The 288,358-nt window shown below is 35.1% G+C and overlaps 2 protein-coding genes and 1 long non-coding RNA gene across 9 annotated transcripts; 2 read left to right on the top strand and 1 right to left on the bottom strand.

Annotated features, from left to right (window-relative positions):
- The first annotated feature begins 8,072 nt into the window (after nucleotides 1-8,072).
- Nucleotides 8,073-47,713, top strand: LOC131800339 (LIM domain-binding protein 3-like). Of its 4 annotated transcripts, none has more exons than XM_059131826.1 (9): nucleotides 8,073-8,197; nucleotides 8,424-8,549; nucleotides 21,230-21,381; nucleotides 21,435-22,346; nucleotides 22,419-22,668; nucleotides 22,734-23,289; nucleotides 25,582-25,859; nucleotides 31,041-31,264; nucleotides 46,697-47,713. In XM_059131826.1, the coding sequence occupies exons 2-9, from the start codon at nucleotides 8,451-8,453 to the stop codon at nucleotides 46,863-46,865; spliced, it is 2,640 nt and encodes an 879-aa protein (XP_058987809.1). In that variant the 5' UTR covers nucleotides 8,073-8,197; nucleotides 8,424-8,450; the 3' UTR covers nucleotides 46,866-47,713. The 4 variants fall into 4 exon arrangements, with proteins under 4 accessions (XP_058987809.1, XP_058987807.1, XP_058987810.1 ...); XM_059131824.1 differs by having other exon boundaries at nucleotides 22,404-22,668; XM_059131825.1 differs by having other exon boundaries at nucleotides 8,111-8,205; nucleotides 22,404-22,668.
- A 110,393-nt stretch (nucleotides 47,714-158,106) lies between these two features.
- Nucleotides 158,107-287,216, bottom strand: LOC101895719 (anion exchange protein 3). 4 transcript variants are annotated; one of them, XM_059131904.1, is made up of 16 exons: nucleotides 287,075-287,216; nucleotides 280,775-280,858; nucleotides 231,977-232,132; nucleotides 199,517-199,670; nucleotides 191,256-191,404; nucleotides 191,055-191,179; nucleotides 190,763-190,889; nucleotides 185,106-185,270; nucleotides 184,802-185,044; nucleotides 182,557-182,697; nucleotides 178,408-178,590; nucleotides 173,520-173,711; nucleotides 171,738-173,443; nucleotides 171,471-171,665; nucleotides 170,797-171,025; nucleotides 158,107-166,824 (listed from the first exon to the last, which is right to left on the bottom strand). In XM_059131904.1, exons 3-16 carry the CDS (start codon nucleotides 232,052-232,054, stop codon nucleotides 166,753-166,755), a joined length of 3,759 nt encoding a protein of 1,252 aa, XP_058987887.1. In that variant the 5' UTR covers nucleotides 232,055-232,132; nucleotides 280,775-280,858; nucleotides 287,075-287,216; the 3' UTR covers nucleotides 158,107-166,752. The 4 variants fall into 4 exon arrangements, with proteins under 4 accessions (XP_058987887.1, XP_058987890.1, XP_058987888.1 ...); XM_059131907.1 differs by lacking the exon at nucleotides 178,408-178,590 and having other exon boundaries at nucleotides 287,075-287,215; XM_059131905.1 differs by lacking the exons at nucleotides 280,775-280,858; nucleotides 287,075-287,216 and adding an exon at nucleotides 240,987-241,456.
- On the top strand, nucleotides 187,748-188,541 carry LOC131806946 (uncharacterized). Its single transcript, XR_009344238.1, has 2 exons — nucleotides 187,748-188,055; nucleotides 188,118-188,541. It is a non-coding gene; the product is annotated as an uncharacterized LOC131806946 (long non-coding RNA).
- Nucleotides 287,217-288,358: the final 1,142 nt, after the last annotated feature.

The following is a 288,358-nucleotide window of genomic DNA, read 5'->3' as shown; positions in this document are numbered from 1 at the left end:
GTAGGTAGGTAGGGTATCATATATAAACGGGCCCACTCGGTTTTTGACCATTCCTTACTGGTTTCATTCTCATTTCATAAAATGTTATGCATGTTTATGTGCCGCTGTTTTGATTCGAATCCGCCATTTTCCTCATATTATTTGTGAATGTATTGAGCGCCGAAAGGTCAGCCGGCCATGAAAAACTATGAACTTTAAGTCTTATCCTATCGTTTTCAATTAAAAATATCTAAGCCTATTTATTCATGCCTACTATGAAAATGGTGTTATCCGATTAGAAAACAAACAAAAACAATTATATAAACTTTGAACAAATTAGGTTTAATTTTTATATGGAATTAAAAACATTAAAAGCGGAAAACAATTAACCCTTTACACAAAACCTCAGCATTCTCCCAAAGTAAAGCCTGTTTATTGAAAGGTGGCAGAGGTTAATATGCTGGATAATCTTAACTTGTAAATGTATATGTATATGATGGTATGCATGCTGTGTAACATAAGGGTGAGTAGAATGCAAAATCAATTGGAGTCAACATTATTAAAAATGTGTAACAAAGTTTATATGTATAGTGGAGGATATAAAAATAATAGGAGTCTTCCGGACCAGGTATTATCGTTTTTCAGAACCTTGGTTCATTTCCATTCCTCGACGGCCCGAAACCTAGGTTATTTCGTATTCAGCTCATTTAAACATAACTACATAGCCCAATCTTCGTTTACCGACCTACCCTAATACACATAATTATGCTCTTTGATGTAACAACCGAAATTTTTGTTGGCCTGCTCAACCGAAATGGTAATTAGTAACCTTTTGCATTAAAGCACAAATGTGAAGCCCCCAAATTAGACATTTGTACAATGTACATGTGTGCTTTCGGTGTATGTGTGTGTGATTTGGGATTTTATGTGGTTGAACTTTGTTCCCAAAATTGTTACGTTTTACGAGTGCATTAATTATACACCCTCATATCAAACAATTGAATATAGAAAACTTTTGTCGCAAATTTACTTTTCACCACATATGTATCTAAGTAGGTAGGAATGTGTGGGTGTGTTTGTGTGTGTGTATGCAGACTATCAACTACCCCCTTATTGTGGAGTCCACAACCACATATGATACTTATCTCCCAAAAGATATTTTCGTTGGTCTGAAACCAGAAGTTAATAAAATGCTCTTTTGTAATCCCGTTGTAGTGAATGCTTTGAAATAGAAAATATAGAAGATGTCATGTTAACTTTATAATATCTAATTTTGTGACATTAGTTTGTACCAAAAAAAAAAAAAATGTCTGCTATTGGTGAGTTATGTATACATGGGCATTTAGAAGACCTACCATAAAAAAAAATTTTGTTTCACAAAAAGACACCTCCAAACATAGAAGACTTTCCTTAAATAACAAATCATGAATGTCAAATAGAAAATTTTCTATAGTACAGTGTGAAGTTTTCTACAATTTCGGAACTGGAAAGGCCAACATATTGGGAAATTAAAACCAAAAAACCAGTAAGTAAATGTCAAAAGTCGGACGGGGCCGACTATATGATACCCCTACACCACTATGCGTATTTAGTAGAAGTAGTTCATACCAACTATGAACCAAATAACATTTGGGCTGATATTTGGTGTACAATAAACGTAAAATTGGTCGAAGTATATATGAGAGCTATATCGAAATCTGAACCGATCTTGATAAAATTTGAAAAAGGTATTGTAGATCTGTATCTGATATCTGGTACCAAATATCATTGTTGTGGGGTGCAAATTATGCATGTAAGGGACTTAAATAACAAATCGGATGAAAAATATATATGGGAGCTATCGTTATACCTGAATCGATTTTCACCAAATTTGAAGTACTTGTTTTTTTTTAGTATGAATTCCATCCCTTATGCATGTAAGGGACTTAAATAACAAATCGGATGAAAAATATATATGGGAGCTATCGTTATACCTGAATCGATTTTCACCAAATTTGAAGTACTTGTTTTTTTTTAGTATGAATTCCATCAGTCCATATGGGCTGATATTAGCCATTTGGTGCACAATGAACCTGATATGGGAAAAATATATATAAAATTAAGATAAAATAAATAATATGACAGAGGTATTTTTGAGCTGTATCTGATGGCCGGTATCAAATATCATTCTTGTGGAGTGCATATTACGCATGTGAGGCACTTAAAACCTCAAACATAGCTATATCTAAACCGATTTTCACCAAAAATTTCAAAAAATTGGTTCTAGGCCAAATTCCGTCGGAAGTGCCAAAATTTTGTCCAATTAAAAACTTTTATTTCAGAGCTGTATCTGATATCTTGTACCAAAAATCATTGTTGCAGAATGCATATTACGTATATGAGGGCTTAAAACCCCATATCTGATAAACTATACATCTATATGAATCGATTTTCACCAAATTTGAAGTACTTATTTCTAGACTCAATTCGGTCTGATGTGCCAAAATTCAGGTAATTTGAAATGATATTGGCGATTTGGTGCACAATTAACCCGGAACCGGTTGAAACATATATACGGCAGCTATAGCTATATTTAAACCGATTTTCGACAAAATTTGATGTACTTTCTTTTAGACTGAATTGTGTCGGATGTGCCAACCTTCAGGTCATTTCGATTCATAATGGCAATTTGGTGCACAATTAACCCGAAGTCGGTTAAAGATATATATGGGAGCTATATCTAAACATGAACCTATTCTCATCAATTTCAATAGGGCTCGTCCTTGGGCCAAACAAATATTGTGTGAAAATATTTTTCTCAATCGGCTAGTAAATACGACCTGCATTTTGTTCACAAAAATACATGGTCAAGCGGAGGGACAGACGGACTGACATGCAAAAATCATTTGTATGAAACTTGTTTGTAACAGGCAAAAGGAAACGAGATAGACCCATAGATCCTTTTGATGATCTACATAGAATCACATTTTGAGTCGATTTATGCATGTCCGTCCGTTCGACTGTCTAGTATTTTTGTAAGCAAAGTACAGTTCGCATTTATTGCTCGATCCAGATGAAATTTTGCACAAATCATTTGTTTGGCCCAAGACGAACCCTATTGAAATTGGAGATAATCGGTAAAAATTTAGATATCGTCCGATTTGGCTTTTATTGTGCACCAAACGTGTAATATCAGCCCGAATAGTATGGAATTTTGCACATACAACTAAATTAGACCTGAAAATAAGTATGCCAAATTTGATCGAAATCGGTTCAGATATAGGTATAGCTCCCATATATATTGTTTATCCGATTTGTTACCCACAGCCGTAATATGCACTCCGTAACAACGATATTCAGGGAAATATATTAAATACAACTCAGAAATATATTTGCCAAATTTTGTCGAAATCGGTTCAGATTTGGATAGAGCTCCCATATATATCTTTATATGATTTCAAATTAATTTTGCACCAAATGGACAATACGAATCCGAATTTAAAAGATACAAATGCTTCGACATATTTAGTCCTTTGAACTTTAAATTATAATTATTATCACAGCGTGTATACTTGAATTCTCCCATAAAAACTGTTAATTGTTATGCGCAGCTCAACTAAATTAGCAAAGTGGTGTAGGGTACCATAAAGTCGGCCCCGCCCGACATTAGGACTTTCTTCACTGGTTTCTTAATATAATCTTGGTTTGTAAAAAAAGAACTAAAGTTTTTGCAATTTTTGTTTTGTTCTCCAGAAAATTTGTAATTTTAGACATATGATGCTTCTTTTCAAATCTGGATATAGGACTGTAAATATATAGCGTTAATTATTGTTGAAATGCTGTGTACGATTATTTTTGGTAGATACATAAGTATTAAATTGCCCACATATTTTTCATTCAACGTATTTCAATGAATGTTACAAACATACAAGTAAAACAAAAAATTATTAATTATTTACGTTTTTTTTTTGCCCGAAAAATAAAAATTTCATTCGAAATTCGAGAGCATTGCAGATTTGCAAATTAAATATTAAACAAAAGCCAACCAATCATAAATGTGGCATTTAAGTTGGCGTAGGCTTAACTTTCAAAAGCCCACGTACTCTCAACAACAATGTAACATTTTTTGTGTCAGATACTAAAAATATAAATCTATATATGAAAACAAGTAAGTGTAGGCTATAGTCGTGCGGAGCTGACCATGTGATACCCTACAACACAAAAATATATCTGAAGTAACCTTCGGTCCATTGTGGTCTTTTTCGTTGTTGAAATAATATCATACAGTCCTGGTAACAAAATATACAAATCAAAATTGTAAATCACATATTAAACCAGTAAAGAACGTCTTAAAGACGGGCGGGGCCGACTTTATGATAGCCTACACCACTTTGCTAATTTAGTAGATCTCCACATAACAATTAAAAGATTTTATGGGAGAATTCAATCATAGACGCTATGATAATAGTTATAATTTCATGTTCAAAAGACTTAATATGCCGAAGCATTTGTATCTTTTAAATTCGAACTTGTATTGCTCATTTGATATTTATGGGAGCTATATCCAAATCTGAACTGACCTTGATAAAATTTGACAAAGATATTTCTGAGCTGTATTTCATATATTTCCCTGAATATCGTTGTTACGGAGTGCATATTACGGCTGTGGGTAACAAATATGACAAATCGGATGAACAATATGTATGGGAGCTATAGCTATATCTGAACCGATCTTCACCAAATTTGACATAATAGCTTCTAGACTCAATTCGGTCGTAATTGCCAAATTTCATCCCATTTGGGCAAATATTAGACATTTGGTGCACAATAAAAGGTAAATCGGACGAAGTTATATATGGGAGATACATCCAAACCCGAACCGATCTCGATAAAAATTATCAAAGGTATTTCTGAGCTGCATTTGATATATTTCCCCAAATATTATTGTTACAGAGTGCATATTACGGCTGCGGAGGACAAAAATAACAAATCGGATGAACAATATGTATGGGAGCTATAGCTATATCTGAACCGATTTCGATTAAATTTGGCATACTTATTTTCAGGTCCAATCTGATCGTACGTGCAAAATTCCATACTATTCGGGCTGAAATCGGACGAAGACATATATGGGAGCTATATCTAATTTTTTACCGATTATCTCCAATTTCAATAGGGTTCGTCCTTCGGCCAAACAAAGGATTTGTGCAAAATTTCATCTGGATCGGGTTTTTCATAGATTGTATCCTTTTCTGGCAAGATGCCACTCCAAATTGGCGAGAATTGTCAAAATCAATCAAGCGATTCTTGACTTATAACCATATTAACTATCATCAATTTATTCGACATAAAGATTTGCCTAGTTTTCTATGTACCCGATATCTTGGCTATCCGTATCACTGTCATGGTCAGAAGTGACATTTTAATGTATTAGCGATTTCACCGGGATTAAAAATATTCGAGGTTTAGTGGAAATTCTCGAATTATTGTACATAAAAGTTATGGTCCATTTTACCCGCTAAATATTGTCCGATGACCAAAATGTATTGCTTCTGCCCAGAATTCCCAAAATTCCGTCGATTGGTCTATACTTGCGACCTGTAGAGCAGCTGCAAAATCCGAATTTTTCTGCTTTTGATCCATTTCAACTCACAACCTAAATATTTTGCGATCATCCCCTAAAACAGTAGGCTTCTATTCTGACCCTAACTCTACTTCTACTCTCAATTTCCTGACGATCGGGCCATAATTGCGACCTGTAATGTGATTATAGTTTAAAATGGACAGACGGACGGACGGATATACATCGGTAAATCGACTGGAGATAGGAAGAGCCATATATAGTAGCCCATGTCGGGAATCAATATTTCGAGGTGTTACATAATGTGTGGCCCAATCAAACTTATTATACCCCCAACACAAAGTGTTGAATGTGTTGGTAATTGATGTTCTGTGGAATGTGTGAACCAAATTTGTTGTTGTAAATGTCATATGAAAGATGACATCAATGCCAAAGATTTTATGTAAATAGTTTCGTGGTATTGGTTTAGTATTAGCTAAATAAAAAAAACTGCAAAAAGGTCAAATGCCATAATTTGTATATTTTTTAAAACTTTATTGAATGAAAGCAAAAAATATCGAAGAATTACATCAAATTTTAGAATAAGTTTAGATTTTTTGAATGTGCACATTTTCAGCTGACCTCTTTGGCAAGTACACACGATCGTTTTGTTTGTTTACAAACTGCTGGGCAACAAATGTTTTCTCATCGGAGAAAACCTAATTCGGCAGTTCACCACTTTTGGCCGAACGCAGCAACTCTTTAGCTCTTTTGAGTCTATTTTCTTTCTGTTGCGGTGTAACTTCTTGCACTTTTTGAAATTTCAATGGCTTCACCCCGAGCTCATTTTTCAATATTTGCCGAATGGAATGTTGCGATATGTTCAGCTCACGAGCCATTTTTCGGCCACTGCGACGCGGGTTTCGATCAAGTCGCTTCTTTACTTTTCGAACCATTTCTGCTGATGTTTTCTTTCGTCCACTTGCTTGACGTCGGACCACGTTACCTACCAGTATCACGGTAACGAACGATGGTACGACACAAAAGCATTTAAATGCTGGAGTGCTCTAACGATAGCCATTTGTGGTTTTCCAGCCAAATATAAAGAAATCACACTATCTCGCTTGAATTCCATCACGAATATACATATATTTTTTTTCTGGAAAATTCGCACTAAAATGCTTATGTATGCTTGTAAACAATATAATGAGCTGTCACTGGATTAATTTTAACAGCTGTCTGCTTAGAAATGACAGCAGTCTGAAGTTGGTTGCATTTTTTTCATCTCACCTTGTATATATTTATGTATATCTTTTACGTCATATCTGTAATATTCGTCCACATAGAATTTTTTTCGACAAATCCGCGCGAATTCAGCCCAGTAGCAAGTACTTCAAATTTGGTGGAAATCGGTCCAGATCTAATCATACCTTCCATATATTTGCTTCATTTGATTTGGTGTTTCAATCCCTCATACTATATATGTGTTCTACAAAAATTATATTTGGTACCAGATATCAAATATGATCCAGAAACACCTCTCTCAAGTTTTATAAAGATCAGTTCAGATTTGGATGTTACTCCTATATATGTATATATTTTTATCCGATTTCAAGTTAATGTCCACCAAATGGTTATTATTCACCCAAAATGGAGTTAATTTTGACACTTCCGATCAAATTCAGCATAGAAGCAGTATTTTAAATTTAGTGAAAATCTGTTAAGACAGCTATAGATCCCATATATATGTTTCAGTCGCTCATTTCGTAATATGCATTCTACAATAATGATTTTTGGTAGCAGATATCGGATACAGTTCTAGCAATGTTGTTTTGTACGAGAGGTACAAATGCCTACGTCATATTTGATTAAAATGGATTCAGAGTTGCATATACCTGCTATATATTAGTTCCCTGTGATTTCAATTTATAACTGATCTAAAGCCATAATACACATTAATAAAGGTTCATAGTCGGTATGTGTTACTCCGCATAAATTCCCAATAAAAACATTTATATTTTGCGGGTAGTTTTACTAAATATGAATTGTTGTAGCATCCGCCAGACATAGATATGGCGATTTCAGGCAACTCTTGCTGGTACGAGCATTATTGCTCAGCATTTTTTTAAGCGGGAGCGATTTCCTAGTAAAACAATTTAAAGTAATACTCTCTTAAAAGTGCTTTAACCAGATTTTTCATTGCAAATGATTTGGAAACATTGTTCATGCATCTTCACATTTTATGTTTCACTTTTTTCACCTCAACAACATAATAACCAATTTATGGTTAAACAAAAAACCCCAACAACATCAATACAAATGTTTATTTCCCTTTCGAAATGGAAATGGAAACAAATTACTTAAATTTTAACCAACATAAATGTTGCAATGAATGCAAAATTAATTCATCTGTACATCAAACATAATTGTTTTCTGGTCATTTCGGTTTATTTGGCCAGTGGTTATGGCAGAAAACAACTGAAAACCACTCGCCCAACAAAAACTAAATAATCGATATCGAATCAAAGAAAACACCGAAAACAACTCGCATCGATATTCACCGAGAACTCAACAATAGCAATCGTCCAATATCAATCTGTCATTTACTTTGTTTTAGTCGGTTTGGTTACGTCGGAGGTTTTAGTACGAGTTTTTCATTGATTGCGGTCAATACGTTTGGTACGTCGGTCGGTGCATTTTCTAATTAAAAAGAAGAACAAAAAAAAAAAAATAAATTAAAAAATTCCCCCTCAACATTTGCAGATCGGCATTCGGAAAAAGCACTTTCAACATAGAACACTCACATACTTGCCTATTTACACACACACACACACGCATACACATACGCACCTAGATAGATTTCAAGTGAAAATAATCTCGTTCACCTTTTGCAAAATATTTACAGTGAATAGTTTTGAATCAATTCATCAAAATGGTGATTGATATTAAAATGTGCCGTTTCGAAAATGTGCCCTGGGGCTTTACTCTTGTCGGCGGTGCGGATTTCGAATATCCATTAACGGTGGTGAAGGTTAGAATTTGTCAGCAGAAATAAAAAAACCAACACACACACACACAAACCCATGCACACAAATACTACCACTCACCTTAATCAATTTATATGAAATTCATCCAAATAACCGTGAAGCACAATTGAGTGGCATCCATACTACACCACACACATACACACACAGAGACAGACAGACAGACAAACATCCACACCTTGCTTTACCCACCTTGCGTGTTATGTTTGTTAATGTTGTGGAAATGTGTCTCTGGATACATAGCTGCTGTGAAAATATTGATCGATCGAAAATGCATCTAATGCATTTTCAATGTTACGTAATTGAGAGATAGATTGAAGTGAATGTTTCGAAATCAAAAAAAAAAAAAAGGAAAAAAGAAAAAAAATGTGTACATATATTTATATTGCATTTCCTGGTCCACCATGTGATAACTTATTTATCCTGTGCAGTTTTAATATAATGCGGAAATGTATTTTCCGTTCACCTTTATATATGAGTTCAAGAGTTGATGGCGTTGGTGTTTTTATTCGGTATAGTTTCAGTCGTGGTATTTTTTTTTTTCTTTTTTAAATTTAATATGATTTATAACCTCACAAAATGAATTTATAATGTGAAAAAAAGACGAAACGAGAAAAGAGTGTTGGGGGACGAAAAGGAAAAGACAATAATTACTGCGTGTGATGAAAGTAAACAAATTAAAATTAAGTAAAAAATAAAAAGTTCTAAAAAAATTAAGTTTGTTTCTTTTTTTTTTTGTAATTTCAAAGGGTACTGACTGTTATATGCTAGATGCATTAGCAAAACAACAATTTTGTCGATATTTTCATAGACCCTTAAATTCCTCAAAAACACAAAATATCAATATCGGTGCAAAACACTTGAAATACAAAATATTGGCAGTCGCGGTTTTATGAGTCTAAAAAAAACAAGTAAAAAAGCAGCTAAGTTCGACCGGGCCGAACTTTTTTTACACTCCACCATTGGATGAAACTTGTAAAATTTCCAAAAAAAAATCCTTCGGAAAATACCGCTATACGAAGAAGTGGTCCTTCATAAGTTATAGGCTGTAGTAACTGGTCCGAACTTTATATACGAAATTTGAAACCATTTCAGTGAATAACGTCGCAAAAATCATCAAAATACTGAATATCGGAAGGTGCCTTTATATGGGAGATATACGATATCGTAGACCTTTATGCACAATATTCTTTCCGGGGGTAGTGTACTTTTGTGGATTTTAAGACAATTCCATTGACAAATTTAGCTGAAATTGTCAAAATATCGAATATCAGGGGGTACCGTTTTATGGGGGCTATACGATATCGTGGACTATATAGATAATTCTCTTTCAGGGAATAAAGTACTCACAAGGAACTCCTTGTGTGAAGTCTCAGACAATTCCGTCAAAATACCGAATATCGGGGTTACCGTTATATGGGGCTATACGATATCGTGGACCTATACAGGTAATTTTCTTTCGGGGGGTAAATTACTCATAAAGAACTCCTTGTGTAGAATTTCAGACAATTTCACTGAAAAATGTGGCTAATATCATCAAAATACCGATTAAGGGGGTGTGCCGTTATATGGGGGCTATACGATATTGGGGACCTATATAGGAAATTCCCTTTCAGGGGATAAAGTACTCACAAGGAACTCCTTGTGTGAATTTTCAGACAATTCCGTTGAAAAGTGTTGTTAAAATCTTCAAAATACCGATTATTGGGGGTACCATTATATGGGCGATATACTATATCGTGGACCTATATAGGTAATTCCCTTTCAGGGGATAAAGTACTCACAAGGAACTCCTTGTGTGAATTTTCAGACAATTCCGTTGAAAATGTGTCTGAAATCATCAAAATACTGAGTATCGGGTGGTAGCATTATATGGGCGCTATACGATATCGTGGACCGATATATCCCATCTTCGAACTTGGCCTGCCTGCAGACAAAAGACAGATCTGTGCAAAATTTTAGCTTTCTATCTTAATTCGTTTAGACTGTAGCATGACTACAACAGACGGACATACGAACGGACGGACAGTGCTAAATCGTCTTAGAATTTTACGCTGATCAAGAATATATATAGTTTGTTGGGTCTAAAACTATTATTTCGATGAGTTAAAACGGAATGTCGAGCTATCGGGTATATCCCTACATACTATGCTTGGTGGAGGTTATAAAAACATGGTCATGTTTAGATAATTTTCAGTGATATCTATTGTGACTAAGTCACCGACAGACTGACCGAGAATAAAGCCCAGACAAAACGGCTGAAGCTAGAATCATGACATTTTGCACGAAGGTCAGTCTTGGTGCGTAGGCGTGCGACTAGGCTGGGATTTTGTAAATTCTTACTAAAAGGATACGAAAAGCACTAAAATGTACCAAAAATTGTATTGGACAAACAGAGCTAGAACTATGATATTTGGAATGATAGTCACTGATAGAGTGCAGGATAGATGTTCCAAAGAGTTTTTGGTAACTCGAACCTTAATGTTACGAAAAGTTCTAAAATGGTACAAAATGATGAAGGGATTGAGCTAAAAACTTGAAATTTGTTATGAAAATCTAAATTGGGAAGTTAGTTTGATATATGAAAGTGGTTTTGGAAATGTGGTCTAAATGCATGAACTGTACTAAGGGTGAAGGGAAAGTTAATGTTTAGAATTCTGATGGTAACTGTGTATGATATTTGGTGGAGGTTTGGAAATGCGTCCCATATTTGTACGAGAAGTACTAAATGGTACTAAATTTGATATTGAATTCTGAAATTTTGATATTGAGGTCTCTCTTGGTATATGTAATTGAGATATGGAGGTGGGTTTGGAAATGTGTACTATAATTGTACAAAAAGTACTCAATAGAACTAAATTTGGTATTGAATGAAGGAATATCGCTGAAATCCTGAAAGTTGATATTTATGTTACTGTTGGTATCTGTGTTTAAAATATAGAGGTGGATTTGGAACTGTCAACTATAATTGTTCGAAAAGTATTAAGTGGTACCAAATTGGGTAAAGGAAATTTGAGTTAAGGTCACTATTGGTTTCTAGGGCTTACATATGCAGACGTTGAAATAGTTTTGGACAGAAAAAAAATCGATGTGGGTCCATTGTGATATGATCTTACTAATATCCTCACCGGTAAACCTCAAAATAAAAAACTTTGAAGACTTTTTTAGCATGAATGGTAAACATTTTCTCTGAAAAACGAAAAACTTAAATAATACATAAAAACTTGAAACTCTGAAAATTTAGTATGATGTATGAAGTTTTGATTAAAAAAAATCTTAAACTGAAAAAATTGTACTTTTTGAGTACTTAAATACAAATCTAAAAAAAAAATCTAAAATTTTAAGGTGGACTTTTCGCTGGCGAAGATGTGAGCACTTCTGAGTGTATTATATTAACCACTTTGTAATTTAACAAGTAAAAGAGATCTTATGTTCGACTAGGCCGAACACACGTTGTCATACATACCTTCTGCATTACCGGTTGGTCAAAAAAGAACGTGTTATTCCCATAAAAAGGTTGTAACGAAATTTTTGAATATTACAAATAAAAATAATGGTTAATTTCACTAAATTATTTTATAAAACTAGTAGCCTTTTGCCCTGGCCCATATAGCGACTACAAAATCAAGAAATCCCCAATAGTCTTCAATTCTGATCATAACATTACCTATTGAACGATTTCGTGAGGATTGAGCCTGTAGAGCCATAACAAACAAATAATAATAATAATAAATAATAGCTATATCCTAAATGGAAACGATCACCACAAAATTTGGAAAGCGTACTTCTATTCTGTAGCGCATATTACTGATTTTGGATTAAATTTGATTGTATTTACTAAAATTCATTTAATTTGGGAATATCTTTTCCGATTATCACCAGTTTTAATAGAGTTCGGCGGTAGGCCAAATAAATTAACGGTGCAAATATTAAATGTTAAATAAATGAATAAATGTGACCTGAACTTTGGACAGGGTATAAAAAAGGTTTGCAGACTCACATACAATTGGCAAAACCTTTAAAATACCTATAGTCGAGATGTATGGAACGCGATGTCGACTCGCCATTTGCAATATATAGTTATTAAAAAAAAAAATTAAATTGTATCAGTCGGTTTTGCCGACAGATGTACACCCCCAGTCTTTAATTATGATTATTCACACTGTTGACCCTTTATGATGAACGTTCCGAAGCAGTTGGCCAATATTGTCGAATTCGTATCTAACCTAAGTCTGATATAAATATTACAACGTGCCACAGGTTCAATTTTTTGGAAAATGTGGAAATATGCTCGAGAACCGGATGCTTATTTCGGATTTCATGATCGTTTTGGTTATTGACAATGTTGTCCCTTTGTGGGGGAGGTACGAGAAGAAATGGTCTGATCTCTACAATCCTTATAACAATTCTTGTGTTGATGGAAATACTGAGATGTAACAAGTCTGAATGGAATCGAGTGTTAATTTCGCATTTTATGAGCTTCATGGATATTCAAAATTTTAACCCTTTGTGGGGAAGATACCAGAAGGAGTGGACCGATATGTTCCATCTTAACACCAGATCTTGGGTTAATAAAAATATTGTAATATGAGTAATTTGAAGAAAACTAGACTCTTGAATCACATTTAATAAAAGTTATAATGGTTCAAAATTTTGACCCTTTGTATGGGGAGTACTTGATGGAGTAGACTGATATTGCCCATTTTCGCCCCTAACCTAGCATTGATGCAAATATCAGGATTTGCAAAGTTGGTGCAAAATCTGATTATCCATTCTCTTTTTGTGCAGTAAAATATATGTTTTTTAAATGTCGACCTTTTGTGGGGGAAGTACCAGTAGGAGTGAACCGATAATGCCCATCTCCGAACTCGATAATAATATTGCATAAAGTGTCCTCATTTCAATACGTAATATTTTAAATGTTTAATAAATTATTGAAATATTTGTGGCATATAAATTTCACTGTCTCTCAACAAAGCTTCAATACAAACAAATTGAATGATATGCACAATGCATTGACAAATACTTTCCTTGGCAACATGTTGTGCAGGATAAATATTTCAGTAGCCTACACTTTAAGGTTTAGCTTATGTTCAACATTCCGCAGTTTCGAATGATATTATATTAAATTTAAGTTACTCTAATTAAATGTTCTGTATATATTAGAAAAAAGCTACAAACTTTAAATTAGTTTTTAAAAATTGGGTAAATTTTCAAATTAAGTAAAATAGTATTTTATACCCATACTATGGAGGGTATATTAACTCCTCGAAATACTCATGTCATTCTTGATCAGCGTAAAATTCAAAGTCGATTTGTCAGTGTCCCTCTGACGGTCTGTGTAATCACGCTACCTCACGAAGGCAGGTTAAATTCGTAAATTGGGACATGTCAGTCCAGGTTTTCGTATAGCCCCATGTAACGGCATCTCTCAATATTCGGAATTTTGATGATTTTAGCGACATTATAGACCGGAATTGTATAACATTTCGTATTGGAAGATCTTAATGGGTACCACAACCTATGACAGAAAATGGTCCATGTAGGTTCACGTCTTCGTATAGCCCACGTATAACGGTACTTTTCAATATTCGGTATTTTGATGATATTAGCGACATTATTCAACGGAATTGTTTCAAATTTCGCATTTGAAAGTCCTAATGGGTACTACAGTCTTTTTTTAATTTTTCAATTCCATTCCAAATGGCGGATTATATTAAAAGTTCGCCCCTGGAAATATACATTATAGACCCTTCTATGTCGATTTAACGATGTCCGTCCGTCCGTCTGTGGAAATCACTCTAGCTTCAGAACAAATTGAAGCAGATTGATAAAATTTTTTGTTTTTATTTTACGATATGTGTTTGGACTTTTGGTATTGAAAATGAACTATATAGGTCAAGACCTCGTATAGCCCCCATATAACAGGACCTCCCTATATTCAGTATTTTGATTTTAGCGACATTATTCACCGGAATTGTTTTAAATTTTGATATTTTTCGACATTATTTACGGATTTTTTCAAGTTTTGTATTTGAATATTGTAAGGGCCTATGACAAAAATTTCTTATAGACTTATAGACCCCAATATAAGAGTAACTCCCTATATTTGGTATTTTTATTATTTTAACAGTATTTTTATTTGTACTCTCCACCATAAATTAATTTCGCCATTCCGTATGTAACTCATCGAAATAATAATTTTAGATCCAATAGAGTATTTATATTCTTGATCAGCGTAAAAGACGTTTTAGCCTTGTCCGTCCGTCTGTTGTAAGCACGCTACAGTCAAAGCGAATTAAGATAGAAAGCTCAAATTTTGCACAAATCTGTCTTTTGTCTGCAGGCAGGTATCGGTCCAATGGAATTGGTTGAATTGGAATTGGAATTGGTTGTCAATGGAATTGGCTAAAATCATACACTAGGTGTTCTTCTGAGTACTTTACCACGTAGATCCACGATATCGTATATACCCCATATAACGGCACCTCCGGATTTTTGTGACTTTATTCACCGGATTTGAGCTGTATTTTCTTTAATTTTTTCAAATTTCTTCCAAATGGTGGAGGGTATAAAAAGTTCGGCCCGACGGAACTTAACTGATTCTTTATTTATTTATTTATTTTATTTTTTTTTTTTGAAAATTTTCAAATTTCTTCCAAATGGTGGAGGGTATTCAAAGTCTGTCTCGGCCGAACTTACTGCTGTTTTATTTCTTTTTTTTAGTAGTCGGCACCTCTTCTCTATTGGCGACACAGCGGGATCCCAGACAGTTCTTTAATATTTGACAATAATCCGAATGATAATTTGTAAATTTTAACATAGTAAAGAGTTCTATACACCAATCGACAAGTCAAGACAATGCGGTCTTCATCTTAGCTTTTCCCTCGTAAATTACTGCTTAATTTTTGGTAATTGTAACTCAAAAAGAAAAACAGCAAAGTCAGGACATTGTGCACTCATTGCCATGCATTGTAGCATGACAACACGTAGCCACGGCAGCAACAACAAAACGCAACGTTATTTTTATTATCCCGCAAAATGTATTCATAGCAATTTAGCACGCGTTTCATTTAATTGTCATTTAAACGCTTACGCCACAAGATAAACACAAATGAAATCAGAAGACAATCGACCAGCCAGCCAGCCAGCTAGCCAGCGGGTCATGTTTTGATCCACAATAAAATTAAGCAAGAAAGAAAAACAAACCAAATCACAAAAATAGCAACAACAACAAAATCGGGAAAATCTCTTTCCCTCACTAAGAGAAAAGTACTTTTTGATTGTTTTGAATTTACATGGCAAATGTTTTGCGTTAGGCATTCCTCGTGTTGGCTGGCTATACTTAGGTGGAAACACACACATAAAAAACAAAAGCAAAGAAAAATGAAAGAGCAGAAACTATGCAAAAGAAACAAAATTCAGAGAAAAAGATTTAAATCTTTGGCAGAAATCATGAATATTATAATGTGAAGGCGGCAACTGACCTTTCAACAGCGGCGATTTTTTGTATTTCTTTTTTTTGAGCTTTTTTCCATTTTTCTTTTGCTCTTCTTATTTTATTCATACGCAAATTATACTTTGCGTTACATTTGTATTATGTGGGATATATTTAGTACCCTACAATAGATATTTAGGCAGTGTCATGTTAGTTGTATGTTGGTTTCGAAGCAGATATTGAGGAACTATCAATTTAATAGTCTTTCAAAACGAAGTTTTCAATTCAATAACAAATGTAACTTTAAATTGGAGCAAATGCATGTTTATACCCTACACCATGGCGATGATACGGCTCGTTTGTTTAGGCCCTTAAATTTTAAAAATACCAAAATTAAATGTAGAACACAAAATAATAACACAGAAAAATAATGCAGTAGGTTATCAAAGATGAGCTTAAAATAGGAGAAAAGTGTATCGACGTTTTGAAAGTTTACATTGCAAAGTATATATAATGGATAAAGAGATGTGTTTCTTACGATCCCGCTTAAGGAAGTAGGTTTTAAGAAAAATGTATATATTACTAGGGAAAATTATGGGTTTACGATAATTACAGCTAATTTAACACGATTCCATTCTAAGACAAAATCGCCCTCCATATTTAATTTTTGAGGAAAGTGTCAAAGAAAAAACAAGTAAAAAAGGTGTAAATTCGGCCGTACTTTGAATACCCTACACCATTAGCAACGGATTTTGCAATTTTTAAAAAAATAAAATCCGTTAAAAATGCTGTTAAAATCTTAAAATACCGTTAAAATACCATTACGAACTTCAAATACCAAATTTGAAACAATTTCAGTGAGTAATGTCGCTAAAATCATCAAAATATCTGGAGTTGTCTATGATATACTACATCATAGGATGTAGTATGCATTACGAACTTTATATATATGGATAATGTCACTAAAATCATCATAATATCGAATATCGGGAGGTACCGTTATATAGAAACTATACGAATATGTGGACCAGCACAGACAATTTTGTATCATAGGTTGTAATATCCATCACGAACTTCAAATGTTTCAAATGTAATTTGAAACAATTCCGGTAAATAATGTCGCTAAAATCATCAAAATACCAAATATCGGGAGGTGACGTTATTTGGTAGCTATACCAAAACGTGGACCTACATGGCCCATTTTCAATGCCAAAAGTTCCCACAGACGGATAGACGGACGGACTTCGCTAAATCGACATAGAATTTTATGCTGTTCAAGAATATATATATATTTTGCTGGGTCTAAAATGTGTATTTCAAGGTGTTACAAATGGAATGACAAACTTAATATACCCTCCATACTATGGTTGAGGGTATAAAAATATTCTGAATTCTACAATTTAGACGAAAATGTCTAAAATGGTACTAAACTTCTAAAATGGTACCGTGAAGTTTGGCTGGAAAGTAAGTTTGATATATGAAGGTGGTTTTGGAAAATGGATCTGGAACAGTTTAGTTTAGGGTGAACGTGCGAAGCTGGAATGTAATAATTCTATATTGGCGGTCCTGTTATTGTTAAGTTTGTGACAAGGAGGTGGTTTTGGAAATGTGTACTACAAGTGCACGAAATGTACTAAATAGTACTATATTTGATAAAATTTGGTATTTGGTGAAAATATAGAGCATGAAATCTGAAATTTGCTATTAGGGGCTGTTCTGGTCATGTGTAGACTGGATAAATTAGGTGGTTTCGGAAATCTAAAAATATACGAAAAGTATTAAATGTATCTAAATTTTGTATTGGGTGAAGAGTAGAGCTGGAATCCTCAATTTTGTTATTGAGGTCTCTGTTGGTTTTTGAGAATTGTGATATGGGGGGTGGTTTAATTTAGTTTACTAAACGGTACTAAATTTGGTATTGCGTGAAGGAATAGAGCTGAAATCCTCAAATTTGATACTGAGGTCTCTGTATGTAGCTGAGATTGAGATTCATGTTGCGTGAAGGAGAAGAGGTGAAATCCTGAAATTTCGATATTTCGATAACTGTTATTATCTGGGATTGATATTTGGAGGTGGGTTTGGAAATGCGTACAACAATGAACATTTCCCTATTATTCTTTCAAAAAAATAAACAAATAAATAAATAAATCTATATATATAAAAATCAATTGTTGTTCGTTTTTAATGGAATCAGTTGAGAACGGCTGAACAGATTTGCATATTTTTTTGTACAAACGTTCGTCATACCCCGAGTTAGGTTTTTAAAGAACAAAATAGTGACCACGCCTACTTTTACGCCCACTATTTCGATTTATCTTAAATCCTTATATTTGCCAAATAAGGAAGATATGGGTTTTAAAATTATTACATGACATACGGCAGACTTTCCCTCCAATCCTAAGTATTTATTTGGGGGCTGAGAAACTGACCACGCCTACTTTTTAATCTATATATAAACCAATTGTTGTTCGTTGGTAATTGAATCAGTTGAGACCGGCTGGGACTATTTGGATATTTTTTAAATGTTCGTAATGCCCCGATTTAGGTTTTACGCAAAGATAAAATAACCATGCCCAATTTCGCGCCCATTTTTTCGATTTATTGATAATCTTAATATTTGCCAAATTAATGAAGATATCTGTTCGACAGTTAGTAAACGTAATCTTGACCCCCACTCCCCCCAACCCTAGGTATCTGTTTGGGGTTAGAGGAACTGGCCACAACTACTTCTTTAAAATTATATGTAAAAAAAAAATATGAAAAAGTATAGTAAGACATCTGTTAAGAACGGCTGGGTCGATTTGACTCAAATTTTCTTTTGGTTATTTGTAATTACATAGAAACGTTGTCATGAAAGAAAATTTTGAGAAAAATCGCGGAAATGAAAAAATTGACCGTTATATTATGATATGAAATTTTGTGTAGAATTGTTTCAGAATTCCTTTTGGAATTGAGAAATCTTATTGAAAAGAAAAACCGAAAAAATCGAGAAAGTTTGCATACAATTTTTTTCAAATAATTATAAGTATAGAACCATGGTTCATTATAACTCTTATGTGAAGGTATCCGGTAATTTTAGCTATATTGGTCACATTTTTCAATTGATTTTGCACTTATTTAGCATCTAGCTTCTGGTAGAAGTCCTTTTCGCGGAAATTTTTCAATGTCAATGTTTCGAATTAGGGCTCATACAAAAGTACCTCCTGATTTTAACTTTTTCGAGGATGTTGATTATATTTTTTAATATATATGCTATATTATTTCTAATATATATGCTAACCTCTTACTGAAAAATAGGATCAGGTTTTTTGAAAGACGTATTTATTTATATTTAATTGAGTCACCATTTATAAAAAAAATTGTGCCATTTATGTGAGCCAGATTTGTGAATTATTATGCTTAAAAAACTATGCATTAACGACTAAAACTATGGGCCGGCAACGCGGACTGGGCCAGCTAGTAACAATATAAAAACTTAAAGGTCTGAAAAATTTTTGAATGATTAAATATATTTAATAACTTCCGTCCATCCCCGAAGAATAAAATATACAAATGTCCAGCCATATATATTGGAAAATACGGATCAAAATAATTGAAGTCAGGAGGTACTTATTTATGTATGGGTCTTTACTCCTGAATATGGACCTGAATTGCAGGTTTTTATATCCAATAATAACAAATGAAAGTTTTTAACCTTTTTTTTTTTTTTTTTGAGTTGTGTGTTTCCATTGAATGAACTTGGTTTTATCGCGGAGCAACGCGACCATGCACTCTGTGGGAATTAAAAAATAAAAATAGTAGAAATTTTAGTTGTATGTATATATTTTGCAATATATATGATATCTCATAATTTATGTTAACTACATCAACATCACTGTCAAGACCGGAAGGTGAATTACAAATCTTGTTACCATGTAGTTGTTTTTCTGTCCCTACAAGTCTATTAGCGGCCAAAGTCGGTAAATACCTTTTTTTTTATCGATTTTTAGGTGCCAAAAAATATTTACTTTATCATGGGACATGTCCTAGTTAAAATAATGAGTTGGTAACCAGATTTGAAAATGCGAAGGAACCGTTATTTGAGCGCTATAGGAAAACTTGGACCAAGATATTCAATGTTCCACCACCGGAGCTAGAGCCCATTATGAACTACAAATATCAATTCTTAGAGAAATCCGTGGAAAAATGTGGCAAAAATCATCAAAATACCGAATATCGGTACCTCCCGATATTGAGGTTATACGAAAACGTGGACCTATATAACTACAGTTCTTCCACAGAAGCTAGATTCCATTACGAACTACAAATACCATTTTTAGACAAATCCGTGAAAAAATGCGGCTAAAACCATCAAAACATCGTTATATGGAGGATATACGAAAACGTAGTCCTATATGTGCAATGTTCCGCCAATGGAGCTAGAACACATAACGAACTACAAATACCAAATTTTAGACAAATTGCTGGCTAAAACCATCAAAATACTGAATATCGGGAGCTACCGTTATTTGGGAGCTATTCCAAAAAAATACTATTCCAACCAACCGTCTAGATACAATACTGTGCCGAATTGTAAAGCTCTACGTCAAATAATGTGGGCTGTATCGCGATTTCAACAGTCAGACGGACATTGGCAAATCGACTTAGAAATTTATGCTTATCATGAATATATATACTTTTTGGGGTTTATGATGAATATTTCGAACATCCTTGCCAAGGTGGGGGGTATAAAAATACAATATCGTAACTATAAATTTCTGAAACATAATGTAAACATTGGATAGCAAGATAAAACTTAGACCTGCATTTTTCACCTGTGTGACCTTCTTAAATAGGATTTGATGTTCAAAGATTAGATAACTTCAAGAAGTGTTAAACATCTAAGCTAACATATAACAGACCATCTAAAGGATTCCATGCAGGAAACTTCATTAAATAGAAGGCTATCTAAATTCTGGTCATTCGGCATGGCAAATAAAAAAAAAAAAAATAAGATGCTATTTTCCCCAGAATTTGTTTTGAACTTTTTTATAGTTATAAGTTATTACATGGTCGACCATACCAAATAAATCTAAATATTATTACTGGTACATGCAATGCTTAAAGCTAACGTTGCTTTGATTTACTTATATTTCTCTCTCTATCTCTCTGTACGTGTATGTGTGTCATGAAATACTTCCCTTTTAATTGCATTTACATGATCCTCATTATAATTGTAAAATATTTCAGGTTACTGAGGGTAGCATTGCCCAGGAGGCTGGTCTTAAGGTCGGTGATGTGATTGTACGAATTAATGATACACCAACATCTCCATTAACGCACGAAGAATCGCACAAGGTGATAACGAAATGCGGTAATGTTTTCTTCCTGGGAATCAAAAGGCAAGTAAACCATTAAAGCAGTGACATTTGTGGTAATCTAGCTCTACCTTTAGGGAAAACGAGGAACAGCATGTGAAGCCGAATTACTTTCCAACGACCAACAAAGCTATACCCACAACTCCAACCAGTTTTCTCGAGGTAACCGAACAACCTCGACTTCCCACAAGTTTTGTAAATGTTCCTGCAGCTGCTCCTACTCCTGCAAAGCCGGCTGTGGCAGAAAGTTTACCCAGTGAACGACCACCGTCTCCCATACCACCACTCGGCACTGAACCATGTTTGGAGGCAAAATCACCGGTGCCACATTTATCGATTGAGAACTACACGGAAACTTTTGCAAGGGGAAGGTCACCCTCCCCTATTACACCAACCAGTTTTGTGGCCGTGGTGGCGGTACAATCAACCGTTAACATGCCAAAGGTTAGATCACCTTCTCCCATACCACCGCTTGGAACTGAACCATGCTTAGAAGCCAAATCTCCAGGACCATACCTTATGACGGAACAGGCCTCTGAATCATTGACAAGAGTAAGATCTCCATCCCCAATACCTGCAATCCGCACCGAACCCACTTGGGATTCAACCTCTTTGCTACCAACAACCAATGCAGAACAATCGTTGACCAATCGACGTTCACAATCCCCGTTTACTCGTCAAACTTTGGAATATCGTCCGTCGACTGTCTTTTTGCAAGATCCTTTGGAATTCCGGCCATCGCAATCTCCCATACCATTTTCTCCATACTTGGAAGCTGGCGAAACAAATGAATCTGCTGAAGACAATGAACAGCAAAACGACGGCACCCAAGAAGCGGGCAATGCTGACGATCAGTACGTAGGAGATCAGGACGATAGGCCCTGCTCGGTATTGTCCGAGGAAAGTGAACGCAAATTGGTAGAAGAAGAAATTGCTGCCGTTCTAGCAGATGCCTCGGAAATAGCTGCCAATGAGCTTAACCATCCAGGGTTTGTATAACCACCGTTTTTATTGCTCATATTCTAATGTTCTGACTTAAAAAATAGAATTAATATTTATAGGCTGTATCCGAAACCAGGCGTATGCATGAGCAGTCAAGTGTTGCGTACTCTCAGCGAAGAGGCATCCAAGACCAAACTTGAAAAGGAGAAGGAGAATCGTAGGTGGACCACGTTTTTGCAAAAACCAGATCGTCCCATACCGAAGAGTAAACAACAGCTGGAGGCTGAAAGGCGTGCTGCAAATGCTTACAAAGTGAAAATTGTAAAGGGTGCACCAAGGTCATCCCGTTCGGTGACACCAGTACCGCAGGTAAAATGCATGGATTCATATTTGGTTATTATGTGTGTGTGAAGAACAGTTTATTTCATTCAAAGCCAAAACCGGAACCTGATAAGGAACCGACGCCTCCACCTCCAGTTGAAGAACCCCAACCGGAACCAGAACCTGAACCCGAACCAGAGGCTCCAACCCCAGTTGATACCGAGGTACCCAATTTGGAAGAAACTATTTCCAAAGATGACATCGCAAATGCAGATGAGTCCTCAAGCAACCAGCCAGAGGAGGAGATTGAAAAATCCGACAAAGAAAAAGAGACCACTCCAGAAATGAAAGAAATGGAATGCCCACAGGAGGACAATAAAGCTAACGAGCCAGAAGCAGAAGAAGTAAGCAATGTTGCCGAAGTTGAAAAAACTGAAGAAGAATTAGCTTTGGAACGGCAATTGGTTGATGTTCAACGTCAATTGGCTGCCCTTTCCAACCTTCCCAGTACCATACAATCGACATTGGATACCGTGACACGTCAATTGGCAGATTTATTACCCTCATTTAAATTACAACAAGAAAAGCAAAAATCCCCGGAGGCACGTGAAATCAGCTTGGAAAGAAACGATGAACCACAGCAATTGACCAACGAAGAAGACAATGCAGGTAATTATTGTGGGCAATTCCATGCAATTGGATTGAGTGACTTTGGAGGGCGGTTGGGGAACAGAATTTTAATGAGAGATATTGCTACAGGAAGAGAACCGATTAGGCAGAAGTTTAGGAATATATCAGATGGGAGTGAGCGTAGAAATTATATCGAATTTCGATATTTGAGAAGTTTATTCCTTTTACAAGAAGGAAAAAACAGGGTCCACCTCTTAAGCATTCCCAAAATCGGTAGTCTTTCGTGTGCAAAAAAAAAAAAAGATGAATAAAGGGAGAGAGAGAGTGGTTGGGTTTTTTTACACCAGGGCCAGACAGAGATTCGCACATTGAAGACACAAGCGTTTCTTAATATGAGAACTTTCTCTGAAATTATTTGAATCAAATTATCCGACTCGGGTACAACTTCAAGCTAACAGTCTCTCTCTCTCTCTCGCTCTCTCTCTCTGAACTGTATTTATACCATTCACCATAGTATGGAAGGCATGCCAAATATGCCATGACCGCTCGAAATATCTATTTTAGATCCTACAAAGTATATCTATTCCTGATTAGCATAAAATTCTGTTTTATGCCATATCCGTCAATCTCTCTGTCCATTGTGGGAAATCACTCTAGCTACCATCTTAACTAAATGAAGTAGGTTGTGACGATTTCGGTCAGAATCCAAAAAAAAAAAAAGAAAAACATTGAAAAATTTAGAGGAAAATTAAGACATTCTGAAGGTTTTCGAAAATAAAACTCAGAATGAACGTTTTAAAAAAATTATCAAATCTCTTAAAAAGGCCAAATTGGGAAATTTCCCGAAAATTCCAAAATTTCTTGGGAAATTCGGAAATAGTTTTATAATTTCTGAAAATATTTGGACAAAGCAATTAAATATTACTCGAAGCTTTCTAAATTTTGGAATTAGTTAGAGAAGTTTCTTCGAAAACATTTTAAGAAAATTGTATATACAGATCTACATTGTATATATAGATCCACGTTTTGGTATAGCCGCCATATAACAGTACCTCTCGATATTCGGTATTTTGATGATTTTGCAACATTTTTGCACGGATTTGTCTAAAAATTGGTATTTGGCGAAACAGTGTACACAGGGTGAGATAAAAAAAAATCAACAAAGTCTAACGCCATAATTTTTACATTTTTTTTAAATCTTATTGAATGAAAGCAAAAAATGTCGGAAATAGCATCAAATTTTAGAATTAATTTAGACTTGTTCAAATTGGTCACCTTTGGTACGAATTATGGCCTTCAAACGGCCAATGAAACCGTGACACGCTGCCCGAATGTTTCTCTGCGGTATTTTGACCCATTACCTGCGAAGCGCTTGCTTGAGGTGAAAGACATTTCGGTATTTTTTTTCCAAAATACTCCAGACACAATAGTCCAACGGATTGGTATCCGGATATTTTGGTGGATTTTCTAAAGCAGGTGAAATTAACCTCAAATAAATTGCACAGGGTTCTGGCATACCACCATTATTTTGATCCGACATTTGGATCACTGAATTATTTAAAGTAAATCGATCCCTGAACCGAGATTTTTGAAATTTTTTTTTTGGATTTTAAACATATCAAAATATTTGTTTTTTTCTTTCAAGCGCGCTTGCAAATGTAGAAATGGAGTCATACATTAACTTATGTCAAAAATTGTGACTCCTCGAAATGATGGTCCTAGATCCACCAAACATTTCAATACGTTCATGGAACTTTTCTTCATAAGAGAAAATTACATATATATGTATTTCAGAGATAAATATTTAGTAGTTTATCATTTCTATCGGTTATGTTTCACTTATGTTGGGTTATGTTTTACTTATTTTAATTACCTTATTATGTAAAGGCTATTCATGATTGAATATGCTAATTTTAAAGAAAAATATTAAAAACAACTCATAATTTCATTATATAATACTCAAGAAATGGAATGTCCCAACATAATTGACAAATCTGTGCAAGTAACAGAAAATGACCACAGAAAAATGAAATAAAACGAAAATATATATAAGTGTAATATCTAACGGACAATTTCTCAGCGTTTGAAACACCGAAGGAAATTACAGCAAATGAATATGAACGTCATTTTTTTTCTTCATTATATTTCGCCTGAATTAAATCATTTTTGTGCTCCATGTCGTCGTTTTCGTCGTCGTCCCTTTTCGCAGCTTACCTAATATTTATTTTCTTCGTTATTTTTTTGTTTTCTTGCACACTTTTTTTATACTTTCCCTTGGCTTGGTTTCTTTCTGATGGTGTTCATCGCTTTTGCCTTTCTCACTTTGTGCAGATGGTAAAAATACGGATATTAAGGCGAATGACAACGAATCAGATAAATGTCATGAATCAGGAGAGAAGGATGATGGTAGCAACATCAATGCCCTCAGCCAACAGCAAGAGCAGGATAATAAAGCCAACGAACAAATTGCGAATGACACTAATGAAGCGCGTGATACAATTGACAAGAATCCAATTAACCAAAAGGAAGTGACTTCCACCTTCAGCTCCGGGACGGTTTCAGAGGAGACCCAACAGATGGAGGATGAACAGAAATTAAAAAAACAAAAGGTATGTTATTTAGCAAACAATACTGACAAACATTAGTGTATGTTGTTGTTGTTGTCGTCGTCGCTTACTATTTTCTCTTTCTTTCTGTCGCTTTGTAACAAATTTTTAGATTTTTATTGTATCTATCCTCAGCTTTTTGTGGTGATAAATTGTCCCCCTTTTCCATTTTTTTATTTTTGTTTGTTTTTCCGAGATTTCTCATACCGCCATGACGATGAGAAGCATCATTGAATGCAACCCCAATTAGATTTATACATTCGTCATGACAATTAACTTTAATATTTTAATCTTGACAGGTCAATGTGTCACCGAAAGACAGATAATTATTTAAATAATTTGATTAGGAATTTGTGCGATTGCATTTCAAATTAATTACAAAATAATTTGAACTCGATTTGAACAGCTTTGTTAATTCAAAGGAAAAGTGTTTGCTTTGTTAGTTAAGCTTTAATTGGAATGGTATTTGGCTATAGCATATTTCGAAATTTGATAGAATAGTGGGCAAGTTGTTGTCATATGTAAGGAGAAGTTCTTGTTTCAGCCAATACAAAAGGAGTTTAAATGTCTCAAAGTTGAGAATAAGTGGAAAGTTGGTGTTTATTATTTGTTGTTTGTTTTATTTTAAAATAGCTAATGGTTAACAAATCAAATAGCAAGCTTGAATCTTGCAGATTAAAAAAAATTAGAAAAAAAATTATGACCAGGGTTGCGGAGTTGGAGTAAGAAAATTTTGCTAGAGTCAGAGTCGGAAAATATTGCGTTTGTGTTGCTAAATTATCCTGACAAAATATATTATGTTTCCAGGTGGTTAAACCATCTTGAGATATACGGTAGGATTAAGAACTATTGGCAAATTTGTTTTTTTAAAAAAAAATCTGTTATCATAAAAAATCAACTGAAACCCCTTAAAATATAGTATTATTTAATTCTGTTTTTGGAAAATAAGAACGAAAACCTAATTTAAAACGAATACGAAATAAATTCAGTTTATGTTATTTTATAAGTTTCCTATTCTATTTCCGAAAAACAAATATCACCATTATTCCACCTTGGAAAGGAGGGTATGGTGGGCAAGTTGTTGTAAAAATTGCTAACCTTTGCGATTCCGTTTGTAGCATCCCTAAATATTCGTCGTAGACCCCATAAAGTATATATATTCATAATCGGCATAAAATTCTAAGTTGATTTAACGATGTCCGTCAGTCTGTTGAAATCACGATACAGCCCTCATTATCTGACGTAGAGCGTCAATATTTAGCAGAACTAATTGTATTGTAGATAGGATGGTTGGTATTGAAAATGAGATATATCGGTTCACGTTTTGGCATAGCCCCCATTTAACTGTACCTTTTGATATTCGGTATTTTGTTGATTTTTGCACATTTTGGACGGATTTGTCTAAAAATTGGTATTTGTAGGTCATGATGGGTTCTAGCTCGTATGGTGAAACATTGTATGTATAGGTTCACGTTTTGGTACAGCCCCCATATAACGGTACCTCCATTCAGTATTTTGATGATTTTTGCCACATTTTCCCATGGATTTATCTAAAAATTTGTATTTGTAGGGTACAATGGGTTCCCTCTTGTGGGAAAACATTGTATGTATAGGCCCACGTTTTGGCATAGCCCCCATATAACTGTACCTTTCGATATTCGGTATTTCGATGATTTTCGCCACATTTTTTCACGGATTTGTCTAAAAATTGGAATTTGTTGGTCATGATGGGTTCCAGCTCGTATGGCGAAACATTGTGTGTATAGCTTCACATTTCGGTGTAGCCTCCATATAACGATACCTGACGACATTCGATATTTTGATAAGAGTTGGCATTTTTAGTTCATAATGGGTTCTAGCCCTGTGGCAGAACGTTGAATATTTAGTTCCACATTTTCCTATAGCGCACTTATAACGATACCCACCGATATTCAGTATTTTGATAAACCTTATCACATTTACCAACATACTTGTTTCAAATTTTGTATTTTAGAATATTTGATACATGACAATCCTTGAAGTATAAAATATCTATAGAGGTTCCCATTTTGGTATGGCCCCATATAACGGCCTCACACACTTCACGGTTTTTAGATAAGTTTAACTGCAATATGCAACGGGTCTTACTGGTATATGACGTTTAAAGTGAAACACGCTTGAATTCAGATACTTTTATGTAAAAATGTTTCCTTTACCCTAAGGTGGAAGGTATTAAAAGTTCGGTCCGGCCGAACTTAATGGTTTTTTACTTGTACGCCAACCGGATTTAGATGTTCTTTTTGAATCTCCATTATAAGCACACAATTTTGGCGTGATTATGTAATAAAATCCATTTTTCTAAACGAGAGGTCTTTTCCTGTCTTTCTTCATTCGTTGTTGTACCCTCTACCACACATAGTATGGAGGGTATATGAAGTCCGCTTGTAACTCATGGAAATATTAATTTTAGACATAACAAAGTATGTATACTCTTGATTAGAATAAATCTCTAAGACGATTTAGCCCTGTCCGTCCGTCCGTTTGTCCGTCTGTTGTAATCACGATAGATTCAAAACGAATTAAAATTTGAAGCTAAATTGTTGCACAGATCAGTCTTTTGTCTGCAGTCAGGTCAAGTTCGAAGATGGGCTACATCGGTCCACTATATCGAATAGCTCCCATATAACGCTACCCCCGATATTTGGTATTTTGATGATTGTAGCCAAATTTTGCAATGAAATTGTCTGAAAATCCACAAAAGGAGTTCCTTCTGAGTACTTTACCCCCTGGACCATATTAACCGGAGTTGTTTCAAATTTCGCATTTAGAATTCGAAATGGGTACTACAGCCTATGACAAAAAATTGCACATGCAGGCCCACGTCTTAGAATAACCTCCATATAACGGTACCTCCCAATATTCGGTATTTTGATGATTTAAGCTACATTATTCACCGAAATTGTTTCATACTTCGTATTTAGAGTTCGTAATGGCCTATGCAAGAAAATTATCTATGTAGGTCCAGGTCTTCGTATAGGCCCCATATATTTGTAGGTACAATATTCACCGAAATTGTTTGAAATTTTGTATCTGAAGTTCCTAATGATTATTACAGCCTGTGACAGAAAGTTGTGTATGCAGGTTCAGGACTTCGTATGGGCCCCATATATCAGTACAATACAAATGTCGATTTTAGCTACATTATTTACCGGATTTTTTTTTCAAGTTTGGTATTTAAATATTGTAATGGCTTATGACAAAAGTTGCCTATGCAGGTCCACGTCTTCGTATAGACCCACATATAACGGTTATATTCGGTATTTTGAACAAATTTTTTTAATTTCCAAATTCGTTAAAAATTGTGGTGGGTGTTCAGATTTCGGTCCGGCCGAACTTACTGCTGTTTTATACCCTCCACAATACAAAGTATGGAGGGTATATTAAGTTCGACATTCCGCTTGTAAGTCATCGAAATAATAATTTTAGACCTAACAATGTGTATATATTCTTGATCAGCATAAAATTCTAAGGCGATTTAGCTCTATCGTCCATCGGTTGTAACCACGCTGGAGTCAAAACGAACTACGATAGGAAGCCACAATTTTTTTCCATTTTTGAATAGAATTGTCTCAAATGTTGATGGTTTTAGTGACATTTTTTACGGATTTGTCTTAAAATTGGTATTTGTAGTTTGTAATGGGTTTTAGCTCCAGTGGCGAAAGATTCTATATAAAAAGTTCCACGTTTTGGTGTAGCCGTCATATAACGGTACCTCCCGATATTCGGTATTTTGATTTTCGCCACATTTTTTCACGGATTTGTCTAAAAAATTGTGTTTGTAGTTCGTAATGGGTTTCAGCTCCGCTGGCGGTGCATTGTACATAAAGATCCAAGTTTTTGTATAGCCCCCGTGTAACGGACCTCTTGATATTGGGTAGTATGATGGTTTAAGTCACATTTTTTAGGAATTTCTCTAAAAAGTGACACTTGTTGTTCGTAATGAGTTCTAGCCCCCGTGACGAAACAATGTAATGTCAATGTATATAAAGGCCTACGTTTTCGTATATCTCCCATGCAATGGACCTTCCTATATTCGTAATTTGGTGATTTATGCCACATTAGATGACAATCCTTGAAGTATAAAATTGGCTGGAGGTTCCCAGAAGTTTACATTTGCGCTACCTTGTACATGCATATGTACTTGACAGACATTCCGATGTTTTTTCGGCCGTAAATAAGAGGCCAATAAAATGAGGAATCGAAAAATCTATAACATTTTTTGATAGGAGAATTACTTTTGCGCCACCTTGTATAACACTATAGGGAAGCATTTGTCAATTAGTTTTCCGCATTTGTTACAATGCTTTACTTCATCATTTTGTTTCTGATAATTATTAATAAAACAGCGTTCTATTCATTTCTATATAAAAATAATTTCAAATCACAAACTCTATAATTTTTTCTTGTGCTATCTAACCTTAATAATTATTTATCTCAAAGAAATACAAATCGAAGATTTTTCTTTAATTTTTACAGCACAGAGTACATTTCGAAATCTAAAGTACAAAAACATATAAAAATACAAAGACATAGGACGATTGAAAGCCTCATATAATCTCCACATCAATAACCAATTGTTAAAACATAACAACGGCTTTTGTAAAAAAAATAGAAAACTTTGTTGCAATCACAAAAACGATTTAATACTAGTTTGTTTTGTTTTAAATAAAATATTAAAAATTAAATAATAATTTGTTTAACTTTCTTTTTTGCCTCATTATTGATATTTTTCATTTTTTTTTTCCTTTTTTCTTTTGTTATTTTTATTTCATGCTAAACAAATAAAAATTAAACGAAATATTTTTTTTAATAAATACGCTTTATTCAATTCATTACTGTAATCGAAATAAAAAATCAACAAATATAACTAATTCCAATGAAAATTTGTTGCTTGGCTACTTTCATAATTGAACAAAAACACATGAAAATTTATAATAATTCCGCCATATTGAAAAATGTTAACTAATCAACTGAAAAAACATGAATGAAATTAAAAAAAAAAAAATAAATAAATTGGAATTCTGTCACTAAAAAAAAAAAATACAAAACAAAAACTAAAATCACAAAAAAAAATAATAAAAATAAAAAATATAATAAAACATGACACCTCGGCTACACAAACCCACCCCCTCACCAATTTAAAAGGACCACAAACACGAAGTCATTGGCGAGCTGGAGGAACATTTGGAGCGCAAGAGTAATCCTAAGCGGTCAAAACGAGCTTTTGGGCCCTTAACACCAGCCTCGGATCGTCCCTTGGTATTGCCCGGTGGTCGTCGCTGGTATCGTCCTAAGGATGCCTACAATGATGAATTCATTGCCGAGATATTAAGTGCTCAGGCAGAGCTTATTACCGGCTCCACTTTGGGGTAATTGTTTTTATTATTAATTCATATTTATCTTAAGAGCATCGGTATCTGTCTATCTCTCTGTCGGTCTGTCTGTCTGTCTTAACATCCACTTGTCATCTAAACATTGTAGCGTCCGTTAATTTAGCGAAGCATCTATTCCACGATTTCTTGGCATTTATAGTTGTGTCTGTCAGTCTGTCTCTGTGTGTGTATGTCGGCATTAATTTCTCCAAGGAAATTTCATTTAAAATTTCCCTCACAACTGAATGTAAATTGTTGTTGGTGCTGTTCACTGCTAGACACGGATGCTTGGAAAGGTGGCTAGTGTCATTCACCAGCGCAAGCGATTTTTGCCTTTTTCGCAAAGGCCAGTCATTAATATTACCCTCCGACCAGTGCCACAGGAGAGGAGAAATACAATTTCATCCAAGCTAAAACATGATGCCTCGCCCATGATAAACATCTCAGTTTTTCATTTCATTTATCTGCTGACGATGATGACGCCTTCCCCTCAGTCTGTGCAGCCTGCTCATATTTTCCATTTTTATCATTTCTAGCCGCCCTTCATTTATTTTCATTTTACCTTCATGCGTTTCATAAATCTTATTTCACTTTATAAAATAATAACACTCGGATAAATTACACAACACAAATTGTAAATGGTGTAAAGTTCTGGCGAGGATGAATCCAATGTACGGTGAAGATTGTGGAGGACAAACATTGGCACGATAGCGTGTTTTATGAATAAAAATTGCAAGGAAAAATGTCACCGAAATGAAAAAATATAATAAATTCGGGAAAAAGTAATAGTTCTAAAAAACGTTTCAAATAAACCACACAAGGAGCCGAACATTAAATCTCATCCACCATAGGGGAAACTTAAAATTTTGATAACAAGATTGAAAAATTTCAATAAATAGAGCAATAAAAAAGTATATTATGGAAGTAGAACTAAAGGTAGAAGACAAGAGTATTAGCATTTTTTAAGTTTATATCACGAGGTAATATAACCAGAGGGGCAAATCCCCCTCCATATCTTATTTGAATATTTTTTTTTTTTGAAAATTTCGGTTAAATAGTACTTTTTCATTTTAGACATATAAGAGCAAAATTGTAACCCCCAAACAAGTTACCAAAGAGGTCATTTTTGATCCTTTTTGAAAAATATGGATAAATACTCCCTTCATTAATTTTAAAATTTTCGGATTAATATTCCTTGAAATATTTGGATTTTACGAGCAGTTTCTTAAACGAAAATTGAAACCCCCAAACGAGTCACCAAATGGGTCTGTTTTGCTCTATTTTTAATTTAATTAAAAACTCCATTCAAATGGGTCAAATTCCCCCCCTTTTCAAGATTTTCGGATAAATATATCTTGGAATATTTGGATTTTACCAGCATTACGAGCCGTTTTTAAACGAACATTACAACCATCAAATGAATCATCATAGGGTTTTGGTCCTTTTTCTACATATGGTAAAATGTAAAGCAAGTACTTCAAATTTGGTAAAAAGAGGTCCAGATATAGCTGTAGCTCCCATGTATATATAAGTTTCATTCGATTTGGTGTTAAACTTCCTCAAATTCGTAATATGCGCTCCACAACAATAAAAAGTGGTGCCAAATATGGGATGCTTGCTTGAGCTGATCGACACTTTAGTATTTTTAGTGCCAATCTTGCTTTCCAAAATACTCCAGACACAATTTTCCAACGGATTGGTATCCGGAGATTTTGGTGACCATTGTGCTGGAAATGAGGCGAGGAACCTCATTTTGTGACCATTCTCGGGTGGTGCGTGCTGACTGCGGTGGTGCTGAGTCCTGTTGGAATGCCCAAGGTCTGCGGCCAAAATGTTTGCGTGCCCAAGGCTTTAATACACCCTTCAGAATATCTTCGCTATAATATTCGGCATTTATTCTAATGTCACGTTCGATTAATACGAGCGGAAAGCGACCATCGGCTGTAATGGCGGCCCACACCATCACCATAGCCGGCGCTTGAGTTCTGGTGGCCAACCGAAGGTGCACATTTTGAGCAGACCTCTTTGTCAAGTTAACATGATCATTGTTTACAAAATGCTGGACAACGAATGTTTTCTCATCGGAGAAAACCAAATTTGGCAGTTCACCACTTTTGGCGAAGCGAAACAACTCTTTAGCTCTTTTGAGTCTATTTTCTTGTTGTTGCGGTGTAAGTTTTTGCACTTTTTGGAATTTCAATGGCTTTACCCCGAGCTCATTTTTCAATATTTTCCGAATGGAATATTGCGATATGTTCAGCTAACGAAACATTTTCCGGCCACTGCGGCGCGGGTTTAGATCAATTCGCTCCTTTACTTTTCGAACCATTTCTGCTGATGTTACTGTTTTCTTCTTTTTTTTTCAGTTTTTGTCAATATTGCTTTACTTTTGCTAGGAATCACTACATCCAGACTCCCGGAAAAGCGTGGTATGGGAGGAAATTTGCTTCATTTCGAGGCCTTCTAAGCTTGAATTGGTACTACAATCGTAAATAGTGTAAAGTTTTCCAAAGGAAGTACCCTGTATAGCCCAAACTTGGCATATCGAAAAATCTTTACCAAATTAAGAAAAATACAAAAATGGATATGATAATCCAAAATTTGCTGTGTAAAGCATGATATGATATGATAGGGATCACATTAAAAATATTTATTCGAGCACTAGGACCGAGTTTCACCAAAGGGTGAAATTCGGTTGAATATGAAAAAATCTATTCAATTTGGGCTGATATTACATATATGGTGAGCAATTACCCTAAAATCGGATGAATATGTATATCGAAACTGTATCAAAATCTTAACCGATCTTGAAAAAATGTGGCAGAGGTATATTCGAGTTGTATCTGATGCCCAGTATCAAATATCACTGTTGTGGAGTGCATGTTACGCATGTGCGGAATTTAACATCAAATCGGATGAGAGCTATGAATTACATGTTTCAGTTCATTTGGGCTGATATTAGCCACTTGCTGAACAAAAAACCTGAAATCGGATAAAGATATATATGGGAACTATATCCATATCCAAACCGATCTTGTCCAAATTTTAAAAAAATATTTCTGGTCTGGTACCAAATATCATTCTTGTGGAGTACATATTACATATGTGAGGGACTTAAGCCCCAAATCGGTTGAAATATATATGCGAGCTATGGCTATATCTAAACCGTTTTTCACCAAATTTGAAGTACTTGGTTCTGGACTAATGTCGGTCGGATGTACCAAAATTCAGATCATTTGGGCTGATATTAACAAATTGGTGCACAATTAACCCGATATCGGTTGAAGATATATTATCATTCTCACCAATTTCAATAGTTCGTTCTTGGGCCAAACAAATATTATTTGGAAAATTTCATCTCGATCGGATAATAAATGCGACCTGATTTTTCTTCACAAAAGTATATGTGCATGCAAGTGATTCTATGAAGATCCTCAAAAGAAGCTATGGGTCACTTTATTCTCCATGTTACAAACAAATGCAAAAATACATAAACCCCTTACCACTATGTGGTGCAGGGTATAAAAAACACATTCAAATGTTTTTGACAATTGCTCTACCATTTACCTGAGGCATTACACGGAATGGCATATTTCAACATTTGGAGACTATGAGTAAGTTAGCCCAAAAATAATAAGTCTTTGTTTAAAAAAAATGAAATACTGCGCAAAAAGAATTAAATTCTTAAAAATTTTAAATTAAATTAAATAAAATATAAATAAACTCTAAAGCCATGAGTAGATGAAGCATAGACGAAATTATGTATAGACAGAGGAAAGTGCTATTTTCTCTTCCAAATAGAGGGCATAACAATAGTTACAAAAATGTTAATGGGTTTCATCAAGTTGAGCTTTACACTATTTTCTTCTCTCTTTCTCTATAATATTCGACTCCATATTTAAGTTTTCTGAGTGTCATTAACTAAAATGACAATCGTTTAAGCTTGTGGGTAATGGCATGGCAAAATTATTGACTTAAAAATGTAGTGTTCCTTGAAACGCAAGATAACTTTTGTATTTTATTAAATTGCCTTTGTCACAAGAGTACCCACAAGTTTATTGTTCGATTGACATTTGCAACAGAATCAACATTTACTTCACGCACTCATCAAATAATTATTTTCATTTTTCATTTGCATTTCTTTCGAAATATCTGTCATGGTTTCATTATTCAACCGACACTAAAAGGTGTTCGTCTGAAAGCTTCCATCACGATACAGACTCGAACAGGTACATTTAACATTTTTTTTGTTACATTTGATTTCGAAAGTATGTCTTAAATATGAAATTATAAAATTTTTTTGATTGAATTTTCTTGCATTTGAATTGTTTTGATGATTTTAATATTTTACAAGCATTTGCATAACTTGTTTTTCTTTATCTTAAATTTAACTTTAATTTCTTGTTCGTTAAAAATGTTTACAAATATCAAAGGTAAAGGTATTTTTATTACAACATAATTCATGTGCATCCAACAACCCATATCCGTTTTAACGCTTTGTATAAACTTCACACACACACACACACAGACATCCATATGCAGCGTATATGCCAGAATACGCTTTTGAGTAAAATTCTCATATATCTTTGTAATTAATTTCCAAAAGAGGAAAAACAACAAACAGTTCAATCCCTTAATTTTATTATTATTTACCATGTTTTCCCATGCGCCAAAAAAGCATCCTTACAATCACAACCTCTTGTGAACACGTATTTAATGCAGCAGTCAGTACTCTCGTGAAATATAATTATCTTATATAAGGTTTCAGATGAGCCGCCACAAGATAAATAGCAGGTAATGGAAATTCTTACGTTGTGTGTATAATATAGGCAAACATTTTTTTATTTTCTTTTATTCCTGGAAATTTAACTTTTATTTTAAAAATATAGGCTATATCATGTAATTAAAAATTACATTATATAATTATTATACATGCTTTTGAATTTTGTGTATATCCTGTAACTTTCAATGATTACAAAGAAAGAGAAAAAAAAAAAACATGAAAAAATAGCGTTAGGTTGGCCTATGCCTAAATTTAATACCCTCCAACATGAGGGAATAAAAATATTTTAAAATATGCACGGATATGCTCATTTGGAATTTTAATTACAAAACCTTTTTTTTGTTCATGAATGTCAATACGTTTGTTACTGTTTCCAAATATCGAGGACTTCTATCTAGACTTCTGCAAATACTGTACTGTAACATGGACCCGTAACAAAAACTTTGTGCTACGATGTTCAATATCCGTGAAGAAGTCGAAATTTTACATAAATGTGGATAAAAATAAAACGAAATCCCAAAAAATACTTAAATTTGGAGGAACGACCGTGGATTTCGATTTCGTGCGAAGTAAGTGTATCCATAAAAATAACTAAAATCGGGGAGAACCTTCATGGAAAACATGGATACGTTAGCAAAACCTTAAACCTATTTCATTATACACTGAGTTATACAGAGGGCATGTATCATTTGATCCCGCCAAAACGTGATTTATCGAAATAACAGTTTTAGACCTTAGGTCTCCTTGGACGAAATCCGTTTTGGAATATTTGGAGTCAATCTAGCCATGTTACTCTCTGTGCACGAGAATTCGATTTTGTCAAAACGCCAAAACGTGACTTATCGAAATAACAGTTTTAGACCTTAGGTCTCCTTGGACGAAATCCGTTTTGGGATATTTGGAGTCGATCCAGCCATATCACACTCTGTGCACGAGAATTTGATTTTGTCCAAACTCGGTACATCATAAGATCTTTGTCCAACCTTAGACGAGTATGGAGAGGGGAAATATCCGTCCACTTCTCCCGGTACTTTCCCCGAAAATGTTCGAAATTTTCAAAGAAAAGTATTTAGCGTATATGTGTATGTTTCAACCGATTTGGGATTTTAATTCGTAATATGCAATTCACAATAATGACATTGGGTACCAGATAACTTATAGAGCTCAAAAATACCTCTATCAAATTTGATCAAGATCGGATCAGATTAGGATATAGCTCCCATATATATATATCTTTATTCTATATCAAGTTTTTTTGCACCAAATAGCTAATATCAGCCCTAATGGCCGGAATTCTGGCAATTCCGACTGAATTCATCGTGGAAACACGTACGTCAATTTAGGTGTTTGTTTCATCCGATTGGGGGTTTTAAGTCCCTCACATGCGTAATAAGCACACAATAAGATATGTATTTGGTACCATATATCAGACACAGTTCCGAAACAAGTGCCTAAAATTTTGTCAAGATCGGTTCAGATTTAGACGTAGTTCCCATTATATCTTTACTCGTTTTCACGTTTTTCGTGCAACAAATGGCTAATATCAGGCCATATGGACTAAAGCTAGTGCTTCAAATTTGGCTCATATATACCTATAGCTGTCATATATATGTTTCATCCCATTTGTAGTTTCAAGTCCCTCACATACATAATATGAACTCTACAACATTAATATTTAATACCGGACATCAGATGCTGCTCGAAAATGCCTCTGCCAGCGGCCGAAAAATGGCTCGTGAGCTGAACATATCGCAATATCCCATTTGGCAAATATTGAAAAATTAGATGGGGGAATAGCCATTGAAATTCCAAAAAGTGCAAGAGCTTACACCGCAAAAAAGGAAATAGACTCAAAAAGTTGCTTCGCTTGGCCGAAAGGGGTGAACTCCCGAATTTAGTTTTCTCTGATGAGAAAACATACGTTGTCTAGCAGTTTGTAAACAAACGAAATTAAAGTGTTTACTTGCCAAAGAGGTCAGCTGAAAATGTGCACCTTCGGTTGACCACTAGAACTCAAGCGCCGGCCATGGTGAAAGTGTAGGCCGCCATAACAGCCGATGGTCGCTCTCCGTGGTAAACAAAGAAAATAATCGTGTTTACTTGCCAAAGAGGTCAGCTGAAAATGTGCACCTTCGATTGGCCACCAGAACTCAAGCGCCGGCCATGGTGAAGGTGTGGGCCGCCATAACAGCCGATGGTCGCTCTCCGTGGTAAACAAAGAAAATAATTGTATTTACTTGCCAAAGAGGTCAGCTGAAAATGTGCATCTTCGGTTGGCCACCAGAATTTAGGCGCCGGCCAAGATGATGGTATGGGCAGCCATAACAGCTAATGATCGCTCTCCGTGCCATCAGAGTAAATGCCGAATATTATCGCGAAAATATTCTGGAGGGTGTATTAAAGCCTTGGGCACGCAAACATTTTGGTCGCAGAACTTGGACATTCCAACAGGACTCAGCAAAATGAGGTTCCTCGCTTTATTTCCAGCGCACAATGGCCACCAAAATCTCCGGATGCCAGTCCTTTTTACTATTGCGTATGAAGTATTTTGGAAAGCAAGATTGGTACTAAAAAATACCAAAGTGCCGATTACCTCAAGCAAACGCTTCGCCGGGAATGGACCAAAATACCACAGAGCAACATTCGGGTAGAGTGTGACGGTTTCATTGGCCGTCTGAAGGCCATAATTCGTACCAAAGGTGACCAATTCGAACAAATCTAAACTTATTCTAAAATTTGCTTTCTGTGCTATGCTATTTCCGACATTTTTGCTTTCATTCAATAAGATTTAAAAAAATTGTAAAAATTATGGCGCTTGACTTTGTTGCAGCTATTTTATCTCACCCTGTATAGCAATGTTATTTGGTTCATAGTTGGTTTGATCTACTTCACATAAATTCCATGGTAAAATAATACATGTAGTCGCATCGAGACAGCTGAACTGTCTAACCAATTTTGCAATTGAATTTTTTTTATGAAAAATTATTCAAGTTTTTAAAAATTCTTAACAAATGCATATCATAGCAACCTCCGATTAGCGTTGTATAGGAAAACATATACAAATGTATTTATTTCTGAAAAATAATTTAAAAATTTTTGATGCATCTACCTGTATTGTTCTACTCTGATAAGTTCCCACTATAAACTTTTTTGTTACGTGACCTCTACTAAATACGCATAGTGGTGGAAGGTATCATACAGTCGGTCCCGCCCAACTTTCGACCTTTCCTTACTGGTTAATAAGTATTTTTTTGTGGGGTGACCCGATTATTATTGTAGCCCAAAAATCAAAGGTAGCCTTTATGTGGGAAATACTTTACAATCGGAAAAAACTGTTATATGGGGAAAGGCCAGAAAACGGACACCAAAATTATTTATATTTTTCCATGGCCTATGAAAAAACACACATCTGCGCCAATTATTGGCCATCCATCTCAATGGCTATAAATACTTGCTACTAAAAGACGCACAGAATTGACTATATCGCAATAAAATTGCTGTTTTATTGATTGTAAATTACTACTTGGATGCATTACGATGCCATATACATATACTATGGCGGAGTGTTAAAACGCTTTAAAATTGTCATTAACGTCTATATTTAACTTCAGATACGAGGTGTGTTCTGAAAGTTGTAAGAGATTCATAACATATTGTTGGCTGGCAATGTCTAATCATTTTAAATTTTTACTTAATTTTTGAATGATGAATATCATAGAAATCGATGGAGAAACGAGTAGTCGAAAAGGCACTTCGAAGGAATGATATTGGCGATAATTTAAGAGACGTGCAGAGTAAATGATGTTTAACGAGAACCAACTTTGTATACCGAGATTAGTTTTTGGCGAAAAATTACTGAGGAAATTCTATCTCAATTAGACAATAAAAGAGACCTGTACCTGTACTTACTAAAATATATAGAAATACGGTGGTGTGTTTTAACGCCAGAGAAGAAATCATAAAGGTATATGTTAAAAATAGTCTTTCTACAATTCACATAATAATTTCCCTTTAATTTGTGAGATTTGTCTTTTGTGTTCTTCTTCTTTATTTGGTTTTCCTTTGGTTTCCTAGTATACATCATGTATGTATGTGTTTGTTTGTTTGTTTGTATTTAATGTCTGCGTCTGTGTTTTTTCCTTTTTTCATTTCATTTTTATTGTAGATTGAACACTGGAATCGTTTTTTTAATGGTGAGAACAATACACGTTTGGCATTTCGGTACGTAAAATATACATATATACATTTTCTTCGTTGTTGTTTTTTTTGTGGTCTCATTCCCAACGCTGATACGGATTTCATTAGTCATTCATTGCAGAAAGATTTTTATTCATGTTTTTTTTTTCGTTTTTCATTTATTAAAATCATTTTTTTTATTGTAATGAACGTAATCGGGAGGCTAAAGGAGTGGTGACCTTTAAGAAAATCTTTATGAACTGATGCAAAGGTCAATAGACCTATGTTAAGTACTTATCGGGACAGACAGACAGACATTTATGTCTTGAGAATTATATGGAATTGAGACAAAAACCAATGTCATTACTATACAAAATAAATCAATCAATTATTTTTGTGTGGATTCTCGTCTTGAGCACCGTCATGAGGTGGTTTGTATGTACTTTTGTAAACATTTAGTCTTTGATTATTTTCTTCGAAACAAGATTTGTAACAAATTTTCTTTTGGGAAGAATCATTCAAGATGTTGGTTTCCAATATCACATTCAGTTTATTGAAGCTCTAATTTTCTTCGAAACAATTTTTACCCTGCCTAATGTGTTGGAAACTGCAACAGCCGAAAAAGCTATCACAAGGTAATATAAGCAAACTACGTTACCTATGCACACTGGTCGCTGCCATTGGCCAAAATTCAAAAAATGAAAATCAGATATTTATTAAGATTTTTGGAAAACATAATAACAATAATGGCTTCATTTTAACGGCTCACTTCGTGAAGAGAATAAAAAAGGGAAAATGTTAATTACATGAGGACTAAATATGCCGAAGCATTTGTATCTTTTAAATTCAGACTTGTATTGCCCATTAATTTGAAATCGGATAAAGATATATATGGGATCAATATCCAAATCTGAACCGATCTCGATAAAATTTGGCAAAAATATTTCTGAGCTGTATTTGATATATTTCTCTGAATATCGTAGTTACGGCGTGCATATTATGGCTGTGGGTAACAAATATAACAAATCGGATGAACAATATATATGGGAGCTATAGCTATATCTGAACCGATCTTCACCAAATTTGACATACTTGCTTCAATTCGGTCGTAAGTGCCAAATTCCATCCCATTTGGGCAAATATTGGACGTTTGGTGCACAATAAAATGTAAATCGGACGAAGTTATATACGGGAGCTATATCCAAATCTGAACCGATCTCGATAAAATTTAGCAAAGATATTTCTGAGCTGTATTTGATATATTTCCTCAAATATTGTTGTTACAGAGTGTATATTACGGCTGCGGAGGATAAAAATAACAAATCGAATGAACAATATATATGGGAACTATAGCTATATCTGAACCGATTTCGATCAAATTAGGCATACTTATTTTTAGGCCTAATTTGGTTGTATGTGCAAAATTCCATACTATTTGGGCTGATATTACACGTTTGGTGCACAATAAAGGGCAAATCGGACGAAGATATATATGGGAGCTATATCTAAATTTTGACCGATTATCTCCAATTTCAATAGGATTTGTCCTTGGGCCAAACAAATGGTTTGTGCAAAATTTCATCTGGATCGGGCAATAAATGCGAACTGTTCTTTGTTTACAAAAATACATAGATTGACGGACGGACGGACAGAGACGTCGACTCAGAAGGTGATTCTATGCAGATCATCAAAAGGAACTATGGGTCTATCTCGTTTCCTTTTGCTTGTTACACACAAATGCACAAAGACATAATACCCTGACCACCTTATTGTGTAGGGTATAAAAATCCAATTGAAATTTCGAGAAGAAATGGGCTTAATTGTATATAAGCCAAAAGTAGGAGGCAGTGGATCTTCAAAAGACGGGAATACTGCAAGAGGATATTTCAATAATGTCAGCCTATATGCAGGTGTTCTATATTGTTACAAGCAATATTAATCTCGAAAAATTAAAGCCCTTTGAACGAGAAACTGCTAAAAAGTTAACAAATAATTTTCAGTAAGATTATTCTTCAACTCTTTGGAACGTAAATGTCAAATAAAATGAAAATGTGACAAGAATTGGGCAAATATCTCTTTTTCAGGAGGTACATTGTAAGGGGGCCATGCCAAAACATGCACCGACCATATCCATTTTGTCACATATTTTTTTTTATCCCATCAAGGTACCATAACCAAAGATTCATATTGATATCTGCACTAAAAGTATTTTTGGCCGCTGTTCCCATACAACCTCGACCACTGTGCAATGGGGCCAATATAATAGTTTGTCCCTTAATGTAAAAAAACACATGTGCCCAACATTTTTATTACCATTAGAATTAAAATTGAATACTAGTTAGCAGCTTGTTAAGCATTGTAGCAATTCAGCTTAGTAGCTAGCGAAGGCATTATATGCGAATTTATGCTCCACATTGCTGAAGGCTCCCTCGGTGTCAAGAAAAGCCACCAGTGTGTAGTTCTTCTTCGCCATGTTTTCTTCAATGTAACTGATCACCTCATGAAAAGCTGTTTCAAAAGACTTTCCTTTTATATAGGCGTACAGAGAGCTGCTCACCAGTCAGTAATCTAGCTCCGAATCGTTATTTAGGTCGGGATAATTACAAACGTATTTGCAGGCTGAAAATATATTATTTTTCGCATTTCTAAGTCTGAATTTAAAAACAATACTAAATTTGAATTATGAACCACCGTAGTATTTCGCTGCAGACAATGCATCCATCGAGATATATATACATTTTTGCATACATATGTATGTGTATAATTCCACCCCATAATGTTAACAAATTAATTAAGATAATGCATCATAATCAGTTACACCTTCATCCATTCATTAGTCGTTTATTAAACATTTCAGCGAACATCGAAGAAGGTCTTTAGTCAAGCAGATAGAGGAGAGGAGGTATGTATGCACAATTTACATAAATTCGCATGTTTTGTATATTTGTATTATATATTTGAGATTTGTTATTTTTACATTTCTTTTTTTGCATTATTTGCATGAAATTGTATAATTTTTATTTCATCTAATCTATAAAGCAAACAAACCTTAAGTAATTCCCTGGAAATACAAATAATTGTTATCATAATACCCGTTTTTAATAAATTATTAAAATCAGTTTTCATACGTTGGTGTATTTTAACCTATATCCCTACAAACATATAATTATATCACAAAGTTATTGTGCATTAATTAAATACAAAAGAAAAACACGTCAGAGCAATATTCCAATGAAATAACTCGTGTGGCAAAATCAATTGATTCGTATCAGTCAGTCCGTTTTTAAACAATTTCCTTTATTTTTATGCCCTCTGCCTTAAAAAGGAGGGTATATTTTAATGGTGTTTCGTTTGTAACATCCCTAAATATTCGTCGTAGAACCTTGAAGTATATTTATTCATGATCATCATAAAATTCTAAGTCGATCTAACGATGTCCGTTAAATCTGTTGGAATCACGATACAGTCCACATTATTTAACGTAGAGCTTCAAAATTTGGTATCACAATTTGTATTGTAACTAGGATGGTTGGTACTGAAAATGAGAATTGTCGATTCATGTTTTGGTATAGCCGCCATATAACAGCACCACCTGATTTTCGGTATTTTGATTTGTCTAAAAATGGTATGTGTAGCTCATAAAAGGTTCTAGCTCTGGTGGCGGAATATTGTATGTATAAGTCATATAGCCCCATATAACGATACCATCCGATATTCTGTATTTTGATTATTATTGCCACAATTTTTTTCACGGATTTGTCTAAAAATTGGTATTTGTAGTTCATAATGGCTTCCGGCTTCGGTGTTAGAAAATTGAATATCTAGGTCCATGTTTTCCTATAGCGCACAAATAACGGTACCCACCGATAATCCTAGTCACATTTACCTACGAAATTGTTTCAAATTTGGTTTTTAAGACTCGCAATAGATAAAAATCCTTGTAGAATCTCAATTTCAGATAACAACAGAGACGTCAGTACACATTCCCACAACAACTTCCATATCTTAATCAGTGACACTAACATTGACATCATTATAAATTTTCAGGATTACATCTCTATTCGTTTACCCAACACCCATTTCAGTACCACTTAGTTATTTTCGATCAATTATATTTTCGATCTATCTCAATTCAAAAAAAAAACCAACACAGACCTCAATATCAAATTTTGGGATTCCAGCTCTATCCCTTCACCCTATACCAAATTTAGTACCATATTGTACTTTTTAGTACGTATTTCCAAAACCACCTTCAAATTGCAACCCTCCAAATTAACAGTGATTCTAATGCCAAATTTTAGATTTCAAGCTGTATCACTTCACGCAACAGCAAAGTTAGTACCCTTTAGCACCTTTCGTACTCTTACTGAAAGCATTTCCAAATACCCACCAGCAGAGACCACAATACCAATGTTTTGAATTGTATGGAATTTAGTACCATTTAGTACAATTGTTACACATACTACACATAACACCCCTCTTACACTATTTCACAAACTTAACTTTTATACCAAAAGTCAAGATTTTCGCTGTATCCGTTCACAAATACCAAAAGGTTCTAAAATTAGTGATTTTTAATCTAATCCGAATTTCCAAAAACCCAGCCTTGTTTCACCCCTACCCACCATAGATCACTTTCTGAGTCGATTTATGCATGTCACATACAGACGGACCCGTCCGTCCATCCGTCCGTTATTACCCGATTGAAATTAATTTTTTAAATAATATTTGTTTGTTCCAAGGATGAACCCTATTGAAGTTGGTGAGAATCGGCTCAAATTTAGATAGAGCCCACATATATATTTTCAACCGATTTTGGGTTAAATGTACACCAAATGGCCAATATCAGTCCAAATGACGTAAATTTTGACACATCTGACCAAATTCAGTCTAGAAGATATAGCTATATCTCTCATATATATATTTCATCCGATTTGTGGTTTTAAGTCCCTCTCATGTGTAATATGCACTTCATAAGAATGATATTTGGTACCCGATAATTCATTGAGCTCGAAAGTACCTCTGACACACATTATAGAGATCGGATCATATTAGAATATAGCTCCCATATATATCTTTATCCGATATCAGGTTTATTGTGCACCATATTGCTAATATCAGCCCAAATGTACTGAATTTTGGCAATTCTGACGGAAATTCATCCTAGAAACAAGTAATTCAAATTTGGTGAAAATCGGCTCAGATATAGCTACAACTCTCATACATATGTTTCATCCGATTTGGTGTTAAAGTATCTCATATGCGTAATATGCATTCCACAACAATGATCTTTGGTACCAGATATCAGATACAGCGTGAAAATACATCTGCCAAATTCTACCAAGATCGGTTCAGATTTTTATATAGCTTCGATATACATCTTCACCCGATTTGACGGTTATTGTCTCCGTCTGTGGAAATCGCTATAGCTTCCCCAACGAAATGAAGTAGGTTGATGACATTTTGCTCAAATGTATATTATGTCTGCAGGATTTTCGGCGTAGAAAATGGGTCATGTAGGTCTACGTCTTCGTATAGCATCCATATAATGGTACCTCCCTATATTCGGTATTTTGATGAATTTAGCGACATTATTTACCGGAACTATTTCAAATTTAGTATTTGAAGTTCGTAATGGATGCTACAGCCTATCACAGAAAATTGTCTGTGCAGATCACGTTTTGGTATAGCCTCCATATAATGGTACCTCCCGATATTCTGTATTTTTATGATTTTTGCCACATTATTCACCGAAGTCAAGTTTCACATTTCAATATTGTAATAGCTTATGACAAAAGATCGACGTCGTCGTCGTATAGACCCTAATACAACAGCTACATTCGGTATTTTTAAGATTTTAATATAATTTTTAACGGATTCTATTTTTTTAAAATTGCCAAATTCTTTCCAAATTGTGTGGGTATTCAAAGTTCGGACGGGCCGAACGTGCAGCTTTTTTATTTGTTTAATATAATTCTCATTGAAATCATCGAAGGCACAATACACCAATGTTATTTGGTTCATTTTTGAAATGATCTATTTCACTTTTTTTACGTATTGGGTATCATATAGTCGGCCCCGCCCGACTTTTGACCTTTCCTTACTGGTTCTATTTGGAGGATTTTTTTTTTTTTTTTTTTTTTTTGAAAATGTAATTCCCTAATCAAATGCTTTTGCCTTTACACCATGATTGCTCTGATTACTCAAATGATCGGCCCTGTCGATGATACATAACCATCTTTTTTCATTTGTTTTTATATGACTTCCATTAAACATATTTATTGCTCTCGTTATTAATCTGCTATTTTGCTCTCTGGTTTAATAATAAAACATTTTCATTATTTTTATTTTATTTCCAAATGTACAATGAAAATCAACCAACAACAACAAAAAAAAAAAAATAACCAAACATCTGGAACGCCAAATCGTCATTCGGCCCTCCTTCGACTGTACAAATACAATGATGGTAGAGTCAACTTTTTAAAGTATCAAAAGCCCGAAAAGAAAATCGACTTGAATAGAAGTGAAGTGTACAAAGTAGTACATCATTTGGACCGACAGCCTGTGCGCGGAATTGAAGTGCGGGCACCCGTCGTACCATCAGAAGCAGATATCAGAGCAGCAGCACAGTCTTCCTAGGAAGTTCTGTCCATTACAACATCAAATAAACATCAGCACACACACACACACATGCACACATTGGCATGCACATTTATTATATACACTGGGGTGTATCGTAGATACACAATTTCTGCAGCAAATATTAAATAGAGAATTACTATTGTACAACCAACCACACCCAGCTAAAATGGTGCACAACTTCAGCTCGCCTTGCCTTACAACCCAGATTGCATTCAGCTGTACTCCTGCATATTTGTGTTAGTGTGTCCTACTGATTGAACGTATGATATGAGTGTGCGTGTGTGTGTGTGTATAAAGTATATACTTAAACATGAACAAATGCTTGTGTGTATGTACATTAGATCAATTGCCTGGTAAGGCATTATGTGGTTAAAGGCACAGAAACAACTTGGCATGGAGAGACAGACGGATGTTTGGTCGTATGGTCTTGTACCAAAAGATGGACGTTCAACTGGATGGATGGATGGATAGATGGATTGGATTGCATTCGATTCAAACCCAAAAGTAAAGCCACAATTGCAAAGACTTGTCTTCGGCACACATTCGAACCAACATGCAAGCTGCATATGTATACATACATACATCACACATCAAACATTGAAGAGGAAACTTTACTGGATTTCTGTCGTCATACTTGTGCACTCAGCTGCTCTTGTGTTCGTTTTTACATTTCATTCTTTTCTCAATTCGATTGGAGTTTTCGTTTTTATTTTTGGTTGCCTTGGCAAAGATACAAATACTTAGGTCTCGTCCTGCTTCTCACACACATCAAATGTAAAGAAATTTGAAACATTTTTAAATATAAGTTTTGTCAAAAATAAAGCAGCATAAACCAACTACAACAACGATCCGCGTATATTTTATTCTTTTTTTGTGATGGCCTGCATTGTGTAGTGCTTGGAAATTAAATGGCTTTAACTTCATGCACAAAAGCACTGGCATACATATGCTCCAGCTGCCATTCGAAAAACTTGTCCAAAATCTCGCAGTGGATTTGTGGCTACCACGAGCATTTTAATACATCACATTGTTGACAGGGTTCAATTGGCTTTAGCATTATGAAAATAACTATGTATATGTGAGTAGTTATATTTTCTGACATACGCAAAGAGTTTTACAACCACCACGATTACTCTGTCTACCACCAACACTTTAATACATCACGTTCTTGACAGGGTTCAATTGGATGTTAAGAATGAATAAACGTTATTACTCTTTCACTACACGAACAACGAAAACAACTTACAATTGTTATTGGCACAGAGCTGGGGCAAGGTAAGTAAACTAGTCAAGGGATTAGTTATTAAGTGATTCATACTAAAAATTTTGCAATTAGTTGGATATCCTTTAAGCAAAATACCAAATAAAGTTCCGGAGAGGACGACGGCATGAGAAACCACACCTGAAGACTGCATCGAGTATGAATAATTTAATCATACTCGCTCTCGTACACAGTTTTTATTGATGCAATCGTTTGGTATGATCTGAAAGAAAAAAATCCAAAAATACCTTAATCCAATTTCAGATTTATTGTGCACCAAATGGCTAATATCAGCCCAAATGGAGCGGATTTTGGCACTTACTACCAAATTTAGTCTAAAAGCAAGCAGCAATTTAAATTTGGTGGAAATCGGTTCAGACGTAGCTCCCATATATATGTTTCATCTGATTTGGTTTTCAAGCCCTTCACATTGGCAATTCGCATTCCAAAACAATGAAATTTGGTACACAGAAATCAGATACAGCACAGAATCACCTTCGCCAAATGTTGTAAAGATCGATTTAGATTTGTATATAGCTTCCATACATGGTGAGATGAAAAAACGGCAACCAACTTCAGACTGCTGTCATTTCTAAGCCACTCGTCCAACAGCTGATTATTCCAGTGACAGCTCATTATATTGTTTACAAGCGCATAAAAGCATTTTGGTGAGAATTTTCCAGATAAAAAGTTAATCGTGATGGAACTCAAGCATGATAGTATGATTTCTTTATATTTGGCAGGAAAATCGTTAGAGCACTTCAGCATTTAAATGTGAATAAATTTTTTGTTTCTCGTATCATTGCTCGTTGCTGTGATACTGGTAGCTTAGCCCGACGTCAAGGATGTGGACGGATGAAAACAGCAACGTCTGCAGAAATGGTTCGAGAAGTAAAGAAGAATCTTGATCGAAACCCGCGTCGCAATGGCTCGTGAGCTGAACATATCGCAATATTCCATTCGGCAAATATAGAAAAATGAGCTCGGGGTAGAGCCATTGCAATTCCAAAAAGGGCAAGAAAATACACCGCAACAGAAAGAAAATAGACTCAAAAGAGCTAAAGAGTAGCTTCGCTTGGCCGAAAGTGGTGAACTGCCGAATTTGGTTTTCTCCGATGAGAAAACATTCGTTGTCCAGCAGTTTGTAATCAAACAAAATGAGCGTGTTTACTTGCCAAAGAGGTCAACTGAAAATGTGCACCTTCGGTTGGCCATCAGAACTCAAGCGCCGGCCATGGTGATGGTGTGGGCCGCCATAACAGCAGATGGTCGCTCTCCGCTCGTATTAATCGACCGTGGCATCAGAATAAATGCCGCGAAATATCGCGAAAATATTATGAAATATTATTAAAGCCTCGGGCACGCAAAAATTTTGGCCGCAGACCTTGGACATTCCAATAGGACCCAGCACCATCGCACTTAGCACGCGCCACCTAAGAATGGTTACAAAACGAGGTTCCTCGCTTCATTTCTCGCGCGCAATGGTCACCAAAATCTCCGGATGCCATTCCGTTGGACTATTGTGTCTGTAGTATTTTGGAAAGCAAGGTTGGCACTAAAAAATACCAAAGTGTCGATCAGCTCAAGCAAGCGCTTCAACGGGAATGGACTAAAATACCGTAGAGCAACATTCGGGCAGCTTGTGACCGTTCCATTGGCCAATTGATTGGTGATCAATTCGAACAAATCTAAAATTATTCTAAAATTTGATTCTGTTTTCGACATTTTTTTGCTTCCATTCAATAAAATAAAAAAAAGTAAAAATTATGGCATTTGGCTTTGTTGCAGTTTTTGCATCTCACCCTGTTTATGTAGGTCTAAGTTAGCCGTGTAGGCACCATATAACTACCTTTCACCAGAACTATTTCAATTTTAGAATTTGGAGTTCGCAGTGGACATTGCTTTCTACGTGAGAAAAGTGCCGATACAAATTCATGTCTACGTACAGGGCCCATATAACGGTACCTCCCATTTTTCGGTATTTTCCTTCTCAGGCAGAAATTGGCTTAAAAGGTCCGCGATTTCATATAGCCCCATATAACCGATACGAACTGATATTCGGAATTTTTAAATTTATAGTGCCATTTTTAAGCGGTTTTTTACATTTCTTCCAAGTTTCTTCCAAATGATGGAGGGTATAAAAAGTTCAGCCCGGCCGAAGTGATATTTGTGTGTGCAGTTTCGCATGAATGTTTTATCAAAATTGTCTATGAGCATTTCATATACTATCCTTAACAATTCAAAATTTCAAATGTAGACAACAAATATTTAAGTCATCTCCAAGGAATTGGAGATGTAAAATGTGAAATGAGTTTCACATTAGAACAGATAAAATGTGAATGAAACACTTGAGCATGACACCTGTGATATCTGTATTTAAATACACACATGTCAAGGTGCAAGTTCAATAGAATACCTAGATTTGTAGTTATCGTTAGAGGAAAATTTCTACAAATAAACTGTAAGTTTAGTAACAGGAAGCGGAAAAGTATGTAAGTTAAATGTGTACATTTCTGGGAAACCCTTATATTTGTAAATTCGTTACGTAGCAATTTTTTCTATCATTTCCTACAAATTATTTTTCAAAGGCTCTCGAAGTTGAATATTGAATAAACAATATTCTATTTGCAGAACGGTTAAATCTCTTTCTAAAAAGAATTTACATAACAAAGAGGAAGCGCACACGCTTCATTTGGTTCCAACTTTCAAAAGGAAACTAGATCGATACATATTTACTTATAAAGTATTATAGCTAAAATTAGCAAAATACCGAATATTCGGAGGTACCGTTATATAAGGGCTATACGAAGGCATGAATCTGTACAGGATATGATCTGTAATAGGAAATAGTACCAATAACGAGTTCCAAAGTTCAAGTACAGGGTGAGATAAAAGTCAAACGCCATAATTTTTACAGTTTCTTTTAAAATTTTATTGAATGAATGCAAAAAATGTCGGAAATAGCATCAAATTTTAGAATAAGTCTAGATTTGTTCGAATTGGTCACCTTTGGCACAAATTATGGCCTTCAAACGGCCAATGAAACCGTCACACGCTGCCCGAATGTTGCTCTGCGGTATTTTGACCCATTGCCGGCGAAGCGCTTGCTTGAGGTGATCGACACTTTGGTATTTTTTAGTGTCAACCTTGTTTTCCAAAATACTACAGACACAATAGTCCAACGGATTGGTATCCGGATATCTTGGTGGCCATTGTGCACTGGAAATGAAGCGAGGAACCTCATTTTGTAACCATTCTTGGGTGGCGGGTGCTGAGTGCGATGGTGCTGAGTCCTGTTGGAATGTCCAAGGTCTTCGGCCAAAATGTTTGCATGCCCAAGACTTTAATACACCCTCCAGAATATTTTCGCGATAATATTTGGTATGTATTTTGATGCCACGGTCGATGAATACGAGCGGAGAGCGACCATCGGCTGTTATGGCGGCCTACACCATCACCATGGCCGGCGCTTGAGTTCTGGTGGTCAACCGAAGGTGCACATTTTCAGCTGACCTCTTTGGCAAGTAACACGATCATTTTGTTTGTTTACCAACTGTTGGACAACGAATGTTTTCTCATCGGAGAAAACCAACTTCGGCAGTTCACCACTTTCTGCCAAGCGAAGCAACTCTTTAGCTCTTTTGAGTCTATTTTCTTTCGGTTGCGGTGTAAGTTCTTGCACTTTTTGGAATTTCAATGGCTTTACCCGAGCTCATTTTTCAATATTTGCCGAATGAAATATTGTGATATGTTCAGCTTCGGGCACTGCGATGCGGGTTTCGATCAAGTCGCTTCTTTACTTTTCGAACCATTTTTGCTAATGTTGCTGTTATCTTCCGTTCACTTCCTTGACGTGAGGCTACCAGTATCACTGTAACGAGCGATGGTACGAGACACAAAAGATTTATTCACATTTAAATGTGTGAGTGTTCTAACGATATCCACTTGTTGTTTTCCAGCTAAATATAAAGAAATAACACTATCATGCTTGAATTCCATCACGAATAACTTTTTTTCTGGAAAATTTTCAACAAAATGCTTTTGTACTCTTGGGGAGTGCATATTACGAATGTGAGCGGCTTAATTCCCAAATCGGAAGAAACATATATATGTGAGTTATAGACACCGAACCGATTTTCACTAAATTTGAAGAACTTGCTTCTAGTATAAATTCGATCGGATGTGCCAATATCCATCCTAGGAGGAGGAATATTGCACCCATGCCGCCAAATAAAATCGAAATTGGATAAAATTTGAATATATATGGGAGATATATATAAATATGAACCGATGTTCACCAAAATTTCCAGACATACATCTGGATTGAAATTGGCCGTCTGTGCTTAAATTAGTTTGATTTGCACAGATATTACGCATTTGGCGCACAATAAAGCTGAAATCGAACGACACTATAATGGGAGCTATATCCAAAGCGGATCCGATTATCACCAATTTTACTAGGGTTCGGCATTGGGCTAAAAAAATGATTTGTGACAAAATTCATTTCAATCAGACATAAAATGCGACCTGTACTTTGTTTACAAAAATACATGGACAGACGGAAAAATGGACTGACATGCAAAATCTACTCAGAGTGTGATTCTATGAAGATCATCAAAAGGAACTAAAGATTTATTTCGTTTCCCTCTGTATGCTACAAACAAGAACACAAAGAGATAATACCCTGTACAACATTGTGGGTGGGGTTTAAAAACTCCAGCCCCATACCTTTTCGGCTCACTTTTCATATAAATGTGGGCACAGTGCATCATTGATTTTTAAACTGTGCTAACTTTGTTGTGTCCTAAATCTGTTGCTGTTTCCACACAATCTTTATCCGTATTACGTACATGTAGGTATGTGCGTCCGTTTACAAACAAAAACTATTTGTAAAGTTCGCTTGTTAAAAAATAGCTAAAGGTTATAACAAAACAAGTACACTGTTCTCTTTTGGGGCACGAGAAAAAAAAATATTTTTTTTTTACTACTAGCTTACATATATTGCTACACATACACATAACAGGGTGCTGGGGGAATGGTTGTAATATCGGACGTATTTATATAATAAAAATATTTAGTCATATTCTGTGGAATTTGCGATAAAAGAGAATCATTGCATATGGAAAATATGTGTTTGGGTTTATGTAATATGAATTACAAGACGAATGGCTGAGAGTCTAGGAGGGTATCAAAAAGAACATCCAAATATAATTGCTGTGTGCATTGTTTTTTTTTTAGATGTTCTTTATAGGTATATACAGGGTGAGATGAAAAACTTCAACCAATTTCAAACTACTGTCATTTCAAAACCATTCGTCCGACAGCAGTTAAAATTATTCCAGTGACAGCTCATTATATTTTGTATAAGCGTACAAAAGCATTTTGGTGAGAATTTTCCAGAAAAAAAGTTATTCGTGATGGAATTCAAGCGTGATACTGTGATTTCTTTATATTTGGCTTGAAAACCACAAGTGCCTATCGTTAGAGCACTCCAGCATTTCAATGCGAATAAATCTTTTGTGTCTCGTACCATCGCCCGATACCGACACTGTGATACTGGTAGCGTAGCCCGACGTCAAGAAAGTGGACGGAAGAAAAGAGCAACATCAGAAGAAATGGTTCGAAAAGTAAAAAAGCGACTTGATCGAAAACCCGCGTCGCAGAGGCCGAAAAATGGCTCGTGAGCTGAACGATATTCCATTCGGCAAATATTAAAAAATGAGCTCGGGGTAAAGCCATTGAAATTCCAAAAAGTGGAAGAACTTACACCGCAACTGAAAGAAAATGGACTCAAAAGAGCTAAAGAGTTGCTTCGCTTGGCCGAAAGTGGTGAACTGCTGAATTTGGTTTTCTCCGATGAGAAAACATTCGTTGTCCAGCAGTTTGTAAACAAACAAAATGTCGTGTCTACTTGCCAAAGAGTTCACCTGAAAATGTGCACCTTCGGTTGGCCACCAGAACTCAAGCGCCGGCCATGGTGATGGTGTGGGCCGCCATAACAGCCGATGGTCGCTCTCCGCTCGTATTAATCGACCGTGGCATCAGAATAAATGCCGAATATTATCGCGAAAATATTCTGGAGGGTGAATTAGAGCCTTGGGCACGCAAACATTTTGGCCGCAGACCTTGAACATTCCAACAGGACTCAACACCATCGCACTCATCATCCATCCAGGAATGGTTACAAAATGAGGTTAATCGCTTCATTTCTAGCGCACAATGTCCACCAAAATCTCCGTATACCAATCCGTTGGACTATTGTGTCTGGAATATTTTGGAGAGCAAGATTGCCAGTAAAAAATACCAAGGTGTCGATCACCTCAAGCAAGCGCTTCGCCGGGAATGGGCCAAAATACCGCAGAGCAACATTCGGGCAGCGTGTGACGGTTTCATTGGCTGTTTGAGGGCCAAAACTCGTGCCAAATCTGACCAATTCGAACAAATCTAGACTTATTCTAAAATTTGATGCTATTTCCAACATTTTTTGCTTTCATTCAAAAAGATTTATAAAAAAATGTAAAAATTATGGTGTTTGTCTTTGTTGCAGTATTTTAGCTCACCCTGTATATATTTTTTACAAGTGCCTCAAAAGGAAAATATATTCATCCATGGCCTGACCTATTAATCAAGCAATTGACTTCCATCATTTGTTTGTAAATTTTTTTTGAATTCAGGAACTTTTTATCTATGTACTTCTATATAAGCAAAAATGTTGCTATTAACAAAGATTTTACGACCTTGTTTGCAATACAACCCCATCTCTTGCCTCATATTTGTAACCAACACAAAGTAGCAATTTAGTTACCCTATTGCGGCATACTGGTACCACACAGCACATCTCCAAGCATCGTTGTAAACCGGTTCTGGTGCACCATGGCTAAAGTTTTGGAAATATGCCACGAATAAAAGAGAAAAGCTTTTGTAAACATATCCCAGTATTAAACTATCAGACGGATGCATAAAACTTCAACTCTGTTGCAACTGTCGTAAATATGGTAGAACATGGATACACACTGATGCCTGGCTAAGTGTGTATGCGTGTATGTGTGTGTGAGTATGATGAAAGTGGCTATTTTAAATAGACCTTAGGATATTTACTTTATTTTTATTGTATTGCATAGCTTAAGTTCAAAGAGCAAAAGACAATCAAATATTTAAAAGATTTAATTACTCTACTTTGGGAAAGACGATTATTTTTTGATTTTTATTTTTTGTTTGCTTGTTTCAATTAAAAAGCTAAAGATGGAAAGTGTTCATTCTCCACACAATAAATTTAAAGACCGAATTTGTGCATCGTTAAATCAATTTAGGATTTTAGGGCAATGAAGAATATACCCAGCGAACCAAATGTCGGACGTCCGATACATCTGTTCAAGGTCTGAAGTTTTGTCCGACTCTAAATGAAGAGTTTCTACAGGGTTGCCCATATTCGACGGACCCATGTTTTTTTTGGGCCCATTCCAATCGACGAGGCTTGTCCGCAGGCAACATTCTTTGCGTCAATTGAATTTTGTATGGGAACAAATGCAAATCAATGGGGATAATCCGTTGTAAAGTGGACCGAGCCATGCCCAACTGCTGAGAACGGCGTTTTTGGGATGTTCTTGGGGACCTCTCAACACTGGTTCGTACGGCAGCGATATTCTCGGCAGATCGCCTTGGTCGACTTTTATATGGCCTCTTCGAAAATTTTTCATATAAACGTTTTAAAAGCACGTTGAGTTTTCAGAATTAACTTCTTGTAAATTTCAACTATTTCAGAGCGCTCGCGTGGCGTGCATGGGTTCATGGTAAAAATCTGTTTGGACTGACGCTTCAAACGCGGTATGTCATTGAGCGATGTGACATCTCTGTCAAAAGTTATGGCATTGCCAGATGGGTCCGTCGAATATGGACAACCCTGTATACCCTTCACCATACATAGTATGGAGGGTATATTAAGTTCATCATTCCGTTTGTAACTCATCGAAATAATTATTTTAGACCTAACAAAGTATACATATTCTCGGTCAGCGTAAAATTCTAAGCCGATTTAGCCCTCTCGATCCGTCCGTTTGTCCGTCTGTTTTAATCACACTAGAATCAAAACGAGTTAAGATATGATGTTAAAATCTTGCACAGATTAGCCTTTTGTCTGCAGTCAGCCCATGTTTGAAGATGGGCTATACCGAACCACGTTATCGTATAGCCCCCATATAACGGTACCCCTGATATTCGGTATTTTTTTCAGGAGTTTCTTCTGAGTTCTTGTCCTTATAGATCCACGATATCGTATATCTCCCATATAATGGTACTTATTTTTCAATGGGATTGTCTGAAAATCCACACAAGAGGTTTTTTATACCCTCCCCCATATTAAGTTCGTCATTCCGTTTGTAACTCATCGAAATAATCATTTTGGACCCAACAAAGTATATATATTCTTGATCAGCGTAAAATTTTAAGACGATTTAACCCTGTCCGTCCGTCTGTCCGTATGTTGTAATCACGCTACAGTCAAAACGAATTAAGATATGAAGCTAAAATTTTGAACAGATTTGTCTTCTGTCTGCAGGCAAGTCAAGTTCGAAGATGGGCTATATCGGTCCACGATATCGTATAGCCCCCATATAACGGTACCCCTGATATTCGATATTTTCATGATTTTAGCCACATTTTTCAATGGAATTGTCTGAAATTCTACACAAAGAGTTCTTTGTGAGTACCTTACCCCCTGACAGAGAATTGTCAATATAGGTCCATGATATCGTATATCCCCCAAATAACGGTACCCCCCGATCTTCTGTATTATAATGATTTCAGCACATTTTTCAATGGAATTGTCTCAAAATCCGCACCAGGAGTTCCTTCTGAGTATTTTACCCCCTTGAAGGAAATTGTCTATATAGGTCCATAATGTTGTATAGCCCCCATATAGCCAAAATTTTCAATGAAATTGTCCGAAAATCCACGCAGAAGTTCCTTTACCCCTGGAGGAAAATTGTGTATATAGGTCCATGATGTCGTATAACCCCCATATAACGGAACCGGTATTTTGATGATTTTAGCGGCATTTTTTGACGGAATTGTTTCAAATTTCGTATTTTAAGTTCGGAATCGGTATAACAGCCTATCACACAAAATTACTTAGGCACGTCGAGGTCTTCGTATAGCCCCCATATAATGGCTTTCATTTAAGCGATATTTTTCGACGGATTTTTTTTTTTTAATTCTTCAAGATCCTTCAAAATGGTGGAGGCTATTAAAAGTTCGGACGAACTTAGCAACTTTTTTACTTGTTCTTGTTATGTTTGTGTGGTAACTATTGTTGTAAAAAAGCTAAAAGGGAAAAAGCAGTGCGTTTCTCTCTTTGAGAGTTTTTTGTGCTTTAACTTTGTGGTTGAAATAAATGCGTAATTGTTGTCGGTAAAACAAAGCGTTCGTCAATTAGTGTTCAAAGATTGTTATAGGTGGTGCCATATTTTTTTTCTTTTGTCATTACATTATAACTGGTGTCCGGACAATGGTCCGAAAACTGTTAAAAAGTCTGTAAAAACATCAGAAATGCGCACGATTTTATTTCCGAGTTCGGCCCGATATCTGTTCGATTACTCTAATTTCTTATCAGAATTTCTCATGAATATCCTTGAGAATTCGGTTTGAAAGTCGGCTAAAACTTCAGACTTTCACGCCAAATTCAACTTTCGGTCAGAGGTCACACCGAGTACCCATGGGAAATTTGTCCCGACCTTCCGTTTGAAGTCGGACCGAACTCGGACAGTTTGGTTCGCTGGGTATGTATACTTGATGGGGATCTCCGACAGATAAATTTCGATGTAGAATGACGAATGATGGACGCTACAGTCAAAAAGTTGAAACAATCCTTACAAATGCCATGTTTTTTTCGAAAACATCACATTTCTTTGATGATCGACTTTTAAACACAGAAAAGCATCAACTTGGTTTCCTTTTGTTCCAATCAAATTAAATATAATGACGAAAAATAAAATACAATCCCCCTCCACCTCAAAATTTCAATAGTTTCCCTGAACGTTCCCAACTAGACGCAGACAATGACAATTTGATTTTTTTCGAACAAATGTCGTCGTCGTCATCGTTGTCGTCAAATAAATGTCGTCTTAAAGATGTCTGGATGGATAAGAAAAGTATTTGGTCTTTTGTTTATTTCCACATTTCTTGTTTTTTTTTTGTGGCAATAACTCTAATGTAAATAGTCATGTTGCACGCAAATGTTGTGTTCTTTGTGTGTGCCATTAGAGACACAATTTTGCACCCAATAACGTTATAAACATAACAGGGCATATTTAATGGGTCATAATTGTTGATAAAATAAGTTAACAATGAGAGAACAGGTGTAAACGATAACTTTCATATTGACTTAGTTATAAGAAAATAATAAATAAAAGTAAGGAATTGTCGAAGTTTAGTAGAACAACTTAATGGTACTGCTATGGGAAGCATATTTAATTTTTTATATTCTCCACATTAAATGCAAAGCAGACGTTTAATTGCCTTATTTATCCTCTTGACAATTCAATATCAAGCAATATCAATTACGTAGAAGAAGGCAATATCAATTACGTAGAAGAAGGACATTGGAAATTATTGCCAAACCATTAACTTTACTTTGGTTTTTATAACCTCCTCCAACTAAAAACTATTTAAACGTCTCTATATATAAACCCAAGAAACTACTCCCATATCTCAACATCAGATACCATGAGAGACCTCAAAATCAAATTTTGAGACTCCAGCTCTATACATTAAATTTAGTACTTTTCGCATAATTTTAGTACTCGTTTCCAACACCACCTCTATATCTCAATCCGTCTCAACCACAGACACCCACAGTGACATCCATTTCAAATTTCAGGATTTTAGCTCTTTAACATGCCCCATTACAGAATTTTGTTCAATTTAGTACTTTTCGAAGAACTATAGTATGCATTTCCAAACCCGCCTCTATACCTGAACCACAGATCCCAGTAGTGACATCTATATCAAATTTCAGAATTTCAGAGCTATTCCTTCACATAATACCAAATTAAGTACAATCGAGTACTTTTGGTGCAATTATAGTACATATTTCCACAACCACGTTCATATCTCAATCTCAGATACCTACAGAGACCTCAATATCAAATTTCTGGATTCAGGCTCTATTTCTTCAACCAAAAACTAATTTCTATTTTTTTTAACAATTACAGTACAATTTTTCAAAATAATCTCCATTTCTCAACCTCAGATACCAACAGTGACCTTAATATCAAGTTTCAGGATTTCAGCTCTGTAATTTCCCCCGTTACCAAATTTTGTACCATGCAGTACAATTTCAACACCAGATAGCAAGAGAGATACCTCAATAAAATATTTCGGGATTCCACCTGTATAGATTCATTCAACACTAATTACAGCCCCTATCAGTACTTTTCGTACAATTCCAGATACCAACAGAGACCTCAATATCAAATTAGAGGATTTCAGGATTTCGTGGACCTATATAGGTAATTCTCTTCCAGGGGATAAAGTACTAACAAAGAACTTCTTGTGAGGATTTTCAGAGAATTACATTGAAAAATGTGGCTAAAATCATCAAAATACCGAATATCGGGGGGTGCCGTTATATGGGGCTATACGATATCGTAGACCTATATAGACAAGTCTCTTCTAGAGGTCTCTTCACTCCTTGTATAGAATTTCAGACAATTCCATTGAAAAATGTGGCTTAATCATTAAAATCCCGAATATCGGTGGGTACCGCTATATGGGGGCTATACGATATCGTAAACCTATATAGATAATTCACTTGCAGGAGATACAGTACTCACAAGGAACTCCTTGTGTGAATTTTCAGACGATTTCGTTGAAAAATGTGGCTAAAATTATCAAAATACCGGCGGTACCGTTATAGTGGGCTATACGATATCGTATAGATAATTATCTCAGAAGAAATGGTCCGATCTCTACCATCTTTCTAACAGATCTTTTGTTGATGGAAATATTGAGATGTGCCAAATCGGAGTGGAATCGGATGTAAATTTCGCATTTCATGAGCTTCGTGGATATTAAAAATGTTGACACTTTGTGGGAAAGGTACCACAAAGAGTGGACCGATATATTCCATTTTCACAACAGATCTTTAGTAGAAGTAATGGGATGAGTGAAATATGAGGAGAACTGCATGCTTATTTCGGATTTGTTGATCGTTGTGGGGGAGGTACCCGAAAGAATTGTCCGATCACTACCATCTTTATAATACAACTAGTATTGATAGAAATATTGAGATATCCGAAGTTTGAATGATGTCGGATGTTAATTTCGCTTTTTATGAGCTTCATGGATATTCAAAATGTTGACCCATTGTGGGGGAGGTACCAGAAGGAGTAAACCGATATATTCCATCTTCACACCAGACCCTCGGTTAATACAAAGGTTGGGATGTGTATAATTTGAAGACAATCGGACTCGTACATCACCTTTTATAAGGGTTATAATTATTCAAAATGTTGACCCTTTGTTGATGTAGTGAACCGATTTTGTCCATTTTCTCAGCTGACTTAGCACAGACAAAAATATTGGGATTTGCAAAATTACAGCAAGATCGAATAATCTTTCCCATTTTATGAGTTAAATTATTTTCTTTGGAAATTTTGACCTTTTGTGGGTTCCAGAAGGAGCGGACCGATGTTGCCCTCCGAACTTGGCCTAAATTTGACAATTATATTACGATGTACCAAGCTTGGTACTTCGGATACTAAGTGTGGTGATTACAAATTCGAACTCTAATGTTATAAGAATAAAACGACTGCTCTTTTTATACCCTCCACCATAGTATGGAGGGTATATTAAGTTTGTCATTCCGTTTGTAATACCTCGAAATATACATTTTAGACCCCACAAAGTATATATGTTCTTGATCAGCATAAAATTCTATGTCGATTTAGCGATGTCCGTCCGTCTGTGGAAACCACTCTAGCTTCCGAACGAATTGAAGTAGATTGATAAAATTTTACTCAAATGTATATTATGTGTGCAGGACTTTTGGTATTGAAAACGGGTCATGCAGGTCCACATTTTGGTATAGCCCCCATACAACGGTACCTCCCGATATTAGGTATCTTGATGATTTTAGCGACATTATTCACCGGAAATCTGCACAAAAGGTTCACGTCTTCGTAGAGCCCCATATACCGGAACCTCCCGATATTCGGTATTTTAATGATTTTATGGACATTTTTTCACCAGAATTGTTACAAGTTTTGTATTTGAAGTTCGTAATGGATACCTGTGACAGAAAATTGTCCGTGCGGGTTCACGTCTTCGTATAGCCCCCATATAAGGGTACCTCCCGATATTGGGTATTTTGATGATTTTAGCGAATTTATTCACAGGAATTGTTGGTAATTTGGTATTTAAAGTTCGTAATGGATGCTATAGCCTAAGACAGAAAATTGTCTGTGCAGGTCCACCTCTTTGTAAAGCCGCCATATAACGATACCTCCCTATATTCGGTATTTTAATGATTTTAGGGGCATTTTTCACCAGAATTGTTTCAAATTTGATATTTGAAGTCCGTAATGGATACTATAGCCTACGACAGAAAATTGTCTGTGCAGGTCCGCGTCTTCGTATAGCCGCCATATAACGGTACCTCCCGATATTCGGTATTTTGATTTTATCGATTTTATATTGGATTTTTAAAGTTTCACATTTGAATATTGTAATGGCTTATGACAAATGTTACCTACGCAGGTTCATGTCGTCGTATAGACACTAATATAATAGCTACATTCGGTATTTTTAAATTTTAACAGATTTTATTGTTTTTGAGAATTGCCAAATTCGTTCCAAATGGTGGAGGGTATTCAAAGTTCGGCCCGGCCGAACTTATAGTTTTTTATTTGTTTAAATTAACTATCGACCCTTGGTGGAAGTTAGGTAAGTACTTATTTTCTCATGAGGTGTCCATATTAAAATAAGCGCTCAGGATGCTATTTGGTAAGTACTTTATAAACACATTATTTTGTAATGATAAAGAAAAGGCTATGAAAATATAAAGAGAAGATATGAAAAAAAGAAGTCCTTAAACAACAATTAATGTTCGCCACTGTATGTGGGCAAAAAAAATATTTTTCTCTAGCAACATTCTCTTCTCAAAATAATGGTTTGGTAAAGAGTATTTTTGCTGGCTCCTGAAATGATATTTATTGGCATTAAAGGAAACTTATCGAATTGTTGTTTGTGTTTCAAATGATAATGACAAAACCATTACATACAACAGATGCTCCCATCATCTCGTAATCACACATACATACATACACATATCCAATAATTTAAAATAAAAACTGAAGACAGTTATGTCCAGAGATAACATTACAATTTGAAAATGACATAGGATTTGCATTATCGTGAATGGGAATATTTTCATAAAGTCTAGTACATTGACATGGACATGTACAATAAATTTCCATTTCCATTTGTATTAAATTTGATGCATACATACAAGCATACGTACATACTTATAGACAAACCGACACACATTTACACAAAAGTTTGCAATTCTCTTTGCCGCAGCATATTCCTTTGCTGAATGACACTAGCATTAGTACTTACTGCTGCGATGTCATGTAGTTGTGGGTGATAGATATACGGTCACATGTCTGTGAATGTGTATACATATGTGTGTGTGTGTGTGTTGGGAAGAGCTTATGCATGTGTACAAGATAAAACTTATGGCATATTTTATTAATATTCGCACTCAAAGGAAACTTTATCCTATATTCGTTTCCTATTGCTGTAATCTAATAATGCACAGTACTGCATGGCAGAGTCGGCACCATTAAAGGTCATTTTAATGTGATTCTTCTTTTTTTTTGGTGGGTGGGATACACAAAATGCATAATACAATTTGTTTAATGGCAGATTTGTGACATCCATATTAAGATATGGACACGACTTCATTTCAATTATTTTAATTAAATTTAGTTCGTCGCACAACGAAGAGAGTATGCTGTTTGTTAGATTGCCTCTTTGAAGATATATATTTAAATGTATGAATTTTTGGGGATTTAGTACTTATAGAACTTTAACTGTGAGAATAGTGTTACTCGAAATAATGTGCTGGCATTATGATGGCGGAACTAGCTTCATTGTATATAAACATAGCTGTGTATTTTCTTCTTATTATTATTATTATTTTTATACCCTACACCACAAGCTGGTCAGGGTATTATGTCTTTGTGCATTTGTTTGTAACAGGCAAAAGGAAACGAGATAGACCCATAGTTCCTTTTGACGATCTGCATAGAATCACATTCTGAGTCGATTTATGCATGTCCGTCCGTCTGTCCGTCCGTCTGTCCATGTATTCTTGTGAACAAAATGCTGGTCGCATTTATTATCCGATTGAGATGAAATTTTCCCAACAACATTTGTTTGGCCCAAGGACGAACCCTATTGAAATTGGAGATAATCGGTAAAAAATTTAGATATAGCTCCCATAAATATCTTTGTCCGATTTGCCTTTTATTGTGCACCAAACGTGTAATATCAGCCCGAATAGTATGGAATTTTGCACATACAACCAAATTAGGCCTGAAAATAAGTATGCCAAATTTTACCGAAATCGGTTCAGATATAGCTATAGCTCCCATATATATTGTTCATCCGATTTGTTATTTTTGTCCTCCGTAGCCATAGTATGCACTCTGTAACAACAATATTTGGGAAAATATATCTAACGCAGCTCAGAAATACCTTTGCTAAATTTTATCGAGATTGGTTCAGATTTGGATATAGCTCCCATATATAACTTCGTCCGATTTACCATTTATTGTCCACCAAACGTCTAATATTTGCCCGAATGGGATGGAATTTAGCACATACGACCTAATTGAGTCTAGAAAGTAGTATGCCAATTTTGGTGAAGATCAGTTCAGATAGAGGTATACCTCCCATGTATATTGTTCATCCGATTTGTTGTAATTGTTACCCACAGCCGTAATATGCACTCCGTAACAACGATATTCAGGGAAATATATCAAATACAGCTCAGAAATATTTTTGCAAAATTTTATCGAGATCGGTTCAGATTTGGATATAGCTCCCATATATATCTTTATCTGATTTCAAATTAATTTTGCACCAAATGGGCAATACAAGTCCGAATTTAAAAGATACAAATGCTTCGGCATATTTAGTCCTTTGAACTTTAAATTATAATATAATCATAGCGTGTATGACTGAACTCTCCCATAAAAAACTTTTAATTGTTATATGGAGCTCTACTAAATTAGCAAAGTGGTGTAGGGTATCATAAAGCCGGCCCCGCCCGACTTTACGACTTTCTTTACTGGTTTTCTTTGTAATGGGTTTACCCTGATAATAAAACCAGTAAGGAAAAGTCAAAAGTTGGGCGGGGCCAACTATTTGATACCCTACACCACTATGAATATTTAGTAAAGCTCCCGTAACAAAAAAAATTATTTGAAGTAGATCATACCACCTGTCAACATTTGCTTTAGAGCAGTTATAGTTTGGTTTCAGAGAGAACTAATATGGGGGAGGTATATCCTATTCTGAATAGATTTTCAATAAAGTTCACGGATACACTTCAACCTTTTATACCAAATAACATTGCTATAGAGTGCATGATATCACTTCGAGAAAGATTATATTAAAAAAATATATACATACAGGGTGAGATGAAAAAACTGCAACCAACTTCAGACTGCTGTCATTTCAAAGCCACTCGTCCGACAGTTTTTAAAATTATTCCAGTGACAGCTCATTATATTGTTATTCGTGATGGAATTCAAGGAATTCAAAACCATAAGTGGCTATTGTCAGAGCACTCCAGCATTTAAATTTGGATAAATCTTTTGTGTCTCGTACCGTCGCTCGTTACCCTGATATTGATAGGGTAGCTCGACGTCAAGGAAGTGGACGGGAGAAAACAGCAACATCAGCAGAAATGGTTCGAAAAGTAAAGAAGCGACTTGAACGAAACCCGCGTCGCAGTGTCCGAAAAATGGTTCGTGAGCTGAACCTATCCCAATATTCCATTCTGAACATATTGAAAAAAGAGAATGGGGTACAGTTCCAAACAGTGCAAGAACTTACACCGCAAGAGAAAGAAAATAGACTCAAAAGAGCTAAAGAGTTGCATAGCATAACCGAAAGTAGTGAGCTGCCGAATTTAGTTTTCTCCGATGAGAAAACATTCGTTGTCCAGCAGTTTGTAAACAAACAAAATGATCACATTTACTTGCCAAAGAGGGCAGCTGAAAATGTGCACCTTCGGTTGGCCACCAGAACTCAAGCGCCACTTATTAATCGACCGTAGCATCAGAATAAATGCCGAATATTATCGCCAAAATATTCTGGAAGGTGTATTAAAGCCTTGGGAACGCAAACCTTTTGGCCGCAGACCTTATTCCAACAGGATACAGCACCATCGCACTTAGCACGCGTCACCCAAGAATGATTACAAAAAGAGGTTCCTCGCTTCATTTCCCGCGCACAATGGCCACCAAAATCTCCGGATACCGGTCCGTTGGACTATTGTGTCTGGAGTATTTTGGAAAAAAATACCAAAGTGTCGATCACCTCAAGCAAGCTCTTCGCAGGGAATGGGTCAAAATACCACAGAGCAAATTTCGGGCAGAGTGTGACAGTTTCATTGGCCGTTTAAAGCCGTAATTCGTGCCAAAGGTGACCAATTCCAACAAATCTAAACTTATCCTAAAATCTGATGCTATTTCCGACATCTTTTGCTTTCATTCAATAAAATTTAAAAAAAAATGTAAAAATTATGACGTTTGGCTTTGTTGCAGTTTTTTATCTCAACCTGTATATATAGGTCTAGATTTTTAGGTTTTTTACAGGTACATTCGCATCTTCGTTATTTTGACAATTTTAGCCACATTTTCTAACGAATTTGTCGTAAATTTGTTATTTGTTATAGCATTGCCCATTACCTATATTCGGTATTTTGATATTCCTGACTACATTTTTCCATGTTATTTTGAATTTGGTCTTTAAGGCGCGCAATATATAATAATCCTTGTAGTAGAAAATTGTTCCCGTTTGTTTTGCCTCCCATACTAACGGTTCAACACACTTTATTTTATTTCAGAATATTAACTGCAGTCCTCAGCCGATCTCACTTGTATTTGCAATTCCCCCACAAAAGGTCGCAATTTTGTAAAAACATATATTTTACTGAAGAGAGACAGAAAGGATAATCCAATTTTGCTTCAATTTTGTATATCGTAGTATTTGTATCAGTACCAGATCTGGTGCGAAAATTTACAATATTAGTCCACTCCATCAAGTACCTCCCACACAAAGGGTCAACATTTTGAACAATTATAACTGTTGTAAGATGTGATGTTATACTCCGATTGTTTTCAAATTACACATATCACAATATTTTTGTTAACCCAAGGCCTGGTATAAAGATGGAATATATCGGTTCACTCCTTCTGGTATCTACAACACAAAGGTTAAAATTTTGAATATCCATGAATCTCATAAAACGCGAAATTAAGACTTGGTACATATCAATATTTCCATCAACATAAATAAATAAAAAAAACATAAAAATGGTAGTGTTCGGTCTACTCCTTCTTGTACCAACCTCACAGTGGTCAAAGTTTTGAATAACCAAAACGATTAGAAAATCCGAAATAAGTATCCGGTTCTCTGCAAATTTCATACATGTCATTTCGCTCTCCTTCTGTTGGAAATGGAATTTGCACGAAAATTTACATGACTTCGTGGCTCCAGTAGAAAAAAAGATGACACTTTTGCACAACCAGATATAATTATTTTAAGAATAATATTGGCCATAATACTTGGAATGTTCTTCTAGCGATCGTAGTTGCCCGAAAAATATTTTTTTTGAGATCTATGAGGATTGTTCGAAGAGAGAGACAGACGAATAGGACTATATTGTCATAGGATTAAAGCATTTGAACATCTTTGAGGCCTCCTACAAGATGTTGCAAAATTAATTACCCTCTATCATGGTTCTCATAGTACATTCTGAAGTATCGCTAAAATCTGGCAACACTACACAAAAATATAAAAACCATGTAGGTATCTTCCGCAAGACAAAGAAAACCATGGTCTATTATGATCAAGGCACTCCAGCGACAAAAACCTCAGACGCGTACATGAAGTACCAAATGTATATATGTATAGCAGACAACCAGCTAACCACATTGTGTGCCACCTTGCCAACGGAAAACAAAAAAAAAACAACAACTACAGTTGTTGCAAAGTATGAACATAACTGTCAAAACTAGTTCAGTTCGTAGTAGTAGTTGCCAAGATGGGGTTTAATTTCGGTTTTGTAGGTTACTTGCTTACAAGCTGCACATACAGATACGTATGTATTACATTTATACATTTAGGATATGTATATATGTACACATATCCATATCCTAGGCACACACATATATAGGAATTTGACTTTCATTCTTCTGCATGAAGTGTGAGTGTGAAATCAGGCGAGAGCCACCGAATCCAATGATTGCATTAAAACTAAAATAAAATAAGGGCTGTGGATTTAAACCAAGTTTTTTTTCCTAGTAATTGTCGTCATTATCTTAGCGACTAACAGTAAAAAAGAAAATGAAAACCCCATCTCGAACATCACCACCCGTTGGCTCTCGTACAAAAATCATCATCATCACCACCACCACCAGCGGTATGGTGTTTGCGATGTTGCATGTTTTTGCGGTAGCCATCGCCATTCGTAAATCCCAATACCCTGACATGTTAAATTTAACAGGCGGCTTCCAAAAGCACAACTACACATACATATATACTACGTTGGATCTTCAGCTCCATGTGATAGTAGTCACCATGCACCGTCATTATTTCTTCCACATTTTCACCACGCTTGCGAAACGATGATGTTGACATTTAATATCAAAATAATGCGTGGCTGGCAACCGTCGTAATGTTAAAAATCTGGGTAAGTGGTTATTAAAAAAAGAAAAAAAAAAAAAAAACGAATATATATTCCACATATTTATGTACATTTTTGCAACGTCACTGTCGGAAGTGTTACGAAGGAAGGTACACTTGTTATGAAACAGACACATGTAAAATGTACCACTGCTGCACAACTACTACTGTGAGCCCTTTAGATACATAACATATAATGTTGTACTAGATAATCATGTTTCAAATCCAGAAGGGAGGTGGAACAAGGACTGCAACAAGGACAACGCAACCATGTTTAAAAAAGGATTGACTCACACACAGAAATAAAGCAATACTAAGCTTTTAATTGGGACATTGCACATTTTTTATAACAATTTAAAGACATTGGATTGGTCTTAGCTTAAACAAGAAACAATATTTGGCCGCGTAAGTAAAGAAATATAAAACATTTGTCGAGATCCAGTTCAGAGAGATTCAATTCCAATTAAACCGACAATTAAAGGTGATGTAAAATATCTCCGCTCCTTCGTATGCGGAATAAGGAATTTACATTAAGTGAATTTATGTTAAGAGAATTTTTAAACCAAATAGAATGCATTAGATAAAAGACCACAATTTATTTATATTTAGTTATAAATTGGATGACTAATTTCAGTACATATTATTTTTAGAATTTCTAGCTCAATTCCTTAACCAAATTTTATTCCATTCAGTAATTCTTTAGTATACAGGGTAAGATAAAAAACTTCAAAAAAGTCATAATTTTTACAATTTTTTTTTATTTCTAAATTTAATTGAATAAAAGCAAAAATAGCATCAAATTTTAGAATAAGTTTAGATTTGTTCGAATTGGTCACCTTTGGCACGAATTATGGCCTTTATTCTGATGCCATGGTCGGTTAATACAAGTGGAGATCGACCATTGGCTGTTATGGCGGCCCACACCATCACCATGGCCGGCGATTTAGTTCCGGTGGCCAACCGAAGGTGCACATTTTAAGCTGACCTCTTTGGCAAGTAAACACGATCATTTTGTTTGTTTACAAACTGCTGGACAACGATTGTTTTCTCCTCGGAGAAACCCAAATTCAGCAGTTCACCACTTTCGGCTAAGCGAAGAAACTCTTTAGCTCTTTGAGTCTATTTTCTTCCGTTCACTTCCTTGACGTCGGGCTGCGCTACCAGTATTATGGTAACGAGCGATTGTACGAGACCCAAAAGATTTATTCACATTTAAATGCTGGAATGATCCAACGATAGCCACTAGTAGTTTTTCAGCCAAATATAAAGAAATCACACTATCACGCTTGAATTCCATCACGAATAACTTTTTTTCGGGAAAATTCTCACCAAAATGCTTTTGTACGCTTGTAAACAATATAATGAGCAGTCACTGGAATAATTTTAATAGCTGTCGGACGAGTGGCTTAGAAATAACAGTAGTCTGAAGTTTGTTGCAGTTTTTTCATCTCGCCCTGTATATTTCCAAATCGACTTCCAAGCATCAAATTTTAGATTTCCAGCTCTACTTCTACCCAAAAATAACCCAATTTAGTACCATTTATTATACCCTCTACCTTGAAAAGGAAGGTATATTAACCTTGTCATTCCATTTGTAACATCCTTATTCGTCATATACCCCATAAAGTATTTGTATTCATGGTCAGCATAAAAATCTAAGTCGGATTAACTATGTCCGTCTGTCGATACAGCCCACATTATTTGGAATAGCTTCAAAATTTGGATGAACATTTTGTATTGTGTCTAGGATGGTTGGTATTGAAAATGAGATGCATCAGTTCACGTTTTGTTATAGTCGCCATATAACGGTACTTCCTGATATTCGGTATTATTATGATTTTATAGACATTTTTTCACGGATTTGTCTAAAAATTGATATTTGTAGGTCATAATGGGTTCTAGCACTGGTGGAGGAATATTGTACTTATAGATCTACGTTTTTGGATAGCCCCATACAAGGGTACCTCACGATATTCGGGATTTTGATGATTTTTGCCAGATTTTTTCAAAGTATTTGTCTAAAAATTGGTATTTGTATGTCATAATTTTTTCTAGCTCCAATGGCGGAACTTTGTATGTATAAGCCCACGTTTTCGTATAGCACCCATATAACGGCACCTCTCTATATTCTGTATTTGTATGATTTCTGCCACAGTTTTCCACGAATTTTTATTAGTTCTAAATGTAGTATTTTTAGTTCTAAATGGGATCTCGCTCCGTTGGCAGAACTTTGAATATCTAGGTCCATGTTTAACTATAGCGCACATATAACGGTATCCACCGATATTCGGTATTTTTATAATCCTAGTCACATTTACCCACGAAACCCTTCAGTTTGTCAATCCTACACAACATCGAGGATGCTCACTCCAATGGTGCTGAGTCCTGTTGGAATGTCCAAGGTATGCGGCTAAAATTTTTGCGTGCCCAAGGCTTTAAAACACCCTTCAGAATATTTTTGCAATAATATTCGGCATTTATTCTGATGCCACGGTCGATTAATATGAGCGGAGAGCGACCATCGGCTGTTATGGCGGCCCACACCATGGTCGCCGCTTGAGTTCTGGTGGCCAACCGAAGGTGAACATTTTCAGCTGACCTCTTTGGTAAGTAAACACGATCATTTTGTTTGTTTACAAACTGCTGGACAACGAATGTTTTCTCCTCGGAGAAAACCAAATACGGCACCTCTTCGCCCAAGCGAAGAAACTCTTTAGCTCTTTGGGTCTATTTTCTTTCTGTTGCAGTGTAAGTTCTTGCTCTTTGTGGAATTTCAATGGCTTTACACTGAGCTCATTTCTCAATATTTGTCAAATGGAATATTGCGATATGTTCAGCTTGTAAACAATATAATGAGCTGTCACTGGAATAATTTTAACAGCTGTTGGCTTTGAAATTACAGCAGTCTGAAGTTGGTTGCAGTTTTTATACCCTCCACCATACTATGGAGGGTATATTAATTTTGTCATTCCGTTTGTAACTCCTCGAAATACTCATGTCAGACCCAACAAAGTATATGTATTCTTGATCAGCGTAAAATTCTAAGACGATTTAGCCATGTCGGTCTGTGTGTCTGTCTGTCTGTCCGTCTGTCTGTCCGTCTGTCTGTCTGTTGTAATCACGCTATCTTTCGAACAAATTGAGATAGAAGGCTAACATTTTACACACATGTATGCAGGCATGTAGGCAGTTTAACTTCGTAAATGGGCCATGTAGGTCCAAGTTATCATATAGCCCCCATATAACAGTACCTCCCGATATTCGGTATTTTGATGATTTTTGCGACATTATTCGCCGGAATTTTTTCAAATTTGGCATTTGAAGTTCGTAATGGATACTACAGCCTAAGACAGAAAATTATCTGTGCAGATCTACGTCTTCGTGTAGCCCCCATATAACGGTACCCCCGATATTCGGTATTTTGATAATTTTAGCGACATTGTTTTCCGGAGTTTCAAATTTGGTATTTGAAGTTCGTAATGGATACTACATCCTAAGTCAAAAAATGTGCCATGTAGGTCCACGTCTTCATATAGCCCCCATATAACGGTACCCCCCGATATTCGGTATTTTGATGATTTTAGCTACATCATAAACAGATTTTTCTTCAAGTTTCGCATTTAAATATTGTAATAACTTATGACAAAAGTTGCCTATGCAGGCCCACGTTGTCGTATAAGCATTGGTATTTTTAAGATTTTAACATAATTTTTAACGGATTTTATTTTTTGGAAATTGCCAAATTTGTAACAAATGGTGGAGGGTATTAAAAGTCCGGCCCGGCCGAACTTACAGATTTTTTACTTGTTTTATCTCACCCCGTACATGGACAGACGGACGGATGGACATGCATAAAACAACTCAAAATGAGATTCCATGGAGGATAATCAAAACGAACTATGGGTCTATAGCGCATATTTCTCCATGTTACAAATAAAGACATAATACCCTGTACAGGGTCTTAAAAATAAAACAAATTTGGTTACTCTTTTCAAAATACGTAAAATTGAAATAAAATTTTAAATAAAATTTCAAAATACAAAAAAATTGATTGAAAATTGTTAATAAAACATTTGAAAATTTCAATTGTGACCATCTTCTGAAAAACAAAACTGAGCATTTATGTCGCAATTTCTGCTTAGCAAAATATTCCTTGGAATTGGATATTAAAAAAAATAAATCTATTGTAAGTTTTATGCTTGGAAAAGATCAACCATGGTTCTTCATTGATTCCATTTGAATGATTTGAATGGCACTTGCCAAAGAGAATAATTGTGGATGGGTATACAAGTTATTTATTTCGGACAAATGAAAATTGAAAAGCTACAGAGAGGATACAAACCAACAAGTTTAGGGATTGAACGACACAAATACAAGCAAATCGTATAGATTATTTCGAAAATTAGGACATCATAGCAAAACTGGACATATATAGACCATATTTAGCCACTTAACACCTCTTAGCATAGGAAACACATAGTTAATTTTAAAAAACCTGTAAAGAAAGATCAAAATTCGGGCGGAGCCATCAATATGATACCCTACAACACTATGCGTTTTCGTAGAGCTCCCATAACAAAAAAGTTTGTATTGAGAATATATGTGAAGTAGATCATAGTTGGTATGAACTTTTCTGGAATGGATATTATGGTTATAAAGCAAAAATAAGTTCGAATCAGTGGAACAAATATACCAGAGGTATATTCACCTTTAAATCGATTTCCACAAAATTTGACTGACGGAACCAATGCCGATAAAATTTTGAGAGAGGTATTTCTGGGCTATATGAAATGTCTGTACCAAATATCATTGTTGGGAATGTGAGGAACACCAAATCGGATGAAATATATATATATACGGGTGTTATAGCCATACCTTCACTTTAACACCAAATGAAATGAATCATAAATATGAGAGCTATAGCTATATCCGAACCAATTTTCACCAAATTTAATGTGCTTGCTTCTTGGCTGATCTCGGTCGGCTGTGCCGAAATAAATCCTATTTGGACGAATATTACACATATGGCGCACAATAAATTAGAAATCGGACGAATACAGAGTGAGATGGAAAAAACTGCAACCAACTTCAGACTGCTGTCATTTCTAAGCCATTTGTCCAACAGCTGTTAAAATTATTCCAGTGACAGCTCATTATATTGTTTTCAAGCGTACAAAAGCATTTTGGCGAGAAGTTTACAGAAAAAAAGTTATTCGTGATGGAATTCAAGCGTGATAGTGTGATTTCTGTATATTTGGCTGGAAAACAACAAGTGGCTATCGTTAGAGCACTTCAGCATTTAAATGTGAATAAAAATGGCTCGTGAGCTGAACATATCGCAGTATTTCATTCGGCAAATATTGAAAAATGACCTCAGGGTAAAGCCATTGAAATTCCAAAAAGTGCAAGAACTTACACCGCAACAGAATGAAAATAGACTCAAAAGAGCTAAAGAGTTGCTTCACTTGGCCGAAAGTGGTGAACTGCCGAATTTGGTTTTCTCCGATGAGAAAACATTCGTTGTTCAGCAGTTTGTAAAAAAAAAAAAAATGATCGCGTTTACTGGCCAAAGAGGTCAGCTGAAAATGTGCACCTTCGGTTGGCCACCAACCGAGCGCCGGCCAAGGTGATGGTGTGGGCCGACATAAAAGCCTTTTGTCGTTCTCCGCTCGTATTAATCGACCGTGCATTTTGGTGAGAATTTTGGAAAATTGGCTCGTGAGCTGAACATATCGCAATATTCCATTTGAAAAATATTGAGAAATGAGCTCGGTGTAAAGCCATTGAAATTCCACAAAGAGCACGAACTTACACCGCAACAGAAAGAAATTAGACTCAAAGAGCTAAAGAGTTTCTTCGCTTGGCCGAAGAGGTGAACTGCCATATTTGGTTTTCTCCGAGGAGAAAACATTCGTTGTCCAGCAGTTTGTAAACAAACAAAATGATCGTGTTTACTTCCCAAAGAGGTCAGCTGAAAATGTGCATCTTCGGTTGGCCACCAAAACTCAGGCGGCGGCCATGGTGTGGGCCGCCATAACAGCCGATGTTCGCTCTCCGCTCATATTAATCGACCGTGGCATCAGAATAAATGCCGAATATTATCGCGAAAATATTCTGAAGGGTGTATTAAAGCCTTGGACACGCAAACATTTTGGTCTGGAGTGTGTCTGGAGTATTTTGGAAAGCAAGCGCTTCTCCGGAATGGGCCAAATTACCGCAAAGCAACATTCGGGCAGCGTGTGACGGTTTTATTAGCCGTTTGAAGGCCATAATTCGTGCCAAAGGTGACAAATTCGAGCGAATCCGAACTTATTCTAAAATTTGATGGTATTTCCGACATTTTTTGCTTTTTATTCAATAAAATTAAAAAAAGGAAAAATTATGACGTTTGACTTTGTTGCAGTTGTTTATCTAAAAAATGCCTTTTTGGCCATTTTATTCAAATTCGGTGTCAAAGATATTGGATTTATATTTCATCTTCAATAAGACATTGGCAGATAGATAGACAGACGAAATGACCAGTAAATGAAACAGTAGACCCATTTTGTCTTCTCATCCGCATCTTACAAACAAATGCAAAAATAAAGTCTAACAATTTGTATCGTACACTCACATGACAATACATTTTTCACCCAATCATTATAAAATCTTACAAAAAAATAAATAAATAAATTTGGTTTAATTTTCTAATAAAAAAACTTACATTTTACATCAATTTGTAGCACTAGCTCATATACCTGAAAAGAAAAACAAGAAAAAAAGTAGTTAAAACCCAATTTCTTATGGAGAATTAAGAGAATTTTCTTTGTGCTCAATTTCACTTTTAACTCCTATAAAGTGTTTTTAGGGTTTCTTTTTGTATTTTGCTGTGTAGACTCAATAAATTAGGTCATTGATTAACAAGAATTGTCTCTGATGTAATATATATAAACAGAGAATTTTTACAAATTCTTAAAGAAAACACTTTTATTGGATTAAAGTATTTAACAGAGCAGAGATAATTTAATGTGGGCCGTCCAATGAACCATTACAACATAAACGGCATTAGGGAACAAAAGAGCGACATTTTACATAATTATATAATTAGCTACGCATTCATAGAGGTTGCTAAGTCCTATGGCCGCCAAAATGGTCACAAACAAATTCAATACTCTTGCCAACATCAAAGTGATTGATCTAACTAGAACGCAGAATTTCAAATAATTATATAAACAAAATCAAAAAAAAAAAAAACAGTAAGGAGAGCTCAAAAGTCGGGCGGGACCGACTATATGATACCCTACACTACTATGCATATTTAGTAGAGCTTCCGTAACAAAAGAATTTATTTGAAGTAGATCATACGACCTATCAACATTTAGCTTTAGTGCAGTTATAGTTTGCTATAGAGTGCATGACATCACTTGGAGAAGGATTATATAAAAAATATATTTCGGAGACGAGTTGCACAAAATGGAAACGTATGTCCGAAATTCACTCCATTTAGCCATTATTTACACAATAAACCTGAAATCGGATTAAGGATATATATGGGAGATTTATCCAAATCTTTGCCGTTCTCGATGAATGTATTGCCGAGCTTTATAAGATATCTGGTACCAAATATCATTGTTGTAGATTACATATTAAAATGTGAGAGATTTGAATACCAAATCGGATGAAACATATGTATGGGAGCTATAGGATTATCTGAACCGATTTTCTCCAAATTTGATGTACTTTCTTCTAGACCAAATTCAGTCGGAAGTGTCAAAATTCAGTCCATTTTTCCTGATATTAGCCATTTGTGCACAATAAATCTGAAATCGGTTAAAGATATATATGCGAGCTATATTCTAATCTGATCCGATCTCGATAAAATTTGTCAGAGGCATGTTTGAGCTTCATAACTCATCTGGTACCAAATATCATCCTTGTGGAGTACATATTAAGCATGTAAGAAAATTTAGACCCCAAATTGAATGAAACATAGGTATGCGAACTTTAGCTATAACTTTTCGATTTCCACCAAATTTAATGTACTTGCTTCTAGACTGAATTCAGTCTGATGTGACAAAATTCAGGTCATTTGGACTGATGTTGGCTATCTGGTGCACAATTAAACCGAAATCGGTTGAAGATATTTATGGGAGCTATATCTTATAATAATATAAAAAAAATATATATAATATAACCGATTATCACCAATTGGTTTGGTTCGTCCTTGGGCCAAATAAATGTTTGTTTGGAAAATTTCATCTAATTCGCATAATAAATGCGACCTGCATCTTGCTCACAAAAATACATGGACAGATGGACTCAGAAAATGATTCGATTCAAAAGTAACTAAGCGTCTATCGCATTTCCTTCTCCATGTTGGAAACAAATGCACAAAGACATAATTTCCTATATGATGTAGGGCATTAAAATGTGGCTAAAATCACCGAAATACCAAATATGCCAAGGTACCCCTATATGGGTGACATTCGAAATCAACTTTATGCAGCTACAGAAGACAGAAGCCAATACAAACTCTACAAGCCGAATTTTACACGATTCCCATGAAAAAATTGACTAAAATCATAGGATTAACAAATTTCGGGAGGCGCAGTTGGCGCAGGGCAGCAATGTTGCTCTGCGGTATTTTGGCACATTCCCGACGAAGCACTTGCTGGAGGTGATCGACACTTTGGTATTTTCTTAGTGCCAACCTTGCTTTCAAAAATATTCCAGACACAATAGTCCAATGGATTGCTATCTGGAGATTTTGGTGGCCATTGTGCGCTGGAAATGATTCGAGGAAGCTCATTTTGTAACCATTTTTGGGTGGCGCATGCTGAGTGGGATGGTGCTGAGTCCTGTTGGAATGTCCAAGGCCTGCGGTCAAAAATGTTTGCATGCCCAAGGCTTTAATACACCATCCAGAATAATATTCAGCATTTATTCTGATGCCACGGTCGATTAATAAGAGCGAGGAGCGACCACAGGCTGTTATGGCGGCCCACACCATCACCTTGGTCGGCGCTTGATTTCTGGTGGCCAACCGAAGATGCACATTTTCAGCTGACCTCTTTGGCAAGTAAACACAATAATTTTATTTGTTTACAAACTGCTGGACAACGAATGTTTTCTCATCGGAGAAACCAAATTCGGCAATTCACGACTTTCGGCCAAGCGAAGCAACTCTTTAGCTATTTTGTGTGTATTTCCCTTCTGTTGCGGTGTAAGTTCTTGCGCTTTTTGCTCATTTACAATATTTGCCGAATGGAATATAGCGATATGTTTAGCTCACGAACCATTTGTCGGCCATTGCGACACGGGTTTCAATCAAGTCGTTTCCTTACTTTTCGAACCATTTCTGCTGATGTTGTTGTTTTCTTCCGTCCACTTCCTTGACGTCGGGCTACGCTACCAGTATCACGGTAACGAACGATGGTACGAGTCACAAAAGATTAATTCACATTTAAATGCTGGAGTGCTCCAACGATAACCTCTTGTAGTTTTCCAACCAAATATAAAGAAATCTTTTTTTCTTGAAAACTCTCGCCAAAATGCTTTTGTACGCTTGTAAACAATATAATGAGCTGTCACTGGAATAATTTTAACTGCTGTCAGACGAGTGGCTTAGAAATGACAGCAGTCTGAAATTGGTTCCAGTTTTTTCATCTCATTCTCTATAGTTCCACGTTTTCGTATATCCCTTATATATGATGATTTTTGCCAAATTTTTCCACGGATTTGTCTAAAAATTTCTAATTGCAGTTCATAATGGTTTCTAGCTCCGGTGGCAGAACATTGAATATTTAGGTCGGATTTTTCGTATCGTATGTAACACGTTTGAATCCAGACACTTTGATATTAAAATGTGTTCTTTACTCAATGGTGGAGGGTAATTAAAAGCTCGGCGTGGCCGAAGTCAATGTTTTATAATTTTTTGTTTGATACAGGTAATAAAACTCATAAGTCCTAATAATCCGCATAATATAAGAGTTATTTTTACCATTATTCTGGAAATAATTTCTTCAATAAAGCCACGATAATAATCAATTTTAATAATAACATTTTGTTGTCCACATTCGAACATTAATCCTATTATCTGCAAATATTTTCGAATAGTGTTGTCTGCAATCAATTTGAAATATAAACTAGTACATTTAATTCTACTAATGAGTATTGGCTGCAAAGAAGCAGAAACACACAAAAGTAAATAAAATATAATTATTTGCAAATAATTAAATCCGCTTGACAAATACACTTAATACAACAAATAATTAAATTATGAAAATCTAGTTCATTTAAATAATATTTATTTGTGCCTGTAAGGTTCAATATATATCCTACCTTACACAGATGTGCGGGGCATTGCGTCAAATTACTATTTTAAGGACTGATAGTACATTTTCATCATTTTCATTGATCTGTACAGCCATTTTTGTAATCAAAGTACAAGCTGTATTTATTGTCCGACCTAAATGAAATTTTATTTGTTTTTATACCCTACACCACAAGGTGGTCAGGGTATTATGTCTTTGTGCATTTGTTTGTAACAGGCAGAAGGAAACGAGATAGACCCATAGTTCCTTTTTATGATCTGCATAGAATCACATTCTGAGTCGATTTATGCATGTCCGTCCGTCCGTCTGTCCATGTATTTTTGTAAACAAAGTACAGGTCGCATTTATTGCCCGATCCAGATGAAATTTTGCAAGGATCTTTTGTTTGGCCCAAGAACGAACCGTATTGAAATTGGATAATAAGATAAGATAAGATAAGATAATCGGTCAAAATTTAGATATAGCTCCCATATATATCTTCGTCCGATTTGACTTTTATTGTGCACCAAACGTGTAATAGCAGCCCGAATTGTATGCAATTTTGCATATACACCCAAATTAGGCCTGAAAATATGTATGCCAAGTTTGATCGAAATCGGTTCAGATATAGCTATAGCTCCCATATATATTGTTCATCCGATTTGTTATTTTTGTCCACCGCCGCCGTAATATGCACTATACAACAACAATATTTGGGGAAATATATCAAATACAGCTCAGAAATACATTTGCTAAATTTTATCGAGATCGGTTCAGATTTGGATATAGCTCCCATATATAACTTCGTCCGATTTACCTTTTATTGTGCACCAAACGTCTAATATTTGTCCAAATAGGATGGAATTCGGCACTTAGGACCAAATTTAGTCTAGAAGCTAGTATGTCAAATTTGGTGAAGATCGGTTCAGATATAGCTATAGCTTCCATATATATTATTCATCCGATTTGTTATATTTGTTACCCACAGCCGTAATAAGCACTCCGTAACAACGATATTCAGGGAAATATATCAAACACAGCTCAGAAATATCTTTGCCAAATTTTATCGAGATCGGTTCCGATTTGGATATAGCTCCCATATATATCTTTATCCGATTTCAAATTAATTGTGCACCAAATGGGCAATACAATTCCGAATTTAAAAGATACAAATGCTTCGGCATATTTAGTCCTTTGAACTTTAAATTATAATTATAATCATAGCGTATATGATTGAATTCTCCCATAAAAACTTTTAATTGTTATCTGGAGCTCTACTTAATTAGCAAAGTGCTGTAGGGTATCATAAAGTCGGCCCCGCCCGACTTTAAGACTTTCTTTACTGGTGTCTTTATCCAGCAACCAAATGTGGTCCTGATTGGACTTAAACATGGTTGAATGTAATCTGGAACTTGTAAACTTTTCGATTTCTCGAACGTAGTAATTATTTCAAAATTTAGAAAAAACCAATAAGGAAAGTTCAAAAGTTGGGCGGGGCCGACTATATGATACCCAACACCACTATGTATATTTAGTAGAGCTCTCGTAAAAGAAAGGTTTATATTGGGCAATTCTGAGCTCTATGATATATCTGGTACATTTGGTGCACAAGAAACCTAAAATCGGATGTGGGAGCTATATCCAAATGAAATGAACTGAACTTTGTACTATGAATTGCTAGGCTGTATCTGATATCTGGTGCTAAATATCAGCCTTGTGTAGTGCATATAACGAATGTAAGGGACTTAAACACCAAAAACGGATGAAACATGTATATGCGAGCTATAGCTATATCTGAACCGATTTTCACCAAATTTGAGGCACATGCTTGTAGGTTGAATTCGGTAAAAAAAAATTCACATCATTTGGACTGATACTAGCCATTTGGTGCACAAGAAACCTAAAATCGGATGAAGATATATATGCGAGCTATATCTAAATTTGGACCTACTTTTACCAATTTTTTGTCTTTGAGCCAAACAAATGTTATTCAGAAAATTTCATCTCAATTGAATAATAATATACATGGACAGACGGAGGGACGGACAGACATGCATAAATCGACTCAAAATGTGATTCTATGCTGATCACCAAAAGGAGCTATGGGTCTATCTCGTTTCCTTCTCCATGTTATAAACAAATGCACAAAGATATAATACCCTTACCACTATGTGGTGTAGGGTATAAATATACATTTCGTAAATATTTTTCTCTGATCCCTGCTTTGTGTCTCACGATTCTCAGCCATCGACACACTCGATTTACTTGCATTGTCACCCGTCAATGTGTTTTGGGTGTATTCAGGCCGTTTCCCTATTATTTATTCATTACACACAACGACAAAAGATGTGACACTTATAATTTACATATTTGCCATTAATCCATCAAAAGCACAACGAAAGGTTAATTATAATTTTAATCATCATCAAAGGAATACACGAACAAATAAATTAAATAAACAAACAAACAAACAAACAAACAAGATAATTAATAATCGCGTTAAAATATATAAGCATGTTAATGACACATAGTTTCAAAAGTAAGATTAATGAAGTGTCGAAAAGGTTTTTAAATTTTCTGGCACAACGAGTTCACAAATTATAAAATCATATATTCATTAGCAACATATAATGTAAAATTCTTTAGTTTTGGCGGTTTTAGTGGTAAGAATTTTCTGCACTCTCAGCCATATGGCAACAGGGGTTATTTATCATTTGATATGGCCAAAATGTTTTTCATCAGTTCTGTTCCTTTATAGCGTGAGACGATAGTGGATTTTGAGTTCAAGCGGTTTATACCACAATAATACTAAAAAGGAGTATATAATTTGATGTAAACCTGGCACATCCTAATATTTTCATCAAACATGGATGGAATTCAAGGATTAGCAAATTCGGCCAGCTCTTTCTAGTACTTTCCCCAAAAAAACAGTCAAAAAGGTTTAAAATATATATCCTCAGAAAAAAATGCAACCAAAATCAAGACTGCTGTCATTTCTAAGCCACTCGTCCGACAGCTGTTAAAATTATTCCAGTGTCATCTCGTTATATTGTTTACAAGCGCACAAAGACATTTTGGTGAGAATTTTCTATAAAAAAATTTATTCGTGATGGAATTAGTAGTCCGACATCATGGTAGTGGACAGAAGAAGAACCCGCGTCGCAGTGGCCGAAAAATGGCTCGTGAGCTGAACATATCGCAATATTCCATTCGGCAAATATTGAAAAATGAGATCGGGGTAAAGCCATTGAAATTCTAACAAGTAAGTAAGCTATAAGTTCGGCCGGGCCGAACTTTTAATACCCTCCACCATTTGGTACAAATTTGGCAATTTCCAAAAAAAAACATTAAAAATTCTGTTAAAATCTTAAAAATACCGAATGCTTATACGACGACGTGGGCCTGCATAGGCAACTTTTGTCATAAATTATTACAATAATTAAATGCGAAACTTGAAGAAAAATCTGTTTATAATGTAGCTAAAATCGTAAAAATACCGAATATGGGGAGTACCGTTATATGGGGGCTATACGAAGACGTGGACCTGCACAGACAATTTTCTGGCATAGGCTGAAGTATGCATTACGAACTTCACATACGAAATTTGAAACAATCCCTGTAAATAATGTCGCCAAAATCATTAAAATACCGAATATCTGGGGGTTCCGTTATATGGGGGCTATATGAAGACGTGGACCTACATGGCTCATTTTTTGACTTTGGAAGAAGTATCCATTACGAACTTCAAATACCAAATTTCAAACGATTCCGGTAAACAATGTCGCTAAAATCATCAAAATACCTAATATCGGGAGGTACCGTTATATGGGGGCTATATGATAACTTGGACCTACATAGCCCATTTACGAACTTAACCTGCCTACTGGGAAAATATACATGTGTGCAAAATTTTAGCCTTCTATCTCAATTTGTTCGAAAGATAGCGTGATTACAACAGACAGACAGACAGACGGGCATGGCTAAATCGTCTTAGAATTTTACGCTGATCAAGAATATATATACTTTGTTGGGTCTGACATGAATATTTCGAGGAGTTACAAACGGAATGACAAAATTAATATACCCTCCATAGTATGGTGGAGGGTATAAAAAGTGCAACAGAAAGAAAATAGACTCAAAAGAGCTAAAGAGTTGCTTCGCTTGGCCGAAAGTGTTGAACTGACGAACTTGGTTTTCTCCGATGAAGAAAGATTCGTTGTCCAGCAGTTTGTAAATAAACAAAATGATCGTGTTTACTTGCCAAAGAGGTCAGCTGAAAATGTGCACCTTCAGTTGACCACCAGAACTCAAACGCCGGCCATGGTGATGGTGTGGGCCGCCATAACACCCGATGGTCGCTCTCTGCTCGTATTAATCGGTCGTGGCATCAGAATAAATGCCAAATATTATCGCGAAAAGCGCTTCGCCGGGAATGGGCCAAAATACCACAGAGCAACATTCGGGCAGCGTGTGACGGTTTCATTGTCCGTTTGAAGGCCATAATTCGTGCCAAAGGTGATCAATTCGAACAAATCTAAACTTATTCTAAAATAAATAGAAATTATGGCGTTTGACTTTGTTGTTGCAGTTTTTTTCTCACCCTGTATATATGGGACCTATAGCTATATCTTAACCGATTTTCACCAAATTTGATACACTTTTTATACCCTACACCAGAAGGTGGTCAGGGTATTATGTCTTTGTGCATTTGTTTGTAACAGGCAAAAGGAAACGAGATAGACCCATAGTTCCTTTTGATGATCTGCATAGAATCACTTTCTGAGTTGATTTACGCATGTCAGTCCGTCTGTCCGTCCGTCCGTCTGTCCATGTATTTTTGTGAACAAAATGCAGGTCGTATTTATTATCCGATTGAGATGAAATTTTCCAAACAACATTTGTTTGGCCCAAGGACGAACCCTATTGAAATTGAAGATAATCGGTAAAATTTTAGATATAGCTCCCATATATATCTTCGTCCGTTTTGCCTTTTATTGTGCACCAAACGTGTAATATCAGCCGAAATAGTATGGAATTTTGCACATACAATCAAATTAGGCCTGAAAAAAGTATGCCAAATTTGATTGAAATCGGTTCAGATATAGCTATAGCTCCCAAATATATTGTTCAACCGATTTTTAATTTTTGTCCTCCGCAGCCGTAATATGCACTCTGTATCAACAATATTTGGAAAAATATATCAAATACAGCTCAGAAATAACTTTGCTAAATTTTATCGAGAGCGGGACAGATTTGGATATAGCTCCCATATATAACTTCATCCGATTTGCCTTTTATTGTGCACCAAACCTGTAATATTAGACCAAATGGGATGGAATTTGACATTTACGACCAGATATATTGTTTAAAATCGGTTCAGATATAGCTATAGCTCACATATATATTGTTTATCCGATGTGTTGAATTTGTCCTGCACACCCGTAATATGCACTCCATAGTAACTATATTTGGGGAAATATATCAAATATAGCTCAGAGATACATTTCCCAAATTTTATCGAGAGAGATCAGTTCCGATTTAAATACAGATCCTATATATATCTTTATACGATTTGAGGTTAATTGTGCACCAAAAGTGCAATACAAGCCCAAATTGAAAAGGCACAAATGTCTCGGCAAATTTAGTAGAAATCGGTTCAGAGGAGGATTATAACTATAATCATAGTTGGTTTAATTTAATTTTCACAAATTCCCCATAAAAAAATATATATTTGTTATGTGAAGCTCTACTAAATATGCAAAGTGTTGTAGGGTATCATAAAGTCGTCCCACCCGACATTAGGACTTTCTTCACTGGTTTGTATTAAAATAGTTTAACTATTGACAAAGAAAAATTTTCAAATCAAATTTAAGAGGTCTTAAATAATAGTCAGGAGCTGAAGATAGATTTTCATCAAATTCCACCTTCTTGCTCCTTCTGAAATCCGCCATATGTGCCAGAATCCTTTCAATTTAATCGGATGTCACACATTTGTTGGATAATAAAGGTCAATATGTTTGAAGATATACACGGGTTCTATATCTAAATTTGGATCAATTCTCAACATCGGGTTCGTCGGTGGGCAAAAAAAAAAAAAAAAAAAAAACAATTAATTGTGGAGAGTTTCATCTCAATTAGACAATAAATACGATCCTGTACTTACAAAAACGCATGTGCTTACAAAACCGCATGAACGCATGGATATAAGGACATGCATACATCGACTCAAAATTTGATTCTATGGAAATTATCAACGGGAAATATGGGTCAATCTTGTTTTCTTCTGCAGTTTACTAAAAATGGAACAATGAATGTGGTATAATATACAAATTATGCTGAACAAGAATTTTTCGCTAAATTACTTTTAAAAAATAACTATCCCAATTTGACCAAATAGTAGTATAGTCGTTACTTTCCGAAATTCTGTATTTAGATGTTCCCAATTAATACCACCTTCCCTGGCAGAAAATTGTCTATGCCAGTCCACGTTTCTGTATGGGCCTCGGTACGTACCGATTTTTGGTATTTTTATGATTTTTTAATTTTTTGTGGGTTATAAGGTCTTATTATTTCATATAATTGAAAGTTGAATTTATAGAGAAAAAAACACCATGAACTTAAAGTTGATGTCTTGTTTTGTGAAGCAAATATGCCTCATTTGTCAGTTTATTTATAATACTCTGTCATAATTTACGTCTAAAAGGGTTTAGATGTATATTATCGATAACTTTTAAATTAAGTTTTTTTCTTAGTTTCCAATATTTATGAGAAAATATATGAAAATTCTTAAAATTCTCTCTCTTTTCCCCTTTTTCAAAATTCCATTTATGTAATAGAATACCTCCGGGGGCTATGAACACATTTATCAAAGCCATTGTGTGTGTGGATGTGAGGCACCATTGAAGTTTACATGGTTTGATGTTATCTTGATTTAAAGAGTATCCTTTAGCTATACATGCCTGACACACATACACAGAGAACATGTTCTACAGACACACACACACGCATGTCTCATAATATATGACAACACCAAAGTCATTCTTCAATACTCAGTTTAATGACATTAAATATTTCTTGTTTGCCGTTGTGACTCAGGTTTTGAGGAACTTTCTCGAGCAATAACAAGGTCACATCCTGTCTATTTGTATTAAAAATCATTTTTTAAATCGCCTGGCTTTGTACAAAAAATAATACTAATAATAAAAAGCAAACGACGACAACGAGCCAACAACGTATAACAAGAATGAACGGTACAACAGCATCATTAATATTTCGCTATGAACAATGTATGTACGTATGTATGCCTGTATATGTGTACATATACATGTATCAATGTACGCCTGTAAGAATATATCATTAGAAAATGTTTGATTGATGACATGCAAAATGTAATAATGCCCCGCCAAGGGAAATTGTATTTGAAGGAAAAATAAAAAATGAGGAAAAAAGAACGAAGAAGAAAAACGGAGAACATGAGTGTTCCGCAATACTCAACACAGCACACTAACCTAGAAACAATGAAAGATACATTCTTTTTTAGCACCACAATTGTTGGTTTTCGTGTATTTTTTTTCATTCTTTTTTTATTTGCTTTCAAATATAACGTAACTACGCTTCAAGTCACACATACACACACGTATTTTAAATAAAACGAACATTACCTTAGACGAACAAGTGATAAATCCAAGTTGAATGATCGTACAGAAAAGTTAAAAAAAAACCAGTAAGGAAAGCTCAAAAGTCGGGCGGGCCCGACTATATGATACCCTACACCACAATGCATATTTAGTAGAGCTCTCGTAAAATGGTTTATACAAGGCATTTCAGAGCTCTATGAGATATTTGGTACAAAATCAAAATCTATCTAATTCTATCGTGCATTTTACGAACTATAGCTATCTCTGAACCGGGTTTCTCCACATTTTACGTATTAGCTTCTAGACTGAATTCGGTCTTATGTAAGAAAATTCAGGTGATTTGGGCTGATATTGACCATTTAGTGCACATTTAACCCGAAATCGGATGAAGATATATATGGGAGCTATATCCAAATCTGAACCGATTTCGATAAAATTTAAAACAGCTATTCCTGTGCTCCATCTAATACATGGTACCAAATATCACGGTTGTGGAGTGAATATTACGATTGTATGGGACTAAAACACTAAATCGGATGAAACATATATATGGTTGCTATATCTATATCTGAACCGATTTTCACTAAATTTGATATACTTGCTTCTAGGCTGAATTTGGTCCGATGTACTAAAATTCAGTCCATTTGGACTTATATCGGCCATTTGGTGCACAATTAACCCGAAATCGGATGAAGATATATATGGGAGCTATATCCAAATCTGAACCGCTTTCGATAAAATTACAAACAGCTATTTCTGGGCTGTATCTTATATCTGGTACCAAATATCATTCTTGTGGAGTGCATATTACGAATGTGAGAGGCTTAAACACCAAATCGGATAAAACATATATATGGGAGCTATAGCTGTTTCTGAACCGATTTTCTCCAAATTTGTTGTATTTGCTTTAAGGCTAATCTCGGTCACATGTGCCAAAATTCGTGCCATTTGGGCAGATATTGGCCATTTGGTGGTCAATTAACCCGAAATCGGATGAAGATATATATGGGAGCTATATCCAAATCTGAACCGATTTCGATAAAATTTAAAACAGCTATTTCTGTGCTCCATCTAATACCTGGTACCTGGAGTGCATAGTAGGAATGTGAGGGACTTAAAAATCAAATCGGATGAAAGATATATATGGGAGCTATAGCTATATCTGAACCGATTTTCTCCGAATTTGATATACTTGCTTCTAGGCCGAACTCGGTTGGGTGTGCCAAAATTCAGGTAATTTGGACTGATAGTGGACATTTGGTGCACATTTAACCCGAAATCGGATGAAGATATATATGGGAGCTATATCTAAATTTGATCCGATTCTCACCAATTTCAATAGGGTTCGTCCTTGGGCAAAAAAATATTGTTTGGAAAATTTCATCTCAATCGGATAATAAATGCGACCTGCATTTGTTCACAAGAATACATTGACAGACGGACGGACGGACGGACGGACGGACAGACGGACTGACATGCATAAATCGACTCAGAAAGTGATTCTATGAAGGTTCTCAAAAGTAACTATGGGTCTATCTCGTTTCCTTCTCCATGTTACAAACAAATGCACAAAGACATAATACCCTTACCACTATGTGGTGTAGGGTATAAAAATCGGCTCTATTTATAGAATTAACTGTGAATAAGAATTGGACCCAGAGTTGTGAAAATTTTGCTGAGCCAAAAATGTTGCTATCCTAGGTCAACAAATCCGCAGTTTCTTTGTATACTCATAAGTAATAGTAAAAAACATCTCGAAAATAATATATTTGTCCCAAAATTATCAAACTATTTTCGAACATATTAACATTGAATACTTTGTATTGGACAAACGGACTGAGCTGCAATTCTTAAATTTGGGTAGTTACTGATGGAGTGCAGGAAATGGTTTTCGAAATGTGTACTAAGTGTGCAAACTGTACTAAATAGTAAAAACTTCGGAACATTTTGACACCTGTTGGTGGTAGGTTTGAAAATTAAAGTTGGGTTTGGAAATGTATAAAAAATTACCAAGTGGTACACAATTTAGTACAATTTGGTATTAGGTAAAGGAATAGAGCTGAAATACTGAAATTCGATATTAAGGTCTCTGTTGGTAACTGGGATTGAGGTATGGAAGTGGTTTTCGAAATGTGTATTATAATTGTACGACAAGTACTAAATAGTACTATATTTGGTACATTTTGGTATTTTGTGAACAGATAGTGCCTGACATATGAAATTTAGATTTGATGAACAGCGATCATGTGTAGACTGGAAATATGTAGGTGATTTCGGAAATGTGTACAATAAATATACCAAAATAACTAAATGGTGCTAAATTTGGCATTAGTTCAAGGGATAGAGATAAATTTCTGAAATTTGATGGTATATGTATTTAGGATTTGACGGTAGTATGGAAGTGCATCCTATATTTGCACAAAAAGTACTAAATGGTACAAAATTTGGTACTGACTGAAGGGATAAGGTTGGAACACTTAAAATTAATATTAAAATCTCTGTTTTGTATCCGGTATTGAGATATGGAGTTTTTTATGGTAGTTTCTGAAATGCGTACTATGACAATATGAAAAGTACAAAATAAAACTAAATTTCATTTCACTAGTAGTCCAGTAAACAATCTTATTACCAAATAATAAGTTTATGAACTAGATTTTGGCAGCGGTAACTACCTAAACGACATCATTCTAACCCATTATTTCAATGTGGATAAGCGTTAAGTACTTACAAAACTGCCAACATATGTATAAGTTCAAACAAGTAAGTTCGGTCGGGCCGAGCTTTTAATACGCTCCACCATGAGCGAACAAAAGCATTTTCGTGAGAATTTTCCAGAAAAAAAGTTATTCTTGATGGAATTCAAGCGTGATACTGTGATTTCTTTATATTTGGCTGGAAAACCGCAAGTGACTATCGTTAGAGCACTACAGCTTTCAAATGTGAATAAATATTTGTGTCTCGTACCATCGCTCGTAGCATAACCCGACGTCAAGGAAGTGGACGGAAGAAAACAGCAACAGAAAAGGTTCGAAAAGTAAAGAAGTGACTTGATCGAAACTCGCGTCGCAGTGGCCGAAAAATGGCTCGTGAGCTGAACATATAGCAATAATCCATTCGGCAAATATTGAAAAATGAGCTCTGGGTGAACCATTAACATTCCAAAAAGTGTAAGAACAGAATGAAAATAGACTCAAAAAAGCTAAAGAGTTGCTTCGCTTGGCCGAAAGTGGTGAATTGCCGAATTTGGTTTTTTACGATGAGAAAACATTCGTTGTCCAGCAGTTTGTCAACAAACAAAATTATCGTGTTTACTTGCCAAAGAGGTTTGGTGAAAACGTGCACCTTCGGTTGGCCATCAGAACTCAACCGCCGCCATGGTGATGAAGTGGGCCACCATAACAGCCGACGGTCGCTCTCTGCTTGTATTAATCGACCGTAGCATCAGAATAAATGCCGAATATTATCGGGAAAATATTCTGGAGGGTGTATTAAAGCTTTCGGCACGCAAACATTTTGGCCACAGGCGTTGGACATTCCAACAGAACTCAGCACGCGCCACCCAAGAATGGTTACAAAATGAGGTTCCTCGCTTCATTTCCAGCGCGCAATGGCCACCAAAATATCCGGGTACCAATCCGTTGGACTATTGTGTCTGGAATATTTTAGAAATCAAGGTTGGCACCAAAAAATACCAAAGTGTCGATCACCTCAAGCAAGCGCTTCGCCGCGAATGGGCCAAAATACCGCAGCGCAACATTCGCGCAGCGTGCGACGGTTTCATTGGCCGTTTGAAGGTCATAATTCGTGCTAAAGGTGACCAATTCGAACAAATCTAAACTTATTCTAAAAATTGATGATATTTCCGACATTTTTTGCTTTCATTCAATAAAATTTAAAAAAATTTAAAAATTATGACATTTGACTTTGTTGCAGTTTATTTATCTCACCCTGTATTTTCAACCGAATTTGGATTAGTTGTGAACCAAATGGCCAATATAAGTCTAAATAAGCTGTATTTCGGTACATCTGTCCGAATTCAGTCTAGAAGCAAGTACATCCAATTTGGTTCAAATCGGTACAAATATAGCTATAGCTCCCATATATATGTTTCATCCGATTTGGGGTTTTAAGTCCCTCACATTCGTAATATGATATTTGGTACCGGACATCAGATACTGCTCGAAATACCTCTGTCAATTTTGATCGAGAACGGCTAAGATTTCCAAATATATCGTTAATACGATTTCGGGTTTATTGTACAAATAATGTTTGTCAATTTTTTGTACCTGAAGGGGTGGTATTTTGCATTTCATTGACTTCTATCGACTACGTTCAATTACTGATTTCATTTAAGCATAAATCAGACAAAATTCGATAATATTTCTATACCCTACAACACTATGTGTTGGGGGTATTATAAGTTTGGGCCAAAAATAATGCAAAACCTCGAAATATTGGTTTTCCACATAGGAAAGTATATATTGATCTTAATCTCTCGCCGAGCAGAGTCGATCTAGCTATGTATGTCCGTCTGTCCATGTTAATTTGTAATCACTCTACAGATCGCAATTATGGCCCGATCTTCATGAAATTGAGCATGGAGGTGTGGCTAGGGCCAGAATAGAAGCCTATTGCTTTTGGAGATGATCGCATAGTATTTATTTTCTGATTTTGTAATTGCTCTACAGGTCACAATTATAGACCAATCGACGCAGAAGTTATCATTGGGCTAGAGCTTATCCGGGCAGAAGTCTTCCAATTTTGATATATTTAGTAGTATTTAGTAGGTGAAATAGACCATAGCATTTGTTGTTAAATAAAAGTCAAATTTGCCATTAAACCGCAACTATTTTTAATCACGGCGAAATCAAAAATTGACGTACAGGTCAATTTTGACCGTTACGTAGATGCCGATAGTAAATATATCGGATATATATAGCGAAATATATACAAAGTGTATATACAAAGGAAAGGGATATTAGCTAGAATGTTTATATCTCAAGGATGGCTGGACCGATTTTGACAAATTTTGTCAATTCAGAATGCCCTCTTGGCATAAAAAAATAAAATCTAAAAAATGGCAAAAAAAGATGCCAATAATATGGATGCTAATATAGATCTTGTAGTATTTTGTGACATTTTTATTATTTTTCCCTTTTTTAATGGCATGTGATTTCTTCAATTTGACTTATAATATTGACCTTTTTTAATATTTTTTTCACCTTACAACACAGGTTGGAGTTATTATGTACAGATTAAAATTATGGTCCTATCCTCACGAAAACAAGGGGAGGGTTAGGCTCAGAAGGGCTAAGCCTATTGTTATCAAAGATGTCCGCAATATATTTAGGAGTTGTAATGGACCAAGAACCAAAAATGTTCCTGATTTTGCAACCGTTATAAAGGGCACAAATAGAAACCAGAGGACATGAAATTTCGCTTGAAATCAGAGTTTAGGACAGCGGGTTGAATGGACCACTACTTTTGTGTGAAAAAATACCAACATTTCCATTCTACCGAAACGCTGAAAATAACTTAGAGGCGATATACAAGATATTTAGGGTTCAAAATCAAAAACAGAAAACATTTCCTGATCACACAATTGAAGCCAATCGACACTCCTGAGAAGAGATTTAAGAACAGGGAAGATGACCATTGCATTATTAAGCTGTAAAATGAACAACTACAACTACCAACATGACGGAGTGCGTAAATATTGGGCAAATGACCCTGGTCAAAAAAACTAATGGTAATATCTGGGCAGTGCTCTATGACATCATTCCAAAAGCAAAATCTTCCAAAATGGATTTGAGAATAAGGGGGCTTCTAACATATTGTATTGTTGTAGGGTATCACATGTCGGCCCCGCACGACTATAGCCTTTGTTTACTTGTTTCTTTTTTTTTAATTTCGGCAACGTATCCTAGTAATTCTTGTTTCTCTGTTACTAAATTCTGTTTATTATACCCTCCACCATACATAGTACGGAGGGTATATTAAGTTCGTCATTCCGTTTGTAACTCATCGAAATAATCATTTCAGACCCAACAAAGTATATATATATTCTTGATCAGCGTAAAATTATAAGACGATTTAGCCTTGCCCGTCCGTCTGTTCGTCTGTTGTAATCACGCTACAGTCTAAACGAATTAAGATAGGAAGCTAAAATTTTCACAGATCTCTCTTTTGTGTGCAGGCAGGTCAAGTTCGAAGATGGGCTATATCGGTCCACGATATCGTATAGCCCCCATATAACGGAACCCCCCGATATTCGGTATTTTGATGACTTTACCCACATTTTCAACGGAATTGTCTGAAAATCCACACAAGGAGTTCCATTTGGGTAATTTATACCTAGGAGAAGAATTATCTATATAGGTCGACGATATCGTATATCGCCCATATAACGGTATCCTGATATTCCGTATTTTGATGATTTTAGCCACATTTTCTAATGGAATGGTCTGAAATTCCACACAAGGAGTCCCTTATGAGTATTTCACCCCCTGAAAGAGAATTGTCTATATATGTCCACGATATCGTATATCCCCCATACAACGGTACCCTCCGATATTCGGCATTTTGATAAATTTAGCCACATTTTTCAATTGAATTGTCTGAAATTCTACACAAGGAGTCCCTTATGAGTATTTCACCTCCTGAAAGAAAATTGTCTATATAGGTCCACGATATCGTATATCCCCCATTTAACCGTACCCCCGATATTCGGTATTTTGATGATTTTAGCCACATTTCTCAATGGAATTATCTGAAAATCAACACAAGGAGTTCCTTGTGAGTACTTTACCGCCAGATTGTCTATATAGGTCCACAATATCGTTTATCCCCCCATATATCGGCACCTTCCGATACTAGGTGTTTTAAAGATTTTAACAGTATTTTCAATGGATTTTATTTTTTTGAAAATTTTCTAATTCGTTCCAAGTGGTGGAGGTTATTCAAAGTTCGGCCCGGCCGAACTTACTGCTTTTTTTACTTGTTTCTTGATCTTTCTACATTTTATTCAATGTATAATTTAAGGCAACAAACTTTTCATCTCAAGCCTCTTATATTTATGAATGTAACACACACATTTATGTGGGTATAACAATTGTCATAACAACTTAGTTTGCATCTAAATGTTGTTGTATTAAATAAACATATTCATACATAAATTACTTCACGTATTCCCCTGTTCGTTGTAAGTTGCGAGATTCTTTAATTTTGTTTAAATAGAAAAAAGTAAAAAACACCCAATTTAGCTATTCCACTGCGAATGTCAATTTAAGAAAAAAGTTTTTACTATATAATGAAAAATCAAATAAAATAAGGCATTTGACACTCACATTTTTTGATTGTACTCAGCGGTGTTGTATGCTTCGAATATTTATGGCACTAAAAAGATGTTCTGGCAAGCCAAGCATCACTAACAAATTTAGCTGTGTTTGAAAGCCTATATGTGTGTGTGAGTGTACATTGTGGTGCTATTGCCACACACACATGCAAATAAAAAGCAAAAAAAAACATTTCCGTCCCAAATAAAAGAAAGAAGACGAAAAAACAGGACTAATATGACAACAAAACGACTGTTTGAGGGCAAAGAATACGTTTTGCATATAAATTATCTGCCAAATATGTATTTATAAATAAATGCCAAATATATACAGCCATATATACATACATGTGTGTGTGTGCGTGGCTTTAATACAAACGTCAGTTTGTCAAACAAGCGTTAGAACGAACAACAAAAAAATATATAGCAAGGAACACCCAACGTTTTCCAACAAAGTTAGACAAATGGTTTGATATATTGGAGTTATATTCTTCCAAGCATAAAAACATTTAATGGGTGTGTTTATTTGCCTATTTCCTGCGGTATCTCAAGAGTGTCTAAGTATGTGTTCTTAACATATATGCTTGTTTTTCTCTTTAGCACAAGTGCCAGTGGGATGGGTCAGTTCCCGTTGGCCTAGAGAGTCTAACTGAACGGCACGTTGATATGAAAACAAACAAACCCACCCCACAAAGAATCTCGATAACAAGGGGGGAGAAATTCAACAACCGCGAAAACCAAATCGAAAGTGAAATCTTGAAATAAATGATAAACGTTTGTTATCGGTATTTTTTTTGGAGAAGGTATGCTGTGATTTCTGTTGTTCAAAGGCACAAATTCCCGCACATATTTCAATGTAGATATATATTATACATATATTCGTTAAAGTTGATGGAAGAAAAACAAAACATTATTAAAATAGAAGGCTCCACACGAAATTGAATACCTGTCTACATACCAGTTACTCAAATAACAGTTTAACGAGAAAATATTTTTAATTTAATATGAGAACATTTTCAATTGAAATTGCCATGTGGTATGGTGAATAATTTATGTTACTAGTAATAACGATTTAATCGTAGTTGCTCCCAGAAAAAGTATATTTGTTTCTAGACTACATCCTAGTACTTCTGTAGATAACATTAGTAATTATATCAAGTCCAAAATTCAAAACGTTCTTGATAATGATTATAACATTTTGAAATTTAACTCATCTATACCACGTGATTTATCATCATTTAAAATAACGGTTCATTCTAAATTGTATGATCTAATGTTAAAAGATTCTTTTTGGCCAGACGGTACATTGGTAAAAGAATTTGAATTTAGAAAAAGGCGAAATTTTGTAAAACCAATAACGCTACCTTCTGATTCGAATGTCCCAAAAAACTAAATAAATCTATATCTTTGCTTTATCAACATGTTAGAGGCCTAAACACTAAACTTAAAAATACATATTTAAAGTCTTTTGAATCAGATCTTAAAATTCTCGTTTTTACAGAAACTTGGCTTAAACCGGATATCCGTGATACTGAAATCTTATCCGATCAATACCAACTTTTTAGAAATGATAGATTAAATAAAGTTGGTGGAGGGGTACTCATAGCAGTTCACAATTCCATTTCCTCTGAATGTGTTATGCTTACTGATAGTCAAGATGTTGAATTTGTATGTGTGAAATTATTGTAGAACCGCAAGTTGGTCTCATGAAGGTGACATTGAATTGCAAATTTCAAATTTTTATAGCGTACTTAAAAATGCGTTAACTATATCAGTTCCATTATTGAAGTTCTATCCTGACTCAGGACCAGTTTGGTTTACCCCACATCTTAGGCGCTTGCGCAACATAAAAAGTAGGTTATTTAAAAAATTTAAAGAATGTAATACCACTTTAAATTATACAAAATATTCACAAGCTCGAAGTAAATATAACATTGAAAGTTTAAAGTCTTATTCGATTTATTTAAGAAAAATGAAAAATAACTTTCAGAAGAGTCCTAAAAGCTTTTATAAATTTGTAAATTCAAAACGTAAAGTCCGCGAATTTCCTAGTAGCATGAAACTTGGTTGCAGGGAATCAGGGGACCACCTTGAAATAGCAAATTTGTTTGCTGACTTTTTTCAAAATACTTACTCTAAGCCTTCATCCAATCATAATGACAATTATGCTTATAATATTAGTAGATTAAATTATTTCCCCCAAATTATTCTGTCTGAGGAGGAGGTTTTAAATGGTCTTCTATCGTTAAAAAGTAGTAATTCCCCTGGTCCTGATGGAGTACCTGCTTACATTTTAAAGTCATGCGCATATGAGCTTTATTTACCTCTAACCACTATATTTAATTATTCTTTGACATCTGGTTATTTTCCTCAAGTATGGCGATCTAGTTTTATTATTCCTTTGCATAAAGCTGATAATAGAAGTGTCGTCGAAAATTATAGGGGTATTGCAAAATTAAGTGCAATACCGAAATTGTTTGAGTTTTTAGTCTCGCGTAGACTAACGCACTTTGTTTCGTGGATCACTTATTATTATTACATAAACTTGACAAAATGGGTTTCGCAACATTATTTTTATCATGGATATCATCTTATTTGCAAGGGCGTACACAGAGAGTTTCTTTCAATAATGTTCTTTCTAAACAGATAACTGTGTACTCTGGTGTCCCCCAGGGTAGCCATTTAGGTCCTCTACTTTTTGTATTGTATCTAAATGACCTTCCAACGGTTATACGTTACTCTAAGATCCTAATGTTTGCTGATGATGTCAAACTTTTTTGTAATATGGACTCTCACATTAGTTCCCTTAACTTGCAACATGATATCTACTGCCTTGTTAATTGGTGCAGTGCTAATGGTATGACGCTAAATCTCAAGAAATGTAAAAAACTGTCTTTGTTTAGAACACAAACTTTTAAAAGTGATTACCTTATTGGTTCTTACAAATTGGACAATGTAGACTCATTCGTTGATCTTGGTGTAATTTTAGACAATAAATTGCGTTTTAATTTGCATATTGATTCATGTGTAAATAAAGCCAAGTCATTGCTGGGTTTTATAAAAAGATGATCAAAAGAATTTGACGATCCTTATGTGACTAAACGTTTATTTATTAGTTTGGTTCGGCCCACTTTAGAATACGGTTGCGTATTGTGGAGTCCTTTTTACAAAACATATTCTGCTAAATTGGAATCAGTACAAACCCAATTTCTTTTATTTGCTCTCAGAGGATTAGGATGGGATATAAATGATACACTTCCACCATATGAGAATCGCCTAAAACTAATTGATCTTCCGACACTGGAAAAGAGACGTTTAATGTTAAGAGCTTTATTTATTATAAAATTTTGGGTGGCGAAATCGATTCACAGTTTTTAACCGGTGAATTAAACTTCAATATTCCTGCTCGTAATACTCGAAATTACATACCACTTAAACTTTGCTTGGCTAAATCCAATTATGAATCTTATAATCCTATGAGGTCTTTATGTGATATCTACAACAAATTATATAATGAGATATCATTGACAGACCCTTTGCATGTCATTAAACACACTATTTTACATCTTTAGTATTAAAGCAAGTAGTTGCCAGATTCTCTACTCTTATCTGTTATATGTTGTTTTATTTCCTGTGTGTTGTCTTTATTTGTGAATTTCAACAACCGGCTGATGTATAACTGTAGCTGGTTTCCCTAACGTACTAACCCTCCATAGTTCGGACTATGGGGTGTACGCGCTCCCTACGTAATTGGGAGGTGGCCCCCTCGGTCGGCAGGGGCGGGTGAGTGTGGCGTGGGACCGATCGAAAAAAAAAAATGTGACTAGGATTATCAAAATACCGAATATCGGTGGGAATCGTTATGTTTGCGCCATAGGAAAACGTGGAACTAAATACTCAATGTTCTGCCACCGGGCTAGAATCCGTTATGAACTATGGGGGCTATACCAAAACGTGGACCTATACATACAATGTTTCGCAACACGAGCTAGAACCCATCATGGCCCACAAATTCCAATTTTTACACAAACCCATGAAAAAATGTGACAAAAATCATCAAAATACCGAATATCGAGCGGTACCATTATATGGGGGCTACACCAAAACGTGTACCTATATATATATACAATGTTTCGCCACACAAGATAGAAGCCATTATGACCTACAAATTTATTTTCAATACTAACCATCCTAAGCACAATACAAATTGTTCTGCTAAATTTTGACGCAGACTTAGAATTTGATGCTGATTCTGAATATATATACTTTATGGGGTCTACGATGAATATTCAGGGATGTTACAAACGGAATGACAAGGTTAATATACCCACCTTTCCTAGGTGAAGAGAATAAAAATAGTCTTCGATGACGAGACCACAGGACTTTTATGAGGAGACCAACAGGTCTTATGTGAAAAGATTAACTGGTCTTATATGAGAAGACCACAGGACTTTTATGAGAAGACACTTGCCCTTTTTTGAAAGACGATGTGGTTTTCTATAAGAAAAGGAACTATCAGAAAACCAAATAATTTTCTTCTCTGGGAAGACAAACTTTTTTTTTCTTTTAAGGTCATCTGGTGTTCATATTATATTTTCCCATACTATTCTTCAATGAGGAAATCACCCAACCTTCTCTAAGAAGTTTAAGCCAGTCTATTATGAAACTCCCAACTGATCTTTAGAATTGTAAACGATCCTTTATGTGAAGATCCATTGCCCTTCTATTAAAAGCAGAGCAAAAATTTGCTCTTTTGCAATTGGGACTGAAACTTGCTTGCGAGTGGGATTGCTCGAAGACTGGGAGTTTTTTGCGGAGTTTACTCTTCACAATTTTAGTAGAACCTACTCTTTTTCGGACGAATTTTGCTCCCACTCTAAAATGAGCAAAACATAGTTATTCGAGCAAAACTGACAAAAAGAGTTCGTTCGTTTTGTTTTCATATCCTCCACAATAATATGGAGGGTAACACCTCGAAATATTCATTATATACCCAACCAAAAATATATAGATTCTTGATCAGAATCTGAAGGACTTTTGGTATTGCAAATGGGTTATGCAGGTCCACGTCTTCGTATAGCCCCCATATAACGATATCTCCCCAAAATTCGGTATTTTGATGGTTTTTGGATTATTATTCACCGGAATTGTTTCAACTTTAGTATTTGAATTTCGTAATATGTATTACAGTTTGCCACAGAAAATTGTATATGCAGGTCCACGTTCTCGTATAGACCAAATACCCCCCCTCCACCCCCCATAGAACTAACATACATATATTCGGTATTTCGATGATTTTATCGACATTACTCACCGGAATTGTTTCAAATTTTGTATTTGCAGTTCGTAATGAGTACTACAGCCTGTGTCAGAAAATTGTCTATGCAGGTTCCGTCCTTCGTATAGCCCCCATATAACGGTACCTGCCTATATTCGGTATTTTTATGATTTTTGCTTTATTATTCACCGGAGTTGTTTCTAGTTTCGTATTAGAATATTGTAATGGCCCATGACAAAAATTGTCTATACAGGTCCCCGTCTTCGTATAGACCACAATATAACGGAATCTCCTTATATAGGATATTATTTTTTTTACGAATTTAATTATTTTCTTTTATTTGCAGTTACAAACGGTGTAGGGTATTAAAAGTTCAGCCCGGCAGAGCATACTGTTTTTTACTTGTTTTTACTGCAAGGAGTGCCCACTCGACTTCGAGCGAGATTCAGTGTTTACTCGGATTCGACCGAATTTTTCGGAGGTCTGATAGGTAACGTAGTATTCGATTAGAAATCACCTAGTCTGGTAATAGGAAACCACGTAGCCTTTCATTAAAAGTCCAACTGACCATGTATGAGAAAACAAACAGATCTTCTGTGAAAATACCAAAAGGTCTTTTCTGAGAAGTTCAACTAATCGTACCGTTGTATGGGGGCTATACGATATCGTGGACCTATATAGACAATACTCTTGAGAGGGCAAAGTACTCAGAAGAATCACCTTGTGTGGATTTTCAGACAATTCCATTGAAAATGCGGCTAAAGACATCAAAATGTCATATATCCGGGGGGTACAATTATATGGGGGCTATACGATATCGTGGACCGATATAGCCCATCTTCGAACATGACCTGCCTGCAGACAAAATACTAATCTGTGTATCGTTAATTGCCGAAAATATCAGCATTTTAATTTTACCGATTTTTTTCGGTATCTCAAAAATAATTTAGAGAATCGCACCACTGAAGCGAACCTTTTTTGCAGAGAGAGAGAGAGAGAGAGAGAGAGAGAGAGAGAACTTTCCTACTAAAAACTTCAATTTTCAAGTTTCAGCTAATTTGATTGGAAATTGTGGCAGAAATTTCAAAATAACAAAATCAGGTGTTATATATACTTTTTGGGGTCTCCGACGAATATTTCGAGGTGTGGCAAACGATAAATTTAATATACCCTCCATTTTATGGTGGGGGTATAAAAATTCTACGAACCTTCAACACACCTAAGTAAAATTCTATCAACCTTATTCATATCGTTCGAAATCTAGAGGGATTTCCACAGACGGACGAACACAGCTAAATCGACATAGAATTTCATGCTGGGTCTAAAATGGATGTTGATGTTATGGTGGAGGGTATAAAAGGATATACTGTTATTCTTTGAGAAAACCAATTTTTCTTTAAGGGAAAGGTAAACTGATATTCTATAAGAACTTGTCTTCTATGACAAAACCTTGCCTTTAAAACAAGGGTAGCAACTCACTTTCTTAAAAAAACGAAAATTTTCTCTGTTGAACCTTATTTCCATTGTATCGGCGCTATTTACTGAGGAAATGAATTTGTATATTTTACGCAATTTTGTTTACAAATTTTTAAATTCAAATTCAAATTCATTTTTTTCATCTGGCAGATGTATGACTTTGTATTTTCTTTTCGAATAAATTATGTAGTAAAGAAATGTACTTTTTGCTCATATAAAATTCTCAATAATTGTCTGAAATATGTGCTTGGTTTAGTAATTGATACACACATACATACATGCATGACGTTAACTAAACAAACACGTGTACGCAATGTATACAATTACAAATAAAATCTAATGATCATTAATCTTATAAAAACGACCGAAAACGTCCTTGGAAATTGTTGGTATCGGAACAAAAGAAAAACACGCATATTTTAGTACTTCATAGGAATGTTGGGCGTATTGAGTTGTGTGGCAAAATAAATCGTTAATATTTTGTATATAGGAATTTATGTGTCCAAAAATATTTAAAATATGAGTAGTTTTTATGTACAAATATTTGTATATACATACATGCACATTTGTTACATATCTACAGAATTATCTTAATGCAAATGTATGCATTTGACTTAAGACTTAATATATGTTTTGTTTGCACAAATTTGGGGAGTGTTTGAGAGTATTAAATACAAGTGTAGATATGTCAGTATACTTAGACCTAAAACTTTAATAGGGAATTTCTTAAAAGGCCATTGAGCTAAACCACATCTATTTTTGGAAGCTACAAACAGGTATAATGCAGTGTAATAAGGGTCATTACACGCTTCACAATTATATTAAATGCTCATAATTTTTATTCGATTTTCGTTTGTTGATCAACGCTGAGAATGTTACACACAACCCTCGGTTTCGTAATAAATCGTTTGGAACATAGGGTCAAGATTCTTAAAATAAATTATATTACGAATATCCTCTATAAGGGCCCTACATGGATATACATTAGAATTTACTGCAAAAAAGTGTTCTAATCCCTAACAAATAGATTGGAAAATTTTACCATATAAAGGACCTGTACCAAAACTCGAAGATTTATTGCTAATTTGTTGAATGAATTTTTTTATCTAGAAAGAATGGGCCGAACTTTTACCATTGGGCAAAGATAAGCATTTAATATAAAATTATCTGGATTCAAACGTGTTTTACTTCAAACTACAAATAGACTGTTCGGATAATACAGTTAAACTTTTCAAATAACCATAAATTTGGTAAAGCCGTTATCCGTTGGAGGCATACCAAAACGGAAACCTATAAAGACAATTATATACGACAGGGATTGTTATCTATTGAGAGACTTAAATGCTAAATTTGAAAAAAAAATCGTGTGTAAATATGATTAGGATTATCTAAATACCGAATATCGGTGGGTAACGTAATATGTGAGCTATAGTTAAACGTGGTCCTAGACATATAAAGTTCTGCCTTGGAGCTACAACCCTTTAAGAACTACAAATACCAATTTTTAGATAAAATTGGCAAAAATCATCAAAATACCGAAGGGAGATACCGTTGTATGGGGCTTTACGAAAACGGGTACCTATACATACAATGTTCCGCCACCGGAGCTAGAACCCATTATGACTTACATATACCCATGTTTAGACAAATCCGTGCAAAAATCGTCAACATGCTCAATATCGGGGGGTACCGTTATATGGGGGCTATACGAAAACGTGGACCTATACATATAATATTCCGCCACAGGAGTTAGAACCCATTAAGAACAACAAATACTATTTTTAGACAAATCCGTGGAAAATGTGGCAAAATCATCAAAATACCGATTATCTGGAGATACCGTTATATGGAGGCTATAGGCAAACGTGAACTTATAAATACAATCTTCCGCCACCTGAGCTAGAACCCATTATGACCTACAAATATCAATTTTTATATAAATCCGTGAAAAAATGTGCCAACATACCGAATATCGAGAGGTACCGTTATATGGCTGCTATACCAAAAAGTGGACCAATATATATCATTTTCAATACCAACCATCCTAGACACAATACAAATTATTCTGCCAAATTTTGATTTCAACAGACAGACAGACGGGCGGGCATCTATAAATCGCCTTAGAATTTTATGCTGATCATAGATATATATACTTTATGGGGTCTACGATGAATATTAAGGGATGTTACAAACGGAATGACAATTTTAATATACCCTCCTTTACAAGGTGGAGGGTATAAAAACGTGACATAGAACAGTGTTGGTAGTCCTTAACTTATAAAAAGCGTTAGAAGTACTCGAATATGTTGTCAACCAAGCCACATGTTTGAGAGAACTACCCTCCGGCCAAGTTTGAAGTGTTGGATAATCAACTATATGTGTGAACTCCAATCGTATGTGGATTTCCGGAACAAGAAGTCCAAACCCCGTAGAATGATCAGGTTATTGCATAAGATGGGGTGATATCTCCGGGACTGTTTAACCTCCACCTTTCGGGAATTTCTCGTAAGGTATACGGATGATTGTATATTTTGGTGTCGGGCCTTGTTGTTGGTGACATATATGTAAAGTTGAACACCTGTCTTGCGGATTTTGCCGCCTACTAAATTCTACGTAATTTAGCAGTAGATTGCAAATGGCATGTGATAGTAAGCTAAAATATTACATGAAATAGTCCATTGTCTCATTCAGGTCAAGTTGGAAGATGAGGCATATCGGACCATTCGTTTAGTGCTATTTTGTACTTTTCGTACTTATAAGTACGCATTTCAAAATCCTACGCCAAGTATCAACCACGCCGAACAAAAGTTCATTCTAATGCCAAATTTTAGACTTCAACTTAACCAATCCCTTGAAACCCCAAATTTATTACCATTTAGTACTTTTTAGTATGTATTACCAAAACCACCTACAAATTTCAACCCTCATCACAATGCCAAATTTAAGATTTTAAACGGCATCAATTCACGCAATACCTAATTCAGTACCATTCAATACCTTACGTGCACATAAGTATAAATTTTCTAATATCAGCTACCAAATTTCAGGATATCATCTCTATTGGATTACCCAAATTGTACCAAATGGAATAGTAATCTTATTTCCAAATTTCAGCTTTATCGGTTCACCTAAATCGAAATTGTAACAAATGATGATTGAAAATAGTACCAAATATAGTACGTTCTGGTAATTTATTTATTTTTTTTTTTTATTTTTTTACACTTAATTAAAAATTTGAGCTAAATTTTTAAATACCCAAAATTCATCTTACCCTCCATCAGTGACCATCATCAGCATCAAATACAAAGGGTACCATATTTAGTACTTTATATACCGTTCTAGTGGGAATTTCCAAAAACCCAGCTTTATCTGGCACATTCGGACCAAAGTGACCCTCACCCAAAATTTCAAAATTCTAGATTTACCCGTTTCGTCTGGGCATTCATGAATCATTAAGTCAGTCAGTTACTCTACTCTTTTACTGATATGAATGTACGGATTTCAAGAAATCTTAATTCGAAAATTTCAAAAAAAATAGAGGAGATGGGATGTATTCCCTTTACTTTGATTGCTTGGTGATGTGAACTTTAAAACGCCGATATACGTGTCTCGTATTTTTAGCTCTTGTCTCACAATCTACAAGAGTTTCCTGTAATTATGGAAAAAAGCAAAATTTTGTCGCCAAGTGTTATCAACATCTTTCCAATAAATTTGTATTCCAGAAAATGATTACAAACTATACTCCCACATACATATGTATAAAATTATCTTAAATCAAAGTTAATGTGACATATGTACATACACTAGTAAATCAAGCAACAACATAGCCATAACATAACATGGAATAAGCCAATGTTGGAATATACATAAGTATGTATGATTTTCTAGTTATAGAAATGATTCCCAAAGATTTATGACCATTTCGAATTGTGGGTTGTTAAAGATTCTTAGGGCCTATTTCTGTATGCCGATACGTAACTATATGGCATAGAAGAACTCAAATACAAACGTGTTTTTCAAGTTTTTAATTTAATTTCATGGAATAAAATTATGAAACATTTGAAATTGTGTATTTCTTTGGCATACTCTTTTGCATAGACATAGAGAAGGAGGATCTTAAATTTGTGCCAGACTTTTGTTTCGGAGAATATTTACCTTTATTCCAACCGATCTCTCTATTAAACTAACTTAATTATCATATATAAAACTAATTTCTGACATTAGCTCCAATAAACAATTTGGATTTTGTACGGATTTATACTTGGTTCTTTGCTTTGGCTTGTGTTTGTATTTATGCCTTTATGCCACACAAATGTATATACTCGTACGTACGAACATGACATGAGAATACATTGAATGATTCATAGATATATGTATGTATGTACATTGTAAAAATACCACATCCATATGTGTATGTGTGTATGCGGTTACAACGAATAGTAGTTGGTTATTTGTGTGCTTAGGCAAAGGATTTCATTTCTGTTGCGTAGTTGTATGTATTTATGTGCTAGTGTATGTGTGTGTGTGTGCATGTGTATTTACAATGTGTTTACATTGCATGTGTGCGCAAACAAGGATGTCTGTTATTGGTATTTGTGACAGTTGTGTATTCCCTCTAAAGATTTATTAATGGTCGATTCATGCACGAAATGTATTTAATGAATGGAACACCTTAATAACCTCAATCCATCTTCAAGGCAGGCACTTTTGACTTTTACCTCGGCAACATGGCATTAAGAGTTTATTTGCTTTACTAATATTTTCATTCGACACAAATATTCGATATGACTGTTTGTTAAAATCATTTGTCTGTTGGTTTTTCGTTTCATGTGAACGAATGACATTGAGTTGGTTTTTATTTTTAATAAATTAGTGTTTTCATGTTATGCGTGGTAGATTTGGTTTCACTTTTTTTTTTTTTGGTGGAAAATTTAATTAGAAAACCAATATCACAAAATTGCTCACATGTGTTCCATAGTATACAGAGCGAAAAAAAAAAATAATGAAAATGTTGATATTTCCAAATAAAAAGGCTTAATTCAAGCGTTGTTTTCAATAACTGTTTAATAGAAGACAAGCAGTAAACAATAGCCCAAAGTCGGCCGTACCGGCTTTATGATATCCCACACCAATTTGCATATTTCATAGACAAATTAACGTTTTTATGGGAATTTATGATTGTTTTTTGAAAATATATAGGACGAAGAATCCTCCTTAATCGATTTTTACTAAATTTGACGGACTGAACCGATATCCATCAAAATCCATCTTATTTGGGCTGATATTGAATTTTTAGGCAGAATTAAGATATATATATATATGGGAGTCAGATCCAAATCTGAACAGATATCTATAAAATCTAGTAGAGGTATTTTGGTGATTTAAGCGACATCATTCACCGGAAATGTTTCAAATTTGATATTTGCAGTTAGTATTGGATGCTACAGCCTATGACAGAAAAGTGTCTGTGCAGGTCCACGTTATGGTATAGCTCCCATGGTAACTTCCTATATTCGATATTTTGATGATTTTAGCTACCTTATTCACCGATTTTTTCATGTTTCGCATTTAAGTACTGTAATAGCTTATGACAAAAGTTGCCTATGCAGGTCCACGTCGTCTTATAGACCCTAACATAACGGTTACATTCGGTATTTTTAAGATTTTAACAGAATTTGTAAGGGATTTTCTTTTTTGAAAGTTGTCAAATTCGTTCCATATGGTAGAGGATATTCAAAGTTCGGCCCGGGCGAACTTACAGCTTTTTTACTTGTTTTTACTCATTCTAAACCCTATTGGGTATTAATTCTTTGTACATTTGTTGTAACAGCAAAAGGAACAGGTTGAAATTTGGCGCCGCTCCTTCTATTTGGATAAAACTTCGCCTGAAATCATGACTGTTAGCAGACGTCCTGGGGTACTTTAGTTCCCGTTTCTAGAACCAGTTATCACCACATCGAAAAATTCCGTTGAATATGTTATTATAACCGTAAAATCGGATGAAGATGTTTATCGAAGGCATATAAAAAGGCACATGTTTCTGAGATGTCTTCGATATCTGGTACCAAAGATCATTGTTGTGGAGTGCATATTACGAATGTAAAGGACTTAAAACCCTAAATCGGGTGAAACATATATATGGTAGCTATAGCTTTATGTTAATCGATATTCACCAATTTAGATGCTTTTAGACTGAATTCGGTCGAATGTGCTAAAATACAGGCCATTTGGCGAATATTGGCCATATGGGGCACAATTACCCGAAATAGGTTAAAGATATATATAGGAGCTATATCTAAATTTGAACCGATTTTCACCAATTTCAATAGGGTTCGACCTTGGGTCTATCTCGCTTGCTTCTCCATGTTACAAACAAATGCTCAAAGACATAATACCCTGACCACTATATGGTTCTGTTTTTGGTCCATTTCCACCCCTTTAATATATTGCGATCATCTCCAAAAACAATAGACTTTTCTTCTTACCTTAATCCTTAATTCTTTTCACCTTAATCCAACCTTCATGCAAAATTTTGTGAGGATCGCGCCATAATTGCGGCCTGTAGCGTGATTATAAATCAACATGGACAGACAGAGCTAGATCGACTCAGATCATACAAAGCTAGATTGACTCAGATCCCATGTGCAGGACGAGTATTTCGAGGTGTTACATAATTTTTGGCCCAGTCAAACTTATAATACCCCCAAAACATAGTGTTGTAGGGAATTTAAATAATTTTGGGCATGATCCACATTAATTAAAGGAGTTATGATCGAAAAAATATATATTTCATATTTTTTGTCTGCAGCACGAAGAAGCTTTTGCCGTGTCACTCAAACCCCAATTATTTGTTTGGTATTTTGTGTTGAATTGGTGGATTTTTTTTTAACAGTTTTGCCGTAATTCAAGAACATTGCTAAAATTAGAATTCGAAAATTAATCTACACGTAATTTATTCATTAGGTCATTTGGGCTAATATTGGCAATTTGGGGCACAATTACCCGAAATCGCTTGAAGATATTATGGGAGCTATATCTAAAATTGAACCAATTCTCACCAATTTCAATTTGGTTCGTCCTTGGGCCACACAAATGATTTGTGGAAAATTTCATCTCAATCGGATAAAACAACAGACGAATATTTTGCGATCTCCAAAAACAATAGGCTTTTATTATATAAATCAAAAACAAAGAAAAAAAAAAAAAAAAAAAAAAAAATATATATATATATATATATATATATATATATATATATATATATATATATATATATATATATATATATATGTATATATATATATATATATATATATAAGTTAAAAAGTCAAAACAACTCTAATGACAAAGTTCTTGAGTTACTTGCCGTAACAGTCAAAAAAAAAAAAAAAAAAATATATATATATATATATATATATATATATATATATATATATATATATATATATATATTTATTTATTTATTTATATATTTATTTTTAATTTATATATATAGATATACATATATTTTTGACTTTTTTCCCGTAACTCAAGAACTTTGTCATTAGAGTTGTTTTGACTTTTTTACTTTTGTCTCTAATTGACTCATAAATTTCCCTAATTAAGGGAATTTAAATTTTGCTTTTTTTTTTTTTCACTAACTGGCATATGTCTGTCGTTAACTAATTACAGAGCCACATTAATAAATCAATTAATTACTATGTCCAAGAAATGTACAATATTATATTAATGAAATCCTATTCCAACTTGAATTAGTTACCTTTCAAATCAAATTTATTTATTTCCATTATTACAGATACAGGTGAAACAAAAAAGGCAAAAACCGGATATATCTAATACAATAACCGCTTCAATTCGTTTCATTCTTTCTAGCCTAAAATGAATACCAACACTATCCAAAATTAAGGCCAACACTGCTAAGCTTAGGAGTGGCAGTAAGCAATGTTCTCGTTTTTTTTTTTCGTTGTCGTACACATCGGTATCGAATCGAAAGGGTGGACATTTGTAGAGCATTAGTAAAATTAAATTTGTTTTTCGTTGTTCACTTTTCACAACTGTGTGTGTGATAGAATTAGTGAATTAGTAAACGAAAGAAAGTCTGCTCTGGCCTTGTGTCAGTTTCTGTGTGAGTTTAAGATTTAATTAATGATGTTACGTTATTGATTTATTCACCAGATAAGACCATTTCGTTTTCAAGACATTGCATAGCTTTTGGATGATTTAATGTACACTATATGTATGAAGAACGTAAATACGTTTGTGTGTATATTCTGCATTAATAGACAATATGTTGCTGGCGTCGGACTGCTGTGATTAATAACGTTTCACATTGCCCTAATAATTTATACAATACAATATTGAAATTTGTATGTGTTAATATGAATATTATTTATAAATATTTCTTTGGCAATAGACTAGCACAGTTGCGTCCGCGTAAGGGGAACGAAGAAAATTTAATGGAAGTAGAAACTATTTTAATCAAATGTCCGTTTTTTTGTCCAATTGTACCACTTTAACCACATACAAAATGAAATGTTTAAAATCTCTCTTTGCGAATTTCGAAATGCCGGATTGTACTGTAAACCATCGTATGACCTTTTTTCGAAAGCCTTCTTCTATTATGTATTTAATTTAGGAATTCTCAACTCCCTCCACTTTGATTCACCATGAAAAATGAATCGTATATTTTTATTTAATTTACCAACCCTTGCCGACGACATACACAATTGACAGGCTGGATAATCTTGATTTCGTAAAATTATAATAAATGAAATAGATAAATTATTGCTATGAGTGGCTAGACAGACCATTTCAACAAATATTATGAATAACGATTAATGGAATCATAAAAAAATCTATAAAGCCATACTAAATTATGTTGGCTATATTGAAGTTTATTGGCCAAATGAATTGTTAATATTTAATAATTTAGAATGAATAAAATTCCATATAAATCACACTGAAAACACAAAGGCGAACAATACAACAAAAAATATAGGAAGTATTGTACGTATTGAGGTTAAAACCATGTCAATACTAAAAGGGTCAAATGCCGGCAGTGCTGCAAATAATATCTTTGCCAAATACCTGTATTTTAAAGAATTTTCGGAAAATTAACAGAAGACAAATTATAAAAGTATGGTGAAAGAATATTATGTATTTCTTTGGAAAGTTATAAGGGTAGTTCTAAAAATAATAAGTAAGGAAAGATAAAAGTCGGGCAGAGCCGACGATATGATACCATACACTACTATACATATTTAGTAGACCTTAAGTAACAAAAAAAAACTTTGTATGGAGAATTTATATGAAGTGGATCATACCAACCATGAAACTTATTTGAATGAGTATTATGGTTCTGGAGAAGTTACAATTTGTGATAATATTAAAAACTATTTATTTTTAACAATAGATATGCCGGACCGAGTTTCACCAATTGGAAAAAATCGGTTGAAGATGAAAAAATCTATCCAATTCGGGTTGATATTACATATGTGTTGAACAATAAATTCGGATGAAGATGTATATCGAAGCTATGAAAAATCTGAACCGATCACAATAAAACTTAGCAGATGTATTCTCAAGCTATATCTGACGTCCAATATCAAATATCATTGTTGTGGAAAGCATATTACGCATGTGAGGGACTTAAAACCCACAAATCGGATGAAAATATATATGAGAGCTATAGCTATATCTGAACCGATTTTCACCAAAATTTAAAGTACCTATTTTTAGAATGAATTCACTTGGAATTGCCAAAATTCAGTCCATTTGGGCTGATATCAGCCATTTGGTTAACAGCAAACATGATATCGGTTAAAGATATGTATATATGCGAGTTATATCCAAATCTGATCCAATCTCGATAAATCCGATCCGATTTCGATTTTTCACCAAATTTGATGTACTTGTTTCTTGACTGAATTCGGTCGGATGTACTAAAAATCAGGTCATTTTGTGCACAATAAACCCGAAATCGGTTGAAGATATATATGGGAGCTATATGTAAATTTGAACCGATTCTCAAGTGTTCTATTCAAAAGTGTTCGTCGTTGGGCCAAACAAATATTGTTTGAAAAACTTTATCTCAATCGGACAATAAATGTGACCTACATTTTGTTTACAAATAAATTCACCCTATGTCAAATTGTGGTACAGGATATTATGTCTCTATGCATTTGTACAAAGCAGAAGGAAACGAAATAGACGCAAAGTTCCCAATCAAATCTTGATGACCTCCATACAATTCTGAGTCTGTCCATGTGTTTTTGTTTGTCCCAAAGACAAACCCTATTGAAATTGATGATAATCGTTCCAAATTTAGTTATAGCTTCCATATATATATTTGTCCTATTACTGTGTAGCCAAATTTTTCAATGACATTTTCTGAAAATATAACTGCAACTCCCTATATTCGGTATTTTGGTAGGATAGAACTTAGCGACATTACTCACCGGAGTTGATCCAAAATTCATATTTGAGTTCATAATGGGAACTAGAGTCTATGACAGAAAATTGTCTACGCAGTTCCAGGTATTCGTATAGGCCCCATTTTTCAGTACCTCCCTATATTCGGTATTTTGACGATTTTTAGTACAATATTCACCGAAATTGTTTTAAATTTCGTATTTGAAATTCCTAATAGGTACTACAGCCTGTGACAGAAAGTTGTCTATGCAGGTCCAGGTCTTCGTATAGCCACGATATAATGGTACTTCCCTATATTCCATATTTTGATGATTTTAGCTACACCGCATTTTTTCAAGTTTCGTATTTGAGTATTGTAATGGCTTGTGACAAAAGTTGCCTATGCAGGTCCACATCTTCGTATAGACCCCAATATAACGGCTATATTCGGTATTTTTAAGATTTAACAGATTTTTTTAACGGATTTTATTTTATTGAAAATATCCATGTCCATTCCTTCTTCATTAATAAATTCACACATGATTCACGCACATTTCAACATTTTCCAACATTCCAACATTTTCCACTCCTTGAAAACCTCACTCATACAGGGTCAACAGTGTTAATAATCGTAACGCAAGTCAAAATATATAAGCATTTGTATCTTTTAAATTTGGCCTTTTATTGTCCATTTGGTGCACAATTAATTTGAAATCGGATAAAGATATATATGGGAGCTATATCCCAATCGGAACCGATCTCGGTAAAATTTGACAAAGATATTTTGAGCTGCATTTGATATATTTCCCTGAATATCGTTGTTATGGTCTGCATATTACGGCTGTGAGTAACAAATATAACAAATCGGATGAACAGTATATATAAGAGCTATAGCTTTATCTCGACCGATCCTCACCAAATTTGACATACTGGCTTCCAGACTTAATTCGGTCGTAAATGCCAAATTTCATCCCATTTGGACAAATATTAGACGTTTGGTGCACAATAAAAGTAAATCGGACGAAGTTATATATGGGAGCGAAGTTATATATGGCAAATCGGACGAAGATATATATGAGAGCTATATCTAAATTTTCACCGATTATCTCCAATTTCAATAGGGTTCGTTCTTGGGCCAAACAAATATTATTTGCAAAATTTCATCTCAATTGGATAATAAATGCGACCTGCATTTTGTTCACAAGAATACATGGATAGACGGACTGATATGCATAAATCAACTCAGAAAGTGATTCTATGGAGATCCTCAAAAGTAACTATGGGTCTATCTCGTTTCCTTTTGCCTGTTACAAACAAATATACAAAGACACAATACCCTTACCACTATGTGGTGTAGGGTATAAAACTCATTGTAAAAAGTGACTAAAATTATGAAAATACCAGATATCGGATCCTGTAGCCATCATAAGCCATTCTGTTAAAAAATTGTCTAGAATCATAAAAATATATAATATTGGAAGGTACAACTTTATGGGGCTGGTAAACATTATGAAATTCAAATGCCAAATTTGAAATAATTCTTTGAAAATTCTGCCTAAAATCATTAAACTATCGAATATCGGAAGGTGCCGTTCTATGGAGGCTCTGCGGTAACGTGGGCCTGTGTGGACAATTTAATGTCAGAAAAGATGTTACCTATTTTCAAAACCAAATATAAATTTTAAAATAATTCTGATGAACAATGTGGCTAAAGTCAGGTCATCAAATATCAAAATTGAAACAAGTCCAGTGAAAATTGTAGTTATAGTCATGAAAATATCAAATATCGTGGGATATCGACGAAATAATAAATAAATATAATAAAATTTTTGTCATGGCAGCGAATTCTCCATTAGAAACAATAAATTTGAAACAATTCCGTATAAATGTGACACAAATCATCAACATACCGAACCAAAACGTGGACCTATATTGACAGTTCTTTGCAAGGATGTTCCGTACATACTGGGAACACAAGAGATTTCCACAGACGGATGTACATGGCTAAATCGACATAGAATTTAATTCTGATCAGGAACATATATGTACTTGATAGAACAGAACAGAATGATAATCTTCACATACCCTCCATGCTATGGTGGAGGGTATAAAAATTAAATAATTTAATATTTCTCATAGACTTTGGAGAGTCCAGGATGAATACACAATTGAGGCAATAGATTAATGAAAAAAAAAGACATAAGATTTTGTGAAATAATTGCTTCCGAAACTTCGCCTACTGTTCGACATTACCATATTGGCCTTGTAGCGAACATCATATTTTTTCTTTGTTTTAATTTTAATATATTCCATAGTAGAATAATTGTTCTTTCTAGTTTTGGAAACTAAAAAGTTTAAACAATTGTATGTAATAATAACAACTTTCAAGTAAATTTCTTTACAACTGTTTTCGAAGTTTTAAATTAGCTCAATTATCATAAGCATATGTATCAGAAATTACTCTTTTGAAGTGTTTATTTACCCACAGAAAATAGAGAAGTATTTTTTTAATTCAAAAAACTTTAACGAAATTGAACTTTTAATGTTAAAAGTCAAATATGTCAATAAATATACTTGTATGATTTAATTCGAATCAATTATTATTATTTTTTTTTTTTTGGTAAACTTTCAAATTCATTAAAATTTTACACTTCTCTCCCTAATCGTGCTGACGTTGTCTACTATTTTGGCGAACATGGAATAAGTAGAGTCATCATGGTCCACAACTCAAACCACACATGCAATACGAAATGTGATGACTTCACAACGGACCTTTACATTTTTAATGAATTCGTGTTTTTGCCATGGGGACCACATTTGTATTTTTGGCAATATAACGAACGAACGAACGTATAATCAAAGGACTCGTACTTTTTACCATATATTCAATTCTTCATTTTTTTGTTTTGTTTTTGGTGTAGGCTCACCACACAACTAACCCAACGGCCGCATTTTTTTTCTATGATAAAATCGTTTAGTCTACCTTTGTTGCTACACTTGCCGGGGTGGGAGGCAAATTTATTGGTCTTGGCTGAGTTATGTGTTTTATTATTGTTTCTGTTTTGTTTTTTCTTTATTATAGCTTGGTAAGCGCACTTTGCGGAGAATTGTGTAAAACTCACAGAAACAACTTGTCCTCAAAAGTACAGCAGAAGGTTAGACGTTTAGACTTGTACAACGAATGTTGTGCAAACCATCAAATATGTACGAGAGTCAAGTATCAAATTGCTAAGGGCCCCGTCCTACGAATGTAAGGAGATTTAAATATAATTTGAATTAAAATAATTTTGTAATATGCATATATTCATATGTATGCATATGTAAAAATTATTATTTCATTGAGTTGTATTTGGAAATAAAAAAATTAAATATTTTAAATATGTTAAAAAAAAAACAAGTAAGCAAAGGCTACAGTCAAGCGGGGCCGACCGTTGAATACCCTACAACACTATAATAAACCATACAGTTTATATAGGCGAGATACTCGAAAGAATTCCACAAGATATTGTGACAAATAATAAAAGAAAACCATCATGTTTCGTTCTCTAATTTTCGAATAATAGCAACTTAAACGAATTTGCTCATTTCCAATTTATTGGTATATGTTGCACGTAAATGGTCTTCCTAGATCTGGAACCAATATTTCCCAAAGACCCATAATCTCTCAGAAGTGGCAAAAGATTAACATTTATTATTGGTTTTGACTGAAACGCATCTATATGAGATACAGACATTTGACTATATTCTTCAACGAAATCAGCGTTAACGAAATAGTCAGAAGTGCGTCTTTCCTGCATTTGTGAATTCTCCAAAAAGTCGCTGGAATGGACATTTTCGTATTTAGTCTATTACTATTTCACACATTGAATATTTTTGGATGGCCATCCGAAACTGCTTGGCTTTTGCAATGTGCGGTAACCCCCATTCAAATGTGAGTGAGGATTGGGCGATAATTACGACCTGCTGACAATTTTGCAGTTTTTTGGTGCATTTCAACCCCTAAATATATTGCGATCATCTCCAAAAAGAGAAGGCATCTATTCTGACCCTCATCTTATCCCCATGCAAAATTTTGTTAGGATCGGGCCATAAATGCGATCTGTATATGATATCCTGATATCCTAACTGCTTAGTTTTGTTAGCTGTAGAAATATTACCAAATGTTTAATTCAAAATGAAAATATGCCAAAAATATGACAAAATTGAAAAAATATGAGAAAATTTTACAAATCCAATATTTTCATCTTTAGAGAGATATTTTTATGCGATTTTTTAGACGTTTTTTCTTTCCTAACAAGAGGCCATTCTGAATTAATGAGAACTGTCGAAATCAGTCCAGCCGTTCTCGACATATAAGAGATCTTTCAAGCATATCTTCTTTGATAGACATATGTATCGCACATATTTTGCTATATACCCGATTTGTTGGATGTTAACATCAATGTAAAGGTCAGAAGTAACCTTGTCATGGCTTTGTGATTTCGACGGGATTTAAAATATTCACGGTTTAATGAAAAATTTTGAATTTTTTCAACACAAAAGATATTATCCGATGACCCAAATTGGTATGCTTCTTCCCCGCAATAAACTCTAGCTACATGCGAAATTCCGCGTCGATTGGTCTATAATTGCGACCTGTATAGCTACTGCGAAATCCGACATTTTTTTAGTATTTGGTCCATTTCAACCCCTAAACATTTGGCAATCATCTCCAAAAGAAATAGGCTTTTATTCTGACCCTAACCCCACCTTTCGTAAGGATCGAGCCATAATTGCGACCTGTAGCGTGATTACAAATTAACATGGACAGACGGACAGACGGACGGACGGACATACATAGCTAGATCGACTCAGCTCGGTGAGCTAGGAAGATCCATATATACTTTCCGATATGGGAAACCAATATTTCGAGGTGTTACATAAATTCTGGTCCAATCAAACTTATAATACCCCCAACACATAGTGTTGTAGGGTATAAAAATAATTTAAATTCTACATATGCAAACTGCTAAAATTATTCAAAAATTAAGGGAGGTATTGTTATACGGGGGGCTATATCTATTAGTGGTCATTTTTGCAAGAAGAGAACAGACCTACCGATAACTCCATTTTTCAACTGACCTATAGAGAACCCCAATTGTCAAGATTCATCAAATTTGGTTGGACAATCTGGCAGAAGTCTTTAAAATGCCTAAAATCGGAGGGTACAGTTATAAGGGGTCTAAATCAATTAATGGACCTGAATCGAACTATTTTTGTAAGGAGTGAACAGACCTACTGAAATCTTCAATTGTCAAGTTTCAGTTAATTTGGTTGGAAATTGTGGCAGAAACCTTCAAAATTTCGTAAAGTGTAACGCTGATTACTTCGGGGTCTCCGACGAATATTTTGAGGTGTTGCAAACGGATTGACAAATTTGACCATTGAATGGTGTTTGTTATTATAAGTTAAATCTGTTGAAAATATTTAGGGAAGGTCCCCCAGAGGACGGCGTATATATTTCGGAATAGACCCCATATAACCGTACTCCAAATTCTAAGTGGAGTTTTTGATATTAGATCTGAATAGTAAAACTCCAAACGGGTTTTCAACTCCCAGTGCTTAGAACAATATCGAAATATATCATTTGTTGGTAGATGTTGAAGTGAAGTTATACCAATTTGGCAATTTTCAAAAAAAAAAAAAAAATAAATAAAATAAATAAATAAATCCGTTAAAAATTATCTTAAAATCTTAAAAATACCGAATATAGGAAGGTACCATTATATGGGAGCTATACCAAAACCTGGACCTGCACAAGCAATTTTCTGTCATAGGCTTTAGTATCCATTACGAACTTCAAATACCAAATTTGAAACATTTTCGGTGAATAATGTCGCTTTAATCACCAAAATACCTAAAACAGGGAGATACCATTAAATGGGGGCAATACGAAAACGCGGACCTACATCACCCATTTTAATAACAAAAGTCCTGCAGACATAATATACATTTGAGTAAAACTTTATCAACCTACTGCATCTCGTTCGGAAGCTAAAGTGATTTCCACAGACGGGAGGTGTTCTATTAATTGAGATTGTAAAGTATTAAATTACAGACACTTGGTTTGGAACCTTTAAACCAGTAAACATGTCGGTATCGATCGAGAAAACCAAAACCTCCAAAATTACAGTTTGACAACATTTTTTACGCAAAACTTCATACATCGTATGAACTTCAAATCCACATCCAAATCTAAATTTCCAAATATCAAATTTCAGAATTTTATCTCCCATCACCCTATGCCAATAATAGTACCATTTGGTACTTTTTGTACAATTAAAGTGCACATTTCCCGAACCACCGCCAGGCTGTTACCAAATCTCAGATTTCGAGCACATTTTGTTCATTCAGTACCAAAAATAATACCATTTACCAATTGTAGTATAATGTACCAAAATGTCGTTTCCTCGGAAATGTTTAGAGATATCGAAAAAATTTTAACGGAACAAATGAGCACAAACTGACTACATTTCATTATACCACAAGATGGTCAGGGTAGTGTCTTTGTGCATTTGTTTGTAACAGGCAAAAGGAAACGAGATAGATCCATAGCTGCATTTTAAGATCTGCATAGAATCACATTCTGAGTCGATTTATGCATGTCAGTCCGTCTGTCCGTCCATCCGTCTGTCCATGTATTTTTGTGAACAAAGTACAGTTCGCATTTATTACCCGATCCAGATGAAATTTTGCACAACTCAATTGTTTGGCCCAAGGACGAACCCTATTGAAATTGGAGATAATCGGTAAAAAATTAGATATAGCTCCCATATATATCTACGTCCGATTTGCCTTTTATTGTGCACCAAACGTGTAATATCAGCCCGAATAGTATGGAATTTTACACATACAGCCAAATTAGGCTTGAAAATAAGTATACTAAATTTGATCGAAATCGGTTCAGATATAGCTATAGCTCCAATAAATATTGTTCATCCGATTTGTTATTTTAGTCCTCCGCTGCCGTAATATGAACTCTGTAACAACAATATTTGGGGAAATGTATCAACTGCAGCTCAGAAATGCCTTTGCTAAATTTTATCGAGATCGGTTCAGATTTGGATGTAGCTCCCATATATAACTTCGTCCGATTTACCTTTTATTGTGCACCAAACGTCTAATATTTGCCCAAATGGGATAGAATTTGGCACTTACGACTGAATTGACCGATCGGTTCTGATATAGCTATAGCTCCCATATATATTGCTCATCCGATATTATATTTGTTATATTTGTTACCCACAGCCGTAATATGCACTCCGTAACAACGATATTCAGGGAAATATATGGAAAACAGCTCAGAAATATCTTTGCCAAAGTTTATCGAGATCGGTCCAGATTTGGATATAGCTCCCATATATATCTTTATCTGATTTCATATTAGTTTTGCGCTAAATGGGCAATACAAGTCCGAATTTAAAAGATACAACTGCTTCGACATATTTAGTCTTTTGGACTTTAAATTATAATTATAATCATAGCGTGTGTGATTGAATTCTCCCTAAAAAATTTTAATTGTTATGTGGAGCTCTACTAAATTAGCAAAGTGGTGTAGGGAACCATAAAGTCAGCCCCGCCCGACTTTAAGACTTTCTTTACTGGTTTAGATTTAACACTATTTGACGAATTAACGATACATTATCCGTATTTGCTCTCGATACTACGGCGTTTTTTATACCCTACAACACTTTGTGTTGGGGGTATTATAAGTTTGATTGGGCCAAAAATTATGCAACACCTCGAAATATTGATTTTCCACATAGGAAAGTATATATGGATCTTCCTATCTCGCCGAGCTGCGTCAATCCGTCCGTCTGTCCGCCTGTCCATGTTAATTTGTAATCACTCTACAGGTCGCAATTATGGCCCGATCTTCACGAAATTTAGATTGGAGGTGGGGATAAGGTCAGAATAGAACCCTTTTGGAGATGATCGCACAATATTTAGGGGTTGAAATGGACCAAAAACTGAAAAAAAATCCTGATTTTGCAGTTGCTCTACAGGTCGCAATTATGGACCAATCGACGCGGAAATTAGCATGGGACTAAATCTTCGGGCTGGGCTGAAGCCTTCCGATTTTGATGGTCATCGGGTAATATTTAGTGGGTGAAAAAGACTATAATATTTGTGATAAATAAAAGTCAAATTTCCATAATACCGCGAATATTTTTAGTCCCGGCGAAATCGTAAATAGACGAACAAGTCAATTCTGACCGTTACGTAGATGCCGATAGTAAATATATCCTATATGTATAGCGAAATATATACAATGTGTATTTACAAAGGAAAGGGATGTTAGCTAGAATGCTTATATCTCAAGAATGGGTGGACCGATTTTGACAAATTTTGTCAATTCAGAATGCCCTTTTGAAATTAAAGTAATAAATCTAAAAAAATCGCATAAAAATATGTCAAAAATCATATTAATATAGATTTTTTTAGTATTTTGTGACATTTTTTATTTTTTCATATTTTTTATCGCATGCGATTTTTTTAATTTGACTTATAATATTAAGGTGTACATTTTGTAATATTTTTCCACTTTACAACACAGGCTCAGAAGGGCTAGCCCTATTGTTTTCAAAGATGTCCGCAATATATTTAGGGGTTGAAATGGACCAACAACTAAAAATGTTCCTGATTTTGAAAGGTCATAAAGAGAGTTAAGGACAGCGTGTAGAATGGACCACTACTTTTGTCTGAAAAATACCAACATTACTTACAGGCGATAGCCGAAATACACAAAATGCGAACTTCTGCCCTTTTTGCTGATTTCTTTGACGAATATAGCCAAATATCGTAGACAAGAAGGTCGTATAGAAGAGTCGAAATTTGGAGATACAGAGGAGCCTCTTGCTTTTGGAGATGATCGCAAAATACGACGGAGTGCGTAAATATTGGGCAAAAGTCCCTGGTCAAAATGCTAAGGGTAATATCTGGGCAGTGCTCCGTCACATAATTTCAAAAGCGAAATATTCCAAAATGGATTTGGACATAAGGGGGCTTCTAACATATTGTAGTGTTGTAGGGTACCACATGGTCGGCCCCGCACGACTATAGCCTTTGCTTACTTGTTTGATAATATACTCTTTATTTCATTGGAGAAGGGTATAAAAAGATACATCTGTTTTGCAAAATTTTTGCAACATAGCAACATACTGCGAACAGGAAATTTAATGCAATGCTCAAATTACTCATAAATTTGAGTCTTTTTTAGGGGTTTTTTCTTTTACTGTAATTCATTAAAAAAAAAACCACCAAATTTTTACTTCGTGGAAAATAATAAAAACATTAATATTATTGAACATATTTAAGGGACATGTGGTGTTGGCTTTTTGTATGAAGTGTTTTTTCGTTTCTTTTTGGTCTAAATGCCAACATACTTTATTACTTAATTGAAAGTCATAATAAAAAATTAGACGATTTCCCGCTGTGTCACAAGCATACTTTTTTAAAATATCGAAAATTCTATGTGTTTTTTTTACGAAATGGCATAACCCAACAAGCTGTCACGCGGTATAAAAAAGGTATATAAAATTTTTCCCCCATTGGCATAAATATTTTTTCCAAGAATATTTCAAGGGATAATAATGAATGTACTGTAAACTTTTTAATTCTTAAATTGGAAATGCATTGCTAATAAAATTTTAATGGGTAATACAAAGATGGAATGTGTAATGTTTATGTTTCGTTGTAAACCGGGCAGAGATTGAGATGGATGAATGTGTTTGTTTGGGTGGGTGTGTGTGTGTTTACCGGCGGATGTCAAATCGCTGCTAAAGTTATAACCCCATGATTTAGGTATCAAGCTCGAGCATTAAAAATGGAATAAAAAAACGACTGTTGAGAGCAATTACCATGTAAAGACTTTAAGACTTTTTACATAGGGAATTTCGTATGAAATTGGCGAAAATTTAAATGTATGCTCTGTACTGCTGACCAAAGGAGTGGGCCAGTATTGTCCATTTCATATTTAGCCTAAGTCTGATATAAAAATGCAATGTTACAGATTGAATATGTGATATTTTTTATAAAATATTAAAATATGCTTGAGGTACCGTATATAGCGGACCGAAGTATTCCTCTTCATCAGATACTGATTAAAATATTGGTATTTGACAAAATTTTAAGAAAATCGAATATTTATTTACAATTTTATGCGAATAAATGATAATCAAAACAAAGAAATATGTATACCCCCAGCCTTCAGTTATGAACGTGACAGATTTGGACTATATCGACTACTTATTGTACTTTATATTAAATATGTGCACATTTTCGGAAATATGCGTCAGGTAACACTTATAGGCGAAGTATTTCATTTTCATAATTCATCTAATACAGATAACATATATTGGTATGTGCAAAAATTTTATGCGAAATCATAAATTCCGACAAATTATTTATATCAGAATACTGGTGAAGAGAAATATTTAGATATAGCAAGTTGTTAAGAATCACCGACTTGTTTCGCAAGTTATGACAATTATAAGTTGGCATGTCGGATGTTAATTTTGCGTTTTACGAGATTCATGGATACTAAAAATTTTGACACTTTGTGGGGGAGGACCCAGAAGGAGTGAACCGATGTATTCCATCTTGGCACCGGACCTTGGGTTAATAAAATTATTGGGATATGTGAAATTTGAAGACAATTGGTCTCTTACATCATCCAAGTCTAAGTAGAATCGGATGTTAATCTTGCGTTTTATAAGCTTCATGGATACTCAAAATTTTGACCTTATGTGGGGGAGGTACCAGAAGGAGTGGACCGATATATCCCATCTTCACACCAGATCTTGAATTAGTAGAAATAATGGGACGTGTGTAATATGAAGAGAACCGGATGTTTATTTCGGATTCTTTGCTCGTTTTGATTATTCAAAACTTAGGTTCTTTGTGTGGGAGGTACCAGAACGAATGGTCCGATATCTACCATCTTTATAAAAGATCTTGCATTTATAAAAATATTAAGACGTGCTAAGTCTGAATGGAATCGGATGTTCATTTAGTCTTTTAAGAGCTTAATGGATATTCAAAATTTCGAACTTTTGTGGGGGAGGTACTTGATGGAGTGGACCGATATTATCCATTTTTGAACCAGAGCTAGAACTGACGTAAATTTCAGGATTTGCAAAGATGGAACAAAATCGGATTATCGATTCTCTTTCTGTGCAGAAAATACATATTTTTTTTAAAAAAATCTCGATCATTTGTGTGGGAAGTACCAGAAGGAGTGGACCAATTTAGCAAATCTTTACACCAGACCTTAGGTTAACATAAATATTGGCATGTGTGAAATTTGAAGACAATCGGACTCTTACATAACATTTTATGAGAGTTTTAATTATTCAAAATTTTGACCATTTGTGGGGGAGGTACTTGATGGAGTAGACTGATATTGTCCATATTCACACTTGAGTTAGCACTGACGCAAATATTAAGATTTGCAAAGTTAGAGCAAAATCGGATTATCGTTTCTCTTTCTGTGCAAAAAATAATTTTTTTGAAAGTTTCGAACTTTTGTGGGGGATGTACCAGAAGGAGTGGACCGATATTGCCCATCTCCGAACTCGATCTGAGTTTGACAAAAATATTACGATGTACCAAGTTTGGACAATATCGGATACTCCCTTCGAGAGTTATCGTGCGCACCAGCCAGACAGACAGACGGACGGACGGACATCGCTAGATCGACTCCAAATGTTCAAAGAGACCTAGGGTTTAAAACCCTTATTTCGACTAGGCACGTTTTGACCGTATCAAATGATATATACCCTCTGTACCCATATGGCTGAGGGTATAATAATGAACATTTGTGGGGAAGAGACCAAAAGGAGAGGGCCTATAGATTCTATATTCACATCACTGACTTGCTTTGCAAGTTTGGATATATATCAAACGCCATACTTTTTACTTTTTTTTTTTTCAATTTTATTGAATGAAAGGAAAAATGTCGGAAATACCATTAAATTTTAGAATACGTTTAGATTTGTTAGAATTGGTAACATTTGGCACGAAGCGAGGAACCTTATTTTGTGTGGCGCGTGCTGGTCCTGAGTTCTGTTGGAATGTCCAAGGTCTGCGGCCAAAATGTTTGAGCACCATCACCATGACCGGCGCTTGAGTTTTGTTGGCCAACAGAAGGTGCACATTTTCAGCTGACCTGTTTGCTTGTTTACAAACTTCTGGACAACGAATGTTTTCTCATCGGAGAAAACCGCATTCGGCAGTTCACAACTTTCGGCCAAGCGAAGCAACTCTTTAGCTCTTTTGAGTCTATTTTATTTCTGTTGCGGTATAAGATTTTGCACTTTTTGGAATTTCAATGGCTTTACCCCGAGCTCATTTTGCAATATTTGTCGAATGAAATATTGCGATATGTTCAGCTCACGAGCCATTTTTCGGCCACTGCGATGCGGGTTTTCAAGTCGCTTCTTTAGTTTTCTGCTACACTTCCTTGACGTTTTTGTTTTCTAGCCAAATACAAAGAAATCACACCATCACGCTTGAATTCCATTACAAATAACTTGTTGTTCTGGAAAATTCTCACCAGAATGCTTTTGTGCGCTTGTAAACAATATAATGAGCTGTCACTGGAATAATTTTAACAGCTATCGGACAAGTGGCTTAGAAGTATTTTCATCTCACCCTATATTTCGCATTTTGATTATTCAAAATTGTAACTCCTTTTTGGGGGAGGTACCAAATGGTTACATTCCATCTTCAAGTAACAGGTAAAAAACATGTAATTTCGGCTGAACCTAAATTTGAATACCCCTTACCGTTTGGAACGAATTTGCCATTTAAAAAAATAAATTAATAAAATCCGTTAAAAATTCTGTTAAAATCTTAAAAATGCCGAATGTAGCTGTTATATTAGGGTCTATACGTCGATGTGGACCTGCACATGCAACTTTTGTCATAAGCCATTACAATATTTAAATGAGAAACATGAAAAAATCGGTGAATAAGGTAGCTAAAATCATCAAAATACCGAATATAGGAAGGTACCATTATATGGGGACTATACCAAAACGTGGATCTGCACAGACAATTTTCTGTTTTAGGCTGTAATCCATAACGAAACTCAAATACCAAATTTGAAACAATTCCTGTGAAAACTGGGAATGGAATAATAAAAATACGGAATATCTCGAGGTACAGTTATGTGTGGTCAATACCAAAATGCTATAGTGGTAGGTATAGAACCGGCGAAGCACATGTCCTCTCAATTTTGGTCTTATGTCATGTTTCGGTGTCAGAATATGGTTAATAATTAAAGTGTTGCCTATTTCCAAATAATTTGCAACTTTTCATCGAAGTTTTTGAGGCTATCGTAATAAATATATTTTCAAGTACCCTTTATTTTTTCATTTCGAACGTAACTCCTTCTAGCTCCTTATCAAATAATGTTTCCATGCTAAGGAAACTTCCGAATTTCCCATACAACCAGTCATTTTTCCAGTGAATTACCGCATTTTCCCCAAATCCGATTTATTTATGGACAGCACAGGTATCGTTCACACACTCCACATATTTATTTCTTTAGATGTGCATATTTTGTATAAATGTAATTTGTTGATGATTATTCACCAAGGAAACAATGTTTTCCTAGTATTAGTTATTCATATGAGATATTAAAATGTTGTAAACAGATTTGCATTTGTCATAGATAAACATGTTGGAAGATATATACATATATGTATGTGTGTGTGTGAAGATTGTTTGTTGATTATGTAGTTTGCATGCAAATATTAATTTGAGATAAACAATAAATTTGAATATCAACCTAGACGAAGAAATTCATACAAGAATGTACAGTGTATCTCAGCCACATAGATGTTGGTGTGGAAAAATTAGCGCACTTCTTAATTATACATTGAGTCGTATGGTTTTAAAATCTAATTAAATAAAACTCTTCAGAACTCCGAACCATTGAAAAATTGCATAACAGTGGAATATGTTCACTCTACCCCACTGTTACTACTTACTTGGTAAGGAGAATTTATATTTTATTATCCTACCAATGTAGAATACATTGGCTCACTGATTATGCAGAAGATTAGCAGTTTTCATTATTTTTGGTTTGCTGTTAATACCTGAAGCCATCAAATTTTTGCTGAATATGTGTCCTGTGATTTGGAGCTTTTACTTACAGAGGATGTTCACAGGAATAAGCTTAATTTTATCTCTAAGAAATTATTCTACCTTTAGCCATATGCAATTATAATCTTGGCCTAAAGTGTAATAAACACACACACGCACACACACTTATATACCCTTGCAAAATCACAACATACAACATCATATGTATGTGTGTATGATAATTTCTCACTGCAGTCATTTGGTTCATTCATGAGGAAAGAGATAATTCATATTATCTTCTCCCCTTAACAATGCTAGTTGTCATTCTAATTGTTTCGTAGTGTAATTAAACTTTCTACATCTTAAGAATTTTAATTTTATATGATTATATTTAGGCAATATCTTGTCATGTGTAAATACACGTAAAAGGATCGGCCATTTATTGTACGTTAGATAGGATTCAAGGATATTTGGATTTCGTAGCCTGTATTATTCTGTTTAAATTAAAGTCATTCTAAATGAAGTTGTGATTCAACAGTGGTTTTTGAAGCAGTCCGTGTAGAGTCATGGAAAATACATTTCCTTGTTCACATTTTTGACGGCATTATATTCTTATCTACATCAATGCATATTGATAGTATTGCAAGGAAGACTTGTTTCGAAAAATGTTTTGTGCTTTTAAATGTAAATGTATGTAGACATACACTTTGAATAATGAGATTATTGCTGTAAGAACATTATCAAGTCGAAAAAATAAAACAAAAAAAATTTCGACGTATATCTATTTAACTTACTAATGCAAAGGATACGAGAGTGATGCAAAAAACCACACATCATGCACGACTACTTTCAAACAAAACAAGTTAAAAAGTATCAGCCGATTTTGCCGACAGATGTATACCCTCATTCAATGTTCAATTATTAAAATATATTTTGACTTCTGTTATGATTAGTAAATTTTTGACACTCTAAGGAGCAGATTCCGAAGGAATGGGCCAAAATTGTCCATTTCTCATCGAATCTAAATAAATATAAAATAAATATTGCGACATTCTAGGTTTGGACCATATTAGTTACTTCCATCATTTTATATAACATTTTGTGATATTTTTAGAAAATTTTAAAAGTGTGCAGGAGGTACCAGATATAGGCGACCGAAGTATTTAATTTTCATACTTCATCTAATACAGATAAAACCAGTAAGGAAAGGTCAAAATTCATTTAGTAGAGTGGTAGATCATACCAACTATCAACATTTAGAGCAGTTATTGTTTGGTTTCAGAGGGAACTAATATTTGGGAGCATATCCAATTCTGAATCGATTTTCATAATATATATAACGAATTTGAGGTATTTAAACATCAAATCGAATGAAACATATATATGGGACTTATAGCTATATCTGAAACGATTTTCTCCAAATTTGATGTACCTGCTTCTAGACTGAAATCGATTGGATGTGTCACAATTCAGGTCATTTGGACTCACATTGGTCATTTGGTGCACATATAACCCGAAATCGGTTGAAGATATATGCGTCTATATCTAAATCTGATCCGATTATCACCATAGGATTCGTCCTTGGGCTAAACAAATATTGTTTGGAAAATTTTAATCGGATAATAAATGCGACCAGCACTTTGTTCACAAAAATACATGGACATGCGTGAATCAAATCAGAAAGTGATTCTATGAAGATCCTCAAAAGTAACCATAGGTCTTTTTCGCTTCCTTCTCCCTGTTACAAGCAAATGTACAAATACATAATACCCTTACCACTATCTCAGGTTTCTGGTTTAGAGAAATATTTAGATATATTAAGTTGTAAAGAATCGCTGACTTACTTCGTAATTTATGACGGATAAAAGTATTGCAAATTGTGACCCTTTGTGGGTGAGGTACCAGAAGGGCTTCGCAGATATATATCATCTCCACAACAAATCAAAAATGTGTGTGTGTGTGTATGTGAAATTTGAAGAGAGTTGCATGCTTATTTCGCTATCTTTACATCTTTTGTTTTTCCAAATCTGGAACCCTATGTGGGGGAGGTGCCAGAAAGGGTTCACATATATATATCATCTTCACAACATATCTTGTGTCCGCAACATTTTTTGTATGTTTGAAGTTTGCAGGGAATTGGATGCTTATTTCGCTTTCTTTGACCGTTATTTTTCAAAATCTTGAACCCTTTGTGCATGAAGTACCAGAAGAAATGGTCCGATCTCTGCAATCTTTATGACAGATCTTGTGTTGATGGAAATATTGATATGTAACAAGGCTGAATGAAATCGGATGTTAGTTTAGCGTTTTATGAGCATCATAGGTTTTCAAAATGTTTAATCTTTGTGGGGAAGGTACCAGAAAGTACCCTTGACCACTGTATGGGTGTTATAATAAGTTTGTCATTCCGTTTGTAACAATATTCATTTTAGACCCCGCAAAATATATATATTCTTGATCACGCTTTAATTCGGCCTCGATTTAGCGATGTCCATCCGTGTGTGGAAATCACTCTAGCCTCCCAAAGAAATAAATTAAGTTTATAAAATTTTACTCAGATGTACTTTACGTGAACATTTTTATATAGGTCCCTGTACCTCCAGAATTAAGGTGTTTTGGCGGTCTAAGGTATATTTCTGAACAAAATGATTGAATGATAATTTTTTCGACAAAATCGTTTCAAATTTGGTATTTTAAGTTTATAATGGGTATCACTTCCTATAACAGAAAGTACCTACAGTACAGGTGCACATCTTTGCCGATTAAGCCACAGAATTAACTTAAAATTAGTACTTGGGGTTCGCAATAGGCACAGTCTTTCCTGACACATAATTGGCTATAGAGGTACTATACCACCCGATATTAGGGTTTTAGATAATTTTAGTGGCATTTTTTAGCGGAATGTTTTGAAATTTTGTTCCTTCTAAATGGTGGAGTGTATTAAGGGTTAGATTTGGCTGAACTTGGCTGTTCAAACTAAATTCTGTATTGTGAAGATTTTGAAAAAAAACCTATTATTTAAAAAATGTACCGAAACACAACCAGTTTTGGTATAACTCTTACTATTTCAAAGTACGAATATATTTTAGATTCTTTGTGATTTTAGTTACATTTTATCGCAAAATCCACATTTCCCAAGTTGTAAAGTCGACCATTGTTAAGAGTAAGAGTACATTAGTAATAAATTTACGTTAATTCCAAGAAAACCGCCTACCCAAATTTTCCCTATTCATAGTATTCTCGTAAAATTTCAAAATGATTGGCCGTTTAAATGTTTAAATTTTCTAATTTCATTATTCAGCTTAATTTCTGTCAGCGAGCCCAATCATCATGTCTGGAAAAGTATGGATTTTCTCGTTGTCAACAGGGAAACTCATCTGATTGACAAAAATACCTTTTTGGTCATTTTACAAACAATGAATTGCTGTCAACAACAGTTATAAAGACATGATAACCCCGATTGTCTGCAACTTTGAAAAGTGATAATTGTTACATGTTGGGGGGGAGGAGACAATGATCGATTTAAAACGCATACTTTGAGTTGACTTTGACAAGGGAAACAAAACATTAAATTAATCAAATAGAATATAAATAAATTATATGCCAGCTACATGGTGCGGAGGAATACGATGTACACATAATTCGAATGATAACAAAAGGTAATATGTTCCAATTGGAACGCCTATTGTATTTGTATTTATATATTTTTTCGCTTTTCGTTTTGAATTACAAGTGGATTTTTATCACGACCAGAGATTTTTATCCTTTACAAATTACAAATGATCATGTAATATCCCACAATATTACAATATTTTGAAAGCCCTATAATAATCTATAATAAAGTCCTGCCCAGATGTTACCCTAAGCTTTTTGATCGGGGGCATTTGCCCAATATTTACACACTGCCTCGTGTTGTTAGGTATTCATTCGGAAAATGCTAAATAGTACTTAATTTGGTATTGGCTGAAGGGAAAGGGTCTCTGTTGGTATCTGTAATTGAGATAAGGAATTGATTTCGCAAATGTGTACTATAATTGTATGGAAAGTACAAAATATAACTAATTTTGGTATTGGGTGAAGGGATAGAGCTGAAATTCTGAAATTTGATACGGATGTCACTGTTGGTGTCTGTGGTTAAGATATGGAGGTGGTTTTGGAAATGTGTGCAATATTTGTACGAAATGTACTGGGTGAACGAATAGAGCTAGAATCCTTAATTTAGATATTGAAGTCTCTGTTGGTATCTGGAATTGAGATATCAAGGTGATTTTGGAAATGTGAACTATAATTGTACGAAAACTATAATTTGTACTAAATGTGGTAGTGTATTACTAATCTGAGTATTAATTGAAGGGTACAGCTGGAATCCTGAAATTTGATATTGAGGGTTTTGTTGGTATCTGTAGTTGAGATCTGATAGTGGTTTTGCAAATGCCTACTATAATTATTCGAAAAGTACCAAATGATATTTTTGGAGCACTGTTGATGCCTAGAAATTTTTTTTGGATATGCGACCTGCATGTTGCTAAATTTGGTATTGGTTGAAAGTATAGAGCTAAAATTCTGAATTTTTGATACTGAAGTTACTGCTGGTTTCTAGGGCTTACATATGGGGACGTTGAAATAGATTTGGAAAGAAAAATTGGATATGGGGCAATTGTGTAATGGTTTCACAAATATCCTCCTCGGTAAAGTCGACCGTGAAAGATTTTGAATAGTTTTTGGTGTAAAGGGTAAATATGTTCCTATTATTCTTTCTGAAAGATGAAAAACTTGAATAATACTCCAAACAACTTCAGACTGTTGTAATTTCTAAGCCACTCGTCTGACAACTGTTAAAATTATTCCAGTGACAGCTCATTATATTGTTTACAAGCTTACATAAGCATTTTGGTGAGAATTTTCCAGAAAAAAGTTATTTCTGCTGGAATTCAAGTGTGCTTTTTTAATATTTGGCTAGAGAACCACAAGTGGCTATCGTTAAAGCACTCCGACATTTAAATGTAATTAAATCTTTTGTGTCTCGTACCATCGCTCGTTACCGTGATACTGGTAGCGTAGCCCGACGTCAAGGAAGTGGACGGAAGAAAACAGCCAACATCAGCAGAAATGGTTCGAAAAGTAAAGAAGCGACTTGATCGAAACCCGCGTCGCAGCGGCCGAAAAATGGCTCGTGAGCTGAACATATCACAATATTCCATTCGGCAAATAATTAAAAATGAGCTCGGGGTAAAGCCATTGAAATTCCAAAAAATGCAAGAACTTACCGCCGCAACCGCAACAGAAAGAAAATAGACTCAAAAAAGCTAAAGAGTTGCTTTGCTTGGCCGAAAGTGGTGAACTGCCGAATTTGGTTTTCTCGTTGTCCAGCAGTTTGTAAGCAAACAAAATGATCGTGTTTACTTGCCAAAGAGGTCAGCTGAAAATGTGTACCTTCGGTTGGCTACCAGAACTCAAGCGCCGGCCATGGTGATGGCGTGGGGCGCCATAATAGCCGATATTCGCTCTCCGCTCGTATTTATCGACTCGTATTATCGACCTAAAAATGGTTACAAAATGAGGTTCCTCGCTTCATTTCCAGCGCACCATGGCCACCAAAATCTCCGGATAATAATCCGTTAGACTTTTGTACCTGGAGTATTTTGGAAAGCAAGGTTGGCACTGCAATATACCAAAGTTTCGATCACCTCAAGCAAGAGCTTCGCCGGGAATGGACTAAAATACCGTAGAGCAACATTCGGGCAGCGTGTGACGGTTTTATTGTCCGTTTGAAGGCCACAATTCGTGCCAAAGATGACCAATTCGAACAAATCTAAACTTATTCTAAAATTGGATGCTATTTTCGAATTTTTTTGCTTTTTTCAATAAATTTAAAAAAAGATGTAAAAATTATGGCATTTTTTATCTCACCCTGTATATAAAACCTTAAAAGTGTGAACAATTAGTATGATGTATGAAGTTTTTGTTAAACATTTTTTGACCTAACAAGAACTGTTCGAATGAATCTAAAATTTTTAAAATGGAATTTTCGATGACTCTGATGTATTGTTAATCAAATGTATAGCTCAAATAGGATGCTTTTGGCATAAAAAATCTTCCATTGGAAACCATACAAAATCCCTTTGCAATTGGACCCATTTTTAAACTGGATTATTTTACAAATCATCACTTTCAATGGTAAAAAAAATATAAACACCATTAAAATCATTGACATGAAAAATGCCAGACCATTTCCTGAGAATTTGGTTATTATCCCATCATTATGTAACAAAATCTCAGACGTCGCTGACATACCATGGGCACTGTGTCTTCTTATTTCATCACAAAAGAAAATTTCATACTCATCTTACTCCACAAAGAAATTGTATCTTTGTTTCTTTCTAAGTAATGAAAAAAAAAAATAAAACAAATTTCAAATTCTTTTTAAAAAATATATATGTGTATGTATGTAAAAGGCCTCCCCTCTCTTGCTATAGCAATTTAAAATATTCACAAAATCAAATATATATATTATTTTTGCCGTATAATAACTCTACTCCCTATCCATACAGTTTTCATTCTAAACACAGAGTGATGGCTTTCAAAATACAACATGACAAGTGGTTGCGGTGTAGGTGGTGGTATTTTGAAATTGAATGTCACAAAAAATAAAATTGGATAAGAATTGAAGCATGTCAGTATATATTTTGAATCTCTTCGCAAAAGCCAGTCAGAACACAACGTACAACGTAGTATTCAACAGGGAGCGTGATTGTACATATTTGTTGAGCCACGTTTACATTGTTCGGCACATACATATATTTTCACACAATGTTAGGTTTTCTTTGATATACATTTATACGTGCATATATACATACATACGTACATACGCACATAGTTATGTATGAATGGTGTAGTCATATATTGAGCAAAAACATGCTGACGTCTTGTGGCATAAAAACCAATATAATGGACATTAATCTTAAGTGTTTTAAGCTACTTTTGTATAAATCTGCCACCAGCAAAAAAACTATAGAAATTCAGACAAAATTCTTTAAAGACTTTAAAAGGAGTTATTTATACTTTTAATAAAATACAAGTAAGCAAAGGCTATAGTCATGCGGGGTCGATCATGTGATACCCTATAACACTACAATATGTTCGAAGTCACCTTATATCCAAATCCATTTTTGAAGATTTAGTTTTGGAAATAATGTCAAATAGCCCTGCCCAGGTGTTACCCTTAGGATTTTGACTCGGAGAATTTGGCCAATATTGACGCACTCCGTCGTGTTGCATTCAAAACAATTTCACACGAAAGTTGTGGTCAATTTTATAGTTAAATAAAATACAATAGTCATGTAAAATGCTACACTTCTGCCCTGTCCTTAACTCTCTTCTGATGCGAAATTCCGTGTCGATTAGTTTTCAATTGTGGCCTATAGATCGACTACAAAATTAGAAAAATTTAAATTTATTTCAGTCCATTTAAACGCCTAAATGTACATCTTACGAACAATAGGCTTTAATTCTGACCCTAACGGTACCCCATGCAATTTCGTCAGGATCGGACGATAATTGCGACATGCATATAATACCCTCAAAGCGTAGTGTTGAGGGGTGTAAAAATTTAAAAAAAAATTTAATTCAAAATTGTAAGTCAAATTGAAAAAATCGCATGCGATAAAAATATTTGACAAAAATTGAAAAAGAAAACCAGTAAAGAAAGTCCTAAAGTCGGGCGGGGCCGACTTCATGATACCCTACACCATTTTGCTAATTTAGTAGAGCTCCACATAACAATTAAAAGTTTTTATAGGAGAATTCAATCATACACGCTATGATTATAATTATAATTTAAAGTTTAAAGGACTAAATATGCCGAACATTTGTATCTTTTAAATTCGGACTTGTATTGCCCATTTGGTGCAAAATTAATTTGAAATCAGAAAAAATATACATGGGAGCTATATCCAAATCTGAACCGATCTCGATAAAATTTGGCAAAGATATTTCTGAGCTGTATTCGATATATTTCCCTGAATATCGTAGTTAAGGAGTGCATATTACGGCTGTGGGTAACAAATATGACAAATCGGATGAGCAATATATATACGGAAACTATAGCTATATCTGAAGCGATCTTCACCAAATTTGGTATACTACCTTCTAGACAAGATTCGATCGTATGTGCCAAATTTCATCCCATTTGGACAAATATTAGACAATAAAAGGTAAATCGGACGAAGTTATATATGGGACCTATATCCAAATCTGAACCGATCTCGATAAAATTTTGCAAAGGTATTTCTGAGCTGTATTTGGTATATTTCTCCAAATATTGTTGTTACAGAGTGCATATTACGGCTGCGGAGGACAATAATAACAAATCGGATGAACAATATATATGGGAGCTATAGGTATATCTGAACCGATTTCGATTAAATTTGGCATACTTATTTTCAGGCCTAATTTGGTTTTATGTGCAAAATTCCATACTATTCGGGCTAATATTACACGTTTGGTGCACAATAAAAGGCAAATCGGACGAAGATATATATGGGAGCTATATCTAAATTGTTACCGATTATCTCCAATTTCAATAGGGTTCGTTCTTGGGCCGAACAAATGTTGTCTGGAAAATTTCATCTCAATCGGATAATAAATGCAATTAATAATTTTTTTTCACAAGAATACATGGACAGACGGGCGGACGGACTGACATGCATAAATCAACTCAGAAGTGTGTGTGTGAAGAGTGATTCTATGGAGATCCTCAAAAGTAGCTATGGGTCTATCTCGCTTCCTTTTGCCTGTTACAAAAATGAAACAAAAGAATATCTTTTATTTTTTGATATATTTTTCCGCGAGTTTCTTAGATTTTATCCTTCTCTGGCCAGAGACCAATTTGAATTGATGGGAATTGTGAGAATCGGCCCAGCGGTTCTTGATTATAAGCAGAATAAATAAGATCGATTTCTTATACATATATATTGTTCCTATTTTCCTATACATCCGATTTCTTCGCTATCAGCATCACTTTAATAGTCAGGAACGACCTTTTAATGTATTTGTGATTTGGCTAGGGTTAAAATATTCGCGTGGAAATATTAGTGGAAATTTTCCTGTTTTCTTACATAAAAGTTAGGGTCTATTTTACCCGCTAAATATTGTCCGATGGCCGCCCAAACTGGTAAGCTTCGGCCCAGTTCTAAACTCTAACTCCATTTAAATTTCCACGTCGATTAGTTCATAAATGTGGCCTATAGAGCAACTGCGAAATCAGGAAAATGTTCGGTTTTTGGACCACTTCAACCCCTAAATATTTTGCAATCATCTCCAAAAACAATAGGGTTCTATTCTGACCCTAACCCCAACTCCATTTTCAATTTCGTGTGGATCGGGCCATAATTGCGACCTGTAGCTTGATTACAAATTGACATGGACGGACGGGCATACATAACTAGATCGACTCAGTTCGGCGAGATAGGATGATCCATATATACTTTCCTATGTTGGAAACCAATATTTTGAAGTGTTACATAATTTTTGGCCCAATCAAACTTATAATACGCCCCAAACATAGTGTTGTAGGGTATAAATGTGATAAATTTATGCAGATATACTTTCTGCAAAACAATTTCTTTGAGGATTGTAACTCTACATCTTTTCGAAAAAAAAACCAACAAATATACAGTCGCTAAAATTTTCCTTATGTCCTTGGTTTTTCACTTTTAGTGCACATTAGCCATTCCCAAAGGTACATATACACTGCTATTAATTGATGTATACGTTTTGATGAACGACCGGCATCATAAATCATTCTATTAATTAGCCAATCTCAAGGTTATTAGTTTTACTAAATACGACCTAATTTTGTCACTGACAAACATCATATGGTCAGTACAAACAAACAAAAATGTGAGTACTAATGAATTTTATGTCACGTACTATATATATATATGCCTGTGTATATACCACAAGATACTGTAAATATTAGAATTCGTGTCATTCATCAGAATATTGGGCAAAAATTTGCCTTTTTGATTATCGTATAGCAAAATATGTTTCATGGACAATGCCAAGAATTGAGGAAGAGCTATTTTAAAAGCATGACATTTCCAAATGATTAATCAAAAGTTCAATATTTTTGCATAATAGGTGCGTAAACTATATTTAATAATATTTCTGGTATTTTCATGGTGGGCAGAAGCCTTAGTATATTGAGAGTTAACAGAAAAGTACTCCACACTTCGGTTTAGGTATTGTGCAAAAATGAAAGATCAAAGCAAATCGTCTGGGTGTGAAATACGTAAAATTAAGATTAACCTTTGCAAGTACTAAAAAAATTTTGTAAGGCTTCATTAAAATCATTAAAAAAAACACAAGAAAAAAACATTGAGTTCAGCAGGAACTTTCAAAACCCTCCACCTTAGGGTAAAGACAACATTTTTATTTAAAGTGAAACACGCTTGAATCCAGCAAGCGTGTTTCACTTTAAACTTCATATCGTACGTCTTATGTTTGCATAATACAGTTAAATTTATCAAAAAAAACATAAAGTGAGTGAGGCCGTTATATTGGGCCATACCAAAACGGGAACCTCTGTAGGCAATTTTATATTTCAAGGATTGTCATCTATCAAATCATCTAAAATACCAAATTTGAAATAACGTGACTAGGATTATCAAAATACCGAATATCAGTGGGTATAGTTATATATGCGCTATAGGAAAACGTAAAACTAAATATTCAATGTTCTGCCACCGGGCTAGAACCCATTATGAAAGGCAAATACCAATTTTTATCAAAATATCGAATATCGGGAAGTACCGTTATATGGGAGCTATACAAAAAAGTGGACCAATAAATACAATGTTTCGCCAGAACCCATTTTTACCAACCAATACCAATTTTTAGACAAAATGCTGAATATCGGGAGGTACCGTTATATGGAGTCTATACCAAAACGTGGGCCTATACATACTATTTTACGCCACCAGATCAAGAACTCATCATGTGTCAAAACCCATCCTAAAAAACTGTGGCAAAAATCATCAAAATACCAAATATCAGGAGGTTCTGTTGTATGGGACCTTACATACAGGGTGAGATAAAAAAAACTGAAACCAACTTCAGACTCCTGGCATTTGTCAGGATTTCCTTATATTTGGCTGGAAAACCACAAGTGACTATGTCAGAGCACTCCAGCATTTAAATGTGGATAAATCTTTTGCTCGTTACCGTGATACTGATAGGGTAGCTCGACGTCAAGGAAGTGGACGGAAGAAAACGGCAACATCACCAGAAATGGTTCGAAAAGTAAAGAAGCGACTTAATCGAAACCCGCGTCGCAGTGGCCGAAAAATGGATTGTGAGCTGAACATATCGAAATATTCTATTCGACAAATATTGAAAAATGAGCTCGGGGTAAAGCCATTGAAATTCCAAAAAGTGCAAGAACTTACACAGCAACAGAAAGAAAATAGACTCAAAAGAGGTAAAGGGTTGCTTCAATTGGCCGAAAGTGGTGAACTGCCGAATTTGGGTTTCTCCTATGAGAAAACATTCGTTGGTCAGCAGTTTGTAAACAAACAAAATGATCGTGTTTACTTGCCAAAAAGGGCAGTTGAATATTTGCACCTTTGGTTGGCCACCAGAACTCAAGCGCCATGGTGATGGCGTGGGCCGCCATAACAGTCGATGATCACTCTCCGCTCGTATTAATCGACCGTGGCATCAGAATAAATGCCGAATATTATCGCGAAAATATTCTGGAGGGTGTATTAAAGCCTTGGACACGCAAACATTTTGGCCGCAGACCTTGGACATTCCAACAGGACTCAGCGCCCTCGCACAGCGTAATAATATGACAATAAAAAAGTGAATATGTTTTGTTACAATTTTTCAATTTTTGTCATATATTTTTATCCATGCGATTTTTATACCCTACACCACAAGGTGGTCGGGGTATTATGTCTTTGTGCATTTGTTTGTAACAGGCAAAAGGAAACGGGATAGACCCATAGTTCCTTTTGATGATCTGCATAGAATCGCTTTCTGAGTTGATTTATGCATGTCAGTCCGTCTGTCCGTCTGTCCATGTATTCTTGTGAACAAAATGCAGGTCGCATTTATTATCCGATTGAGATGAAATTTTGCAAACAACATTTGTTTGGCCCTATTGAAATTGGAGATAATCGGTAAAAATTTAGATATAGCTCCCATATATATCTTCGTCCGATTTGCTTTTTATTGTGCACCAAACGTGTAATATCAGCCCGAATAGTATGGAGTTTTGCACATACAACCAAATTAGGCCTGAAAATAAGTATGCCAAATTTTATCGAAATCGGTTCAGATATAGCTATAGCTCCCATATATATTGTTCATCCGATTTGTTATTTTTGTCCGTCAGACGTAATATGCACTCTGTTACAACAATATTTGGGGAAATATATCAAATGCAGCTCAGAAATACCTTTTCTAAATTTTATCGAGATCGGTTCAGATTTGGATATAGCTCCCATATATAACTTCGTCCGATTTACCATTTATCGTGCTCCAAACGTCTAATATTTGTCCAAATGGGATGGAATTTGGCACATACGACCGAATTTAGTATAGAAGGTAGTATGCCAAATTTGGTGAAGATCGGTTCAGATATAGTTATAGCTCCCATATATATTGTTCATCCGATTTATTGTATTTGTTACCCACAGCCGTAATATGCACTCCGTAACAACGATATTCAGCGAAATATATCAAATACAGCTCAGAAATATCTTTGCCAAACTTTATCGAGATCGGTTCGGATTTGGATATAGTTCCCATATATATTTTTATCCGATTTCAAATTAATTTCGCACCAAATGGGCAATACAAGTCCGAATTTAAAAGATACAAATGCTTCGGCATATTTAGTCCTTTGAATTTTAAATTATAATTATAATCATAGCGTGTATGATTGAATTCTCCCATAAAAACTTTTAATTATTAAGTGGAGCTCAACTAATTTAGCAAAGTGGTGTAGAGTATCATAAAATCGGCCCCTCCCGACTTTAGGACTTTCTTTACTGGTTTCAATTTGATTTACAATTTTGAATTGTAAATTGTCTAAATTTTTCTACACCCAGAAGCACTATGTGTTGAGGGTATCATATACAGGTGGCAATATCTAATCCTCGCGAAATTTTGGATTGGTGCAGGGTAAGGGTCAGAATTAGAGCCAATTGTTTTTGAAGATATACATTTCGGGGTTTAAATGGACCAAGGTTACAATCGATAACCACTCAACACGAAATTTGGCATGAGGAGAGGACAGGGAAGAAGTCTAGCATTTTGGATGACCATTGGATTATATTTAGCTGTAAAATGAACCAAAACTTTAGTGTGAAGTTGTTCTGAATACTAAACGACGGGCTTCATAAATATTGGGCAAATGCCCCGGTCAAAAAGCTAAGGGTAACATCTGGGCAGGGCTCTATGACATCATTTCAAAACCGAAATCTTCCAAAATGGATTTGAACATCGTTGAAAGTTAAATTCATTATTTTCTCAATCAAGCTATTACACGCGTACTTTGGAAATGGGATCATGTCTACAAATGAAGCCCAAGGCAACCCGAAAACTTATAATTTTTGAATACATTTTATAAAGGAAATAATTGCGTGCACTCATAGCTGAGTCATTACTTCGTCTAATAATACGTTGAAGTTATAATGGCAATGAGGATTTTGTGTGCCTAGTCTGTGATTGTCATCTTTCCAAGAATTTACTTTAATGGGAATTTACTCGGCCAATTTTAAGTTAGTTCCCATTTTAATTATTTGAAATCTTAAGGATGAAGGTTTGAGTTATTATACCCTACAACACTATGTGTTGGGGGTATTATAAGTTTGATTGGGCCAAAAATTATTTAACACCTCGAAATATTGATTTCCCACATAGGAAAGTATATATGGATCTTCCTATTTCGCCGAGTTGAGTCGATCTAGCTATGTATGTCCGTCTGTCCGACTGTCCGTCTGTCCATGTTAATTTGTAATCACTCTACAGGTCGCAATTATGGCCCGATCTTCACGAAATTTAGAATGGAGATGGGGCTAGGGTCAGAATAGAACCCTATTTCTTTTGGAGATGATCGCATAATATACAAATGGACCAAAACTGAAAAAATTTCGGATTTTGCAGTAGCTATACATGTCGCAATTATGGACCAATCGACGCGGAACTTCGCATGTAGCTAGAGTTTAGGGCGGGGAAGAAGCCTACCAATTTGGGTGGTCATCGAATAATATTTAGCGGGTAAAATAGACCATATCTTTTGTGTTGAAAAAATTCAAAATTTTTCATTAAACCGCGAATATTTTAAATCCCGGCGAAATCACAATGCTATGACAAGGTTACTTCTGATCTTTAAATTGATGTTAACATCCAACAAATCGGATATATAGCAAAATATGTGCGATATATATGTCTATCAAAGAAGATATGCTTGAAAGATCTCTTATATGTCGAGAACGGCTGAACTGATTTCGACAGTTCTCATTAATTCAGAATGGTCTCTTGGCAGGAAAGAAATAACCTCTAAAAAAATCGCCTAAAAATATCTCTCTAAAGATGAAAATATTGATTTTGTAAAATTTTCTCATATTTTTTCAATTTTGTCATATTTTTGGCATATTTTCATTTTGAAATAAACATTTGGTAATATTTCTACAGCTAACAAAACTAAGTAGTTAGGATATCAGGATCGCATTTATGGCCCGATCCTTATGAAATTTTGCATGGGGATAAGATGAGGGTCAGAATAGAAGCCTACTCTTTTTGGAGATGATCGCCATATATTTAGGGGTTGAAATGGACCAAAAAACTGTAAAATTGTCAGCAGGTTGTAATTATCGCCCGGTCCTCACGCACATTTGAATGGGGGTTACCGGACATTGCAAAAGCCAAGCAGTTTTGGATGGTCATCCAAAAATAATAAATGTGTGAAGGAGTTTGCCAACTTTTGTAGACAAAATACGAAAATGTCCATTCCAGTGACTTTTTGGAGAATTCACAAATACAGGAAAGACGCACTTCTGACTATTTCGTTAACGCTGATTTCGTTGAAGAATATAGTCAAATGTCTGTATCTCATATAGATGCGTTTCAGTCAAAAACCAATAATAAATGTTAGTCTTTTGCCACTATGGGAAATATATGGGAAATATTGGTTCCAGATCTAGGAAGACCATTTACGTGCAACATCTACAAATAAATTGGAAATGAGCAAATTAGCTTAAGTTGCTATTATTCGAAAATTAGAGAACGAAACCTGATGGTTTTCTTTTATTATTTGTCACAAAATCTTGTGGAATTCTTTCGAGTATCTCGCCTATATAAACTATATCACTTATTATAGTGTTGTAGGGTATTCAACGGATGGCCCCGCTCGACTGTAGCCTTTGCTTACTTGTTTTTATTATAATTCCTCCAATCTCCCTGTACTTTGAGTATAAAATCCACGTCCAATGTACGAACTTCTGTTTTTACAACTCAAAGCCGATTTATTTCTAAAAGTTGCATAATATATTGAAGTTCTTATACTCTCCACCATACAATGGAGGTTATACTACATTTGTCATTCCATTTGCAACACCTCGAAATATTCATCGAAGTTCCCAAAAAGTATAAATATTCAGCTCTTTCTCCTGCTCTTTATATTCACATCATATGTCTGGTTGAGAGAAATATTTAGATATACCATGTTTGAATAGAATCACTGACATGACTTCGCAAGTTAGGAAATATATAAATAGAAAAAAAAAAAAAGCAAACATTTGTAGGAGAGGTACCAGAAGGAGTAGTCCGACATATTCCAACTTCACACAAGATCTTGTGTTTTAAAAATTTGGGGATGTGTGAAATTTGAAGAGGACCGGAAGCTTATTTCGCTTTTTATGAGAGATCTAATTATTCAAAAGCAGTGAGCCGATATGTCCCATCTTCACACCAAATCTTGAAACCGATGCTTGTTTCGCTTTTTTATGAGAGCTATAATTCTTCAACATTTTGACCCGTTGTGGAGAGATACTAGAAGGAGTGGACCGATATATCCCATCTTTACACCACCACTTGGGCAGTTTATAAAAATTTTGACCCTTTGTGGGGGAGGTACATGATGGAGTGGGCCGATCTTGTCCATTTTCGCATCTGGCATAGCACTAATACAAGTATTAGGAGTTGCAAAATTTGCATGAAATCGGATGATCCTTTCTTTTTTATACGTTAAATTATTTTCTGTAAAAATTTAGTCGTTTTGTTGGGAGGTACCAGAAGTAGTGGACCGATATTGTCCATCTACGAACTCGATCTAAGTTTGACAATACTTTAACGATGTACCAAGTTTGGATCAAATCAAATACTCCCTTCGAAAGTTATAGCCACCCCTAGATCGACTTTAAATGCCCTGAAACGGATTTGGTCCATCAAATGATATATACCCACTTTAGCGATACCTGAATTGGCGATGCCCCTCTGTCTGTCTGTCGATATCACGATAGGTTCACCACCCAGACAGGCAGAAAGTGGGACGACACTCCTAGATCTACTCCAAATGTCCGCATCAAATTATATATACCCTTTTTAGCGATACCCGATTTGGTAATAACCCTCTGTCTGTCTTTCGAAATCACGATAGAGTCCACATTATTTAATCCAGAGATTTGAAATTTGGCACAAAGGTTTATATGATATGCGGGCTGAATGGTATGGGCTATAATGGTCCACGTTTAGGTATAGCCTCCATAAACCTGTGCCTCCAGAGTTTCGGTATTTTTCCAATTTCTGCCACAATTTCCAACAATATTAGTTAAAACTTGGCATTTGGGGTTCTCGGTAGGTCTATTCTCCGTTGGAAAATATGTTCGATTCATGTTCATGTTGATAAAGAACCCATATAATTTACCTCCAGATTTTCGGTATTTTGCCACAAAATCCTACCAAATCAGCTGAAACTTGGCATTTGGGGTCCCTGCTAAAAATATTCGCTACAAATCCACTAATTGGTATAGCCCCATATTTTCGGTATTTTGAAGGTTTCAACCACAATTTCCAACAAAATTAGCCGGTAGGTATATTTTTACCTTGTAAAAAATGTTGGATAATGGTCCCCTAATTGGTATAGCCCCTATATAACGGTACCTCGCGATTTTCGATGATATGGATTAGATGATAATATGGGTTTGGGTTATTTTTATACCCTCCACCATAGTATATATTATTGATCAGCATAAAATTATATGTCGATTTAGCGATGTCCGTCCGTCTGTTGTTGTTGTAGCAGTGATAAAATGCTTAGTTGATTATATTCTGATTAATCCGATTCTTCCTCAATGTGCAGGTTTAGAAATTCCGCTACTTTATTGGCTGTAGCCAGAGATCCTCTGGACGGAGTTGGGTAGGCTTGGCTGGACAATTAAACAGATGCAGCGTATTGTGCGGACCTGTATCTCACGCTGGGCAGGCGTTCTGACCATCTTCGTCAATTCGTGCTCCACTACGAATTGAGACGACTGCACCATCCTGAACGTAGCAGTCGACGTTCTTCAGCTGCAATGGATGGGGGGTGGACTCCGAGGATGGCATTCATACTGTAATTATTGACTACCTTTGCGACTGCATCAGTATGAATGCTATTCAGACCCGCTTGATAGGCTTCAAGATCTAGGGACTCTCTTTTATATAGCTGACCTCTCTCTCTAGATCATGCAGGTCTTCCTGACACGTCTAGGTGGGGGAGTTCTGTCCGCCATATGGTGGTTAGGATGACTCCCACGTTAACAACCAAGCAGGTACTGCAACGAAAGCATATGATTATTCTGACGTAAGGGAAGAACCTTCGTCTCGTCATGTAAATGGTCTAAGACAGGCACCCTGTCGAAGTTCACAGGGCGACATTCTGGTATGTATGTCCGTCTGTGGAATCACTCTAGCTTCCGAACGAAATTAAGTAGATTGATAAAATTTTACTCATATGCCTATTATGTCTGCAGAACTTTTGGTATTGAAAATGGGCCATGTATGTTCACGTTTTGGTATAGCCCCCTTATAACGGTGCCTCCATATTTTCGGTATTTTGATGATTTTAGCGACATTATTCACTGGAATTGTCTCAAATTTGGTATTTGAAGTTTGTAATAGATGCTACAGCCTGAGACAGAAAATTGTCTGTGTATGTCCACGTCTTAGTATAGCCCCCATATAACGGTACCTCCCAATATTCGGTATTTTGATGGTTTTAGTGACACTATGCACCGGAATTGTTTCAAATTTAATTTTTGAGGTTCGTAATGGATGCTACAGCCTAAGACAGAAAATTGTCTGTGTATGTCCACGTCTTCATATAGCCCAAATAAAACGGTACCTTCCGATATTCGATATTTTGATGATTTTAGCGACTTTTTTTACAGGAATTGTTTCAAATTTAGTAGTTGAAGTTCGTAATGGATACTACGGCCTATAACAGGAGATTGTCTGTGCAGGTCCACGTCTCCATATAGCCCAAATAAAACGGTACCTCCAAATATTCAATATTTTGATGATTTTAGCGACATTTTTACCGGAATTGTCTCAAATTTGGTATTTGAAGTTCGTAATGAATACTACAGCCTATGACAGGAAATTGTCTATGCAGATCCACGTCTTCGTATAGCCCCCATATAACGGTACCTCCCGATATTTGGTATTTTGCTAATATTAGCGACATTATTCATCGGAATTGTTTCAAATTTGGTATTTGAAGTTCGTAATGGATATTGCAGCATAAGGCTGAAAATTGTCTGTGAGCTCCACATTTTGGTATAGCCCCCATATAATAATACCTCTTTATATTCATGATTTTAGCTATATTATTCACCGAAATTTTTTTTCAAGTGTAGAATTTGAATATCTTTAATGGCTTATGACAAAAATTGCCTATGCAGGTCCACGTCGTCGTTTAGACCTTAATATGACGGCTACATTTGATATTTTTAAAATTTTAACAGAATTCTTAATGGATTTTATTTTTTTGAAAATTTCCAAATTCAAAGTTCGACCCGACCGATTTTTTACTTGTTTATTTTAATTAAAACCGATTAGTATTTTTTGTGGTATTCTACTCTTTTCATTATTTAATTTTACCTTGACAAGGATAAATTGGTTCAACTTAAATCTCAGATGTCGTCAATTCACATATATATCTCCAAAACTATTTATTATTATATGCGTATTTCAAAATTTAAATTTTGTTACTATTTTAAACAAACTATATAATGAATAATTCAGCGAAATAATTGCACTTACCTTAAAAGTCAATTTGTTGAAAACTTTTCTGGAACAGCAAACAACACGGGGCTATAGTTCACGAGCACACAGAGTTAGGTTGGAAAAGGATGAATAGTAACTTTTTTTGGAGCGGAAAAATTCAACGAACTTGACATGTGAACATGGATTTAAAACGCGTTGATGTTTTGTTATTTATTTATTTTTTATTTTTTTCTTTTGCAATCATATCATTTTATATATATATATTTTTTTTTTATTTCAACAAATATGTAATGTACTTTGTATAAAAAAATCTAGCGAATGTAAATGCGCTTTACCATTCCAGTTCCAATTAAACTGTAACGTGAACACGCTGATTTCCATCGGGGCACATTTATTAATGCAAAAATCCAAAATAAGACAACATTCATTGCAACGGACGTTACGTTGCAACGGCAAACACAAAAAATCGAGTGTAAAAAATAAATAAAAATTTCGAACATAACTCACAATATTAACAAAAAGAAATGAAAAGTTCCTGTACATCCATCCCCAAGTGCATTAAGAAAAAAAAACGAAACAAAATAACACTACAAATTCCTTCTGAATCGATGGGAAAACTCGAAATGTGTGCAATTTTTTCATATACATACATATTTGCATATGTGTATGGTATCGCATTCGTACCTTTGCTGAATGCATTGCGGGAAAAAGTTATGGATGTGCGTCAGGCTGTTTGTGTGTCAACGCTTGTATGTTTAACTGTGCGCCATGTGTATAATCGGAATACGCACCAATGTTCCAGCCATTACCATTTTCTTTTTGTCGTACATTCGGCATTTCATATGTACGCCGTCGATGTATGCCAACTAGTGTTTTGTCATTTGCCTGGTTTTATGCACCCCTTTAAAAGAAGCGAGGGTATATTTACGTTATCGTTTCGTTTGATACATCAATACGTATTTTCCAAGGATTCCAGGGAAGGTATTTATTTTTGATCCGACTAAATCAGGTTGTATTTAAAAAGTGATTGGGGAGGTCAGCTGCAGTATTGTTTGCTGTCTCATAAATGCCCAAGAGAAATGGCAAGGGCTAGAATCTTAAAAGTCAGCAACAGTTGGTGGGTAAGTTGGCCACAAGGCGGGGTTTTTGAAAATTCGTACAAACTTGTGTTTTTGGCTACAATTCTACCCCTTTAGGGCTTCAAACTTCACATGTTGGCCACTCTTGATACAAAACGTTAAATAAGACGACATCTGTATACCCTCAGCCAATGTTCGATTAATTCAATATATTTTGCCTTATGTTATGATTATTCAAATTGTTGACCCTCCAAGGAGCAGGTTCCGAAAGAATGGGTCAATATAGAACATTTCCCATTCGACCTACATACAGGGACTGTATGTAGGTCCAGACTGCTGTCATTTCTAAGCCACTCGTCCGACAGCTGTTAAAATTATTCCAGTGACAGCTGGAACAAAAGCATTTTGGAGAGAATTTTCCATAAAAAAAAGTTATTCGTGATGGAACTCAAGCGGATAGTGTGATTCTTTATATTTGGCTGGAAAACCACAAGAGGCTAACGTTAGAGCACTCCAGCATTGACATGTGAATACATCTTTTGTGTCTCGTACAATCGCTCATTACCCTGATACTGGCAGCGTAGCCCGACGTCAAGGAAGTGGACAGAAGAAAACAGCAACATCAGCAGAAATCGATCGAAACCCGCGTCGCAGTGGCCGAAAAATGTCTCGTAAGCTGAGGCTATCGCAATATTTCAGTTGGAAAATATTGAAAAATGAGCTCGGGGTAAAGCCATTGAATTTCCAAAAGGTTCAAGAACTTACACCGCAACAGAAACAAAATACACTCACAAGAGCTAAAGAGTTGCATCGCTTGGCCGAAAGTGGTGAACTGCCGAATTTGGTTTTCTCCGATGAGAAAACATTCGTTGTCCAGCAGTTTGTAAACAAACAAAATGATAGTGTTTTCTTGCCAAAGAGGTCAGTTGAAAATGTGCACCTTCGGTTGGCCACCAGAACTCAAGCGCCGGCCATGGTGATGGTGTGGGACGCCATAACAGCCGACGGTCGTGGCATCAGAATAAATGCCGAATATTATCGCGAAAATATTCTGGGGGGTGTACTAAAGCCTTGGGCACGGAAACATTTTGGCCGCAGACCTTGGACATTCCAACAGGTTTCAGCAATATCGCACTCAGCACGCGCCACCCAAAAATGGTTACAAAATGAGGTTCCTCGCTTCATTTCCAGCGCACGATGCCCACCAAAAACTCTCTGGATACCAATCCGTTGGAGTATTTTGGAAAGCAAGGTTGTCACTAAAAAATACCAAATTGTCGATCACCTCTAACAAGCGCTTCGCCGGGAATGGACCAAAATACCGCAGAGCAACATTCGGGCAGCGTGTGATGGTTTCATTGGCCGTTTGAAGGCCATAAGTCGTGCCAAAGGTGACCAATTCGAACAAATCTGAACTTATTCTAAAATGTGATGCTATTTCCGACATTTTTTGCTTTCATTCAATAACATTTAAAAAACAAGTAAAAAAACATTAGGCTCAGTCGGGTCGAACCTTTAATACCCTCCACCTTAGGGTAAAGGAAACATTAGAACCCATTATGACCCACAAATACCAATTTGTAGACATATTCATGGGAAAATGTGGCAAAAATCATCAAAATGTCGAATATCGGGAGGTACCTCTATATGGGGCTATACAAAAACGTGAATCTATACATAAAATGTTTCGCCAACGGAGCTAGAACCCATTATGACCTACAAATACCTATTTTTAGACAAATCCGTGAAAAATGTGACAAAACCATCAAAATACCGAATATCGGGAGGCTATATATACCAAATCGTGGACCTATACATGCAATGTTTCGCCACCGGAGCTAGAACCCATTATGACCAACAAATACCAATACTAAAAGGTACAATATTGTTATTTATGAAAAGTGTAGAATGGAGTAGAAGTAGTAGTGGAGTAGTAGAAGGGAGTAGAAAGTAAAAGGTAGGAAATGTTAAAACATTGTTATTGGGCTATCAGTAACATGTAGGAATTGAGAGTAACTTTTGGTGTATGGATTTGTCAAATACCTACTTTAAGTATGCGAATAATGCCAAAAGATTCAAAGCGGTGCAACATTGTTATTGAACAGTCGATAAGCGGGTCAACAGATGTATTGGGATATTCAGCTTCTAATGCATGATGTGAATTGTTAACACCTCTGAATTAATCCAAAGGTAGGATTTGGTATAACATCAAAATGAGTCGCCTAAGTCCAAAGGGCGTTATGGAAATCTCTGTTCATCAGGAATTACGGTTTACAGTTCGGTCATTTAAATATTTTAACTAAGCCTTGTTGATATCCTGGTGTTTTAATCATCCAAAGACCTAAATATATACATAAAAGAACTTGTTAATAGCTCCAGAATCTTGAAACCTCGGGCCTCTACTTCAAGCAGTGATCAGCTATGGGACCTGAGCTTTATCCTCTTTATGGCAGCTTCGCTCCCTTTGGCTCCCATTGAATTTAAAGTTTGAAAAATGAATTGTATTGCGCTTAACTGGCACAGAGATGTAAGATGCGATCATGTCGTCCATAACGTCGTTCTTTCATCTTGATGAAATGTAGTTAAAGGTAGGAATATGTACGGAAATCTCTCCCAACAATCGTTCAAACATTGAATTGAACAGACAATTTGTTCCCAATACATTGAGATGAAAACATCTCATACAGTTATTTGCCATGGACGAATGCTATTAAAGACCGAATGGTCGCATACCAATGCGAATAGCTTGACTACCCCACACATATGTACATGCATATATGTGTGTGTGTGTTTGCATATGTATGTGTTTGGCAAATAACACAGCCATTCATATTCAATGTTATGCGAGTTCTCTGATACATGGACGTGTTTGTGTATGTATGGAGAACGTCTCTTGTATTGGGATATTCAAACATTTCAAAAAGATATTCGCCACTTGTTAAAAGTCCGTCATGAATGTTGTTCAAATTATAAAAAGTGACTCTTAAATCTCAATGTCATCTCTTTAAATTTTTGGACTTTTGTCGAGATTTTAAGTTGGAATTGGTTTTTAGGAAGATAAAGATTTAGCGTGGAGTAAGAGGAAGGAACTAAACTTTTGCTGTGTGAGAGCTGTTAACACAGAGGTGATATTCAACGGTTTTTAGGAGGTTCAAATTTTATAAATTGGTTCCAAATTCAGAAAGATTGGTAACAATTTCTCTCCCATGTATCGAAAATGCATATACTTCGAAAATACTTTTTCATTCCATCCATCATATATGAAAAAAATATTGGAATATTTTTATGCAATTTTTTTAGATTTTATTTTTTTCGTCTATTTGTAATTTTGCCGGGATTAAAAATATTAGCGGTTTGATGGAAAATTTTACTTTTATTTAACACAAATGTTATGGTCTATTTCACCCACTAAATATTACCCGATGACCATCAAAATTGGAAGGGTTCTGCCCAGTTCCAAGCTCTAGCCCCAAGCTAACTTCCGTGTCGATTGGTCTATAATTGCGACCTGTAGAACAACTGAAAAATCAGGAAAATTTTCAGTTTTTGGTCCATTTCAACCCATAAATATTATGCGATCATCTCCAAAAGAAATAGGCTTCTATTCTGGCCCTAGACCCACCTCCATTTTAAATTATCGTGAAGATCGGGCCATAATTTCGACCTGTAGAGTGATTAAAAATTAACATGGACAGACGGAAGGACGGACATACATGGCTAGATCGACTCAGCTTGGCGAGATAGGAAGATCCATATATACTTTCCTATGTGGGAAATCAATATTTCATGGTGTTACATATTTTTGGCCCAATCAAACTTATAATAACCCCAACACATAGTGTTATAGGGTATAACGATATTAAAAAATATTTATTGGAGCAATGGACATACCGGACCGAATTTCACCGAATGGAAATAATCGATTGAATATCAAAAAATCTATCCAATTTGGGCTGATATTACATATGTGGTGGACAATAACCGTAAGATGGGATGAATATGTATATCGAAGGTATATAAAAATCTGAGCCGATCTCGATTAAATTTGGCAGAATTATTTTCGAGCTGTACCTGATGTCCGGAATCAAATATCATTGTTGTGAAGTGCATATAACGCATGTGAAGGACTTAAAACCCCGAATCGGTTGAATCATATATATGGGAGCTATAGCTGTATCTGAACCGATTTTCACCAACTTTTAAGCATTTGTTTCTAGGATGAATTCTGTCGGAATTGCTGAAATTCAGTCCTTTATTCGATATCTGATACCGAAGATATTTCTTGTGTAGTGGAGCTATACCTGATCCTGTTTTCACCAAATTTTATGTACTGGCTTCTAGAATTCGGTCGGATGTGCTAAAATTCAGCTCATTTGGATCGATTTGGTGCACAATTAATCCGAAATCGGTTGAAGATATATATGGGAGCTATATCTAAATTTAAATCGATTCTCACCAATTTCAATAGGGTTCGTCCTTAGGCCAAACAAATATTGTTTGGAAAATTTAATCTCAATTGTATAATAAATGCGACCTGCATTTTGTTCACAAAAATACATGGACAGACGGTCGGACAGACGGACTGACATGCATAAATCGACTCCGAAAGTGATTCTATGAAAATCCTCAAAAGTAACTATGGTTCTATCTCGCTTCCTTCTCCATGTTACAAACAAATGCACAAAGACATAATACCCTTACTACTATGTGGTGCAGGGTATAATTTTAATCTCACACAAATTTCAAACTACATTATTTTATTTTAATTTCTATACGTGGTACATAGTATGGAGGGTATATTAAGTTCGTCATTCCGTTTGTAACTCATCAAAATAATAATTTTAGATCCAACAAAGTATATATATTCTTGATCAGCGTAAAATTCTAAGACGATTTAGCCCTGTCTGTCCGTCCGTCTGTCCGCCTGTTGTAATCACGCTACAGTCAAAACGAATTAAGAGAGGAAGCAAAAATTTTGCACAGGTCTGTCTCTTATCTGCAGACAGGTCAAGTTCGAAGATGGACTATATCGGTCCATGATATCGTATAGCCCCCATATAACGATATTCGGTATTTTGCCGATTTTAGTCACATTTTATAATGGAATTGACTGAAATTCTATAAAAAGAGTTCTTTGTGAGTACTATATCCCCTGGAAGAGAATCATCTATATAGGTCCACAATATCGTATAGCCCCCATATAACGTTACCCCCTGATATTCGGTATTTTGATGGTTTTAGCCACATTTTTCAATGGAATTGTCTAAAATTCTGCAAAAGGAGTTCTGTGTGAGTTTTTATCCCCTAAAAGAGAATTGTCTATATACGTCCGCGATATCGCATGCCCCAATATAACGGTACCCCCCGATATTCGATATTTTGTTGATTTTAGCCACATTTTTCGATGGAATTATCTGAAATTCCACGAAAGGAGTTACTTGTGAGTACTTTACCCCTTGAAAAAGAATTGTCTATATAGGTCCACGATATCGCATAGCTCCCATATAACGGTACCCCCCGATATTCGATATTTTGATAACTTTAGCCCCAGTTTTCAACGTGGGTACTTCACCCCCAGAAATAGATTTGTCTATATAGATCCATAATATCGTGTATCCACCATATATCGGCACCTTCCGATATTCAACGTTTTTAATATTATAACAGAATTTTTAATGGATATTTTTTTTTGAAAATTTCCTTTTTTTCTTGTTTATACTCTACACATACTTAGTGGTGGGTTTATTAAGTTTGTCATTCTTTTTGTAACGCATCGAAATAATAATTAAGGACCCAACAATGTATATATACATACATACCAAATTTAGTATTATTTAATACTATTCGAATTTTTAGTACATAATTCGAAACCTACCTTCAAATCTCAATAATATTGACCTCAATATCAACATTTCTCATTTTCCAACTCCATCCCTTCCTCCAAATCCAAATTGTACCATTTGGTATATTATATCAACCCTTATATCTACCATTGCTTCCCATTATACCGATTTTCTACATGTCAGCTCTATCCGTTCACATAATACCAAATGGTACCAAATATAGTGATTTTTAGTAATTTTAGTACACTTTAATTCCGATTTTCAAAATAATCTAAAGTGCACCTATCCTACACCCCATCACTGATCTTTATTCTTCAGATTTCCAAATCAGTAAAAACTTGGCATTTGGGGTTGGTATGTTGTTCTGCCACAATTTGCAACCAAATTACCTGAAACTTGACAATTGGGAGTCCAGGTAGGTCTGCTCTGTCCTTTCAAATAATGTTCGATTCAGTTTCACCAATTGGTGTAGCCCCCATATAACAGTACCACCTGATTTTAGGTATTTTGAAGTGTTCTGCCACAATTTCCAACCATGAAAAAATATGTTCGATTTACATCCCTTAATTGGTATAGATTCCATATAACGGTACCTCCCGATTTTCGGGGTTTTTGAGGTTTTCTACCACTATTTGCAACCTAATTAGATAATATTGGATCTATCGGTAGGTCGGTTGTCTTCTAGCAAAAAATGTTCGATTCAGTTCCACTAATTGGTATAGCCCACAAAAAACAGTACCACAATTTCCAACCAAATCGGCTGAAACTTGACATTTGGGATTCTACTTTGGATAAATTATCATTTTACTTTGAAAAATTTAGTGGTGGAGGGTATAAAAAGTTCGACCCGGACGAATTTAAATGCCTTTTTACTTGTTTTTCTTACATCATCTAAATATTTTGCCCTCATCCCCAAAAATTTTAGGTTTTAATCCGACCCTAATAAATGGATCTTAAATTCGAGGTGTAACAAATTAATTTCCAGTCAGGGTATAGGGTATAATTAATAAAACTTTCTACACAGACCAAGTATATAAACATTCACATCTTAAAAGATTTCTATTAATACTGTAAATCTGTCTGGTTATAGTAACGTAAAGACAGATTTTCTACCAAGAAAATCCAGCTTTGTTTTGTAACAACGTTTTTCAGTACATAACATGTCCATTCTTCAGTTTCCATATACTATGTCCACACATACATATGTAGTTGACGCCTCTCTACACATCCATTGTAATCAATGTGTCCATCATTCTATTTCCTATTGTTTTTTGTTTTTGATCCAATAATTCATGCGTACTCTATTTTCAGAATCCTCTACTTGAATTGACTGCACGAATTCAATGGTCATTCAACGTTGTATGACAGATTGTTTGCCTCAAATGCGAGAAGATGAGAACACGTGCACCCGCATAGTGGAGACTGGTCGAATGGTAGACCGGAGCCCATTCATCCACAAATCCATCCATCATTGCGTTATTGTATGCAATAGACAAGTAAACGCATTGGACCAACTTGCCAATAGTTAGTCAGATGTGTCATCGGTTTCTAAATTTGAAAACAAACAAACCAACCAACATACATCAGTTGTCCGTTATCCTTGTTCTTTCATCCGACATAGGCGCGAGCGATATGTAACTGGATTTTGTGTATGATTTTGATCGCTTGTAGTTTGGTTTGTCAAAAGTTCTGTCAAAAGTTTTCAACAACTCAGCGAAGATAAGCACAAGCACAAAATGTTACAAAAGGAAAATGGTTACAAAACAAAAACCAAATACTGCTGGTTTGGTTACGTACTTTTTTTCTCGCAAATTTCATATTATTTCTGGCAGCACCGACAGCGTTTCAATCCACAAAGTATGCCACAAAGGCTTTAATCCAACATAAACAAGAACAGAAAAACAAATTACAATCCTTAGTAAACTGACCTACATCATAACCGCACACTTCCATTAATAATGGTAATGACTTTTTGGCCAACACTTTATGTTTTGAAATAACAAAATATTAATCACAATCTTCAGAATATGCTTTTTATCTAATATTTTATCAGACCCCTCACTGCTTTCATTGTGGTAAATTACTTCAACTTACTTTCATCTACAGACCGAAGTAAACATACATAAACATATGTATGATGAATTAATATTTATATATATGTATCTATGTATGATTTTTTCTCGTTTTCTTATGACAATGCAAGCCCTCACTAGGAAGCTAGGAAGTGGCTACAACCGTTTGTTGGTTGCAACATCACACATTTGAAAACTACACGCCCGCCGACAAGTGATAGCTGTTTGATGCACGAACGACCGAAATTTAAGGATATGTCACGTAACGCACAACGAAACTATTACGAAGTAGCACACGAAGTTTGTGAGGTTTAAAGGCCAAACAACACTTTTTAGCTTGATATATCTCGAAAATAGGTATAATTTTCTTCAATTATTTTTATATTTTATTTCTCTTTTTTTAAGATGTTATTGTATTTCTTTTATTTACTTTCTATTCATTATTGGTCATTCCATTATTTGTTTGTTTTTTGTTTTATTATTAACCATGCGTTAGTGAGCTTGTTCGCAAAAGCTTATGTAGCGACCGACCGTCCTTTCGCTTTAACGACACAATTTGTACTGACTTAAGAATTTCACCTTTCATTGTGTTATGTAGTCGAATCCTACCACAACCATATGATAGGGCTTTAGGTTTGGTCCGCGTGTTTGATTGCGTTCGATTTCCTTTATTCAACTCATACTCATCAGATAGGTATACGAAGTAAATGTCCTTCGGCCATAAAAAACACGGTTCAAATATAGGCTAGCAATTTCACTCAATAATTGTGACACTCTCTCCCTGTCTCTCCTCTCTTTGGGACAAGCGGAGAGCTAAAGAGCAACTATGTGATAAAAAGAGAGCAAATAAAGCTCCCTCTTTGCGCATGTCTTGCATTTGTGTTTGTTGATAACACAGTAGTGGTCAAATATTATTTTGAGTTAAATTTAAAACATGTGATATTTTTTATTGCAGGGTGACACATAGTGACCACAAACGGAAAGTGATGTGGTGACTCAAAAATTTACAACATGACCTTTTATGGCAACCAATTTTGATTTGAAATTTAAACTTATACTTTTATTTTCCAGAGTACTTCAATTATTATTATGGTGCTTAGCTCTTTAATAAAGAAGTTAAAACAAGCAAAAAAGCTGTAAATTCGGCCAGGCCGAACATTGAATTTGGAACGAATTTAGGAAATTTAAAAAAAAAGAAAGAAATAAATAAAATCCGCTTAAAATTCCATTCTTTAACCAGTAAAGAAAGTCTTAAAGTCAGTCGGGGTCGGCTTTATGATACCCTACACCACTTTGCTAATTTAGTAGAGCTGCGCATAACAATTAAAAGTTTTTATGGGAGAATTCAATCATACACGCTATGATTAAATTATAATTCAAAGTTCAAAGGACTAAATATGCCGAAGCATTTGTATATTTTAAATTCGGACTTGTATTGCCCATTTGGTGCACAATTAATTTGAAATCGGATAAAGATATATATGGGAGCTATATCCAGATCTCGATAAAATTTGGCAAAGACATTTCTTAGCTGTATTTGATATATATCGTTGTTACGGAGTGCATATTACGGCTGTGGGTAACAAATATGACAAATCGGATGAACAGTATATATGGGAACTATAGCTATATCTGAACCGATCTTCACCAAATTTGACATACTAGCTTCTAGACTCAATTCGGTCGTAAGTGACAAAATTCATCCAATTTGGGCAAATATTAAACGTTTGGTGCACAATCCAAGGTAAATCGGACGAAGTTATATATAGGAGCTATATCCAAATCTGAACCGATCTCGATAAAATTTAGCATTTGTATTTCTGAGATGTATTTGATATATTTCCCCAAATATTCTTGTTACAGGGTGCATATTACGGCTGCGGAGGACAAAAATAACAAATCGGATGAACAACATATATGGGAGCTATAGCTATATCTGAACCGATTTCGATCAAATTTGGCATACTTATTTTCAGGTCCAATCTGATCGTACGTGCAAAACTCCATACTATTCGGACTGATATTACGCGTTTGGTGCACAATAAAAGGAAAATCGGACGAAGATATATATGGGAGCTATATCTAAATTTTGACCGATTATCTCCAATTTCAATAGGGTTCGTCCTTGGGCCAAACAAATGATTTGTGCAAAATTTCATCTGTATAGGGCAATAAATGCGAACTGTACTTTGTTTACAAAAATACATGGACAGACGGACGGACGGACATGCATAAATCGACTCAGAATGTGATTCTATGCAGATCATCAAAAGGAACTATGGGTCTATCTCGTTTTTTTTGCCTGTTACAAACAAATGCACAAAGACATAATACCCTGACCACCTTGTGGTGTAGGGTATAAAAATACCGAATGTAGCCGTATGCATACGATGACGACGTGGACCTGCATAGGCAACTTTTGTCACAAGCCTTTACAATATTCAAATGTGAAAATTAAAAAAAATCGGTGAATAATGTAGCTAATCATCAAAATACCGAATATAGGGAGTTACCATAGGGGCTATACCAAAACGTGGACCTGCACAGACAATTTTCTGTCACAGGCTATAGTGTCCATTACGAACTTTAAACACCAAATTTGAAACAATTCCGTTGAATAATGTCGCTAAAATCATGAAAATACCGAATATAGGGATACGAGGGCTACACGAAGACGTGGATCTGCACAGATAATTTTATGTTATAGGCTGCAATATCCATTACTTCAACTACCAAATTTGAAACAAATTCATTGAACAATGTCGCTAAAACCATCAAAATACCTACAATAGGGAGGTACCATTATATGGGGGCTATAGACCATTTTCAATATCAAAAGTCCTGCAGACATAATATACATTTGAGTAAAATTTTATCAATCTACTTCATTTCGTTCGGAAACTAGAGTGATTCCCACAGAAGGACGGACATCGCTAAATCGACATAGAATTTTATGCTGGTAAAGAATATATACAGGGTGAGATGAAAAAACTGCCACCAACTTCAGACTGATGTCATTTCCAAGCCACTCGTCCGACAGCTGTTAAAATTATTCAAGTGACAGCTCATTATATTGTTTTAATAAAAATATTTGGACAAGTAAAATTTAAAAAAAAATCATATTTTTCTTTCGCATTTAATGAGTTTTATGGTTATTCAAAAATGTTACCCGTTGTGGGGGAGGTACCAGAAGGAGTATTCTGACATATACCATCTTAACACATGATCTTGTGTTAATAGAAATATTCGGATGTGCCGAGTTTGAAAATAATCGGATACTCATTTCGCGGTTTATGATCTTCATTGTTATTCAAAATGTTGACCTCTTTGTGGAGGAAGTACCGGATCGATATCTACCATTTCCACACCAGATCTATGTTTAGTAAAAATGAGTTGTGTGAAATCTGAACAGAGATACACTATGCTGTGGACCCATATTGTCCATTTTCACATCTAACATAGCACTGATACAAATATAAGGATTTTCAAAGTTTGCACAAAATTGGATGATCTTATCATGTTCCACACGGCAAATTATTTTCTGTGAAAATTTTGACCTTTTGTGGAGGAGGTACCAGAAGCAGTGGGCCGATATTGCCCATTTCCGAATTCGATCTAAATTTGACAATTATATTACGATTTGGATCAAATCGGATACTCCCTTCGAGCGTTATTATGCGCACCAGCCAGACAGACAGACGGACGGACATCCCTAGATCGACTCCAAATGTCCTGAAATGGATTTGGTCCCAAGAAATCTAGGGTCTAAATCCGCTATTTCAATGAGGCCCATTTTCGCCCTATCAAATGATATATACCCTCCATAGCCATATGGCTGAAAATATAAAATGAGGCAGAAAATCAAAATCCAATTGATATCTACCGTAACGGTTATGGCTATGGCTTAATGGTATGTCGCAAATAAGACAACTTATGGAGCTCAAAAATACATCTTTCAAATTTTATCGAGATTGGTTCAGATTTAGATATAGCTTCCATATATATCCTTAATCCGATTTCAGGTTTAGTGTGCAAATAATAGCTAATATCAGCCTTAATGGATTGAATTCTGGCACATCCGACTTCCGAATTCAGTCTAGAAGCAAGTAAATAAAATTTGGTGAAAATCGGTTTAGATATAGCTATAGCTCCCCTATATATGTTTCATCCGATTTGGGGTCTTAAGTCCCTCATATGCGTAATATGCACTCCACAACAATTTTTACATTTTTTTTTTAATTTTATTGAATGAAAGCAAAAAATGTCGGATATAGCATCAAATTTTAGAATAAGTATAGATTTGTTCGAATTGGTAACCTTTGGCACGAATTATGGCCTTCAAACGGCCAATGAAACCGTCACAAGCTGCCCAAATGTTGATCTGCGGAATTTTGGTCCATTTCCGGCGATGCGCTTGCTTGAAGTGATCGACACTTTGGTATTTTTTAGTGCCAACCTTGCTTTATAAAATACTCCAGACACAATAGTCCAATGGATTGGTATCCGGAGATTTTGGTGGCCATTGTGCGTTGGAAATGAAGGGAGGAACCTCATTTTGTAACTATTCTTGGGTGGCGCGTGCTGAGTGCGATGGTGCTGAGTCCTGTTGGAATGTGAAGGTGCCCAAGGCTTTAAAACACAATCCAGAATATTTTCGCGATAATATTCGGCATTTATTCTGATGCCACGGCCGATTAATATGAGTGGTGACCGACCTTAGGCTGTTATAGCGGCCCACACCATCAACACGACCGGCGCGTGAGTTCTGGTGGTCAACCTAAGGTGCATATTTTCAGCTGACCTCTTTGGCAAGTAAGCACGTTAATTTTGTTTGTTTACAAACTGCTGGACAACGAATATTTTCTCATCGGAGAAAACCAAATTCGGTAGTTCACCACTTTCGGCCAAGCTAAGCAACTCTTTAGCTCTTTTGAGTCTATTTTCTTTCTGTTGCGGTGTAAGTTCTTGCACTTTATGGAATTTCAATTGCTTTTTTTGTTCCCTCTGAAACCAAATTATGACTGCTCTAAAGCCACTGGTTGATAGGTGGTGTGATCTACTTCTAAAAATTCCCAATATAAATTAAATTACATTATTAAATTAAATTACGGGAGCCCCGCCCGACTTTTGGCTTTTACTTACTACTTTTTTTATCCCAAAAATTAAAACACAATAACACAACGTTATCTAAGAATAGAATTTATTAGAGGTTCAAAGCCAAACTTAAATGCTTAAATAGAAGTTCGTTAGTACTAAAGGTATGTATCTTAACAACGTATTTTTAGAATAACACAATAAAATCTATTGGTACATATGATTGTTAATTCATTGTGTATTTCTATGTTATTCACACACAAATACATGTATAGTCAGGTATAGCTGAATTGCACAGCTTCAAAGTGTTTAACACTCAATATCACTGACAGAGTTTTCACTTATCCTTTAGTTAAATAACTTAATTGTCATTATTAAATTAAAGTTAATAATAGAAAAAAAAAAAAAAAAAACAATTTTGTGTGAAACAACTACTTATAACAATTCTCTAAGAAATGTATACATGTGTGTATGTATGCATGTATTTAATGATTTTTAACACAATTCTTTTATTTATTCTTTTTTTTCATATTGTCAACAGTCATACAGGATTAAAAAAATACATTCTCAGATGTATAAATTGATTTTGTTTTCATCTTTGTTTAATTTTTATAGCATCTACCATACAATGGAGGGTATTTTAAGTTTGCCATTCCCTTTATAATTCCTCGAAATGAGAATTTTAGTAAAGTATAATTCGCGATCAGCATAAGATTTTACTTCGTCTGTGAACATCATTCTAGCTTCCGATCGGAATGAAGTAGATTGATAAAATTTTACTCAGATGTCTCTCAGGTTAGTTTAATATTAGGTATTAAAAATTGACCGTAATTGACCGCAGGTACACGTTGTTGTATAGGACGGTAGCGATCGATTTAAGGTGTTTTGGGTTTTTGGTCAAAGTTGTAAACCGAATGTATTGAAAATTGGTACATTGGTATTCCTATATCCTTGCAAAGAGCTTTCCTTATAATTCCATGTTTGGGTATAGGTCCCCGAATACTAATATCTTGCGTTTAGGAAAGATCTGGGCTTCTGATGTCTTCTTGTAGAATATCTTTGTAGAATATTTTGACTTTTTGTGATGCCGTTTAAAGGGAGTTTTTAACCATATTTAAAATAGGACCTCTTTGTTGACACGTCTCTGGCTTAAAATTTTCTAGCAAAATAATCCTCGTGATGTAACATTTCAAAACTCTGATACACGAGTCCTGTATTTTTATACTCTCCACCATACTATGGAGGGTATATTAACTTTGTCGTTCCGTTTGTAACTCTTCGAAATACTCATATTAGACCCAACAAAGTATATATATTCTTGATCAGAGTAAAATTCTAAGTCGATTTAGCGATGTCCGTCTGTCTGTCTGTCTGTCTGTCCGTTTGTCTGTCTGTTGTAATTACGCTATCTTTCGAATGAATTGAGATAGATGGCTAAAATTTTGCACACATGTTTATTTTTCCAGTAGGCAGGTTAAGTTCGTAAATGGGCCATGTAGGTCCACGTTTTCATATAGCCCCCATATAACGGTACCTCCCTATATTCGGTATTTTGATGATTTTAGTGACATTATTCACGGGAATTATTTCAAATTTGGCATTTGAAGTTCAAAGTGGATACTACACCCTAAGACGGAAAATTGTCTGTGCAGGTCCACGTCTTCGTATAGCCCCCATATAACGGTACCTCCCGATATTCGGTATTTTGATGATTTTAGCGACGTTATTCACGGGAATTGTTTCAAATTTGGTATTTGAAGTTCAAAATGGATACTACACCCTAAGACAGAAAATTTTCTGTGCAGGTCCACGTCTTAGTATAGCCCCCATATAACGGTACCTCCCTATATTCGGTATTTTGATGATTTTAGCAACATTATTCACCGGAATTGTTTCAAAATTGGTATTTGAAGTTCGTTATGGGAACTACAGTCTGTGACAGAAAATTGTCTGTGCGGGTCCAGGTCTTCGTATAGCCCCCAGATAACGGTACCTCCCGATATTCGGTATTTTGATGATTTTAGCGACGTTATTCACGGGAATTGTTTCAAATTTGGTATTTGAAGTTCAAAATGGATACTACACCCTAAGACAGAAAATTTTCTGTGCAGGTCCACGTCTTAGTATAGCCCCCATATAACGGTACCTCCCTATATTCGGTATTTTGATGATTTTAGCAACATTATTCACCGGAATTGTTTCAAATTTGGTATTTGAAGTTCGTTATGGGAACTACAGTCTGTGACAGAAAATTGTCTGTGCGGGTCCAGGTCTTCGTATAGGCCCCATATATCAGTACCTCCCTATATTCGGTATTTTGACGATTTTAGGTACAATACCCACCGAAATTGTTTGAGATGTGGTATTGGAAGTTCGTAATGGATGCTACAGCCTGTTACAGAAAATTGCTATGCTGGTCCAGGTCTTCGCACAGCTCCGATATAACGGCACCTCATTATATACGATATTTTGATGATTTTAGCTACATTATTCACTGTTTATTTCAAGTTTCGAATTTGAATATGGTAATGGCTTATGACAAACAATGCCTATGTATGTCCACGTCGTATAGACCCCAATATAACGGCTATATTCGGTATTTTTAAAATTTTAACAGAATTTTTTAAGGATTTTATTTTTTAAAAATTTCCAAATTCGTTGCAAATGGTGGAGGGTATTAAAAATTCGGCCCGGCCGAACTTACTGCTTTTTAACTTGTTAGTTCTACTTTCATTATCTGCTGTGTTACACAGTGTTATATATACCGCATAACGTTCGACCTTTAACTTCATTTTTCAAAGCAATTTTAACCCAAGTTTTATTAAGTACTTTTTTTTTTTTTTTGAAATTTAGTATTGGAAATTCGTAATAACAGAAATATTATATAACGCTTAAATACCAGATCTAAGCACTTGAAGACATGTGTTGTGGCTGGACCGAACTTTTAACATCAATATCAAAAAAAAAAATCGTCGAAAAATACATTTTTTTTCATAGGCTGTAGTACCCATTAGGACCCCTAAATACGAAATTTGAAACAATTCCGGTGAATAGTGTCTCTAAAATCATCAAAATACCGAATGTCGGGAGGTATCGTTATATGATGGCTATACGAAGACGTGGACCTGTACACGCAAATTTTTGTCATGGGCTGTAGTACCCATTAAGACATTCAAATACGAAATGTAAAACAATTCCGGTCTATAATGTATCTAATACCATAAAAGTACCGAATTTTGGGAGGAAGTGTTATATAGGGGCTATATGAATATGGACATATAAAACTCATATGTTGCAATACCCTTAAAATCTTCCAATACGACATTTAAAACAATTCCGGTCTATAATAACGCTGAAATCATCAATATACCGAATATTGAGAGGTACCGTTAAAGGGGGCTATACGAAAACGTGGAACGATATGACCCATTTACGAACTTAACCTGCTTACTGACAAACAACACATGTGTGCAAAATTTTAGCCTTCTATATCAATTCGTTCGAAATATAGCGTGATAACAACAGAGAGAGGCAGATGAACAAATAAATAAATAAATAGACAGACGCATAGCGCTAATTTGCTTAGAATTTTATACTGGTCAAGGATATATATAATTTGTTGGGTCTGACATGAATATTTCGAGGAGTTACAACCGGATTGACGAAATTAATATACTTTCCATAGTATGATGGAGGAAATGACAGTTAAATGGGCTGTACGATAGCCTCTACAGCCAATTATCTGCCAGAGAAGGGTTGCGCATAGTACGAATTGAGATAATTCTATTGAAAAATGTAGCTAAAATCAACAAAGTATCGAATATTGAGCCTTACCTGTATATGGCTATAGGGCTATACGAAAATATGGACCTTTAAGTTGTTTTTTCTGTTATAAAAGGAAGTACCTATGGCGAACTGTAAATACCAAATTTAAAACAGTTCCGGTGAAAAGTGTGACGCATATCACCCAAACACCGAATATCTGGAGGTGCTGTTATATGGGGACTATAACAAATCATAAAACCAATATAGACAGTTCTATGCAAGGACGTTCCCTGTATACTGGGAAAACAAACTGACAATTTACAGCAAAAACAATAAAAAAACATCTTAAATCTTTTTTCGATACCAAAAATTCTACGGACTAACTTCATTACGTTCGAAAGCTAGAGTGATTCCCACAGACGGACGGGCATGGCTAAATTGACATAGATTTTTATGCTGATCAAGAATATATATACATAAGAATACATAACGGAATGACAAACTTTATATACCCTCCATACCTTGGCGAGGCGGTAAAACAATCGAAATATACCTAAAACGTGGATCTATATTGATCATTATCTTCTTGAAATCTGTAAATTTCGTTGATAACTGAAGTCATCTTTCAAATCGACCTGACGTCAAACAATATATGTCTGCTTTATCCTAACTTGTAAGAGGGACGGACAGGCAGACTTAATCATCTGCCTAATATATGCCAATAGAATCAAGAAATTTCAAGTTTTTGCAAAAAGAAGTGAAAACAAGTTCTTCCGATCGAAAATTTTTCCTTGATCTGAAACAAATATTTCCCAAAAAAAACTAAAACTGCATTTAATATACAGGTTGAGATGAAAAATAGCAACCAACTTCAGACTGCTGTCATTTCTAAGCCACTCGTCCGACAGCTGTTAAAATTATTCCAGTAACAGTTCATTGTATTTCTACGCTTGTAGAAAAGTAATTTGGTGAGAAATTTCCACAAAAAAAGTTATTCGTGATGGAATTCAAGCGTGAAAACTACAAGTGGCTATCGTTAGAGCACTCCAACATTTGAATGTGTATAAATCATTTGTGTCTCGTACCACAGCTCTTTACCGTGATACGAAGCGTAGCCCGACGTCAAGGAAATGGACGGAAGAAAACAGTAACATCAGCAGAAATGTTTCGAAAGGAAAGAAACGACTTGATCAAAACCCGAGTCGCAGTGGCCGAAAATGGCTCGTGAGCTGAACATATCACAATATCCCATTCGGCAAATAATAAAAAAAGAGCTCGGGGTAAAGTCATTGAAATTCCCAAAAGTGCAAGAACTTACACCGTAATGGAAAAAAAAGACTCAAAAGAGCTAAAGAGTTGCTTTGCTTGGCCGAAAGTGGTGAACTGCCAAATTTGCTTTTTTCCGATGTAAGTTTGTAAATCAACAAAATGAGCGTGTTTACTTGCCAAAGAGGTCAGCTGAAAATGTGCAACTTCGGTTGGCCACCAGAACTCAACAGCCGATGGTAGCTCGCCGCTCGTATTTATCGACCGTGGCATCAGAATATATGCCGAATATTATCAATGGAAGGTGTATTAAAGCCTTGGGCACGCAAACATTTTGGCCGCAGACTTTCGACATTCCAACAGGACTCAGCACCATCGCACTCAGCACGCGCCACCCAAGAATGGTTACAAAATGAGTTCCTCGCTTCATTTCCAGCGCACAATGGCCACCAAAATCTCCGGATACCAATCCGTTGGACTATTGTGTCTGAAGTATTTTGGAAAGCAAGGTTGGCACTAAAAAATACCAAAGTGTCGATCACCTCAAGCAAGCGCTTCGCCGGAAATGGGACAAAATACCGCAGAACAACATTCGGGCAACGTGTGACGATTTCATTGGCCGTTTGAAGGCCATTATTCGTGCCAAAGGTGACCAATTCGAACAAATCTAAACTTATTCTAAAATTTTGATGCTATTTCCGATATTTTTTCTTTCATTCAATAAAATTAAAAAAAATAAAAATTTTGACTTTGTTGCAGTTTTTTATCTCACCCTGTAATATAATTCATTTATGAATATAACGTATAGATTGTATCAATATTATACAATATATGTATGCAATTTTCCTCGTATGACTGTGATCAGTTTATCTATAATAAGTCAATCAAAAAAGCTTTTCAGTTAGCCATACATATTACTTAGGACTACTAGTGAGACTTAGTTTAAAATGATTAAGGAGGTAGTAGAAAAAATATAGTTGGATTATTTACTGTAAAATTTAATAATTTACACGAATATTACATGTGTATGTATTTGTGTAGTGTGAGATCTTGGCACCTCTTGCAATTTTCAAAAATATATATCTATTTATTTCAGTCGAATCCACTTTAAATTCATATCCACTAACCAGCAAGAAATTGATACCCTCGTCGAACCGTGAAAAGAAACAAGTTGGTCTGATAGGACAAGTATGAAAATAGACAATATCGCGGCTTGTTTTGCTATAATACTGGTAGAAGATTGTTATCTCGAATTTTCAGTGGAATTGGCCTTAATTTCATTGCAGAAAGTATAAATATATATATTGGATCCGAGTTCCACAAAATGGAAACGTACGTCCCGAAATTCACTCCTGAAATCGAATTAAGGATATATATGGGAGCTATATCCAAATCTTAACACTCCTCGATAAAATTTGATTCGGATGAAAAAATATATTTGAAAGCTATAGCTATACCTGGACCGATTTTCTCCAAATTGTACTTCTAGACTGAATTCGGTCAGATGTAACAAAATTCAGGACTTTTGGACTGTTATTGGCCATTTGGTGCACAATTAATCCGAAATCGGTAAGAGATATATATGGGAGCTATATCCAAATCTGAACCGATCTTAATAAAATTTGGCAGAGGTATTTCTGGGCTGTATCTGATATTTGGTACCAAACATCATTTTTGTCGAATGTATATAACGAATGTGAGGGACATAAACACCAAATCGGTGTAGCGATTTTCACAAAATTTAATGTAATGCTTCTGAATTCTGTCGAATGTGCCAAAATCCAGGTCATTTTTGTTTGCCTTCCATCATAAAATTTTGTCGGAGACTCCATCGAGTGTATGTAAATATTCTTGGTCACCATAAAAAGTGTCCGTCGGTCTGCTTAATCAATGTAAAGTCCATATTATTTCACTGGTATTGATTTTTGGTGTTTTATTTAGGTTCGACTTTAGGTATTTTGAAGTTTTTAGCCACAGCTCCAACTGGAAAAGCTGTAATTCGTCAATTATTATCACCCAATTTCGTCAATTTGTATCACCCATATAGATGCCGAATTTCCTATAGACCCCATGTAACAATCCTTCCAGATTTTCGGCGTTTTGAAACTACAATTTCAAACCAAATTGGCTAGAACTGGATATTTCGTGTTTTCTGCTCACAAAAAAAAAAAAAAAACTGTTTAATAAGGTTCACAATTTTGAGCAGCACCCATATTAAGGTACCTATTTATTTGCGATATTTTGAAGGATTCCGCCTAAATTGTGTAACCGGTGTTTTAAGGATCCTGGTCAAATATTTTTACAAAAATTATTCATTGTATGCCCTTATAATTGTAGACATCCTCAAGTATGGGTATTTTTAAGATTTTCAACTTAATTACCTAAAATAAAGGATCTTGTCATATAGCCAAGCCCAGATTTTACGTAATTTAAAATTTCATAGTAATTTATGTATTCACAGAATGAAGGGTATAAAAAGTTGGATCGGACGAACTTAACGTCCTTTTTATTCCTTAGGATTTTAATTCTGACAAAAAATTGACTAAACATCTGTCGAATCTGCAGTTCTACTCTTCACAGAAATGAAGATAAAACATAATTGAAATAGGAGAACTAAAAATTATTGTACTGGGTACCAAGATTCAATTCGAGATTCGAGTGCTGGCATTATAATTTATCTAGGGGTTACACATTTGTCAATTCGTTGATATTGCATGCAAATTCAATACTTATGCTAAGATATATGTCTATTGTAAATATTTAAGTATGTTCTGTTCATGTATATACTACTCTCTGTAAAGAATGTATATTTTTCTTAAAATAGTTTCTCATTTTGTTGTCTTGTTTTTGTTTTGTATTGTATCCCAACCTGATATTTAAGTACACAATCACATAGAAGGCTTTAGCAGCAAATTTGAACATTTAATATGCACGGCGATTTCTTTGTCTGTCTCAAGTGTTTGATATTCTTTTCGTATTTTGTATTTTTATTTTATTTAATCTTTTTTATTAAGTACTGTTTGCGACTATTATTTTTTTACATATATATAACAAATAAATAGGAATTTATACATAGAGGAAACAAAAACCTAAATACAAAACATAAACGATTTACAGTAAGTACGTATTTATGTGAAAATTTACAATGGTTGCTCGTTATGCTTTAAAGATATTAAAATTATTTCTTATAATTTTACATACATAGATTTAATACTTTTAGTAATAAAGCTCACAAAGTTTAATTTTTTTAAGTTATTTTTTTACTTTTCTTTTGAAGTTTACATTTGTAATAACAAGATTTATTAATATATTTTAGTTATTTCTTTTGTTTTGAATTTAGGGGTGCTAATTTTACAGTTTTAAAAAGATTTAAGTATGTGTGTGTGTGTGTATTTTGTGTGAATAATTAAAATTTGTTTATCTATATTTAGTACATGCTAACAGATGTAAGTACTTAATTACATTTAGGCTAAAACATGTTGCAATTGCAACCAGTATTTCACATACTCGTAGAGTTTCATTCTAATAGTTTTCTCGAGAATTTAACAATAAATTATTTATTTTGTAATTTCTTTTGTTTGTTTTCTTTTATTTTCTCTTAAAGTGTTTGTCGAAATTACCAACAATAACAACAAAATTTGTGCATTTTTCTAGTTCTAGTCGAAGGGATTTATGAGGAGTTTTAACAATAAAATATATCTATGCTGGAATGGTTGCCTCTTCATAGAAATCGGGTTCATCTTCATCGGCCTGGGCTTCACTTCCATCCAGCTGAAATAAAAAATAAGGGATAAATGAGAATTCAAACAAACAAATAAAACTTTAAATTTATTTAATCTATAAATATTAGGTAATTTATAAATTGGTTCCTTCAGGCTGCCATTTCGCAAAAATCATCAATGTTACTTATTTCCGAATATATCTTATGTAATCCTCCAAATTTAACATAGGTATTTCTGTCACGTATGTGATCTCTCATATCGAATGCTATTGCTGTAGAATGTATATTATGGGGACCCTTAAAATAGGAGTATTCCACCATTTGATTAACCTCATATTACAGAGAGCAATGATCTAAACAAAGTATGATCTGGTAGTTGCAATTTTTTTATGAAAAGAGAGCATAATTCTCATTGACTTGAGAATACCCGATACTTTAAAAGTTTGTTTTCGACCAAGTGTCCTTTATCTTCGCCCTTAAGTAGTAGTAGTAGTAGTAAAAAACTTCTTTATTGAATAAATATTTTCAAATACAGTATGACATTAATAGATATTAAGAAGTTGATATTGGGATTGCGACAATGTTTTTAAAACGTCTGTCGCCTAGTTTAATAAATTCAAAGTTTTTCTTTTTTAGATAAAAGTGTTTAGTTAAATTCATTTATCAAAAGCTGCCTGTATTTATAGCTGACTTCAATGTAGTTTGTTAAGTCATTCCAGCCACTTTCTTCTTCGCCATTGAGTATCTTGATTATTTCCTCTTCATCAAGCGTTGGCTTTCTGAATGATCTCATTCTGAATTCTCGTAATACGGGACAAATTCCTAGAAAGTGCTGCATCGTTTCTACTTCCCGCATATTACAAAGCTTGCATTCTCTATTTCGGTCTCCTTGGTCAAATCTGTTGTATTCCAGAGGTATCATACCGCTACGCGCTTTAAAGATGCAAATGATTTTCTCTTCAGAGTACTTATCATTTAAATAGAGATGGCCAATATTTGTTTTTAGATGTCTATAAATTCGTTGACTCTGGCTATTTTCTTTTTTTCTTTCCCTTAAGTAATCAACTGATTGAATCTTCAACAATAACAAACAAACAAAAACCTCTAAAACGGATCAGACATATTTCGGAACTATTGCTACAGCTAAACCTATATGGTCCAAACTTGGCAGAGTTTATTCCAGTCGCTCTTGATTGCATGACGGAACATTTATTTTATTTTAAAAAATGCGCCATGATGAATCATTAAATATATTTGGAGGGAAATTAATATGGGAACTGTAATAAATCTGAAACGAATAATTCGGCATAATCGATTAAGTCAACCCTCCTGCTTTTAAAAATAAGAGTGGAAAAGCAGTTAAGTTCGGCCGGGTCAAACTTTTTGTACCCTCCATCAATTGGAAAGAACATGAAAAATGTTAAAAATAATCCACTATAATTTTAAAAATTCCGAATATCAGGTGTTACAGATATATGGGGCTATATGAAAATGCGAGAAAAGCTGGCGGCTATTACGACTTCCAACACTGAGTGATAGTTCTGTTGAAAAAACATAACTAAAATCATCAAAATATACGAAGGTGGTGCCTATTTCGACTACAAATACCAAATTTGAGATATTTTGGTTAAAAATATAGCTAAAATTCTTAAAATAGCGAATTTTTATGAGATATCGTTATATGGGGCCTATGCGAAGTTGTAGACCTATATGAGCAATCTTCTGTCACAGTATGTAGTATCTATTACGAACCCTAAATACCAAATTTGAAACAATTCTGGTTAAAAGTGTGACACAATTCATCAAAATACTGAATATCGGGAGATACAGTTATATGGGGACTATTACAAAACATGGACCTTAGAAACAGTTCTATGCAAAAAATTTGCCTTCATGCCGGGAAATTAGGGTTATATTGTGACTAAAACAATCAAAACACTTTAAATCTGGGGTTATACCAAAACGTGGACCTGCTTGCCCCATTTTCAATACGAAAGGCCCTGCAGACATAAAACACATGTAAATAAAATCAACATACTTCATTTCGGATGGACAGAAAGGCAGAGGGGGACATCGCTAAATTTATATTTCGAGGCGTTACAACGGAATGGCAAACTTAATATACCCTCCATACTATGGTGGTGGGTATAAAAAGGTATCGATGTACCGCAAAAGCCTGGTGGAGAAAAACAGCAGAAGAAAGAGGCGGGTGTATTATATAAGCAACAAATCCCCTGCCAATCCCAAAACAAAGTATACTTGATTTCTTTTCTTTAACTCGCAGGAGTGAAACTCACAAGTAAAAAGCAGTTAAGTTCGGCCGGGTTGAACTTTAATACCCACAATAATAAGAGTTACATACCAATAAAATGTCCAATAGTTACGAAAGGGTTCTTAGGGTATACGTCACATAACTGTGGTACAAGGTATTATGTCCTTGTGCATTTGTGTGTAGCCTACCAAAGGAAACGAGAGAGAATCCTTTTTACTTTTTAAGGATCTCCATAGAATCACATTCTGAGTCGATTTATACATGTCCATCCGTCTGTCCATGTATTTTTGTGAACAAAATACAGGTCGCATTTATTTTCGGATTGAGATGAATTTTTTCACAAAGCATTTGTATGGCTCAAAGAAGAACCATATTGAAATTGACGATAATCGGTTGAAATTTATGTATAGCTCCCATATATATTTACGTCGGATTTCAATATTATTATGCATCTAATGGGTAATATTAGCCCAAACAAGATAAAATTTGGCACATGCTACAGCCTAGATAGCCTATATGTTTCATCCGATTTAATATTTAAATCGACCAAACACGAAATATGCACTCTGTAACAATTATTTCCGATAGCAAGATATCAGATACAAATTAGAAATACCTATACCAAACCCTGTCGATATCGGTTCAGATTAGGATTTAACCCCACAAATATCTTCATCCTATTTATTTATCAGCTCACATTGTGAGAGACTTTGTCACATACGACCGAGTTTAGTGTAGAAGAAAGTATGTGTCTCATACATTCTAGAGCGATGATTTACATTCATCATAAAACCACCTCCTTTAAATTTTGTGGAAATATATTAAGACTAGAAAGTGCCTGCTAATTCGTCAGCGAAAAAAACCACCTTAAAATTTTAGATTCGTTCCAACAGTTCGTATTGGACCAAAAAGAATAATAGGAAAATGTTTACCTTTTACAGCTTTCATTTTGAAGTGTACTGAAGAGGATATTAGTAAAACCATTGCATAATGGAGCTACATCCAACTTTTCTGTCCAAAACTATTTCAAAGTCTCCATATGTAAACCCTACATACCAACAGTGACCTCAATATCAAAATTAAGGATTTCAGCTTCATTCCTTATACCAATACCAAATTTAGTACTATTTAGCACTTTTCGTATAATAATAGCACACATTTCGAAAACCACCTCCATATATCCAGGCTACACATGAATACCAACTTTTACCAAATTTCAAGCACTATCTGTTCAGTCAATACCAAATTGTACCACATTAAGTAATATTTAGTACTTTTCGTACACTTATAGTACACAGTTTCAAATCCACCTTCTTATCACAAACCTACTTCTAACAGGGACCCCAATACAAAATTTCAAAATATCAGCTCCATCCGTTCACCCAAACCAAACAGTTCCAAATTTAGTACCACTTAGTACAGTTCGCACACTTAGTAAACATTTCCAAAACCATATTCATATATCGAATGTACTTTTCAGCCTTGATTCTCTTACCAAATTTGTAGCTCCATCCTTTCACAAAAATACCTAATGGTACCGTTTTAGTTGATGAGCATCATTTAACTACTTTTCGTACCCTTTTGGTACGAATTTTCAAAAACTCTCCTTTACTAGTTTTGGTTTCTTTGTCTATATATTCATAAGTATATTGAAATTCAAAGACATTTATACCTATCATTTATGACTTCAGTGTAAACAGCTATGTAGGAAATATTTTTTTATAAAACTTTCACAATTTTCTTAACTTACCGCTGCAATTTCATGAGGCTTATACATTGCTGCTAATTTCATACGAATCGGTACCATCATTACCAAAAAGAAGGGGAACGCCAACGATATCTTTGAGGATTTCACAGCCCACAGTACAGCCAGACATAAAACTTGTATGGTCGTAAACAGGTGCATTTTCCAGGTAGGAACTTTCTTAACGTACGGCGTTGGCGGATAATGTTTTACGGGCATAAAGAACAATCTCACTCTGAAAAAGCAAAAAAAAAAAATACACCAGTTTAGAAATGTGTGCAACAACAACTTTTAAAAACAGTTAACTTTTTAACTCTAATTTCATAATCTGAAAAATTTTCCACTCAATTATTGCCAAAAAATTAATTTTGTCGTACAGAGTTTTTTAAAGAAAAAAATATTCAACACCCTCTAAATTTGCAGTTTATTTAAAGAAAATCGTGCATTTTTCAAAAACTTCCTCAGGACAAATCATGATATTTTTAAGATTTTATTAGAATTGCCAACAAAATATCAAGGTTCTGGTGGTTTTTTAAACGTCCTTCAATGAAAAAAAAATATTTTATGTTTGTAAAAAATACAAAAAAAAAAAAACGATAAAATATTCTCTCGGCAAAATATTAAAAGCTTTCGGCATTAAGTAACTTCAATTCGTAGAAACCTCAATATTCGTTACTCACCTATCAAAGAACTGGACACCACTCATCGAAGCAACGCCCATATACAGGAACACACCAAACAGCACAGCCATAGGAATGAGACGCAACAAGGGTGCCATGGTAACAGACAAACCAATCATCAGGGATACAAAGAAGCCAGATAGCCGTTGCTCTTTGACATCAATAATTCTCGGAGATTCACCGGGAGCATGGGTTCTGCAAATTGATGGAATGTAATTTATTGCTTGAACACATAGATGCAACATATTTGGTTTTCTCCCAACTTACCTCGACATGATAGTAAGGGCAGAGACATGAGCCACCGAACGCACAGTTGCAGCACAGTGCCATGGCATGCCAAAGAATCCGCAAAGCATATTCAGACAACACAGAAGGACAATGTCAAAATGCAGACCAGATCCTTTCTTTAATCCTCTTTCTGGTTTATCAACAATCAATTCGGATATGTGTGATTCCATGAAAATGAGAATGTATACTAAGAGGGCGGGAATGCCGGCCATGAATGGCAACCAGGTTTCAACGGGCCCCAAACTCACCAGCCAACCGCGATTAACAGGATCACTGGGTGAAATGCCCTCGGGTACACTTAACTTCTCGGTGTAGACTTGAGGAATGAAATAGTCAACCATAACAAATATCGTTATTGAAATTGGTACACCAAAATCACCCAGGGCACGACGGGCATTACGTCCCAAAAAGTGTGAGTTACGGAACAGCTTTAGATAGTAGGCCACTGTAAAGGTGCCCAATGTTAGGATGGTACAAAATAGCGCCGTATTGGGCATATTCAAGGGAGAAAGGGATCCATAATCCACAGTTGTGTTGGCATTCGTTGTTAAATTTGCTCCTTCCAAGCTGGATGAATCTTCCAAACCCAAGACGGTTTCATTGCCCCTATCCAAGGGAGAAGAACCGACCATTGTTGGAGGTGGTAAATTATAATCAGCCAGGAGGGGATGTTTCTTATACACCGATACAAGTTTCATAATGGTCTCCACAATATAAATCAGCGTTATAAGAGCCGAGAATATTTCCTGTGTGAAACGAGTCAGGAGACGGACATAAACGCTTCCCTCGAATGCCGAGACCAAAATTGAGATAACTGCCAACCATATGCCAATATAGGCTCGTATGGTTAAAAAGCTTATACCATTTTCCTTACAAAAGTTATTCAAAGCCTCATCGAACAGCAATAGCGGTCCCGTTGTTCCAATAATTACCAAAGGTTGACCAGCCAGCGAGTGGAAAATAACACCTACCACGGATGCGCTCAACAGCGTCTCTGATATACCAATCAAATTGTGGGTTTTGTCCGAAGCCAAACCACCAAAGGTAATGGCCGTAGAGAGGCAAGCAAAATACATGAAAATCGTTGCGGCCAAAGTTTCAGTGTTCAGACCATCCAGAATATCACTGCGATACATGGGCAAGCGACGCTTCAGATCGTTGCGTAGACCACCCCACAAGCGATGTGTTTTCTCCAAGGGACTTGGCTTTTTCTTTTCATCATCATCGTCGTCATCCGGTTTCTTCTCGACCAAAGCACTTATTAGATCAGTGCCAATGTTATTGATCTGCTTCTCTTTTTGCTCTTTCTTGTTCTGGAGAGCCTTGGTCTTACGCGAACGAATCCAGTCTTTCTTGGCTTTCAGCTCTTCGAATGGCAACAAGTCATGACGGTCCCAATTACCCGGTGGCAAAACAATCGAATCATCCAAGAATTCATTTATGGCCGAGAGTAAATCTTTTCTATCATCGGCCGTATAGGCAATGCCATGGAATGATTCGTTGGCCATGAGAGTGGCAATGGCACGACCCACTTCATGATAATCCAAGTCATAATTGGGTGGTCCCAACAAAATGAACATGAAACGAACGGGTATGGGTACCTCGGTTAGACTTGGCATTGGAACACCTTCCGCCAAACGCAGGAAGGCAATGGTTGGTTGTTCCAAGAAATCAACAGCACCCACCTACAACAAAAATTCATCAAATTAAAATTCCGCTCACTAAATACTATGGACTTTAAAAGTCATTTGAAATACATACCAAGACCGTTGTGGCTTCTGCTCCCTGAGGAATCCTCTTGAGGATGGTATCATTTTGCAGTTTCTTAAGATCTTCCTGTGACGATGAGTACATATCGTCCTTCATATCAATTTTCAAATCATTGCTTTTCTTGCTGCCTCCAATTTCTAGGGCGGGCATAATTTTAATTTTCTTATCATCACCGGAAAGATTCTGCACAGAAAGAATTTTAAAAAGAAAATATGGATAGTATTAGTAAACTACCAGCACATCGAGGGTAAAGAGTGGGAGAGAGGGAGAGAGAAAAAAAGGACACAACAGGTTAAAATTAGAAATCAAACAGAAGAATCATGCAGCAATAACAACAAAAAAGCAAAAGTATACAGCAGAGTGTTTTGGTAATAATGAAAAATAAAATATTACAATAAAAACAAAATTGGGTAAATAAATTGAAAAGAAAATGGTCTCTAAATAGAACAGGTTTTGGGGGCTGGTTTCGACACTACAGCTTTTTAGAGGGGGTTTCCAAAAACATTTGGATAGAAAATATTTTGGGAATTCTTTTGGCGACAAAAGATATTTTTATGGTCTTCTATAGGTGTACAATTTTTTGGTGCTTTTCTTCAGATAATGGTTTCTTAATATTATTGTCAAACTTAGAACGAGTTCGGAGATGGGCAAAATCGGTTCACTCCTCCACAAAATGTCTAAATTTTCACAGAAAATAATTTACCGCATAGAACATGATGGGACTATCCAATTTTGTGCAAATTTTGTAAATCCCTATATTTGTATCGGTACTATGTTAGATGTGAAAATGGACAAGATCGGTCCACTCCATGGTGTAGCTCTCTTCAGATGGCACACAACTCAATATTGGTACTAAACATAGATCTGCTGTGGAAATGGTAGATATCGATCTCCTCCTTCTGGTACTTCCTTCACAAAGAGGTCAACATTTTGAATAACCTTGAAGCTCATAAACCGCGAAATGAGCATCCGATTATTTTCAAACTCGACAAAAAAAAAACTCAAAATTTCTATTAACACAAGATCCGTTAAAAGGATGGCAGAGATTGGACCATTTCTTCTGATACCTTACCACATAGGGAGGTATCAACATTTATATCATGCTTATTTAGGTCCAATGCGAAATGGATGGATTCCTTCGAAACCTACTCCATAGAGGGTCAACAATTTGAATAATCATAACAGAAGTCAAAATATACTTAAATAATAGAACATCAGCTGACAGTATAAAATTTAGTACCATTCAGTAGTACCATAATAGTAGTACAATTTAGTACCATTTGCCTTTTAGTACATTTATAGTTCGAATTTCCCAAAAAGCCTTTGGTACATTTATCCTTTGGTACATTATCCGCATCGGCGACCCTTATTCCATATTTTTGAACTCTACCTCCATTTATTTTCCCCATATAATTATTTAGATTTCTAGAATATTTTAGTACACTTATCGTACGAATTTTAAGAAACCCATATTTTCACACCCTCAAATACAAAATTTTGCTGTACGTTGAATCAGTTAATCACTCATTCACTGAAATATTTGGCTGTAAGTCATGAATCAGTACACATACAGCTGTATATAAACGTTGGTATTGAAGTCACTTTTCAAATAAGGTATGCAGAAACAAAATCGGTTTACGCATTCCAGAGAACACTAATGACTAACAAAGTGCAACTTTTCTATGTATATAGATAGTGGACGTGAACATTTTCCTTTAATTAAAAACCTAAATTGGATTACTACGAGGAAAATTTTAATCTACAAGTATAAGTAAAATGGGAATAGAATCACCAATATAGAGAATATAGGTCGGTATTGTTATATGAAAACCGTGGACCAATATAATATGGATAATATTCTGACACATGTGGTAGAACCCATTAACAACTATTTATACTGAATTTCATTTCGAGAGAAAATGTGACCTGAATAGTTCAAATTCCGAAAATATATGGGGGCTAAAGCAAAACATAAACCTACATTCATAAGGTTGGACAGCAGGAAGTAAAACCCATTACAAAATCTAGTTAACAAATTTGAATCAATTTTGTGAAAAAATTGGCCAATATCGGGAGACACAGTTATATGGCGCTATAGGAAATCGTGGATCTATACATACAAGGTTTTACCACTGCTAATACTCATTACGACCTACGAGAACCGAATTTTAGAATTTTTAGTTTAATTCCATTGTGTACCTTTCTTTCCATGGAGGAAGAGTGAAAGGATTCAAATTACATCTGAAACACTTTTAGAAACCCTTTCCCAAAAAGAGTAACAGTTTTATGCAAATTTTAGAGATTTTAGAGAATATGATGCTCTCTTTGACCTCATACTTGTCCTAAACGAAACTAAATTCATCCATCCCATAATAAAGTCTTACATGTCTTATTAGAACAATATTTTAGTTTTCTGTTTTAGATTATATCCTTACGTGGCTTTTACACCCTCTAAAGGCGTGAAAATAACAAAGTGCTGAAATAAATGCAAAATTCTTGCCAGCTGTATGCCCATATTTAAGGAAGAACAACAATATATAAATTTGACAATGAAAATAAAACAAGTTAAAAAGCAGTAAGTTTGACCGGCCCGAACTTTGAATACCTCCTACCATTTGGAACGACTTTGGAAATTTAAAAAAAAAAAACAATAATAATAATAATAATAAAAAATAGAATTCGTTAAAAATTCTGTCAATATCTTAGAAATACGGTACATGTGAAGTTTCCTTTATTATGGGGTCTATACGAAGACCAGGACCAGCATAGGCAGTTTTCTGTCACAGGCTGTAGTAACCTTTCCGAAGTGCAAATATGAAATTTAAAACAATTCCGTTGCATAGTGCTGCTGAAATCAACAATATACCGAAAATAGGGAGGTATCATTATATTGGGGCTTTACGAAGACCAGGACCTGCAAAGACAATGTTTGGTCATAGACTGTTGTACCCATTACGAAGTGAAAATACGAAGTTAGAAATAATTCCAGTGAATAACGTCGTTAATATCATCAAAACGCCGAATATAGGGAGGTACCATTATATGGGGGCTATACAAAGACTAGGACCAGTATAAACAATTTTCTGTCATAGACAGAAGTACCCATTAGGAACTTCAAATACGAAATTTGAAACAATTCCGGTGAATAATGTTGCCAAAAACATCTAAATACCGAATATAGGGAGGTACCATTATACGAGGACCTGGACCTGCATAGGCAATTTTCTTTCACAAAGTACCACTTAGGAACATCAAAGACGAAATTTAAAACAATTCCTGTAAATAATGGGGACTGTACGAAGGCATGGACATGCATAAGTAATCTTTTGTCATAGTCTATAGAACCGATTCCGAACTTCAAATACGAAATTTGAAACAATCTCGTTGAATAATGTCGCTAATATTATCAAATTTGAAACAATTCCGGTGAATAATGTTGATAAAATCATCAAAATACGGAATAAAGGGAGGTACCGTTATATGTGGCCTACATGAAAACGTGGACCTGCATATACCATTTTTCGTCATACGAGCTTCAAACTGTAAATACGAAATTTTAAACAATTCCTGTCAAAAATGTCGCTAAAATTATATGGAGGCTATACGATAAAGTGGACCTATGTCGACAATTCTCTTCCAGGAGGCAAAGTACCCACGGAGGACTCCTTGTGTAGAATTTCATGCAATTCCATTGCAAAATGTGACTGAGATCATTAAAATATCGAATATCTGGAGGTACCGTTATATGGGACGTATACGAAGTAGTAGACCTATATAAGCGATTCTCCTGCAGGCGTTAAAGTACACATAAAGGACTCCTTGTGTATAATTTCAGGCAATTCCATTGAAAATTTTGGCTAAAATCATCAAAATATCAAATATCGGGAGGTACCGTTGTATGGGAGGTATACGAAGTGGTAGACCTATGTAAACAATTCTCCTACAGAATTCCATTGAAAAATGTGGAATCAATATTCCGAATTTGGGGGGGGGGGGGCGTAATATGGGGTCTATACGGTATAGAAGACCGATATAACCCATCTTCGAACTTGACCTGCCTGCACACAAAAGACTGATCTCTGCAAAATTTCAGATTCCTATCTTAATTCGTTTTGACTCTAGCGGACAGACGGACGGATGGATATACCTAAATCGTCTTAGAAGTTTACACTAATCAAAAATATATATACTTTATTAGGTCTAAAATTGAGGCTGGCTATATTGTGCCTTCCCTACTTGAGTCTTTTGGAATGTCAGAGAGACAGAGCTTTCAAACACTCAGATGTAGTATTTGCGCCTTCGGTTGTGTTTAGCTAAAGAAGGTTCTATTCTGTCTCCAATTTCGGGGCCCGCAGCATATTTTTCATACCAAACTTTGTGAAATACTGGTCCATGCTTTTATTTGGTTATGGTAAAGAGACTTCGTCATATTTACATTCAACATTTTGAAAGCATATTTTTAGGCTCCCACCATAATTTTTGAAATTCAAAGAAACACTTTGGAGTTCTGTACAACTTAATGTATTGAGTGTAAAAATATAGAATAGTTTATATAATATAACTATGGAAAGTCGGACATTTGTAAATTAACCTTAGTCAAATTGAAATAAATATGCTACGAATTTGTCATTTAAAAAATTGAATTGTACTTCTGCAAATTGCCAAATAAAATCGTGTGCTCAGTGTAAAGTTCAAAATAAAATTAGAAACAATTGAAGTAAAAAAATATTGAAAATCAAACAATAATTGAAAACATCTATTTACAAAAACATTATAACAATAAATTAATTAAACAAGCAAAACAGGAGAAGAAGAAGCATTTGCTAGTTAGTTTTGTTTTTGTTTTTTAATTTCTAGGTTGTTATTTCAAAACATTTACACCCATGTAGGACAGTGTGGAATGTCTACGGCAGGATGCCTCAATAGTGACTGCTGTCGCTGGAGGTGCACTCAGTGTTTCACAGATTGAACGACGTGCCGGTGCGTTGGATGCATTTATTCGAATTCGTTGTTGCAACTGCAATTGTTGTTGGTTATTGTTTTCACTTCCCAATAAAAGCAACTGGATGATGAGTTGGGTGTGTTTTGTTGGAAAGTTTATTGTTGTGGTTTATCAACAACAATATTTAAAATATTTCACACGTCAAGAATTTCATATTTTATTTGTTTTTGATTTTTACATTTAGATTTTCACCACAATTACATAGGTATGTGAAAAAAATGGATTTAATTAAAAAAGAAAGAAAGAAAAAGATCACCATATTAAACGAAATATGAACTGAAATGAGAGAATAATCCTAGGTATGAAGTCGTGACGTGACGTGTGTGTGTGAAAGGTAAGCGACAAGAAAGGGGCACATGAATGAATTCAAGTGTAAACGTTGTGAGATTCTTGAAAATAAGTATGTAAATAAATTAAATTCAATACTAGACACGAAATATATGTTTGGCGCCCAAATGTTTTAGACTATTAAATAAACTTGAGTTTAACCGGTCCACATTTTTTATATATGCACATCTGAGGTGATCTCTTCCCTGCAGTATGGGTTCTGAGAGATCTGCCACAAAGCAACTACTACGAAAATAAAGAAAGTTTTATAATATATATGGAAATTTGTATAAAATGGGTTTCAAGAATGTATACTACTCATCAAATTCCGTGAAGGTATTTAAAAACTATTTTTTTTTAAAGAATAACAAATTAGGAAAATGGTAAATTTTGTCTTTTTTGAGAACTGAAAATGAAATTTTGTGGTAGAATATGTCTGCAACCTTAAAATTTAAACTATTAAAACGGCGTTACAAGATCGATCGACCTGAATATTTGTGATACGTTGTGATTTTTTTTTCATTAAAATTAAAAAAATGACTCAAATAAATTCGATATTTCTTCCTCATATGAACAATTTATGTACAACTAGTTCAAGCCAAAAGTGGACAGTACTCCAAATAAACTTGTCTCCCAAAAAACCAACGGGTCATTAATCATGAACTTTGCAAGAAAATGTAAAGACTACATAATAATCGGAGAGGCCAGGGTTAATTAAAACAAGTAAATGAGAAGATAATTTTGGGCGGGTCGAGATTTTAATACCCCCCAAACATTTGGAAGGATCTTGCAAAATTTCAGAAAATTCCGCTGGAAAAAAATGTCGCTAAAATTATTAAAATACACAATATAGGGTGGTACAGTGGACGTGTATAGTAAATCAGTATAGCCAGGTGTATGCAAGAGAAGGCTGTGCATTTGCGACATTCCAAAAAAAAAAAAAAAAAATTCCGTTAAAAAATGTAGCTTATATCATCGAAATAGTGAATATCGGAAGGTACTACTATATAGTGGATATACGAAGGTGGGCCCGAGGTAGGATGTAATTTTCTGTTATAGGAAGTTGTATCCATTACGAAAGACCAAATGTTAAACAATTACCCCGAAAAAAGTGACTATCAAAATACTGAATATCGGGGGGTATAGTTATATAGACTCATGTGTCCTACTGAGAACACAAACTACCAATTTGCAACAAATATGGTTCCAAATTGTGATCAAAGCACCTTAAATCGGTACAGTTATGTGGTGCTATATAAAAACATGGACTACCGTTTTGAAAATGTCTGCCCGTCTGTTGAAATCAAGATAGAGGTCACAATATTTAAGACATTTTAAATAATCTTAATCTTAATTTCATACCTCCGAAAAACTGGCTCGAATTCGACCGGGAGCATTCTTAGGAGTAGCAAAAAATCGAGCAAACTCAATTTTTCGACATCGTTCGAATATGAGTGAAAATAAATTCGTTCAAAATCGAGCAGATTATACTCTTGCCCAGCACTCTTCTAGTTTTGTCATGCCGTTGTTGTTGCATATCTATGTATGTTTTTGTGCGCATTGTCGGAATTCAGACAGAACATTATTTGTATAGGTATACCTAGTGGTATGGCCCCGATAAAGCGGTACCGCCTAATTTCTAATACTTTGAAGACATAAATTGCATTAGCCAACCAATTTGCCAGACAAAACTCGTTTAACCATCGAATCCTAATATTTTCCTTTTTATGCCCTCCACCATAGTATGGAGGGTATATTAAGTTTGTCATTCCGTTTGTAACACCTCGAAATGCATTTTAGACCCTACAAAGTATATACATATATTATTGATCAGCATACAAATCTATGTCGATTTAACGATGACCATTCTTCTATGGAAATCACTCTAGCTTCCGAACAAATTGAAATAGGTTTATAAAATTGTACTCAAATGTGTGTTTAGTCTGCAGGCATTTTTCGGCATTTTGATGATTTTAGTGGCATTTTTCACCGGAATTATTTCAAACTTCGTATTTTCACTTTGTAATGGGTACAACAGTCTATGGCAGAAAATTGTCCATGCAGGTCCTGGTCTTTGTATAGCTCCCATGTAACGGAACCTCCCTATATTCCGCATTTTGATGATTTTTGGGACATTATTCACTGGAATTGTTTCAAATTTCGTATTTGAAGTTCATAATAGGTACTTCAGTCTATGACAAAAAATTGTCAATGCAGGTCCAGGTCTTCGGATAGCCCCTAAATATCGGTACCTCACTATATTCGGTATATTGAAGATTTTAGCGACATTATCTTACGGAATTGTTTTAAATTTCATATTTGCACTCGTTATGGGTACTACAGCCTGTGACAGAAAACTGCCTATGCAGGTTCACGTCTTCGTATAGACTTTAAAATAACGGTAACTCCCTATATTCGGCATTTTTAGAATTTTAGCAGAATTTTTAACGGATTTCATTTTTATTTGCTTTTTTTAATTTCCAAATTCGTTCCAAATGGTGGAAGGTTTTGAAAGCTCGGCCCAGCCGAACTTACTGCTTTTTGACTTGTGAAGATTTGTTTTTCTCCGTAGTGAAGGGTATAAATGGAAGAATCCTATTGAAATTTAAAAATTGGTCAAAATTAAGATATTGATCCCACATATATATATCTTCGTCCGATTTGCCTTTTATTGTTCACCAAACGTGTAATATCAGCCCAAATAGTATGGCATTTTACACATACAACCAAATTAGGCCTGTAAATAAGTATGCCAAATTTTATGGAAACCGGTTCAGCTCCCATATATATTGTTCATCCGATTTGTTATTTTTGTCCTCCGCAGCCGTAAGATGCACTCTGTAACAACGTTATTTGGAGAAATATGTCAAATACAACTCAGAAGTACCTCTGCTGTTTGGATATAGCTCCCATATTTATAAAAGTTATTGGGCACACCTCAAATTTCGATATGTGATATCTAATGGTTTGCACATTTCCATCTCAAGTAATAGTAGCAAATACAGAACTGTTGCTAGAATTGATTTATCAATCGTAATATTTACGACAAAAGCTGCATTTACACAGTATTTGTTTTGGTTCAACGATTTTTGAAAAGAAAACAAATATATTCAGAGGGTTGTACAATTTTGGCTTGCACCACATGGCCATAAGCAGAGAGTTATAACTTTAAATAAAATGCATTTCTGAACAAAAGATATACATGTAATTAAAAAAAAAGATAATGCAATCCATTAAAAAGCCAATTAAGTAAATTAAAAAATACAAGAGTGTGGTTTAAGAAACAGAAAAGAAACGAACGTCTTATCCTGGTAATCGATGTTCGGAGTCCGAGTGAAGTGTGTGTGTAAGGAAATGGCAAATTATGACGACTGAAGCGTAAAGGAAACATTTGAAAATATGTCTACGAACAACGATTATATACAATGGGTGAATGATTGACATACGGATATCTACACACACATATGTTATAGGTTATTGGTATGTAAATAAATGAGTACGGTAAGAGAGACGGACGTATGCGATGATGAGTGCAAATGTATATATTGTTATTAATTATAAGCAATGAGAATGGATTGTATAGTGTGGGCGAACACAAACACCCACACACAGGAATATGTCCTGTTATTCATTATGAGGTGGCGGAGGTACGTAGCCCTTACATCTGTATGTGCAGTGAAGAGATATATTGAGACATACCTGTAAACTTGTGTAGCTATTGTACTTTCGTTTGGTAAAAGGAAAACCGCTTTGGTGTTCGTTGACATGACGATGGCGCAAAAGTAGAGAACGCAATACGGCCGGTTTGTCATCTGTGTGGATTAAGTCATCAACAACCATCTACAAATGAGAATAAAAGTAATAAATTATTAGATTGCGTTAAGAATTTGTTATAAATGTGTTATAAATTATCGGAGGGTATATTTGAGGATTCCGACGATAGTAGTTCCAAATTCCAACAAAAAAAGGTGATTTATTTATCAATATTTATTTGATCAATATTTGCTCTATTTTAGAACCTTCTAGTTTTGCAATTTACACATGTTTAAATTATAATTACATATTGCAAAAAAAAAAAAAAAAACCAAATAGAGCCTACGTTCGCTTAGTACGAACCGTATAGAGATTTGTTCTTGGGCTAAAACGTTGCCTGAAACTCCTTTTGGAGCCTACGTTCGCTTGGCATGGACCGTAGGGAGAAAGCCTTCCTAGTCTAAAGATTTTCCCTACAACTATCCTTGGGGCCTACGTTCGCACAGCTCGGACCGTAGGCAGCTTTTCCAAGTCATTTCTCTACAACTCTCTCTGGTTACTCGCTCAGCCCGAATTGCTGGAACCATCGATGTTTCCAGCCACCTCGTTGCATTGCGACTTTGTTTTCATATTGACACTCTCTTCCTAGCTACGGAGCTAATCGCATAAAAAAGGTAATCTGTCAAATCGGGTTGACAAACTCTCACAACATCTCAATAAACAGTAATTTATCTTATTATAACTACTTATTTCGTGCGATTTGCTCTTATAAAACAATAATGGGTTGGTAACCTGATTTGTAATATATATTTTCCGGATTTCTGAGCCTGAGCAAAGACATAAAATACTGAAGATGTGACATAAAGCCGATTGTTTAAAATGCTCCTGTTTGGACATCGATGGCCAATGGCATCGAAAAAATTCAATAGAGATATTAGAGCCATGGGTTTGACATGTAATTTTTATACCCTACACCACAAGGTGGTCAGGGTATTATGTCTTCGTGTATTTGTTTGCAACATGGAGAAGGAAGCGAGATAGATCCAAAGTTACTTTTGAGGATCTTCATAGAATAACTTTCAGCGTCGATATATGCATATTAGTCCGTCTGTCCGTCCGTCCCAAAAGAGCTGAATTTTGGCACATCCAACCGAAATGCACCAAATGGTCAATATAAGTCCAAAAGTGTTGGATTTTGGTACATCCGACCGAATTCAGTCTAGAAAAAAGTACATCAATTTTGGAGAAAATCGGTTTAGATATTTTCATCCGATTTGGGATTTAAGTGACCCTGATTCGTAATATGCGTTCGACAACAATGATATTTGGTACCAGATATCTTATAGAGCTCGGAAATACATTTGCCAAATTTTATCGGTTCAGATTTGGGTATAGCTTCCATATATATCCTTAATCCGATTTCAGGTTTATTGTGCAAATAATGGTTAATATCAACCCAGATGGACCGAATTTTGACTCTTCCAACGGATTTCGGCCTAAAAGTAAGTGCTTACAATTTGGTGATAATCGGTTCAGATATAGCTATAGCTCCCATATATATGTTTCATCCGATTTGAAGTTTTAAATCCCTCACATGCGTAATATTCACTCCACAACAATGATATTTGATACCTGTCATCAGATACTGCTCGAAAATACCTCTGCCAAATTTTATCGAGATCAGTTCAGAAATTTTTCATAGCTTCGATATACATCTTCTTCCGATTTTAAGGATATTGCTCTCCATATATGTAATATCAGCCCAACTTGAATAGATTTTTTCATATTCAACCGAATTTTACAATTTGGTGGAACTCGGTTCGGTATATCTATAGCTGCCATAAATATTTTTTAAAATATTTCTTATCGAAGCCATATCATGATCTACTTCACATAAATTCCCAATATAAACCTTTTGGTTACGGGAGCTCTACTAAATACGCATAGTGGTGTAGGGTATCATAAAGTCGGCCTGCCCGACCTTTAGACTTTCTTTACTGGTTCCATACTAGAAACGCCATCTACTATAATATAGCAACAATGGATGAATTATAAAAGGTCATTTTTTAACAGCTTCAGGAAAGAACGCATACAATTTTGACAAATGCATGAAAGCTTCATTTGCTGCTTTATCGACTTAGCAAATACATAAGAATGTATGTAAATTTGTATGAAGACACATTGTACTTACTTGTTCAACAACGCGATATGCAACAGCTGGCAAGTCTTTTTCGTTTAAATCCAAAAGCACAACACCTGTTTCAAGGCAACGACGCAAATTAAGCAATGAATGAAATGAAAGTGAAGACACATGAGCTTTGCCCCAGCGATCAGAGCCCTCTTGAACATCTTCTTCGTATTTGATCCAACGTGCCGTTTCTTTCCACTCACGATCCTCACCGGATCCCATAAGCTCATCAAGCTGTACAAAGATCTAGAAATTCCAAAAAAAATTATAGAATGTAAATACGTAGCTCGGCCATCTTGAGACTTACTTCATGTGGACTGTGATCGAATTCCTTTTTAGCCTGCTGCTGTAATCCGGCCACACTTATTTGTGGCAATTCCCTTAATTTAATGGATGAATGATGAATTTTGTGCCTTCTCAATGCCCGAGGATCATCCGAACGATGTGATCTTAATTCATTAAGATCCGCCTCCTATAAAAATTATTGGAATTTTTAGTTATTTTGCAAAGTCATAAAAAGGGTTGTAAATAACTCTTAACCTGTGGGGCCTTTGGTTTGCAAAAAGGTTTGAGGTTAAGCAATACAAAAAGAAAAGTGAAATGGTAATACAGTTAGCTATTTTATACCCATAAATAAATACATTGGCTAATATAAATACATATGGTAAATAAAAAATATGTATGCATCAATAAAAAAATAAAAATAATATAAAAAGTGGAACCTATGCGAACCTATGTTAAAAAATAAATTTGATCTACTTAAACTAGCAAAAGCTATCATCATCATCTATCTATATTTATACAAAAAGGGGCTGTTGATCTCTACATTTAGCGTTGAAAAACTCACTCGAATTTGTACAAAAAGCGAAACTTACTCGAATTCGGGCGAGTGCGCTGCTGGAAGCAAGAAAAATCGAGCAAACTCTATTTTTCGCTCGACTATGAGTGATTACATTTCCATATTTTTTAATGAGAACAGATTCGTTCAGAATCTAATATTGCCGAGCTCTATTTTATTATACCCTGGTCAGGGTATTATGTCTTTGTGCATTTGTTTGTAACAGGCAAAAGGAAACGAGATAGACCCATAGTTCCTTTTGATGATTTGCATAGAATCACATTCTGAGTCGATTTATGCATGTCCGTCCGTCCGTCCGTCTGTCCATGTATTTTTGTAAACGAAGTACAGTTCGCATTTCTTGCCCTATTCAGATGAAATTTTGCACAAATCATTTGTTTGGCCCAAGGACGAACCCTATTGAAATTGGAGATAATCGGTCAAAATTTAGATATAGCTACCATATATATCTTCGTCCGATTTGCCTTTTATTGTGTACCAAACGTGTAATATTAGTCCGAATAGTATGGAATTTTGCACGTACGATCAGATTGGACCTCAAAATAAGTATGCCAAATTTGATCGAAATCGGTTTAGATATAGCTATAGCTCCCATATATATTGTTCATCCGATTTGTTATTTTTGTCTTCCGCAGCCGTAATATGCATTCTGTAACAACAATATTTGGGGAAATATATCAATTACAGCTCAGAAATACATTTGCTACATTTTATCGAGATCGGTTCAGATTTGGATATAGCTCCCATATATAACTTCGTCCGACTTACCTTGGATTGTGCACCAAACGTCTAATATTTGCCCAAATTGGATGAAATTTGGCACTTACGACCGAATTGCGTCTAGAAGCTAGTATGTCAAATTTGGTGAAGATCGGTTCAGTTATAGCTATAGCTCCCATATATACTGTTCATTCGATTTGTCATATTTGTTACCCACACCCGTAATATGCACTCCGTAACAACGATATTCAGGGAAATATATCAAATACAGCTCAGAAATATCTTTGCAAAATTTTATCGAGATCAGTTCCGATTTGGATGTAGCTCCCATATATATTTTTATTCGATTTCAAATTAATTGTGCACCAAATGGGCAATACAAGTCCGAATTTAAAAGATACAAATGCTTCGGCATATTTAGTTCTTTGAACTTTAAATTATAATTGTAATCATAGCGTGTATGTTTGAATTCTCCCATAAAAACTTTTAATTGTTATGCGCAGCTCTGCTAAATTAGCAAAGTGGTGTAGGGTATCACAAAGTCGGCCCCGCCCGACTTTAAGACTTTCTGTTCTGGTTTTTGTTATACCCTTGTGTATGTGTATTTTTCTGTACAAGATCATCCACACCTCTCTCATCCAGCCCCCTCCCCCTCTCTCTTCGAGCAATCCTACCCGCGAGCAAGTTTCGCTCCCGAGAGAAAATGAGCAAGTCTCTGCTATGGTTGACATTCGCTTAACAAATCCCACTTTTGAAATGTTATAACGTCAGAAATTTGTGTTATGCTGAATGAACTATTTACGAGGATACCTTATGAATTAACGGATGTGGGCCCTTTATGACCTGGAGGTTATATGGTAATAAATGCAAACCGTGTACTGAGGATCTGAAAAAGCATGTTAGCTGTATTGAATATAAGAGGCGATAAAGATACCCCAAAACAAATTTCAAATGACGATATTGATTGTACAGATGTGGACAGTACTTGATCGGTTAAAGACTAATAAGGCAGAAGGAACTAATGAACTGCCAACAGAACGGATTAATTGGCGACATTCTGATAAGAAATGTATGTCAGATAACTGCCAAGATTTAAGAAGTCATATGGAAACATAAAGCGGATTGGAGACAAGACGTGAAATGCATATGCGAAAGCATACACCCTTTGCTAACAGTATTGTGAGAACGGCGACTTCCTACCGTGCAAAAAGTTGGTAGCCACGTGTGTCATATTTAGCCAGAGCTTCGAGATGGTCGCTCGAATTCGAGTAGAGTAAAACTCGATCGATTCATTGTATCTCATTCTTATAGCAGCTCTGGCGAAAACTGTTTATCCCGCATGCAAATCCAAGCTCTGCCTTGAGCACCTTTTCCAAATCGTTACGATTTGCTTTTGCTTCTTCAGCACTCGTACGTTTTGACTAATCCGGAAAAAAAATCATTTCACATTTTTGAAATAAAAATATGGTAACTCCATGAAAAAAAAGTCGTAAACAAATTATTGACAATTAAAAAAGGAGTTTAAATTGTTTTTTATAATATAAACACCAAAAATAAAAATGCCAGGGGCTTCAATACTTGCTGTAATGGATGAAGAAATAAATCAGCGGTCTACTGAAAAAATTCGTCGCCGGACATTGAGGAACGCATCAGATCCTTTATCTCACTCAAATGCAGAGTAAGGATCCACCAGCAATGAGTTATTTTCAAATTTATTTTAATAAAAATTTATTTCTACAGATTTATAACTTATTATCGGCTAAATAAAGAAGCTTTTGTTTTAGTTTTGGAAAAAATTTCTCCCCACCTCAATCGTTCCAATATACCGGCTATTATCCAGCTTGCAACAACGCTTAGGTTTTTGGCTACGGGTGCATTTCAAGGAGTTATAGGTAGAGATGTGGAGCTAAGCCTTGGGAGAAGTACAGTTTCTACAATTATGTGGAGAGTTATTAATGCAATTGAAGCTGTCTCAAACCAAGCAATTAATTGCTTGCAATTTGCTTTTTGATCTGTCAGTTGTACATTTCTACACCTTCTTCTTCAACACATATGGCAATAATTCAACAATACAAGTCTGCCGTTCATTTCTGCATATTTTTTTGCGTTTTCATCATGGATTAGAAAAATAATAGATTTTTTGTAAAATAAATTCCAAAAACATGTTCATTCTAAGAGAATTTGGTTAATACAATATTTTCTGTTAAATGTATGTGTCTTCTGTTTATTTTTTACGTTAAAATCACTAAACATTTCAATTTCACCCTGCTTTTTGAAAGTGATATCAAAACGCAAAATTTTTGCGTTTTCCGTTTTTTAGAGAAGCTAAAACCGTTTTCGTTTTCACTCTTGAACGATTTTACATTCTGTGACATGCCTGATTATTTCAGTTGAAATTCCAATTGTAATTCAAACTTTTACGATTATTTGAAACAATTCCGGAACAAAATGTAGCTAAAATCAAAGCCAAAATGCCGAATATTGGTAGGTACCGTTATATGGGGGCTATATGTAAACGTGGACCGACATGATTCATTTACGAACTTAACCTATCTACTGGCAAAATACACAAGTGGCCAAAATGTTAGCTTTCTTTCGCAATTTGTCCGAAATATACTATGGTGGAGGGTATAAAAAGGTGTTATAGTGAAACCTCCATGACTATCACCGATAGCCCATAAAAATGACAACTACATGCCCCATGCATTATGATGTAATGAGTTTAAAAAGTGTGTTACATAATTGTTAACTTTTATGCTCTTTCGAACTCGAGTGAAGAGTGAAACTCGCTAGAATTCGAGCGGGAGTGCTACGATATTCGGTATTTTTATAATATTAGGAATTGTTTTAAATTTCGTATTTGAAGTTCGGAATCGGTACTATAGCCTTTGACAAAAAAATATGTATGCAGGTCCAAGTCTTCATTCATACGTTATTATTCTACGGTTTTTATACCCTCCACCATAGTGTGGAGGGTATATTAAGATTGTCATTCCGTTTGTAACACCTCGAAATATACATTTTACACCCCACAAAGTTTATTTATTATTGATCAGCATATGTCGATTTAGCGATGTCCGTCCGTCTGTCCGTCTATTCGTCTGTGAAAATCACTCTAGCTTCCGAACGAATTGAAGTAGATTGATAAAATTGTACTCAAATGTATATTATGTCTGCAGAACTTTTGGTATTGATAATGGGCAATGTAGGTCCACGTTTTGGTAGAGCCCTCCTGATATTCGGTATTTTGATTATTTTAGCGACAATATTCATCGGAATTCTTTCAAATATAATAATATAACAGCTACATTCGGTATTTCTAAGATTTTAACAGAATTTTTAACGGATTTTATTATTTTTGAGAATTGCCAAATTAGTTCCAAATGGCGGCCGAACTTACAGCTTTTTTACTTGTTTTCAATTTTTCAAGATCCTTCAAAATGGTGGAGTTTATTAAAAGCTCTGCACGTCCAAATTTAGCTGCTTTTTTACTAGATCTTCTTGGACTTTTTACACTGCCATAACACCACCCCCTCCCCTCAGTTCACGACAACATCAAATCCAGTTTGCTGTTACCCACAGAAATCAACAAACAAAAAAATTTTCTCCACTTGATTTACTCTTAGGGTAAACTCTTAATCTACTTCGATCGTTTTGACTTGGGATCTCTCCCACATAAAACAAATGATTGAGGAGTAAAGTTCCTATAACACTTGTACTCTTCGAACACTCCCGCTCACGAGCACGAGTTTTCGCGAGTAAGGTAAATACAAGAAGACCCATGAGCCTAATGAAATGAAATCGGTTGGATGCATAATCTGCCCGAATAACAAATTAGGTCTGGTAACGGCAATGATACAAAGTTCATAGTATCAAAGCACCAGACGTGCTGTGGACTGGAACCAATAAAGGCATTTGAATACGATCCCATAGGGAAGGACAATAGCGTAATGACGTATTCTAGCTATGTTTGAAGTAAAAACATGGGTATTGTTGCTAATCTATTCTTATTTCATCTTATAGAACAAACTTTTTGTGTATGACATCCAACGATTTTTCTTTGGTCATAAGACTAAGGGTCTCCGATTGAAGTATGCTATCTTTCAATACAAGATACAAACATTTCATCAGACACAAAAGAGCAATAAATTTTGTTTTTTCAAATTCTCTTATACTTATTTAACATCCATCGAAAATTTGTGTTACCTTGTGTCATTTAATCACTATTTACGTTTAAATTATTAATTTACTCTAGCTCAAACTACACAAAATACATGGAACAATAAAAATAAAATTATCCAAAAAAAAAAACAAAGCTATCTACCAAAAATATCAAAACAAACAAATACAAAAATAAATGAAAACAAAACACTGGCTTGACTTACCTCCAGTGACGCGTCTTCCGGTGCTGATATTTTGTGATTACCGGCATCGCCGTTTTCTTCGGTGACTTTTTTGGCTTCCACGCTGTCTTGATGGGAAAATTTCCGTTGTCTATAATACTGTATTCGACTAAAAAAACCAAAACAAAAAACAAACGACAAAATAATTATTAAGCAATTATTGTATTTGAACACAAAAAAAAAAAACGTGTATCAGCTAATTAACGGTAATTAGTATTATTTTTATCTTGAAAACAAAAAGAGAACACAAAAAAAAAAAAAAACGAAAACAAACCTTTTTCTTCTTTTACGTTCGTGTATATTGTCGTTGGGTTGTTCATCATAACTTAGACTGGGCGGTGTAACAACTGATGCTTTCTTTTTACCAAATTGCACACGTTTTTCATCTGTGGAATTATCCTGTTTGCAAAAAAAAAAAACAAACGCGCGATTTATTTATGCAATTATTATTTGTATTGTGTTTTTTTATAATTACCGAATGATCTCCATGACCCGCACGTTCTGAAACTAATGGATAATCTTCGGGGATATCATCGTAATTTTGGGCATTTGTTGCTTCGTTACCCTGTTCGTATTCGTTTTGTTCTTCTATATTTAATTCTCCTGGTAAATTTTTACGATTGGCTGTAAAGAAGAAATGTTAATAAATCGTTACTGAGAGAAGTCTTAAGAGTTGAAAACAGCGAGGGTTGAGTAAAAAATACAAATCGCAAGTCATCTTAAATAAAAGGTTGGCATATGTAAATATTCCCAAACGAGTAATATTACAATAGAGACCTTAAAAACCAAACCAAACAGGAAATTGGAAAACGTATTGAATATAGATATAATTTATTTATTTTTATAAAAAAAATTAACCCATTTCGCTCCTCTGTTCGATTTTTTGAAAAGCAAAAACGCCCTTTTCCAAAAAAAAAAAAAAAAAAAAAAAAACAAGTAAAAAAGCTGTAAGTTCGGCCGCGCCGAACATTGAATTATGTTAAAAAATACCGAATGTAATCGTATATTAGGGTCTATACGACGACGTATAGGGAGGTACCATGGGGGTTATAAAACATGGACCTGCACAGACAATTTTCTGTCATAGGCTGTAGTATCCATTACGAACTTCAATTACAAAATATGAAATAAATCCGGTAAATAATGTCGCTAAAATCATCAAAATACCAAATATCGGGAGAACCGTTATAATGGGGCTATACGAAGACGCGGACCTGCACGGACAATTTTCTGTCATAGGCTGTAGTATTCAAGCTATTACAATATTCAAATGCGAAACTTTAAACAAAAATATGTTTATAATGTAGCCAAAATCATAAAAATAGAGAATATCGGGGGTTCCGTTATATGGGGCTATACGAAGACGTGGACCTGCACAGGCAATTTTCTGTCATAGCTGTAGTATTCATTATGAAACTCAAATACCAAATTTGAAATAGTTTCGGTAAATAATGTCACTAAAATCATCAAAATACCGAATATCGGGGGGTACCGTTATATGGGGGCTAGACGTGGACCTGCATGGCTCATTTTCTGTCATAGGCTGTAGTATTCATTACGAACTTCAAATACAAAATCTGAAATAGTTCCGGTAAATAATGTCTCTAAAATCATCAGATTACCCAATATCGGGAGATACCGTTATATGGGGGCTATACGAAGACCTGGACCTGCATGGCTTATTTTCTGTCTTAGGATGTAGTATCCATTACGAACTTCAAATACCAAAATTTAAACAATTCCGGTAAATAATGTGGCTAAAATCATCAAAATACCAAATATCGGGAGGTACCGTTATATTGGGGCTATACGAAGACGTGGACCTACATTGCCCATTTTCCATACCAGAAGTCCCGCAGACATAATACACATTTAAGTACAATTTTATCAACCAACTTCATTTCGTTCGGAAGCTAGAGTCATTTCCCGAGACGGAATGGTGGAGGGTATAAAAAATCCATAACTTATAAAAAACATTTTTTTACTTCGAAAAAATTTAGCTCTTTTTCCGAATCTGCTGCAAAGTTTTCTTATAGTGTCACTGTCCAATACCCAGTCTGATTTGTGGGAAATTCCAAGGGAATATGATAGTGCTCGGTTTGTTGATCAAAACCACAAAAGAGTTTTGGGTTCTTATTGTATTAGGCTTTTGTATAACCTTGACCATACGATCCCAAAAATATATTATATATTTCGCAACATTTACTATGGTTTTATTCATATGGAAAATATGAAGTATGATTTAGACTTTTGATCTAGATACTATAGTCGAATTTTATGGCCAAAAGTTTGTGGAACTTTAATCAAATTTAAAAAATGAATAGAAGGACCGGATTGTTGACTCGACATTTTCGATCAAGATATTCCTCGTATTTTTCTCTGCAATATTGCCGAAGACACCATATACCTACTTAGGTTACTTTGCGATGCAAACTTTCAAAACGCCGATACACGTGTCTTCTATTTTTAAATCTACATTGACAAGCTGCTGGATATTTTGCTGTAATTATTATTAATACAGAGTAGAAACAGAATACAAAGTAGAAACGCAGTGCTGCAAACTCATGAAAATGGAAAACAAATAAAATAGTTTCAAAATCACTGTGAAAAATCAAAAAAAAAAAAAAATTACTCTAATTAAATAGCGTCCCCCATTTTTGTACTTTAATGTATACCTTTTAATCTTATTCTTGCAGATAAATGTTATTCACATTTGAGCGTTCCGATAATGAGAATGAGCTATGTAAAATTAGAGATTCCAAAAAATGTTTGTTTCCCATAAAAAATTACTCAGATTTTCAAACTTCTTCATTTGTAAGTGGTTATAAATATAAAAATATTCACTTTCAACATTAACCACAATTTTTTTTCATTTTACAGATACCAGTCATTGCGAATATTCTAAGCCAAAGAGACTACATTACATTTCTGTAAAGTCATTTCCGAAGAATTGTTAATAGAATACAACTATAAAGGATGAAAGGAAAAGTGTATATAATTACAGGAGTTTCAAAGTGCGAAGGATACGTTACAAGGCAAACATAAAAAAGCATCTCATATTTTCGTAGAAAAGCTGATTAAAAAGACATATTTGCTACAAGCGTAAAGGGAAATAATGGTCCATACACAAAAATGATACTCCTTCTACATATTTTTAGGCAGCGAATGAAGTAGATCATACCAACTATGAACCTTATTTGAATGCGTTTCAGGGCTTTAGGGCAGTTATAATTTGGTTTCAAAGGGAACTAATATATGAGAGTTATATCCAATTCGAAATAGATTTGCACCAAATTTGAAGGAGACATTTTAACCTCTCATATCAAATAGTATTGCTGTAGAATGACTAGATGATATCACTTCGAGATGGTTTTTATTAAAAACTACATAGGAACCGAGTTCCTCCAAATGGAAAAAAATCGGTAGAATGTGAAAAAAATGACTAGGTTAATTTGGGCTGATATTACATATATGGTGAACAATAACTGTGAAATCGGATGATGATGATATATATGGAAGCTATATCCAAATCTGAACAGATCTCGATAAAATTTGGCAGAGGTATTTGTATGCTGTATCTGATAGCACCACATTGTTTTGGAACGCATTTACAGGTGTGAGGGACTAAAATACAAAATCGAATGAAACATATATAATGTGAGAAGAAAAAACTGCAACCAAATTCAGACTGCTGTCATTTCTAAGCCACTCGTCCGACAGCTGTTAAAATTATTCCAGTGACAGCTCATTATATTGTTTACAAGCGTACAAAAGCATTTTTGTGAGTATTTTCCAGAAAAAAGGTTATTCGTGATGGAATTCAAGCGTGATGGTGTGATTTCTTTGTATTTGGCTGGAAAACCACAAGTGGCTATCGGTAGAGCACTCCAGCATTTAAATGTGAATAAATAATCGCTCGTTACCGTGATACTGGTAGCGTAGCCCGACGTCAAGGAAGTGGACGTAAGAAAACAGCAACATCAGCAGCAATGGTTCGAAAGCGAAAGCGTATTAATCGAAACCCGTGTCGCAGTGACCGAAAAATGGCTCGTGAGCTGAACATATTGCAATATTCCATTCGGCAAACATTGAAAAATGAGCCAGGGGTAAAGCCATTAAAATTCCAAAAAGTGAAAGAACTTACACCACAACTGAAAGAAAATAGACTCAAAAGAGCTAAAGAGTTGATTCGCTTGGCCGAAAATGGTGAACTGCCGAATTTAGTTTTCTCCGATGAGAAAACATTCGTTGTCTAGCAGTTTGTAAACAAACAAAATGATCATACTTAGTTGCCAAAGAGGTCAGCTGAAAATGTGCACCTTCGGTTGGTCACCAGAACTCAAGCGCCGGCCATGGTGATGGTGTGGGCCGCCATAACAGCAGATGGTCGCTCCCCCTCGTATTAATCGACCGTGGAATCAGAATAAATTCCGAATATTATCGCGAAAATATTCTGGAGGGTGTATTAAAGTCTTGGGAACGTAAACCACCAACACCGCCCCACCACAGAATGGTTACAATATGAAGTTCCAGCGCCCAACGGCCACCAAAATATCTGGATACCAATCCGTTGGACTATTGTGCCTGGAGTATTTTGGCACTAAAAATACCAAAGTGTCGATCACCTCAAGCAAGCGCTTCGCCGGGAATGGGCCAAAATACAGAAGAGCAACATTCAGGCAGCGTGTGACGGTTTCATTGAAAGTTTTGAACGTGACCAGTTTGAACAAATCTAAACTTATTCTAAAATTTGATACTATTTCTGACATTTTTTTGTTTTCATTCAATAAAATTTAAAAAAAAAGTAAAAATTATGGCATATGACTTCGTTGCAGTTTTTTTTATCTCACCCTGTATATGGGAGCTATATCCAAATCTAAAGCGATCTCGATTACAAGAAATGATGTATACAACATTTCATCTCAATGTGGACAAAAAAATTTTCTTCACAAAAATACATGGCCAGAGAGACAAACGGACGGACAGGGTATTATAAACCCACAGTTACTTTTGATTAGATTCATAGAATCATCTTCTAAGTTGATTTATACATGTCAGTCCGCCCGTCTGTCTATCCATGTATTTTTGTGAACAAAATGCTGGTCACATTTATTATCCGGTTGAGATGAAATGTTTCAAACAATATTTAAGTTTAAGATTTTGTCAAAATCGGTTCAGATTTGGATATAGCTCCCATATATATCTTTATCCGATTTCAGGTTTTTTGTCCAAATGTCCGACCGAATTCAGTCTAGAAGCAAGTACTTAAAATTTGGTGAAAATTGGTTCAAATAAAATCTCCCAGTCTGGGTTGTGGAAAATTTCAAGTGGTTTTGATGGTACTCAATTTGTAGATCAAAACCACAAAAGAGTTTCATGTTCTCAGGCCTAACACGTTTAAGGCTTTTATATAGCCCTTACAATACACAAAGGGACCCCAATATTTTGAGCCATATTTCAAAACATTTAGGTTTTGGAATACTTCAAACATCATTGCTTTAAAAATGTGTGTCTCGTCTCATCTTTTTATACCCTACAACACTATGTGTTGGGGGTATTATAAGTTTGATTGGGCCAAAAATTATGTAACACCTCGAAATATTGATTTCCCACATAGGAAAGTATATATGGATCTTCCTAGCTCGCCGAGTTGAGTCGATCTAGCTATGTATGTCCGTCCGTCCGTCTGTCCGTCTGTCCGTCTGTCCGTCTGTCCATGTTAATTTGTAATCACTCTACAGGTCGCAATTATGGCCCGATCTTCACGAAATTTAGAATGGAGATGGGACTGGGGTCAGAATAGAACCCTATTTCTTTTGGAGATGATCGCCAAATGTTTAGGGGTTGAAATGGACCAAATACTGAAAAAATGTCGGATTTTGCAGTAGCTATACAGGTCGCAATTATAGACCAATCGACGCGGAATTTCGCATGTAGCTAGAGTTTAGGGCGGGGAAGAAGCCTACCAATTTGTGTGGTCATCGGATAATATTTAGCGGGTAAAATAGGCCATATCTTTGTTGTTGAAAAAATTCAAAATTTTTCATTAAACCGCGAATATTTTAAATCCCGGCAAAATCACAAAGCCTTGGCAAGGTTACTTCTGATCTTTACATTGATGTTAACATCCATCAAAACGGATATATAGCAAAATATGTGCGATATATATGTCTATCAAAGAAGATATGCATGAAAGATCTCTTATATGTCGAGAACGGCTGAACTGATTTCGACAGTTCTCATTAATTCAGAATGGCCTCTTGGCAGGAAAGACAAAACCTCTAAAAAAATTGCATAAAAATATCTCTCTAAAGATGAAAATATTGATTTTGTAAAATTGTCTCATATTTTTTCAATTTTGTCATATTTTTGGCATATTTTCATTTTGAATTAAACATTTGGTAATATTTCTATAGCTAACAAAACTAAGTAGTTGAGATATCAGGATATCATATACAGATCGTATTTATGGCCCGATCCTTACGAAATTTTGCATGGGGATAAGATGAGGGTCAGAATAGATGCCTACTCTTTTTGGAGATGATCGCCATATATTTAGGGGTTGAAATGGACCAAAAAACTGCAAGATTTTCTGCAGGTCGTAATTATCGCCCGATCCTCACGCACATTTGAATGGGGGTTACCGGACATTACAAAAGCCAAGCAGTTTTGGGTGGAATACAGGAAAGACGCACTTCTGACTATTTCGTTAACGATGATTTCGTTGAAGAATATAGCCAAATGTCTGTATCTCATATAGATGCGTTTCAGTAAAAAACCAACAATAAATGTTAATCTTTTGCCACTTCTGAGAGATTATAGGTCTTTGGGAAATATTGGTTCCAGATCTAGGAAGACCATTTACGTGCAACATCTACTTATAAATTGGAAATGAGCAAATTAGTTCAAGTTTCTATTATTCGAAAATTAGAGGACGGAACCTGATGGTTTTCTTTTATTATTTGTCACAACATCTTGTGGAATTCTTTCGAGTATCTCGCCTATATCAACTGTATCGTTTATTATAGTGTTGTAGGGTATTCAACGGTCGGCCCCGCTCGACTGTAGCCTTTGCTTACTTGTTTTTTTTCTATATCCACTATATAAAGGTAAACACTGATTTCAAGTAATGTATAAATATGAAAATATATTTACCATTAAATTTCGCTAAATTTTGGCATTTTGAGTTTTTATACCCTCCACCATACTATGGAGGGTATATTAATTTTGTCATTCCGTTTGTAACTCCTCGAAATACTCATGTCAGACCCAACAAAGTATATATATTCTTGATCAGCGTAAAATTCTAAGACGATATGTCCGTCTGTCTGTCTGTGTGTCTGTCTGTCTGTCTGTCTGTCTGTCTGTCTGTCCGTCTGTCTGTTGTAATCACGCTATCTTTCGAACAAATTGAGATGGAAGGCTAAAATTTTGCACACATGTATATTTTGCCAGTAGGCAGGTTAAGTTCGTAAATGGGTCATGTAGGTCCAAGTAATCATATAGCCCCCATATAACGGTACCCCCCGATATTCGGTATTTTGATAATTTTAGCGACATTATTTAGCGGAATTGTCCCAATTTTGGTATATGAAGTTCGTAATAGATACTGCAGCATAAACCAGAAAATAGGCCATGTAGGTCCACGTCTTCATATAGCGCCCATATACCGTACCCCCCGATATTCGGTATTTTGATGATTTTAGCGACATTATTCACCGGAATTGTTTCAAATTTGGCATTTGAAGTTCGTAATGGATTCTACAGCGTAAGACAGAAAATTATCTGTGCAGGTCCACGTCTTCGTGTAGCCCCTATATAACGGTACCCCCCGATATTCGGTATTTTGATGATTTTAGCGACATTCTTTACCGAAATCGTTTCAAATTTGGTATTTGAAGTTCGTAATGGATGCTACATCCTAAGTCAAAAAATGAGCCATGTAGGTCCACGTCTTCATATAGTCCCCATATAACGGTGCCCCCCGATATTCGGTATTTTGATGATTTTAGCGAAATTATTTAGCGGAATTGTTCCAAATTTGGTATTTGAAGTTCGCAATGGATGCTTCATCCTAAGTCAAAAAATGAGCCATGTAGGTCCACGTCTTCATATAGCCCCCATATAACGGTACCCCCCATATTCGGTATTTTGATGATTTTTAGCTACATTATAAACATATTTTTCTTTAAGTTTCGCATTTGAATATTGTAATAACTTATGACAAAAGTTGCCCACGTCGTCGTATAAGCATTCGGTATTTTTAAGATTTTAACACAATTTTTAACGGATTTTATTTATTTATTTATTTTTTTTTTGGAAATTGCCAAATTTGTACCAAATGGTGGAGGGTATTAAAAGTTCGGCCCGGCCTTACAGCTTTTTTACTTGTTTGTATATAGAAACCCTCTTGCCATAAATTATCAGTATTTGTCCATGTTTTGTTGTAGACCTTATATTATGATACCCCTTGATTTTAGCTATATTTTCCATAGGAAGATTTTTTTATAAAACAAAATTCGTGTAGTTATTCCAAAACACAGAAGAATATATTTGCTCACTTTTTTATTCTAATAAATATTACACTGGTGTTCCGCACATATAGGCAAACAATTCATTACAAGATAATGTTTGTATTACATTAAAGTAATGGCTAATTTCTTCTAGATCCGGTACTGTATACCTTAACATATCACTTGTTATGGATATAAGTGTTTATAAATTCCAATTACTTACCACTATTAATATTTTTAAAGCTACCGGGTATTGGATGAACGGAATCCTGAAATGTGGTTACATCAAATTTTTCTTTAAGGGCAGATGGACCAGCGAAAACTTTTTCCATTTCCGAGTCCAAATGAACTTCATTGGGATCTTCATTGCCACTTGACTGAAAGTAAAAGAAAGAAAGAAAATAAATATATGAAATAAGATTATATTGAAGTTTATAGTCTTATAACAGAAGTTACAGATCATCTATGTAGACAGAACCTCTAAGAAGACAAATAAAAAAATAGAACTATTTGGTGACTATGGCCGACCTTGTGTCTTGTAGAAGTTATAAAAATAGTACCAAATTTGTTTGCCACAGTGAATAAATTATTTCGCCACACTTCAAATAAATGTATTTTTTGGTACAATGTCATGTAGTAAAATTAAACTATCTCACTGTAGAAATCCGCTTTATCCGTTTTAAGATGACAAAAAACATTTAGTTTGTGTAACAAATTGTTTTTCCATTCGTTTGCAAATTTGTCGAAGTGAAACAATTTTATGGGGTTCGGCGCAGGTTCCATTTTATTATACCCTGCACCATAGTATGGAGGGTATATTAACTTCGTCATTCCGTTCGTAACTGCTCGAAATACTCATGTCATACCCAGGTGTCACTAGGCAGGTTATGTTCGAAAATCGGTCATGTCGCCCACATATAACGGTACCTTCATTTATTCGGCATTTTGATGATTTTAGCTACATTGTAGACCAGAATTGTTTCAAATTTCGTATTGCTAGATCCAAATGTGCACTACAACCTATGGCGAAAAATTTGCGAATGCAGGTCTACGTCTTCGTAAATCCCCACATTTTGGTATTTTAAAGTTTCAATTTTCGTATTTGAAGTTCGGAATCGGTATTACAGTCTATGACGTATTTTATGATTTTTTAGACATTATTCACCGGAATTGTTTCAAATTTTCGCATCAGATGTCTGGTTGAGAGAAATATATATGTATGCCCAGTTTGAATAAAACCATGACTTGTTTAGCACGTTATGAGATATACAGGGTGAGATGAAAAAACTGCAACCAACTTGAGACTGTTGTCATATCAAAGCCACTCGTTCGATAGCTTTTAAAATTATTCCAGTGACAGCTCATTATATTGTTTACAAGCGTACAAAAGCATTTTGGTGAGAATTTTCCAGAAAAAAAAGTTATTCGTGATGGAATTCAAGCGTGATAGTGTGATTTCTTTATATTTGGCTGGAAAACCACAAGTGGCTATCGCTAGAGCACTCCAGCATTTAAATGTAAATAAATGTTTTGTGTCTCAAGGAAGTCGACGAAAGAAAACAGCAACATCAGTAGAAATGGTTCGAAAAGTAAAGAAGCGACTTGGTCGACACCCGCGTCGCAGCGGCCGACAAATGGCTCGTGACCTGAACATATCGCATTATTCCATTCGGCAAATATTGAAAAATGAGCTGGGGGTAAAGCCATTGAAATTCAAAAAAGTGCAAGAACTTACACCGCAACAAAAAAGAAAATAGACTTAAAAGAGCTAAAGAGTTGCTTCGCTTGGCCGAAAGTGGTGAACTGCCGAATTTGGTTTTCTCCGATGAGAAAACATTCGTTGTCCAGCAGTTTGTAAACAAACAAAATGATCGTGTTATCTGGCCAAAGAGGTCAGCTGAAAATGTGCACCTTCGGTTGGCCACCAGAACTCAAACGCCGGCCACGGTGATGATGATGTGGTGATCATAATCAATGCCGAATATTATGGCGAAAATATTCTGGAGGGTGTATTAAAGCCTTGGGCACCCAAACATTTTTGCCACAAACCTTGGGCATTCAGCAAGCTCCCCCCAATAATGGTTACAAAATGAGGTTCCTCGCTTCATTCCAGCGCACAATTACCACCAAAATCTCTGGGCACCAATCCGTTGGACTTTTGTGTCTGGAGTATTTTGGAAAGCAAGGTTGGCACTAAAAAATACCAAAGTGTCGATCACCTCAAGCATCACCTCAAGCATAGCAACATTCGGGCAGCATGTGACGGTTTCATTGGCCGTTTGAAGGCCATAATTCGTGCCAAAGGTGACCAATTCGAACGAATCTAAACTTATTCTAAAATTTGATGGTATTTCCGACATTTTTGTTTCACCAATAAAATTAAAAAAAAAAACATTAAAAATTATTTCAACTGTAAGGTAACTAAAAGGCTTTTTTATTTTTTTAATAATATTTATTTATTATAATAATTATAAATAAATATTATTAACAATAAATATTTATTTATTATTTGGTGCAAACCAATTTAAATTCGGATATAGTTCTAATAGATTACTTCTCTATCCGATTTTAATTTTACTCATATTAAAATAATACATAATATAGGGTAAGTGTACCAATAGTCGGCACTTTTAGGATTTTCGCGTTTTTAATCGCTCACCATTCTGAGTGGAACTTTTCAATTATTACAAAGTTAATTTATTCAGATTCGTAATTTTGTATAGTTTTTGCAATAATAAATAAAGTTTTAATAACTTTTTATTAAATTTCATAAGTTTGTAGTTTTATTAAAACAATGCTTTTTTGCCAGTAGTCGGCACCACTTGCTAATTGTGTGGTATGGCATGATCCAACAGTCGGCATACCAATTTTTTTTTGTAAGAATAAATAATAATATTAATAAATTAATTTATTAAAACATAATATTTTTGTTTAATTAAACTGATTCGACATCTTTATTGAACTTTTCTTAAGAATATGGATTGTTGAGGACCTTCACAGACAAAAATTTAATTTTTATTAGAATAAATCATCTTTTCTTAGCGAAATTGTACACAAAGATAGCTGACAATATATTTGAAGTAAGCAAAATACATTTAGTTATAATAGTTTCATTTATTTGGGCTTAAAAATTAAAAGTGCCGACTTCTGAGACATGCCGAACTTAGGCACACTTACCCTATATAAGTTCTTTATTGTGATATGACAAATTCCCCCCATTGTCCGAAAATGCCTCAAGACAAACCCAACTTCAAGGTTTCCATCGTCACTTTCAATCTATTCGCAGCTAAGGATTTAACTAATCGTATAAACAAGTTTTTCTCTTAGTTAAGGTCATTCGGAACTTTCTGCTGTGTTATTCACACCTGGAAATAATTATTTTAGTACCTAGAAAGTATACTATCCGAATGGAAGGAACAGTTTATTTTCTTGTTCTCTTAATTTTTTTCCCCCTGCAAGAAATGCTATTAAGAAAACTTTTTGTTTCTACACCATAATTTGCTCAATATGGTGGATATTCTAATCGATAACTTAAAGTGAAGAACTTCTTCACCAATGAACATAGACACTTGTGTGTCATTTCTTGTCTTCTTTGTCGTCTTTTTGAAAATTGATTGAGTACTACATTCCATTAAGAAACTTAAATGATGGACTACAATGTGTCAATGTTAAAAATAGAAAGAATAATGTGCCTAATGGCCACGACTAAACATATTTTTTGTTCATGTCAATAATTTTGAAATTTAAGTGTTTAAAACAAGTGGAAAATAACATAGGAAAACAAACAAGTGTGAAAAATGTAAACAAAGGCTATGAAAACACCTTTCTGGAATATGGAAAGATATATATGCTGTAATAATATGGAAACCATTATATTAAAAACTAGTAAAGAAAGTCTTATTGTTGGGCGGGGCCGACTTTATGATATCCTACACCACTTTGCTAATTTAGTAGAGCTGCGCATAACAATTAAAAGTTTTTATGGGAGAATTCAATTATGCACGCTATGATTATAATTATAATTTAATGTTCAAAAGACTAAATATGCCGAAGCATAAAAATATATATGGGAGCTATATCCAAATCGGAACCGATCTCGATAAAATTTAGCAAAGATATTTCTGAGCTGTATTTGATATATTTCGCTGAATATAGTTGTTACGGAGTGCATATTACGGCTGTGGGTAACAAATATGACAAATCGGATGAACAGTATATATGGGAGCTATAGCTATGTCTGTACCGATCTTCACCAAATTTGACATACTAGCTTCTAGACTCAATTCGGTCGTAAGTGCCAAATTTCATCCCATTTGGGCAAATATTAGACGATTGGTGCACAATCCAAGGTAAAGCGGACGAAATTATATATGGGAGCTATATCCAAATCTGAACCGATCTCGATAAAATTTAGCAAATGTATTTCTGAGCTGTATTTGATATATTTCCCCAAATATAATAAAAATAACAAATCGGATGAACAATATTTATGGGAGCTACAGCTATATCTGAACCGATTTCGATCAAATTTGGCATACTTATTTTCAAGTCCAATCTGATCGTACGTGCAAAATTCCATACTATTCGGACTGATATTACACGTTTGGTGCACAATAAAAGGCAAATCGGACAAAGATATATATGGGAGCTATATCTAAATTTTGACCGATTATCTCCAATTTCAATAGGGTTCGTCCTTGGGACAAACAAATGATTTGTGCAAAATTTCATCTGGATAGGGCAATAAATGCGAACTGTACTTTGTTTACAAAAATATATGGACAGACGGACGGACGGACGGACATGCATAAATCGACTCAGAATGTGATTCTATGCAGATCATCAAAAGGAACTATGGGTCTATCTCGTTTCCTTTTGCCTGTTACAAATAAATGCACAAAGACATAATACCCTGACCACATTGTGGTGTAGGGTATAAAAAGTTAAAAAGTATCAGTAGGTTTAGCCGACAGATGTATGTAGACCAACCATTCCGACCAACCGTATCCAGAGATTTTGGTGGCCATTGTGCGCTGGAAATGGAGCGAAGAACCTCATTTTGTAACCATTCTTGGGTGACGCGTTCTGAGTGCGATGGTGCTGAGTCCTGTTGGAATGTTCAAGGTCTGCGGACAAAATGTTTGCCTGTCCAAGGATTTAATACACCCTCCAGAATATTACATAATACATTTATTCTGAGGCCACGGTCGATTAATACGAGTGGAGAGCGACCATCGGCTGTTACGGCGGCCCACACCATCACCATGGCCGGCGCTTGAGTTCTGGTGGCCAACCGAATGTGCACATTTTCAGCTGACCTCTTTGGCAAGTAAACACGATCATTTTGTTTGTTTACAAACTGCTGGACAACGAATGTTGTCTCATCGAAGAAAACAAAATTCGGTAGTTTACTATTTTGACTTTTGTTATGATTATTTAAATTGTTGACCCTAGAAGGAATGGGCCAATATTGCCCATTCCGTTTCGGACTTAATTAAATATAATACTTGGTTACTTTCTTTACATCATATAAGATATGTGATAATTTTTAGAAAATGTCAAAATGTGCTTGGGGGACCAGATATATTTGACCGAAGTATTCCATGTTCATAATTCATATAATACAGACAAAAATATTGGTTTTTGTTCCGATCTCTATAACAGATCTTGTGTTAATAGAAATATTGAGATTTGCCAAGTCTAAATGGAATCGAATGTTAACTTCGCGTTTTATGAGCTTCATGGATATTCGAAATTTTGAGTCGTTGTGGAAGAAGGAGAGGACCAATATATCCCATCTTCACAGCATAAGAAGAAAACCGGATACTTATATCGGATTTTATAATCCTTTTGGTTATTCCAAATTATGTGGGAGAGGTACCAGAAGGAATAGACAATCTTTATAACTGATCTTTTGTTGATAGAAGTATTGAGATCTGTCAAGTATAAATGGAATCTGATGTTAATTTCGCGTTTTGTGAGCTTCATGGATATTCAAAATTTTGATCTTTTGTGGGGGAGATACAAGAAGGAGTGGACCGATATATTCCGTTTTCACACCAGACTTTGGGTTAATAAAAGTATTGCGATGTGTTCTATTTGAAGATATTTAATAGAACTCTTACATCTCATTTTATAAGAATTAACATTGTTTAAAATTTGGACCCTTTGCGGAGGAAGTACTTAATGGAGTTGGACCGGTATTGTCCATTTTCGCATTTGACCTAGAACTGATGCAAATATTAGGATTTGCAAAGTTAGAGAAAAATCGAATTATCGATTATATTTCTGTGCAGAAAATATTTTTTTTGGTTTAAAAATGTCGACTTTGAGGGAGGTACCAGAAGGAGTGGGGAAGGTACCAGAAGGAGTGGGGAAGGTACTAGAAGGAGTGAGGAAGGTACTAGAAGGAGTGGACCGATATATTCCATCTTAACACCAGACCTTGGGTTAATACAAATATTGGGAGGTGTGAAATTTTATAAGACTTAACATTATTAGAAATTCTGACCTTTTTGGGGGGAGGTAACTAATGGAGTTGGACCGATATTGTCCATTTTCGCACTTGACCTAGCACTGACGCAAATATTAGGATTACCATATTTGGAGCAAAATCGAATTATCCTTCCTTTTTCTGTACAGTAAAATATTTTTTGGAAAATGTTGCCCTTTTGTGTGGGAGGTACCCATATTCGAACTAGATATAAGTTTGACAATAATATTACGATATACCAAGTTTGGACCCAATCGAATACTACCATCGAGAGTTATCGAGGGCACCAGCCAGCCAGACCGATAGACGGACGGACATAGCTAAATCGACCCCAAATGTCCGGAAACAGATTTGGTCCAAAGAGACCTAGAGTCTAAACAGTTATTTCGATGATGGCCTTATCAAATGATATATATATACCCTCAGTAGCCATATGGATGAGGGTATAAAAACCCGAAAATTTTTCCTCGGACTTTTTCGAGTTGACGCCTTAAAGTAGCATAAAATTTCATTTTAGGCGGAATTTGTAAAAACAAGACTCTACACAAAATTTCAATATAAATCAGAATAATTATAGACCAATCGACGCGGAATTTCGCATGTAGCTAGAGTTTAGGTCGGGGAAGAAGCCTACCAATTTGGGTGGTCATCGTATAATATTTAGCGGGTAAAATAGACCATATCTTTTGTGTTGAAAAAATTCAACATTTTTCATTAATCCGCGAATATTTTAAACCCCGGCGAAATCACAAAGCCATGAGAAGGTTACTTCTGATCTTTACATTGATGTTAACATCCAACAAATCGGATATGTAGCAAAATATGTGCGATATATATGTCTATCAAAGAAGATATGCTTGGATGATCTCTTATATGTCGAGAACGGCTGAACTGATTTCGACAGTTCTCATTAATTCAGAATGGCCTCTTGGCAGGAAAGAAACAACGTCTAACAAATCGCATAAAAATATCTCCCTAGAGATGAAAATATTGATTTTGTAAAATTTTCTCATATTTTTTTTAATTTTGTCACATTTTTGGCATATTTTCATTTTGAATTACACATTTGGTAATATTTCTACAGCTAACAAAACTAAGTAGTTAGGATATCAGGATATCATATACAGATCGCATTTATGGCCCGATCCTAACGAAATTTTGAATGGGAATCAGATGAGGGTTAGAATAGAAGCCTACTCTTTTTGGAGATGATCATCATATATTTAGGGGTTGAAATGGACCAAAAAAAAATGCAAAATTGTCAGCAGGTCGTAATTATTGCCCGATGGGGGGGTTACCGGGCATTGCAAAAGCCAAGCAGTTTTGGATGGCCATCCAAAAATATTGAATGTGTGAAATAGTTTGCCAACTTTTGTAGACAAAATACGAAAATGACCATTACAGTGACTTTTTGGAGAATTCACAAACACAGGAAAGACGCACTTCTGACTATTTCGTTAACGCTGATTTCGTTGAAGAATATAGTCAAATGTCTGTATCTCATATAGATGCGTTTCAGTCAAAAACCAATAATAATTGTTAATCTTTTGCCACTTCTGAGAGATTACAGGTCTTTGGGAAATATTGGTTCCAGATCTAGGAAGACCATTTTCGTGCAACATCTTCCAATAAATTGGAAATGAGCAAATTAGTTAAAGTTGCTATTATTCGAAAATTAGAGAACGAATCCTGATAGTTTTCTTTTATTATTTGTCACAATATCTTGTGGAATTCTTTCGAGTATCTCGCCTATATAAACTGTATCGTTTATTATAGTGTTGTAGGGTATTCAACGGTCGGCCCCGCTCGACTGTAGCCTATGCTTACTTGTTTATTTTTATTTTTTTTACAACAAATCCATTTCATTTGAAAATTATGAAATTTTTTTGTTCTCAATATAATTCATTGCAGAGGCTTATTTTAAAGTGGGAATAAATAAAAGATATGCAAATGGTTTCGCGGAATTTGTGAACATTATATTTAGCTTTAAAGTTATGCAATTGTAGAGAGTTTACTCTGATGAGATTATTCCAGTTTGAATAAGCGAAAATGAAAAACTCCATGTATTTGAAGCTCATTTAAATTTTAAATTCAAACCAGTGTTGTTTTAATTTACGTACACAAAAAGTTGTAAAGAATAGAAATAACAGAAAGCCAGTAAGGAAAGTCTTAAAGTCGTGAGGGCCGACTTTATGATACCCTACACCACTTTGCATATTTAGTAGAGCCTCACATAACAATTAAAAGTTTTTTGTCTTTTTTAAGGGAGAATTACAGTGACAAGCTATGATTATAATTATAATTTAAAGTTCAAAGAACTAAATATGCCAAAGCATTTGTATCTTTTAAACTCGGACATGTGTTGCCCATTTGGTGCACAAATAATTTAAAATCGGATAATAATATATATGGTATATCCAAATCTGAACCGATCTCGATATAATTTGGCAAAGATATTTCTGACCTGTATTTGATATATTTCCTTGAATATCGTTGTTACGGAGTGCATATTACGGTAGTGGGTAACAAATATAAAAAATCGGATGAACAATATATATATATATTGAAGCTATAACTATATCTGAATCGATCTTCACCAAATTTGACACACTAGCTTTTAGACTCAAATCGGTCGTAAGTGCCAAATTCCATCCCATTTAGACAAATATTAGACTTTTGGTGCACAATAAAAGGAAAATCGGCCGAAGTTATATATGGGAGCTATATCCAAATCTGAACCGATCTCGATAAAATTTAGCAAAGATATTTCTGAGCTGTATTTGATATATTTCTCCAAATATTGTTGTTGCAGAGTGCATATTACGGCTGCGAAGGACAAAAATAACAAATCGGATGAACAATATATATGGGAGCTATATCCAAATCTGAACCGACCTCGATATAATTTGGCATACTTATTTCTAGGCCTAATTTGGGCCTAGCAAATGATCTGTGAAAATTTTCATCTGGATCGGGCAATAAATGCGACCTGTACTTTGTTTACAAAAATACATTGACAGACGGACAGACGAATGGACGGACATGCATAAATGGACTCAGAATGTGATTCTATGCAGATTATCAAAAGGAACTATGGGTCTATCTCGTTTCCTTTTGCCTGTTACAAACAAATGCACAAAGACATAATACCCTGACCACCTTGTGGTGTAGGGTATAATGAAGAAAGCTACTGTCATTACAGTTCTGCAAATTGTTGTAGACATTGATGACTTGTTTCGGTATTCGATAATCATTAATGTGTGATTTGCAGTTGCAGTTAAAGATTTTGCAATTATGCAAAGAATAATAATCGGGAAAATAAATTAAAAAATAAAAAAAATATTAGTTCTGCCTGGGCCCAAATTTGAAGTAATGCCGTGGAAAAATGTGGCTAAATCCTAAAAATACCGAGTATTGGGAGGCACCATTATGTGAGGAATATACGAAAGCATGGACCTATATTCTTAAAATTTGAGTCCAATAATCTCCATCATTGGGAACGAATTTGGAAATTTAAAAAAAAAAATAAAATCCATTAAAAATTCTGCTAAAATCTTAAAAATACCGAATATAGCAGTTATATTGGGGTCTCTACGACGTGGACCTACATAGGCATTGTTTGCTATAAGCCATTACCATAGTATAATTAATTATAATGTAGCTATACGAAGACCTGGACCTGCATAGACAATTTTTTTTGTCACAGGCTGTAGCAATACCGAATATAGGGAGGTACTGATATATGGGGCCTATACGAAGACCTGGACCAACATAAAAAAAATTGTGTCACAGACGGTAGTTCCAATTACGAACTCTAAATACGTAATTTCAAACTACTCCGGTGAATAATGACGCTAAAATCATCAAAATGCCGAACATTGGGAGGTACCGTTATAGGGGGGCTATACGAAGACGTGGACCTGCACAAACAATTTTTGTCCTAGGCTGTAATATCCATTTCGAACTTCAAATACCAAATTTTAAACAATTCTGATGAATAATGTCGCTAAAATCATCAAAATACGAATATTGGGAGGTATCGTTACATGGAGGCTATATGAAAACGTGAACCTTCATGACCCGTTCACGAACTTAATCTGCCTACTGGCAAAATAAACATGTGTAACAATTTTTTCCCTTCTATCTCAGTTATTTTGAAAGATAGAGTGATTACAACACACAGACAGACGTTCGTCTAATCGCTAAATCGACTTAGAATTTTACGCTGATCAAGAATATATAGATACTTTGTTGGGTCTGATATGAGTATTTCGAGGAGTTACAAACGGAATGACAAAGTTAATATACCCTCCATAGAATGGTGGAGGGTATAAAACTTTGCGCCACTCAAAAATGGTTACAAAATGAGTTTCCTCGCTTCATTTCCAGCGCACAATGGCCACCAAAATCTCCGGATACCAATCCGTTGAACTATTGTGTCTGGAGTATTTTGAAAAGCAAGGTTGACACTAAAAAATACCAAAGTGTCGATCACCTCAAGCAAGCGTTTCGCCGGGAATGGGCCAAAATACCGCAGAGCAACATTCAGGCAGCGTGTAACGGTTTCATTGGCCGTTTATAGGCCATAATTCGTGCCAAAGGTGACCAATTCAAACAAATCTAAAATTATTCTAAACATTGATACTATTTCCGACATTTTTTGCTTTCATTCAATAAAATTAAAAAAAATGTAAAAACTATGGAGTTTGACTTTGTTGCAGTTTTTTATCTCACCCTGTAGTACTTCCCTCTGCAACTAAATTATAACTGCTCTAAAGCCATGATAGGTGGTATGATATACTTCAAATAAATTCTTTTGTTACGGGAGATCTCCTAAATATGCATGGTGGTGTAGGGTAACATGTAGTCGGTCCTGCCCCCTTTTGAGTTTTCCTTACTGGTTATCTCTTACAAAAAAAAAAAATGCCCAAAGAGGTAATAACCTGTACCACAGTGTGGTGTAGGGAAAAGAAATGTTGGAATATGTAATTCCTTTATCAGATTACATTTTTGGTAATCCTCCATTTGCATGTAAAATAGAATTCCAAATATTGGCAAATTTATGGAAATATTAAAATTTTTAGAAATCTTATTTTAGCCTTCAGCCAATTTGCAATTGGTGTGCACCATTTCTCACAAAAACCGCACAACTGAATAATTATGTAACGTTCTTTTTAGACACATTCTCTTAACTTTAGTTATAATCAAATGAATTAGGAAAAGTTTATTAACTTCTCAGTATTCATTAGTTCATTGGAATTAGTGAAAAGTTTAAACAAATCAGTTAAATTATTTGTTTTTTGCTTTTCTTTCACAATAATATTTTATTAAAGTTCTGTTGAATTTGTATTTTTTGTGAACATTTAGGTAATATACCTATTAACTTGCAGGCGGGAATAAATAAAAATGTAGAGAAAAATAATTAAGAAACAGGCGTGGAAAATAATAGTATCACTATTCATAATAAGCTCATAAATCCAGCATATAAATTACATTAATAAGTTCCAAGAATTCATTTGCAAATGAAAATAGAAATCATTTAAGGGATAAGGTACAAAAAAACATTCGTTTTTTCCGGCCCATTTCATATCTCACATAATTGATATTTTAAATATATTAACAGAAATGAAAACTATAATAGTGCCATGTTTAAGATGCCCAGAGACGTGAATTAAACGCTTTATAATATATGTATGTAGCCGTTATTACATTATACATATGTACTATATTTAACCTTGAGATTAAACCCCCAGGGCACTACTCGTCGATGTTGAATTGTGGTCGTTTTATCCTTAAACCTTGTTATTGTTGTTTTTTTTTTTTTCATTTTTTATTTAATACAGATTTTTATGTGACATTCCGTATTGATTACACAACACATACACTTGTGTGGAGCAAGCAAGCATCTTTCAGTGTCCTTACATGTTTTCTTTTTAGATCCCCTCAGATAAGGAAGCTGTGTTTGCTGATGTTTCTGCCACGATAATTTTATTGTTCGGAATTTTTATAACACATAATTACACAAAATTTGATTGTATGTCGAAAATGTTGATCTTTTTTTCTTGTGAAGGGGGGACAGATAAACAAATTAGTTTGTTTTCAATGTTTATAGTATACTTTTAGGAGCGCTTATATTTCGATAAGAACTTGTCGCTGTGAACATCCGTTGAACAACTACAGCTGAGCACACAATGGCAAACATCAAAAATGCCACTAGTGGCATACATACGTCGTTGTCTGTATGTCGTTAGTCGTCGTCGTCGTTGTAGCCGATTTCTTTGCCTTTATCATCAGCTCGGTTATGCTGTGCTCTTTGCTGTTATTTCCTGTTGCATTGGGGGAGGGTGAGGAGGCATAATGCTGTTAACATACAAACCCTATCTCAATTGTAAATGAAACAGTGTATTGGCATTTTGGCGCTTATTTTTTACAGCCGACTTCATCGTACAAACCGAATATATTGCGGAAGCGGTTGTATTAAAATCTCTTCGAATGCAAACAATGAGACTCTCTCTCAGTCTCTTTTAACATATCGCTGTTAGTTCCAAAATGTATATTTTTTTAAATTTTTTTCTTTAACATATTTCTGTTTTGTGCGCACTCTCGGCCCGAACAGCTGTTCTAAAGCCGCTTACAATCATTTTCAAGGATATCTTTGCAAACTGACATTTGTTGTTATTGTTGTCGGAACATAACCCCCATTCGTACGTAAATGTTTGCTCGTTTTCATCATTAATTGATGTTCTGTTGACGTAAAATCTAAAGAGTATGCTCTTGAACTTTTAACCTGTAGCGTTGGAAATATATCCATGAGCATGTATTGTGCTAAAAAGTAGGAAAATACTATTAGAACGTTTAAGGAACATTTAGCATTTGTGAGAATAGTCAGTTTACTTTGAAAGCAAAAAAAAAAAAAATAACAGGAGGTAATTTCACTTTTAAACGTTTCAAATCCTTTAGAACAGTCTCAGAATTGTTGGCAATTTCGGAACAATGATTTAGATAGATACATGCGCACGGGTGTTTTCTGGCGTATTTAAGGCGGCGTTAGAGGGGTTTATTAAATACTAGTTCACACATCATGTTGTAGTCATATGTAATGTGATTTTTACACATGTTTGTATTAAGCATTTTTATAGCACACTTTTAAGCGCTGCTAACTATTTTAAAATAAAAAACAATATAAAAAACACTCAAAAACATTTCTCCATAGATAAGAGTGGAAAGAGCCGTGATGTGTAAAGTAGCCCTTAATTTACCATTCCGTCTGTAATTTCTTCATCTTTTACATGAATTTAAAAGTAATTCCGAAATTTCAACATGTCGCTTATAACATTATGTGTATTTTAGAAGAATTGTCTAATATTGTACCGCTGTATAATGGGACCAAAATACAAGCTATAGAAGATCACCTCTAGTGAACATAAAGAAACATTTTTGAATTTTCATAGAGTTTTCCACAATATTTGAAGGATTTTTGGTATTTATAGTATGTTTAAAGAAAATATATTTACTCGGGCTGGTTTACTCTTCACCATAATATGGAGGGTATATTAAGTTTGTCATTCAGTTTGTAACACCTCGAAATATACATTTTAGGCCAATAAAGTAGGTATATTATTGATCAGCAAAAAATTCTATGGAGATATAGCGATGACCGCCCGCCTGTCTCTCCGTCTGTGGTTGATAAAATTGTATATAGGTCCACGTTTTGGTATAGCCCCTACATAACGGTACCGACAGATTTAAGGTTTTTTAGCTGATTTAGTCACAACTTTAAACCAAATTTGTTGTCAGCATATGTTTCCATTATGTAAGAAACATCCTTGCATGAAGCTGTCAATGTAGATCTAATGATATAGTCCCCATATAACTGTACCTCCTAATATTCGGTATTTTGATAACTTGTGTCGTACTTTTCACAGGAAATGTTTCCTATGACAGAAAAATGCACACAGAGGCCGCCCCACGTCTTCGTATAGCCCCCATATAACTGTAACTCCCTTTATTCGGTATTATAATGATTTAAACGACTTAATTCACCAGAATTTTTTTTAATTTCATATTTTAAGTTCGTAATGAGTGCTAAAGTCTGTGACCGAAATTTGCAAGCAGGTCCAGGTTTTCGTTTAGCCCCCATGTAGCTGTACCTCCAGACATTCATTTTAGCGACTTTATTTACCAGGATTGTATCAAATTTCGTATTTGAAGTTCCGAATGTGTAATACAGCCTATAACAAAAAATTGCATATGCAGGCCCAGGCCTTCGTATAGCCTCCCTAAAACGGCACCTCCCGATATTTGGTATTTTGATGATTTTAGCGACATTATTCACCGGAATTGTTCCAAATTTGTTTAGGAACTTCAAATAGTTCGTAATGGATACTACAGCCTAAGACAGAAAATTGTCTGTGCAAGTCCACGTCTTCGTATAGCCCCCATATAACGGTACCTCCCAAAATTCGGTATTTTGACGATATTAGCTACATTATTCACCGATTTTTTTTAAGTTTCGCATTTAAATATTGTTATGGTTTATGACAAATGTTACCTATGCAGGTCCATTTCGTCGTTTAGAATCTAATATATCAGCTACATTCGGAATTTTTAATATTTTAACAGAATTTTTAATGGATTTTATTGTTTTAGAGAATTGCCATATTCGTTCCAAATGGTGGAGGGTATTCAAAGTTTCGCCCGGCCAAACTTACAGCGTTTTTACTTATTATAAACCAAAATCTTTCGTTTTGAAGTTTACCGTAGAGGACATTAGTAAAACACATTGCATAATGGACCCACATCCATTTTACCGTCTAAAACTATTTCAACTTCTCCATTCAACTATTCCATTTTCAATACTAAACTTCTACGGACCTAAAACACATTTGAATGCAATTTTGCTCACGTCTATTTTCAGCTAGAGTGATTTCCACAAACGTATAGACAAGCAGATATGACTAAACAGACACAGATTCCTATTTTTGAACCTTTTACACCCCACTAAAATGCTATATGATACCCTACACCACTATGCATATTTAGTAGAGCTCCCGTAACAAAAGAATTTATTTGAAGTAGATCATAGGTGACCTTTGGCTTTAGAGCCGTTATAATTTGGTTTCAGAATTTAACCAAATTTGGTTTCGAATTTAACCAAATTTGGTTTCGAATTTAACCAAATTTGACGGGGTCATTTTTATCTTTTATACCAAATAGCATTGCTATAGAGTGCATGATATTACTTCGATTTTACTTATTACTTCGTGTATGATATTTGCACAATAAATCTGAAATCGTAATAAAGATATATATATATATATATATATATATATAGCAGCTATATCTAAATCTGAGTCGATCTCGATAAAAATTAGCAAAGGTCTTTTCGATCTCTATAAGAAATCCTATACTAAATATCATTATTGTGGAGTGCACATTACAAATGTGAGGGATTTAAAACCCCAAATCGGATAAAACATATATATGGGAGCTATTGCTATATCTCAAACGATTTCCACCAAATTTGATGTACTTCCTTCTAGACTGAATTCGGTCGGATTTGCCATCATTTGGACTGATATTGGCCATTTGGTGCACAATTATCCCGAAATCGGTTGAAGATATATATGGGAGCTATATCTAAATTTGAACCGATTCTCACCAATTTCAATGGGGTTCGTCCTTGGGCCAAACAAATATTGTTTGAAAAATTTCATTTACATGGAAAAATACATGGACACACGGACGGACAAACGGACTGACAGGCATAAATCGACTCAGAAAGTGATTCTATGAAGATCCTCAAAAGGTCTATCTTGTTTCCTTCCCCGTGTTACAAACAAGTGCACAAAGACATAATACCCTTACCCCTATGTGGTGTAGGGTATAAATATATATGCATATCATAAGACAAATACAAGTGTTGCCACCACATTTCAAATTATTATTATTAAAAAAAACAAGTAAGCAAAGACTATAGCCGTGCTGGGCCGACCATGTGATACCCTACAACACTACAATATGTTGGAAGCCCCCTTATATCCAAATCCATTTTGGAAGATTTTGCTTTTGAAATTATGACACGCAGGACTGCCCAGATATAACCCTTAGCATTTTGACCAGGGACATTTGCCCTATATTTACGCAATCCGTCGTATTTTGCGATCATCTCCAAAAGCAAGAGGCCCCTTTGTATCTCCAAATTTAGACTCTTCTATACGATCTTCTTGTCTACGACATTTGGCTATATTCGTCAACGAAATCAGCAAAAGGAGGCAGAAGTTGGCATTTTGTGTATTTCGGCTATCGCCTGTAAGTAATGTTGTAGTGGTTCATTCTACCCTCTGTCCTAAAACCTAACTTCATGCGAATTTCGTGTCCATTAGTTTCTATTTGTGACCTTTATAACGGCTGCAAAATCAGGAACATTTTAGTTGTTGGTCCATTTTAACCCCTAAATATATTGCGGACATCTTTGAAAACAATAGGCCTAGCCCTTCTGAGCCTAACCCTGCCCTTTTCGTGAGGATCGGACGATAATTGCAATCTGTATATAATATCCCAAACCTGTGTTGTAAGGTGGAAAAATATTACAAAATGTATACCTTAATATTATAAGTAAAATTGAAAAAATCGCATGCGATAAAAATATGAAAATAATAAAAAATGTCACAAAATACTACAAAATCTATATTAACATCATTTTTGACTTATTTATGCGATTTTTTTAGATTTTATACTTTTATGTCAAGAGGGCGTTCTGAATTGACAAAATTTGTCAAAATCGGTCCAGCCATTCTCGAGATATAAGCATTCCATCTAACATTCCTTTCCTTTGTATATAAACATTGCATATATTTCGCTATATACAACCGATATATTTACTATCGGCAGCTACGTAACCTGTTCGTCTATTTATGATTTCGCCGGAACTAAAAATATTCGCGGTTTAATGGAAATTTGACTTTTATTTAACACAAATGTTATAGTCTTTTTCACCCACTAAATATTACCCGATGGCCATCAAAATTGGAAGGCTTCTGCCCAGCCCAAAGCTCTAGCCCCATGCTAATTTCCGCGTCGATTGGTCTATAATTGCGTCCTGTATGCGATCATCTCCAAAAGAAATAGCGTTCTATTCTGACCTTAACCCCACCTCAATTCTAAATTTCGTGAATATCAGGCCATAATTGCGACCTGTAGAGTGATTACAAATTAACATGGACAGACGGACAGACGGACGGACAGACGGACGGACGGACATACATAGCTAGATCGACTCAGCTCGGCGAGATAGGAAGATCCATATATACTTTCCTATGTGGGAAACCAATATTTCGAGGTGTTACATAATTTTTGGCCCAATCAAACTTATAATACCCCCCACACATAGTGTTGTAGGGTATAAAAACGATGCGACAACACTAAATTGAATAGTCATTACCACGAAATATAAATTTACATCGAAATACATTACATCACTATAATTCAAAGTAACATTTTCACAGAATAAAATTAGTTCCGGGCACTGATGTTCGCTTATGCTCATTTCGGAGGGGGTCGTGGATACATATACCAGAATTATAGGAAAAAGTGTTAGAAAAAACATTTTGGTGTGGGGGAGGGGGGTGATGTGCCAAACCAATGTGACTTCCCCCCCGTGCGTACGTGCCTGACCCTAAAATACATGGGCGGCAGTAATAAGCATTAAAAATGTCAAATCGATGGGTCTTCCGAATTAATGTGCAGACATGCATTTCGATTTGAAAAACACAAACAGTGGCAAATAAATGATCTAACCAACGGCTTATCTTATTATAAAAGAGAATAATAGTGACACTTGGAAAGTATAGCCTGAATTCACACATTTACATAATTCGATTTATTTTAAGCTACAATTCACGTGTTTTTCTTATTGAGAAAGAAATGAGCTTTGAGCACAGTTAGCTGTTAACATTGAAAGCTTTTTCCATCACCTAGTATAAGAGAACGCCCTCAGTTTTGTTGGTTGCAAACAAACCAAAAGAAAAATCTCAGTACCTTGGTATACTAACACATAAATACAGCTCTTCTTGCTACCAAGCACACCCACACTAACCACCACACAACAATAGTCCTTATACATGGTCAAGGCCAATGAAGGCCAAATGTGGAAAAATGCTAATATGTGTGAGAGTTTTAAAGTGTGTGTGTGTGTGAAAGTATTTTACCTCCTAGCTATACATATACACATACTATGTATGTATGCTGAAAGCTTATATTCGAACTTCCTATATTTGACAATTGTCTGGATGTTGGCGTGGCTGTGTGCAATATTAATTTAATAATTTTACAGACTGCTGTTTATAATCTAAAAATACGCTGATGCACTGTCCTGAAGTAAGCTGCAACAATGGTAATGCACTTTTTTGGAAAACTCAATTTCTTATTAATGTCGGAGGAATGTGTTATGCGAAGATAAACTAATCATTTCTAATAAAATTGGTTAGGTGTAGACAAACTTATAGATTGAAACAAGAGAGATTTGAAACAATAACATCAGGCTAATAATTACATCTATGTTAGTTCATAGGCAATGTACGATGTAGGCATGTCTATCAAATTTCAATTCCCCATCATAAACATTTAAATCTTGTGTGAATCTCCAACTGACATTTCCTACCATTTTTTGAGACGTTTTCGTTGGTATGTTTTATACCCTTATCCATATGGCTTTCGGGGGCATACAGGGTGAGATGAAAAACCTCGTCAGACAACTGTTAAAATTATTCAAGTGACAGCTCATTATATTGTTTACAACCGTACAAAAGCATTTTGATGAGAATTTAACAGAAAAAAAAAGTTATTCGTGATAGAATTCAAGCGTGATACTGGTAGCGTAGCCCGACGTCAAGGGAGAGGACGGAAGAAAACAGCAACATCAGCAGAAATGGTTCGAAAAGTAAAGAAGTGACTTGATCGAAACCCCCGTCGCAGTGGTCGAAAAATGGCTCGTGAGCTGAACATATCGCAATATTCCATTCCTTTTGTGTCTCGTACCATCGCTCGTTATCGTGATACTGGTAGCGTAGCCCGACGTCAAGGAAGAGGACGGAAGAAAACAGCAACATCAGCAAAAATGGTTCGGAAAGTAAAGAAGTGACTTGATCGAAACCCCCGTGGTCCAAAAATGGCTCTTGAGCATGTTCAGCTCACGAGCCATTTTTGGACCAATATTCCATTCGGCAAATATTTAGAAATGAGCTCGGGGTAAAGCCATTGAAATTCCAAAGGTGCAAGAACTTACACCGCAACAGAAAGAAAATAGACTCAAAAGAGCTAAAGAGTTGCTTCGCTTGGCCGGAAGTGGTGAACTGCCAAATTTGATTTTCTCCGGTGAGAAAACATTCGTTGTCCAGCAGTTTGTAAACCAACAAAATGATCGTGTTTACTTGCCAAAGAGGTCAGCTGAAAATGTGCACCTTCGGTTGATGATGGTGTGGGCCGCCATAACAGCCGATGGACGCTCTCCGCTTGTATTAACCGACCGTGGCATCAGAATAAATGTCGAATATTATCGCGAAAATATTCTGGAGGGTGTATTAAAGCCTTGGGCATGCAAACATTTTGGCCGCAGACCTTAGATATTCCAGCAGGACTCAGAACCCTCGCACTCAGCACGCGTCACTCAAGAATGGTTACAAAATGAGGTTCCTCGCTTCATTTCCAGCGCACAATGGCCACCAAAATCTCCAGATACCAATCCGTTGGACTATTGTGTCTAAAAAATACCAAAGTGTCGGTCATCTTAAGCAAGCGCTTCGCCGGGAATGGGCCAAAATACCGCAGAGCAAGATTCGAGCCGCGTGTGACAGTTTGAAGGCCATAATTCATGCCAAAGGTGACCAATTCTAACAAATGTAAACTTATTCTAAAATTTGATGCTATTTCCGACGTTTTTTGTTTTTATTCAATAAAAATTAAAAAAAATGTAAAAATTATGACGTTTAACTTTGTTGCAGTTTTTTATCTCACCCTGTAATGCAAGACTGGAGGGTATACAATTGTCGGTAAAACCGATTTGTTTATATTGATTACAATGCAGAAGATATATTGTCATTACTTTTGATCTACTAGTAATGCAAAAGGTATGTAGCTGTCCTTACTTTTAATACTGAATGTGGCATATGTACCCATTTTTGCTGGGATGTTTATAAGGATATGTTTTTTTTTTTTTTTTTTTTTTTTTTTTTTTTAAACATGAGAAACATCTGATTCTGTTCTACCAACCAACCCTTCAATAAGGCCATTAATATTATATACGTCAAGCATATTATCCACTGTGATAATAGAGAATAATTATAATCTTAAAATCGAATAAAAAATATATGAACAAACATACCGACGATCATTTATTCGCCGAATTGAAAGTACAATGCCATTCATTTTTCATATCTCTTTGACATGTTTGTTGCACAAGCTATAGGTTAACAGTTGGCATGGAACACAAACAAAAAATGTGTTTTATAAGAGAGCGTGGTTCGTAGTCCAGTTGTTTTCATTTGCTGCCAAAAAAGAAATTCAAATGACTAACCCCCTTCTATCTGTAGGACTGTTTGTTATTCTCGCCTTTCAACATGTTATCGTATCGTAGTTATATTTTGCCCATATACGACCATTGGTCTTCGTTGCTTGGCTTGGCTACACTCGTAATAATGACCTTGACCACCACTATTGATTTCTTAGTGCATTCAATGATGTCTACTATGATTCGTTTGGTTCCCTATATTTTTATTTCTTTGTTTGTGGGGTTTTGTCACCGAATGTCCGGTATTTAAAAGGTGGGCTAACTAACAGTTTATAGTAGTTATCATATTTGTATGTATGTATACGAGTATTGCACATAATACCTTGATCCAGCCAGATGACGGCGACACATGATATTACACACGGTTTCGACTGAGAAACTGCTCACACGTGAACAACGGGGATATTCAGACTCAAAATGAAAATTGAAAACATGAAAGGCATTCGTAATGCACTTTACGTTGCATTTTCTTTAATTAACGTCAACAACTGTATCAATGGTGGGATTTAAATAAGCATGCGGATTAAATCGGCTTGTGTTGTGTCTCTGATGTTAAGTTCTTCGTGTAGAACATCAGCAACAATTTAATTTCGAAATTATAAGCAATTATATTAACTTTGTCATTCCGTTTGCAACTCCTCCAGACATTCATGATAGACCCTACAAAGTATATATATTCTGGATCAGCGTAAAATTCAAAGACGATTTATCGATGTCCGTCTGTCTGTCTATTGTAATCACTCTATCTTTCGAACGAATTGAGATAGAAGTCTAAAATTTTGCACATATGTGTATTTTGCCAGTAGGCCATTCGTAAATGGACCATGTCGGTCCACGTCTTCGTATAGCGATATTTCCCGATATTCAGTATTTTGATGATATTGACAACATTATTAACCAGAATTGCTTCAAATTTCGTATTTGAAGTCATAATGCGTACTACAGCTTTGAAAAACTAAAAAAAAAGGAAGATGACCACGTCTTCGTATAGCCCCCATATAGCATTACCTCCCAATATTCGGTATTTTAATGATTTTAGCGACATTATTTACTGGATTTGTTTTCGTATTGTAAGATCTTAATAGGTAATTCAACATATGAAAAAAAAAATAGTTATGCAGGCCCACGTTTTCGTATAGCCCTTCTATAACGGTACCTCCCAATATTCGATATTAGTTTATTTTAGAGACATTATAGACCGGAGTTGTTTCAAATTTTGTATTTAAAGCTCGTAATGGATACTACAGCCTATGACAAAAAATTGCGTATGCAGATCCACTTCTTCATATTGCCCCTATATAACGATGTCTCTCAATATTCTGTATATTCATGATTTCAGAGCCATTATTAACCGAAATTATTTAAAATTTCGTATTTGATGATTGTAATGGATACTCCAACCTAAGATAGAAAATTGTCTATGCAGGTTCACGACTTCGTATAGCCCAAATATAACGGTACTATTATTCGGTAGTTTGATGACAGAAGTCGAACTATTCACCGGAACTGTTTTATATTTCGTATTAAAAGTTCGGAATCGGTAACAGAGCCCATGACAAAAAATTACTTATACAGGTCCTCGTCTTCGTATAGCCCCCAAATAATGGTTTTCATTTAAACGGTACTTTTCTACGAAATTTTAATTTTTTTTTTCAAGTTGTTTCCAATTTGTGCAGAGTATTAAAAATTCGGCCCGGCTGAGAAAAGCGTACATATCATTTAGACCCTAGGTATCTTTAGACCAAATCCATTTCAGGAGTTTTGTAGTCTATCTAGGGTAATCGATTTGGTCTAAACTTGGTAAAACGTAATATTACTGTCAAAACTAAGTTCGAGTTCGCAGATGGACAATATAGGTCCACTGCTTCTGGCACCTCAACCCCAAAAGGTCAACATTTCCAAAGAAAATAATTTAGCTCATGGAACGCTAAAGGAACATGCAATTTTGAGCAAATCTCAATATTTTTGTCAGTGTTAGGTCAGGTGCGAAAAATGGACAATATCGGCCCACACCATGAAGTACCTCCCCCACAAAGGGTTAACATTTGGAATAACTATAACTCTTATAAAATGTGAAATAAACGGAGAGCGACCATCGGCTGTTATGGCGGCCCACATCATCACCATGGCCGGCGCTTGAGTTCTGGTGGCCAACCGAAGGTGCACATTTTCAGCTGACCTCTTGGGCAAGTTAACACGATCATTTTGTTTGTTTACACACTGCTGGACAACGAATGTTTTCTCATCGGAGAAAACCAAATTCGACAGTTCACCACTTTTTGCCAAGCGAAGAACTTCTTTGGATCTTTTGAGTCTATTTTCTTTCTGTTGCGGTGTAAGTTCTTGCACTTTTCGAAATTTCAATGGCTTTATCCCGAGTTCATTTTTCACTATTTGCCGAATGGAATATTGCGATATGTTCAGCTCACGAGACATTTTTCGGCCAATTTTAACAGCTGTCGGACGAGTGGCTTAGAAATGACAGCAGTCTGAAGTTGTTTGCAGTTTTCATCTCACTCAGTATATGTACTTTGTAGGGTCTATGAGTTACAAACGGAATGCAAATCCTAATATACTGTCAATGCCATGTTGAAGGGTTTAAAAAGAAAAACCCTTGAGATTTTACTTCATATCTCTTCTTGGGTTGCCATACTATCATCGACCCAACATTAAAAAAAACTTAAGCTTTGTTGTGGATCCTTCGCAACCTCCATACCGTTCACTCTCTCCATGAACTAAACAATTATTTTCCCAAGGTGCGACACATAAAAATGCTCCCGTTAGAAGTGTCCTTGTAAAAAGGCATAATATTGACTTTCGTAAGAAAAGCAAATTTGTCAACATCAGTATGTAAATAAATTCAAAAGAACTGGCTTTGTTTAGCTGTCATCCTCTTTTTCAGCCTCTCCTACTCTTTCAATGTTTGAATGCAGCATTCAATTTAAATTGAAACACCAAAAAGACCAGCAAAGTGATACCGTACAGATTTCAAATAAATACCTAAAATCAATTAGTGGCAATATTTTTTGGGAAATTGTCAACGACGTCTGTTTCATGCTAAAGCAAACAGTTACCCAAAACAACAAAATATAATTAATTGTAAAAATCGAGTAAGAATTTCAACAAGCCGCCACATGTGTTCACATATTTCCATGTAACAGTGTAAACAACATTCGTAGAAAAGAGAAATAAAAATTGTACGAATTTGAGGGATTTTGTAGTTATTCCCGAAAGATTTGCAAAATTATTTACACAAGTGCATTGTTATACCCTACAACACTATGTGTTGGGGGTATTATTAGTTTGATTGGGCCAAAAATTATGTAACACCACGAAATATTGATTTCCCACATAGGAAAGTATATATGGATCTTCCTATCTCGCCGAGCTGAGTCGATCTAGCTATGTATGTCCGTCCGTCCGTCTGTCCGTCTGTCCATGTTAATTTGTAATCACTCTACAGGTCGCAATTATGGCCCGATCTTCACGAAATTTAGAATGGAGGTGGGGCTAGGGTCAGAATAGAACCCTATTTCTTTTGGAGATGATTTCCAAATGTTTGGGGGTTGAAATGGACCAAATACTGAAAAAATATCGGATTTTGCAGTAGCTATTTCGCATGTAGCTAGAGTTTAGGGCGGGGAAGAAGCCTACCAATTTGGGTGGTCATCGGATAATATTTAGCGGGTAAAATAGACCATTTTTTTTGTAGAAAAAATTCAAAATTTTTCATTAAACCGCGAATATTTTAAATCCCGGCGAAATCACAAAGCCATGTCAAGGATACTTCTGATCTTTACATTGATGTTAACATCCAATATTTATGTCATATTTATTTTGGCATATTTTCATTTTGAATTAAACATTTGGTAATATTTCTACAGCTAACAAAACTAAGTAGTTAGGATATCATATACAGATCGCATTTATGGCCCGATCTTTACGAAATTTTGCATGGGGATAAGATGAGGGTCAAAATAGAAGCCTCCTCTTTTTGGAGATGATCGCCATATATTTAGGGGTTGAAATGGACCAAAAAACTGCAAAATTGTCAGGAGGTCATAATTATCGCCCGATCCTCACGCACATTTGAATGGGGGTTACCGGACATTGCAAAAGCCAAGCAGTTTTGGATGGCCATCCAAAAATATTCAATGTGTGAAGGAGTTTGCCAACTTTTGTAGACAAAATACGAAAATGTCCATTCCAGAGACTTTTTGGAGAATTCACAAACACAGGAAAGACGCACTTCTGACTATTTCGTTAACGCTGATTTCATTGAAGAATATAGTCAAATGTCTGTATCTCATATAGATGCGTTTCAGTCAAAAACCAATAATAAATGTTAATCTTTTGCCACTTTTGAGAGATTATGGGTCTTTGGGAAATATTGGGGAAATTTTGGGGAATATATTCCAGATCTAGGAAGACCATTTAAGTGCAACATCTACCAATAAATTGGAAATGAGCAAATTAGTTTAAGTTGCTATTATTTGAACATTAGAGAACGAAACCTGATGGTTTTCTTTTATTATTTGTCACAATATCTAGTGGAATTCTTTCGAGTATTTCGCCTATATAAACTGTATCGTTTATTATAGTGTTGTAGGGTATTCAACGGTCGGCCCCGCTCGACTGTAGCGTTTGCTTACTTGTTTTTGTTTAGGTATGTATTTATTTATACAGACGTTGAAATTTATTGTAAATATATTTTGTAAAATGTAAATATAAAGAGAAAATAATAAAATAAAAACATCTCTATTTACTGTCAACATGGACTCCGTGAGCAAGGAGGAATATCGATTTGTTAAATATACTAGGTAATGAGGGAGGAGATGATTTCCACATTGCCACATAGCGGTAAGGGTATTATGTCTTTGTGTATTTGTTTGTAACAGGGAGAAAGAAGCGAGATAGACCCATAATTACTTTTGAAGATCTTCATAGAATCACTTTCTAAGTCGATTTATGCATGTCAGTCCGTCCGCCTGTCCATGTATGTATTCTTGTGCAGGTCGCATTTATTATCAGATTGAGATGAAATCTTCCAAAAAATATTTGTCTGGGCCCCGAACGAACCCCTTTTGAAATTGATGAGAATCGATTCAAATTTAAATATAGTTGCCATATATATCTTCAACCGATTTCGGGTGAATTGTGCACCAAATTGCCAATACCGGTCCAAATGACCTGAATTTTGGCACATCCCACGGAATTCTGTCTAGAAGCAAGTACATCAAATTTGCTGAAAATCGGTTCATAAATAGCTATATCTCCAACATAAATGTTTCATCCGATTTGGAGTTTTAAGTCCCTCACATGAGTAATATGCACTCCACAAGAATAATATTTAGTATCATATATCAGATACAGCCCAGAAATACCTCTGTCAAATCGAGATCGGATCAGATCAGATTTGTATATAGCTCCCATATATATTTATCCGATTTCAGATTTATTGTGCACCAAAAGGCTAATATCAGCCCAAATGGACTGCATTTTGGCACTTCCGACGAATTTCAGATATAGCTATAGCTCCCATACATATGTTTCATACGATTTGGGGTTTTAAGTCCCTCATATGCGTAATATGCACTCCACAACAAGGATATTTGATACCGGACATCAGATACAGCTAGAAAATACCTTTGCCAAATTTTATCGAGATCTTTATCTTCGATATAAATCCTTATCAGAGTTATGGGTTATTGTCCACCATATATGTAATACGTATACGGAACGTATACGCTCCCACTGTGAAACGGTTTCCGCCAAAGTAAAAGGAGGCATTTGTGACAGAACCGGAGCTATATCCAAATATGAAACGATCTCGATCAAATATGGCAGAGGTATTTCTAACCACTAAAGGTGTACCAAATATCATTGTTGAGAAGAGCATATTAAGAATGTGAGGGACTTCAACACAAAATCGGATAAAACATATATATGGGACTTATAGCTATATCTGAACCGATTTTCATCAAATTTGAAGTACTTGCTTCTTGACTGAATTGGGTCGGAAGTGCAAAAATCCACTCCATTTGGACTGATATTAACACTCTGGTGCACAATAAACGTGAAATCGGTCGAATATATATAGCTCAAATCTGATCCGATCTTAATAAATTTTGGAAAAAGTATTGCTGGGCTGTATCCGAAATCTGGTACCAAATATCACTTTCGTGGAGGGCATAATACTGATGTGAGGGACATAAAAACACAAAATCGGATGAAACATATATATGGGAGATATACCTACATCTGGACCGATTTTTACCAAATTTGAAGTACATGCTTCTACACTGAATTCAGTCGGAAGTGCCGAAGTACATCCTATTTGGACAAATATCATATATTTGGCGCCCAATAAAATTGAAATCGGTCGAAGATATATGTTTGAGCTAAATTCAAATTTGAACCAATTTCAATAGGGTTCGTCCTTGGGCCAAACAAAAGTTGTTTGAAAAGTAAACATTTCATCTCAATCGGATAAAAATACGATCTGCATTTTGTTCACAAAAATAAATGGATAGACGGACGGACTGACATGCATAAACAAACTCAGAAAATAATTCTATGAGGATCCTGAAAAGTAACTATGGGTCTATCTCGTTTCCTTGTCCATGTTACAAACAAATGACCACTATGTGATGTAGGATATAAATACCGAGTACAGGGAGGTAAAGTTATATGGCGGTTATACGAAGGCGTAGATCTGCACAGATAATTTTTTATCCTAGGAAGTAGTACCCATTGCAAACTTCAAAATCCAAATTTGAAATAGTTCCGGTTAAAAGTGAAACAAAATCATAAAATTACTGAATATAAGAGGATTGCGAAATCCAAATACCAAATTTAATACAATTTCGGAGAAAAATGTTGCAAAAATGATCAAAATACCGAATAGCTGGAGGCATAGTTAAATGGTGACTACCAAATCTTGAATCAACATGGACAATTCTTTGCAAAGATGTTTCCCACATTTAGGGAAGCCAAAGAGCCAACTTGCAGCGAATTATGTTCATAAATATGACTAAAAGCAAAACACCTTAAATCTGGTGGTGCAGTAATATGGACTAAATCGAAATCTGGGCCTATATGCCCCATAGTAGGCCGAAATATGCCATCTTCGCACCAGATCTTGTATTAATAAAAATATCACGATGTGTGAAATTTGGAAACGATTGGGCTATAATGTTAAATTTTATACGAGTAATACTATTCCAAATGTTGACCCTTTTTAGGGAAGGTACTAGTAGCTGTGGTCCCATTTGTCCCGCCTCCATACAAGATACAGATATGGTTAAAATATTAGTATGTGCGAAATATAAAGATAATCGTACTCTTCTTTCACATTATAAACGAGATTATTCAAAATGTTGACCTCTTGTTTGGGGAGGTACTAGAATGATGGAAAGATATTGTCGATTTTCGTACCTGACCTAGCGCTGATAAAAATATTAGAATTTTCAAAGCGTGCAAAAAATTGGATTAACCTTTCTTGTTCTTTAAGGTAAATTATAATAACGTAATAACATACTGAATATACGCTTCATAATATGGAGGATGATATTATCACGTTATTCCACATGTCGATACAAAACTTCCGCCATTAACTGTAGGCTAGTGTTGAAAATGAACAAAAAAAGAGTTGCAAAAAAAAAAAAACATGACACAACAATAAAAGACAATAGACAAAATATCGAAAAAAAAAACATATCTCCATGCGTAATGATAATTGTGTCAAGTCATTAAGTTCGGGCCAATGGCAAAACTTTCGATACGATTAATTTATTTTTAGAAATAAATGCAATATGAAAAAAATCTATATAATAAACAAAACAACGATTTTGAAAAATGAAAGTAATCTTAAACGGGTTGCTTTAGGTACGTAACACACTCTTGACACACACACGTACACCATATTCATCAACAACAAGGTATTTAGAGGCATACTGTTAGAGCTTATATACACAAGCATGGATTATATTTTACTATACCCTACACCACATAGTGGTATGGGTATTATGTTTTTATGCATTTGTTTGTAACAGGGCGAATGAAGCGAGATAGACCAATGGTAATTTTTGAGGATCATCATCTGTCCGTCCATCTATCCATGTATTTTTGGAACAAAATGCCGCTCGCATTTATTATCCGATTGAGATGAAATTTTCCAAACAATATTTGTTTAGTCCAAGGACGAATCCTATAGAAATTGTTGAGAATCGGTCCAAATATAGATATAGCTCCCATATGTATCTTCAACCGATTTCGGGTTAATTGTGCGCCAAATAGTTGTGCATCAGCCCAAATGGACTAAATTTTGGCACATCCGACCAAATTTAGTCTAGAAATAAATACATCAAATTTGGTGAAAATCGGTTTAGATATAGCTATATCTCCCGTATATTTGGTATGTGTCTCTCACATACATAATGTGCACTCCACAACAAAAACCTTTGGTATCAGATACAGCCCAGAAGTGTTTAAAGTGTTTTTGTCAAGATCTGTTCAGATTTGGATATAACTCCCATACATATTTTTTACGTTTTTGTGCACCAAATTTTGCACCTTTGTGGGGGAGGTACAAGAAGGAGTGGACCGATATATCCCAACTTTACAAAAGACCTTGGGTTAATAAAAATATTGTGATGTGTGAAATATGAAGAAAACCAGATGCTTATTTCGGATTTTATTATCGTTTTGGTTATTCAAAACTTTGACCCATCCATCTTTATAACAGATCTTGTGTTGATAGAAATATTGAGATGAGCCAAGTCTGAATGAATATCAGATTTTAATTTTGCGTTTTATGAGTTGTGGGGGAGGGACCAGAATTATTAGACCAATATATTCCAGCTTCACACCAGGCCGTGGGTTAGTAAAAATATTGTGATTTGTGTAATTTGAAGACAATCGGTCTCTTCCATCACATTTTATAAGAGTTATAATTATTCAAAATTTTGACAGTTTGCGGGGGAGGTACTTTATTTTCGCACCTGACCTAGCACTGATGCAAATGTTAAGATTTGCAAAGTTGGAGCAAAATCATATTATTCGTTCCCTTTATGTGCAGTAAAATATCTTTTCGAAAATTTTTACCTCTTGTGGGCGATGTACCAGATGGAGTGACCGATATTGCCCATCTTCGAACTCGATCTAAGTTTGATAATAATATAATAGAGACCTAAACCGTTTTTTTTTTTGATGAGTCACGTTTTGGCCTATCAAATGATATATGCCCTCCGTAGCCATGTAGTGTACGAGCTGTTCCCTTCTATCATACCCTTCACCATAGTATGTATATAACACGGAATGGCAAACTTAATATACCCTACAGTTTGCCATTCCGTTTGTAGCTCCTCGAAATATACATTTCAGACCCCACAAAATATACATATTCTTGATCAGCATAAAATTCTATGTCGATTTAGCGATGTCCGTCCGTCTGTGAAAATGACTCTAGCTTCCGAACGAAATGAAGTAGGTTGATAAAATTTTACTCAAATGTATATTATATCTGCAGGACTTTTGGTATTGAAAATGGGGCATGTAGGTCGACGTTTTGATATAGCCCCCACATAATGGTACCATCCTATTTTCGGTATTTTGGTGATATAAATGACATTATTCACCGGAAATATTTCAAATTTGATATTTGAAGTTCGTAATGGATACTATAGCCCAAGACAGAAAATTATCTGTGCAGGTCTACGTCTTCTTATAGCTCCCATATGACGGTACATCCCGATATTCGGTATTTTGATGATTTTAGCGACATTATTCACCGGAATTGTTTCAAATTTCGCTTTTGAAGTTCGTAATGGATACTACGGCCTAAGACAGAAAATTGTCTGTGCAGGCCCACGCCTTCGTATCGCCACCATATAAAGGTGCCAGCCGATATTCGATATATTGATGATTTTAGCAACATTATTCACCGGAATTGTTTCAAATTTGGTATTTGGAGATCGTAATGGATACTACAGCCTACGACAGAAAATTATCTGTGCAGGTCCACGTTTTGGTATAGCCCTTTATTCGGTATTTTGATGATTTTAGCTACATTATTCACCGATTTTTTTCAAGTTTCGCATTTGAATATTTTAATAGCTTATGACAAAAAAGTATCCTATGGAAGTCCACGTCGTAATATAGACCCTAATATAACGGCTACATTCGGTATTTTTCAGATTTTGACAGAATTGTTTTTTTTTTTTTTTTTTGAAATTTCCAAATTTGTTGAAAATGGTTAAGGGTATTCAAAGTTCGGCCCGGCCGAACTTACAGTTTTTTACTTGTTATTTTTTGTGCTCTCTCCAGTGTTATTGACTTGAGAAACGAAGTGGCGAACAAAACATTCGGATAGGTGAGTTGTCAGAAGTTGGTTGTGTCGTTTGCTGATTAATTAACTTTTAGGGGCAAAGATCTATTATTGTCTAATGTCATCTTAGGTGTGTACGATAACCCAATAATTTGTAATAATTTCTACAAATTATTACAGAATGTTGTTCAATAACCCATATCTCCTGTAAATGCGAAAGATTTGGAAATACATTCTACATTACTGAGTAACTGAGAATTTACAAATTCTTACTGAGAAAATGTACTCAGTAAACAAGTAAAAAGGCTGTAAGTTTCACCATTTGGACCGAATTTGGCAACTTTCAAAAAAAAAAAAAATTAAATCCGTTAAAAATTCTGTTAAAGTTTTATTTTAACAGAATAGACCAGAATATTTTAGTGTCTATACGACGAAGTGGACATGCATAGGCAACTTTTGTCATTAGCCATTACAATATTCAAATGCGAAACTTGAAAAAAAAAACGGCGAATAACTTAGCTCATACCGAACATCGGGAGGTGCCGTTATATGGGGGCTATACGAAGACGTGAACATGCACAGACAATTTTCTGTCTTAGGCTGTAGTATCCATTACGCACTTAACATACCAAATTTGAAACAATTCCGGTAATTAATGTCGCTAAAATCATTAAAATACCGAATATCGGAAGGTAACATTATATGGGGGCTATACCAAAACGTGGATTTACATGGCCCATTTTCAATACCAAAAGTCCTGCAGACATAATATACATTTGAGTAAAATTTAATCAGCCTACTTCATTTCGTTCGGAATCTAGAGTGATTTCCACAGACGGACAGGCGGATAGACAGATGGCGGGCAGACGGACGGACATCGCTCCATCGACATAGAATTTTATGCTGATCAAGAATATATATACTTTGTGGCGTCTAAAATGTATTTTCGAGGTGTTACAAACGGAATGACAAACTTAATATACCCTCCATACTATGGTGGAGGGTATAAAAACTAGTATAGTCTAATGTCATCTTAGGTGTGTACGATAACTTTATAATTTGTAAAAATTTCTACAAATTATTACAAAATGTTGTTCAATAACATAGCTCTAGTAAATGCGAGAGAATTGACAAGACATTCTACATTGCTGAAAATTTTCCAAAACTGAGAATTTACAAATTCTAACTGAGAAAATTTACTCAGTAAAATATTACTACAAAAACAATAACAATGTTGATGTTGTCAAATGTTTTGTTGGTGTAAACACCTTATGTAAATAATTTCCTTTACACTTACCTTTTTCGTACTAAATCCCAAAAACGACAGTTTTCGGACATTACTGTCACCAGAGGAACCCTGGCCACTGAAACTCATTTTGATGGTATCTTCCTTCTCCTCTTTATGTTGCTGCTATGAGGTTGAGGATTTTCTGAATATTTCCAAAAATTATAACTGTAAATAGAAGAGAGCAGAAATAAATTATGAATATAAATCACTTAAAAGAACAAATTGCAGTATGTTTTAATAGAACGATAGTTAGGTATATCACTGTAAGAACTTGTGTAACAACAACGGCAACAGCAAAAACAATAAAATTAAAAAAAATCCTAAAGCAATAATGTCACAATGTTTTCTTAAATGTAATTGCGCCTTGCCGTTTAATTAAAGTCACGCATGTATCTTGTCACGCAAACAAACGTTATGATATCAAATGAATCCCCATATCATTCACATCATTTGGCTACTTGCATCTTCATTAAACACCCTGTTCTAATCGCAATCATGTCTGTTTTCATGTCATAACGTCATCGACATCAGAGCGTAGCCGATCAATGATGACAATGAAGATGATGATGATGATCATCATCATAATTGTTATTGCCAATTAATAAAAGCACGAGACTGGGTGTTTTTTTTTTTTAATTTCATTCCTATGTAATCAATTAAGCCCACTCCTCATTGTTGTGAAACATTTTTGTTGTGTCTCCAAAGTTCGTCTGCCAACGAAGAATATTCTACAAAGAATAAATAATAATAATAAAGAAATTGCCGATAGCCTGTATGATCGATAGTTCGTTCGTTCGGCCGTTGGTTCGATTGGCCATACATAACTCAGTCGTTCTACGACATTCATTCATTCACACTGTGAGCGAGACTGTCACAAATAATGAATTGAGTTTAATTTATTGACAGTGTTAATAAAATAGCTTGGAATGTTTAGAGTAATAATTTCACAATTTCAAACAATAAATGACATTTCAAATAATTGGGAAGGAAATATTCCATTATACATTTTCTGAACACACGTCCGTACACACGTATGTTTGAATGTGCGCAATACTTTTGTTTTTGTTTACACAGAATTTTTACAAAAAACGGTTGTTTGATTTTAAGGTAAGAGCAAAGCTACCGAACAGTTCTAATTTTATATCCTTAACTTTGTCATTCCGTTTGTAACTCCTCGAAATTCTCTTGTTAGACCAACCAATGTACATACATATATTCTTGATCAGCGTAAAATTTTAAGTCGATTTAGGGATGTCCGTACATCGGAGAGACAGACAGTCTCAGTCTTTGGAAAGATTTGAGACAAACGGCTAAAATTTTGAACACATGTGTATTTTGCCAGTAGGCAGGTTAAATTCGTGAATGGGCGATGCTGGTCCACGTTTTCGTAGTGGAAGCTGCTGATATATGGGGGTTATATCGGTATTTGGGTGATTATATCAACATTTTATTTTTTACCGGAATTGATTCAAATTTCGTATTTAAAGTTCGTAGTGGGTACTACAGCCAAGACAAAAAATTGCATATGCATGTCCACGTCTTCATATAGCCTCCATATAAAGATACCTCCCGATATTCGGTATTTTGATGATTTTAGCGACATTATTCCCGGAATTGTTTTAAATTTCACATCTGAAGTTCGTAGTGGGTACTACAACCTATGACAGACCAGTAAGGAAAAGTCAAAAGTCGTGTGGTGCCGACTATATGATACCAAACACCACGATGCATATTTAGTAAAGCCTCCGTAACAAAAGAATTTATTTGAGGTAGATCATACTATTGGCTTTAGGGCAGCTTTAATTTGGTTCCAAAGAGTTTGGTTCGTATGGGAGGTAATCCAATTCTGTATCAATTTTCACTAAAATTGACGGAGACATTTTAATCTTTTATACCAAGTAACATTGCTATAGCTTCGGCCGGGCCGAACTTTGAATACCCTCCACCATTTTGAACAAATTTGGTAATTTTCAAAAAAAAAAAAAAAAATCTGTTAGGGTCTATATGAGGACGTGGACTTGCATAGGCAACTTTAGTCATTAGCTATTACAATATTCAAAAGCGAAACTTAAAAATCTGTTCATAATGTAGCTAAAATCATCAAAATACCGAATATAGGGAGGTACCATAAATTTGAAAAAAAAAATTCTGGTTAATAATTTCGCTAAGATCATCAAACTACCGAATATCGGGAGGTATCGTTATATGGGGCTATACGAAGACGTGGACCTGCACGGACATTGTAGTATCCATTACGAACTTCAAATACCAAATTTCAAAGAATTCCGGGAATAATGTCGCTAAAATCAACAAAGAATCAAATTTCGGGAGGTACCGTTATATGGGGGCTATACGAAGACGTGGACCTGCACAAACAATTTTCTTCCATAGGATGTAGTATCCATTACGAATTCCAAATGCGAAATTTGAAACAATTCCGGCAAAAATAGCCGCTAAAATCATCAAACTACTGAATATCGGGGGGTAACGTTATATGGGGGCTATACCAAAACGTGGACCTACATGGCCCATTTTCAATACCAAACGTCCTGCAGACATAGCATACATTTGAGTAAAATTTTATCAATCTACTTCAATTCGTTCGGAAGCTAGATTGATTTCCACAGACGGATAGACGGGCGGACATCGATAAATCGACATAGAATTTTATGCTGACCAAGAATATATATACTTTGTGGGATCTAAATGTATATTTCGAGGTGTTACAAACGGAATGGAAAACTTAATATTCCCTCCATACTATGGTGGAGGGTATAAAAATATATATATCGGAGCCGAGTTCCACCAAATGGAAACGTACGTCACAAAATTCACTCCATTTGGTCTGATATTAGTTATTATTTGCATAATAGACCTGAAATGGGATTAAGGATATATATGGGAGCCATATCCACATCTTAGCCGATCTCGATAAAATTTGGCAAAGGTATTTCCGACCTCTAGAAGATATCTGGTACCAAGTATCATTCTTGTCTATTGCATATTAAGAATGTGAGGGACTTAAGGACCAAATTGGACGAAACATATATATATATATGTATATATGAGAGCTAAAGCTATATCTGAACCAAATTTGATGTAATTGCTTCTAGACAAAATTTGGTCGGATGTGTCAAAATTCAGGTCATTTTGACTATTATTGAACATTTGCTGCGTAATTAAACAGAAATCGGTTGAAGATATATATGAATGCTATATCCAAATCTGAATTGATTTTGATACAATTTGGCGGAGGCATTTCTGGGCTGTATCTGATATCTGGTACTAAATATCATTCTTGTGGGGTGGATATTATGTCAGGGACTTAAACACCAAATCGGATGAAACAAATATATGAGATATAAATGCTACCTACATTTTGTTCACAAGAATACATTGACAGACGGACTGACATGCATAAATCGATTCAGAAAGTGTTTCTATAACAATCCTTAAAAGTAAATATGGGTCTATGTCGCTTCCGTTGCCACATTACAAACAAAGACATAATACCCTTACCATTATGCGGTGTAGGGTATAAAAATTGCAAATAGAGGACCACGTCTTAGTATAGCCCCCCTATAATGACTTTGATTTGAGTAGTAGTTTTTAAGAGGTTTTCTTTTTGAAAAAATTCAAGTTCCTTCAAAATGGTGGACGTTATTAAAAGTCCGTCCAAGCCGAACTTAGCTGCTGTTTTAATTGGTGTTATATAGTTACTTTTTGGCTGTTTGAGTTATATTTTGAACAGAATTTGATGTTAATTGGCCGTTTGTGTTCCCTATGTGTGTGTGAAATATCCGTGCAAAGAACCCGATAATCGGTATTTTGATTATTTTCGGAATTGTATCAAATTTAGCATTGGGAGTTTGTAGTTTTTTGAAAAGCCTAATAAAATAAGAAGATTTAGCCTTGTCTGTCCGCCCGTCTGTACGTCTGTTGTAATTACGCTAGAGTCAAAACGAATTAAGATAGGAAGCTAAAATTTTGCACAGATTGACCTCAGGCAGGTCAAGTTTGGTCCACGATATCATATAGACCCCATATAACGGTACCCCCGATAACGGTACCCCCGGAGTTGTCAGAAAATTCACACAATGAGTTCCTTCTGAGTACTTTACCCCCTGGATGATAATTGTCTATATAGGTTCAAGATATCGTGTAGCCCCCATGTAACGGTACCCTACCCCCTTCCCCCGAAATTCGTTATTTTAAAGATTGTAACGAAATTATTCACCGGAATTGTTTCAAATTGTACATGCAGGTCCACCTCGTCGTATAACGATATTCGGTATTTTGATGAATTTAGGGACATTATTTACCCGAATTGGTCCAAATGTTGTGTTTGAACCCCAATGTATCGGGTTTCCTTTGAGCGGCAATTTTCGAAGGATTTTTTTTGGAAAATTTTCAACTTACTTCAATTATTTTTTTGCATTTTGCAAATTCCTTCCAAATGGAGGAAATTATTAAAAATTCGGTCGGGCCGAACTAAGCTATTCTCTTATTTGTTATTTTTGCTACGTGTTATTTTTGTTACTTGTTCAGACTTTGCTACAAATGTTCTTATAATTGAACTATTCAATCTGACTTATGGAAAATTCCAAGTGGATTAGATAGTACTCAGCTCAGATTAAAACTTCAAAAGAGTTTTGAGTTTTTAGGCCAAATGTTTTTTGGGGCCTTTATTCTTTACAATATACAAATGGGCCCAATAATTCAACTTATATTTTTATATTTGTAGCTTTGGAAATTAATATAGAGCTCTGGACTACTTATCATTAAAAATCATTGTTTTAAAAAATTGTGATCGATTTTGTATGGGTGTCAGACTATGCAGGAGTTATGGGTAACGAAATAACAAAGTCACAGGCAAGGACTGCCATAGAATTAGCCGCAGTAACTCACCAAATCCCTATGGGAAAAGCCAAATGAAGCAAAAAAAAATAGCTTAATTGTGGTAAATGAAGCAGATATTAGTACAATGACAGACATTTTGACGGGGAACCTTAATCGCATAGATATGTGGAGGGTCTGTGGAGGAGAAAATTAAACGTTGGAACACTCTCTCTCTCTCTGTCCAGCTTTTGCTAACAAAAGAACCCAGTATTTGGGAAATGGGTCTTAAAAAAAATTAGAGTGATTTATATTTAAAAGTTAAGGGACATTGTAAAAAAAACAAAATGCTTCCATAGCAAACATTTCTTTAAAACAACAGGCCTGTTCTAGCTGTAGTCTGACAATTTAGAATCCTACATATAGTTTGCGATATCTGATTATAAACTTCAATAAAATCTGTTTCAATGTAAAGGTCAGAAGACCATTGTCAAGTGCTACTGATTTTGGCGGTAAGTGTCTTTCAGCCTCAAAAGCATACGTTGTTGAAGAGAAATTTTGGTATATTTTTTATACAAAAATTGTGGTATATTTAATTATTTTACCGTACCCTGTTCTAAACCCCAAACTCATGTAAAACTTCATGTCGATTGGTCTATACTTGTGACCTGTAGAACAACAGCAAAATCCTGAAAATTGTCCATTTTTGGTCCATTTTATCCCACAAATTTCCAAAATTTCCCAAAAAATTGGCTGTCTTCTGACCCAAACTCAAATTTAGCCAGGATCGGACCATTCCTGCGTGTGATTACATATTAACATAGACAGACAGACGGGCACACAAAGATAGGGGCTATACGAAGACGAGGACTTCCATACGAATTTTTTTCCAATGGCTTTTACCCAAATCAATCTTTGAATACGATTTTGAAACAATTTTTGTCAATAATGTCGCTAAAATTATGAAAATACCTAATACAGGGACGTACCGTTATATGGGGGCTATCCGAAAACGTTGATCGGCATAACCCATTTACGAACTTAAGGTGCCTACTGGCAAAATACACACGTGTGCAAAATTTTAGCCATCTATCTCAATTCGATCGAAAGATAGTGTGATTACAACAGTCAGACAGTCGAGCATCGTTAAATCTACTTAGATTTTACGCTGATGCAGAATATTCATTATAGGGTATATCAGGAGTATTTCAAGGTGTTACGAACAGAATGACAAAACTAATATAAACTCCATAGAACTGTGGAAGGTATAACAAAAATTGGTTGAAAATGATGAAAATATAATGTTTGAAATCTGAAATTTGTTAGTAGGGCCTGGACATATGAACACATTTCAAAAATGTTTACTATATTTATACGAAAAGTACGAAATAGTACTAAATTTTGTATTGGTTGAAGGAATAGAGCTGAAATCGTGAAATTTGATATATATGTCACTGTTAGTGTCTGTGGTTAAGATATGGATGTAGTTTTGGAAATGTGTACTACATTTGTATGAATAGTACTAAATAGTACTAAATTTGATATTGATGTCACTTTCATACAGACGTCACTGTTAAGGGCCGAGTCTAAGATATGGATGTGGTTTTGGAAATGTGTACTATAATTATACGAAAAGTACTAAATTTGGTATTGGGTGAAGGGATGAGCTGGAATCCCAAAATTTTCAATTGAGGTCTATTGGTATTTGGTCTTGAGATTTGGTGGTAGTGTTGCAAGTGTGTACAATAATTGTTCGAAAAGTACTAAGTAGTACCAATATAGGATCACTATTTGGATCTAGGATGGATTCGGCGAAGGCATAGAGCTGAAATATTGTATTGAGGTCACTGTAGGTTTCTAGGATTTTCATATGCAGACTTTGAAATAGTTCCGGACTGTAAAAATGGATGTGGGTCCATTGTCCAAGGGTTCTATATGCTTCTCGGTGATTTTTTAAATAAAAGGTGTAAAAGTTAAACATTTTCCTATTTTTCTTTCCGAAAAAGGAAAACTTGAATAATACAAGGTGGCGCAAAAGTAATCCTTCTATCAGAAAATGCTATAAATTTTACGATTGGCCCCTAATGTCTTAATTATAGCCAAACCAGTAAAGAAAGTCTTAAAGTCGGGCGGGGCCGACTTTATGATACCCTACACCACTTTGCAAATTTAGTAGAGCTGCGCATAACAATTAAAAGTTTTTATGGGAGAATTCAATCATACACGCTAGGATTATAATTATAATTTAAGGTTCAAAGAACTAAATATGCCGAACCATTTGTATCTTTTAAATTCGGACTTGTACTGCCCATTTGGTGCACAATTAATTTGAAACCGGATAAAAATATATTATATGGGAGCTATATCCAAATCGGAATCGATCTCAATAAAAATTGGCAAAGATATTTCTGAGCTGTATTTGATATATTTCCCTGAATATCGTTGTTATGGAGTGCATATTACGGCTGTGGGTAACAAATATGACAAATCGGATGAACAGTATATATTGGAGCTATAGCTATATCTAAACCGATCTTCACCAAATTTGACTAACTAGCTTCTAGACTCAATTCGATCGTAAGTGCCAAATTTCATCCAATTTGGGCAAATATTAGACGTTTGGTGCACAATCCAAGGTAAATCGGACGAAGTCATATATGGGAGCTATATCCAAATCTGAACCGATCTCGATAAAATTTAGCAAATGTATTTCTGAGCTGTATTTGATATGATTCCCCAAATATTATTGTTACAGAGTGCATATTTCGGCTGCGGAGGACAAAAATAACAAATCGGATGAACAATATATATGGGAGCTATAGCTATATCTGAACCGACTTCGATCAAATTTGGCACACTTATTTTCAGATCCAATCTGATTGTACGTGCAAAATTTCATACTATTCGGACTGATATTACACGTTTGGTGCACAATAAAAGGCAAATCGGACGAAGATATATATGGGAGCTATATCTAAATTTTGACCGATTATTTCCAATTTCAATAGGGTTCGTCCTTGGGCCAAACAAATGATTTGTGCAAAATTTCATCTGGATAGGGCAATAAATGCGAACTGTACTTTGTTTACAAAAATACATGGACAGACGGACGGACAGACGGACGGACGGACGGACGGACATGCATAAATCGACTCAGAATGTGATTCTATGCAGATCATCAAAAGGAACTATGGGTCTAACTCGTTTCCTTTTGCCTGTTACAAACAAATGCACAAAGACATAATACCCTGACCACCTTGTGGTGTAGGGTATAAAAATATCGGAAGTTTACTTTTGCGCCATCATGTACAAAATGGCATATGTACTTGACAGACATTCCATGACATTTTGGGGGCTACACCACATTTCCCGACGGAATGAGACTTTATGTTTTATCCTGAGTTGCAATGGATACAAATCAATTTCTTTTAAAATGTTGTTATAGCCCCCACATTGCGTCCAATATGAGGTGTTTTAATTTTTCTAATTTTCTACGAAATTAGATGACAATATATTTTTTGTGATTTGGTGCTTCCAAATGTCCATTTTCTGAAATGGGCGCCAATATAATATGAGCAAAGTGATTTAATCCTTGATATGGTGTATTGACTCGATCCTATACTTAAAAATTCGAAATGTATTCCCATGTGGGAGCAACAAGTAATCGTGCCGGCTTTTATTCATGTTATGAAAGAAAATGATTTGTTTGCGGGAATATATTTTCAGCAACTTCCCTGTATATGTATGCATACAATTTGAATAAAAGTTTAATTCTCACTCACGGTCGAATAATTTTTCTCAATTAATATCTTTTTTATGAATTTATTGAACTTGGATGAAAATCACGTGCAATAGTTCCAAGTCAAAAAATCGTTTTATTTTCACTTTTTTGACAACTAAAACACTTCAAAATGATTCATACTTATGTATTTGTGTTTATTCTTTGTAAAAATTATTTACGCCGTAGAAACTCCGAGAAGCGTCGGGGCTAAAAATTCTAGAATTTCGCCGTTACAGATTGATTAAATTTTATAGAACAGGAAATAAATCAAATGACATTTTCACACGCTAAATTTTTTATGGCTTCGATCGATTGTTTCACTGACATCGAGGACACAAATCACAACTTTGTCCTGAAACACTTTTCATAAATTATTAAATTGAATATAGAAAAGTCATTTACCGTTTAATTCAAATGCAAACAACCATTTATTGCATTGTTTTATTTGTCTACTCCTTTTCTTGATGGCCTTTAATTATTAAAGTCCTTTTTGTATTTTTTTGTTTCACTTTTTCACTTTACAGCGCCACAAGTGATTGTGTCGCACAATTTCACACCAACACGAACCGAATTGAGTCAACGCCACACTTCACGCCTTATGAATATGTATGTATAAGATAATGTATTGGGAATAACAACAAAATTGAATAAATTAAGGATAGAAGGATACACTAAGCGAAACAAAACAAAAATAACTACAACAACTACAACAGCGAAGCAAGCGGACGGCAAACAAGAAGTATCGATTATAACCGCACGAATGTTAAAATCGATATGAACTTGTTGCTAAAGAACACACGGCGATTTATGCACCATCAAGTCAGCCACACGATATAGACACCACAGCAGACAAGCGGATAGACAGACAGTAGCAGAGTTACCAAAGTAATAATCATCGTCATTGGTTGCCTGCCAGCCTGCCTGCTTGTGATATCGAAGTCGCCGACGATAAAAGACAGGCGTTGAACAACAACAACAACACCCACCAACTGAACGACCGACAAACAAACCTTACTACGGCACCTACAAAATTAAATCTCTTTTCAAACCCCGAAACCCTTTGTTGACAAACTTAAATAACCAAGCTACCGGGCTCGTCTGTGCCGTCTCGGTCTCACATTCAAGTACACACTCACACACATAATTCAAATCATTAGAAGTGCACGTTTCCTAATTCAACGACAGGAACGAACGACAATTTACTCAAATCTCCATCGCATACTTTCTCATGTGTTTGCTCGGAACGTAGTTAATCAATAAACAATTGAAGAGAGAGAGACAATGTAATAACAAAAACCAATTCGCCCTGCACAGTGATTAGCAGCATTAGGTCTAAATGGCTTAGCAGTCTGATGAGTTAGTTTTCTATTAACAGTATGTCGATCATGGTCCAGTCAAAATATATACAAAAATTCTCTGAAAGCTAAATTTGGGGTTAAGTGCTATGATTTGCATTACAAATAAAGTCCCTATCGATGCCAAGTGTGCAGAAAACGTTACTAGGGGTCATAGGTCTACATTTTCAGTTCTTTGATTTTTACCTTGAAATCGGTTTCTTTTATCGAAAACTAGATCAAACAAAATGTGGACATCTCAAAATCTCCACAACAATGTTTTTCACTAAGAGTTACTAGTTTAAGATATCGTGATTCGAAAGGCCACATTATGTGTCTGCTGTTGGCTGGTTGGTGCGATGGGTAACTCTAGAAGGAAGTACCCGAAGTTTAAAACTTTCAAAATATTGTATACTTCATATAATAGGGAGAGGCTACTTGATATTGTTCAAACATGGTAGTATTTATGTCAATCTTGAGTTAGGTGCGAAAATGGAGAATATTAAACCACTTCTTCTAGCGCTTCCCCCACAAACGGAGTTTTCCGGCAGGAACCGTTGAGACTACCCATCATGATTGAGTTTAATCGTATGCTCCAACATCCTTTAAATATAGGTTGATACTAGCAAGCGTCAGCAATTACGAAAAGTCTACCTTTAAATTTAGATTAATTCCAACAGTTCGTATTAGGCCTTTTACAGTATGGAGGGTATATTAGGTTTGTCATTCCGTTTGTAACACCTCGAAATATACATTTTAGAACCCACAAAGTATATATATTCTTGATCAGCATAAAATTCTATGTCGATTTTGCGATGTCCGTCCGTCTGTGGAAATCACTCTAGCTTCCAAAAGAAATGAAGTAGGTTGATAAAATTTTACTCAAATGTATATTATGTCTGCGTGACTTTTGGTATTGAATAAGGGCCATGTAGGACCACGTTTTAGTATAGCCTCCATATAACTCCCTATTTTCGGTTTTTGGTGATTTAAGCGACTTCGTTCATTGGGAATTTTTCAAGTTTTGTATTTAAAGTTCGTAATGGGAACTACAGTCTGTGACAGAAAATTGTCTATGCTCGTCCAGGTCTTCGTATAGGCCTCATATATCAGTACCTCCCTATATTCGGTATTTTGCGGATTTTAGGTACAATATTCACCGAAATTATTTGAAATTTTGTATTTGAAGTCTTTAATAGATACTACAGTCAATGACAGAAAATTGTCTATACAGGTCTATGTCTTCGTATAGCACCAATACAACGGTACCTCCCTATATTCGGTACTTTGATGGTTTTAGCTACATTATTGACCGGATTTTTTTAAAGTTTCGTATTTGAATATTGTAATGGCTTATGACTATTTGCCTATGCAGGTCCACGTCTTCGTATTTTAACGATTTTAACAGAATTGTTAACGGATTTTTTTAATTACCGAATACGTTACAAATGGTGAAGGGTATTTAAAGTTCGGTCCGGCCGAACTTACTGCTTTTTTACTTGTTAGTACTCAAATTTTTATTTTATTTTTCAGAATTTTCGGAAAGAATAATAAGAAAATGCTTATATTTTACACCAAAATGCATTTAAAGCCTTTCATTTCGTAGTTTAACGAGAAGGATATTAATAGAAACATTTCACAAGGGACCTACATCCAATTTTTTGCCCAAAATTATTTCAACGTCTGAAACCCCTGAAACCAACATTGATCTCAATATCAAAATTCAAAATTTCAGCTCCATCTCTTCACCCAATACCAAATTTAGTAATATTAAATACACATATCTAAAACAATCTACATCTTTCCATCCTAGACGCTAAAACTAATCGAAAATTAGTACCATTTAGTAGTTTTCGAACAATTATAGTGTGCGTTAGTAAAAACACCACTAAATATGAAAAGAGAACTCAATATCAAATTTCGGCATTCCAGCTCAATATCAAATTTAGTACTATTTAATACTTTTAGTATAATTATAGTACTTATTTTAAAAAACATTCTGTATCTCAATCCTAGACGCAAACATTTATCGCCACATAACAATTCACGGTTTTATCCCTTCACCTAGTACTAAATATAGTACCATTCAGTACTTTTCATTGAGATAAAAAACTGCAACAAAGTCAAATGCCATAATTTTTACATTTTTTAACATTTTCGGAAATAGCATCAAATTTTAGAATAAGTTTAGATTTGTTCGAATTGGCACGAATTATGAAACCGTCACACGTCACAATGTTGCTCTGCGGTATTTTGGCCCATTCTGAGCTGATCGACACTTTGGTATTTTTAAGTGCCCACCTTGCTTTGGAAAATACTCCAGACACAATAGTCCAACGGATTGGTATCCGGAGATTTTGGTGGCCATTGTGCGCTGAAGCGAGGAACCTACTTTTATAACCATTCTTGGGTGACGCGTGCTGAGTGCGATGGTGCTGAGTCCTGTTGGAATGTCCAAGCTCTGCGGCCCAAAATGTTTGCGTGCCCAAGGCTTTAATACACCCTCCAGAATATTTTCGCGATAATATTCGGCATTTATTCTGATGCCACGGTCGATTAATACGAGTGGAGAGCCACCATCGGCTGTTATGGCGGCCCACGGCATCGCCATTGTCGGCGCTTGAGTTCTGGTGGCCAACCGAAGGTGTTCATTTTCAAATGACCTCTTTGGCAAGTAAACACGATCATTTTGTTTCTTTACTAAATGCTAGACAACGAGAAAACCAAATTCAGCAGTTCACTACTTTCGGCCAAGCGAAGCAACTCTTTAGCTCTTTTGAGTCTATTTTCTTTCCGTTGCGGTGAAAGTTCTTGCACTTTTTGGAATTGCCACGGCTTTACCCCGAGCGATATGTTCAGCTCACGAGCCATTTTTCGGCCACAGCGTCGCGGGATTCGATCAAGTCGCATCTTTACTTTTCGAACCATTTCTGCTAATTTTGTTGTTTTCTTCCGTCCACTTCCTTGATGTCGGTATTCTCGAACAATTTCGTTTATTTGATGCACCAATCACAATAATGAAATTTGGAATGAGTGAGGGGATTTGATTAGAAAAAAATCTGCAAAATTATTTTGAAATCGGTTCAGATTTGGATATAGCTCCCATATATATTTTCGGCCGATTTCGTTTATTTGATGCACCAAACACGATACCTATGCCCGATTCCAATGAAATTTGGCATGAGTGACTAAATTTGGTACAAAAAAAAGTTTGTCAAATTGTATTCAAATCGTTTCAGATTTGTATATAGCTCCCATATTTATTTTCGGGCGATTTTACATATTCGATGCATGCAACGCGATATGTATGTCCGATCCTAATGAAGACGAAAGAGAGACGAAATTTGGTAGCAGAAAGAAAAAAAAATTGCCAAATTATATTGAAATCGGTTGAGGTTTGGGTATAGCTCCCATATATATATTTCGCCCGATTTCATGTATGTTATGCACCAAACACGATATGTATGTTCGATTCCAGTGGTCTGGCCTAATAAATTTTAAAATAAGTAAATTATCTCATTTATGCCACTGTGCATTAAGTTAATGTTTACATCTTTCTCGGCGACTCTCTCCCTCTAGCTTTTCTCTCTTTCTCTTAAACAAACTCTTTCTCTCTCTCTCTCTCTTTCGTTGTCCAATTTCACATTTCTTGATGGAATATTTTTTTGAGTAAGTTTCAGCCATGCATGCTTACACGATACGGTATGTGGTCATATTTTTCATAGCTAATAATCTCTCAATACAGCTCGTGAATCAAGGTTATTTAGGAATTGCCGGTGGCAATAATAATATATTTTTATGTATTTATTTATCTTTCTACGACGAGTGAGCCACGAATATTTACGAACTTTCAGAGAATGTGTGTATGTATGTATGCGTTTGGTGTTTGCGATGTGACGACAATAATATCAACAAAACCAGAAGCCAAGGCACACAAAGTTAGCGTCCGAAAATAGCTATTGACAGCAGATATTAAGCGATCATCTCGTGACTTTTGTTAATTGTGCGGGTGACTTCTATAGCCTTTGTTGTTGTCGTGCAAAGACTTACCGATTTGAAATTGGTTTGTTGAGCGGCCCGAACATATAACAAAAAATTCACACATTCGAAATGAAACACAAAGGGAACAACATTGTAAAGTAATCAATTTGTTAACACTTTAGTGTACAAATAAATTTCTTTTCAACGATAATTTTGTGATGTTTTTTTTTTTTTTTTTTGTTAAAAGATACATGTGCTGATGACATGCCAGGGATTTGATATAAATTTTTGCATAAGCATTTCTTTTCACATTCGGAATACGTTTAAAACACATATGTAGGCTTGAAGCATGTTTCATTCATGATATTTACGGGGTTAGATGAAAAAACTGCAACCAACTTCAGACTGCTGTCATTTCTAAGCCACTAGTCCGAGAGCTGTTAAAATTATTCCAATGACAGCTCATTATATGGTCTACAAGCGTACAAAAGCACTTTGTTGAGAACTTTCCAGAAAAAAACATATTCGTGATGGAATTCAAGCGTGATATTGCGATATATTCGTGAGCTGAACATATCGCAATATTCCATTCGGCAAATATTGAACAATGAGCTTGGGCTAAAGCCATTGAAATTATAAAAAGCGTAAAAACTTACACCGCAACAAAAAGAAAATAGACTTAAAAGAGCTAATGACTTGCTTCGCTTGGCCGAAAGTGGTGAACTGCCGAATTTGGTTTCCTCCGAGGAGAAAACATTCGTTATCCAGCAGTTTGTAAACAAACAAAATGATCGTGGTTACTTGCCAAAGAGGTCAGCTGAAAATGTGCACCTTCAGTTGGCCACCAGAACTCAAGCGCCGGCCATGGTGATGGTGTGGGCAACCATAACAGCCGCTCGTATTAATCGACCGTGGCATCAGAATGAATGCCGAATATTATCGTGAAAATATTCATTCGTGCAGAGTGTGACGGTTTCGTTGGTCGTTTGAAGGGCATAATTCGTGCAAAAGGTTACCAAATCTAAACTTTTTCTAAAATTTGATGCTATTTCCGACATTTTTGCTTTCATTCAATAAAATTTAAAAAAAAATTAAATCAAAAGCCAGATTTTGTTGCAGTTTTTTTTTTCATCTTATCCTGTATTTTCAACAGATTTCGGTTTATTTGTGCACCAAATGGCCAATATTTGTCCAAATTACCCGAATTTTGGTACATTCAGACTGAAAGTACATAAAATCTGGGGAAAATCGGTTCAAATATAGCTATATGTTCCATATATATGTTTCATCCGATATTGGTTTTAAGTCCCTCACATGAGTTATATGCACTCCACTAGAATGATATTTGGTACCAGATAACATATGTAGCTCAAAAATAACTTTTTCCAAATTTTATCGAGGTCGGATCAGATTATTGTGCACCAAATGGCTCATATCTGTCCAAATGACCAGAATTTTAGCATATGCAACCGAATTTAGTCTAGAAGCAAGTATATTAAATTTGGTGAAAATCAGATCAGATATAGCTGTGCTCCCATATATATGTTTCATCCGATTTGGTGTTTAAGTCCCTCACATTCGTAATATATATTCGACAATAAAAATATTTGGTATCAGATATTAGATACAGCTCTGAAATAAGTGTTTAAAATTTTGTCAAGATCGGTTCAGATTTGGATATAGCTCCCCTATCTATTTTTATTCGACATCAGGTTTATTGTGCACCAAATGGCTTATATCATCCCAAAATGGAATGAATGTTGGCAATTCCTACCGAATTCATCTTAGAAACAAGTGCTGCAGATTTGGTAAAAAACGGTTTAGATGTAGCCAAAGCTCCCATATATATGTTTCATCCACATGCGTAATATACACTCCACAACAATAATCTTTGGTACCAGATATCAGATGCAGCTCAGAAATGAGTGTTTACAATTTTTTAAAGATATTAGATTTAGATATAGCTCCACATCTATCTTCATCCGATGTCGGTTTAATTGTGCACCAAATAGCCAATATCAGTCCAAATGACCTGAATTTTAGCATGTCCAGCCGAATACAGTCTAGCAGCAAGTATATTAAGTTTGGTGAAAATCGGTTTATATATAGTTATAGCTCCCATATATATGTTTCATCCGATTTTGGTTTTAAGTCCCTCACATGCGTAATATGTACTCCACAACATTAATCTTTGGTACCAGATATCAGATAGAGTTCAAAAATAAGTGCTTAAAATTTTATCAAGATCGATTCTGATTTAGATATTGCTCCCATATATATCATTATTAGATTACAGGTTTTTTGTGCACCAAATAGCTAATATCATCCTATATGGACTGAATGTTGGCACTTCCGACGGAGATACAAAGAAAAACTGAAACAAAATCAAAAGCCGTAATTTTTAAATTTGTTTAAATTTTATTGAATGAAAGCAAAAAATGTCAGAAATAGCATCAAATTCTAAAATAAGTTCAGATTTTGTTCGAAGTGCTCACCTTTGTCTGCCGAACGAATTGAAGTAGATTGATAGCCTTTTGGTCAATTGTGTGTTCCATCTGCAGGACTTTTGGTTTTGAAAATAAGCTATATAGTTCCACGTTTAGTTATAGCCCCCATATAACTTTACATCCCTATATTCGGTAATTTGATGATTTTAACCACACTGTTCACCGGAATCATTTCAAATTTCGTAATTTTTGTTCGTAATGGGTATTGCAGCCTTATATATTTTTAAGATTTTAATAAATTACTTTTCTCTATTTAAATAATAATTAATCTATTTGAATTAAATCACCCACATGTCATCTGCCATTATTTTGTTGTCGAAACGAAACGATTTCGCATTATTTATAAACCTCGCAAGCCCATCAATAATGCCAATGGACATCGACAAAGGAATTTGTCGGACACTTACGAGTAATACCCATAGACAATGGTATGTCAACATGGTTTTTAGAAAGGGCTTATATGATATATCACATAATTATTTATCGTTTCATATCATTGTTTTTTTTTTTTTTTTTTTTTTGTTTTTGTTTTTGTTTTTCGATACATATTCTCTGTACTTTGTCATGGGAATGTCGAAGTGTGGTTATGACGCGCATGGGGTGTGGGTAGAATATTTGTTTATTATTTATATTTATTTTGATTGCATTCAACATTATGTAATAATTGACAACGAAAATGAATTATTTTTTAAGCATTAATAATTTCACACAGTCTTGTGATAATTAATGTACCCATACACGTATGATAGTCGAGAGGTATATAAATCAGCGCATTTGTTAGCTGTATGTAGTGTGTCACATGTTTTGGATTTAATGCAAAGTTTGTATATAAATATGGTTTGTATGTAAAATATGCAATATAGTTTATATAAACAAATTTAACTTATTTTTGCAATAAACAAGTTAAAAAGTATTTGTAGGTACTACCGACAGATGTCCAAACAGTTGAACCCTTTATGGGAATGGTTCCAAAGGAGTGAACCAATGTTGTCCATTTCGTATCGAACCTAAATAAATATTATATAAGTATTGTGATAATTTTTAAAAAATGTTAAAATGTGCGTGAGGTTCTAGAAGTATTCCATTTTCGTACTTCATCTAATAAAGATAAAAACAAATAAGCACAACACTACAATATTTTGGAAGCCCCCTTATGTCCAAATTTATTTTGGAAGATTTCGATATTGAAATAATGTCATAGAGGCCTGCCAAGATGTTACCCTTATTTACGCACTCCGCAGTGTTGTTATGTATTCGAAAAAATTCACAAAAGCCATAATCAAATAGTCGTTTAATATGCTCGACTTCTTTCTTCTTTCAGGAAATTTTTTTTTGAAAATGGTTGAGCCTCTGAATTTAAATCTCCATAACAGTAGGCCTTAATTCTCACCCTAACGCTATTCCATGAAAAAATTCCTGAGGATCGGACGATAATTGCGACCTGTATATAATACCTTCAATACATAGTGTTGGGGGGTGTAGAAAAACTTTAAAGATTTATAATTCAAAATTGTAAGTCAAATTGAAATAATTGCATGCGATAAAAATATGACAACAATTGGAAAAATGTAACAAAAAATATCCTCTTTTTTATTGGCACATTTTTACGCGATTTTCTTAGATGTTATCCTTTTCTGGCAAGAGGCCATTCCGAATAGATGAGAATTGTGAAAATCAGTCCAGCGGTTCTTGACTTATCAGCATTCTAATTAACATTCCCTTCTTTGATATATGAGATTGTATATATTTTGCTATATATGCGAGATTTTGGCTATGTCAGAAGTGACGGTCAGAAGTGACATTTCCGTGTATTTGTGATTTCGTCAGGACAATCGGACAATTAAAATATCAGGACAATTAAAATATTTTTCTATTTTTTTATTAGTTAGTTTTCTAAAGTTCTTCTAGGTTTGGAAAGATTAAAATTTGAAACTAAAAAGCAATTTTGCACAATAAGGGTGAAGCCAGCAGCACTGGACGTGGTATTTTTAAGCAAATTACTTTGTCGCTTTGGGTGGAGTTCTTCGCGAATGTAATGCAGTTTCAAAAGTTACTGAATCCACCAGGTCGTGCACTTGGAGTAAAAAATACGGAAAACATAGTTGTAACAGACGTTATAGATCATGAAAATGAGCCAGTGGACAATGCTGATGACGAGACTGATGTAACTACTATCCAAGCTTCCCGATCGCCCAGAAAAAAAAAACATGATAAAAAGTCATCAAGAAAAGAAGAAACTACTGAACTCTTGAAAGTGCAGTATAAACTTTTGGAACAGCACAATCAAGAGTCAGGCAATGCAAATATGTTTGTTTGCTGCCTTAACACTCGCCGCTGCACTACTAATACATTCTTCTCATCATCCTAACTTGTACTTAAGATATATAACGCATTTATAACCTTCATTTTTTCACTATATTTTTTATTTTTCCGAAAGTGTCGAAATTAGAATTCAAAATACAAAAAAAAAAAAAAAAAAATCTTATTTTGTCAATAACAAGGGAGTGTTGCCAACGTTTTTTTTAATTGTTGCCAACTTCTATTTTAAACTGTCGATGTCGCTTCCATGCCTTACCGTAATACCATTTTTGAATCAAAGCGACGGTGAGGGCGACTTGCAGATAAAGTCGACAACGACTATAGAAACGACAACCGTAATTGGGCCAAATAAATATTCGCGGTTTAGTGGAAGATTTCGTATTTTTTACAAACAAAAGTTATTGTCTATTTTAACCGCTAAATGTAGACCATTCAAATTTGTGCGTCTCTGTCCAGTCCTAAACTCTAACTACATGCAAAACTTCGCGCCGATTGGTCCATAATTGTGGCCTGTAGAGCAACTGCAAAATCAAATATTTTTTCTGTTTTTGGTCCCTTTCATATTAAATATTTTGCTATCATCTCCAAAAACAATAGGGTTCTAATCTGACTCTAACCCCACCTCCATTTTTAATTTCATGGGAATCGGGCCATAATTGCGACCTGTAGCTTGATTACAAATTAACATGGACAGACGGAGGAAGGACATACATAGCTAGTTCGACTCAGTTCGGCGAGCTAGGAAGATTCATATATACTTTCCTATGTGGGAAAACAATATTTCGAGGTGTTACATAATTTTTGGCCCAATCAAACTTATAATGCCCCCAACACATAGCGTTGTAGGGTATAAATATAGGTATGAGGAAAATTACAAGAAAATCGACCATTTAAATCCAATTTTATGCGAAATCACAAATTCCACATTCATCTCAGGTTTTTTGTTGAGAGAAATATTCAGATACAGGGGAAGATAAAAAAATTGCAACAAAGTCAAACGCCATAATTTTTACATTTTTTATATTTTATTGAATGAAAGCAAAAAATATCGAAAATAGCATCAAATTTTAGAAAAAGTTTAGATTTCTTCGAATTGGTCACCTTTAGCACGAATTATGGCCTTCAAATGGCCAAGGAAACTGTCGCACCCTGCCCGAATGTTGCTCTGCGGTATTTTGGCCCATTCCCGGCGAAGCGCTTGCTTGAGGTGATCGTCACTTTGGTATTTTTAGTACCAACTTTGCTTTCCAAAATACTCCAGACACAATAGTCCAACGGAGATTTTGGTGGGCATTGTGCGCTGGAAATTAAGCGAGTAACCTCATTTTGTTACCATTCTTGGGTGGCGCGTGTTGAGTGTGCTGGTGCTGAGTTCTGTTGGAATGTCCAAGGTCTGCGGCCAAAATGTTTGCGTGCCCAAGGCCTTAATACACCCTCCAGAATATTTTCGCAATAATATTCGGCATTTATTCTCATGCCACGGTCGATTAATACGAGCGGAGAGCGACCATCGGCTGTTATGGCCGGCGCTTGAGTTCTGGTGGCCAACCGAAGGTGCACATTTTCAGATGACCTCTTTGGCAAGTAAACACGATCATTTTGTTTGTCTACAAACTGCTGGACAACGAACGTTTTCTCACCGGAGAAAACCAAACTCGGCAGTAGTTCACCACTTTCGGCCAAGCGAAGAAACTCTCTCTTCTTCTCGTCTATTTGCTTTCCATTGCTGTGTAAGTTCTTGCACTTTTGGGAATTTCAATAACTTTACCCTAAGCTCACTTTTCAATATTTGCCGAATATATTGCGACATGTTCAGCTCACGATCCATTTTTCGTCCACTGCGACGCGGGTTTCGATCAAGTCGCTTCTTTACTTTTCGAACCATTTCTGCTTATGTTGCTGTTTTCTTACGTCCACGTTTCTTACGTTCTTGACGTCCGGCTACGCTACTAGTATCACGGTAACGAACGATGGTACGAGGCACAAAAGATTTATTCACATTTAAATGCTGGAGGGCTCTAACGATAGCCACTTGTGGTTTTCCAGCCAAATACCGGAAGAAATGGTTAGATATCTACCATCTTTACAACAGTTTTTGTCTTGATAGAAATATTGGGAGTACCATGTATGTGTGAAATATCAAGAGAACCTAATGCCTAGTTCGCGTTTTATGACCTTCATGTATATTTAAAATTTTTACCCTTTGTATGGGGAGGTACCAGAAGGAATGGTCTGATCTCTACCGTTCTTATAACAGATCCTGCGTTGATGGAAATATTGAGATGTACAAATTCTGAATGGAATCGGATGTTAATTTCTCGTTTTGTGAGCTTTATGGATATTAAAAATTTTGACCCACCAGCACCAGAAGGAGGGGACCGATATATCCCATTTTCACAGAAGATCTTGTGTTAGTAGAAATATTGACATGTGTGAAATTTTAAGTCAATCAGATGCTCATTTCGCTTTTTATGAGCTTCACGGCTATTCCAAATTCTGACGTTTAAATATGGGATTTTCGAACCACTCCTTTTGGTACCTCTATCACAAAGGGGCAAAATTTTGAATAATTATAACTTATGTAATATGGTACACTTCTTCGGTTTAAACTTTTGATTAAAAATCATTTCTATAGAATTTTATAGACATCATTTCCGATTTAGATAGCTCCAATATATATCCGATAGAATGGATTTTGATGAAAATCGGTTCAGTCACAAATGAATCCGCCTAATTTAGCGGAAACCGATTTGCAGTAGTATATACATTCCACTCTAAACTGCTCCGAAGTCAAAATATGCATTCAAAAATGATCATAGTTGGTATGATCTTTATTAATGTTTATTTATATTGCGAATGTTTTTTAATAAATATAGTGGTGTAGGGTATCACAAAACCTTTCTTTACTGATTTTCTTTTATAGACTGGGTGTTCCCCTGTTCCCCTGTTTTCTTGATTACTTTTTTTTTTTAATTTTCAAAATCCAGTCGTTTCTTTTTGTTTACTCTCTTCATCGGCTACGTAATTTGTTTCCACCCGACAAGGGGATTTTTAATTTATTTCAACAATGGTATTTTTTAAACGCTCTTCTACATCTTTTTTCAGCTGTTCGTCCTCCTCATATAAATGACATATGTTCTCAACTTTCTGATTTAATTCATTTTTATTGAGAAAATTATATTGGATTACGATACGATTAAAATTCAATGTGATTTTTACATTAATAAAAAACCGTCAGGCAAAATCCCATAATTGATGTTTTTATAAAAACAACGTTTGTTTATGAGTGGAGAACGATGATAATGTTTACCAGGGGGTAAGGCAGGGAATACCTAGGTTTCGGAAAAAGCCACCAATCCTCATTAGTTCCCTTGTTTCTTGTCTGGGATATTCTCCCCAGAAGTTATTTAAAAAATAACTTCTATGACAAAAAACATTTTTTACCCAAGTAATGCTAGGAACACAATTGGAGCGAACGACGAATTTCGCCCTACGCGGCGACAAAATGAGCCGCGAAAATTCGTCGTATGGAACACAATACCGACGAAATTATAAAACAGCTGATGAAGTTGTTTACTTTTTGCTCATTTGTTGACTACAATGAATTATACAAGAACACATAATTCTTTACGTTCTCTATTATAATTTCACTTATGTCCATCTTCTCTATTATAAATTCACTGATATCCATCTTCACTCAGGCGCAAGTACACAAATAAATAAACAAATTAATTATGTTTTTTTTATACGAGTAACAGATAGTAGAGTGACCATAACAAATTTTAAAGTAAAAAGTAACTTTATTTACTAAAACACATAAAATTCGTACAAGTATGGCCACCTTGTACTGTTTTGTTCGCCGGTCGCCGGCGTATGAAATAGAAATAAAGCTAATTGAGTTCGCGGCGACCGACGAAATTTTCGCCGGTGCCGTGATTGTGTGCACTTCCATATACACATATGTGTTTTATTTTTGACGACGAACATACGCCGCGAAAAAATTCGTCGTTCGCTCCAATTGTGTTCCTAGCATAACGAGATCGTAAGCTCAATAGAAGAGGAACAAAAGAATTATATAAAACTAAAATTCTTTTGGAAAATCTTCTAAATCTTACAACCGCACTTATAAACATTTACATCTTTCTCCACTTGTTATGCTTTCGTTCAACCTGAACGAAGTAACATAACCATGTAAGTTTGTTTTGTCTGTTACAACAAAAATCCCTTCGTCGACCGTGCCTGTGTCTATTAATAGACCGAAAACCTAGGTATTCCCTGCCTTACCCCCTGGTAAACATTACCATCGTTCTCCACTCATAAACAAACGTTGTTTTTATAAAAACAACAATTATGGGATTTTGTCTGACGATTTTTGCAACAACAAAATACTATGGTATCCCAAACAAGCAAGCCAAACACTGTTCTATTAATAGACACAGGCACGGTCGACGAAGGGGTTTTTGTTGTAACAGGTTGAACGAAAGCATAACAAGTGGAGAAAGATGTAAATGTTTATAAGTGCGGTTGTAAGATTTAGAAGATTTTCCAAAAGAATTTTAGTTTTATATAATTCTTTTGTTCCTCTTCTATTGAGCTTACGATCTCGTTACTTGGGTAAAAAATGTTTTTTGTTATAGAAGTTATTTTTTAAATAACTTCTGGGGAGAATATCCCAGACAAGAAACAAGGGAACTGATGAGGATTGGTGGCTCTTTCCGAAACCTAGGTATTCCCTGCCTTACCCCCTGGTAAACATTACCATCGTTCTCCACTCATAAACAAACGTTGTTTTTATAAAAAACAACAATTATGGGATTTTGCCTGACGATTTTTGCAACAACAAAATACTATGGTATCCCAAACAAGCAAGCCAAACACTGTTCTATTAATAAAAAACATTTCTTTCATGATTCAAAATCAATGACATCAAATTTCATAAAAAAAATTTTCGATTTCATGTGTACGAATTATCTCTGAAACGAAGCCAGGCCCACCTTTTTCTATGTACGTATTAATGTCATATTAATTATTTACCCAAAATATGAAAAAAAATTATGAGTACTTTTCCACAATGAACTTGATCTATATACAATCTAAAAGTGACATATTTAAATATTTTTCTAGAGTACAAAGACGTTAACAAACTGAGCAATCATTCAATGTATTTACCATCAATAAGTCGGAGGTGCGAAAGATGAACAAAATTAAATATTTTTTTTATTTGCAATGTCGAAATTAATTAAAATGTATATTTTTAGAAAAGCTTCAACAAGATCTTAATTTATTTGCCTCAAGTAAATAACAAAAAAAAAAAAAATATTGACATTAATAATTATCATTGATATGTGTCCATTAACCCATCAAATTGCAAATGTGTTATTTAGAAAGCTCAAAATATTTTTTAAGACAGTATTTAGCAAAAAGAAACTATAAATAAATGTTGCAGTTTTGGTATTCCAAAATAAAAGCTAATTTTTATTAAACGAAATTTTTCAGAAACTCGTAATTTCTTCCTTTGACACTTTCCCCAAAAAATAAGTATTAAGTAAACAATTCGACTCAGATTAGAAACGTATACAATTAACAGACAAAAAGTTAAAAAATATCAGTCGGTTCTGCTGACAGATGTAGATGCTGACAGAAGTATTCGCTCTTAATCTAATACAGATAAAACCAGTAAAGAAAGTTCTAAAGTCGAGCGGAGTCGACTTTATGATACCCTACACCACTTTGCTAATTTTGTTGAGCTCCACATAACAATTCAAAGATTTTATGGGAGAATTTAATCATACACGCTATGATTATAATTATAATTTAAAATTCAAAGGACTAAATATGCCGAAGCATTTGTATCTTTTAAATTCGGACTTGTATTGCCCATTTGGTTCAACATTAATTTGAAATCAGATAAACATATATATGGGAGCTATATCCAAATCGGAACCGATCTCGATAAAATTTGGCAAAGATATTTCTGAGTTGTATTTCATATATTTCCCTGAATATCGTCGTTACGGAGTGCATATTTCTGCTGTGGGTAACAAATACAACAAATCGGATTAACAATATATATGAGAGCTATAGCTATATCCGAACCGATCTTCACCAAATTTGACATACTAGCTTCTAAACTCAATTCGGTTGCATGTGCCAAATTCCATCCAATTTGGGCAAATATTAGACGTTTGGTGTACAATAAAAGGTAAATCGGACGAATTTATATATGGAAGCTATATCCAAATCTGAACCGATCTCGATAAAATTTAGCAAAGGTATTTCTGAGCTGCATTTGATATATTTCCCCAAATATTGTTGTTACAGAGTGCATATTGCGGCTGCGGAGGACAAAAATAACAAATGGGATGAACAATATATACGGAAGCTATAGCTATATCTGAACCGATTTCGATCAAATTTGGCACACTTATTTTCATGTCCAATCTGATCGTACTTGCAAATCCCATACTATTCGGACTGATATTACACGTTTGGTGCACAATAAAAGGCAAATCGGACGAAGTTATATATGGGAGCTATATCTAAATTTTGACCGATTATCTCCAATTTCAATAGGGTTCGTCCTTGGGCCGAACAAATGATCTGTGAAAAATTTCATCTGGATCGGGCAATAAATGCGACCTGTACTTTGTTTACAAAAATACATGGACAGACGGACGGACGGACAGATGGACGGACGGACAGACGGACAGACGGACAGACGGACGGACGGACATGCATAAATCGACTCAGAATGTGATTCTATGCAGATCATCAAAAGGAACTATGGGTCTAACTCGTTTCCTTTTGCCTGTTACAAACAAATGCACAAAGACATAATACCCTGACCACCTTGTGGTGTAGGGTATAAATATTGGTATAGGCAAAATTACAAAATCGAATATTTATATCCAATTTTATGCGAAATCATAAATTCCATATTCATCCCAGGTTTTTGGTTGAGAGAAATTGTTAGATATAACAAGTTGTAAGGAATCGCTAACTTGTTTCACAAGTTATACGGATAAAAGTATTGAAATTTGTGACCCTTTATGGGTGAGACACCAGAAATGGTTCTCAGATATATATCATCTTCACAACAGATCCCGTGTTAGCAAAAATATTTGAGTGTGTGTGAAATTTGAAGAGAGTTGATTGCTTATTCCGCTTTCTTTGAGGGTTTTGTTTTGTAAAATCTTGAAACCTATGCGGGGAGGTTCCAGAAGAAATGGTCCGATCTCCACCATTTTCATAACAGACCTTTCGTACATGGAAATATTGATATGTGCCACGTCAGAATAGAATCGGATGTTAATTTCGCATTTTATGAGCTTCATGGATATTCAAAATCTTGACCCTTAGAAGGAATGGACCGATATTGTCAGGTTTAGCACTTGACGTAGCATTGCTAGAAATATTAGGATTTACAAAGTTGGAGCAAAATCGTATCATCCTATCTTTTTCTGGGCAAGAACTTTTTTTTAAATATCGTTTTTTTTTGTGGGGGAGGTCCAAAAATGAGTGGACCGATGTTGACCATCTCCGAACTCGATCTAAGTCTGATAATAATATAACGATGTACCAAGTTTGGACCAGCACCAGCCAGACAGACCAAATGTCTTGAAACGGATTTGGTCCAAAATGACCTAGGTTCTAAAACCGTTATTTCGATGAGGCACGTATCCTCTAATAATATATATCCTCTCTTGCCATATGGCTGAGGGTATAAAAACGTAATCATATATTTTCCACTTTTTATACAGACATTTCGAATTAAATAATCTTTAAACCTATTATACCTATATATAAAGTAAATTTTGAGATTAATTTTTACAAAAAATAAAGCAAACATTTTCTTGATATGTGATGGAAATACAGGTTTTTTCATTCATTTGGCAAATTTATTTCTGAGTTGTATTTATACCCTACACCACAAGGTGGTCAGGGTATTATGTCTTTGTGCATTTGTTTGTAACAGGCAAAAGGAAACGAGATAGACCCATAGTTCCTTCTGATGATCTGCATAGAATCATATTCAGAGTCGCTTTATGCATGTCCGTCCATCCGTCTGTCCGTCCAGTTCGCATTTATTGCCCGATACAGATGAAATTTTGCAAAAATCATTTATTTGGTCCAAGGACGAACCCTATTGAAATTGGAGATAATCGGTCAAAATTTAGATGTAGCTCCCATATATATCTTCGTCCGATTTGCTTTTTATTGTGCACCAAACGTGTAATATCAGCCCGAATAGTATGAAATTTTGCATATACAACTAAATTAGGCCTGAAAAAAAGTATGCCAGATTTTATCGAGATCGGTTCAGATTTGGATATAGCTCCCATATAAAACTTTGACCGATTTACGTTTTATTGTGCACCAAACGTCTAATATTTGTCCAAATGGGATGGAATTTGGCACTTACGACCGAATTGAGTCTAGAAGCTAGTATGTCAAATTTGGTGAAGATCGGTTCATATATAGTTATAGCTCCCATACATACTGTTCATCCGATTTGTTATATGTGTTACCCACAGCCGTAAAATGCACTCCGTAACAACGATATTTAGGGAAATATATCAAATATAGCTCAGAAATATCATTGCCAAATTGGGCAATACAAGTCCGAATTTATAAGATACAAATGCTTCGGCATATATAGTCCTTTGAACTTTAAATTATAATTATAATTACAATTAATTAATTATTTATAATTATAATTAATTATATAAAGTGTTGTAGGGTATCATAAATTCGGCTCCGCCCGACTTTAAGACTTTCTTTACTGGTTGATATATATCGTTATATATATCGGACGAAGATATGTATGGTATCTATATCTAAATTTCGACCGATTATCTTCAATTTCAATAGGGTTCATCCTTGAGCTAAATAAATGTTTCGTGAAAAGTTTTATCTTGATCGGCCAATAAATTCGACCTATACTTTGTTTACAAAAATACATGGACGGACGGGCATGCATAAATCGACTTAGAATGTGATTCTATGCAGATCATCAGAAGGAACTATGGGTCTAACTCTCTTCCTTCTCTATGTTACAAACAAATACACAAAAACATAATACCCTGACCACAGTGTGGTGTAGGGAATAAAAATGTAAAACTGGTACTATATAGTACCCCATAGCAAATTCCGGAACACAACAGCTGCTGTTGACAAGGGGGGGGGGGGCATTATGTATTCGAATGGAAAATAAAAGAGTGCTCGTCAAGAGTAGAATGTGCTCGAATTCGAGAAATTGTTTCTCCCACTCGATAACGAGCTAACCATACTCTCTCTTATTCGAGTGGCACAAAATAATAGAGTATACTCGATTTGTTTTCCACTCGTAGGGGAAATCCCTTTTTGGCATTGACGGTACCTCCTAACTTTCGGTGTTTTAAAGGAATTGCCTACAATTTTCAACCAAATCAGTTGTAGGTTGATATCTCCCATATATTAGGTTCCCAGCTATATGCGCAGCGTGTGGGCCATCGGATATAGCTAATTTTCTGCCATTATTCATATATTTAACATGGACAAGTTATTTATTTCCCACTAAGGTCTTTTTTTATAGAAATTTACGGTTAAAGTGACGTTGTTGTGTCTCTGATTTATATTTCATTCTTTGTATTTTTGACTCAAAATAGAGAGTTAAAAAATATCTTTTTAATTTGCTAATATATTTGCTAATTCAGCTAAACAAAAAAATTGTAAACAGGCATGCCTGCAAGAACATGTGAAAAATAGTTAAAAATATGATGAACAGGAAACGATGTCCTAACTATTTCAATCTAATATGTCACTTTTCCAAAATAAAAAAATTAATATCACCAATCTGGGTTCGGAAATTATAAATAATTCACAAATTGCAGTCATGTACTACGTATCTATAAAATTTAAACTTAACATAGATTTGCAGACATGTTCCTCGTAATGAAAGTTAGCAGAATGAAAGAATTTTTGTGCTTATGACTAAATCCGGATGTATATACTATGTACATACGTACATAGTACATATTAAATAAAAAACAAAACAAAAACTCTTTTATGTTAAGTTTTTGTTAATTTCCGTTTTTTCGCCGACTGTATACATACATATTTACATCCATCACATATACACATCGCATACTAGTGTCAACGACTAAAAAAACTTGATTTGACAAATGGTAGTGCCTGTCGTGCATCAATGAAGCCGATCCATATGTTTAAGGTATATACAATGCTGGCCAACGCCAACCGACGTCTACGTCATCAATGTGTTGAGATAATTTCAAGTTCAATGCCATGCATTGTTAGTAGGGGTTACACAGCTGTCATCTGTGCAGCTCGTTTCTCATAGTTATGGTAATATTTACATAAAAAAGACACAACCAGTTCTCTACCTACTATTTGATAAAAAATACTGAAACAAGTCATGTACAGTGTGCCATCAAAAAGTTTGTAAAATGAAAAAAAAAAAAACAAAATTAAAAATAAAAAAGTTCAGTCGATTTGGCCGACAGATGTATACCCCCAGCCTTGAGTTATGATTATTCATACTGTTGACCCTTTATGGGGGAGGTTGCGAAGCAGTTGACCCATATTGACCAATTCGCTTCTGATCTAAGACTGATAAAAATATTACAACGTGGCAGATTTGGACCATATCAACTGCTTCCTATACTTTATATTTTTGGAAAATGTGGAAATATGCGGGAGTTAACATATATAGCGTACTGAAGTGATATGTACAAAATTTGAAGGAAATCGAACATTTATGTCCACTTTTATGCGAAATCATAAATTTCGATACAGGGTGAGATAAAAAAGCAGCAACAAAGTCAAACGCCACAATTTTTACTAATTTTTTTTAAATTTTATTGAAAGAAAACAAAAAATGTCGGAAATAGCATAAAATTTTAGAATAAGTTTAGATTTGTGCGAATTGGTCACCTTTAGCAATAATTATGGCCCTCAAATGGCCAATGAAACCGTCATACGCTGCCTGAATGTTGCTCTGCAACATTTTGGTCCATTCCCGGCGAAGCGCTTACTTGAGGTGATCGACACTTTGGTATTTTTTAGTGCCAACCTTGCTTTCCAAAATACTCCAGACACAATAGTCCAACGGATTGGTATCCGGAGATTTTGGTGGCCATTGTGCGCTGAAAATGAAGCGAGGAACCTAATTTTGTGACCATTCTTGGGTGACGCGTGCTGAGTGCGATGGTGCTGAGTCCTGTTGGAATGTGCAAGTTCTGCGTCCAAAATGTTTGCCTGCCCAAGGCTTTAATACACCCTCCAGAATATTTTCACGATAATATTCGGCATTTATTCTAATGCCACTTTCGACTAATACGAGCAGAGAGGGACCATTGGCTGTTACAGCAGCCCACACTATCACCATGGCCGGCGCTTGAGTTCTGGTGGCCAACGGAAGGTGCACATTTTCAGCTGACCTCTTTGGCAAGTAAACACGAATATTTTGTTTGTTTACAAACTGCTGGACAACGAATGTTTTCCCATCGGAGAAAACCAAATTCTGCAGTACACCACTTTCGGCCAAGCGAAGCAACTCTTTAGCTTTTTTGAGTCTATTTTCTTTCTGTTGCGGTGTATGTTCTTGCCCTTTTTGGAATTTCATTGGCTTTACTCCGAGCTGATTTTTCAATATTTGTCCATATCCGAACTCGATCTAAGTTTGATAATAATATTATGAAGTACAAAGTTTGGACCAAATCGGATACAAGTACGAAATGAAACACAATCCGTCTGTCTGTTGTAATCAAATTCGAAGATGGGCTGTTTCGATATTCGGTATTTGGACGATTTTAGCCACATTTTCAATGGAATTGTCTGAAATTTTACGCAAGGAGTTCTCAGTGAGTTATTTACCCCCTAAAAGAGAATTGTCTACATAGGTCCACGATATACGTACCCCATATAACCGTACCTCTCGATATTCGGTATTTTGATGAATTTAGCAACATTGGAAGATAATTATCTATACAGATCCACGATATCATATATCCCGTATATAACGGTTCCCCGATATTCTGCATTTTCATGATTTTAGCCACATTTTTCAACGGAATTGTCTTAAAATCCACACAAGGAGTTCCTTGTGAATACTTTATTCCCCAGAAGAGAATTGTCTACATAGGTCCACGTTTTAGTATAGCGCCCACATAACAGTAACCCCAGTATTTTAAGTATTTTAGGTATAATATTCACCGGAATTATTTCAAGTTTCGTATTCGAAGTTCGGAATCGTTACTACAGCCTGTGACATGAAATTGCCTATGCAGGTACAGATCTTCGTATAGCCCCCATATAACGGCACCTCCCTAAATGATTATTTTTAATTTGATTATCTTTTTAAGTTTCGTATTTGAACATTGTAATGGCCTATACAAGTCCACGTCTTCGTATAGACCTCAATATAATGGTGACTTTTTATATTCGGTATTTTTAAGATTTTAACATAATTTTTAACGGATTATATAAATGTTTTTTTTTTTTTGAAAAATTCTAAATTCGTTCCAAATGGTTATAGCCTTTTTACTTGTTTTTTTTTTTTTAAATTTTGCATACTCTAATTTTTTTAGCAGCATTAAATAAATTGGAATATTTCGGTCCACTATATCTGTTATCTCACAAGTTTTCAACATATTCCAAAGAATATCACATATCTTTTGTAAAGGAAATCTGCCGAAACTTAACTGCTTTTTTAATTCAATGTTATTTGTCAATTGCGATAGTCTCTGTTAAATACTCAATATTATACACATCAAATCACACCCAAGTTTTCTCAATATGAGAATTGCAAATATTCGTTATTAAGTATTGAAAATCTTTCTGTTATTCTGATCTTATTCGTACATTCGAATGAATTTAAAAATAACAATATATTTTTTAACACGATTTGTAAAATACAGCAGCAAACAAGTTTCGCTCAATTCAAAAATGAAATACGCACACACACACACACGAACAATAAATTAAAAGAACTGATTGGGTTTATTGTTTGTGTTATTCTTACGCTCTGTGTGTTTGTTTGCCCGAGATCATGTGGAAACAGAATTCCAGACGATCTTGAAATTGTCATTTTGCGCTGAGTTTACATTCATTCCGTTATGCATTCAATACGGTAGGTACGAAGAGAAACCAAAAATGTGAAAGGTGTAATTCGGTTGGAGCACGTGACATATGTTAATGCCTAAACAAGTATGAGGGAGACAGCAGCAACAACAACAACAACAACAACAACAGCAACGTATGTGGTTTCAAAGTAAACCAGTTCAATGATTATCGAAACATCTACCGATAATAAGTGGCCTATGTTGTGACTAAATAGGAAATTGGCAAAATTTAATTGTTACCAATCAATTTTATTGCTCACTTTCAACAAAAACAAATAGTGATGCAAGATTAATATGTTTTCTGTCCAGGGGCTTTGAAATGTAATTTCATTTTGATTGTTTAACAATTTTTTTTTTTTTGATAAATTAATTGCCATGGCTTTCAATCAAAAACAAAAAATGATTAATGACTAAATACAATTTCTAATGATGACCGTTTTTAAAAAGTCGAAAATAAAATCCTTTTAGTATCAATGGTTAGATAAGAGAATTAGAAATGGTCAAACATCGAAAAAACCTAATATTAAATAATAATCAAAAATACATGGAGAGCGTGGGTGTTCGGCTCATTACTTATATAAAATTGGAGGAAATTATTCATCAAGTCTAATCTACGTATTAATCTAACCCGATTTCTATAGAAATCAACTGTACAATATTTCCTCTTGATCTATTGTAGATGTTTGAAGGCTTTCGCCATATTTTCCAATAAAATTGGATGCAAGTGGTACACAACGTGTGGTGTGAACCGTGAATGGAATATCCAGTAATTTAGAGTCGCAATACATTTGCTCTGTTCCAGAAGTGCAAAAATGTAAACCGATACGATAACCCACATTATACCACCCACCAGTCTATGTAGGGTATATTAACATCGTCATTCCGTTTGTAACTCCTCCATGTTAGACCCTACAAAGCATATATATTCTGGTTGTTATTCGAAGTAGCTGAAGGAAACAGCTTCAAAACCAAACTATTAAATCTATTCAAATATTTTCTCTGTTCCAAACCCTATAAGAATCTACTAGTTTTGCATTTTTTTTTTCGATACCATAAAGGAACAGGTAAAAAAGCAGTACACCTTGGATACCCTCCACCATTTGGAAGGGATTTGGAAATTAAAAAATATGTTGAAATCATAAAAATATAGGGAGATATCGTTATATTGAGGTCTGTACGAAGACTTCGACCTGCATAGTCAAATTTTGTCATAGGCCATCACAATATCCAAATACGAAACTTGAAACGATTTAGTTGAATAATGTTGCTAAAAGCATCAAAATACCGAATATAGGGAGGTACTGTTGTATGGGGGTTATATGAAAATGTGGACCCGCTTAGTCAATTTTCTGTCACAGATTGTAGTACCAATTCCGAACTTTAAATACGAAATTTGAGACAATTCCTTTGGATAGTGTCGCAAAAATCATCAAAATACCGAATATAGGGAGGCACCGTTATATGGCGGCTATACGAGAAGGTGGACCTGCATAAACGATTTTCTATCAGAGATGATTTGAGACAATTCCGGTCAATAATGTCGCTAAAATCATCAAAATACTGAATATGGGAAGACTTGAATGCAGAATTTTCTGTGAAGGGTTGTAATACCCGTTGCGAACTGCAAATACGAAATTTGAGACAATTCCGGTGGATCGCTAAAATGTCGCTAAAATCATCAAAATACCGAATACAGGGGGATACAGTTATATGGGTGCTACACGAGAACGTAGACCTGCATAGGCAATTTTCTGTTATAGCTTGCAGCACCCATTAGGAACTTCAAATTCCGCTAAATAATGCCGCTAAAATCATCAAAACGTGGACCTATATAGTGGGCCATTTTCAATACCAAAAGTCCTGCAGAACAAACACATCTGAGTAAAATTTTATCAATTCGTTCGGAAGCTAAAATGATTTCCACAAACGCACAGACAGACGGAAAGCGATAAATCGGCATAGAATTTTATGCTGTGGGGTCTAAAATGTATATTTTATACCCTACACCACAAGGTGGTCAGGGTATTATGTCTTTGTGCAGTTGTTTGTAACAGACAAAAGGAAACGAGATAGGCCCATAGTTCCATTTGATGATCTGCATAGAATCACATTCTGTGACATTGTGTATGTCCGTCCGTTCGTCTGTCCGTCCGCCCAATCTAGATGAAATTTTGTACAAATCATTAGTTTGACCAAAGGACGAACCCTATTAAAATCGGAGACAATCGGTCAACATTTAGATATAGCTCCCATATACACAGGGTGAGATGAAAAAACTGCAACCAATTTCAGACTGCTATCATTTCTAAGCCACTCGTCCGACAGCTGTTGAAATTATTCCAGTGACAGCTCATTATATTGTTTACAAACGTACAAAAGCATTTTGGTGAGAATTTTCCAGAAAAAAAGTTATTCGTGATGGAATTCAAGCGTGATAGTGTGATTTCTTTATATTTGCTGGAAAACCACATATGGCTATCGTTAGAGCCCACCAGCATTTAAATGTGAATAAATATTTTGTGTCTCATACCATCGCTCGTTACTGGTAGCGTAGCCCGACGTCAATGATATGGACCGAAGAAAACAGTAACATCAGCAGAAATGATTCGAAAGGTAAAGAAGCGACTTGATCGAAACCCGCGTCGCATTGGCCGAAAAATGGCTCGTGAGCTGAACATATCGCAATATTCCATTCGGGAAATTTAAAAAAATGAGCTCGAAATAAAGCCATTGGAATTCCGAAAATTGCAAGAATTTACACCACAATAGAAAGAAAACAGACTTAAAAGAGATAAAGAGTTGCTTCGCTTGGCCGAAAGAGATGAACTGCCGAATTTGAAAAACATTCGTTGTCCAGCAGTTTGTAAACAAAAAAAATTATCGTGTTTACTTGCCAAAGAGGTCAGCTTCGGTTGGCCACCAGAACTCAAGCGCCGGCCATGATAATGGTGTGAGCCGCCATAAGAGCCGATGGTAAAGCCTTGGACACGCAAACATTTTGGCCGCAGACCTTGGACATTGCAAAATGAGGTTCCTCGCTTAATTTCCAGCGCACAATAGCCAGCAAAATCTCAGCATACCAATCCGTTGGACTATTGTGTCTGGAGCATTTTGGAAAGCAAGGTTGGCACTAAAAATACCAAAGTGTCGATCACCTCAAACAAGCGCTTGGCCGGGAATGGACCAAAATACCGTAGAGCAACTGCGTGTGAAGGTTTCATTGGCCGTTTGAAGGCCATAATTCGTGCCAAAGGTGACAAATTCGAAAAATGTCTAAACTTATTCCAAAATTTGATGCTATTTCCGACATTTTTTGCCTTCATTCAATACAATTTAAAAAATTTAAAAAATATTGAAATATTTGACTTTGTTGCAGTTTTTTATCTCACCTTCGTCCGATTTACCTTTTATTGTGTACCAAACGTGTAATATTAGCCCAAAAGTGATGGAATTTGGCACTTATGACAAAATTGGGTCTAGAAACTAGTATCGAATAGTTGATCGAAATCGGTTCAGATATAGCTATATGTTCATATATATTGTTCATCCGATTTGTTATTTTTGTCCTCCGCAGCCATAACAATGATATGTGGGGAAATATATCAAATCCAGCTCAAAAATTCCCTTGCAAAATTTTATCGAGATCGGTCCAGATGTGGATATAGCTCCCATACATATCTTTATCTCATTTCAAGTTAATTGTGCACCAAGTGGGTAATAAAATCCCGAATTGAAAATTCTCAAATGTTTCGGCAAATGTAGTCCTTTGTATTTTAAACTATAACTATAATCATAGCTGGTATGATTTAATTCTCACAAATTCCCCATAAAAACTTTATTTTTTATGTGAAGCTCTTCTAAATAAGCAAAGTGGTGTAGGGAATCATTAAGTCGGACCCTCCCAACTTTAAGACTTTCTTTACTGGTTGTTGTTAATATATTGCAAACATTTTTTGTTTGGCGCCAAATTTGATTAAGTTTAAATGTCAGGAAATAACGAATAGAAGATTGACAACTCACTATAAGGCCTTAGGTTGTTGCCAGATTGTATTTTATTGTTTTCGAGGTTTTGAAAGTGTTATGAACATAATTCCATTATTTTTTTATTCAAACGACTAACTTTAAAAGTGATTTTTTTGCCTCAAAAGCGTGCAATCGGCACAATAGTGTTTTGGTGGAGGGTACAAAAATAAAAGAAATCTGTTGTTAAAAATGGAAGTTATACACGATTAAAATTGAAAATCCAATCGAATTTTCTCTATATTTACCTTTATAAAATCAATTTTCGAAGTGACCCAGAAAAACCAAAGGTATATTCGTAGTCTGTGGGCTCCCCAAGCCAGAATTGGAACATTGGAGCAAGTTTGTAGTTTTGCTATCGCACAGTGTTATTATCCTCCCCTAATCTACGATACATTGACGATTGATTGATTTCTTAAAAGTTCCGCTTTGCTTTACTACTTTCCAAATTAAACTATCGTGTAGCATTAATTTTAGCCTTTTTTCCAATTTACCTACGCCTTAATGCCACCAATATTACCCTGTGATTTTAGTGAGAAAATAAAATTTTGGTGTGGTCCTTAGCATCCTACTATTACATAGGATTCGTAATAACAATTTATGTAATTTGTTAAAAAAAGACAGCCTCCGAAATGCACTAGAAAAAATGTTTTTTTTTTTTTGAATAATAAATCGACAAATTAATTTACTATAACAAAGTGAAAATAAATTGTGTCGAAAAAAACTCTGATTTTAATAAAACGGAAGTTTTTGTTCCATGTAACCACAATCTGGTATTCTGTATCTATTTCCACCGGACTGTTGTATATGTTGTTGCTCTTTTATTTGTATTTATTAAAACAAATTGTGGCCGCCATCACTTAACAACGTCTATTGTTGCTGTTGCTGCCACTGCTACTGCTGCATTTAAATGAACATTTGTATTTTTGTTTTCCGATACGACAGATTCTGTGGTGGTCTGCAATCTACAATTCAAACGAACTGTGCAAAAATATTGAACAAACAATCAGAATCAATTTGAGGCTGGCAACCTTCATCGAATTGTTATTGTCATCGAAACTGAACTGCGCAAATAAATAAAAAATAAATAAATAAAAATGTAATGCTGAGTGTGTGTGTGTGTGAGTGAATGTGAGCAAAAAAAATTAAGCCTATAACACGACATTGTCTTTAAGAGACGGCCATTGAAATGTTATGAGCAGCTAACCACTGCAAATGTCCTTCTTAAAAGTTTGTAAAATGTCTGCAACTTCTTGGACCGGAACAAATCAGACAATGTGTTTTGTATCTCTAGTTTTGTTAAGTAAATACCATAGTGAAATCAAAACCAATTAAGGGAATATTATTGAAATACATAAATGTGGAGGGGCTTATGTAGGCGTGATTTAAGAAAACATGAACATATTTACAACATATTTGTTTGATAAAGACGTTTAATTTATTTCGATTCTCAAAAAGTGACATTGAAATATTTTCCCAAACTCCACCATAAGTTTATCGCTACATTTGTAACACTTCGAAAAAACAATTTCAGACCATAGTATATCCATCTATATCTATCTATATATTCTTGGTCAGCATAATCTTATATGTCGATTAAGCCATGCCCGTCCCTCTGTGGAAATCAGAAAAGAAAGAGGTTGATAAAATTTTATTCAGATATATTTTAGGTCCGTAGAGTTTTTGGGGTTGAAAATACGCCATATACATTCACGTTTTGGTATAGCACACATTTAACGCTACCGTCAGATTTAAGGTGTTTTGGATCTATAGCATTTTCAGATTAAATGAAACCTTTTGCAATTCAAATGAATCTTTTTGCAGCGGGAATGAAACCTTTTGCAGTGGAATTGAAACCTTTTGCAGTGGAAATGAAACCTTTTGCAGTGGGAATGAAACCTTTTGCAACCGAAATGAAACCTTTTGCAACCGAAATGAAACTTTTTGCAAATCAAATGAAACTTTTTGCAAATCAAATGAAACTTTTAAATTTATAGAAGGAAAAATAACAAAACATTTATATTTTTAGTAGTTTTTAAATTAAATCAATTAATTATAACTAATATATTGACAAAGAGGATTTTTTATTGATTATAAATATCTACATTTATTTATATTATTTCTTAAATTTTCAATTATTGTAATAAAAAATAGTTCTTTATTAATTTCATATAAAATGCTTCAATATTATTAAATTCCAAATGCTTAACGCTAAAAAGAGAAATTTAAACAAATTTTGGCCTTTATAGGTATGGCCAGGACTGAAATGTGAAATTAAGCTTTACCACAATTTTTATAGTTATAGTATACTATTAATCTTTCCTAATAAAGGATTCCCGCTTCGCAGCTTTATTGATTATGGAGATAAAGTAGTCGTGATTTCAGTAGACAGATAAGTGGAAATCATTAAATCAACTATGATCATGATTGTATATACTTTATGGGGTCTACGACGAATATTTAGAGGTGTTACAAACCGAATGACAAATTTAATATATCCTCCTTTCCATGGAGGAGATTATAAAAAGGTTCCTAATTCGGGTCCTTTGAAAAAAATACCTTGAATAACTTTTTTCAATCTTTCTGCATCTACACTTGTGTTTTATGGAAGCTTAAGAAAAAAATTTATAAAAACATAGTTATTAATAATCAATAAAAATTCCTCTTTAACTATATATTAGTTATAATTAGTTTATTTCATTTTAAACCTACTAAAAATAAAAATGTTTTGTTATTTTTCCATCTATAAATTTAAAAGTTTCATTTGATTTGCAAAAAGTTTCATTTCGGTTGCAAATGGTTTCATTTCGGTTGCAAAGGGTTTCATTTCGGTTACAAAAGGTTTCATTCCCGCTGCAAAAGGTTTCATTTCCACTGCAAAAGGTTTCAATTCCACTGCAAAAGGTTTCATTCCCGCTGCAAAAAGATTCATTTGAATTGCAAAAGGTTTCATTTAATCTGAAAATGCTATATTTGTGATTGTTTTGAATCAAATTTACTGTAAAGCGGTAGTTTGGGTCCCAAGTATGAAGATAATATCCTTGCTGTCCTTACTGCCCATTTAGATCCAAGTTTAGGTAAATAAAATTTGATATTTGGAGTTCGTACTGGGCAATACCTGACAGAAAATCGCCTATACAGGTCCATATCTTAGTATAGTGCCCATATAACGGTATCTCGTAATATTCTGCTTTTTGAGGATGTTAGCTATATTTTTATACCCTCCACCATACTAAGTTCATCATTCCGTTTGTAACTAATCGAAATAATAATTTTAGACATAACAATGTATATATCCTCTTGATCATCGTAAAATTCTAAGACGATTTAGCCCTGTTCGTCCGTCTGTTTTAATCAGGCTATACTTAAAATGAATAAGTATAGGACCACAGATCAGTCTTTTGTCTGCAGGCAGGTGAAGTTCGAAGATGGGCTATATCGGTCCACGATATCGTACATGCCCCATATAAAGGTATCTTCCAATATTCGATATTTTAATGATTTTGGCTACATTTTTCAATAGAATTGTCTAACAATCCATACTAGAAGTTCATTCTAAGCACTTTATTCCCTGGAAGAGAAATGTCTATATTGGTCCACGATATCGTATAGCCCACAAACTCGATATTCGATATCGATACTTTGATGATTTTAGGGACATTATTCACCGGAGTTGTTTCAAAATTCGTATTTAGAATTCGTAATGGACGTCCAGGTCTTTGTATAGGCCCCATATATCAGTACTTCCATATATTCGGTATTTTGACGATTCTAGGGACAATATTCACCAAAATTGTTTGAAATTTCGTATTTGAAGTTCTTAATAGCTACTTCACCCTGAAAAATTGTCTATGCAGGTCCTGGTTTTCGTATAGCCGCGATATAACGGTACCTCCCTATATTCGATATTTTGATGATTTCAGCTACATTATTCAGCGGATTTTTTTTAAGTTTCGTATTTGAATATTTGGATGGCTTATGACAAAAGTTGCCTATGCAAGTCCATGTCTTCGTACAGACCACAATATAAGAGCTATATTCGGTAATTTTAAGATTTTAACAGAATTTTTAAGTTTTTTTTTTTTTTTTTTTTTTTTTGAATATTTCAAAATTCGTTGCAAATGGTGGAGGGTATTCAATGTTCCGCCCGGTCGTTTTTTCTATTTCATAATAATTATCTTAAATTAGGTATTTGGAGTTCGTAATAGGCATCGCCTTCGCTGGAAATTAATTGGTTGCAATGGACCATGTTTTTTCTACAGCCACCATACAACGGTACCTCCCAATATTAGGTATTTTGATGGTCTTAGCCACACTTTTCAGCAGAATTATTTATCATTCGAACTTCGGTGTTCGCAATGGGAATTTTAAAAATTATAGTGACTTTTTTAAATGATTTTTTCACATTTGGAAAGTTCCTTCGAAATGGTGGAGGATATTAAAAGTTCGGCCCGGCAGTACTTAGCTGCTTTTTATACCCCCAGCCAGAGGGTATATATCATAAATAACGATTTTAGACCCTAGGTCTTTTTGGAACAAAATCGTTTCCGGATATCTGGAGTTTGACTAAAGGTGTCTGTTCTTCTGTCTGGCTGACTATGAAAGGGAGTATAAGATTTGGTCCAAACTTGGTACATTGTAATGTTATTGTCAAATTTAGATCGACTTCGGATAAGGTTTATTCCGTACAATCCTTCTCGAGGAATCCTTAAAAAAGGCCAGTATACCTTCTAGGACAACTCTTCGGGTGCAATATGCAATGGAAAGCTTATGAAGAGTACTATCTATTGACATCATAAAATGCTATCCATAAAAAGTGTTGGATGATTGGACAGATTCCGGGGTATATGGTCATTTCTGGAGAAATCGTTTGAACGAGATAATTCCATTGGCCAATATGCCTTCCAGGACGATTCTTCCAGTCCAAGATGCACATCAATGGAAAGCTAATGAAGAGTGCTATCCATTGGCAAAATAAAAACTGTTGATCAATCAGACAGATTCCGAGGTATTTAGACATTTCTGGAGAAATCCTCCGAACCAGAATTGTCCTGGAAAGCATATTGGCCAATGGAATTATCCTGTTCAAAGGATTCCTCCAGAAATGGCCAAATACGGTATTTATCTTAATGAGCCTACATTGTGGATTTAGGAACAATATTTAGAAATCTAACAAACTTTTTGCAAAATCAGACTTATAATACCCCCAACACATAGTGTTGTAGGGTATAAAAAAATATCTCTCATATGAAGTGAGACGATATATTTCATTGGCCCCCTCCGTCTGGAACCCATCATCCCTCATATGTATTATCTGCCGACAAACCGACTGATACTTTCTAACTCGTTTCTTTGGAATTGTATTGCCACCTATATGTGTGTGAGCGAACGAGCGAATTGAGAATACAGAATCAATAATGTCATTCCATCAATATGGGCAGCATGAAGCTGCGCACAAAGAACTTGTCGCTCCATACCACACAGGTATTTGTGTTTCACAAGAAATCATGGCAGGTATTGTAAACTACATTCGGGTTATGGCAAATTATGGCTAAAAGCAACAATGGTTTTCAATGTCAAGAGTTCTTCACAGAACTGGCGAGATCATTCACTGTGGTCAAGAAAGTGATTTGTGATTACGATTTGAATGCCATGGCAAATGATTTGGCAACTCAAATAATGTAATTTTTGAATATTATCATGGTTATTTGTGGTTTGGCAGAAACTTCCAGCAATAAGAGAACATCGAAATCTAAATCAAATGATTTCATGTGAAGTGATGCTTTTACAGGTTATACGGTATGCGTTCAAATGAGCAACTCAATCGGATAACCGTTCAATAAATTACAAAATACTCAAATAGATTAGTTATTGTTTAGCCAATGTAAAAGCAACAAGTAAACAAGTAAGCAAAGGCTACAGTCGAGCGGGGCCGACCGTTGAATACCCTACAACACTATAATAAACGATACAGTTGATATAGGCGAGATACTCGAAAGAATTCCACAAGATGTTGTGACAAATAATAAAAGAAAACCATCAGGTTCCGTCCTCTAATTTTCGAATAATAGAAACTTGAACTAATTTGCTCATTTCCAATTTATAAGTAGATGTTGCACGTAAATGGTCTTCCTAGATCTGGAACCAATATTTCCCAAAGACCTATAATCTCTCAGAAGTGGCAAAAGATTAACATTTATTGTTGGTTTTTTACTGAAACGCATCTATATGAGATACAGACATTTGGCTATATTCTTCAACGAAATCATCGTTAACGAAATAGTCAGAAGTGCGTCTTTCCTGTATTCCACCCAAAACTGCTTGGCTTTTGTAATGTCCGGTAACCCCCATTCAAATGTGCGTGAGGATCGGGCGATAATTACGACCTGCAGAAAATCTTGCAGTTTTTTGGTCCATTTCAACCCCTAAATATATGGCGATCATCTCCAAAAAGAGTAGGCATCTATTCTGACCCTCATCTTATCCCCATGCAAAATTTCGTAAGGATCGGGCCATAAATACGATCTGTATATGATATCCTGATATCTCAACTACTTAGTTTTGTTAGCTATAGAAATATTACCAAATGTTTAATTCAAAATGAAAATATGCCAAAAATATGACAAAATTGAAAAAATATGAGACAATTTTACAAAATCAATATTTTCATCTTTAGAGAGATATTTTTATGCAATTTTTTTAGAGGTTTTGTCTTTCCTGCCAAGAGGCCATTCTGAATTAATGAGAACTGTCGAAATCAGTTCAGCCGTTCTCGACATATAAGAGATCTTTCATGCATATCTTCTTTGATAGACATATATATCGCACATATTTTGCTATATATCCGTTTTGATGGATGTTAACATCAATGTAAAGATCAGAAGTAACCTTGCCAAGGCTTTGTGATTTTGCCGGGATTTAAAATATTCGCGGTTTAATGAAAAATTTTGAATTTTTTCAACAACAAAGATATGGCCTATTTTACCCGCTAAATATTATCCGATGACCACACAAATTGGTAGGCTTCTTCCCCGCCCTAAACTCTAGCTACATGCGAAATTCCGCGTCGATTGGTCTATAATTGCGACCTGTATAGCTACTGCAAAATCCGACATTTTTTCAGTATTTGGTCCATTTCAACCCCTAAACATTTGGCGATCATCTCCAAAAGAAATAGGGTTCTATTCTGACCCCAGTCCCATCTCCATTCTAAATTTCGTGAAGATCGGGCCATAATTGCGACCTGTAGAGTGATTACAAATTAACATGGACAGACGGACAGACGGACAGACGGACAGACGGACGGACGGACATACATAGCTAGATCGACTCAACTCGGCGAGCTAGGAAGATCCATATATACTTTCCTATGTGGGAAATCAATATTTCGAGGTGTTACATAATTTTTGGCCCAATCAAACTTATAATACCCCCAACACATAGTGTTGTAGGGTATAAAAAGGCCAAAAGTCGGACTGGACCGACTATATGATATTCCTTCACCACTGTTCATATTTAGTACAGCTAAACGTAACAAATAAACGATTATATTGGGAAATCATGTGAAGTAGATCATATCAACTATGAACGTGTATTATGACCTTCTGAATATGTATTATGGCCTCAGAGCAGTTATAATTGAGAATAAGAGGAAGCCATTTATCGGATTTATATCGGATATTATGTGCGCTTTACGAAAACGTGGGCCTACAGGGTGAGATAGAAAAACTGAAACAAAGTCAAACGCCATAATTTTTATTATTGTTTTTTTTTTTTAATTTTATTGAATGAAAGCAAACCATTAAAGAAAGTCTTTAAGTCGACAATTAACGACAATTAAAGTCGACATTATAATATACAGGGTTGCCCATATTCGACGGACCCATCTGGCAACGCCATAACTTTTGACAGAGATATCACATCGCTTAATGACATACCGCGTTTGAAGCGTCAGTCCAAGCTGATTTTGATTAAATTTGCAAGAAGTCAATTGTAACCAGTAAGGAAAGCTCAAAAGTCGGGCGGGGCCGACTATATGATACCCTACACCACTATGCATATTTAGTAGAGCTCTCGTAAAAAGGTTTATACAGGGCATTTCAGAGCTCTATGAGATATTTGGTACAAAATCAAAATCTATCTAATTCTATCGTGCATTTTACGAACTATAGCTATCTCTGAACCGGGTTTCTCCAAATTTGACGTATTAGCTTCTAGACTGAATTCGGTCTTATGTACGAAAATTCAGGTGATTTGGGCTGATATTGGCCATTTGATGCACAATTAACACGAAATCGGATGAAGATATATATGGGAGGCATATCCAAATCGGAACAGATTTTAATAAAATTAAAATCAACTATTTTTGGGCTTTATCTGATATCTGGTACCAAATATCATTCCTGTGGAGTGCATATTACGAATGTGAGGAACTTAAAGACCAAATCGGATGAAAGATATATATGGCAGCTATAGCTATATCTGAACCGATTTTTACTAAAATTGGTGTACTTGCTTCTAAGCTGGTTTCGGTCGAATTTGCCAAAATTGATGCTATTACGGCCATTTGTTGGTCAATCACCCGAAATCGGATGAAGACATATATGGGAGCTATATCCAAATCTGAACCGATTTCGATAAAATTTAAAACAGCTATTCCTGTGCTCCATCTAATACCTGGTACCAAATATCATGGTTGTGGAGTGAATATTACGAATGTATGGGACTAAAACTCTAAATCGGATGAAACATATTTATGGTTGCAATATCTATATCTGAACAGATTTTCACTAAATTTGATATACTTGCTTCTAGGCTGAATTTGGTCCGATGTACTAAAATTCAGTCCATTTGGACTTATATCGGCCATTTGGTGCACAATTAACCCGAAATCGGATGAAGATATATATGGGAGCTATATCCAAATCTGAACCGATTTCGATAAAATTAAAAACAGCTATTTCTGGGCTGTATCTTATATCTGGTACCAAATATCATTCTTGTGGAGTGCATATTACGAATGTGAGAGGCTTAAACACCAAATCGGATGAAAGATATATATGGGAGCTATAGCTATATCTGAACCGATTTTCTCCAAATTTGATATACTTGCTTCTAGGCCGAACTCGGTTGGGTGAGCCAAACTTCAGGTAATTTGGACTGATAGTGGACATTTGGTGCACATTTAACCCGAAATCGGATGAAGATATATATGGGAGCTATAGCTGTTTCTGAACCGATTTTCTCCAAATTTGTTGTATTTGCTTTAAGGCTAATGTCGGTCACATGTGCCAAAATTCGGACCATTTGGGCTGATATTGGCCATTTGGTGGTCAATTAACCCGAAATCGGATGAAGATATATATGGGAGCTATATCCAAATCTGAACCGATTTCGATAAAATTTAAAACAGCTATTTCTGTGCTCCATCTAATACCTGGTACCAAATATCACGGTTGTGGAGTGCATAGTAGGAATGTGAGGGACTTAAAGATCAAATCGGATGAAAGATATATATGGGAGCTATAGCTATATCTGAACCGATTTTCTCCAAATTTGATATACTTGCTTCTAGGCCGAATTCGGTTGGGTGTGCCAAAATTCAGGTAATTTGGACTGATAGTGGATATTTGGTGCACATTTAACCCGAAATCGAATGAAGATATATATGGGAGCTATATCTAAATTTGATCCGATTCTCACCAATTTCAATAGGGTTCGTCCTTGGGCCAAAAAAATATTGTTTGGAAAATTTCATCTCAATCGGATAATAAATGCGACCTGCATTTTGTTCACAAGAATACATGGACAGACGGACGGACGGACGGACGGACAGACGGACTGACATGCATAAATCGACTCAGAAAGTGATTCTATGAAGGTTCTCAAAAGTAACTATGGGTCTATCTCGTTTCCTTCTCCATGTTACAAACAAATGCACAAAGACATAATACCCTTACCACTATGTGGTGTAGGGTATAAAAACTCAGCGTGCTTTTAAAACATTAAAAAATGTGAGAAGTGCGCCTTCTAAGAACACCATTAAGCGTTTATACGCAAAATTTTCGACTGGTAAGGCTCTTTCTAATCCGAAGAGGCCATATAAAAGTCGACCAAGGCGATTGGCCGAGATTATCGCTGCCGTACGATATATACAGGGTTGCCCATATTCGACGGACCTTTGGGCCCTTTGGCCCAGCTATATCCAAATCTGAAGCGATCTTGATAAATTCTGGTCATATTTCATATATTTTCCCAAATACAGTTATTACAGAGTGCATATTTCGTCTGTGAAGGACAGAAGTAAAAAATCGGATGAAGAATATATATGGGAGCTATAGCTATATCTGAACCGCTTTCGATCAAATTTAGCTTGATTATTATCAGGCCTATTTATATTACACGTTTGGTGTCATCTAGATCGGACAATAAATGCGACCTGTACTTTGTTTACAAATACATGGACAGATGGACGAACGGACATGGATAAATCTACTCAGAATGTAATTCTATACAGATCATCAAAAGGAACTATGGGTATATCTCGTTTCCTTTTGCCTGTTACAAACAAATGCTGGTGTAAGGTGTAAAAATGTTGGAAATAGCATCAAATTTTAGAATAAGTTTAGATTTGTTCGAAATGATCACCTTTGACACGAAGTATGGCCTTCATCACATGCTGCCCGAATGTTGCTCTGCGGCATTTTGGCCCATTCCCGGCGCAGCGCTTGCTTAAGGTGATCGACACTTTGGTATTTTTTAGTGCCAACCTTGCTTTCCAAAATACTCCAGAGACAATAGTCCAACGAATTGGTATCCGGAGATTTTGGTGGCCATTCTGGGCTGTAAATTAGGCGAGAAACCTCAATTTGTAACCATTCTTGGGTGGCGCGTGCTGAGTCTAGTTGGAATGTCCAAGGTCTGCGGCCAAAATGTTTGAGTGCCCAAGGCTTTAATACACCCTTCAGAATATTTTCGCGATAATATTCGGCATTTATTCTGATGTCGCGCTCGATTAATACGAGTGGAGAGAGACCATTGGCTGTTATGGCGGCCAACGGCATCGCCATTGTCGGCGCTTGAGTTCTGGTGGCCAACCGAAGGAGCACATTTTCAGATGACCTCTTTGGCAGGTAAACACGATCATTTTGTTTCTTTACAAACTGGTGGACAACGAATGTTTTTCCATCGGAGAAAACCAAATTCAGCAGTTCACTACTTTCGGCCAAGCGAAGCAACTCTTTAGCTCTTTTGACTCAATTTTCTTTCTGTTGCGGTGAAAGTTCTTGCACTTTTTGGAATTGCCATGGCTTTAACCCGAGCAATATGTTCAGCTCACGAGCCATTTTTCGGCCACAGCGACGCGGGTCAAGTCGCTTCTTTACTTTTCGAACCATTACTGCTGATGTTGCTGTTTTTTTTTTCTTCCACTTCCTTGACGTCGGGCTATGCTGCCAGTATCACGGAAACGAGCGATGAAAGGAGAAACAAAAGATTTATTCACATTTAAATGCTGGAGTGCTCTTACGATAGCCATTTGTGGTTTCCAGCCAAATATAAAGAAATTACACTATCACGCTTGAATTCCATCACGATAAACTTTTTTCTGGAAAATTCTCACCAAAATGCCTTTTTACGCTTGTAACAGCTGTCGAACGAGTGGCTTATAAATGACAGCAGTCTGAAATTGGTTGCAGTTTATTCATCTCACCCTGTATTTTCTTCCGGTATTTTCTTCAGATTTGGATATAGCTTCCATATATATCTTCATCCGATTTCACGTTTATTGTGCCTAAAAAGTGTAATATCAGCTGAAATAAGATGGATTTCGATGAATATCGGTTCAGCCACAAAATCCTCCGCAAAATGTAGTAGAAATCAATTCAGAGAAGGAGGATATTAATTATAACTATAGTCATCTGAACCCCATACAAACGTTTATTTGTTATGGGTAGCTCTACAAAATATGCAGCGGGGTTTACTGTATAATAAAGTCAACCCCGCCCGATTTTGGGCTTTCTTTACTGGTTAATATTTATAAATTCTTGGCTTTGGAGTAAAGTATAGTTGAATTTTATGACAAATAATTTGATCGAAAAAAAATCCTAGTATTATTATCGATGATATCCTGGGAAAATTGATCGCCACGCGAAATCTGTCGAATAGAGTTACTAAATTTTATTTCGTTATATACTTGTATAAAACCCCCATTGATAACGTTGCCATTTTTTAAGATAAGCTTTTTGCGTCGACCGATTATTTCCTTGCGACTGACTCAAAATATAATTTTATTCTATGAAAATTCAATGTGGATAACAATGGATTCTTATTAAACCCTGAATCATTGTATCTATGAGTGTAGTCACATCTACCGAATGTGAAGGGTATGAGTGTGTATCAATACCATGAATAGATAATAAATACACTTTAAAATGGGACTTTACATGTAGACCTGAGTTCATTAACCAGCTGATGGGACAATACTTATCGTCGCATTTTCTATGAAATCTGATATTTTGAAAAAAAGAAGTGGTAAACATTTTACAATTATATTTATCAATTCTATGCGTTTCTAGTATGTAGAGAACATCCTTGCATAGAACTATCTATATAGGTCTAAGTTTTGAGATAGTCCCCATGTAACTTTATCTCCAGATATGCGGAAAAAAACTTTACATCGAAATTATTTCAAGTTTGGTATCTGGAGTTCGTAATGAGTACTGCTTCCTATGAGAGAAAATTTTCTGCCCAGATCCGCTTCTATAAAGTATTGCGAAACGCCCATTAAATTGTTTCTAGATTTTTCAATAAAATTTTAAAATTATAGGTTAAAAGAGTTTATATTTTTTGATTTTCAGAATATATTTTGTATTAACAAAGGCTTAACTGTACTCGTTTAAATTACTCACCCTTTTGTTTTATCAGTTGTTGTTGTGATAATTGTTAGATTAATATTGAATGTGTGTATTCACTTCGATGGTCATAATAGCTACCTGCATAAATAAACAATTTGTTGTAATTAACAATAATTGTTTGGAGATATTTTTTTTAGGGAACACAATTTTGAGACTCAAAAAAAAAAAAAAAGAAACAAAAAGAAAGAGACGAATTAGAGACATCGCGATAATTGTGATATTTAAAGCACGCACACATGTATTTATTTTGGGTTTTTAAAATGTATCCAATTACGATGCGGATATATTTAACACGTTGGCTGAAAAATCCCAGTTACAAGAACACATCACTTTTGACGGGTTTATTGAGGTTGATGTTGTTGGTAAACTGTGACGACAATACGTCTACAATTGGTAATAAAATGTCTGATATCAAGAAATGTCCACATCACCAACCATTGGTATGTCGACTGAAGAAATTTTGTTAAATACGGCAATCTTAGTAAGACAGAATGTGCTTTCTATTATAGTTTCTTAACTAAGCATAGCATATGTGTGTACTGCATGAACATCTGACAAATTCTGCGAGACTAACCCATATTTTAATAACCTCCACCATGCCACAAATGGAATGACAAAGTTAATATACCTTGTATTAACTTTGTCATTCCATTTGTAACTCCTCGAAATACTTATGTCAGATCCAACAAAGTATATATATTCTTGATCTGCGTAAAATTCTAATTCGATTTAGCGATGTCCGCCAATCTATTTGTCTGTCCGTTATAATCACACAACCTTTCGAACGAATTGAGATAGAAGGTTAAAATTATGCACACATGTGTATTTTACCAGCATATGTGTCAGGTCGGTCCACGTTTTCGTATAGCCCCCATAAAACCGCAACTCCCAATATTCGGTATTTTGATGATTTTAGCCATATTATTTAGAGGAATTACTTCAAAATTTCGTATATGAAGATCTTAATGGGTACTACAACCTATGACAAAAAAATCACTTATGCAGGTCCACGTCTTTTTATAGCCCCTATTTTAGCGACATTATTTACCGAAATTCAATTTCAAATTTCGTTCTTAAAGTTCGTAGTGGGTACTACAGCCTTTTATAAAAAATTGAATATGCTGATAACGATGCCACCCGATATTCGATATTTTGATGACTTTAGCGGCATTTTCCACCGGAATTCTTTCAAATTTCGTATTTGAAGTTCGTAATGGATACTTCAACCTATGACAGAAAATTGTCTATGTAGGTCCACGTCTTCGTATATCACACATATAACGGTATTTTTCGGTATTTTACATTATTTAATGGAATTGCTTTAAATTTCGTATTTTAAAAGTCCTAATGGGTTCTACAATCAGAACATTGTATTTATAGGTCCATATTTTCGCATAGCCCCCATATAACGGTACCTCCCGATATTCGGCATTTTCATGATTTTTGCCACATTTGGCCACGGATTGCCTAAAAATTGGTATTTGTAGGTCATAATGGGTTCTAGCTCCGTGGAACACGCTTGAATTAAGATACTTCCTTATAATTTTTTTTCTATACCCAATGGTGGAGGGTATTAAAGATTTGAAGGGAAAATTACAACCTACAGACAATATATTTCAAGGAAGTTATTCTTATCTTGCTAAGACCTTAATCGGTATCTATTCTAAATATTTATGCAATGTCAAATATGCTTTAATGTTAACTCTTCAGGGTAATGATCGCTGCAGCAAAAACTCTTCAAGATATCAACATGAAATTGTGACACAATATCAGTTGAAAAATGTTTTTTTTTTTTGGTTATGAGTAATAAAGCAATATGCAAATATCATAGAAACCCATATCATTATAAAAAGACAAATTGTAGGAAATATCTATAATGAGATTGCAGACAATGTGGGCGATTATTTAAATTATAATGTTACAAAGACTAAGTTTATGAAACGGCCATTTATCAAGTCATCAAGAACAATAGGTCTGTCTGAACAATAATTCTTCCATTAAAAGTCGCTTAACTTATGTTTCAAACGTTTTAAAACATTCTCCAAATTGTTAAATTATAAAACGCCTAATGCGTTCGATAACTTAAAAAATTTCCAATATATATATATATATATATATTAAAATTTTTATCGCAAGCGATTTTTTCAATTTGACTTATAATATTGAAGTGTACATTTTTTGTAATATTTTTTCACCTTACAACACAGGTTATTATATACATCCCATTAAAATTGTTAAAATTTTTTCTTTACTCGCTGTCATTTACTGAACTTTTGGGTTATCGTAGAACATTTTGTACAAAATGTTGGGCTATCGTAAACAAAATAGTGGGCTAGTATTGAGAACAACTTTTGTCGCTCAACTTGTTTCGCAAAGAGTGACCAATTGTTGTTGAGTTGCAAATTTTAATTTTGCTTGAGATTTCTTTATCCCTATTGTTTTTACTGGTTTTAAAAACTCACAATTTATTTGTTTACAAAACAATCGATTATTTGGACAGCTGATGATACTGAAATAACCTTTCTGAGCAATTTTCTTCTCTAAGAATTTGCAGATTCTGAGTAACACAACTCAGGAATTTTGGGTAAACATAAAAAATTATAGTAAATAAAAATTACTTATTATTTTTATTTTTAGTAAGATTCTTCGTTATACATTCCACCTTCAAAAGGAGGGTAAATTAACTTTGTCATTCCGTTTGTAACATCCCTAAATATTCGTCGTAAACCCCATAAAGCATATATATTCATGATCAGCATAGAATTCTATGTCGATTAAACGATGTCCGTCTGTCTGTTGAAATCATGATGTAGCTCAGAAAAAAATTTATTGTGTCTAAGATGGTTGGTATTGAAAGATATATCGGTCCATGTTTTGGTATAGCCCCCATATTCGGTATTTTAATGATTTTCACCACATTTTTTCACGGATTAGTCCAGAAATTGGTATTTGTAGTACGTAATGGGTTCTAGCTCCTGTGGCGGGACATAGTATGTATAGGTCTATGTTTTCGTATAGCCCCAATTATTGATACCTCTGCATATTCAGCATTTTGATGATTTTTGCCACGTTTCTCCACGGATTTGTTTAGAAATTGGTATTTGTAGGTCATAATGGGTTCTAGACGCGGTGGCGAAACATAGTCTATATAGATTCTCGATTTGGTATAGCCCCCATATAACGGTACCTCCCGACATTCGGTGTTTTGATGATTTTTGCCACACTTTTCCACTTATTTGTCCCCCCCGGTGGCGGGACGTAGTATGTATTGGTCCACGTTTTCGTACAGCCCCACATATTGGTACCTCCGGATATTCAGCATTTAAATGATTTTTGGCCCATTTTCCACGGATTTGTTTAAAAATTGGTATTTGTAGTTCATAAATGGTTCTAGCTCCGTGGCAGAACATTGAATATTTAGGTCCACGTTTTCCTATAGCCCAAATATAACCATATCCACCGATATTCGGTATTTTGATAATCCTAGTCACATTTATGCACGAAATTGTTTCGAGTTTGGTATTTGAGAAAATCCTTAAGAAGATTTGGTATTTAAGAAGATCCTTGAAGTATAAAATTGTCTATAGATGTTCCCGTATTGGTATGGACCCCATATAACAGCCTCACGCACTTTATGGTTTTTTTTTTTTTTGCAAAGTTTAACAGCGCTATCCAAACGATCGTACCGGTAATTGTGGTTTAAACTGGAACACGTTTGAATTCAGATACTTTTATATATGTTTCCTTTACCCAATGGTGGAAAGCCTACGACAGGAGATTGCCTGTGCAGGTCCACGTCTTCGTATAGCCCCCATATAACGGTACCTCTCGAAATTCGGTATGTTGATGATTTTAGCGACATTATTCACCAGAATTTATGCACGAAATTGTTTCGAGTTTGGTATTTGAGAAAATCCTTAAGAAGATTTGGTATTTAAGAAGATCCTTGAAGTATAAAATTGTCTATAGATGTTCCCGTATTGGTATGGACCCCATATAACAGCCTCACGCACTTTATGTTTTTTTTTTTTTTTGCAAAGTTTAACAGCGCTATCCAAACGATCGTACCGGTAATTGTGGTTTAAACTGGAACACGTTTGAATTCAGATACTTTTATATATGTTTCCTTTACCCAATGGTGGAAAGCCTACGACAGGAGATTGCCTGTGCAGGTCCACGTCTTCGTATAGCCCCCATATAACGGTACCTCTCGAAATTCGGTATGTTGATGATTTTAGCGACATTATTCACCAGAATTGTTTCAAATTTGGTATTAGAAGTTCGTAATGGATACTACGGCCTAAGACAGAAAATTGTCTGTGCAGGTCCACGTCTTCGTATAGTCCCCATATAACGGTACCTCCCGATATACGGTATTTTGGTGATTTTAGCGACATTATTCACCAGAATTGTTTCAATTTTGGTATTTGAAGTTCGTAATGGATACTACATCCTAAGACAGAAAATGAGCCATGTAGGTACACGTCTTCGTATAGCCCCCATATAACGGTACCTCCCGATATTGGGTATTTTGATGATTTTAGCGACATTATTTACCGGAACTATTTCAAATTTGGTATTTGAAGTTCGTAATAGATACTACAGCCTAAGACAGAAAATTATCTTTGCAGGTCCACGTCTTCGTATAGCCCCCATATAACGGAACCCCCGGTATTCGCTATTTTGATAATTTTAGCGACATTATTTACCGGAATTATTTCAAATTTTGTATTTGAAGTTCGTAATGGATACTACAGCCTAAGACAGAAAATTGTCTGTGCAGGTCCACGTCTTAGTATAGCCCCCATATAACGGTACCTCCCGATATTCGGTATTTTGATGATTTTAGCTACATTATTTACCGTGTTTTTAGTTTCGCATTTGAATATTGTAATGGCTTATGACAAAAGTTACCTATGCAGGCCCTAATATAATATAACAGTTACATTCGGTATTTTTAACATTTTAACAGAATTTTTAACAGATTTTATTGTTTTTGGGAATTGCAAAATTCGTTCCAAATGGTGGAGGGTATTCAAAGTTTGGCCCGGCCGAACTTGCAGCTTTTTTACTTGTTTTTGTTTAGAAGACCAAGAATGATTTTTTTTCTTTCGTAGAAAAATAAAGAAAAGTGTACAAAGGTGACATTTAGAAATGCAAACAGAAAACATATGCCGCTAACCATAAAACAGCTGATCGAAGCAGCCACATAACGAAATTGCTTAATTTAAAGGAAGACTTTTCTCCATTAATTCTCGGCACACTATTGTCATAATTTCTCTCACATATCACTCTCTTTTTGTGTATTTTTGCACAAAAAGGCAACGGCCAGTAAACTTTTTAACAATTGTAACAAAATATCGTTTAAAAAAAGCTACACATATTAGGTCTGTCTGTTTATTTTCCCTGCCAGAATTCTCAAGCAACATCTTTCTCAGAGAGTAAGGTAGTTTTATTCTCTTTGTAGGCAGGTTTTTCCCCGTTCTCTATTTCCGGGATTTTCTAGCCCCATATCTCTCCCCATATCTTTAATTATAGTTTTCGTTAAATAAACAATTCCAAGAGCCACCGACTACTAGCCAAGACAAATGACGATTGGCATCAGAGACGACAGACGGCAACATTTACAGAAAAAAACTTTCCACTCGTTAAGATTCACTGCGAATTGTGGTGATTGGTTTTTGTTCTTTTTTTTTTTTGGTTTGGATCAATTTGTTTGTTTTGTTATTTTTGTTTGTTGCTCGAGGCAAATATGTGTATGTATGTATGTAAATTAGTACGAATGTATTGGTATTTTGTTTTTTTTTTTTTTTTTTTGGGTAATCTGTTGAAGTTAATGATGATGATCACCGATCTGCGAAATTATTGTTGATGTGTCAAATTTATGCCCCCCGTAAGCAGTGGCTTTGGGTATTTTTAAAATATTAACTTGAAATTTTTAGCTATTCCACAGTTCTTCCTGCGTTTCGCGCAAAAATAAATTACAGCAAAATATTTTTCTTTTATTTTTGTATTCGTTCTTTTTTAAGCTTCAAGAAAAATAAACCAGCTTGCGGTTGTTCTTCTTATAAACAAACAACATTCGTAAACAATATTGTTAACCGTCCGGGTGATATTCGCAAGCCAAAGACGTTGTGAAATAGAAACCAAGCGAAATATAACAACAACACTGCGCCGTCATACACGAAAATGAAAATTGAAACACATTTCAACGCAACACACACTGATCGAGAACTTTGAGCGTAAAGGGTAGAACACAAAAAATAAAAACGATGATTAACCAAAAAAACGTACGATAAATCTTTGGACATGTGTATCGAACCGTGGAGGGAGAAAAGATCCAAATAACAACAGCAACAACAACAAAAAAAAACTTGAACTTGATCGTAACGTGTCGCGTGTATTGGCTGTTGCCGTTTTCACGTTTCTCACACTAATGATTTACAGTTTCTCTGCTCAGCACGTTTTAAACGAAATCAAGAAAAGTACCAACAAAATAACAACAACTACAACGTTCAAAATCATCTACGTCATCATACAGTCGTACATGCAGAGTATGACATACTCACACTCTTGATGTCTCCCATTATGTTTGAGCTGCGACTGGACGAGCAAATACTGCTCAGAGATGGGAATGTAGGCCCTACTGTACATTATTTAGTACCATTTGGCTCGTTCCAGTTGTTCAGTTGGTCCATTTTCTTACACCAAGATATGTAACGAAGAGTTTTTGGGAATATTTTTTTTCTTTTTTTATCTCGGAAATATGTCAAAGAAGTTAAGGCAAAATAATCCACCATTTGGGAGGAACTTGAATAATTTCAAAAATAACAAGTAAGCAAAAGCTATAGTCGTGCGGGGCCGACTATGTGATACCCTACAACACTACAATATGTTAGAAGCCCCCTTATTTCTAAATCCATTTCGGAAGATTTCGCCTTTGAAATTATGTAACGGATAAATTTAATCTAATGGTCAACCAAAATACTAGACTTCTTCGATGTCCTTAACATTATTCTCAGGCATGTCGATTGGCTTCAATTGTGTAATCAGGAATTTTTTTCCGTTTTTGGTTCATTTGAACCCCTAACTATTTTGCGATCATCTCCAAAAGCAAGAGGCCCCTTTGTATCTCCAAATTTAGACTCATCTACATGCTTGTCTAAGATATTTGTATGGTATTTTTTCACACAAAAGTAGTGTTCCATTCTACCCGCTGTTCTAAACTCTAACTTCATGCGAGATTTCGTGTCTTTTGGATTCTATTTGTGACCTTTATAACGGTTGCAAAATCAGGAACATTTTTAGTTGTTGGTCCATTTCAACCCCTAAATATATTGCGGACATCTATGAAAACAAAAGGTGTAACCCTTCTGAGACTAACCCTACCTTTTTTTCGTGAGGATAATTGCAATCTATATATAATAACCCCAACTTGTGTTGTAAAATGAAAAAATATTATAAAGTGTATTCTTCAATATTATAAGTCAAAATGAAAAAATTGCATGCGATAAAAAATATTAAAAAATAAAAAAATGTCACAAACTACTACAAAATCCATATTAACATCATTATTGA

Source organism: Musca domestica, unplaced genomic scaffold, assembly GCF_030504385.1.
Source record: "Musca domestica strain aabys unplaced genomic scaffold, Musca_domestica.polishedcontigs.V.1.1 9, whole genome shotgun sequence".
In the NCBI taxonomy this organism is placed as follows: Eukaryota; Metazoa; Arthropoda; class Insecta; order Diptera; family Muscidae; genus Musca; species Musca domestica.
This window is presented reverse-complemented; position numbering and strand designations above follow the sequence as displayed.

Coding starts and splice junctions, on each gene's coding strand:
- LOC131800339 (XM_059131824.1), top strand. CDS start 8,451: ATGGTGATTGATATTAAAATGTGCCGTTTCGAAAATGTGCCCTGGGGC. Junction 21,382..21,434: donor TTCTTCCTGGGAATCAAAAG/GCAAGTAAACCA, acceptor CTCTACCTTTAG/GGAAAACGAGGAACAGCATG. Junction 23,290..25,581: donor CAACGAAGAAGACAATGCAG/GTAATTATTGTG, acceptor CACTTTGTGCAG/ATGGTAAAAATACGGATATT.
- LOC101895719 (XM_059131904.1), bottom strand. CDS start 232,054: ATGAGTTTCAGTGGCCAGGGTTCCTCTGGTGACAGTAATGTCCGAAAA. Junction 185,271..190,762: donor CGGAAGACGCGTCACTGGAG/GTAAGTCAAGCC, acceptor TAATTTTTATAG/GAGGCGGATCTTAATGAATT. Junction 173,444..173,519: donor CAGAAGCCACAACGGTCTTG/GTATGTATTTCA, acceptor TTTTTGTTGTAG/GTGGGTGCTGTTGATTTCTT.